This window comes from Zosterops lateralis (assembly GCF_965231275.1).
Source record: "Zosterops lateralis genome assembly, chromosome: 9".
NCBI lineage: Eukaryota > Metazoa > Chordata > Aves > Passeriformes > Zosteropidae > Zosterops > Zosterops lateralis.
In genome coordinates this window covers 20969987-21179963 of record NC_139769.1, presented here as the reverse complement: position 1 = coordinate 21179963, position 209977 = coordinate 20969987, and the positions used below count along the sequence as shown (strand labels likewise).

The window sequence follows — 209977 nt, the reverse complement described above, 5'->3', positions numbered from 1 at the left end:
GCAATTTGACATTCAATTTGACTTGAGGAAGAATGCTTTTAACTGCAGATGCTCTGTAAGAAGAGCCCAGGAGGGAAAGGGAAAGATTTGTTTTCCCTTCAAGATGTATGTGGGGTGTGACAGCTATTCAGTACCATTAACACTAGAAAACACTGCAGAAATGGCATGAAATCTAAAATAGTGCTGCCAGCGTGTCTTTCCCTCTTGACTGTGGTGGCTTCCTGGCAGGATATGCCTGCTGCAGCAGGGGCATTCCTAACAATGGCAGCAGCCCAGGCCCAGGCTGCCTGCACACCTGCTTGTGGAAAGGTGAACTCTGTGTGCTGAAAGCTCCTTGGCAGCTTTCCCTCCTGCTAAAGAATGCCTGGAGCCCAGCACTCCCAGGTGGGACTGGGTGTGGGCCTCCCTGGTGCCCAAATTAGCCTTCAGAGGCCCAGGCTGAGGTGACTCCTGTCCTTTCCTGCCTTGCTTCACACCTCTGAGGTGGCTGCACTCACTGGTACAGGCAGGATATATTGGCAGCTTTCTCTTTGTGCCTTTCTGATATTTAACAGTTGGATAAGGTACAGCAAGAAGTGTGTTGCAGTAAGTGATATTGCCATGTATGAATTACTAAAATATCAAGGATGTCTCAACCTGCAGACTGCTGTGCAAGGAAGTGTGGTTTTTAAATGCTTCCCCTTCTGATGTCAGAGTTGCCTTGGGAACGGCTTTTAGGATTCGAATTAAAACAAGATACTGATCTTAAACTGTATGTTATGGAGAACAAAATTGATAAGAACTGGATATTTAACACAGACTGATTTTGGAATATTGACAATCTTGGTGTATAACTTAGGTCTAGCTTCTAAACACTCTTGGTGTCTGAAAATGTGTTAGAAGTATTACTTCTTTTGTCAATATTTGTTCAGGGTAAAAATTTGTTTGTGTTTTGGCAACTAAATTCTTGAGTATTGTGCACCTAAACTCTCACACTTTGCATCTGCTCTGCTAAGGGGCTAACAAAGAAGTCTGTTATGTAGTGTGTAAGTTTTAGAAAGCACCTGTAGTATGTGTACACATTTACATCTATTTATGTATATACATGTATAAAACCTTTTTTTCTGTGCTCCAAGTTTGTGCATCTCCTTTGTGCAGCAGCTGCAATAGTTTCCGGAATGGCCTTTTATTTGAAGACACTTGGAGCCCTGAAACTGCTGTCGCTGCAGAGCTTTCCCCTGCAAGTTCAAAGTAGGAGATTGAGAAGTAAGCTTTCAAATAATGTGTCAGTACTATTCACACTAAAATCCGGAGTGGTTTTTCCTCCCTAGACTAATGTGAGCTGGAATATCTAGTCCCCATCCCTTTGAAATACGTGTTTGCAAAAGCCAGTGGCTTGCAAAGTGGGTGTACAGTAGATGACCTTTTGGATAGATTCTCTTGCCATTTTAAACTAAGCCTTTTGTTAACAGGCTTGACCTGTAGTTTAGCTCTTGCTGAGACTCTGATATGGAAGCACTCATGTTCTCCCTAAAGCAAATGCCATGGGTTTTAAGTGTTACAAACTTGTGTGTGGACCACTTTCTCTTCGTCCAGCCTTCAGAGCCCCTCTCCTCTGGGCTGTGTTTGCAGGAAAGGTGCAGGCTCGGACTGCATTCCAGCAGTGCCATCTACTGTCCTGTTGGAACACCCATTTGTGAGGGGATGGCTGGCAGGCTCAACGTTGGAGTGCAGTTATCTTCACAGCAGCAGAAAAACAGTTTATAACAGTGCAGGATAAGCCCCCCTAAGCCATGTTTTTTCACAGAACCATGGAATCTGTTGGCTTGGAAGGGAATTATGGAATTGCTGTTGGCCCTAGCAATGGGTCTCTGTGATGGCATGTCCCTGGAGCCCTCCCCGTGCTTCCATACCATGGCTGTTGCAGTTTGGTAATGGAGCCATTTTGCTTTCCCTAATTAAACAAATTCGTTGACTTTAACTGGTTTGCTGTGTAAATGCAACAGCCTCTGCCTCTTCCAGCAGTTCCATTCATTGCACTGACAGCACTTTTACAGGGGGTATATGTTTGCTCTATCTAACCCTGCTAGGTTAACATAGCATAACTGGATGGATTTTTAAGTCCACACTCTTAGCTCCTTTTATGGCTTCCTCTGATAACTGCAGGCCAATTGGCTTCATTAAATTGCTCCAGTGTAGGTCTGTGTCGTCACAATAATTCCTTCCAGTGTAAAAAACCTAAGCAAGCCTTTCAAATAGTTGGGGCTGGGAAATAACTGACTAAAGGAGGAGAAGTTCAGGGGCTGGGGTGTTTTAATAGGACTTGGTTTACAAATAGGATTTCTGAGTAATCTTGGTGGTACAGATTACTGTCTCAATCCTGGCAGTAGCTCTGAAGCCACTCTTCTGAAAATAGATTCATATAAAAAATCACCTTTGTACAATAAATTCTAAAGCTGGCAATTCAGATTCTGTAAGTATCTCAAATGTGAAGGTTTTTACTGTCAGCTCAAAGATTGCTTGCAGTATACAGGAAAGAGCTACATTTTAAAATTCCTTTCCTAAGTTTGTTGCTTCTTCTTTCTCACTAGCTGGACAGATTTTGCAAAGGTTCCAGTAGGTAAGAAGCATTGAGATGTAGTTGTAAATTTTGGTGGGGATGAGGAAGGATATAAAATTCTGACTCATGCATCAGCATAGTGATCTTGGTCATAACAGAAGTTCTGAAATTTCTCTTTATGGCTTAGGAAAAGGTTGTCCTGTGTGGGTGGAAAACTCCTGGACTCCCCAAAGCTCCATGACTTGCTCATACAAAGCCTCTGGGGTGGCAGCAATATGTAACCTATCCTCGTTAAGTGTCTGTACTGATGAATGAGTGACAGTGCACACATCTGATCCATCTGCCACATAAATGTTTAATTTTTCTTTTGCCAATCAGACAGTTTGGCAGATGCTAAACAGCAGAAAAAAAGATGCAAGTGTGGTGTTGGATTTCTCTACAGGGAATTGATGCTGGAGTAGGAGCACTTCTGAATCAGCCATGACACTGCCTTTCTCTTGAAGTTTATTTGGCTTAGACATCAACTGTTGCCCACTGGTCCATTAAGGGGTATCTGATTTTAGTTTTCTTCTCCAGTTGCTTTCTCTATCCTAGAGAAAAAACAGATAAAGGAAGAGTTTTATTCAGTATTTTGCCTTGTTCCTACTGGTACTCAATGTCCATATCTTGCTGTGAGGCATTTGCTGGGCTGTAATCTAGTGGCATTCATTTTCACAGTATGGCATTTTGATGGGAAACAATGTCATCCTGTAGATGAGAGTGTCTTGCAGATGGAGATTTTCATCTCAGTGCTGCTACTGATCTTATATATGTCCTTCCCCAGCATCTCTGGTCCTGGTATTTTCTTGTCTTGTAGGTGTTAAGCTCCCTGGGACTGCCATCATACTGTGATGGTTCAGTGAAGAGCCTCAGGTTGTGCTATGATACAAATAATATTCTGATCAAAAATTCAGCCCTTGGCCTACAGCAGTGCTTACTTTATTGGCAGAGAGTTTTCTCTTGTTTTTGATGATTAAGATAATACCACAGTGTGAGAGGAAACCTAATGGAAGCAGGAAATCAATCATATTCTAAAAAAAGTTGATTGCCAATGCTGCCTGCTGAGATAAATTAATATTAATCTTAAAGATAGTCTCTCATCTCTAAAAAGAAATTCAGCTTCCTTCTTGATTATTGTTTTTAGCCTTTTCTCCTAGTTTATTTTTAATTGGCAAGTGTCTCACCCCCTAATACAGCCATCCCTAACACTGGCAGTAAAGAGTGTATCTCTCTCTCTCGGAGAACACTGAGAACCCACTGACTTTCAGTGGTAAATTCTGGTTTTAAAGAGGAAGAAAAGCGCCGAACTACAGGGCCCGGTGTTTTAAGCGCCTTCTCTCACCGGGAGCGCTCTCGGCCCTCGGAGAATACACGTGGTTTGAGGGGCTCTTGTGCTCTCTGAATTACAAATGATAATATTGGGGTTTTGCGAGGGGCTTTCCGTGCCGGAGGCAGTCAGTGCCGGGGCGGGGAGGGTAGTGCTGCCAGCAGCTGCTTCTCGGCTCCTTTTCCTTCGTTTTTTCCTTCGTTTTTTCCTTGTTTTTTCCTTGTTTTCTGCTCGTTTTTTCCCTGCCCGGCGTCGGCTGGGGCTTCCGCGCGGCCCGGCAGGGGGCGCACCCGCCGCGGCGCCCGCGGGGATGGGAGCGGGGATGGGAACGGGAATGGGAACGGGGATGGAGCCGGGAATGGAGCCGGGGATGGGAGCGGGATCAGGAGCTGGGCAGGAGCTGGGCGGGTGGGAAGGGACTGGGAGCGATCCGCAGGAAGGGGCCGAGCCGCCCCCTGTCCAGCTCTCTGCCGCCGCCAGGCTCCGGGCGTGCCCAGCCCTTCCCACCGCCGAGGTGGGAGCTGGGCAGGAGGGGAGGGCAGTGAGGGGTGGGATCGAAGTGAGCCATGAAACCCGAGGCTGAAGGTCAACAGTCTTTTCCTGACAGGGCAGAAATCTCCCCAAGGGATTCCTATTGCTTAAGACACTAATTAAAAATAGAATAATTCAGATCTATGGCAACCTGTATCACAGACAGTCCTTTAGTGCTGCAGGTCACTTAGGGCTGCAATATGCACCAAGACAAAAGGGTTTTGATCGCCGTTTAGCAGTCGGCAGGGCAGCCTATTTCATCCCCAGAGTCTCGAGTCTATTAACATTTTCTGGTGGAGTTTGAGGACCTGGGATGCCTCAGCTAAACAGTCTCGAGCCTAAATGAAGTATGTAGGCAAATGCAAAGGCTTAATAAGCATTCTGGGCTGAAATGTGATGCTCTGTCTGACCACACTAATTTCTCATGAGAAATTTTGAATAAATAATTGGGTATTTCACTCTTGCTAGTTGCATTAATCCTCTTTAGTCATTCTGTATGTTCATATCCTTTAATTTCCCATTGTGCTATAAAAAACAAGTCAAATAACATCTAAGATCCCCAAAGTTCTGAAAGGTTTCCAGATGTCCAAGTCGACTTTTAGGTGATTTACTGCATGTAAAGGTACAAAGGCTGGCGTTTGCCATGAAAGCCAATGCTCAAAGCATCTATCTCTATCCCCAGAAGCTGTTATTCACTGGAACTACTTGAAGCTTGTGATTACAGGCTCTCTATTTAACTTTTAAGTATACCTTATTCATAGTTGAAGTATAAACTCAGAAATGCATGTGTTGAGAATGGGCCTTACTTCAAAAATGACCCAAATTTGACAAAAGCCTTTCTGTGATTCTCCCTATAAGGTGCTTTGCAGAAGGGGAAAGCTGCTACCTCTCATGTCCTTCCTAAGTAAGCTTCAATTTTGAAGTTCTTAGTGACTTGATGGATTTGAACTGCTTGTATGGAAATCATTCAAGTGCCTCCTTAGGGAGAGGATATCATGGAAAGAGCATTCCTCCATGCACTGAGCTCTCCTCAGGAGCTCTGTCCAGAGCCTCAGCAGAGCAGCAGGGTTGGAATAGGTCTAGAGCATGAGCTGCTTCCTCACAGCTACCATTGGTTTCCAGAGGTCAAAGTTCAAGGACCTTTTTAGAGGCTTCAGTAGCCAGCATGGGAGTAAATGTCATTAATTTGTATTATTGAAGCACTTTGTCCCCCATTGCAGGCTACTATATTAGGCAGCTACCCACTCTCCCATTTTTGAGGCATTTGTGAAGTGGCAAATAAGGGATTAAAGTGTTCTCTGTGTGTTTGGGGTCTTATCAGAAGGGATCAGTGCTTAATGTACATAGGCAGTGATCAATTCAGTACAAAATAACAAAAACAGTTTTTAAGAGGATTTTACTTTTTGTCAGTTATACCTTTAACCTTTATACCTGCCAGAGAGTGTTTTGGAGGTTTTTTCCAATTTTAGGGATTGCATATTTTGATGAATCAGTGGTTGATTATAGAATTAAGAAACAAATGTGGTTTAGCTTTAAGAGTTTAAATCAGTAATAAATATTTAATTAAACTGTCATGGTGAGGAAATACACAGTGTTCATGATTAAACTCATGGATCATGTTGTTGAACCTCAGTTTGCAGTTGTATATCAGTAGCTAAATATAAAGTGTAAGATGTTAAAGTCCTCTTAGAAAAACTAGAAGAGTGCAATGGAGACATGAAAAAGAGATGTAAAAATTTGGAGCATTTTGACTTAACACCTTATGCTTAATTTCTGTTTGGCTCTACAGGCAATCTCCTATCAGAAGTGCTCATTTTAAGAGACAGAAAATTAACATCTGCCAGCTGATACGAACGCTGAGAGAATAAAGCAGCCTTTCTCTTGTATCTGTGTATACACAGACATTTCAATGTTTTTGTTTAAACTGCTTATCTCCTGATAATTTCTCACAGTTTATTTCCTAAGAACATGTCAGATGTTTTCCCTTTCTAGTGAAACAGGCAATTTTTATTCATCTTTTTTTTTAACTTACTAGGGACCTTGGGAAAAGATGTTACACTAAAGCAGAATGTGTTCAGCAGCTGGTTTGTCCTTCAGTAGGTACTGGCCTCATGAAACAAAATGTAACCTAAGCCAACTAAAACTCCTTTCCCTTTCCTGCACTGTGCTCTCTCTGGGGGCGAGTCCAAGGGCTGAAAAGTCCTTTCTTTACTGAGTGGCTCTAGTCACATTGACTCTCTTGAGGAGAGAGTCTGGATGGCATTTGCATGCAGATTGTTTTCATGTATGAAAAATGCATGAATATTCCCTCAGGTGTTAATTAATGCAATTTTTAGTTATTGAGAACTTCAAGCAAAAAAATCAGAGTTTTCTCAGACTGTATTCAAATGTGCTCCCTACACCTAATTATTCGGACACGCTCCTTAGGAATGTCTGGCAGACAAACTTCTCCTTCCTTCTGTATTCCTGTGACTGCGCTGTATCTTTGTAAGACGGAGAACATTTTGTTTTCAGTTTTCCTTAGCTGGTTGTAAAGTAGGAGAATTTATTGTCCATTTCTGTTCACAACAATTGAGTTTGTGGGTTTTAATTTGTTAGGTTTTATTAGCTGTAGAGGGGAGGTAAAGAGGAGGAGCTTGAACAACCTCCTTTGATCAGACTTTAAATATTGTATTTGATAGCTAATTTAATCAGTAAGCAGCAGGAGATTATGACATTTCTTGGGAAGGTTTTCAAATGATAAAAATAGCTGGACAAATGATAAAAATAGAACTGTTTCTCTCAGGACACTACTAATGAGTGTCTGCAGTTTGGGTGGGATAAAGATACGTGCAGCATGTTCATGCTCTGTGTGGTATATGTGACCCTCTGGAATGAGGATTCCTTGTTGCTGACAAGGAAATTAATGCACATGGAGGAAAAGGATTAATTGCTAGTTTTTCTGATTTTCATCTTGACCTCCACAAAAGGAAGGTCCCTGTAACATCTCAAATTGTGTCATGAAAACAACTCTACTCCTTCATTAGTGATGGTAGCTCATAGTGCTGCATTGAGATCAGTTCTGAAAGCTAAGTTTCTCTTGTAGTCTCCACATTGGCTCTTGGAGCTTCTGGGAACCAAGACAATGAAAATTAACAGCTTGATCCCATTAACAGATTCCATAGAGTTTTTTTCTGCACAGAGCGGCCCCTTTAGACATAGATGCTACAGGAAAATTGTCAAATGGGTTCTGAACAAACCAGTTTTCACTCAAGGGGGGTGACTAGCTTGAAAGCAGCACAGTACCAGTTTGGGTGAGAAGGAACTTCTTTTTTACAGAATTCATATTTTCAGTCAAACAACAGGGCAGTTTGACTTGCTTTTCCTATTGTAGTATGAAAGGAGAACACAAAACTGTGCGCACACTTGACTATTGCTTGAGAAACATCAACCAACACAGCAGTACTGTAACTGTGCTACAATTGCAGAGAAGCAAACCTGGGTAGACCTAATTGCATCAATATTTAGTGATGGTAATGTGGAGCACAAAACCTATTGACCTCCTCCACCACACTCACAGTGCACATGGCATTTCCAGATAATTCTGTGCACAGTGGCCTTGCAGGAGCAAAACTTCTGCACAGGAGCTCCATGAGCAAAACCAGAATTAGTATTTCTGCAATAGATCTGGAATCATTTCAGCAGAAAGTTGTGAAAAATAAAAGGCAGCAGAATGTGCTAGATAGCAATTTCACTTTGCTTCTATCTAAGAAATGAAAATGTGAAAAGACACCTGTAATCCAGTGCTTAATAGCTTAATTTAATATGAACTATTTTTGAAACTGAGTGGCAAGTCATAGATAATGGTGATCAATACAGCACTTTGGATGAAAAAAAAATTCCCTGAGATGACATTACTTCTTGCACTGTTATAGCAGCTCTTGAGCTAGGCAGCCCCAGAGCTGAAGAGAAAAATGTATGATGTATGGAAAAGAAATTGTATCTCAAACTTTTCTCTTTTTTTACCTCTGCTTCAGACTGAGTTTATTTCATTTTCTCTGTTCAGATGTGCCTCCTGCAATTTGTTTTGTTGAGGCAGGCAGACAACGTGAGCTCTGAAATTGATTGCAAGTTCCAGTTCAAGTTTGCCTGGTTATTTACATATGGTAACATTTTTTTTCCTTAATGTCAAGATTGAAGAAATTGATTTACTCTGGGCTCACAAAGAAGCTGCCTTCAGCTTTATGTCACATATATAGTGGTTAAAGTCTGTCAGTGGAAGCCTCCCTGATGCCTCTGTCTATTTGTGAAATTCAAACATTTTTGAAAACAATTGTTTCTAACTTGCAGAAAATATTTTAGAATATGGCCAGTGTGCCACCTTCTTGTGTATCATCTTTCTAATCAGCTTTGCAGGAAAGCAGCATCACAAAGGTCCTGCACATTGTTTGGTTTTAAACAGTCAAAATCCACATTAGCACTGGGAATTAGGAGTAAAAGGATGTGTCTCAATACAGCTGCTCCTTCCTTTGAGCCATGTGAGTTGTGTCACTCAGGTGGACACCTGTACACTGCACTGTGCTGGTGGGGTCTGGAAATACATTTAAATTACAATTAAATGAGGCAGACATTGAAAGTTTTCAGTAATTTTTTGATGTGGAATATTGATCTGATAGCAGTTGCCTGGGGAGGGATTTACAAGAAATACATATAAACAGTGTTGCTGTCTTTATTCTTGAAAATTACTGTAACTATGAAGGTGGAGTGAGTTCAAGATGTGCTTTGGTTGTACTTGCCACATTCCATCCTCAGGTGCAGAAAAGTAGATATATTAAAATAATTACCTCTCTGCACCTTGACATTGTAGACAATATTCAGATAAAGACACTAAATATCTGATGAAAATTTTACTCAAAGAGAACTGAAATGCCACTAAATAATAGCACCATGAAAATAACAACATTTTTTAACTCTTACACTGCTTCTGGTCTATGCCAAGCTATTAAATTTTCCAAAAGTATTTCCTTTAAAGGGCAGAATTGAGTTGTTACGTTATATAGCAGACAAATATTTTGATGAGTGGAGAAGTTTGAAAACTCTCCCAAAGTCACAAGAGAAGTTGGTGACCAGCAGGAATAGAAGGCACACATGCTGACAGCCAAGTCCCTGTGAGCCACAAGACCATCCTTCCTCCTGCACACAGGGAAGCACTGGCACAAAAGGGAAGTAATTTCTGTGGGTTTGGAGAGGCCTTTCCGGTGTTCTGGCAGCATCAGCAGAAGGACACACGGTTTTGATGAGAAGGACTGTCTGTCTGCGTGGCTCAAATTATTTTGTAATGTTGGCTGCTTTCAAACTGGCCTCATTTTATGAGGGTTGGTCAAATATTCCCCATGCAGGTAGAAGGCCAAAGATGAATCTACCATTTTTATTGAAAAGGTTAGTGAGTGGAGGATGGAAAAAAGCATATAATGCCTGTCCATCCTGTGAAGCCCTTTGGTCTGTGCTGTAGCAGGCACACGTGCCAAGGAAGAGCTTGTAAAACTGGTAAGAAGAATTGTTCTTTAGTGCTAGCTTTTAGATCTAGCTCTGGCATAAGTAATGGAAAATGTGTATAAATTATATTCAGCTACCTGTTTTATCAGCAGTTCTCATATACTCTCGTATTTTTAGTGATTGACACCACTCCCCAATTTTCAGTAGTCAAATGTCAAGACATTTTGTGTCCCTCCACTCTCTTTTCAGGCTGCAATTCCAGCAGGAACCGACAGTGTGAGTACTAACACTATGTAAAGCAGGACCAGAGAGCCAACAATTAACACTCAAGAGCAGTAGTTAGTCAGCTGTTCAGTGGCCTGGGTCACGCTGTGTGGATGCAGCTGAACTGTTTGTGATGGGGAGGGAGCAGGCAGGGAACACAGCCCTTCCTGCCCACACCATGGCATGGGTGCTGCCTTGGGGGGTGGTTATTTGTGGAGAAATATCTTTTCCTTCCTCTGATAGTTTGACCCAGAAGAGTGGGTTAGAGTGTAGAAGCATCAGGATGGCTTTCACAGAGCTTGGCCCTGCCCATGTGCTAGTTTTTATCAGTATTAAAAAATTCCATATTTCTAGTCCATATTTCTGTAATTACTGGAAAGACAACAGTAAAATAGTTTTCTCCAGAAGTCTTTGTTTACCCTTATAAATGTTTCGGGAAATGAAGGAGGTTATTTGCCATCTCGTAGTACATTACATAAACAGTGTGATTCTGCAGTTACTCTACTGTCATTTTGGAATGGAGTGGGGGTAATAAAAAGAAGTGGTGTTTAGTCATCTGACAATTAATATGAATACAATTTTCCATATGTAATAGAAAGCAAAAGGATTATAAATTTAAAGTCATTATGTAATGTTAATGTTGCAGTAGTGGCCAAAGACCTTGGATAGATTGACAGTCTCATACCTTAGGTGTCGTGCAAACAATAAGTAAATATTTCTGCCTTAAAAAGCTTACAAATGCTGACTGCCTTTTTTTAGACAAGACTTGCTGTGAATGCAGAGGGGGGTTCTTGTTCGGTTGTGACTTAGAGCAGTCCTCTTGAAATTGCAAAGGAAGCCCAAGGTAGAGTCAGGGCACATGAAAATGAAAGTTGTAGAAACTGAAAGAGAAAACGCATTTGTGGAGTGAAAACTTGCTGATCACAACTTGTTTCAGTGGAAATTTATCTTATGTAGCACCTGGTAAGAGCCAGAGACATTTGGATTCCCAAATATACGTCATGCTCTGGTTGGCACTGCAACTTCAGAGGTGGGAGTCCTCCTTGAAATAGGCTGAGCACTAAGGTACATAACTCCTCCCTGAGCTCCACTGTGGCTTTATTGCAATGGGAGAGGAGACTCTCCTAAGTACTTAGGCCCAGATTTTTGTGTGTTAGATTGCTGAGTCTGAATTCTGCAGTCTTTTAATAGTGAGTTTTCAATATCTTACTACATTTAAAGAAAAAAAAGTAGTCAGTGTTTTGCTGCATCCAGTTGGATTGATATTTACATAGGCTCCCTTCTGGCAGCTTTCCTTCTGTTAATGTCGCTCTGATTAGCTGTAAAAGATTGAGGAGATATTCTTGAAATAGGTTGTTCCTAAGGGCCACTCTGATGTTTATCCTCTTATAGTATGGCACAGCTGGGAATGGCAATTTGCTCTTGTAGCAGGTTGACCAAGGATCAGCTGCAGTATTAAAAGATTAGTACCCAATAATTTCCAGTGAGCTGTTCTGTAATAAACTCAGCATGTTGATGTGGATTTTCAGTGTCTGAATGTCTGTCTCCTTTATGTAACATTTTATTTGGAGTCTAGCAAAAACCCAAACCCCCAAAAAACCAATCTGTCAAACAAAACTCCCAAAAAACCAACACAACCACACCACATCACCTCCCCATATTCTATGAATTTACTCTCTGATGTTAACAAACACCTTGATTTTAAACTTGTAATTTATGTAATGATATATCTGTTTAGACATCTGGACAACAGCTCTGACAAAGCAAACAAGCCTCTCTTAACTAATAGGTTGCTATGCTGCCAGCCAGAACAAATGAGAAATATGTGGACTCAGTAAGAAGAAAATTAACCAGTTAATTCCCTTTCAAGGTTTACTATCATTGTTGAATCTAACTTATTAATGACCTCTGTACATACAAAATAGAATACATCTGTTGTAGCAGTGTTTGTATTTATCTCATGACCCTGCTGTAAGCAGCTATCACTGTAGCATTACGTATCCACTTATATCTCATTTTCCAAAGTGCCTAGCTCCTATGTGATGAAACAACAAAACAATATTAAAATTATTAGCATTTAGAGGTGCAGCAGCACTCTCATTCCTTGCTGCTCTCTTAATTCTTCAGAGTTAGATATGAGGACTTGTGTGGGTCTTACAACAAAATTTCTGTATGGGAATTGGTAGGCAGGAGCTTTGGCAGTCTGGTGTCTTGAATGCTGATGGATCTTTTTCCACTGCCCTGGATACAAGAGCACTTTGATGTTACTCTGGATTTTGGCCATGGTAGATGCTACAACTCTCTTTTTCTGCAGAGAAAAAATGGTGTTCTCTGACCAGTGTTAGTCAGATGTTTAATGTTAACTTTTATATGTAAAATCAGCTATGCAAGAAAATGGAAGAATGCGTTTGCCCTCAGAGTGACACTGTGTTTCTTTAGCCTGTGAGCAACACAAGTAGGAATTACAGTGTTTGGCTCTTGGCCTTGGGAGCTGTCATAATGTCAACAAGAGTTATGAGATGCTTGTGCTGACTTTGTACTGTGTTCACAGCATCTCTGTGCCCAGGACGCTGCGGTGAGCGATTGCAGATCTTCTGGGGATGTTGTGGCAGGTTCTTTTGAACTGCAAAAAGTTATGCCAGGTCTGCTCAACGCAATTTAAAGTGTGCTGCTTGAGCTTTTTGTGATGAAGCTGAGTGCTTGCCTTTGTTGCAAAATGTAGGTGTGTTGGTAATTTAGCAGGTTTTGAAGCACTGGATATTGTGCTCATGAAACCAAATTTTTTCATCCTTTAAACAGCAGCATCTCTGGTTCACATATGATAAGAGGTGATGCTATTTGTAGCAATGTGCATTTGCTTGTTTTGCTATGGATTGTTTGAAAAAATCTGTTCCTGAAGGGTTGTTTTCCTTGTTTGCATGGCTGGCTTGTGAGGGCTTTAGTCACTTGGTTCAGGTTTGCTGCTGCTCCACTTAGCATCTAAAACATCTTGGAAAGGAGCATGAAGTGTTTTTCCTCTTCTTCCCGGAGGCTCTGCAGAAGCTTCTGCACTGGCTGAGCCTGCCCCTTCACTGTGTGTTTCAAAAAGAAAAAGCAATTTCCCCTGTTGTCAGGCAGCCTGTGAGTAATGTGCCTCCTTGCCTCAAGAAGGATCCCAGCCCCTCTGATTCTCCATGTGTAAGGAAGAGGGGCTCATAATACTGCAAAATAAAATCCAGGATGGTGCTGTCAGCCTGTGATTGCTTTGGAGGTTGAAAAAGCAGGGAATTTAACAGAAGAAGCTCTGAAGCCAATAAAAGATTCTGTTTTGCCCTTGCTAGTCTTGGCTTGAGATAAAAGTGACTGTGGATGATAAATTTGATTGGTAGGAATCACGCACAGTGGAAAACACATTAGCATTTCAGATTTATAGTATTTTGAGTAAACAATAGCCAGAAATTTCAGCAGCAAAAGTAAAACCCATGTGAAAATTGATTAAGCAACAATATATCCAGAGGGCAAGATATTTAGCGTGGGTATTTGGCCTTTGTTCTTACTTAAATGTTTTTAATCTTTCCAGTGTTATTAAGTGGATTATAGGTATATTCATAATGTGCATTGGTGTTTGCAGTCCAACAGAAATCTTGAGCAGATGTTAGAGCTTAGTAAATAAGATGCAGGAAGAGGTATGTCACAATGGATGTATTTTTAACATGCAAAATAGTCTTTGTTCCCTGTATGTCACTTTGTTCACCCCTTTGTTCACTGAAGGGGAAAATCCCCACATATTGCTGAGATAAATAGATCAAATTCAGGGTTGAGTTACATAAAACTTAACTTCAAATCAATACCCTTTAGTCATATTGTAAATATCTGAAAACAGAACTTGATCATCAGGAGACTACTTAAAATGCCAAGCATCCTTGACAGTCACCACTACTTTGAGCCTTACTCTGAAATGTGAAATTCAGCCTCTCTATTTCCTGTGTTGAGATGCAGTTGTTGAAGAGATTTGCCGTATTTAAGTTTTACAATAACTTAATGTACCTAATGGTTAATTACATTTTGTCACTCCACTGTAAAAGGCCTTGTAATTGAATGTCAGGCTTCAGGAGCTTTCACTTGGCTCAGCAGAAACTCTTCTCCCAGCCTGTTTTAGTTGCAGAAGCTGCTTATTTTCTGACAAAAGTGTTATTGAGGGGGTGGCTTCACAAAGGCATTTCTGCCACCCTCCCCAGGAGGAGAGTACCTGGGAAACTGAGCATAAGGTAGGGATCCCCAAAGGACTTAGCACATTGTAATGCAGAAAGAAATGAGACTTCTCAAGCTGGTGTCAAACCTGTACCTCTGAGAATCACATTGTGCCTCTGAGCTTTGTATGCAATCTGGAAGTGAGAGCAGAGGAATCACCTCCTCCCTCTCAGCTGGGTCAAACCAGTACAGCAGAGCCTGTACAATCATCCACCTGCCTGAGAGCTGCTGTCTTCAGTCTAAAGGAGTCTGTGGGTATCTTAGGTCGAGATAAATGGAGTCCTTCTCTCTTTTCAGCTTTTTCAGCTCCTGTGTTGTTCAGTCTCATAATCTTTTTTTTTTGTACAACAAAGTTGTGAAATAATAGAAGTTAAAAATTTTGTCCAGGATGAGAACAATTGTATGAAGACTTACTAAAAAAGAGGTCTATGGAGTGTTATCTTTTTTCCCTCCTAAAATCATTTTGTGTTTACCCACCTCTGCTACCACTGAAGTAATTAAAAAAATAAAGAACTAAATAAATAAATAAATAAATAAATAAAGAATAAAAAACTAAGTTTGCTGGCTCAGGAGGAGAAGTGAAAAAAGAGAGTTGAGAAAATGCTGCTTTGTGGACCTGGAACTACAGTATTGATAGTCATACAAGATAATATGATAGAAATAAATACTGTTAAATGTTTGAATTGTAAATTGTTTGCAAATATCAACCAAATGCTCGATTGTAATTAAAATTGAGAAATTCCTGGTCTTTCTGTATAAGCAGCAAGTGATTTAGATCCACAGGTGGAAGCTACTGATGGCTCTTAGGAGCTGCACCTGGCTTCCTCAGTGGAGCTATGTGGACAGCTGCTCTGAGGAAGCATCTTCCGAAGTTATTTTAGTTGCTGTCTCAACTTTCCAGGCTGTGTCTTTACCATCTTTCTTTGCTAGAATTATAACAGTAGCATAAGGCAGAGGTGCACAGTGTTCCTGAGCAGCCAGCCCTCACAAACCCCAGGCTTCCCTTCCTTTGGATCAGGAGATCTGTCTGAATGCAAAACCAGCCTTCTCACTCTGCTGTACCAGAACTGTCTGGATTTCTCACTGAAGTCTGATAGAAATTAATGCCAAGAAAATTTATTTTGAAGTTTTAGTATATAAGGCCTGCATGTTGCACTTGATTCTTGCCTGCTTTAATCTGTGTGCACTATTTTCACAGGTGCAGAGCAAGATGTAGGAGTGGAAATTGCCACCAACTCAAAACCGTAACACTTTGCATACTGGAAATGACTAATCAAGGTGCAAAGAAACAGCTTTCAGAATGTGGTCTGGAGTTATTAATAGAGGCGGGGTTCTGCTAGGTCAGGAATTGCACAGCTGTTTGGTTGGGGAGTTTTTTTGTTTTGGTTTTTTTTTGGGGCTTTTATGTTCCAGTGGACCAGTGGAAATAAATTCACTGTATTTTTTAATCTTTCTCATAACATGGTTAATTTTTCACTAGCTATGAATCTCAGTGCTGAATCTTGGTCTCTGCTTTGACACAGCTGATGAAAAAATTGCCACTCCTATCTGCATCATTAGCCTAATGGTAGTTAATAATACTTAGTATTCTGCAGAGTCACTTGTATCTTCAAAGCACTTAACAGTTATTAACTAATTAATCCTCACCACATGCCTGTGAGTTGGAAGGTAAATAAATATTAACATTCCCCTTTTAGCAAAGGGGTAACCAAATAGGAAGATTAAGTGATTTGCATGGACTTAGTGAAGAGCTGGCAAGAGAACTCCTGTGCTTTAATGCTTGTGCTTATCCTTCCAGCCACACTGGCTCAGTGTGAATTAAACCCTTCACCATTATCCTGTGTGGCCTTTCTGAATACTTCAGTACTTTTTCAGATCTAAAGCTTATGTCTCTGGTCATAGCCTCTCATACTGAAGGATGGCTGCTGCCCTGGAGTGCAGACACAAAGTGTGGGCAATATTAGAAGGGAGGCTACAACTCCCTCCCTTGTGCTTCCCCCAGAAAATCCACGCCAGGCTTGTATTTAGAATGTTCAGAAGAAAAATACTGAGCCTTCTTATCAGGCCTGATTAAAATATATGCAATATCTGGCCATTGCTTTTACAGCACAATATTAATTATTTATACTGCTGTTTCACTCAGTGCTGAATCAAAGCTGGAGCACCTGAAAATGGTAAGTCTTTCTGTGGAGACCATGTTGGCAATCACAGTCTTCAAGCAGCATTTGTGAAACTATGGGAATTCTGTCTGATATGCTTAAATAAGGAATATTTTTTAATTATGTGGATTTTTTTAAATAGCATAAATTATTTTTAACCAAGGCCCCATGCTTTCCTCAAAACCTTCTGTGTTCTGTGAGGAGATCATATCCTAAGTGACTCCAGAAGGCTCTGGGTAAGTTTTTGCATTGAGAAAACCTACAAACAAAAATGTGGTCTAAATACTAGAAAAATGCTTATGTAAGTGAACACAGAGAATGTAATTTTTAATAGATAGGTGGGTCAAAGCTCAGCTTCCACCTTGTCAGCCTCCCCTGCGGGAAAAATCATTTCCATTCTCCTACCAGAAGGGGGTCACAATAAAGGGAAATGCCTTGGCAGTAGCTTTGGCACCAAAGGTGGAGCTCGAGTTTGTGCCCTGGGATCCACTCCAGCAGCTGCAATGGCCTCACATGGCTCAGCCATGGCCCTTCCTGCCCTGGAGATCCTACTCTGCATTCCCTACTCTGCAGTTTGGAGATGGGGAAGGCTCAGCAGTGGCAGCTCCCAGGCACACAGGGAACACCCTGCTGGGGTAGATCTGAGACGGCCTTTGCTGGCACTCAGATAACAGTGGGGAAATGTGGCCCTGCCCACTTTTCACTGTGACAGCATTTGAGCTTTTCTGTCTACTCTTAGACACATCTTGGGGGCTCTTTTACAGCTGAGAGAATTAATGCCTTAATGCTGCTGATCTTCTAAAGCTGAAGGCTGAGATATTTGTGTCCTCTCTTCCCCGCAGTCTCACTGTTGGTGCTGCTCTGTGGTGTGCATGCTGAAATGTTAACAGTTGCCCTGATGTAGGAAGACAGCAAGCTGTGGGACAGGAATGTGCCAGGGAGCAGATTCTTGTGACCTCCTGTGTCAGCTTCTCCTGACCACTACAGCCTGTCTTGATCCAAATTGCTCCTGCTTGTCATTTTGACATCTGTCAAAATGGGCCAGAACTGAGAAGAATGGGCCAGAACTGAGCTCAATATTTTGTTGAGCTATTCCCTGTTTCAGGGGAGTTGCTGAGTTATCCCTGTTTCCCTGTTTGTTAATTGCCCATTAGAGCTGGGTCATCTGCCAGAGAATAGGTTACAGAAACTGGAAGTGTAAGTAATTTTAACTTGAATTTAGTAAAAGCTTTCAGACAGGGACACAAGGTGGAATTAGGATACTTGGAAAATGGTTCAGTGTTTTCTAAATGCTTTCCCCTTGTAGATGGCACTAGTGAGGTTGCACCTTGAATCCTGTGTCCAGTTTTGGGGTCTCACTATTTTATTATAAAAAAACCAACAGAAAAACTGGGTTTTATGAAATTAAACTTACAACTTATTGAACAGCATAGTTGCTTTAACACAAAATAGCAACTTGGCTATTTTTTCCTGTTGCTCTGATAGTAAGAATACCTCATATTGAATGAGAATGTTTTGGATCTTCTTTTGATCCCAAGCTTCTCGGTAAGTCAGTCACTAGTCCAAAAATTATGGATTGTACATCTTAGTGTGAGTCAGAGGCTAGGTTTATTGTCATGTGCATCTAGGTGGGATTATTCCTATTTCTTTTTTCTCCTAATGGTTTTGCATTGCTGATGGGTTTCTTTTATTCAGAGCAGTAAAATACTCCCTGCCTGTGCCAGTTTGCTTCTATATGGGGGCTGGCATCTCCTTGCCCTGCTTGTTTGTAGGAGCTTGGAGATACCTGCCAAGAGCTGCCTGAGCAGGGGAAGCATGTGGCCCTGTCCTGCTGGTCATGGAAGGACTGGAACATAGACCCTGTAACAGGCTGTACCCACTATCTTCTCCATGGGGTTTCACTCACACTCAGAGCTGGCTATAGTCTGAAACTGCTCACAAAACCACTTGGGAAGCTAACAAATCCTAGAAAAGTCATGGAGAAATGGTACCTGTGTTCCTCTGTACAGCATAGAGGCATTTCAGAGGATATTCACCTCTCACTGTTTAGACCATAGTGTGCATTCTAAAACTGCCCTTCAGTTCCCAGGACTCCTGCTGGCATCCTGTTAGCCAGTTAAATGGGCTGTGCTGCCAGAGGCACAATGACAGAGTATAGAGAAAACACAACGGCTTTTTATAAAATGTTCTCCTGATTTCCCACCCACTTAACATCAGAGAAGACTTTTCTGATTCAAATACATATTTAATATTCTATACTTAAAAATTCTCCCTGCTCTGTTAAGCCAGTGTCAAATCTCAGTGGAAGCAGCTTTGTTCTGCTTTTTAAGAGTCCACACAGCTGCACTTAAAAATGACCAGTTTTTCATGAGAGTAGGTGCTGCCAGCAGGATCCTCAGAAACTGTGGCCTGAACAGTTTTATTTTCAACCCTTGCTGTAACTTATAAATTGGGTTTTGTGGATTTTCAGAGAAGCAAAGTGATCCCAGTTATCTTTCTTAGCGAAAAATAACATCTTCCTTTGCCTTAGTGAAGTAGGACAAGTATTTGGCAGGGGCAGCTACAGAGCTGCCAGCAGGCTCCAGGTCAGAGCTGGAGCTGTGGACTATTGCAACACTGCCTGAGGCAAGTTGAAAAATTTGATTAAATGGAATTTTCAAACACAGCCTTTTGTTCTGCAGATTTCTAGGTATGAGAAAGAGGGTGGGAAGGAAGTGAGCCTTGGGACAGAGAGGATGGCTGTGGTGTTCAGGTACCCCCACACTTTCTGGGATGAAGACTTGTGTGTTCTTGTTTTTCAATTTCACATAAAGGTGAAGTCCTGCTTTGGCTCCCTCAGCACCAGTCATGGGTAATATATAGTGCCAGCAAATTTAGCAAGCGTGCCATTTGTATTCAGCATGATGCACTGAGTCGTGCATCCTGTTTGCTATAGATGTTGCAAAACTGTATTTAAAATGGTAGCTGGAAAAAGCAGAGTTTCCAAATTGTTTTTTACACTTTTTCTGCTTTGATCTCTGGCTGCCTCCAGAAGGGGGGCTCCAGAAGGGGAAAAAATGGCCTCAACATGTTGTGTCTTTGCTTCCCAGGTGTTGCACCTGCAAGTGTGAGCACAGCTAATGCTGTCTTACTGTTTTCCTCACACGAGCGATGGCTGGGACCATGGCAATCTTTACTTCTCTCTGTCCAAACCCAACTGTTTTCCTTGTGCAGGCACATGCTCCTTGGCCAGTTCTCTGCAGCCATTCATCCAGCTTTCCCCAGTTACTGGCATGTTTTGAACAAACACAGACGAGGGGAAGTATGAGACACCATGTTAAAATGCTTCCTGCACAGTCCCCCAAAGAAAGGTCCTTCTACAAATGCTTGACATACAGATCATATTCGACCTTTGATCATCTGTCATTTTATTGTAAGAAAGCATGCCATCATTTGCCACCGTTTAAAATAGACCCAAAGGAAGTCAGGGCTTAATCTTAACCTCAAACACATTGAGCCCTGTATTTCCTATCCAGCCATACACTGTGCTATCTGGTTTCCTATACCTCAGGCCTGCTAAGTTTAGTTCCTCTCAGCCAGCTGCTAAGAAGGAAGGGAAACAGTGTTTGCTGTGGATAAAGCATTTGCTGTCCACAGCTCTCCCAGCCTTATGGGCCAAGTGGTAGACAGCAATACAATTTTGAGGTTTCTCAGTTTTTATTTTGAATTCTTTTCTCTCTTAATTTGTTCTGTGTGTTTATATATTTAAATCTTTGATGCCATACTTTCTTGGAGTTCTCTAGGGAGAACTTGTATGCTAAGGGATAATCATTTAGCATTTATGACTATCATGTGGTTAGACCATTGCTAAATTAAACACTGGAGTGTTATGCATTAATTAATATTCTGTCAAACCCAGTGCAGTCACTCAGGTCTTTCATCTTAGAAAGTAGATGAATGAGTGGAATATATAATGTACCATACAGAAATTGAGATTGCCTCACTAGAAATCTTTGTTTATCATAGAAAGTAGCTGTATAAAATAACTGAGATAAAACTGACCTATTTTTCCTCTATATCAGTATCATTTCTTGTCCATTTGCTTCAGGCAAGCAGATTGGAGGAACTGACTGATTTCCTTCTTGGGGGTATTCCCAGGCCCTGCTGTGAAAGCCACGGGTCTGTTTCAGTAGTGCGTCTTCTGAGGACCTTAAATATTTATTAAATTCATTGCTTTCTTTCCCCCCTAATATTTAGTAGAATTATGATAATTTTGACTTAACTGTACCTGCTGGGTTATTGGGCCATGTCTGGCAGCCACATGCCACAATGCACACACAGGTGGTTCAACATTCACAAGCAGGAGCTGGCTTTTTGGGGAGGATTTGGCAAGCCTGTGTCCCTGCTGCATAGTGATGTATATGTGAAGCACACACTTCCTGGCAGAATTTTGGGTTTGGATTATTTCCAAAGCAAAACTCCTAGCAACACTTGTATCTCTGTGAAACCTACAAGATTGGGAAAACTCACTGTTTGTCCCTCATGATTCTACTAAACCTTGGTTGAATTCCTTTCTTCTTGTGGTGTCACACATCTCCAGCTTTTCAAATCATGCAAGGGGAAAATCCTCCTGATGAAAAGTATATATACCAGCATTGCAAGAGACGGAAGGGAATGAGGGCCTTATTTCAGTGTTTGTATAAAGCTGCTGTTTTGCTTTCCTATAGTTGCACACAGTTTTAACTGAGTTGTTTTGATGTTTCCATAGTCTTGTATCCCTCCACCCCTGCTTGGGCCTTGCTTTTGAGTAGCAGCACTCATAAATTCAACTTCTAATTTGGTATCAGGATCGACTCCTCTTAATGGCAGGGTGAATAAAAACATCCAGCTGGACCTAAAATACAGTAGACTTAGGTAGAATATTGATATTGGACAAAAAAAGAAAGGTTAACTTCATCAAATGTAAAACAGGGTAGCAAATGCTACCCTGCATTTTGATTTTAATACATGGATATATCTTATTTCTCCCCACAACCTATCATGTAATTACATAATTTTAAAATGGCATAATTAGTGAGCTTCAATATTCTCATTTTGAATTTGAGGCAGATTGGTCCTGATGTCTCCATACATTTTAAAATTAATTATTTAAATTTGCGAAGGAAAAAGCAAACCACAAAGTTAGTATAGAGCATTGTCCTACAGATAAGGACATAAAATGCACAGAATGGGGATGTAAAGCAAATGCTTCAGAAAAAAATTGTCTGGACCATGTAATTGAATTTATGTAATCCAGTCATGGAGACAGAAGAACCTGTCAGTACTGCTGTATTAGTCTGCTCACAGATGGCTGAAAATATATTGTGAAAATACTTAGATGCTAATGGCTCCAGAAAACTCCTATAACACATCTTGTACCAGTCAGGACTGCTTAATACAAAATTCAAAGCTGAAGGCCAAGGGAGGCTTTTGTGATGAGGAAGCTCCTAATACACTAATACACAATAAATAGTTGCCAAACTTACTGTGATACTAAATGAGAGTGGGGATATATTTGTCTAATTATTCTTGCAAGGACAGGGATTCATAATCTTCCCTCTCTCCTTCAGCTGGTGTTTGTATGTAGCTCATCTTGCTGCCATTAACACAAAGTGCAGGAACACAGCCTCAGTAAGAATGGCTAAGTAGCCCAGATTAAGAAGCTTTAATAAATGCTTGCTCCAGGCCCAGCTGTGTTGGTAGAAGCATCTCGGTGATGCTTCCCAATTACAGATGACTCAGAGAACCATTTATTATACTTATGTAATTATGAAGGTTTTGTGTTGTAGGTTTGCAGTAACAACTTTGGTTTATATCGGTAATCTTAACACTTCACCTCTATTTCACTTGATAGATTCAGGAACAGACACATCCATTCTCTGGAAAAAAAGATCAGCAGGAAAGCCTAAACTCATCCTTTTGTTTGTCATGTGTTGAGCAAATGGTGCTGACACCAGGAAATGTGCAGCACTTGACACGTGCATTCTGTAAGTGCTTGGATGCAGCTCACAGGCATCGCGTGCCGTCAGTGCTTTGCAGTGCTGACAGCATCCTGGCAGCTCGTCATGCCGGACTGAAAAGAGGATAAATGACTATATAAAGCATATAATTACATTTTTATGTGCATAAATATGTATATTAGTGAAGACTTCAAAAAATTAGCAGCTATCACAGACTAATGTATTATTTAAGCGACTTTTTGAGGTGTAAATATATTTTAAACTATTTTAAGAATGCAGTATTTTTTTTAGGATGATAGTTCAGACTTTGAAAGTACCTGTGGTGGGTCAGAGGAGCTGTGCAGGTTGACTGGCAAGTTATTGTTCTTGCAACTGCTATTCCTTTTGTAACAGGAGATGACCATGGTGTCTCCTGCCTACAGAGGGGCCGTTTGGAGCAGCAAGAGTGAGGACTTATGTGATTGCCTGGAGAGGTGGGGTAAGGTGAGAGAGTAAAGGAGGGAAGAGGCTGGTGGTTCACAGCCCTTTAAGGAGACATACTGATGGCAGACCAAGTCTTGGAAGGAAATGCTTGGTATAGTCACATAATGTTGCAAGCTTAGGCTTATCCAGCTCAAGTGTGGATGCACAGACAGTCTGCACAGACCCTCAGCTGTCAGAACCAGGCTGCAGTTGCACAAATGCTGTCCTGCTCAGGTTCTCCTATAGTGAAAATACAGGTAAAGGCTGCAAATCCCCAACACAGTGTCCTGCAGCCTGTAGAGCAGCCTGACAACCCCAGTACTGGCAAAACACTGGTCTCAGTCTGAAGGAAGGTGAGCATGCAGTAAGCTGGTGTAACTACAGCTCTGACTGGCAGGCTCTGTCTGAGAGGACAGATTTCCAAACAGAGTCTGAGAAAAATCTCTGCGTATAAATCAATTCCTTCAGGAGCTTTAAGAGAATGCTGAACATGGGGTTTACAGGGACATCACTTCCTGCCTCTGCTCTTCTGCTCATAGCCCAATTCTCACTCTTCTACCCAGGTCCTTCAGCCATTGGTTAACGGTATGAGTAGAAGAAAATGTCATGTCAAGATGCCTTAACCATCATCTCACTATTTACACCCTCCTTGGGTGTAAATACACCAGGGAAATTTGCCCTGATTGTCTAATGCAGCTGCAGGCAAGCCACAGCGAGCCCAGGCCTCGGCCCCACTAGCTCTCTTCCAGTTTTACCTCTTCCTAAGACATTTGTGTTTTGGTTTGGTTGCACCCTGCCTGCAGGCAGGAGTGAGCCAGGGCAGCAGCCAGTTCACTGCTCTGGATGGTGTGAGGATTCACCTTGGGGACTCTGGCATTCAAGATTACAGAGTGACCCTCAGAGCTGAAAAGAACTGGCTAAAAGGTTTTTGAGACCTCTGTAAGACTTCCATGAGGCCTCCAGACAAAACATTTATGTGTGTACAGCATCTAGCTATTCATTACGAGAAAAACATGAATAAACTTGGAAGCAGGGAAATATTCCTGACATTACACTACTGAGTTACTGTGCACATTGCATGACATCGGTGCAGAGCCTTGAGTAAGGGATGACTAAGTATCATCTGATTCTCTACTAATGAAAAGGAGGTGAATATGCATGTTTCACTGAGGAAGGAAATTATGAAACTGGGGCAAAATACTGGGAAAGGACTGGACTTCAAAACCCCCTTTTCCTTCCCAGGACAAAGCAGATACTGCTAGCAGTGGGGTTGGGAAAAGCCAAAATTATAAGGAAGCAGTCTTTTGCTTTTAAGTCTTCTTGAGTTACGATAGTGAATGATAGAAATTTCATTGTATATGTTTCCAGTGTAAAGCTATGGTGTGGGCAGATTTCCTTCTGCCTTTAGTAAGAATTGGGTAATTCAGACACATGCCCAGCTGTGCTCTGAATTTAGAAATCAAGCATTGCTTTCAGCAATGACTTTTAAAAAAATTGATTTTCTTGACATAAATCATCTTCTAAGATGACCTTGGGTGAGACAAATCAATACAGGATTGCTGGAAGCGGCACTTGCTCTCAGCAGAACTACTGACGCCAGCGTCAGGCAGGCCCAGCCAACCCCTGCCCCATGGCAGCCCCCCTACACCTGACCCCAGCCTCTTGTCCTTGCCCTGGGACACCCACAGCACCCTCACATGCAAGAGTATGTAATGTGGAGGGTCCTTGAGCTCATGGAGGTCCTCAGATTGTAGCAAAGCAGCAAGCTCTCAGGGAGACACTGCAGATCTTCAGCTTGTTGGGCTGGTCTGTGAGATGGGCTCACTGGGATCCTGTGAGCAGGAATAATGATCTTCAGTTTGTCTGTAGCATTCCTGGCATGCAAGGTACTGCAGACTGAGCAGTCTGGCTGTGGCAATGCAGTGATGTGCAGTCCTCACTCACTAAAGATTTCTATTATTTTAAAGATGTGCTGGGAGAAGTTACTACTCTAATGCTATCATGTATGTATATACAAGCTTATCTTCCTTATGGCTTCAAATATTCCTGTGAAACGAACAGGAAATAACAGAAATGCAAAAGAACAACAGAAACCCAAATAGCGTGTGCATCACTGTAGTTTCCATAATTTCCTGGATTTGACTAGCTCAGAAACACTGCAGGAAGTGCTTTTTCTTGTGGTATTTTTGCTTCCTCTGCCAGAAGAGTGGAAGCCTTACACAACAACGTGTGAAAATTAGAGAGGAATCCATTCTGCCAGTGGGTTGGGTCATGGGAGCACTGAATTTCTGCTTTCTGTGGCTCTTCCCATCTCTGCAGTGGAGGCCTGAGGGCCAGTATGGCAGTGCTTGCCGGGTCTGAGCAGCCAGGAATGCAGGGTCCTCTTTGGGGAGGGTGGGCTGTGAGGGCACTGGGATCACTTCTGTCCCCTCATTACTCTATGCTTGCAGAGAAGCTGATTAACCTGAGGTGCTTCTTTACAGCTGTAGGCCAATTTTTATTCTCAATGAATCTGCCTAACACTCACACAAACAATAAATACCCAGGAGGCTGAGCCAACTCCTTGTGTGTATTTCATTGTTTTAACACATTTGAGATCTCGTTTGGAGACGTGAAATACCTGTGATGTTCCTTCATCCTGGCTGCACCCTGGCCACTCACCATTCACTCTGGTGAGCCAGAGCAAATGCATTAAATCCTGCATTAAAGCTCTGCTGATAACATTGTGCTTATTAAATAATACAAACATTTTTCCTGTTTGCCAACCAGTGGGGATCCCTAGTACACACTGGGGAAGCATGAACTATAAAAGCCTCTATTCTTTTTTAATTAGGCCGTATCTAATTAAAATTATTGCCTGCCAGTACTAGCATTTATAAAGTATTTTCCAACCCAGCATGACTCATGGGGCTATATGGAGACAGATTGCACTGCAGTCTATTTGGGATGTGTTTGCCTGTGCTGTGCAATTGTCCTTTATCATCACAGGCAGGCAGTGTTTGTTCAAATTATTATTCGGTGTGCACTGCCAGCCATCTAGGCCTCCACTGTTCTTTTTATAAATTCACTGATTAGCCTATTTTGAATATGAAATATGGGTTTGAGATCCAGCTTGGGGCTCTGAACAGACAAATCATTTGGAGGACTGTCCCTAGAAGTCACTGATGAGGAATTTAACAGCTCAAGATGCCAGGCTAGTTTGAGAGTCAGCTATTGCAAATGGTGTTGAAACACCAGCAGACTTTCTATTAACCTGTGTGGCAATGGGGACCATCACTGCTCCATGAGCGGTCTGCTCAGTCTCAGCCCATGAGGAGTGAGTGATTTGTAGGGAAGCAAAGAAAGGTCCCGGCAAATAGCACAGGCTGCCAGAGGCAACCCCAGAAAAACCAAGCTTAGGCAGCAACACCCACTGGAGTGGAGCCAGGTGCTCCTCCAAAGAGAGAGGAACTGAGAGCCTGCATGGAGAGATGGGAAGAGGCTGTGGCAGGCAGATGTTTTGCCTACATTTGCCTGAAGAATAAAAGTGGGTCTGATGAGGGCATGGGGCGTGGTTCAGCATGGATGAGGGGAAATGGACTGGGAGGGAACCGTGCCCAGAGGCAACTGGGCCAGCTGGTTTGTGCAGGGCAGGAGCAGTGTGCAGGCAGTGGTGCTGGCTCAGTGCTGAGGGATGGGTGCTCTTGTGGGGCAAGGGGACACTTGGGGCTCAGGGAAGTGCAGGGAGCTGCCCATGGAGCTGAGGGCAGCTGCTTTAGGCCAGGCAGTAGTGCTTGGAGAGATCCTGCTGGTTGGACAGGATTTTGGCTGGAAGCATGCAAAGTAATGTGCAGCACGTGGAACCTCCAGGTTTCCAGGCTGAGCGCTAATTCCCAGGCGTGGAGAAGGACTGCAGGTTTGTAGGTACAGGGTTTAGAGCAGCAGCTCCAAGGGGTCAGACATCCTCCACTCAGGAGCTGTGTCTGCACTGGAAGGATGCAAGGAGTGGAGCAGAGTAACCTCCATGAGAGCCCATGCTCCTGAGGGAAGGCAGGCAGGAAGCAATGCTCTGCTGGGGGATGTGCAGGGCTGCTCTCCTGCCCTGCCCTGCCCTGTCCAGCCCCTGCTTCATGGCCCCCAGCCCACCCTCCAGCTCTCTCAGGTTGGGTTCAAATGGTGGTGCAGATGTGAGGGGTGAGAAGCAGGAGAGGAGATGGCAGCGGAGTGCTGAGTGAGAAGACACAATGACAGTGGCAGCCACTGATGGAGCAACTGAAAGTAAAAGGCTCAGCTCCACATTCACAGCATATACAGGTGAGCTGAAGCCATTGCTGTGTTAGTGCAAGGTTTACAGTCATATTTCATCTCTTTTTCACTTTCTGTGGTATGTTTTTCTTCCAAGAGTTATTACAGTGCATAAAACACAAGTTTGATGCTATTATTGACTTTCCTTTAAGTTCACCCCAAGTAAGATTTGATAAGACATGGAATTAGGTTAAAATTAAAATCCTACCATATAAGTTTAAGTTTTTAGTATAGTCTTGCCCATCTGAGGTTATACTAGCTTTATTCTTTACCTAATATGAAATAAGATGTAATAACTGCTCTGTGAGCTGATAATCAAAAAGGCAGGGCCTTTAAAAAGAAAAGGAAGTATTTTTAGCTATAGGTGAGGAACTGGGACACAGAATCAAATTACTCCCATGTCATGCAGACTAGGAATTAACATGTATTTTGAATTTCCAGTTTCATCTTAACCACAAAAGCAAATCTTCTCTTTGAGTAGGGATCGTATGTTCTGGATTTTAAAACATTTCTTATCTGGAATGCTAAAATAATTTTAAGCTCTTGCTGTGCTATGGTTGCTCTCTTGATGCTTGGACAACTACTTTTATGTCTGCAGCATTTTCTTCTCCCACTGTGGATCAAAATAGAAACTTTCTTACCTCGTGCAAGACAGTCTTTGCTACAAGTACTTCTTTTCTTCACTGTACCTTGAAGAACACTTGTATGCATCATCCAGTATGGGCTTTGCAGTATTTCTGGTGTTAAAACAATAGCAATAAAAACTCCTGGTGCTCTTTTCCCCAGCTAAACAGTGTGGTACTTAATGAGAATACAGTTATTTGTAAACTGCCACTCAATTGGCTTTTATGGGTCACTCTTTTATTTCTCTTTAATTACATGGTAGAGAAAGAAGCTGAGGTTACGCGTGGGACAGGGCTGGTTGTTGCTGTCTAACAGCTCTGGGCTCATGTTTTCCTGCTGTAGAACACAAAAAGAGTCAGTGAGCTAACACCCAGGTTAGGTCCTGCTGCCATGACTGGCAGGTTTGTTTTCACCTCCACGTTGCTGCCAGAGCTGAGTTTTTTCTGAACTACTGCTGTGCTGAAGCTACTGCTGAGCCATTTTGATTGCTGATCATGTTCTGCTGGGAACCTGATTTGTCTTCAAATTTAGGCCTTGCACCTCGAGAATTGAAGGCAGCACCTTGGGTGGGTTTTCTTAGGAGCAGCTGTTTTTGCCAGCAGAAGGCACTGGCTTAGACTGCCTGAATCCCAGTGCCCTTCAGCAATTTGTTTCTCATTTCTTAATGCAACGGTATTATTCCAGATGCCTGAACTTCTCACAGGAAAAACAGTGGGAGGAGGATGCTAAAATTAAATTAGGGGGATAACAAGTTTATACTTGTTTCTTCTGCTCTTTCCCCTACACGGCCATAAGAGGCAGGAAATTGAGGGAGACCAACCTTCAGGCCAGGCTGCAAATGTCACTCACCTCTTTACATCTCACAAAACCAAGCTCCTCACACCCCAAGCAGCACTTACCCTCCATCACTCGCTTGTGTGGTGTCGGGGTTTTCTTTCCTTCCTGAGCTGAACACGTGAGTTCAGGGAGAGCTCCCACACCAAAGCACAGAAGAGGATGGGAAACCCGCCTGTTTGGCTGCACCTGGTTTCACCAGTTTCTAGCCACACTGAAAAGTTTTCAGCCTGAAACAGCACCTTATAGCAGAGGAGTTGCTTTTCAGTGCCACTGAACACAAAATGCTTGCAGTTCTTCAGAATCACATTTCCTTCAGCTCTGGTCTTCCCTGGCACCACTGGAAAGATGGGCCTGCTTTAGATCTCCTGGGCTTTGGCCAAAACAATCTGTGTCTGAAAGGGAAGTACTGCCAGAGCAGTTAAATTTAGCCTTAGTAATTATTCCTGGCAGCTCATGCACACCAATTAAACAAGGATTTGAATTCCCCAATGATTTTTGCAAAATTTTCACTTTCAATCTGTTTTAAGTCCTAAATATGCAATCTGTCTATTAGAAGATGATTGCTTCCCCAAATAGTTTAAATTCAGGTTATTTCATGAATGAAAATAAAGGGTTTCTCTACTGTCAGAAATCATTAGTATATGTGCTTTTAGCTTGTCTTTTTTATTAGCTGTACCATCCTACTTCTTGCTTGGTTGCTTTTGTTTATCTACTCTCAAACTCTAGACACTCATTAACCCTAGATTTCTATTTGTAAGACTTAGTGTAAGAAAAAATGTGTGGGGGGGGTTTGTGTGAGTTTCTTTGTTTTCTAAAGAGTACAGCCAGACCACAGGCAGGTACCATTGTGTAACCACTCATTAGAATGGCACCAGGAGCAGGACAGCCATTTGAATGCCTGTAGGGTAACAGGAGCTCATGCCCAGGTGCAGGGCTGCCCTGGCTGGCCCTGAACCCTGCCAGGAGATGTGTGGGAAGGAGTGTAGCCATGCAAACCTGCTCAGCAGAGCTGTGTTGTCACCTTGTCCTGCTGTGTACTGCATGGAGCCCTGCTGTGTGCCAGCCTCAGGCTCTGGGCGAGGACAGGAGCTGCCCCAGCTGTATGTCCAGGCACAAGGCTTCTTCTGGGAGTGAAAAATGGGTGAGTGCCATTTCTATGGTGGACTTTTCTATTATTGTCCCTGCTATCCAGGGATCTGTTGGCTGTGATGGTGGGACATACAAACATGCTCTGGAGACATTAAACATGTGGGGTATTTCAGACACCCAATACCTTGGTGGTTAAAGAAACTGCTCCTTCCTGCACTAAGGTTTATATCATAATTGCATTAATAGTTGTAATAGTTTGGTGGTTGTAATTGTGAACTGTATATAAACTTGTGTGTCCTGTGAATAGGTAAAGCATGTAGTGTGTGCTGAAAGACAGAAGCAGATGTATCACATTGCTTAATAAACACATTCCCAAGCTGTCACTTCTTCATCCTCTACATGGACCGTAAGAGAATCAAAGTATAACATCTGCTTGTAAACATGATCAGGTGTGAGTCAGTAAAAGGAAAGAAGTGCAGTACGAAATGATAAATTGCATGTTTATATGCTCATCTATCATAATAAAGTTGGGCCTGGGAAGAATTTTAGCTAAAAAATTAATCACAGTATCTTAAAAAGGAGCATCATGCTCCCTGAATTTACTGCAGGCTCCTAGGTTTTTCTCTGTGGAAAATATACAAATGTAACACTTATTTCCTTTGCAGTCACACCTGCAGCCCCATGTCCTTACAGTTTTTGATGGTAACTAACATAAAGTAATAGCTGGTATCTTCCAAGAAGCTCTTCCTTTAACTTATCAGTAGCTCAATTTAAATATCCAGAAATGCTCGCCATGACAGTAAAAATAATTATCTCCCTAAATTCCTATTGTTTGAAGCACTCCTTTATCAAAGCAGCTGATTTCTCTGCTGATGTGCATTTTGTGTAGCTGTCTGTGCTTGTGTGGAGGCTGCATACACCTGCTCTGCTTCGGGAGCCTGTCAGGTGTCCAGCAGTACCAGAGGGATGAGCTTTTAGGCTCAGAAAGGGCAGGAATCAAATATCCCGAGAATTTGTAGCTCTTGCTTTGAAATATTAACGAAATTTGGCAAGTTAGAGTGGACAAAAACATCCCACTTGTCTTTTCAAACAGTTTGTGTGTTCAACATGGAAAAAGAACAGCTTTTAGCTGTAGTCTCATTCTGCAATCGTAGCACTTTACCTGAAAGTTTCCTGTGAAGCTTGTTGTCTGCAACATTTGCTTGGAAGTTATTACTGGGGTTTGTTATTTTTGTTCCTAGTGAATTAATGGGCCTTTAGAGCTGGAGACAGGACCAAGAAAAGGGGAAATGATCCCCATTTCACATCCAGCATTATACTTGGCAGGGGTGAAAAAAGCCAGAAATGTACCAAATGCAAACGATGAGCAAAGGTTGGAACTGGGTCGTCACTGTCAGTCACTCTTCAGGTGGATCACGTATCAAACATGCAGCTGGGTGGAATGCAAAAGGGCAAAAGCATCCCTGACTGCCCTGCAAATTCAGCTGAGGAAAGGTGCTGTAGCCCACCAGTAAAAGCTGTCTATGCCCCAACAGATGATGGACAAATCCTTATCTCTGAGCTCATTGCCTAGCCTTGCATTTAAATATTTTCAATTTTCATTTATTTCCTTTTTGTTAGAATAATTTTTTTAGATTTTGCCTGTCAGAATGACATTTCACTTGAATGGCAGACACTTGTGTGACACTTCAAAGGCTTCCTCCTCCATTGCCATTTTCAGCGGCTTCTGTGCCTTTGATTTTTGAGAAGTCCCTCCAAGGACCTGGGCTGGTCCTTGCTCTTCAATTTTTAAGTAAGTACCTGATTGTTGTCATCCATTGTGTTTAGAACTCAAGGTCAATGCTGCTAAAGCGAGATCTCTGATCAGTGAACACTGATTGCCTTCAAGACAGTGTTCACGTTGCTGAGGATCTCATGCTAATAGTGTTCCTAGATATCAACTGTGGTCACTGCAAGCATTCAAATAATCTTTATTTTCAACATGAATTTTGTTTCATATGCAAGGCTCTTTCCTGTGACAACCCTGTAAAGCCAAAGAAGCCTTGCTGTGAGCTCATGTGATAAAAGCAGGATTATTGCAGACTCATACACCAAGTGCAGTGCAGAGGGACTAGGTTAGCTTCCAGTCTAATTCCAGCCTCTTCAGCTTGGTCTGTAGCAAAACTTGGCTTTACCTTGTATCCGGCAAGTTTGTTTATTTCTGGGATGTAGGACCCGGCTGGCCATGCCCATTACAGGACTGGTGCAAGAGTCTTCAGGCAAAGTGCAGCAGACATCCTGGTTAGGAAAACCTGATGCTTAGAAACATTTTCTTTAAAAAGATAATCTTCTGTAAACTTGCAGCAGCAGTACATTAGCTGCTACTCCTTGTTGGAAAGTTGAAGGCAAACAACCTATAAGAAATAGTTCAGGGTTTCTGCAAGACCAATACAGCTGATTTACAGCAGCATTCTTCAGAGTCATCGGTATCAGATGTCTTTTGTTTGCCTCGCTGTGTATTACAAGGGGCTGCAGATTGTCAGCTTTGGGATTTATCTTGAAAGAATTTGCTGTGATCGTAGGGCATCAGGAAACCTCTCTTTTTCTGTAGAAAGATGAGGGGATTTGGCAAATACTGAATAGCATGATCAAATAATTTACAAGTGTGACTTTGAGTTTGTTTCCTTTCCCTGAGCTATTTATGCAGCACACGTTTGAAGGCAAGCTGTGAGTATTATACAAAGAAATCTGCTAGCATGCAATCTCCAAGAGGAGATTTAAGATTTAATTTCAGGCAGGATCTGGATCACAGGAACTAATAGGAAGAGCTGTTTACACTACTCTGACAGCCATACTAAAAATTTAGTGTGCTTAATGCTTGTATTTCCATACTCTATTTCTGCTGTGGTGAAGGGCGTTTATTTGTATGCATGTATTGACTGAATTAAATGCTCTCTGATGTGAAATCATGTTTTGTCATTAATTGCAGAAGCTAAGGTGAATGCAAGAGGGAACATGGAAGCTTCCTGTCACCCACCAGTGTTTATTGCCATGAACCAATGATGAGTGTTCTGCTCCTGAGCTCTGGCTGTTCTCCCGTGGCAGCAAAGCCTCAGGACTCTGGAGTCTTGCCCCAGAGCTGAGAGGCAGCAGAGAGGGGAGAAGAGGTCTGGTTTCCATCTGCCCACCCTGTGTGAACATGAATGAATTAATTCTCTTTCTCTAGTTATAAACCTTTAATGTAGCAAGAGCATGAGCTCAGCGCAGTATCCTGGGCTACACAGCCGAGTTCAGCTAGTTCAGCCAGAAGTGAACAATTGTGCCTCTTGCCTTTTCTGTTTTTGCACTGTAAATGGTGCCTTCCCTCCAGCTGCCACAGCCATCCCTTACTGGTGAGGAAAAGCAGTAATGCCCTGTTTTTAAAAAATGATAACTTTGCACTGAAACATCCCTTAGTTGTGATCTCACCATGGTAAGGAAATGGAAGCAGTCCACACCATCCTCACCCATCAGCAATTTCATCCTGTCCCAGAAAACAGCTATATTCCCTGAGATCCTGGGGGCTGTGGCTGACAGGGATGCAAGTCCTGGTAGTGGGCCAGAGGTCGAGAGTCAAATTATTACAGAGGCTCTGCTGAGCTGGCAGCTCCCTCCTCTCTGCATCATGTGGTTCTAAGGGTTTGCCTTCCCTGTCTGTGGAGACACAGGTAACTTTTGGGTTGTGAATCTCCAAGTACACACAGAATTTGACAATGGCTTTGAGTTCCTAATAGTGCTGGGCTTGCACAGACCCAATACTATGTGACAAACACTGCAACTAAATGCATTAATTAAGAGAAAGTATGGAGTGACTGCTTTCCCCTCTGCTCATGCCCTGCTTGGGCCGGCACTACAGTCAGGCATTGAGCTGCTGGCTTCAAATGTCTTTTCATGACCTGCCCCACCACTTTGTCTACATAGGCTACTACTTTGTCTACTTAGGCTCCTCCTTCTGTTATGAAACACATGCAAGACCATAATGGCAATAGCTCATGGCAGTTGGTATTGTTAGAAGCTCTAAATATTAGGATAATATCCCTGAAATTAGAGCTGGTTGCATTATGTATTTTTTTTTTTAGTTCAGGTGAATTTGAACACTTTCAGTGAATATATTCAAATACTTGAAAAATGGATTATTTCTGAGAAAATTACCCTTTGTCCTGGTGTGAACCAGCAGAAGGATACAATTCATTGAAAAGGGAGAACTCAGCACATGGCATGTCTGTGTGGCTCAAGTCAATGTCAAGGCTTCAGCTGCCTTCAGTGGAGTCAGGATTTCTCTAATAAAAGGAGGCTGACCTGCTAAATCAAACTGTTTTGATTACTGTCACTAGAAGCTCTGCTTGATTAGGCATAACAGAATTTGTCCCATGGAAGACGTTCAGGAGAGGGAGAGAGCACAACAGATATCAGTCCTGGAAAAAACATCTGATTGTAAGAGGTGACTTGAGCTCATACACATGAGGCCTTTTATTAAATGGGGACAATTCAGTCACACAGTTACAACAGCTACAGTGGAGAAAGAGCTTTTCATTAATTATTCAACAGAAGGAAGATCTATATTTTGCCTGAAACTGACACTTTTTACCATCTGCTTAAAACATAACTGTCTCCTAACAACTATTATCCACATGGGCTTTTTCTCCTTTTATAGAGTAATCATCATGCTGAACTTCCAGATTGTTTAAGGTATCTGAGGTCCGAGTATGAGCATGCTGTTACAAGTAGCTGATACTTAAAATTGCTATTCATTTTCATTTGGCTGGCAGCTCATTAGTATATTTGTTTTTCTCAGTTGTAATTGTGATCCAGCAGTGGCCTTGATCTTGCTAACTCTTATATCTGAGCTGAACTGCAGTCCTGTAATCCCAACAGGCACATTTTGAAAGGACATAATGACTCAAATTCATGCCTAGTATAACTATTGGAATTAGCTTTTTTCACCAGGGATAAATTTATCTCAGTATCTACAAGTGCTGTGGACACATACGGAGGGTTGTTAGTGGACCCTGAACATGAAATGAGCAACCAGACCCTAACTGCTTGCTTTGAAGATGTCACTTACACGAGATTTTCTGTGAGTTCCCCCCAGGTGTCCCACCCTCACTCCTAGGAAAAAAACCCCAAACCAAACCCCTCTAAAAAACTCCATGTGCTGCCTGGGGTCTTTGAAGGGAAACTGAGTTTTATGCTAAACTCCAGTTTATGCTAAACTCAAAGCATCCTGAAAACAGAAAGGAAGCTCAGACATTTGCTTTCATGGGTACCTGAATTCCAAACAAATATAAACAAAAACCTCTTATATGCCAAGAGATATTTTAAAAGTAGTTTATGGTAAATTGAAGAGAATTTTGTGGCTCTTGTGTGGTGAGTGTTGCCGCAGAGGCAACATCATCAGAGATTGTCATCCTCTTCAGTCCTGGATTTTAGAGTGCTGTTGAGAAATGGGACATCCTGTAGTTGGCTAATTCTTCATCACTGTGAATGCCATCCCACAGTGGGGAGCCAAGAAAACATTGAGGCTGTCTTCAAAGTCTAATCATGCACAGCTGGAGGCTGGCTGCTGCTGCCCTGTGTCCCTGGAAGCTGTGCTGGCTGCCTGGGGAGCTGGCAGGGCAGAGGTGAGGAGGAGCCGTGGCCCTTGAGGGCACAGGGGCTGTGCTGCACAGCTCCCACCCCGAGTGCCACAGGACACCTTCTCCAGAAGGGCTGAAGGGCCGGGCCAAACATCTCCAGTGCTGTTCTTATCTAGAAGGGGAACTTGCTTAGATCTATACAACTCTATGTTTGCCACACTCTCGTTTTGGAGAAAATGGTGGTGGATGGGTCATACTATTGGAAATATTTATTTAATTTTTAATTGTAGAGCAAAGGGACGCTGTAAACGTATCATTGTGCATATACTTTTGCATCAATTTTGTATCCTTTAAAAATCCATTTTGCATTCTTTCCTGTTACGGTAGTGGATTTATAAGTTCTTTCTTGCAGACTGGGCTGGAATTCTGAGCTACGTGTTGGGACCTCATTATCAGACATTGCCATGCAAGGCAGTGCTTACTTAGCCAGCCAAACGGCAGCTGAATTGCACCTTATCAGCCGTGCTCAAACACAGCCCATTTCACCACCCGGGTGGCTGAAACGTGCTTCTTTTCAGATGCTTTTCAGATTCATGGCAGACTCTGCATATGCACCACCTGCGAACAAGAGCTCCCGAGTGACTGCTGTCCATAGTTCTGCCGTCTCCAGCGGCAGGGAATGAATGTCAGAGCTGGCGGAGTTAAAGGCATCGATTATCACTGGAGTACCAGTCATTCTCCATTATACTGGATCACCACAAACCCTTGTATTATGCATTCATAACACATAAAGTGTTTGAGGAAAAAAACAAACCCCTTTATTCTCATATGAGGATGATGTTGACAAACTAGGCAGGGCAGATGAATGTGTAGAAAACCTGCCAATCATAAGACACTCCCAGAACAGCTTTCAGACAAGTTTGTATTCATTTAGACACCCAACAGGGGCCTCTGTAAGCCCACATGAATTCTGTCCGAGGAGGTTTGGTTTAGCATAACTGGGTGCCAGAGCAGTTAAGCTCTGGCTGAGACACCTGGGAGCCATTAGTTTCCCCGGAGACTAACGACTGGCTTTTGGGAAAGGCTGATGATTTGCCTTGCATCAGTCCTCAGGTGTTCTGCATATCCCCAGGGCTTCTCAGTGGCCAGCCCGGTGCTCGGGCCTCCAGCCTGCTGAGCGTGGTTCCTGCTCCAGGGGCTGCATGGAGCAGCTCTGCTGCCAGACCTTTGCCTGTCCTTGCCCGCGCTTCTTCTGCCCTCTGGTACCTCCCTGGGAGCAAGAGAAGTAAGAGCCAACATATCAAACTCTGTAATTCCACCTGCATTCATTCCTACATCCTATTTGTAAATACAATGAAGGAGACAATATAAAACAGCAATTTGAGAACTGAATTGGTAGGAACAACTCTCCCTTGGAGCAAGGAAAAGTATCTTTTTTTTCGTGATTGCAGCATCAGATTCTGCTTCAGTTCATGCTGAGAGGATTTGCGGGGGTTGAATTGGTGCTGGTCATACTTGCGTCTTTCTGTTACTGGCATGTTTTTATTCCTTTAAAAAGCATACTTTGCATTAGTTTATCTAATTTGGATCTGAAGCTTTTTGATGTCACACAAGCGTTTTTTTTGCCATTAAAATTATGCTTGGGGTAGGGACATTTTCAGGCTGTTTTGTAAAGATTACACAGGGTGGGGGAAGTGCTGCAGTGTAGTACACAGATGGTTTAATTTCAGCTTTGTCCTCTTTGGTTGAACCTTGTGTGCGAGTTGCAGTGATTTAAGAAGGTCTGGCTGGAAGGAAATAGGGAAGAATAAAAATGGGAGGCAATTTAAGTGATGTCTGGACACTGAATCTTCTCTCAGTTTTGCCTATTTGATCACTCCTTTAGCAGCCACCTCTGCTATGCCTGGGGGTGGTTAGACCTTTGGCTTAGAGGACTGAAGTCCATACTGCCTTCAAAAGCTCTTTAAGGCAAGCTGTGTTTGTGTTCACTGTGCCTTTAATACAACCTGCATCTTAACAGAGAGTATTGCTTCTTTACTGTTGCATTCCAAAAGACCATTTTTACTTCTTCAGTGAGCTGTTTTCTGGCAATCCTTCGCTTTTTTGAAGGTGAGATGGTGGCTCACAGAACACAAAGCAAGTTTACAGACAGGCCAGAGTTATCAGTAGGACTTTTTGTAGGCAGTAAGGGATCTGCACTCCTATTTCAGTCCTGGTACAGCTTTTTAAGAAAAATGGAGAGAGGGTGAAATAGTTTTACAGATTGGGTTTGCCACATGTACCACTGACCTCATATAAACCTAAGCTATAAATGCACCTTGCTACCAAAGCAACTTCTGTCTTCTCCACAGCAGTTTTATGATCTTTTAAGTTATAACATACCTGAAAATGAATCCCTGAGAAACTTCTCAGTGTAGCTCTTTGGCTTTAGTCAGATATTATGGAGTCCACTTTCCACTGCAGCATAAAGAGAGGCAGCTAATGAGGGACATACTTGCCATGTGTGCTGCCTGGTACTTGCATGGCATGGTAAGTCTGAAGTGCCTTAAATTGGCACACACAATCTACCACAATTTCTAATATAGGAAGAGCAAGGTAATTAATTTCTAACATTAATCTCCATAGTAGATCTGAATTTCAGTATTTTTGTTTCTAAATCATTATTTCACTCCCATGGTTTTATCTCAAGATAAAATATCTCAATAGTCCTCAACCAGGACTGAGGAAGTTCTGATATCAACAAGATGATGTCTTAAGATAGAGGATAATTTTTGCCTGTAATTTGTCTGTAATTGATTTAGGACACTACTGGTCATATTAACAAGGTCTCTAATTTGGATACACAGCTTTATAACCCAGGTTACTGGTAGCTGTAGATACCACTGACTTCAACTGAAGTGGGGATTCTAGTAAAACTCAAAACTTAGAATAAGATGTGTTTGGGTTTTTTTCCAGAATAAATGTTCTTGGCACCCAAGGTAGTGGGGTCTCACATGTCCAAAACTGAGCCTGCAGAAATAGAAGTATACAACATTCAGAGGACATCTGAGGATTCTTGTCCTAAGCTTGTGATGTTTCTTTTTCTGTAGGTGAAGGTTCCATGGCCCCTGTTACTTTGGTTTAGCATGGTTGTCCATGTTGCTGCAAATTTAATCCCAATGGCCTGAATAAAGAGCCCCTTATCTCTTAAATCTCTGCTGATTTGCAGTCCAGTGTTGGCCCAGCCTCATTAGACAAACAATAACCAGGTACACTCACTTATAAGAGGCTAAAAAAAAGCAGATAGCAGAACGTTCTGAAATATTCATGCTCTTTATTCTTGAGGTGGGACAAGTATGGGTAACTTTAGAGATGAAGCTTCACTGCCTACTGAGTGTTTAGAAATATTTTGCCTGCTGAGTTCTCTAAAAATAAATATGAATGTTCTGTTGCTAGAAATTATTAATATTTTTGACTCTAAGCATAAAAGGAAACTTTATTTTACTGAACTTAGATTAGTATGTAAATACAGATTTAACATTGTAAATGGAAAACAGGAAGAGTGTCTCAGATTCTGTGTGACTGCCCTATTTATTCTAGCAGTTAACACAGCAGGAGACTAGAGGCGGCTAGTAAATTGTGCCTTTAGGATATGAAAAATTCAACTCCTTAATAGCAGTAATTTTAAAATAAATATTCTATTAGTAATAGAGTTAGAAACATTACTCCAGATATTCTTTCACTCTTTGAGTAGGTTTTTAATGAATGGGACTTTTCAGTTTTTCCAAACTCTTGGTAGATAGAGGCTTTTCATTTTAATGTGAATTTTTTTCTTGGTTCTCTATATATTCAGACCTCATCCAGTGCACAGTGTTTCCTGTAAGTGTCACACTTTCAGCAATTGATCTCTTTTTTTCATGTAGGAAAACATTTCTGGATTCTTGGTTTTGGGTACTGAATAGACTATAAAAAAACATAAAAGCCCCCCATTTTTCCTTGCTTTAGGGCTTACTTGTGCCAGTTTCTAGCTTTTCATATCTTGGTTATATGCACTTGAACACCCTGACTTCTGATAAAAATACCACTTGTCAGCTGAGACCACAAAATTATTTTTGTCAGCATCTCTTTTCCTTCTGTGTTGAGCGAAGAGGGGAGTTTTTTCTACCCTGTAATCTGATTTGGGTTTGCCTTGAAATCATCATCAGACTGCTGAAAACAACCTGTGGAAGATGAGAAATGGAGATAAACTGGGGGAAAGAGGTAAAAAACAGGAGCAAGGTTACTATTTTATTTACTATATCAAGTTGCTTGGATTCTTATGAAGTCTTTTTGATATTTTGGTAAAGTACATAAAGTAGTACAGGACAATTTCCTTACTTTTGCCTGCCCATAAATGTTTTCCTTATCATAAATGCTATGGCTTTCCACTGGCAGGAGGTGAGTGGCTGCCTGAGTCTGGCTTCCCTGTTTTTCAGCATAAACAGGTGGCACATCAACAACTTTCTGCTTTTGTGTGAATGTTTTTTAGAAAGCTGAAACTTGGCCTTCTGGAAATCAAATATCCTATTTTAGGAATTTAGCACAGGATTCTGGACAGTAAAATGGGACAAATTTCTGTTAACTTCAATAAAAAGGAGGTTTTTGTCAGGAGAGGTGAGCTAATGCCTTAAACTCTTAAGGTGATTATTTGGTAGTTAGTTGTTAGAGATAGGCAGGTTCTTTGACTGCTTTAATGTCTTATCTTCGCGTTGACTAATCTGGGTGGATCTTCCCTTGCAGCATCACTGATTTCTTAGATGCATTTTATGTATTCAGGCATTTTTTGCTGAAAACAGTATCTTGGTGTTAATTTGGTGTGTTAGCACTTAGAATTCCTTTCAGTTTATAAATTATATATAAATCATCAAATTATTTCCCTGCATCTTCCAGGTTTTTAATGAAAGCTAAATTAAGTACTGAGCTCCATACATCCCCCTACTTTATTATTTCCTTAGTATAATTTTTTTTTGTTTTCAATGCCTCATTTAGACTTCAGGTCAATTGTTTATAACTTCTTCCACGCTTATTTGAACCAGTTATTTCAAGTAAAACATAATGCTTTGCTGAAGTTCAGGTTGTATTGTAGTATAAGACAATAACACAAACAAATAATTAATAAGAATCAAGTAGCACTACCTTTTCACTTTCTGCTGCAAAGTGCCCAAAGTAATTCTGAAACTGGAGCCTGTAGCTGTAGGATACAGCCAGATGCATCTGGAAAACCTTGGTCCATGCTGATACTCATGTGCAGCAGCCAGAAATTACTGAAGAATTCTGGTCAGCCATCTTATCTTCATTTACTTGTACTGCAAGATAAGCAGGCTCCTTATGAAACCCTGGACTGCAGCCACCTGCCTGTTATTCCCATCCAGCCAAAAGAAAGAGGCTCAAGGGAGGCTTCTGGCCAGGAGCAGCGGTAGCTCGACATGTATCCAAATGTGAGAAAGATACAGATGGCCAAGACACAAGGCTACATGTTTTCACTTGCAGATGACATGAAACTCAATTGTTTTACTGGTGTAATTGAGTGGGTCTAACTGGGATGTGAGCCCTGAGCAGGGGAGAACAGCTGGCTCAGCCAAGGCTTTAGTGGGCCTTTGGTACCCATGAATGAGGGCAGTTCTTTGATTGTGCTTGCACCTCTTTCTGCCTGTAGCATTTAAAAATGCACGCAAGAGCAATCATCAAAAAGCAGGAAAAATTTAAGCACCAGAATCCATTGATAAAGTGAATAAGATGGAAAAGAAAGTGAAGTACTTCTCTTTGGGAAGAGATATTTACCATTTGTTATCCTTGTTTGGTACCTTGCACAAAGTGGGTTTGTGCCTGGGGCTCATGGCCACTATTTTTGTCTGCAAGAGTAACTGAAGGAGAGGGAATGTGTGTACATGTATTGATTTATTATTTTTTGTATTTCATTTAATAATTTTCCCCAAGCTGAGAAACACAAGTAGTTTAAATGCAGCAGTTGTGGTGACACCAGGAAGTAATTATTTCAGGAAGCTTGCAAATGTGCCCCTTATTAAACAAGTGGAGGTAGGTTGGGTTCGTTTGTTTATTTGTTTTAAGTAAAGCAACAAGAAAAGAATTGGAAAGGTGCTGCCTTCATAGGATGCAATACAGGCTAAAAGTAAAAAAAAAAAAATGATTATGTCCCCAGTAAGGAGACCGTTGTCTCCTGGAAGAAGAGAAAAACTATGCAAAACCTTGGGGTTTTGTTTGCCTTCTGGGGAACAATTCTCCATCAGAGTTGCTGTTCTATTAAGATAGATTTCTTTTATAGAAAATCTAAAGAAAAAACTGCATCAGCAAATGGCTTATTGATGCATAAAAAGAAAGTATGATGTACATTGAACGCTCTGAAAATCTAAGCTGAGATCTGTCTGCCAGGTTGGTTGTGGTGGAACTGCAGAAGATGGACTGAAGTGACTGTAAATCAGCCCCTCTTACAATCCAGAAACATCTATGGAGTATGGGGAGAAGAACAGGATGGAAATAGAACAAACTTCCAGTATATCTTCAGTAACTGGTTAATTTAAAGGACTTAATAGTTGAGGTATAGATTTTTTCTCTCTTTTTTAATCTATTAATAGCCCTCCCCCCCCCCCCAAAAAAAAAAAAAAAAAAAGCCCATGTAAAAGTGGCTTTTGAACAAATTTTAGGATTGAAAGAGAAGTTGAACCCCTTCCAATAAAGGACAATGTAGGAGGCTGAAGAAGGTTGTTAAGAGTACACTGAGAGGAGGAAAGTGAATGTGCAATATTTCTACCTTCTGCTGTAGCAAGACTGTGCTGACCATGAACTTTGGCTTTGAATCCATTTGCTTTCTCTTCTCTCAAGCATGTAACTCGTTTAGAGAACTATTTTCCTGGAAGTTGTATGGTTATATGGATTCTTCTCCATTTGGATGAAGGTCACTCAGTTGATTACATGAGATGCAGTAGAGAAACCAGTGTGTTTGCAATTAAATTTGGTTCTAATATTGCACTATAACATCCACTGACTTAGAAAAAATTTAAAACCGAAGTGTGTGTTTTTCAGATATTTAGAACTTCAACCATCACCTTTAAAGCATACATTCTGTTTGGATGTAAATTTTGGATTAAAGAGTGTTGGATTGCTCCTAATAACCATGTAAAAAAGATGAGATCAATTTGAGTAACCAGCCCAAAGTGTTTTTCTTGCTATTTATGAATCTGAACAGCACTCGTTTTTCTGTATCTCTGCAAAGGCATCCCAACTGTTTATGTTGCTTTCAGGGTGCTGTACCACCAATCCTGGCTGGAGGCAGCTGAAGTGGGGATGGGGATAATGAAGATGGTTTCCTGTTTCTTTTATCTATTTTGCTTTACTGCTTTCTGCATTTGCTTTAGTGTTATGCTTGTTGTCAGCCCGAGAGTGGATAGCTTGTGGGCACAACTGAATTCTTACTCACTTATCAGTTCATACATGTCACAGATAAAAATACACTTCTATGAGAAAATGTTTATCGTAGTCTTGATGAAACTGCATTATGTTCATTTTGATGGATGGTGATATCCAAATGATCACAGTACAAACTGTTAGTTTCAGTCCCTTTTGATTTAAATTAGGAATGAATTTCTCTCTAGTGCTGCCTGGTTGCAAGCAGTCTGATACTTTGATAGCACATTTGTGTTGCAACCTGCCCTCTCCTCCAGCTGCTCAGGCATAAAACAACCAAATGTTGGTCTGAGGAGGCAGAGGTACCTGTTATTGGTGATCCAGTGTTTGGGCTGAGGTTGTTAAACAGCAAATTCACATTTCCTGAGAAATGGGAGCTGCGTGGCTGTGATTGCCCAGGTGGCCATGGAGCAAGAGGGACCTGCTGGGAAGGGAGGCACTACTGAGGCAACTCAACCTGATATCACACTCGCCCATGGAAGATTATTTTAAAGATTTAAAGCTCAGCTCCACTGTCACCAGTCCTTTGGAATGAGGATCTCTCTTTTGATTAATGCAAAACTGCTTGCTGCTAACTGGAGTTTGCATTCTGTTGAAATGTCTTTGACATGTCAGGGAGGCTTTGTGAGCTCCTTCTGCACCAGTCAGACCCGGGAGCCTCTTTGGTTTGCCAGCCCAGATAAGGCATGCAGAGGGCTGAAAACTGAGCCAGGTGTTTGCAACTTTGTGCATCTTTGAGTGGAAACAAGTGCCATTCCTAGATGACCTTGAGGTGACTCACACCTGTCTCATGCCATCACCCGCTGGGCAGTGGCACAGGTGTTACAGGTTATGGTGCTGGATCCTACCTTTTGGGCCATGATTCTCTTTGGTGCATGCAATGCAAAATGGTGAGCTGTCCTGTGGCATGTTCTGCAGCCAGTGGCTGCTCAGGAAAATGCCTGGAATAGCAGACATACTGCCTGTTTAAAGAAAGGGAAAAAGTCAATTAGCATATTGACCTTACCGAAACATGCAAATCACTTGCTTGGCCACGATTTCTGAAATGAATCCCCATAATGTCTGTATTAATTCTTTCAGAAATTATTAAAAGGATTTGTGGGATTAGTCTGAGCTCAGACAGCAATAAGTGTCAGGGGTTTAACTGAGGAGGTGTGGAAACCAGCAATAGTTGTGGGCTATCTTGAATAACCACGTTAGTGTTTTGCTCTTGGAAGGCTTTCTCATCCTGGACTGTGTGTTGTCTTTTTTTTTTTTTCCTCCTCACATAAATGTTAATAGTACTTTTAAAGTATTCTCTGTTAAAAAAAAACCCCACAAACAAACATGTTTTAATAGAGAGAAAAATGTTTTTGAATGTTTTAAACTGATTTTTTTTTAGAAATTAAGTTTCCAGCACTGCTTCAAACCCCAAAAATAATAGCTTTTGAGTTTTAGAGGATATTGTGAACTCTGGTGTTTGTGTTGTCTGGTTTTGGAATTTGTCACGCTTGGTAACATAAGATCACTTGTATTTTAAAAAAAAATTAAGTGTCTGAATGCTTGTTGGAAATTATTACATATTTTTAAACATTATTTAAAGTGCAAATAAAATTTTCACATGCTATGCCATGATCTCTATCGTTTCTAGAAGTCGCTGAGCGCATTCTGCTTGCACCTCATGTGAGCGCTCTGCTGTTGGCTTAGCGAAAGGACAAAGGGCTGACAATGGGCGAGAAGATGCCATTGCGCTGCCATCCCCACCTGCCTGTCAGAGCTGCGCGCTGTGTGCCGCAGGTGCCGCGTCTCCGCCACCCCCGGGCGGGCAGAGGAGCGGAGCCCCGCTCGGCCCCGGGCTCTGCTCTCCCCTCTCCCCTTCCCGCGGGGCCGCGGCTCCGGGCAGGTGCGGGCGGGGCGGGGCGGGCGCGGGGCGCGGCCGGGGGCGGTGGGAGCTGCCGGGGCCGCCTCCCGGGGCGGGCACGGGCGCGGGGTGGGGCGGGACGGGCCGGCGGCGGCGGCGGGAGGGAGGGAAGGAGCAGCAGGGGCCGCCGCGGCCGCAGCATCGCGGCGCGGTGGCGGCGATGGAGCCCTGGAAGCAGTGCGGGCAGTGGCTGATCAGCTGCAAGGTGCTGCCGCCCAACCACCGGGTCACCTGGGACACGGCCCAGGTCTTCGACCTGGCGCAGACGCTGCGCGACGGCGTCCTGCTCTGCCAGCTGCTCAACAACCTCCGCAGCCACTCCATCAACCTGAAGGAGATCAACCTGCGCCCTCAGATGTCCCAGGTGAGGCCGCTCCCCCTGCCCCTGTCCGTGTCCGCGACCTTCGCGCCGCGTGCTCTCCGCGTGCCTTTCCCCGGGACCCGCGGGGAGCGGGATGCGCCCCGAGCCGTGCCCCGAGCCGTGCCCCCTCCGCCCGGAGCCTCCTGCCCGCGGGGGGTGGGCGTCAGTGCAGCCCGGGGCTCCTCCAAGCCGGGCACCTTCCCCGCCGGTGCCGCCGTCCTGCCCGGGCTCTCCGCCTCCCGTCCCGGGCTCTGGCACCGGGCGCAGTTGCAGCCCCGGCCCGCGGCTCCCGGGAGCTCCGCCGGGGCTCGTCCCCCGCACCGGGGGGGCTCGGGCGGGACTCCCCGGGCCGTCCTGGGGGGGCTGTGCTGGGGAGAAGTTCCCGCCGCAGTCCCAGGGTCAGCAATTCAACATCTGTGCGCGTTACTGTTTAATGTGAGCGGGTTACAAATCAAACGACCTCTTGCCTCTAGTTTTTGTGGCCGTGGGTTGCGGAGGGAGGGCGGCGGAGGACGCGGCCCGGGGAGCGGAGCGGAGCCCGCCCGGAGCGGCCGGGGCAGGGCAGGACAGCAGGGGCTGTGGGAGCGGCGGGGGAAGGGCCCGGGGAGCGCCAGTCAGCCGCTCTAACCTGCTTTTGGTCACTGGCGGAGCTCAGTGGAGAAGAACTGATTAGTAATGAGAAATCGTGATCTTGATAGCTGATTGCTTGTGTAGTAATATTTTTTTTTTTTAGGTTAGGCCCTTTTAATTTTGGCTTTTAAAGTTGATATTAGGAATCGTTCTTCAATGTCTAAGTGTAATTCCCAATTTAGCCCTGTTTTAAATGCGGTTTTTATTTGGACTGATGTTTTGTTAGTGTGACTCATAAAGTTGGTTTCAGATATCGAGATAAGATTATATTAATAATTCAAGACCAGACTATATATACTTGACTTCCTGTCACTGCTTCGCGCACACCTTTGCCTGGCAGAGATGGTGGCAGCCAAGCAGATGTTGTTTGGAAGGAAAGTAACTTCTGAGCCTGTCATGTGTTTTAAAACATTGAGAAACAGACACACTTTAACATTTCAGTGTTGTGATTATCTTTTTGATTTAATACAAATTGAGATTCACATTTAGGATGCTGGCAAAAAGCAGTGCAGTGAATTATACTGCTTTGTCCATGTCTCTGTTGATGTTTGCTTACAAACAGTGTTATTTTATTTCTTGTTAGTTCTTTCTTCTAGCAGCTCTGTCTTACTACCAAGGTGGTGTTTTCTGAAAGCTCAGAGTGCAAAAAGGAAAAACGTAGTTCAGCTAGTCAGAGTCAAAGCTCTGAGGCCCTTGCACTTGATGAGAATGGTACAAAGGCTATCTCCTGTACTTGAGAGCTCAAGTGCCTGCCTGAGTGGCATATGCAGGGGCAATACTTCATCTGAGTGACTGAATACAAAGGGTGGGCTTCTCTGAGTGGTAGAAATCCAGTTGAGTTTTTTCTCTGCACCATTACAACTTGTGACTTTCAGCACTTGCTAAACCAGAGCCTTGGTTTATATATTTTTTTTTTTTTTCTTTAATGAACTAGAAATATGTCGTCATGATACTACACAGTATTTTCGAGATGGCTAACTCACTGCATCAACTTGAATTCTAGATTAATGCTGATTATCTGGACCACTATTACTTAATTTTATTTTTGATGAGTTAAAACCATGGTGGTTTCCTTCTGTCTACTAAATCTGAGTTATCAAGATGCTCTGTTATCTTCTTCATTAGAGCAGTTTTGGGAATCAAGATTAATATTTATTTCTCTAAGTATGTTTGAACTATGGATTATAATTATGGATCTTGGATTATTTACAACAGTTGTCTCTGTCTGCTGTATGCCTGAGGTACCTGCACTCCACAGTGCTGCAGACTGCTCTCTCCAGTGCTGTATTTCTCTGCCCTAACACTGATTTTTACCCCTTTAACAAAGGGAACTGTTGGTGGATCAAAATCTATAATGGGTAACTCTACATAGTTTTGAGTTTACTGGAAATGTTGTCTTTGTGTTCTGTGAGTTCAAGATTTGGTGATCTTAGTGAGGTTCTGTGGGGTTTTTGAAAAGCAGACACCCTTTCTGCTGGAAATGAGCACTCAAGTGTAAATTTCAAAAATTGATGGAATTCTGCTAGTTGCTTGTAATTTGTGGCTGAGACTGGAAAGGGCTTGTAGTAATAACTTCTGGAGAAGTCTCAACGGCTTGGAGATTATTCAGTTGGTGAGATCTGCTTGGAGTTGTGCCCTAAACTGTGAGTTTTGTCATAACAGTATTTGTCAGTAAACTGATACTCCATCATAGTAGATTTCCATCATAAAGTTGCTGTATCATAGGATCTTGGGGTCTTGTAGAAACACTAGCTAGCTCACCTTTCCTTGTGGGATAATGAGTTATAGGCACTGGAGGCAGAGCAGGGGTGGCATCAGGATGGAAATTGTCTTGGCCACTGAATGCGGTCTGTCTGAAACTGCTGCTGTGCCTGTGCTCCTTAGCTGAGTTGTTTGAACTTCATATGGCCCTTATCCTTCATCTTCTAGAACTGAGATGATGCTCCTGTAGTTCCTGATCTGATGTTTTCTTCCACTAAGTCTTAGAATGGGCCAGGGGACTCTTACTGCAGTTTTTAATCAATATGGAGACTGAGAAGGGTGGATGAAGGCTTCATGAATGGGCCTCATTGAAGGCAGACTGTTTGATTTTGGCCTTGTCTCTTACTGCAGTTGATGTTTGTCAGGCCTTTGTCTATGAACCAAGTTTTCATGTCTTGGGGGCCACTTACAGATGCAACAGCTTCAAAAAACAGGAAAGCGAGAGGTGGTGCCTCAGGCAAACCTGGGAGTAGGTGTCAGTCCTCTGACATAAGTATCAAGTCTTTTCCATTTTGTTACATATTTATTTTTTCAGAATAAATGTGGCAGATCACACATCAGTGATGCTCCTCAGCTTTGCCTGGTAGTCCTTGGTAACCCTTTATAAGCCACATCAAAAATGCAGAGGGGTTGTGACTGATGCTTCGATGCCAGATGCTGTTTTTTGGTGGAGCCTGATTCAAACAGGAGCACTGTTGCTTTGTAGGGGCAGGAGTAGAAACTGAGATTGATGCTCAGCATTGCAACACGAAGGTGCTTGACCAAATGGCATGGGGTGTGTTTTATGGGCTGGCTACCATGGGGAACCACATGAGTTTGTCCCATCACCAGCCATGCACCTTGTGTTACAGCTGTTCCTGTGGGTGGGCTGTTTTATGTGTTTGAGATCTGTGGATTCTGCCTCTTCACCTATTTGGCGGTAATGCCTGTGCAAGAGAAATGTCCCAGTGGCTTTAGGCTGTAAAACACTGGGGTTTGAACCTTTTGAATGCTGGCTGTTTTTATCTACATTACTGTATGCTTATGAAAATATGTATATTTGGTTAGTGGAAGTTGTCCTTTGAAGAACAGAAGCTGATTCAGTCAGTTGCACTTTCTAGAAAGGGAGCCTCAGATGTTAAAAGTATAAACCTTGCATATATAAAAGCTAAGCAGCATTGAGCCTTTCTCTTCTGAATTGCCTGCTCAGTGCTCCTGTCTGACAAGCTGGTATGTCTTGGTATGAGGTCCCCTGTGAAAAATTACACATGGGCTTTGTATGAGGTTGGAAATTCAGATTCAGGGACATGCATGTCCAGTGGTTTTGTGGGTGGAGTTTTTTTTTTTTTCCTCCACTTTGAACAGAACAGGAAAATGTTGGTTCTAGTAAGAGCTCTTGTGTCAAGGCTCAAACTCACTTTGCTGTTTGAACTCCCACAAGCTAACAACTTGAGTTACTTCAACCTATGCGTGTGCCATTAGAAGAAGAAATATAAGAGATGGATCAAGTAATACCTTTTGGCCTTTAGCTGTAGGGGAGCCTGCCTGATTCAGTTAGTGTTGTGAAAGTGGTTTTTTGCAGGCACCAAACTCTTAAACACTGTATCTGCTGGGAATGGAGCTAGAAGAGGGAATGTGCTAAATGAAAAGGGAGGTGTGACTGCAGTGCTGGTGTATTACAGGGTTCCCCTGAAGTGGAGCATCACTCCCTGGTGACTGTGAGAAAGAGGATGGAGCACTGAAGCTCAGTGTTGGTCTCTTCAGAGCTGTTCACTGTAGTCATTCACTTGCCTCAGATGCTGCTTCTTGGCTAATGTTGGCTGGTGAAAGTAATAAAAATAGAAGTTGTCCATAACAGAAAGTACTAATCCTAATGTTTAATCATCATCAGGGAAGAACTTAAGTAATTTATCACCAGAAATGTAAAACGTAAACCAGTGGATTATGATGGATTTGCAGAAGATGTCATCTGTTTAATGCTTATCTTTCATCTTTAATACTTTGCAGGCTAGTTTTGAAATGGTTTTTGCAAGGCATTTAGTTAACTTGTGAGAGATTGCTAAACAGGAAAACAGCACTTAATGCAATACTGGCATGGGAGTTTACCTAAAGGGGATGTTGACATAGATTAAATATTAAAAATAACTATTTCCTATTATTCTGATAAAAATAAACAAAATATCCCTCACATAGTATTAGAAGTTCAAATACTGTCTAATTTTAGGGAGTTACTTTTTTTTGGTGTGACCATATTGTCCAAAGGAAGTTGGTTATCTCTGTCATCCATGATATATTTTGGTGTGGTGACAGAGCTTTTTTGCAGGAATTTGTTTTTCTTGGTTCCAGAGGTATCAGGTAGTCTCAGGATGTGGGTGTGCTGAGTGAGACAAACCTCCCTGTTTCCTCTGATGCTGCCTTTGGCTTGGAGCTTTCCCATTCCCCCAGCTGACCACCCTGATCTCCTGCCCCTCTCTAAGCTCCCCACAGGTGGGTATGCTGTGCTTTCTTGTTATGTTAGGTGCTAGGAAGTACCACAAAGATACATTCAGATTAATACAGTTTTTCTGAAACTGTAAAACTTCCTGGCCTTGAACAAGGGTTTAGGAACTGGTTCAGTTTTTGTCAGTGTAGAAACAAGAGATGTAATTAATTGCCCCCTATTCTTGAATCCTTTGAATCTTACTGTGTATTCACATAAATTTGGAAGAATTCAGTTATTTTAAAAATATTTTTTTAACTTTTCAAATGTTTTCAATCTCTTTCCTTACCTGCTGGTACTTTGGTCCACTTAACATCTTCACCACGTTTAGCTTTATTTCCATGATTCATTTAAATGAAAACTGTATTGGCCATAAGATATATTATCCAGACAAGATATATTTATCCCTGTGAGTGTTATGTGTACATATGCATATCTTTTATGTGTTGGACTTGATAAAGTATTTTGAACAAATATTTGTTCAAAGCAAAACCTTAATATGACCTCTGTTTTGTTCTAAGAAAAAAAGACTGATGAAAAAGTACTGACCTGGTTTTTCTAGGTAATTCTTCCTACCTTAAGAAGGTGATGAAAATAGCTCTTGAAAACTGATGTAATGATTTAATTGATTCATATAGATTTTTTTTTTTTTTTTTTTTTTTTTTTTTTTTTTTTTTTTTTTTGTCAGGGGGAAAGGAAAGCTGTAGTTGTCCTCTATGGTAAAGCTTATTTTACGTGTTATGTTTATTGTACAGTTATTAAATGCAGCATATACATTTTGCCAAGATGTGTCTCAAATGTTCCTTTCTGCACAAAATTTTGGTGTGCTGGCAGCTATGTAATGCATTAGTAGAAAAAATATTCATGCTGGTTTCTCACAGAGGCTGTAGTGCCTGCCAGCAGTGGATGATATAAATTAATGTCTGTGTATGGCATGCTGCTGTGTCGTGTGGGAAAAGCCAAGTTTTTTTGAGCCTTGTCTGACAAAAGTGGGAGACCTGTGATAGTGGCACATTGAAGGACTGCTTATGAGAGGAAACAAATCAAAAGAGTTAAAGAAGAGAGATATGTATAAGTAGGAGGATGTAATCAAGGGAAACACTATTAATTAGAGACAATGGTCATAACTTAGGAAGCTGGTTTGAAAAGGGTATCAGCAAGCAAGATTCTTAATAATTTTGATATTTATTGCAAGATAAGTACAGAAAATCAATCTTATACCGTGCTATTCTTTAATGATAATGGCTAGTGGCTTTATCATTGCTGGCATGCCAGCCTGTTGTAACGTGCTGCCTTAGGCGTGTGGGGTCCAGGAGGTTATTTGCCAGGCTGCAGCACTGCACAGCAGGCTGGGTTAGCAAAAAACAGCACTACAGTTTGTGCACTGGGGAGATAGAGGGTCTTGGGTTTCTCACATGCATCTCTTTCCGCTCTCCTTTGAAGGTCAAAAGAGTTGATGAAGTCATTAGTTGTAAAGAAGGAAATACAGAGGGTAAGGAGAGAAAAGGTTGAGAGGGAGGGAGGCAGCTGCCAGGGGTGAGGGGCAGACCCTGCAGGGAGTGTGGTGGTGCAGGGGCCTGGCATAGCTGAGCCTGGCTTTCACTGGTGTGGGTTTTGGGGAGCAGGGTTAACTGGGAGCAGCAGCGGGCAGGCTGGGGAGAGGCATGGGCACAAAGGGCTTCCAAAGCATGGATTAATATTGGTGAAATAGAGGAGACCCTTCTGAGGTAATGTTGGCCCCCTGAGCAGCAGCTGACCCAGAGGGGAATAGGACAGGTGTGTGTGGCTGCAAAGGAAAGCTGCTGGGGTGTGCTCCCCTCTGTGTGCTGCCACATGCTGGGGGAGACGCACCAACAGCCCAGACCCGAGGGGATCACTGCCTGCAGCAGGCAGGGGGCTCCTGGCTCATGCCCTGATTGTGTGGGGGTCTGAGTACAGAGGAATATGTCTTGTTTTATTACATCACAGACAGTTTTATCTTATTTAAGTTTTGCTTTATATAGAGGTGTTAGTTTTTGAACTTGTTCCCCCAATACTAACGTTGTACCTCTAGTTCTTTAAAGACCAAACTGAAAAAATCCCTCATCAAAAATCTTTGATTTTTTCCTTCTCCTTTCTGTTGTTGTAAAACAACGTTGCAGTACTTCTATCTCATTCCATAATACTTCCTGGCAACGTTTAGTACTACCTTACATTGTATTATTTCAGTATTTCAAAAATTCAATTTCACAGAGAAGTATGAATTGATGTACAGTATCACATAGCTATTCATTTCTTCCCCTGCACTTTTTAGTGTACTTGGCATCATCTGGAGCTACCTTTTCTTTCCTCTTATTTTGCTTTGACAAGTCATGTTTAAGACTTGAGGCATTGTGAAATACCAGCTGTTTGTTGAGACTTATGATGTGTAAAATGCAATCTGAACTGACATCTGTATGGTAAGGCTTTGAATTTTTATATTTAAGGGAAAGATGTTCTCTCAAAGCTCAGTGAATGCTATTGGCTTCAGTTCACCACATTGTCAAGTGAGAATATATCTTTTGGGAAAATACCGGTCAATAACCCTTTCTGTCATCCTATACTAAATGTCAGTAGTGAATGTCTTGGTAACATGAAACACTGAAGGACTATTAGTAGGATATTTGTTTCTTTGTATATTCATAACATGAAACATTAGACACAAATTGCATACTATAGAGGTATTGTAGCAATTTGTATAAAAGCCACTCACATACTGTGCAAGATGCTCTTGCAGACCTGATACCTGCAGGTATGATTCAACTGTCTTACATTACAATTCAAAATATTTCTGGCCTTTGCTTTAATTCAGAATTTTATTTTATAATTGGTTAATAGGTATTCAGTTAATCTGTCAGTACTTATTTTTGTGCTCATGCTATCCCTGAAACTTATTTTAAATCATATAGAGATTATTGCCTTGCAGGAACAAACAAAACAAACCAACAGAAGACATTGCTATAATCAAACGTTTTCTGAAAAAAACTCCAACAAACCCAAACCAAAAACACCCAATAACGCAAGGCATTTTAAAAGCATATTTTTTAACTGGTAAAGCTTAGCAGAACAAGGTGATTTGTATTTCCAAAATCCTTGGATATGCCCTTTAATCCTTGGTACCATCAAATTCACCTGTTTGTTTCTGAGTTGTATAATGGTATATGCTGCATTATCTATACCTAGGGTCTTTTGTACCATTACTTGTTCCTTCATTCACACTGTTTCTGCATGGAAAGAAGCCTGAGAGTCAACTAAAATAGAATGGTTAGAACTTGGCCTTTTAAAATGTTAATTGTCCAAGCAGTCTGACTTAGCTGTTGTGAAGGAAATTTGATGCATTAAGAAATGAACATGTTATTTTGCTTGCACACACTTGAAACTAAGATACTGTAATAATTACAGCATCACCATAGCTTGTATAATCCCTTGTGCTCTGCTTGCCTGTTAGCAGCCAAAATTTAAATTGTGCTTATGTGTTCAGTGACTGACTTCAAATTCCCATCAACTACTGCCTCTTGTAGCAGTGATGCCTTATATCAGCTGATAAAAGGCCATGGGGGCCATGGTATTTTTCCCTCTGAATTGCTCAGGATATATGAGTAAGGATGTCAGAGTCCAGCACAAAGAAGGTTAAAGGCAGATGGAGGACCACACTTCTCTGCACTAATGTCCTCTCAGGTTTTAGGTGTCTCTTGATGGCGGTATGGTGATGACATAGTGCTATCATGAGAATTGTAACTTGAAGTGAACACTCATTAATCCCAGTTATCTCTGTAGGATTCAGATCAAGATTTGAACTCCTTTTTCCTGGAAGAAAAGTAGACTGTAGGAAGCACCAGGGAGAATGTTCAAATTGTTGCTATTGCCTGCAGCATCTTTCAGATGAAAATAGAAAGAGTGAGACTCCCCGAAGTGCCCTTGCAGGCTGCTGCCTTTGGGCTTATGGTCAGTTGATGTGTGGTTGGTTGAAAAGGGATTTCTGCCAAGCTTTAAAAACCTAACTTATATTGAGGCAGCTATTTTGAAAATAGCTTCAGAGCTTTGAAAATAGCTCTTCATGCTACTTTGTGGCTGAAGTTTTTCATTTCACAGTAGTACCAGTTTTGCTAAATTGTGTGAAGTTGTGTGCGGAAATATTTAGGTTTCACTTTGTCTTAATGGTTTACCCTCCACGTATGTGTGCAGTGCAATGCAGGATGTCAGGTTGGATCACATTTTCTTCTGAATTGGGAAGTTCTTATTTTTAAAGATTGTTGAAAATTCCTTCTGAGCTTTGATTTTCCACTTTCCTTTTCTCTCTCTCTCTTTTTTTTTTTTTTTTTTTTTTTTTTTTAATATATATATATGGATGCTTCTTTGGGATGTGCATGTGTCCTCTTAGCTGTGTTTGATTTGACTAAATTCTTAGAGCATTTTTAAAAGTGCAGAACACGTTAAAATCTTAAGTAGCCTTTAACAGGTGTGTAATGTCCTGAGGTTTATGGGAGTCCTAAGTAGGGTTACCTTGAGCCATTTTGTTTTGGATTCTGCCTGTCCTGATCTTTTTCTCCATCAGAAAGAGCGCAGTGCATATTTACACACCACCGTGCCTTGATGTTAATCACTACAAGTAGTCATGAGAAAGTTATTCAGGGTCTGTGATCATTCAGTTTTCATTTGTGGTTGGCAGCACTGAATATGGTGATGCATCTTCTCTGTGGATTGTGCTGAGGCTGCTGGTTTCACTGCAAGTATGCCAAACAGATGGCACTTTTGTAAAACTGAGGTTTAACTCCCCAATTGTTCTCAGTGATGCCTTCAAGCAATATTGTTGCTTAGAAGGACTGTGCCTCAGGAGGTGCTGGTACCTAGTGGTACTGTGCTGGTGCAGGTTTTATGAAGCTCTATGGAAGTGACTCTTGTAATCCTATTGGAATGCTTCTATAGCTGTATCATAGCCCTATCTGCTGAAGACTGGTAAAATGATGAGCTGGGATGAAAGGCTTTGCTGCCTGGGATATTTATCTGTCAATGCAGAGGGTGATGGCAGAGTGTGGATGTAGGGATAGCTGAGCCCTGCTGGTACAGGGTGGGCTGCACTTCATGAGAGGCTCCTGAGGAGCACACTGGAACATACTTCAAATCTGTGTGTCTTCCCGGCTATAATTGCTCAGATTCATAGACCCCCTGGGGAATGTGCTTAATTTAAAGTATCTGCTTTCTCTTTTCTGAGAATATAGGTTTTTGTAGCTTGGAAGCCCCATAGCGCTTCATGTTATTTCAAGAGCACAAGCTCTAGAAATATTAATGTAATGTGAATTATTCTCTAGTGTTAAAAATACCTGCTATGAACTAAAAAAAAAAAAAATCATAATTTTTGAAAGAGATATTATGAATTATTTGCCATGACCAATGGGAGAAACATAGGAAAACAGCAACTAATTAAAAAGTCCCGAACCAAGAGGGGGAATGTATTATGTAACACTGTCTCTTAGCACACCTCACTAGAAATAGGCCTGAGGAGTGGATCCTTCCATCAGTAATATTACAGTACTTGTGAGTGCATGTGGCCTCTGCTTAGCAGCAAAGACAGATTTAGATGTTCTCTTTTGGGGCAAAATTGCTGTCTTGGTGGGGTTTGTCTGAATAGGTCTTCTAAAGGTAGTTGTTATATATAGATGACTTGTTCTTTCTTGTGCAGAATATGTGTCCATTTCCATGCAATGGAATGTTTTTTTTAAAGAATGTTTATCCTAATTTATAGCCCAAAACGTAGGACCAAAAATACATTTTGCTAAATGTTTAGGTTTGGAATTAATCCTAAGTGAGGTATCTTTTAATTCTGGTGAGAAACAAGTGATTTCGTCTAATGTTGTGTCTAATCTAAAATTTGCAGTGAAGCAGTTCTGCAGGAAAATTAGCCCTGAAAATGCCATTCTTAGGAGATGTTCTTAAATCTAATTGGGAAAGAAATGTGGTAGTGTTCAGCTTTTCCTGTTTTGTGCTGAAGAGTATTAGAGTTTGACCTCAAAATCCAGTGTTTCAATAAAGTCATGTTAAAGTTTAATGAATTTAAAATGCCTTTCATCTTGATTTGAAAGAACAGCAGAATTTGAAATGTTAAGGTGTCTGTAGAATATTTCATTTTCCTGACAGGTCTACTAGTGAGGACCTGTTTCCAATCTTCCCCTGTTTCTCATATTTTTCTACTTTGACTCAGGTGACTTGATCTCACCTATCAAAAACCCAGACTGCTCTGTCATTAAGAAGTACTGCTGTGATGGGTCTGGGTTTTTGTAAAGTTATTATTATTTTTCCCACCTTTCCTTCTTCTCTATAATTCTCATTTGTTTTGACTCATCTGTTCTGCAGCTTTTGCTTTGTCCTCTCAAACTGGTCTGGGCTACTTTCACCTTCTACAATTGCCTTCCCCTCCCACTTGTATTTTCTTTTCCTGCCAGTGCATCTGTTTCCTCTTTTACTTCTTTCCTGATGCTCTTTCTTCCATTCAACTGTTTCCCCTGCCCTGTTGTCTTCACTGTTCCTGTTGGCTTCATCCCTCTGCAGCTTGTCTGAAATGTGTTTCCTACATGGATAAGAGCACATCTCCTCCGGAAGCTGCATGGATGAGTGTGTTGGGCATGAAGGCTCTCGTGGAAGTTATGCTTTTAGGACCAGTGAAAATGGGATTCAAGGGATCACACAGTGCTGGACCAGCAATCTCATGTTGGGCTGTTTTAAACTGCTTTTCGGTGGCTACTTTTGGTAAATGGTGATGGCTTTGCTTTTACCCATTGTTTTAAAAATTTGTGCTGCCTCGCTGCTGCAGTCAGAGCTTTGCGATATATGTGAGGGTGTCCCCAACATTATTTTGCTGCTTTGCTCCAGGTGACTGGGCAGATCACTCTGGTGGAGTGATGTGGATAAAAACTAGTGCTGGCTGCCTGCAGGGTGAATCAGACTGGAAACTTTTCCAAGGCATCAGCACTTGTTTCCTGCCCTTGCCACCAACCTCTGGAGGTTTGTGCCACCATGCCAGTGCTTAAGCAATATTATTTTGTGGTTGTGTCCTGAGGGAGCAGGTGGGGATGGGCATGGTAGTTATTTTTAACCACTTCTCAGATTGATTTTTGAGGTTGCTTGCAAGGCAGAAATTGCCAGTCCTGCTAGCCAGCACGTTCATCCTGCATCTTCTTTGTGCTGGGCATCAGTCTCTGGTTTCTGTCTTTCCAGGGAGTTCCACTCACTCTTCAAAGGCTGATAGACATGATAATTATATTTCTGCTTCCCAGACTCACTGTTTACACTGGAGTGAAACAACCACTACACTGAGTGTATTGTGAGATGCAAGTTGCTACTCAATGACATCCCTGAGTGACGTCTTTGTCCCTGTTATCTTGATAACAAATAGTTTGTTGTTTCAGGTTTCTGCAGTTTTGCTCATTTGCTCTCTGTGGATGGACAGAGTCTTCATAGGCCTGGTATAATTCAAGGAAGTTGCAGGCAGAGAAGTGGGTGATGCCCAGCTGGTTATTCCATGGAAGTGGATGTGCTGTCAATGAAAGCTCAGGAAGGGCAAGGCATCAGTGACCAGTAATGGTTCGTTCATGTTCTTTCCCTGCTTGAGGATGAAGCTGTTCAGTGTTACTATTTGTGAGTTATTTTTTAAAAGGTTCTCATGGGACTAAATGAAATCTTTTTCATGCAGTTTTTTGGTGTAGTGGAGAACATGCATTTGAAGAGCATTTTTTGTCATACTCATCCCTTTATGCTGGCTGATGTTATGGTTTCACATAATTTGAAGTACTAGAGCAGCTTTAAACTATTTGTTTCACAATGAACTACTGATGAGAACTTAATCCAGGTCAATGATTTTTGTACTTTAGTATTGGATCTTAATCCAGGTCAGTGATTTTTTTTTACTTTGGTACTGGATCTTTCATAGGTTGTGAATAATTGGCCTCAGATACCCTTTCAGAGTTGAAATATGCTGCTGTGAGGAAGTGGCTTTTGCATAGTTTTCTATCATGCTTTCCTCATCGAAATTCTCATTGTAAAGTCTAGCCTGCTCTTTTATGCTTCCTTTAACTTTCTTCACTGTATGTAATTGTGAGAAAGACTTTAACTAGGGAAATTCCTTTAAAAATTTGTTCTACTCTAATTTAGTCATATTATTTTCTAACCATTATTGTTTTTCTGTATTTTCTTACCAATTATTAATGTCCCAAGTGGAAAATAAACTAGGGATCTTGAGTGGCTATAGATTTCACTGAGAGGACACACATGTTGAGCAAATAATTTGTGTGGGGTTTTACTTCTCTCCCTCAACTGGCTTTGAAATGGGTATGATTTTTTTTTTAAATAAAAACTTGGAAGTTTTCACAACAGTAGTCACTGTCAAAAAGTGATTTCCATATTGTTGTTAGGAGGCGTTGGATTTCCTATGCATGTTCTTCAGTGTCCTGTATTGCATACACAAAATTACCACATTTAGCAGACAGTAACTTGACTCATTTTGACAGATAAGGAAATGGGACAATTTACTTTCTACTAGTTCTCTGCAGCTGTCAAAAAAATTAATCAGAAATACCCTTGAGTGGGAAGGCATACTGGTATTGAAATGGTAATGACATTGGTAATGTCATTTGAACCAGTTTATTGGTCTCTCTGCCATCCTTGAAGAATCACTTTCCCTGTGAATTACAGAGAGCAGACTTGTACAAACTTCAGGCTGTTTTTATTGATGGCAGGGTGTACACCTGACAGGCTTTAGCAGATACGTGGGTACCTGGTGTCTCCTCCTGAGAGAGAGAGAGCTCCTTTCTGCCCTGAGGAGACTTGAAGCAGGTGGGAAGACTTGAGCAGAGAGGCCTTGGGAGAGTTTGTCAAGAATTTGTGTGGAGGTGTTTGTGCCCTGATGGGGTGGTCTCTTGCTGGTAGCAGATCTGGACGGATTTTGGCAGAGCCGTGAGTCACGTTCAGAGGATCAGTTTGGTCACTTGTGTGTGGCACAGCTGTTTTCAGCCATGGAACAATGAGTCACAAACTTGTGAGTTTCCAGTCCTTGCTAAAGAAAATACCCACATAGCTGCTCTTGTGGTTTCATTTAGAAATAAGTGAGAAGTGCAAGAATTAAATAATTAGATTGACTAGGTCAAGTACTTACTGTATACTGATTTCTGCTTTTTTTTAAGAACACATATTGAGAAGTGGCATGTTATTGTCACAAATGGAAAAATGCTTGTTTCTGAAAAAAAGTGAACAGACTTGAATACAAATATTTCCTGAATTATATAGCCAGAAAATTGGTTGCAAAGGTCTAATTGTTTTGCCTAATTACTCTCCTGTCCTTGTTTCACATAGCCTCACTTATTCTGATCTATTAAAAGGCTGTTGCTGAATATTTTTTCTAATCGTTCACACTAAATTATCATCTTGAAACAAATCGAACAAGTTTGTCTTGTGTTAGGTGGACTCCATGCTGCTTTTCTACTGATTTGACTTAAAGGCAAGAATCAACCATGCAGTATTGTCATGTCCATTTTTTCGAAAATCTGTTGTTGCTTCTCCAGTGCTGAGAACAATCTCCATAGAGGGGCAGGGGAAGATCTGTCATTGTTATGAATTTCCAGTTACAAATTGCATATATATTGATTTTGTTATTCTTTCTAATCTTGTCTCAATAAGCTATTATGCCTTTTAGAAGGTAGTCACTAATCCAGGATCATACTGTGTTTTATTTAGATTTCATTTTATTTAGCTGATTAGGCTATAGAACAAAACAATACTAAACAAAGCCAAACATAAAACTAGGTTTTCTAGACAAAATTTAGGCTTCCTAGACATTTTTACAGCTTAGCTCCAATGTTTGCATTCAATATGTTATTTAAAAAAGCCATCTAAGGAACCATTTGTGTTGAAGTTGATGTTCTGTTAGGCAATTAGTAAACTGATGCTTGTTCAGAGGCCTGGAAGTATGTTACAGCAGCTGCTTGTACTGCTTCTGTATGTGTTCTTTTGTATAATAGATTTAAAAAATATTTGCCTACAGCTTGCAGGCAGATGCTTTCACTGCCTCTATGTTAGGTTGTATGTTTTCCTTTATGTATGCACTAATGCCAAAACCAGTTATGGGTTACTGCTCATGCAGAAATTTTTAGCCATGACAAGAGTATCTGTTGATTTTTATGTAGATTTATGTAAAATTTGCTGTGATTCTGGCATGCCTTTTTAAACCTAATGTTGTTGTTGATACTACATTTAAGATTACAGGGATGTATTTATACAACCAACTTAAATTGTGTTGTGCTATCACATACTGCTGCTAAATTACTAAATATTTAATTAATTTGTTCTACATGCATGATCACTTTAGATTTTAATAGAATTAATTTTAGGAAGAAAACAGGGTCCAACTCTCTTCACTAAGTTCAGAAGACCAGCAGAGCACTGGATGAGGACCTCCTAAGTTAGTGATTCTCAGGTTGCCTTGGTAGATTGGTTTTTCTGGCACTGTTGTGTATGTGTCTTGTAAATTTAAGAGATATGAAAATACAAACATTAAACTAACAGTAATCATTTACACAGGTCTTCTTTCAGGAATGAGGAGTACCTTTTACAGGTGCTTTTAAAATGCTTCAGGAAATTTGGTTTTCATGAGGTCACCAATATGTGCAGTGCTGTTCTGAAGTCATTCAGCTGTGAAGTCAGTAGCATAAAGACTGGGAGGAGTTCTTCACTTTAAAAGGATCTTTAACAGAGTTCATCTACGGACACGTGGAATAATGTGCCAAAACTCAAAGCACATTGCACTTTAATAATTAAAATGATTATTTTTGTGCAATGTTCTGTAGTTCTCTTCCCAAGGCAATTGTGTAGCAAGAGAGTAGAAACATCTGGTGGCAAGATAGTTGAACTTGACAAAGTATTGATGGCAGAGCGCCCCAAGTGCTTATTGAGGTGGGGCTTTCATGTGTGTGACATCTTCTGTCCTGTGCTCTGAACAGCTGCCCCTGGGCTCCTTGAGCACCCCAAGAGTTTTGCAGTCTGTATTGCCTGAACTATCAAGACATAGTAACAGTAAAGCTTCTGCTGGTATGGCTGGGGGCCTTTTGTACTTTAGTCATTGTGGTATCTGAGGTTTAGGGCTCAGTGGAGACACTAAGCTTGCTCTGCATCTTGGGCTTCATTCTGCTCTCTTGTTGAGAAGGCAGCTTTCCTGTGTCATCTTTTATGGTCTCCTGTGGACTTCATCTGCTGAAGACTGTGCAACAGATCTTTTCACAATTATGTTGGGTTCTTTACTGAACCTGCCTTCATGTTGTTTATAACGAGCTGTTTAAAACAACTATCTGTTTCATTAATTGGATTGTAGAAAAATTTGATATTAGTATCTTAAGACTCAGCACATAGTATGGTTCAGTAATGTGGGCTTCTCACTGGTGCTTACGTACTCCTTTTAAAACCCCAATTGTTCCGCACCAAATTGCTCAGCAGACTAAGAGTCCGGATGATGCTAAATTATACTGTGCTGCTCAGGTTTCAAAGTATTTGGTTTATTCACAATTTGATTATTTTAGGCTATTTAACAAATACTCACTTGTGCTCTAGGATTTAAATTTTTTTTCTTTTCATATTTTCATAAATCTTCATTCTCATGAGACCATGCTCACAAATTGTTTTACTCTGTGAGATGCCAAACTGACACCCTTTGAAATTAAGTTTTGGACCATTTCTTGGTGTACCTCAACTGTTATTGTGTGACAAGGTATCAGTATGATTTAGCTGTCACATGAAATGGGACACATGTAGAGGTGGCAGAGGAATTTCTGTGAGCATCCACTTACTCGCCTCTGCTGAGACGATCACAGCTGTTAATTCATACTAGTGGAAGTAGGTATTTATGCAATTTTGACACGTCTCCCACACAAATTTGGGTTGCCTTCAGTGGTGTGTTTCATTTTGGCAGACAGCTTGGAGTGAGTGAATGCAGCCTTTTAGACAGCAAGTGCCTATGATGGTGTTCAACTGGAATGCTTTATGTCAGCTTAACCTTTCTTTCACTGTTTGTCAGCCTTCTTAAGGAAGGAAGCCTTCTGCAGCTTCACAAAGATTCATCTGATGTTAGGTTGGTGGTGTAAATTAAGGTTCTAAAGGTTACCAATTCTTGCCTTATACAGATACCTCACTTGAATCCCTTTATTAGGAAGGTTACATGTCACCTTGAATTACATGTCACATGAATTTGAAGTGCAGTTTGCCTAACACTGGCTGGATTTCAGAGTGACATGGTGGAAAACAGTTGTGGGTGAAATGATGTTGGTTTCTACATTTTTAGATTTGTATTTTAACTGCCTTTTCCCTCAGAATTTTTGGAACTCTTAATGTTTTTGTGTCCTGTTTATCACAGGAATTGCAGCTGTGGATCAAACCACAGTTTCATCTACTTCAGCATTTCATCATCGACATCTGGACCAGATTCTTCAGAACAGTAGTGTGTTCCCATAGATTGCAATAGAGGATGTAGTACCCAGGGAATTTTGCAAAATGCATGTGCTGAAGCTTGTTTTGAGCCCCAGACATTCATTATGCTGTTATGCATTATGGCTCATTATGCCATTGCAGTCTGCTGCATAAGCCACAGTACTCCTGTAATCTGTACTTGCGGTCTTCTGTTTTAAAAAGCATGTAAGAAAATGAGAAGTTCAGACAAGGGCAGTAGAAATTTTCAATTGTAGTAAACAAACAATAGAAAATGAAGAATGTGTCAGCTTTTGGCAAGAGGCAACAAAGTGGGGGGACTAGGAGAGGCCTGAGAAAAGAGAAAATTATTTGGTCTCTCTTCTAGTGTGGAAACAGAGGGTGTGTCCAGTGGAAGTTGGAAGTACTAGGCAGCACTTTTGAGATGCCAGCTGTATGGCACTCAGTGTAGGAAGGATGGCATTTAGTGGCAAGTCAGTATGTTGAAGTTCCAGAAAACATTGCAAGGTGTAAAAATGTAGTCAGTACACTATACAACCACTGAATTTTTTTCCTCCAATATTGCAAATTTACTTTTGGAGTTTGTTTTCCATTCATGGCTATTCCCACTGGTTTGTGGTTTGGACTTCTGGACTTATCTGTTCTACTTACTTGACTTGCAGTCCTTGAGAAGTATTCTCTGAATACATTGGAAACCCCTGTCCTTGCCACGGAGAGCATGGTATAATAAACTGCAAACCTGAAGTGACACACCAGCAAAAATAGAACAGTGGATTTTTAAACTAGGTAACTAGAGGACAGTCAGATTCATAGTGGGCAATTTGTAGACCTGTACTTGTATCCTTAAGGTCTTGCTAGGAATTTATTCCATGACCTTAAGAGTTTGGAAAAGAATACACATGTGATTCATTTAAAGTAGCATTATAAGAACATTAAAATAACATGTTTAAGAAAACATTTTGAGTATTTAATGAATCATGCATGTTAACTCTAATGTCTGTTAATGAGAATATTGTTCCTTCCTTTTGGAAATCAAAGACCAAATACATAATCTGTATCTGCTGGTAAGAAATAGAGAAGCATAGGAGTTATTTGGGCTCGGTTCACCTTTAATAGGAACTGACAACCCTGTATAGGTCATCAGCACACCCCTCCCCTCCCCAGTTGTGTTGAATTTCCATGCAGGATTCAGTGCTGACAGCTTTTGAGAATTTTTTAAGTGCTTAGAAAAGAACAAGTTAGTACACGCTAACTTAAATGCTCTTGAACCCACACTGTAGGTGTTTGTAAAGGGATTACATAGTCGAGGTCCAGGCCTGTGTTCAGGGCACTACAGCCACAAAGGAGATCCAGTTCGGATGGTGAATTCAGGGGTGTTACTTTTAGGTGTGAGGTAGAAATAAGTGAAAGGAATTGTGTTTCTGTAATGGAGCTGAAGTCAGGTGTAGGTCCCCCATGGAATTCTCTGCCTTTAGCCTATGTGCAGCTTTTTGTCACACCTTCATAGTGCTCCTTTAGGGCTCAACCCCAAATTAATTTCGCTTGCACAGGTATAGGGAAAGTAAGAGGTTCTGTGCTAACATTAGAGACTTGGTAAAAACCAAGCACAGTCATAAAGAAAAGATACCAAGATACAATGGAAGCAGCTTTTTAATGTGCCAAGCTAACAAGATGGAACAGATGTGTTAGGTGTTCTGTTTTGCACAGATGTGAAGTTCTGTGTTTCATACTAGTGCTGTAAAGTTTTTCATGGTTTCAGTGTGAATATAACTTTTGTTTTCTCTGACTGTAAAAGTGTTGAGACCTTATTAGTTTGAGGCTTTCAATTCCTTTTGCTGTTTAAATGTATCAGTTAAGCTGGAGGCTTTAGGGCTCTCCCCTGCCCTACAATAAGTTTAAATCCTTTAGGTAGATGTAGGTATTAGCAGTTCTGACAACTGCTAGTATTTCATCAACTAAGTTGAAGTATGAGTGGTTAGAAAGCCTGTGTTGGGACCAATAACTGTACATCCAAATAGGAAATCACTGTCCTTAACAGTTTTGCTGTTTACAGAAGCAGTTTTCCATGTCACAATTGTAAATACACCTTATGGCACTGTCTTTAAATGGCAGTTTCATAAACAGTTTTGCCTGGAGCATTTTGACACCAAAAATTTCACCCATTATTTTCTTGTGTGTGGCTTTTATTTCATGTCTCACACAATGTAATCATTAATGAGTCAAGTATTACTTCAGTGCTTTTTGCTCCTGCATCTCTCTTTTAGTCTATTTTGATTTTCTTTTTTAAACTTTTGTTTTAATGTGTGTCTGTCCCTTTCCTGTTCCTTTTCCTGGGGTCCTCTTTTCATTTCCTTGCTGCTGTCTTCCTCCTATTCATGTTCTCCTTAGGACTATTTTCCATGTTCCCTTTGCCTTCCTTCTTTTTACATTTGCTTGTAAAACATCAGATTTTTCTTGAAAGACATTTTAGAGGTGCAGCTTTGGAGGAATATAAATCAGATAAAGGCTACTTATTTGAAAAAGTAACTAGGCACAGGAACTCCCTAGCCAATCTCTTTGTGCTTAATATGCTTAATACTGTGTTCAAGTTGCTGGTTTTTTTGACAAAATAGTGCGGAACAGATTCAGTTAAGTCTTGCTAGTGGGGAACAAAGGGCTACTCTAAAAATTGCCTTTTGCAACAGGATGCTGTCCTGAGTTCTCCTACCCCATCTCTTGCCAATTGCACTTAAGGAATTCCTATAGTTGGGGTTTAGTGGTCTAAATATTCCCATGTATTGCCAGTTTCATGGCTTGTGGGAGCACTTGACTTTAGGGACACAGAGAATTTCAATGTTTCTTTGCCCTCACTTGCTCAACCAATGCTATAATGCCAAAGAGAGAACCAGTAATGCATAACAAATCCTGTACTCCTGTCCCTGCCCTCTATTCACTCTGTATCAGTATTAATAGAAGTGGAGCATCCTTTGTGCTTCCTCAGCTTTTTTCCAAGTTTCAATTTCCATTTTCTTTCTTTGAAGCGCAGAGAAGAGCAAACGTACATAAACAAAACTTCATACTCAAGCCAAAATGCAATAGACACAATTGAATAGTAGTCAGTTAGGAATTTTAAGAGCTTTCCTATGAATATTTAATTACTACATTAACTGAGCAAATAAAGAACATACTATTAATATTCATACAGTGTTAGTAGTGGTTCAGAGGAATTTAATATGTTTTATAGTTCATACAGCGTCTTGTGTTGTGCAGGCCTTCAAAGAATGCCCACATCTGGAAATGTAATAACACTACAGGTCTCCCTAGCTGCTCCTTAATCCTATGAATTAAGGAGTGTCTGTTGTTCTTTGCATAGGACACATCCTAGGAAAATTCTTCAGTTTTGTAATGGTATCAGAACCTTAAGCAACTCTACAAAGAGCTCAGTGTGGTGTCTCCTCCATATTTATTAATGTACCTGCTTTGTGGCTTTTTGAGAGCAAAGTTTGGGAGCTATTTAACATTTGCCTGGTTTGCTTCTGCTTAGAGCTTTAGAAGTATTGATCCTCTGAATGATTGGGGTGGTTTGCAGAACAGGAGGTCAAATGCAGAATGTAAAACTGAATTCCTTTGATATGAGTGACATCTTCTTCCTGTGTGTGTTAGTTTCTTTTTTAAATGTAATTTGCAAGTTAATAGATTTTATCTAAGAGTAAGAAAAAGAATAATGCTTACTTGCCTGGCAGCTTCCATTTGCTTATTGAAAATAGGAGTACTCATCCTCTCATGTTGACTTGGTCTTTAAATTCCTTACAGCCCTTTTGCCTTCATTTAGTAAGGCTCTGGCTTTAAAGATTTTTCCAATAAAAGCTGCACACATATGAACAAGAAAAATATTATAAATGCCATTCCTGAGTATGACATTGCTCTTTTCTCTCTTGCTGGCTTATGAAAAGACATTAATAGATGTTGAATTAAGACTTCATCAGTGGGTCCATATTTCATTCACTTACAAATCCTTACAGCTATTTTTGCTGCATATAGTGATAATTACTCCTTTTGGCAGAGCAGAACTAATCTAATGTACTTTGGCTGCTGAAATCTGTGAAGAGCCAGGAATGATTTCTGTGTTGAATTGTTAACCCTGACTGTACAATTCTGTCAGTACCACAGTGGCGCTTTGTCTAATTATCTAGTAATCTGCTGTTAATTAACATACAGATAGTAAAAAAATACTTGTGACATCTAGTAGAAGTATAATGTGCTCCTATTTTGGTAACCCTCCTTTTGGGATTGTTCTGTCAAAGATGGCATGTGTTGGGGAACTGTCCAGCTTGGCTTATGGAAAGGAGCTCTGAATATATGAGCAGCTGTGTCTCTAAGTACCTATTTTTCTCCCTTTGTTGGATATGGCTGAAAGAATTGTAAGGAAGCTGGAAGTTGTGCAGGAGCTGATGAAACCCTTGGATCTTTCTCTAGTTACTCTTGCTCTTTCCTGTCTGCAGGTTGAAGGTACAATTTTGGTCTTGCTGCTGTGTACCTTTGCTGTGGTCACAGGAACTTGACTTGGTTACTAGAGGTAGGCAGTTCTGGGGTGTCTCTCAATTTTGGACTCAGCAGGATTTGAAAAGCATTTTTATGAAGTTTATGCTGTTCCTGTCAGCACAGTTGTTGCAGCAAATACGAAACAAGTGAGAAGACGAGAATCTGCAGCCCTCAGGGCATGAATTAACTTCTTGAAGGAAATTTTCAGGAGACAAGTTCTGTTTCGGTGCTTTCTTTCACTGAAACAACTTGCACTTATCAATCTTGGTGACAGAATGTACAAAAGCAATTCTTCCAGTTAAATCCATTATGGAAATTTTCACATTTCTCCTCTTGCTTAACAGGTATAAGTGCAGCGTTTTCCTTTTTGCATATATTCTCAGGAACAGAGTGGAAATAAAAATGGGGGATTCCCAGCTAATCTCATCATCATTCCAGGAACAGATAGGAAAGGTCAGGAGCTCATCTCTTGCAGTAAGCACTGAGGGTGTAGAAAGAGCATTTAAGTGTTATGGCGATTGTCTGCTCTTCTGTTCTTTTGACTTCTATTCTTGTACAATTCTGCTTTTCTAAGAACACAAATGACCAATAGAAAAATTTCACATAGTCACAAACCTGAATATGCTTCCTTGCATGTAACATCAGTATTTCACAAATTAAAAAAGCAAAGCAATTGTACCTTCTGAGATCAGTGAATTGAAGCCAAATTTGTTCCTCTTGTTGCTTCTTTTATATATTTGTTTTGAAAGTTGGGCCTTTCCTCAGCTATTTTTGCTGTAACATGCTTGCTGTAATGTAAAATGCCATTACCTTTTGGTTTTGCATATAAGACTCCTTAAAGACAAGGCAAAGGCAAATAGCTGCAGGTGTGTAGTTTATAAAGTGCTGCCATTTAGAGGAGGAATAGGAGGGGATGATTTCCATGATTGACATACCTTATTTCATGACTTTCCATGATTGACATGCCTTATTTCTTCCACAGGAGATAAAGTGCATTTAATGGGTAATGGGCTGAGTCCCTTTTCTATGTTTTTACTCTTTTATCATGGCTTCTACATGATGGTGGCTAGGAACAACTGGCCTCAGTCCTTATGCAGTTATTGAGAGCCTCCTGAAGTCTGTGTGGGGCTGGGAACACAACCTGCAGAAAAGCCAGTGAAGTGCAGTGATGAAGGAAGGGATGAGTATTCCATGTCAGCAAAAAGTGAATCACAGTGGGAGAAAAAAACACCTTCCCTGACACTGAATAAGTGATCCAGTCTGGTTTTAATACCCCTTATACCCTAGCATTTGTTTAGATTGCATTAGACAACTCAGGCTTCAGTATGTTCCTAGTTTGCCTTAATGCAGTGTGGATCCAGACACAAGGGAACTGCCAACTTCCCAGGCTTGTGACTAAATATCTGTGCTTGTGACTCAATCATCATAATAAAAAGGAGGTGGAAGTTGAAACAAATACAAATAGCTTTTTTCCCCCCTTCCCACTATTGGTAATTAAAATAATAAAAAAAGTGAATTAGGACTCTGTTTTTCCTGAATACTTGTCATTTCTTGGCCTTTCAGTTTTCACTCGCCTGACTGGTGTTGCTATGTTGGAATTTCATTAAATGTCTTGTGGCACAATTTGATCTTCAGAGCTCTTTGTGTTGGTTTCTGAACGCCTGTGGAAGTGCTTTTAGTACAAAGGATACATCTAGATACTGAATATTATGGTCTGTATCAAACAGACCTTTATTCCATTGAAGTGCTTCAGTGCCAAAATATATTTTTTGAGAAATACCTCTTAGATTATGGGAATAGAGGTTATATGATTTTCCCCTCCCTTTTTTCTTTTGCATTTCATCTTTCACTTCATTAAAGGTCTGGTTAGAGAAATCCTTCTTCCCTGTGGGCAGCTTCAGCCTTGTCTGTGCTTTTAGTATCTAATTAGTCATTTCTATTCAGAAGCCTTTGTAAAATATTTCTATGCGTTTCTGTCAGTGCACATAACCATGTTCTGTGTGAAAAAGGCCTTGAATAAATGTTTTTCTGTGAAGTGGCAAATATTGTGGGGAAAAAACAGCATACTATTTCTGTGGAACCTGGTATAGTTTGATTTGCTCACTGTCTTCTGTTTAAAGTTCAGACAAATACAATCCTAATTGTGTAAACCATACCTGCTTTTTTAAGCTGGTAGACCTAGTTTTTTTTTTTTTCAAACTTGCTTGTCATTTCAATAAATGCTATTAGTGCCTCTTGCAAAATTAAATTCAATGCAGAATGGACCAGAGGCCATTAGAATATATTCCATAAAGCCACAGTGGTTCATCACAGGAGTTACACTATTTCAGCAGCCCTGGCAATGGCTGCACTATGGGTTTGTAGCTGTGAAACATTAGGATGCTTTAGAAATGTCTTCATATTCTATAGCTGTTAATATTGAGAAGTGTTTTCAGGCTCCTGAGCCCCAGTCACAGAATCACAGAGTGGGGCTGGGTTGTGATTTCTGTCCATCTGTCTCTGGTGCTGGATATAGTCTCCTCTCATGGCATCCCTGCAGATCAGCAAGAGAGAAGTTGGATTTCTCACTAGTGTTAACTTTTTTGTATTCATGGCTTATAATGCCCCACTGCAATATTTTACTGATCTGTGTACTGAGAATTCTGCTCTGCTGTCTCCTAATATAGCCATGTAGTTTTAAAAGGGGTGAAAAAATGCATCATTAACTATACTAAGGGAATGTTTTAAAGTTGTATTATTTTTTTTTAATAAAGAGATACCAGTTCTTGTACTGAAAGACAGTGATTCCTGTGGAGGAGACTTTGAGTGAGGTTTAGCTCTCCTTGCATCTCTTGAAACTGGGAACCCCACTGCTCTAATGATCTCCCTTGCGGTCTGCTGAACTATAATGTTTTCTTTTGAAAAGGAAACACAATAATGCTGTAGGTTTCCAAATATCCTGAGGACTGTACTGGCTAATGAGAGACTGCAGACTGATGGTGCTTTTTCGTACTGCCAGCAATGAGGGTTGTCTTTTATAGAACTTCCTAGATTTTAGCAGTAGGCTCTTTTTTAATTTGGAGGCTTCTCTAACTAATTTGTACATCTTCATACAGTAACCACAGTGATAAAAGTCTTTGTTTTCAATGAGGGGAACTGCTTTTTTCGAAGATTGCAGTAGAAAGTTTTGGAGATAATTCTGCAAGTTTTCTCGGTAATATAACCAAATAACTTTTCTAAACATTAGTAGCATATAACAAGGGTTATTTAAGACTTTATTCCTCATATATTGTAGTGCACAATGATTCATCTAAATATGAACATGCTTTTGGTTTTAGTAGGTTCACAGCTTTTTCCTTGTAGCTGCTGTGGTTAGCTTGGTAGTTAGCAATAAGAATTTAATTTTCATTTTACAGGAGAAAACTGATGGATAGTAAATCATGATAGGGCCAACTCAAACTCACTAAGCAGTCTTTGAACCCGCAGGGGCTTAGGCTGTAATGTCAGGATACCTACTCTGCTGAGGGCACTGCCTGGCACACACTCAGTGATGATGTGTTCCCATCTGAAGCACAAGTGGATTTGACAGATTCTTACCATGTGGTTTCTAGAGCCTACAAGACATGTTACTTGTTATATGGTTATTGAGTATTAGATCATAATTAGGTCAAACCTGTTTAACATAATGATACATGTTAATGAATTAGTATTTAAAAAACAAAAAAAGAGGGGCAGAGGAAGACAGGGGGATTAGATTCTTCTTTGGTGTTACTGTTAAAATATTCCAAAGAATTTAATTTACTGCTTAGAGTGTTTCCTTGAAAACATGTGGGCTCGTAAACTCTTGTCATATGCTTTCTAATCTCCTCAGATATAATTCATAGTAACAATAATTTTAACAAAAGGCTGATGTCAGAAAATTGCCTCCAAATTTAAAGAAATTTGAAATAACTAAAAAGTCTTGTTGGAAAAATGCTGCCATCTTTATCTTTTATTGTAGGAGATGTCTGTAAAGAATAGTTGGAGGGATTTTGCAGAAGGGAGAGGACATCTTGTTTGTGAAAAACTGCTGATCCATTAAATGGTTCTTTTAGCTATATTAAGAAGCTAAATGCAACTCACTAAAATGCTCTTTAGAAAATCTAGGTCAGATTTTAGGCCCATGACAGCTCCTGTCTCTCCCTTAACTTCTTGCTCCCTTTAGAGGTAAACAATTTAATGCAGCTGTAAGCTTTCTTTGCACTGCGAGACTTCAGCACCAACTAATATAAGCTCAAAACTTAGGTTTCAAAAAGGCAGATGGATTTTCCAGTGAGAGTCACATTTGTCAATGGTTTTGAGAATTTTGATATAAGAAAAGAGGTGGGTATTCAAGTAGAATCAGTATTGTGCATTGGACAAACCTAGTGGCCATTGATAGCTTTAAAGAAAAATAATAAAAAATCTGGGGAAAAATACAGCAGAAAACAACCATAACTTTCTATGTGCCATCTTGTTTCTAAAGCTCATTTAAAAGACCAGCTCATTTTCTGACTCTTTCTGCCAGTGTGATGGAGGAAGAAGCACATATGTTGAACATCTGTTGGCCTTTCTAACCTTGCAATTTCAAAATTATAATCTTTGCAAAACCAGATAAGCTTGCCACATTGACTAAGCAAGCTAGACTAATTCTTAAAATTCCACTTGGCATAAAAGCAGTGTGGCATAAATGCAGTGTTCTCCTTGAGCAGCTCAGTGTGTAGCCCAGTGTGATTGCCCCATCTGAGCTGGGAGGCACATACTGAAGAGGCTCTTTGGAAAGGGGGAAAATGGTGGAGGTTGCAGGTCCAGCCAGTACAGCTGGGAATCTTTGCTGTTGATGAGGCCCTGGTCAGTCACAGGTGCTTTCCTGGGAGCTTTGGGTTGCACAGGGATGGTTTTTGGGATGCTTTGTGATGCGTTTGTTGGCTGCCCTGATGTCCACAACCATCTGCTGGAGCTGTCTGCTCTTGTAGCGCCTCTGGTTGAATCAGTGCTTTCATATGTGTACCCCTGCTGTAAATCTGGTCTGTGAGGTGCTCTGCTTTTCCTGTGTCTCACTGGGTAGTTCTGTAAGATGTGAAGTAGGGCTGCCTGTTGAAGTGGTATGGCTGTGACAGTCAATATCAAAAATACTGCTTTGATCAAAACATATAGCAATTCTATAATCCATCCTAATATGAGTGATCCTCCTGAATCCACTAAAACATGCAGAACTCTGTTGTAATATTGAGTTGCTGTTTCAGTAGTTTTAAAATGCATATTCAAAGCATGGTGCGGGGTCCTTTGAAATGCCTATAAATATTGTATTTGCTTTTCAATTGTGGCTCATAAGACAACAGCATCTTTATGAAGCTGATGTCCTCAGAAGGTGCTAGTACTTCATGGAGCTAATTGCTACCAAGAGTGCATATTGCCCTTTTTATCTATCCCTCTGAAGTTATAAATGCTCTTGACAGTTACTGCCTTTTGGCAAACAAAACAATCCACAAGAAAATGCATTAAAAGCCTTTTAAGGAGATCATTGTGGCAGAAGCTTTATTCTTTTTCAGACTCAGATGATTATCAATGCATGTGGATAACTTAAAGGGAAATAGCCTTTGAATCAGTACAGAAATCAAGGTGGTCTGAGGATCTTAAATCTCTGATAGGTAAATTTAAATGACTTCACTCCACACTTCAGCTTGTCCTGTACACCAGACGGAGAATATATATTCATAAAGTCTTTAGTGTGTGAAAACAGTGAACATGTATTCCTTAAACATTCAAACTAGAATTTAACAGATGAAATGTTTGATTTATACATGAATAATAACTTTCACATATTAATATCATTTTTTTAAGGTAACTTATTTGTTTTGTTCTGTGCTGTCTGTAAGGAGCTGAATAGTAAGTGTGTCTTTAGACTATTATGTATGTAGTAGTGTATTCTCACATCTGTTTTTATGTAAAAAGAGAGAAAACAGTTCCTGTTCAGTGTCTACTCAAAATTCGGGTAATGCTTTTGAGTCTGGAGAGAATGTTTATGGCTGAATTAGGACTAGTGGCGGATCATAGTGGAAGAGCTGACTTACAAATCACTGTATTGGTGTGTGACCAAAGTGAGCGCATATATTGCCAATTTACACATTTGACACTTAGCATTACTGTTTTCTTTCCCCTAGTTTCTCTGCTTGAAGAATATAAGGACTTTTCTTTCGGCATGTTGTGAAATATTTGGGATGAAGAAGAGTGAACTTTTTGAAGCCTTTGATTTGTTCGACGTGAGAGATTTTGGAAAGGTAAGGATGCTCTTGATATATCCCAAGTAACTACTGTGTTCTGCTGCTTGCACATAGAAGACTTTTCTGTGATACAGATGTTGTAACTAATGGATGAGCATTCTTTATGAAAAACATAGTGGGGCAGAATTAAGAAAGCAGAAAACATAGGTCTGTATTGGAGGGGCAGAGAAAAATACTTGGCAGGAAAGTTCCAAGTGTGTGAAAAGTCAAGATAAATGGTTTGAAAGATGCTGAGTTAAAGGGAAATGAAATGGAAGAAGATGACAAACTGTGGGCGAGTGCTGTCTGCTGAAATCACTTTGGCATAAGTTGTGTGGATTTGGAAACCCCGGACCTGTACATTGTGGGCCCATATGGCACAAAACACGGTTCTTTACTCTCAGGTGCTTGAAATTCACCCAGATCATTTGCCCTTGTAAAATTATTTTTTGACAATTAGTTGTTTTTTTTTTTCCTAACCTGCTGTAAAGCTCAGATACAGCTATGGTAGGTTAATGTGACTATTCTAATTTACACAGTATGTTTACAGTATATTCTGTAAGTCTGGCTACTTATTCTACACATAAAGCTTTTTCCAGTCTGTTGTTCAGCCTCCTACATATCTGTTTGATCTGTCATTGCCAACATGTGTTTAGTTCAACTTCAGTTTCTGCTTTTGAGTCATAGTATCATTACCCTAATTTCACAGGAAAATGTCTAAAAATTACCTGAAGGAGCACTAAAAATAGTTATTTATTAAAATTTAGTATATCTTAAGCATTACTGTTTTTTTAAAGAGATCATAATTTTGCTATCTGATTTTTATGCACTGTACTTTTTATAAATAGAGGTAAAGATGATGTAAGAGTGCAGGAATGAATCAGGGCTGCAATATGATTGTTTGAAATGGCTCAGTGGTTATCATTAATCAAAATATCTAATTGTATTTCTCAATCTTTTGTCTGGTTTTAAGTCCATTGAGCATTAAATTAGATAACCTGGTAATTCCATTTGTTCTTCAGTTTTGCTGAACATCTTATCTTCTTATATTTAAGACAAAGCTTTTTTAGTTAAAATATAGTCCTTTTGGACAAATTTGGCTCATTAAAAATGAGATTTGTTTCTGTTTTGATTGTGCAAGTATCAGAGGAATTTCAAATTGTTAGGTTTTATTATTTTTTGTGTACTAGCAATGTCCTATTTAAGGTATTTAAGTCAGATATCTCAATGCTTGATTCAAATATTTGGATTTTTCATACTGTATGTTGTAATTACTTGCTGAAAGTTTCTCGTTTTGTGCCATGTAACGATATCTTGTTTTTAATGCAGTCTAGTTTTAAAGCAAGATTTTACTGTGCAAATTATTCTTGCTGCATCATGGAATACCCAGCAAAAACACTCTCTGAATTAATGGTGAATTTAACCCAAAAATGTTTCTGGTACCCTTGATATGTAATTTTAACACAATTTATTTTGGAATATGATTTTATGTAAGTAGATGGTAATAGATATAAGTAGCTGGTTAAAAACCCCTCTATATTCCATCTATGATACTTAGTATTGAATCTTTCTTCCAAAAGTCAATTTGAATGTAGAGACATGGATTTTTTTTTTTTTTTTCCTATTTGCAGATGCCATGTAGCACAAATAGGCTAATTATCCCTGGCACTGGTTTTCCAGTTTTAGTGCATCTGAGCAATGACTTCTCTAGTCCAGGTCACCTTTCTTGGAAAGCCATGAGGTGAAAATGCAGTGACAAATTTGAGAGGTGCTGCTGTCTGGGATTTTCTCATGAGATGAGCTCTGTGTGGGGGAGCAGCTGCTTGTGCAGAGGTGGAGATGCTGAGCTGGACAGGGCTGTGCAGCCCTTGCAATGGTTGTGTTGGGCAGCTTTTAGGTTCCTGATGGCTCGGCTGAATTGACCAAGGCTGTGCAGCCCTGGCAATGGTTGTGTTGGGCAGCTTTTGTGTTCCTGATGGCTCTGCTGCTCAGCTGTTCTCATTGGGTGCTTGTGTGGAAACTTGCCACACACAAGTGGAGCTTGGCATAAGCAGTGTTGAGAAGGGCTGGGCTCAATGTTCTGTAGCCTGGGCAAAGGAGCACATTGTGAGCTTCTGAAAGGGGCTGTGAACTTCAGGTCATCTATGGAAGTGAAAGGAAAAATGGCAACTGTATTCCAATTAGTAAAATTACAAGTAAAGAAAAGTTATTTGGTGTGCCTTTAAGTATATTGTTTGTACAGTTAGCAGAAAATACCTCGAAGTGGCGTGAGATTTCAGTTGCATATCTGATAATGTACTTCTTAGGAAATTCTGATTGTTATTAACAGTGGTGAGAATAGGAAAGTGTCTTTTTTCAAGTTCTTCTTTGCTTTTCAACTTTCCCCTTCATTATATTTTCCTCTGAACAACAACTGCAATACAGCTGTATATCTCTAGCTTCCTTGAACAGAAGTTGTATGTATATAAAAGGCCAAAAAAAAGTGCTGCAGTTTTTTCCTGCTACTGCAACCAAGTCATCCTGCCATTTCAAAAAGAATTCTTTGACCTGCTCTCTGTAAATGTGTACAAAATGTGAATGATTTTAAAATGATTACAGGTGCGAACAAAAAAGGGAATATAATTTAAAAAAGTATTCCAAACTGTTGCTCAAACAGGTGATGTGATGAGTGTGTGTATTACCTACAGCCTTTTATGCATTTGAATGTACTGGAAGATGTCTTCAGATATCAGAAGCCAGCAAGTACTAATTATTGGTGACATATAAATAAACTTTTGCTGAGGTGGCTCTGTAAACCTTATCTGTTACTTTTAACTCTTCCAGCTTGATTTATAAAGCAATTAGTATTGAATTTGTCATCTTAAGATGGAATGTTTTGTTTAGTATGACAGACTTCAGTGACTATTTAAACGTGCTAGTGTAGGGAGCAAGGGAAATGTATCAGCTGTAAGTGAACAGTATGCCTTCGAGGAACTAAGGTTGAAGGGAAAAAATAAGGTGAGAAACCTGGTGAGGGCAGTTGTATTTTTTGAAATATTCTGATATTTTTCAACTCTTTAAAGAAAATGGCAGACAAACCCAGAGTATTGTAGAAGTAGCAGCTGTATTCTGCCAATATAGACATAAGATTTTTAACAGCCTTGTGAAATACTGGTTACAAAATGTTTGTTGTAATGGTGAAACTTGCACTTAATAGTTAGAGTTAAACGAGCTGTTTCCAGGTGCTTTGACATAACATATGAAAATTTGACTTGAACTCTGTGCTCCACTTTGCATAGACTTTGATCTCTCACTGATTAGAGAAAAAGAAGGGTGTATGTGGAGCAGATGGGAATCAGAGGTGAAGCTGAAGTCGCAATACGTAAATAGCTAAAGAATAGGATAAGAAATGGAAGCAGATAACCTCGTGTGTGTTTAATGTGTACATTCTGTATGAATATTAGCATTAGCTGTTACAAGATGAAGTTTTTGTTTTAAATATAACAGCAGTTTCTTATTTTTAGGCTGACTGTGCTTGAAAAAAGAGGGCCTACTTTACACAGGAATAGGAAGGTTCTTTAAATCGTGCCTTTTAAAACTATTAATAGCTTTGATTTTCTTGCAGTTCTATGGTATTCACCCATTCCCACTCATTCACCTTTCTATCAGTAAATTTCATTGTTGCTGCATTAAGTTCCTGACAGAGCATGAAGTGCTCTCCCACACACTGGAGGTGCCAGACAGTGTTTTCATTATGAATTCCATGCTGGAGAGTCATTTTTCACTACCGCAGGGTTCTTCCTTTCTACCTGTGTGCCAGAATAAGCAGATGCTGTTGGTAGCTTGGAGCCCTGCACACTCCTCCAACAGCAGCCTTTGTTGCTTCCTGCACCACAACAAATTGTTGCTATGCCTATTCTCTGAAGGAACTTTGTAACTAATGGGTTGCAGAAATGGGAATATGAGGATTAGTTCTGGTGTCTGTTGATGTCAACAGATCCTCCCTGCCTCAGAGAGCTGTGTTTGGGCTCTCGTGGGGAGGAAATGGTGTCCAAAAAGTGTCAGAAAAACACCTTTTGTGTGCTCTGCTTTTAAATTTCCAAAAGAATGTGTAGCTGAGCATGGAGTATTTTTATGATATAACTGATCTAATATGAACATAGCGATCCCCCTTGCAGGGATCCTGCATTAGATGTCTAGAAATAATGTACAATATTCAATTGTGATTTTAAAAAGACAAACAAGGAGATCAAATATCAAGTGCCACCAATGAAATAAATACCTAATTGTTTAAAAGCATATAACAATGTCTAGTGTAGCTCACTCTGGTGACACTTAAAAGGCTGGTTTATGTAAAAGCAAGCAACTGCTGTGAAAATACTGAGTTGCAGTCAAGTCACGTAGTTGGTGATCATTTTAGTCACTCCCTCGCTGCAAAGGAAATCTGGGCAATGATGCAGGAGGAAGTCATGCTGAAGTTGAGAATCCTGGTGTGTTAGTATTCCCTCAGGTTTAATGGATTCCAGGAAGATTGGACAGATGTTTGTGAGATACACACACCAAAATCAACACAACGAAAAGCAACTGTTATTATAAAAAATTATATACCCTTCCAGGAAAAATATCTAAAAAATCTTCAGTAAAACTGAAACGGTTGAGATTATCTGCAGTTGTTTCATATTTTGTTTGCTGAATTTAATCAGTGTGACAACAGAGCAAAATATGATCACTTTTCCCTCATAAAGTTACATTAAAACTTCAGAACATGGGGGAACATGCCAAAACATTATACTACATTTCTGTGAAGATATTAAAATGAAGAAAGAGATTGAACTGATAAAAACAAGCCTATCATTAAAAGCAGAGCTCTGTATCTTCATTGTCTGAGCTCTTTTAGTTGTAAAATAAAACTTAAAAATGCTTAATGGTTTGCTCAGGGAACTAAAAATTGCTTTCAGGAGTAGCATTTCAGTGAGATGGACTGGTTTGGGATGAATGACGCTTGAAATTCTCCAAGACGTACCTCTGCATGTGGAGGAATGAGGAAACAGAAGAAATGGACAGGTTTCAGCTTTCTTCTCCATGGAGATGCTTTGGACAAAATGAGCAAGAAAATACCAGCCTGCTGCAAAACTGCAAAAAATCACTTGCAACCCAAAGAACACGAATCATAGTTTTGAGCAAAGTGTTGAGGTGGATGAAGAAGTGAGGTGAGTGGTGGTATAGATCATGAACCTCCTTTTTGAAACATGTCTGAAAACTTGCAGAAGTGGTTTGCCATGGCGTGACCAGGGAAACCATCAGCAATACTAGATAAATTTAGTGTCCTTAACTGTAACACTTTGTTGCAGTGGTGATTGCCAAGTAGGCTACAAATTTCTAGTCATATCACTTCAATAAAGCTAAAAGCATAAGTAGGGGCTTATAGCTTCTACATGGGCATATGTATTTAGGACTGAATATTTCAGAATTACAGTCTAGCATGTTTACGTTCTAGAATACTAGTGGACTATCACCTCACTGGTCTTTCAAAATGGATTTTTATTGATTTCTTTCAGGTCTCTCATAACTTTTCAAGTTGTGATGTTTGCTTCCCACTGATGAAAAGGGTAACAATAATGTTTGGGTTTGACCACATAATGAAATGTTGAACGCATCACAAATATCTGATCATTAATGAAAAATTCTCATCCAAGGGAGTGCATGGAATATTTCTGTTCCTCTGTAATGTAGTTCTGTTCAGTTTTTCAGCAAGTGTTATCAGTTAGAAAGCCAAGGTTAACAAGAAACTGTTAATATGAGAAAATGAAGCTGAGTGTCTGTGCTCATTTTTTTGTTCTTAAGATGATCTTGTTGGAATGTTATCTGTGTCACTGACCTATCCTGGGGACACTGAATTCGTAACACTGAATTCTGGTAGTGTACATTTCCTTTTGAGGTGAAAGAAGTTTTGGAGGAAGAGGAGAGTTGAGTAATAAATAGCTTTAACAGGTTCTAAGACTTTTATCTCCTCACACATTTGTTTATACAAATGTTTTTAAACCTGATTAATTCCTTGGAGTGCTTATAATAAAAGCATTTCAGTAACCAGAAAGCGATGGAGAAACTGACATTTAAACGCAGACTTCCTGAATTTAAAATTACTGGTCTAAATAACAATAGTATAAACTACAGATAAAACCAGAAGGTAATAAATGAATGATTTGCAGATGGAGCTCATCTCAATTTTGAAGAGGTTTGTGTGTGTATTTTTCTTTTTTTCGGTGACAGTGAAATGGTTCACTGCCAGAGAAGGGTAGGAAACTTTCTTTTGGGTCTTGAAATAAAGAGGTCATGTTCAAGATACAGTAGGATGCTTATTCAAAAGTAATAGTAAATCGGGCACCTCATTTAAAATGGGAAATCATTTTGTGCAGGACCTGAATAAAAGGTATTCAGATTCTTATTGGTTTATCCTTGAAGGGCTTTGATTACATCAAGCTTAGCTTAATTACTATGGTTCTAGTAAACTGTTTCTTTCCTAATAATCACTGTGGTTCCTCTGTGCCTGGCCTTCTGTCTGAGCAAGAGGCTGACCAAAGCAGCACTATGAGTTACCTAGAATACAGCTTTGCACTCTTACCTGCTTTTCTTGTTTCCTGCAGTTCACTTTGAATCTTAGCTGACTGTATCTTGATAAAAATGAAAGATAAGGAGGCAAAGAAGCGCAAACAAGTGAAAATGGTGTTGAGAATCGAACAACTTGAAATATTTATCGTATTGCTTGCCAAATGTCTTTTGCTGTATGTGTTAATGATGACAACAGGTGTTCATTTGACTTGATATGTTATATCATGCATAGTTATAAAAGAATAAATTTTATTTTTTTCATTGCTCCATTCTAGTAGGAAAAAGTTGGAGAATTACTGAATATAATTGTTAAGTTTGGTTTTTGCCTCCTTTTTTTGTGTTGTTGTAATGATGTGAAGTACTGAAAGATGCCTCCTAACCCTCCTCTCTCCCCTCTGCCTTTCTTTCCCCCCATCTCTTTTTATATAATGAGTTTAACATGTGATTAAACCTCCATCAGAGTGATTGGGCTGCCCTTGAACTCTACCCCAGAGGCACAAATTGGTCACTAGGGTGATGTGGTTTAAACCATCACCTGAGCGGTGTTGTGATTTCCTCTGAGGAGTTAGGATGTGGAGCATTCTCCAGGAGGAGCTGCTACTGGCATCCTGGGCCACACCTGGGAGGTATTCCTATGCTGGGGGAAAGCCAGGCAGGCCATGATTTCTCTTCTCATTCTGCAGAGATCCCCCTTGTCCTCCAGGCATGAGGGTGACTGCCTTCAGCTCTGTATGGTTGGGACGTTTATGGAAAGCAGGAGGCTACTTCAGTGAAAAGTCCAGTAGTTGCTGCTTGTTTCTTTTTAAGTATCAAAAGCTCAGGGTTTGTTTAACCTGAAGCATAGAGATTGCTTGTAAATTCACTCGCTGCTTTTTCTGTCCAACTTGTGTAGAAAGTGAAAGCTGCAGTGAATGGTTTGCAGCAGGAAACGCCGTTTGAGTATTTCATAAAAAGGAAATAGGTATGAATTAATGAGAAATATTTGCAAACTGTGTTAGAGGTGGTGACAAGGCTAGAGAAGTGTTTGCTACTCAAGAATTATGTCATTGTATTCTCTGGTTCTTAATTCTGACACAGTAGTTGTATTACAAATGAATGTCAGCTCCACATGCCTTTGAAAAGCATGGATAATTGAATAGATGGGTAATGGAAAAATATGTCAGAATATGTATTGCACTGTATTTTTCTATAAATCTGAAAAGCTTACATTGTATTTGATTAGATCACAAACACTACCTTGCTAGGAAAATTAATGCATCTTTCTGTGTATACACTGAAACATTTGGGGATGTGGCTTTTTCTTCTTGTTAAAATATGTTATAGCAGAAATGTGTGATCGTAGGTTTTGGGCCTTAAATGTTGTTGATGAAACTTTGATGCATGAAATGAGATTTATTTGGAAAAGTTCTATTAAACAGGTTGTTTGCATTTTCATGGCTTTCTTCATGAGATTTCAAAGGTGAAACAATGGCAGTTGAACACTGAGGATTTAATTCCTAAACCAACCATTCAACAACTAAATCATTCAGTGTAAAATTTTATGATGAATCTATTAGCTGATAAACTTGGCAATGTGTTTAGAAACAGTTGTAAATAATGACAGTTGCTAAGTAGAAAGTAATATTACAGAAGAAATGAAAGTACTGGCAAATAAAATATTTGCAAAATATTAGCAAAAGTAAAATTAAACTGCACACTTTAGCTACTGCTAGCCTCTACAAGTAAATAAGACCTTAGGTTTCACCCAGTTGGAGTTTAAAAAATGTGATATGCCAGCATGGGTCTCTGGAGCAGCCTGTGGAGAGCCTTAGGTAATAGTTATACTGTGTAATGCAGGACGATGCTGAAAGGGCTGACAAAAGAATATTGTTTGAATTTTTGGAATGTACTATTCTGAGCATATTTTCATACACCTTATTTTCATACACATATTTTAACCTTAATATGATAAAATTGCCAAATTAGAGCTGTATATAAGTTTGAGTAGGCTGCATTTAGGTCTTAAACCGGATCCCATTTTGTTCTGGGAACACGTAAAGAACACTTGACAGAATTACTTTGAAAAAGCCAACTGAGGGCTAGTTCACGTAAGTAAAATTTAGTCCCCGAGTCAATTTTAAGTTGGTGGAAGTTTTAAAGTGTTTCTAAAGTAGAACTAATTGGAGCAAAACTCCATCAGTGACATTGTGAAAGTACATGATGTATGTTTCTTGCAGTGGCTAATTGCTATGAGCTGCATAATTCAGTGTACTATGTAGTCCATTTTTTAACCAAAATATGTAGATTACTTGAGGGAGGGTTTACTGCCTGTGCCCTTGAAGGAGAGTAGAGTAGAAAATTGAATGTAGGTCACTGGTGGGTTGGGGAGTTTTACACTAATTCCCATTCAACCTTCACTGTTGTCCAAAACTCACAGCTCAGTTTAAAGAGATGCTGTTGATTGCATAGTGACTCAGTGGGGTGTAATGTAGGTTTTTCCTCCCCCAGTGCTAGGCAAAAATAGAATAATCTTCCTGAGTGGTATGAGACATAGCCCCAGCTGTGTGCCTTCTGACTGCTGTACCTGAATATACCTTGGGAGTTGTGTCTGGGCTCGAGGACATAACCAGGAGGTGACAGAAGCCTTGGAGAATAAAACATGGCATGAGGAAGGGACACAATGCGAAGCTTGTGGCAGCCCTGTTCAAACAGTTGACTTGTCTAAATATTATCACTATCAAAGTCCTGATAAAAGGTTGTAGTTGCCATGCAGTGGGATGATCCCATAAAATGTATTCATGCCTTCAAAAGCAGTGGAATAAGGAGTAAGACCTAATTTCTTAATATCTATTTCACCTTCAATTTTTCTTTCAAATGCTTTCCTCACTTAGATAATAAATAATAAATTAATAGTTGTTTGAAACAAGTGGCTAGCCAAGAATAGCTGTGCACATTTTTAAGATTATTTACTTGGCTGTTGCAGCTTCTTATGATTTTATCATATCTTTTGTTCACACCAGCTTGTTTGAAAAGTACTATATATATGTACATATACATACTATATATACACACATATACACACACATAAGCGTTTGTTGAGATTTAAGCACTTGTGTATATGGCAGCTTCGCTGAGAACTTATTTGCTCTACTAAATATTGTTGAGTGATGTAGTTCTGGGTTTATTCTGAGACTGAGTTTTAATGTTTTGATTTGGGGAAGACCTCCCTTAGAGTTTTTCAGCTAACTAAAAGGAAAGTTGAGACCAACTGAGTACCTTAAATAGTGGTTGGACACAGTCTGTGATCTGTGAGAAACAATCTGGGTGTTGGTAAACAAGCTTCATTAGGAATCTTGAAGTTCAATTAACTCTGTGAAGTTAATGAAAGTTTTTAAACCACCTGATTAAAAATGTCATCATACCATTTTTAAAATGGTGAGGTCCACATTTTTGTATATGCTAACTTGGAGGCTGGATATAAGATGGTTTTTCTCAGTTGCATTTTTTGTGGCAAAAAAGTGTTTGTTAAAAGCATGATCACACCATATTAGAAAACAAACAGGTTTTTCTTGGCCAAATTAGTACAAATTTGCTTTAAATTAGAATAAATCTTTTAATTTATATTAATATTATGAACACATTTTATCATGTTGTTTTGTCATGGAAAAAGTGGATGCTAGACCAGACATCTGATATAAAATTCTCAATACTGTCTCTCTTTTTATGGATATTTCCTTATAAAATTAAATAAATTGGAATATGAATTAACCTTTTTCAGACCATAGGAAAGAGAGTAATTTTCCTATATCTAGCAAGCATCTTGCCAAAACTTAGTGAAGGAACTTGAGCATAACATGTACTTTGATTTTTGAACTTTTATAAAGTAAATCACATTTACATTTTTGGGGTTTTATTTGATGAAGATTTGCCACCCACAAGTGGGTGGCATGAATTTGGAATCTGTAGGAGTCACAACAAAACTGATTTTAAATCTTGCCTTTGTGTGTATTATTAATTAGATTAACCATGCTGATGCTGGATACAGAGTTAAATGGGAGTGCATGAGAATATTTCTATTCAAATTGTGGGGCTTTTTGGTAATTCCTTACATCTGTTTCTCTTGTGGAAGTGACTAATCCAACCCTGTCTCCAACAGTCTGCTAAATACTAGAAAAAGGTGCCACTTTGAGACTTCAGGTTAACAAAGCCCTAACCACAGCAAGTAGCAGAGGGCTGTGGGCAGCAGAGCTGCTGGTTTCCTTCTTCCCTGTTTGCCTCTTGGTGCTGCCCTGTGCTCACCCTTGCCTGACACCCAAAAGAGTGCAATCTGTCTGATCATTCCTACTTAAGCTTTCATCACTTCATATTTAAACTGATTTTCTGTGGTTAGTTGCTATTTACTCTTCATCACTGCCTTGTCTCCTTTGCTGCCTGCATTCTTTGCCCTTCTCAGCACTCTGCCCTGCAGTCTGGTGTGTGTCCCCATCCTGCAGTGCTTCTTGGGCCTCTTCCATTTATGCATTTCAGGTTTGTTTCTGGAGTTTTGTTTTGTCTCCTGGTTTTGCTAGAAGACTGGTCTTATTATTCCTGTGCTTGTTGAAATGCATCTTCAGATGTTTCTGCATAGTAGACAGGTACCTCCTACTCATCAGAAGAGAACTATAGCTCTGTTGAAATTTCTACAATTCTCTAGAACCTTAATATGAGAGTCTCTTCCTTAATTTTTCTCCTCTAAAGAAGAGATATTCAATTTGGTTTAACTGGCTTCCTCTTGCATTTTATTCAGAACATATTTTGTATGTTCTCAGAGTATGTTTTCTATGTTCTCACTGTACAGTGAGAACAGTCTTTTACGGTGTCTTGCACCACCAAAACTCAGAAAAGGAAGAAAGATTTCTTAGCTGATATTCTGATGAAGTTTTATTTTCTTTGTCTAAGTGGAAAAAAAACCCCCCACCACTCCAAAGATGAAGTTGTGAGGAGGAACTTAGAATTTTCACATAAATTATTCAATAAAACTATTTTAGGATTTACAAGATATAATGTACTGTCATTTGTTTGGAAACTGTCAAAACAAGGTTTTAACTAAGCTATGTATTTTGTTTAGAGCCATATTTTCTTGAAGAAAGTTGACATTAGGCAGTAGTCAGTTTGTAATGCAGTATTCAGGTGTTTAGGCAAGATAATTCATGCAACTGTCTATGCTTCATGTATTGCTTTGTAACATATATTGATCAATATATGAACTGCTGGGATGTCTCAAGAAACCAGAAATGTGGACCAGTACTGGATTTACTTTTCCTGAATGTCTCAGATTTCATTTATCAAATTCTGAGATGAAGTCAACTGATTCCTCATTTAAAACTGAACTAAAGAACATTGAGAAGAGGGTTTAGCTTTCTATTTCTTACCAAATCAGTACTCACAAATGTGACTGAAAACTATTTGGGGTGTTTGAATCCAGAAAACAGCTCCTGTGTCATAGAAAAAACAAGGCAGTAAAAAATACTAGAGCAGTAGTACTTTTTAGAAGCCTGGATTAGGAACTCCAGAAGTTGATCAAGATCCTGGCAGAGTAAATGCTACATAGAAAACAGCAAGAGTTCCTGTGCCAATGCACAGCTCTGGGCTGACCCAAAAAATCCCATGCAAGGTAGGGAAGTGTAGTGTGCTCTGTCATGTGTTCATATTTTTTTAAATTTCTGCTTGTGTGTGTTTGCAGAAGCAGAGACTCAGGGCAGTACTGGCAGTCTGAGGTGTCTGAGGGCGTAGAAAGATCTGAAACACAGGTCTTCATCTCCTACTGTTGATGTAGATGGAGTATGTGTAAATAAACCAGCGAATGTTGTCAGGATGTTTCTAGCTATGACTAAATGATAAGATGTCTCCTTTAGGAAAGAGAGCACAGACTTTTTTTTTCTCCTTAGATATATTTTTCTGGGAGTCCTGAAAGATGCTTTATTGCATTGCTCTATTGAGAATGAAACCCCAAAAAGCTCAGTTATTTTCCAAGTGGTTGTCCAGAAATGGAAGATGAAGGTGAATACAGGTCCTGGTTTAGAGGCAGTTGTTTTCAGAAGCATTTGAGATAAAGTATTTTTTTCCAAGTAAAAATAATGTAGGCTTCATGGAGAAATTGAGCTGCTTTCTATGCTAATTCATGGGATTTTTTGAAACAAACAAACAAACAAACAAAACCACAAAACCAAAAACAAACAAACAAACAAAAAACTCACAAAAAAACCCCCACAAAAAAACCCCCCAAAAAACCAAAAAAAAACCACAACAGTCCTCTAATACAATAAAAAATATGATCTAAATTTACTAACATTAACTCTTGTTTTGCTCTGTGTGTGTGTTGAAAACAGTTTGCTGAGGCAGTGAAATTGGTTGCTTTGGTAGATATAGTACCAGAACAATGCCTGCTTCTTTGCTTGTTTGCAAGTGTAGAACTCCGGCTGTGAAGGGGAATTCAGTTATGGATATGTTGGATGTGTAAGGTAAAGTGTTAAAGCCAAGTCAGCATTCTCAGGCAAATGTTGTTACTCTCTACCTTGGTTTCAAAGCTGTTTGACCAGTAGGAAAGAATCCATCTGACAGGGTGCCTCAGACCTTATGGCGGCTTTAAACTAAGCCATCTTAGTTCACTTGGCAGACGAAAGTCTTAAGGGAAAAGTGCCTTGTCCGTGCAGCTTCTCATAGAGGAGCCCTGAGCTAGCAAGGCAGAGAATCCCGTCAGAAGCCGTTTTCCTTGCCTGCTCTGTTGGATCTTAAAGCGTTGTAGTAGGAGTTGTTCTGAAGATGGAGACCATGTGGTGCATGTTCCAACTGTCACAGACAGTGGGAAAATGAAGTACATCAGTAATCAAAAATCCACTGAAAATTTAAACTTGTCTGGCAGTAGCCCAGCCTGTATGTTAGATATGTAACACTTCATTTTGACCAACAACTGGGCCTTGATCTGAAAATAAAATCGATAATTATCATTTGTTGTATGCAGGTCTTTTGGGCATTTCTCCATAGGCTACAGTGTAAAAGTATTGGAGGAGAGTGGTTTTAATGGCTATATTATCTTTGAACAGCAGTAATTTAAAGTTTCCAAAAGCTAAATCTAAATCCAGACTGTGTCTTGTCCTCATCTTCTCCAGACACCTCACAAAATCTCCATTGTGTGTGCTCTGCATGCTGTAGGTACCTCAGCTACAGCAACAAGCTAACGATGTTAATGCAGCTTGCAAAGTTCCTATGTTGATATTTTTGTTCCTTTTGGTAGAAAACATGGATCATCTCTCTTTTTTTAAACAAATTACCATGGAGGGAACCCTTACTTTCTTTGTTCTCATTTTATATTTCATTTGCTTTACAGGTTTGGCTTCAGTGTTCTTACCTTGTTTTTTACTTTTCGAGGTGATGTTTTTTTAATTTCAAACCTTTTCAGAAGCTGACTACATTAAGTCTTTTGAATCATATTTCTCCTCTTCCTCTAGTGCCTCATTCTCCTTCCTTCAACTTTTTCACGTCTTTCTCCTGTTGACGTCTCTCTTATTTCCTGAAACTTCTATCTCTCCAAATCTTCTGACTTTGCTGTTGCCCGAAGAATATATTTCATGCATCTGCCTCAGCTTAGATGGTTTTGATGCTGTTTCATTGCTACTATTTTTGGTATGAGTGCAGTAAGGCAATTTTTGTGCTGTTGGAAATACCTGTGAGCAGTCAAATTAGTGCCTGCCAAGTAAAAAAGGAAGATATGTTGAGGAACACAATTTTAAGAAACATTATAAGTAGTGTGGGATAAAATTACAAGCTGTAATGCTGAATAGCTTTTAAAAAAAATCAGCATTGAGGCTGTTGCACTCAATTTAATGTTCATTAGCTTGTATATATTTTGATCTTGGTTTTAGATTTGAAGTTTGATGTAAAAAAAAATGAAGGTAGAGGTGCAATTCGGATTGCTAGATACAAATTGCAACTTTCAATTTGAAATCCCCCCTGTGACATGTGACCCATAAAAATGTAACACTCTAGCACAAATAGTGCCTTTCATTGAGACTCTAATATCTGTGGCAAAATGCTAGGAGAATGTTGGTATCAGACAAGGTTTATCTTTCATGTTGTTTGTTTGATTAAACCACTTATGCAATGTTGGTTAATTACAATATATTTTTTCCAAAATTATTCTCCCCAAAATGCCTTCCTGCATGGACTACAAATGATGTGGGAGCCTGTTTTTCACAAAGCATGACCTTTTCTGGTGTGTTCTCTGGGTGCTTCTGCTTGCCTGCGGTTGGCTCTTGCATTTGCTCACTGTAGGCTGCTCCTGAGATTGACTGGAGCAGGGCTAATAATGCCTGGGATATTGGGTTTAGTTTGGACTCACTGTATTGGACTGAAATACCCAACTAAATTCATGTCAAGAGTTATGTGCTACTGGTGTTTTTATCATAAATAGTGAGGACTGAAGTTGGCCTTAGATAAAGCTTTATGACTTGTAACCAATGTGGGACGTGTTCAGTCCTGTGCCCTGTCACAAATGTTTTTAAGCACAGTTCCACAACAAATATTTGGAAATGCCTACAAACCCTATGGAGTAAAAGTGGGGTACAGTTCTGTGTGCTCTAAGAGGCAGTATTAATGTCAGAGATTACTGCCTGTGCTGAGGCAGAGCTGGGAAATAAGCAGTGGACCTTACCTGCCCTTCAGAATAAGATGCTAAGAAATCTATCCCTCCTTCTGTCTCTGCTTATCAGTTCTCAAATGTAGTTTATGACGTGAACATAGAGTTGAGTTAGAACAGTGGGTGAAGAGCACAAAATAGAGGGCAAAAGTTTCTGTAGTCAGCAGAGCTGGTGAAATTCCAGGAGACATCTTAATTGTAAATATGACTGCATGGTTAATGATAGGTATCTCTGGTTTGCTCTTATTTTTACCACAGTATCTACATCTAAAATACATACTAAGATCCCCATCACAGACTTTAAGAACTCGAAATGTTGTTTTAAACTGACAGACAAGTGAAAGCTAAAGAACAACATTAAAAAAAAAAATTAAAAAGAGAGGAATTAATCCCATATTCTCTTTAGTTCTGCAGTGGCATTTTGGAAGTGTAGCACGTAGATAATACAATCTGTAAGCTGCTGAATGTTCAAGGTAATAAGACAATAATTAAACAGTAAAATATAAAACCAGCAAGTTAGTTTCTCTCATTTTGTAATTTTCAGTACAAGGATCCAGCTCAAGGAGAATTGGGTACAAACATGATGGGAATGTATTTTTCTGCATATTTTCTTCTGCTACTATAAGGGTACTTTAGATCTTTTTTTAATCTAAATGAACAGATGACTGGGGACAAAACCAAACCACTGCTCTTACCAAGTTTCAATAGAAGCTGACAATGCCACTTCCATTGCAGAATGTCTTCTCAAGTTAATTTTTTTTTTAATCCCGTATCAAAGCTGATGATTTTTAAAATGAGTGGAAGACAGTGAAATGTCTGAGTCATGCCATCCTGTTTACTCTCTATGGTTTTGTAGGATTGGAGGCAAGTGCTTTTCTATTGGACTAATCTAATCCCTTGTCTCTTCTGGTAGAGAGATCTCCTAAGAGTGTGAGGCCTCAAAAATTGCTGTGGGCTTTTGTGAGCCAGCTGGAGGGTAATTGCAGCAAAGAGAACAACTTACTTCCCTTTGAACTGTAGAAGGGATTTTTTTTCTTGCAGATATACAGTGTGCATTTATGCCTAATAAATATTCCTATCTTCACTGATTGTGTACTGGAGTACATTCAGTTCATGGTTCAGGTGTGACTTGGTATCACTAGGCAAAGCCATACACTAGTTAAATTTGTGTAGTCAATGGTTAAAGTTAACTCAGAAAAGGGAGAAGTGTGGAAGTGACTGGTTCACCCAAGACAGGAAGAACTCCTCTTCCTCTGCTTTTAGCAGAAGAGAGGAAGAAAAACCTCCATTGCACAGCCTCCTCTGAGTATTGTTCTTGCAAGGATCAAAATTGACAAAGAATCTGTTTAAATATTAAAGCGAAATAACACAGTGGGAGTGAGGAAACCACATGTCACTTAAACTGCAGGATGCATACCTAAAACAGTATTGGAGGTGCAATCAGTAATCAATATGCAAGCATTAATTTCCTTCTAAAATATCTGTATGCCAATTTTAAACATCCAAGGTCACGAACACCCAAAACGAATGTATAAAATGTACAAACTGGTGGTTGCAGTTTAGAGAATTTGCTTTTCTTTTCAAAACATGTAAAAATAGTCTTCTGAGGTTTGTTAAAAGGCAGGGACAAAAGAAATATAACTTTGGAAAACATACCGCACTGATTTACATTCTTTCCAATTAAAAAAAAACAACCCACATGTCTGAAGTCTGAACACCTTTGATAATCTCCCTGTTTAGTCATTAGGCATTTTAAAGGAATGCTTACATTTAGGTTAAAAAAAAAATGTATTAAAATTCAGGAAAAAGCCATTTTCTTTCATGATTGATTATTGTTATGACCCGTATAAAAAATAGTAAAAATTATGGTATCATCAGTAAGAGTGTTCAAAAAGCATTGAAAACAAGCACTTGATCAAAGCTGAATACAGCTCGAAGATGCTGTTTCTAAGTATAGGTTATCCTTGTAGTGTTTATTCTGAAGGGAAGTGGGATGACAGCATAGCAGACAGGTTTTGCAGTACTGTCCTAGGAATATCCTTTCTTATTCTTTTGCCCTCTATGCAAAACCTGAAATATAGTAAATGCACCAGAAAGGACAAACGCCAATTCCATGTTTAGAACAACAGCATGCTCTGAGGCAGTCTGCACTTGTAAGTTGCAGTGTTTATAACACAGCAATTCTTAAAGTAAGGTTGTCATTCTTTAAGCAAGATCTTAAAAAGAGGAAAAAAAAAAAAAAACACAACAAAAACCCAACCAAAATACCAGCCCCAAACCTAACACCCCAGAAGGCATGGTGAGGGCTGGGAGGTATTCAAAGAATCAAAACCACGAGTTGCAGACAGGAAGCAGCTGCTCAAACTCCTTCCCTCCCTGCTTGCGTTAGGGAGGCTCGGCTTTGCGGACAAAATGAACCAAGGGATGAGCATGACTGTGCTCCTTGTGCAATTTAAACTTTTTCATTTCCCTGTAAGAACAGAGCTATCTAGGGAACCTTGCTTGCTTTTGGGATAGTGACTGTAGCTTTGTCAGAGACCTAAAATTTGAAAAATGGGGCTTTAAGCACAGTTAAAATAAAAATACATAGATATATTTTTGTGTCCATTGTTGGATATTGATTAGTCAAGACTTGCTCATTATAGTTCTAGTAACACGGTATTGAGTTTTACAGATTCCCGGAGAGCATTCATTCGGTTTTGATTTTCCTCCTTTAATGTTTAGGAATCATGTGTGCAGTTCTGTCATCCAGTCCCACTATTCTAGTTCCAGAGTTTGCATGATCAGACTTGTCACTTCTGATAAAAGGAGTAAAATGTTCAGTGTGCAAAAGGGGGTAAATATTCTTGGCATCAACTTGTCCGTTTGGACATCAGGTCATCTGTCCTCATATCTGAGTGGTTTGTAAAAATTGTGTTCTAAAAGCTTTGTCTGCCTTTCTGATTCCAAACTGCCTGGAATCACTCACTCTCCTTCTTAGAAGACTTTAAAGAAAACGTTGCATCTTCTGTAGCTATTGATTCCCCGGAGCTTTTGAAGTCCCAGTGGTTTGCATCTCTGTATTTCGCCTATCTACAAACAGATCTAACAGATCGGCAACACCCAGGAGGTTTTTTTGGGTCCTCTCCATCCCACTCTGGAGAATCTTTCCTGCCACTTCATTGTGGAGACACTCACTAACAGTAGGAAGAATGCATCTGAGATGATATTTCCTAGGGCAGTGCCTGTAGGGTATGGAGATCTGCATGCCCACAGCCAGGGAGCCTTCCCCCTGCAGCACAACAGCACCTCTGAGCTCTCCTCTCACAGCTGGAGCTGGGGCTCAGTGCTCAGAGGAAATGTGCATGACTGCCAAAACCAGCTTTTACAGCAGTTGTACCCTTGCTGCCTCTACATGAAAGCATTTGGCACCTGGTTTCAAACCTTTTTTCCCCGCAGTTGCTGGCAGGCTCCTGTCAGTCACAAAGACTTGGCTCGGGGTTGTGAATTTCTCTGCCGTGGTTCCCTGGGACAGTCGGTCTGTTTTCCTTACTGCTCCTATGCCAGCGCTAAGCCTTGATGGGAAGGAGGGATGAAATAGTCCTGAGATGTGTTTTCTTAGGGTGTAGTTCAGTGGAAATGGAAAAATGGACACAGATAACGAGAGTGTCAGAATCAGGATGGCTGAAGGTGGTGTCAATGAGAAAACAGGCAGCATCCCGCAGCTGGTGATTACCCCAGTGGAAATTTGTGCCTTTCCTTTGGATTGCACCTATCAGTGCTCCACACCTAAAGATTGGATTTCATTATCTGAATGAGGTGAAAATCAGGATATAGCTATACATGAAGCTGTGTGTAATGAAACAGATGATGCCATTTCTACCTGCTGGAGGTTGCAGTCTGTCCTGTTCCTAAGGAGGTGTTGGTGCAGGTGCCAAGGCTGTAAATTGTCTTTCACATCTTTGTGTCTGTATGGCTTTGACACTTCAGTGCATGCCACAACAGTATTTAGTAGAGGCATATTTGCACAGCTGGCATTTGAAATCTGGTTTTTGTTTTTAAGGGCCTGTTAGAGGTTGCTAGTATGTGAAACAAAGATTTGCTTTTAGGTCAGGTTTTTTCTTCTCTCTCTCTGTGTTATTATTTTTTTTCCCTCCTTCTTTCCTTCAATTTTAAGGAGTTTTCATTCATTTTGCCTTTTTGAAAAGCCTTCATCCTTTCTGCTTCCCTAGAGGCTTGTGGTTTGATTAAAACTAACCCAAACCAACATGGACTACTAACACGGTACCCGAAGAAGGCAGATGGAGGGAAAATGTTCAGTTTAACTTATGAACACGCTTTACTTGGAATAATATGCTCATTAGATCAGCAGCTGTGTAATCACCCTGGAGTTCTGTGGCTTCATGGATTTTCTTTCTTTTTTTTTTTTTTTTCATCTGTTAACCAAGTAAAATGGAAATGTAGTGGTTCCTAGAGGTCTTTTGGTTCAAAAGTTAATGATGGATTAGTGTACAATATCAATACATATTAATCAATATATATATATATATATTTCAACTGCCACCCACCCCCCCTCTGTTCCAAATTGATTTAGTGTTGTCCAGAGCCTGGTAAATGCTACACTAGTAAATAATAAACCTTGCTTAATATAAGTCATATGAGAATGTATTTATGTATAGCATTTTCCTCTTATCTCTGAGTGTCAAAATGATGTTTCTCTTTCCCCTCCTCCTCACCAGTCTGGTGAATGAGTGAAAACATCTTCATGAGAACTCACTCAGCATATGGGCATGGCTGGCAGTTCTGGCTTTAAAGTTTCCTGCATACGTGGCACTTCAAGTTGGCCTCATAAGAGCCTCGCCCCTTGATGCAGAGAATGTATGAGGTGTTCTCCAGAAACACTGGATTTTTATATGCACTGGCTTTTTATTTTTCATGATCTGCCCAGAACTCTGACTTTTACCTGTTTTAGGAAAACCCATCCTGATTTAAGTGCCTGCATGGAAGTAACTGCCTTGATATCTAACCACAAGTGAGTCTTTCTAGGTTTTGGCGTAAGATATGTAACTGTTGCCATCAATATTTGTTGATCACTTAAAATATTCAGTTTAGGTAAATATCAGAAGTATAAATATGGGCATAGTCCTTACAGCAGCTGTCAGTATCATGGAATTATTGCTTGTTTGGGGAGACAGTGAGTTGCAGAATGATTTCCTTCTGTTTCTTCTAAAAGTGGAAAAGTACTTTTGAAATGTACTTAATCTGTTCTTTAACTGCATGATTTGCAAGTTCTTTTTAAAGAAACAAGATTAAAAAGAGACACCACTAAAATACTTTAGAAAGGGACATTTTAAACTCAGACATGCTACTGCTATGGAAAGTAGTAAAATAGTCCCTCTAGTGTACTGCTGCTGTAAGCAGCCACAGGAATATCTAATGTAATTAACTGAAGACTATGACTGCAGGAAATTACAAAATAATGTTTTGGCAAGGCATATGAAAGTTCTTACATAAACTGGAGAGTCTGACCTACAACTGTAAGTCAAGTCAAGCCATAATACCAAGCCAAAACCCAAAAAAGCTGTTAGAGTTCCTAATGAAGTAAAGAGTTAATGTACAGTGTGAAATCATTGCTTTTGCCAGCAGTGCCTGAAACATGAATGAGGAGCAGACCCACTCACCAGGGTGTGGGCTGAGATGTGCTTCCTCTTCCAGTGCTGTAGATTTGAATTTTGTGTCATATTTTGCATAAACTTGCTATGTACTGAAAAACAGACTTGGATGTTCACATCTTCTTGAAGTGAGTGTGACTTTGATGTGACTTCTAAAGACCTGCTTAACCTCTGTCTGGTGTTAGGCAGTGCAAAGGAGCTGTACTGGGGTGTGTGCAGTGAGACTTCCTTTTACGCCTGGAAGCCTCTCGCTAATATCTCCCAGTGTCAGGTTGCCTGCAGGCGAATCATAGACTTACTGAACTTTTCAACGTGAAGGAATGTAGTCGTTGTGGGATGTTTTGGGGTATAAATGTTTCTTTTTGTGTTGTGGCTGGCTAGAATGTCAGTTAGGAATCTTTACTCAGTACCTGTTTTTTTTGCTGACTGTTCCTGGTGGTGGTGCGTGTGGAAACCTTTGCAGTCCTTTGTACACAAGTTTGTTGCAGAGCAGCACCAGGCATGGAATCTCTGTTGTTCTGGACTTTGTACAAGCAATGAGTGCTCCTTTTGCACTTAAACTAAGATCCAGTTAAGCCTCATTCAAGTACAGGATCATCTGTCAGAGTCCTTGCTTTGGAAGAGAGCTGGGTGATCATTTAGGGTTAAATGCATAAAAGGGGATTAAAGCTCTGCTGAAAGGAAGAGAGCAAAGCAAAAAAAAAAAAAAGGAACATGCAAAGTACTAAATTAAATGTTAGGGACTTTAATGTGTATAGTACATTGTAATTTTGGAGTTCAGAATTGCACAATATTATAGGTTCCCTCATATCAACTGTATAGGGCTTCAAACTAGCTCTGTTCTGAAAAACTCCTGAGTCTTTCTTTTGTCAGTTACTGAAAATCAGACATTTTGCTGCATTTAAGTTTGTTTTGTGACTAGAACTTCAATGACTATTGAAGTTCTGCCATACATAACTTCCAGTTATCCTGATGGACCTTGAAATTTGGGAAGTCTTAGTTGTTTCTGCAGTGGTTCAGAATCAAAGAACTGAAATTTCAGATGGAAGGAGAATCTTTCTTTGCCCCACGTTTTGTTGGCACAAATACATTTACATGTAGATGATATGGGTATAGTGTGTTGGCCAGAAGTGGTAATTCCATGTGTGATTACTGGTGTAAGTATTCTTGACATTTTCTCAGAATTCTTTAAGGAAACCACAACTGTAGGAGAAATGCTCCTTGGTAGATGTGGTTCTGTTTCTTGACAGTGCTTTTTTGAGCTGTGGTTTAATAGGAGTGGTTCAATGGGTAAGCATTTTTTATTCTGTGGAAGTTGAATTTGTGTTCTAATTGTTAGTAGAGACTGGAATGCTTAATGGTTTCTCTTCTAAGAGCAGGGAAGATTCTTGTAGTCTTCTGTTGTCTCTAGTCGTACAGTTCCTTTCTCTGTCCCTTTCTCTGCACATTTTCTGGTAAATGCTTCTCTGGCTTCCCCAGTGTATGTTGGCGTCATTGTGGCTCTCTGTGCCCGCCCCCTCCAAGTTTTCACATCAGTTCCTGAAAAAGTTTTTCTCTTCCTCTTATTTATAAATCTTGCTTTTGTTCGTGTTCATATTGATAGCTCTAAAATGTAACTTGGCAGTACACTTTGGGAATAATGTTTGCTAGTTACCTACCTAAAATTCCTAATTTTATTTTGACAGATTTGCTTGCTTTTTTTATTTTTTTTTTTAATTTTTTTTTTTTTATTAATGTTATCTTGAAGCAACTGTAATTAGCTGTGAAGAGTAAGCCATATGTCTGCTGGGTTTGATTATGCTAGATAAATGAGAATCCCTCTAAGGAAAAGGGTCTGCGTGGGTGGAATAGTTTGCAAAAGATTTTTTTGTATGCTGGGAAATGTCATGTTGAAACAAGTAAGGGATATTCAGTTCACCAGACTTGCCCCTCTTTGTTTTGAGAACCATTGGAGCCTCCTGTGATTTTGCCAATCAATGCCCACCCATGTATCAGGACAGATCATTTTGCCATTGAATCCCACAGCATCTTGTCTTGCGTGGCTCAGCGCTCCTCGCAGCCCTGTGCTGGGATTCCTGCAGGTGTGCAGGGCCAATAGAAACCAGAGCTGCCCTGCAACAGTAAGACTTGTTAAAAGAGTCCTTTTTCCCTTTTGACCTTTTGATTAATTGTGAAATAGTTTTAAATTAATTTTGTCATTTATTCAATCAACTTTTATTCACAATTTCAAAAGCTTATTCTAGACCATACTGCATTTCTTCTGTTCAGAGGGGAAATATGTGCCCCCATCTTTGATTACGTTAATGGCGTATTTATTTGTTTTTATTATTCTTTGCTGTAAGGCAAAACGAGATTTTTTTTTTGTGGCATTAATTTTCACAGCAGCTTAAATGAACTTCAAATATTGCTTTCACAGGATTAATCTAACATTCTTAATTTTGCTCATCTGCCTATGAAATATGATTCACTATGGAGGCTGTATAACTTCAGTTTAAGCTGTAGTTTGTGATATTTCTCTGTGGTTTTTACTTTGTCATTCTCCTGTGTAAACATGTAATTTTCCTTCCTTTGAGAGATGCACTTTTAAGTCTCTTTTATGGTCATGATAGTCTTGTAATTAGAACTTCAAAAATAAACAACTGAATTTGTAGCGATTATTCCCAGATGCCTGTGAAATGTAGAATTGCTGAACTGAATTTTGATATTGCTGATAAAAACCTCCTTTGGAGATCTCTCTTCTGCTTAATATGGATTTTGATATGAAAAGATACAAGCTGAAACCTCTGAGGAGTCTTATCATTGGAAGCATGGAAATTCAGGCAGGGTGTCATTTTGGGTCATTTTCTCTCTCTAGCAAATAAGACTTCCATATCTGAGTATGAGTAAATAGTTATGATGGAGAGGACTTGCCAGGCAGAGGCAAAGTAGGTCTTGCATTAATTCAATTGCCAACAAAACAACTTCATGTGTGTGACCGTGTGTGTGTTCTACCCTTCCTAATGCTCCCCCTCGCCTTGTGTGTAAGCTCAGCGGGCACAGGAGGTGTTCTCTCAGGATGAGGTCCTGCAGGCTGCAGTATTCCTTTCATACACGAGGAAGGGTTCGGGGCTGCTGCCTCGGCCTCTGGCTCCATCTGGTGCCCGCCGTGCGCCAAGGCTCGGCCCCTTCTGCTGCGGGTGCCGGGACAGACACAAGCGTTTCAAGCAGTCTCTAGGACAAAATTTGATTACAAGTGCATCCAGGTCCAATTGGCTGTTTGGCACAGCCAGATTTTGTCTCTGGTTATATAGTTTGATGTGATGTAGTGGTGCTGATAATGAAACATCAGAGAACAAAGATTTTATTGCTTCTGTTCTACAACTAATCAGTTTCTGTTTCCTTCTTCTGCAGGTGATAGAAACACTTTCTAAGCTTTCCCGCACGCCTATAGCACTGGGCACAGGAATAAGGTATGTTATTGCCATAGAGAATGGGGGGAGTAATGGCTCTTGGTGTACTGCTCTTTGGAAAAGTTGTTAGAGGCAGTATAGGCTGTGTCCCCCACTGAGAACTTCTCTAGCTGTAAGCCACAGTGCCAGGTGGGCAGCTAAGCAAGGCCCTGGACTTCTGAGGAGTTACAAAAGGGATCTGCTACCTCTGGGACTCTCAGTGAAAAGCCTGAGTTATGTGTACTGCTCCTGCTGAAGCAGGAGGTGAACAGGGCAGCAGCTGGTATTGCAGAACTGGTGTGATAATGGTGACACGGGGATCAGGAGTCAAGCTGATGCAGTGCTGATTTATGTAATGACAAAAGTGGGGTTTCTCTTCTTTCTTTCTTCTAAAAAGTCAGAAAAATTGGTCAAGTTTGTGAGATTCTTGTTTTCAAAAAGAAACTGAAAAACCCCAACCAGACCAAACCTGAAAGTTTTGATGATTTTTTTTTTCTGGTTGAAAAATGTCAACAATATGTATTAGTGGTGATTTATAACAACTGTGTCCAGTAGGGTTTTTTCTATTATATTGTCAATCCACGTGACGAAATATAAATACACATATACTCCTCATCAGAGAAAGGGGGGAAAATATCAGCACATTAGCATACAATAATCTATGTGAAAATTTTGGATACCAAACAGAAGTACACTGCTTGACTAGGCTAGTGGTGTCTGTAATTAATGCTATTTTTTTCTATAGGCCCTTCCCTACAGAAGAAAGCATTGATGATGAAGATATCTACAAAGGTCTTCCTGATTTAATAGAGTATGTTGTAAATATATTAGTTACAGATTTTTTCTTTCAGTTGCATGCTATTGTTTGTATTATGCTGTAAAACAAAAGTTTTAATGAGATGGAATATTTATTTAATTTGTAAATATTTTGTTAGTCATCATGCTGACCAGGAAGAATTAATAATGAAAACTTTTTTGAATTATTATGATATATTTGTGTATATAAAGCAGCATGTTTCATAGAGGGTGCTGGTAGCAAAGTAAATAAAGAATGCATTTTTAAGTTACCTGTCAGTGCTATAAGAATGCTTTCAGAAGATTGCAATATCACTTGAAAAGGACTCAAGGAAATTGTCTTCAACCTGCAAAAAAAATGCATGTTTGCATCATAATTCAAGTGGACCTTATCCCTAAAGTCAGTGAAATTCTTAATGTGAGTGCATTTACCTCTTTTGGGTAAGTGTTTGCAGAATTTTCAGGATACTCATGTGTCCCATGGCTGGGACCTCTGAAGATTCATGAGGAATCGTGTTGGACAAGGGCTAGGTCAGAGCTCACTGTACCAAGGCTCAGTGTTCACCAGCACTCATTGCACATGGCTTGCTGCAGTGTGGGAGAGGAGCTGCTGTTCACACCAGGGATTTGTTTCTTCAGTGCCTATAAAGAAGGGAAACCTCACCATGATTGGCATTGCTCAATTCACCACGTTCCCTGCAAAGCTGGTCCTCATCTCCGCAGCTGACTGACTGACTCATAGATAACTGCTTTTCACTCTGTGTAGCAGAGTGTGCAGAAGGCAGGAGTTGCAGTCTCTTTTGAGACCTGAGTGGACAAGAGGTGATATCCTTATCTCTTAGATGTCGTGGCATTAGAACTACTTGAAAATAGTATTTCCACCAGTTCTCAAGTGGGTATGTAAATTCAGCATTGTGAGACAGACACAATTTTCATCAGACACTTTTTTTTTTTATTAGAGAAAAAAAGCTAACAAATCATACCAAAGAAATTGATTTGTAACTCTTCTTGTGCAACAAATTATGAATATTATTAATGGAAATTTAATAGTTGCATGGTGTCTCAATTGTGGAGGAAGCAATTCAAGAATAAGAAATGTGCCAGTGAATGATGCAAATGGCCCACACTTCTTAGTTCTCCTCAATTTTTAGTAAGTTTATTTGAAATTAATTTAATTGTCCCTGAGTTTAAATGGTGTCTAAAGAATTTAGTGGTGTGCTGGGTTTTTTTTTTTTTTTTTTTTTTTTTTTTTTTTTTTTTTTTTTTTTTAATATCAGAAAGTGCTGTAGTAGTTAAATGTTTCTATTCTTACTCTGCCTTTTTACTAGCTTTTTTTTTCCCTGGAGCAGAGGTGGTGGAATGAGTGTGTCTGCTGCATCTGACAGCTGCCAGTGTTTAATGTGTAGTGCTAGCACACCATCCCTGCTGGTGGGAAGTGAAATGCTGGACTAACTTGTTGGTTTTTACTCTGAAGGATGTCAGTGTTGTCTTCCAACAGGAAAAACCTCAAAATTGTCAGCATATCTGATCCAGTTTCAATACTGTTATTGTGACTCCACTACTTTCAACATCTTTTAGAGTTCTTTTGTAGACATACCCTAAGAAATAGGAATGAAAGACATTATGGGCTTGATACAGTCCTAGCACAAAGTAGGTAACACTCCAGCAGGGCTGACTGTAATGAAGCTGAATTAGCTGAGGGTAGAGTTGAGCATTGACTTTTTCTGCTTTATTTCTGTGGTCTGGGTAATGGGAGAGCATCAGTTGTGCATACTTGGTCTCATAGAACTGTCTGATTTTCAGTTTGATTGGTTCCTTTTCTCATTTTTGTGTAGCTGAAGGTTGCATGAGATGATCCAGGTTCTGGTTTATGATGTGGAGGTACAGTGCCTGATCTGCAGTCTTTACTGTATTTCACCCTGGACAGTCTTTTCTTCAGGCAGGAAGAAGATCTGTAACAGTGTCCCACATCCCAGTGTAGTGGGATGCCAGGCAGTCAGGAGAGGCAGCTTCACTTCACTGGATGTTGTGGGAAAAGGGTCAAGGAGAAGAGGGCAGCTGGATTTTAGCTTATGACAAAACTGTCCTGAGATGTTGCTTTTGCTGTCTGGTTTAGTTCCCATGTGATTTTAAATTCATGTAGTCTTCAGTATTGTGTTGATTTTATAAAATGTATTTTAAATGAATTGAGAAAAGAAAATTAATGGACTTAATTTCCCTTAATGAGTTGTTTTCATTAGATATTCTACTAATCAATATTTGTTTGTTTACTGTAGAAACGTCTCCAATGAGTAGTCCCTTGCAGAGCTGGTGGTTCTTTGTCTGTGCTGCACAGTTTGTTTCTTGTCTTGTCTTTTCAGTGAAACTGGTGTTGAGGAAGATGAGGAGTTATATGATTGTGTCTATGGAGAAGATGAAGGTGGGGAAGTTTATGAAGACCTAATGAAAGATGAAGCAGCACAGCAACCTGTATGTTTTTCAGTTCCTAGCCACTTTGGAACAACAGCAGTTAACTTTTTGAAAGTTGAAATGATGTCCTAATAGATAGTTTCAGTGACACTCCTCACTGTCCAGAGTTGTCATATGCAGAGCTTTATCTCCTACGTGAGACTTTACAGGCTATTTGGGTATTGTATTAACTATATTTGTTATTAATAGTATTAACTATTAACATTAACTATAGTAAGCTTAAAAAATAGAGTGAATTTTAAATGAAATACAGCCATTACTTTGATAGTTTTGAGTAGTAAAATTTACCAGCTATTTTAAGAGCAGTTAATTGCTTACTTGAAAGTGTCCTACCTCCAAAATTGTTATAATTTTGTGAAATTATTGTCTATAATATTATTTCAGCCGTAGTTTGGACAACTGGCCTAATAAGGACAACTGAGAATTGCTTCAAACTAATGAATTTCCTGCTTATTCAACCATGGGGTTTTTTTCAACCATGTTTTGTTATTCAACCATGTTTTGTTGATCATTAGGTTGTCATTATGTTGCAAGGTAAACTGTTCCACTAAGTTTTCTCCAGGAGTAGCTGAACTTCAGAGGCAGCTTTTCTTACCTGTACTGGTGGTATCACACGTTTTCTTATTCCCTCTTTCCTTTTGTTTATTGCACTCAAATTCTAGATGTCTGTGGTGTGGATAGAAAAATTGGTATGTCAATTTCTCCTGAAAGTGTCAGTGTGAGTGATCTCTTTGGGTTAGGTGAGCACTAAACTGAGGTGAATGGTTCTAACTGAAATGCCAGGATTTGTTTGCATTGCTCATACAAGTATTGATGAACCACAAACTCCCCAAATTTGCAAATGAATATAAACTATAGAGTACAGCAACTTCTGTAACTGCACAAGTACTGCAAACATTTTCCACAGTATTGAGCTAAAGGTAAAAAATTTAGCTGAAAGGCTAAATAATGTTAAATTCTAATTCTTTATAGAGATTAACTAAGTTAACTGTGACAGTGTCTCCTTCCCTGTACAAAAGAATTTGGGAATAAGTGATAGATTTGAGATGAGAGTGAACGTGATGATGCTCACAAAGCACAATTCTTCTGATCAGACTGTATTTTTGCAAAATGGTTACTTATGTCTGCATCTGATAAAGATGGAACCTTAATGTTCATTGTGGGAAAATGAAAAACTGCCCAAATTAGGTTTTCAAGAATAGTTTCTGAAATTGCAGCACCCGGTAAATGAGAGTGAGAAGCTGTGTTCCACTTGTAGGAGCTGGTTGTAGAGTCACATAGAGACAAAGAGAGAAAGGTAGAGGAGATCAGCCAAAGCAGTGAGCAGGCTTTATGTACCTGTATGATTTGTAACTTGCTATGTAATTGAGGTGGTAGGAATACGTTTCCTGCTCTAAGGTGGCCAGGCAGTGTAGGAGGTGTGTGGACAGTGTTAAGTGTGGCTTACTCTGTGCTGTGCTTAGCAGGTGTGTCAGACTGGCAGCAAAGAGGGAGGGGAAGGAGTCTAGCTCTTGAACATACCAAGAGCTAAATGTTGAAATTTCAGTCTAGAAATTCTGCTATTCCTAGAAGAGAAAAGTCTTTTGTTCAAAAGCTAGAAGTGTTTTTTTTTCTGAATGGAAAGAACTAAAGAGCTAAATTTCTACTTCTGACTCTCTCTGTATTTGAACAACATCTAGTCGTCTGGTCTATGTGCAGCATAGGAATTCTCTACACTGGATGACAATGAGTAAGATAAAACCAGGGATAAGTTGAAGGGTGTTGCAAATTGGTAAATAGGCTTCAGAAAGAATGTTGTAGTTCTGTTGCTTATTGAGATACTGCTTACTGTTGTTGGAGAAAACATTTTGGGTTTGTTACTGCTTCTAACTGCAAGAGCCTATCCAGTTATAGTGTCAAATGTCCATGCTGACTTCTAATATCTCCAGACCTTCTGTAACTTGCTTGACATGAAAGGTTCCGTATCATCTTTTGGTTATTTACTCTTTATTTGAAATAGGATTTTATTGAAGCTGTAATGCTGTAAATCCTATCTTGGGTAAGAGTGCTCGTAAACTATTTTTATAGTGTCATGTAATTACTGATAATTACTGCCACATTCGATGAGTCTGGTGGTTTACATGGAAAAATCCCAGGGTCTTGTTGGAGATACACACATACATATGTGAGAGTTGAATTTTGAGGTTACTGCACTTCCTGATCTGAGGACATACTCCAAGTGTATCTGAAGAGAAAGCTCCCCTTGAAAAATAAAAGGGGAAAAACTGTAAATAAGTACAAGTATTACACTGAATTCAATATTTATTGCAATGCAAAGTTGTTTACATGATTTAGCCCCGTTAAGTTTAATGGAATTATTAACTGCTGAGTATTTTAAATAAGATTGCTCAGTCTGGATGTAAATTAAATGTGACCTTGTATTTCAGCTTTCAAAGTACATGCTGATACTTCAGTGTTTTATGTCTAAGCATTAACTTTTCATAATATTACTTTGATTTTGATTTTACTAAAGTAATCAGCTAATTGAGCATTAAAATATTCTTGGTTATTGCTGTCATCTTTGGAGGCTGCAGTACTCAGAGAATTTCAGGAAGCAGTTATCCTAATTGCGTAATTCTAAACAAATAAACCCATTTGTTATCCATTAGGTGCCTGTTAATGACTTAAGCTTGACTCCATTGTAATTGCAGAAATGTCCTGAAAATGACATCAGAAGCTGTTGTCTAGCTGAAATAAAGCAAACTGAAGAGAAGTACACTGAAACTCTGGAATCGATTGAGAAAGTAAGACACTGCTTACAGACTTATAACATGCATTTTTATAGCAGTCTAGAAGATAGAATTACAATGTATATATAATTATTTTTCTTTCAGTTTTTCATGGTGCCATTGAAAAGGTTTCTGTCAGCATCAGAGTTTGATACTGTTTTCATCAACATTCCTGTGAGTAATTGCATATTTAATGAGCAGATATGAGGTTAATAGCTGATTGTGATACATTTGTGTTGTGTTATTGCACAAAGTGATTATTTGAAATACAATGCATGGTGTCTTTATGTGGATATTAGTCGATTAAAAAAGATGTGTACTACCAATTTTTTTTTTCTACTTGAGGGAATAAGGTAAGATAAAGTGTATTAGCTTGTGAGATAATGAATTGTTATAAACTGGAGTATTTTTGATCCTTAAAAGCTAATATTTTCTAGAAATGGATTATCTTCTAATAAATGCTGATATTTTAATGGTGATACAAAGTTGTGACTAAGTTACCTATCACTGTATACTGACTATCTGTAGCTGCTCTGCAAGTCCTTGTAGCTGCCCTGGCTCTTACATCATTGAACACACTTGAAATTTAACACAACTCATAGTTTTGGATTCAGAGTCTGGTGCTGGAAAGGATAAAGAAATCCTCTGTGAACTATCTAGGAAACCTATTATTTGACTGAAACACAATAGTGGTTCCTGTGATTGCTACTTTGTGTCATTTATTTTTGGCTTAATCAAAACAGCATGACAATTTACATATATTTTTAGTTGATAAGTGTTCAGCATGTCTTTACTCTGTCTAACTTCAAAGGAAGACATCAGAAATGGTCTGAAGCCTCTCTCAATAAAGACAAATGAAAGCAATGTTCTTTTATGAGGCCTTTGTAAAGGAAGGGTCCCCAGAGTGTGGCCCATGGGCCACATTAAGTTGTTATTGCTTGTAAAATATCACCTCTGGTTTGGCCATCTCTGGCATGTCCAACAGGCTCTCAGCTTGTAGGAGGAGGTGTTGGGGGTTTTATTTTATTCTGTGAGAACCTGGCCTGTCTATAAAAACATTTTGGGTGCTGTTCCAGCATCATCCTGATAGAAGGTAGGTTATGACACTTATTATGTGGATGATACCTTATCCCTTTTTTTTCCCTCAGTCAAGTTTTCACTCTGCCTCTTAATTGCTGTCATGTCCTCCACTTTGAATATAAGTCCAAAACACTGTCACAGATATCAGTAACTAACTTGTCTTCTTGAATTACATCAGCTCCCCACAGAGATCCCTTTGCTTTTGAAAGCAAATTTATATTCTGTCCTGCATTAGTATTTCTTACCCATTGTAAATAAAGCCATGATGGGCCCTGCCTAAGTTACTGTAAACCTCTTTCTTAAGGCTCTGTGTGCCCAGGTATATTGACTTATTTTTATTGAAAGACCTTATTCCAGTCAATGGAAACAGCTGCAAAAGTGTACAGAAAGGGCTTGAATGCTGTAAGCACAAACAGGGAGGTCAGCCCACTCAATCCTAGTTAAAGGATTGCATGGGATCACATAAGTTCAGAAAGAAAAAACCCTTTTATGTTAGACTAGGGAGACACATAGCAACCTTATGTTTGAGTTGTTTTATTTTGCTTTGTGTTGTCAGCATTCAGTATTCTGCTGTAAGAAGATGCTGCTTATTTCCAACTCCAGGAGCACTTCATAGGCATCCAATAACCTTAAAAGAAATACAGGACTTGCCTAAGCCAAAAATATTTGCAAATGCTTTGTCTGCTCAGACCTTGTCTGTGTGGCAGTTCCTCAGCAGGAAGGCTGGAGGGCAGTGGAAGCTTGTTTTAAACTAAAAATAGCTGTTACACAGAGCTCTGCAGCAAAGTGAGATGTGAGCAAGTGCTGTGTTCTCAGAACAGAATGGATTTTCTTCTGTCATGGGGTTGTGGTGAAGGATTGTTTCCTTAGAGTGATGTTATATTCCTTAAATAGACTCTAAAAGATGCTTGCTGGATCAACTGCTGATATTAAAATACCTCATTTTGAAGTAAAAACCCTCCAATTACCCAAAATTGCCAGTTTAAAGAGAGTGCCTTTCATTGGCACTTATATTTCTAAGTTCTGTTCTTTAAAGGGAATGTATGGCTTGGCTTTCTCTGTATTTGTGTCTGTATATGTCTGTCTCTATTATGTATATATATATATGCATTTGCATGTACATCTATGTGTGCACTCATATATAAATGCACTTGTGTCTGTACCTATGCCTGCCTGTGAATTATGCATATGGACATACAGAGAAAAGAGAGATGAAAGTACACATAATGCATACTGAAGTGTTGGAACATTTATTAACTTCAAATGATGTTAACATCAGTTTAGTTTAAAACTTGATTTGAATTAGAGATAGAAACACAAAAAGACCCATTGTCCCCTTAGCATTAAACTGTTTTTCAGGGGTATTGCTTATCTGAGTCCCTGTGTGCTCCTTAGAAAAAGTGCTCCTGTTCCAAATACATTAATTGAGAAGCATTTCTGGAATAATGTCTGTGTACTGCAACTTAAGATTCTGAGGATGAGGCCATACAGTTGCTAGCAACTTAATTTCATCTGTTTCAAGATTCTGCACCCTCATCAGTGATGTGATTGACCTTGTATGTACTGTTAGTTTTCATCAGTGTGAAGGGAAATGTTTCAACTTAGTTCACGACTCAATATTGAATATTGTTTTTGTAGAATATAATTTCTTGCAATAAATAATTTTCAGTGGCTTGCTCTGTTAAACAGTCCTCTCTTTTTCATTCCAGTGATCTGTATACTACTTACAGTTACCCAGATTTCAAAATTCCTTAACCTGTTTTGGCTTAATTTCTTGTGAATTCTCCATACAGTGTTAAGGCTGATGCAATCTCCTGTAGTTTATGTATGATAGTGTATAAGCAAAGAGAGTTGCAACAGTAATCAAAGAGCAAATCTTTCTACAATATTTTCTTTCTCTCAGACATTAGTTGCCTGCTGTATTGGGAAACTCATTATGATTGCAGTTAATTTAGCATTAGGACATCACTAATTGACCAATGTAATGTACAAAAATAATTTTTCACAGCTCAGGGACATGAATCATTACTTCAACTTTTCACTAATGCGTTTACTTGACTTGCTTAATTTTAAAATTATCATTATAAAATAAAGGTGAATTAACAGTGCATGTTTCAAGCTAGAATAAATTAGTCTCTAATAGGTAGTTCTTGGAGTTTAGATTTCTTGTTGTGCTATACAGAAGATGTGCCAAACCTTGAAATTAGATTCTACTCTCAGATGATCTGTTTTCCAATTTATTGAAATTAATGGGTCTAACATAAAATAATTTGTTTTTATAGTCAAAGTTTTAAGCCATTCTGTTTTTACAAAGCTTTTCTTCTCCCCATTACTGTTTTTAAGGATTTGGTGAAAATTCACAGGAATCTTACACAGGACATCAATGATTCCATTGTTAACAAAAATGATCAGAACCTATATCAAATTTTTATTAACTACAAGGAAAGGTAAGATTTAAGCACTCTTACTAATTGTGCTAATATATGCTCAGTTTGGTATTTTACTGTATTTTTGCTTGATGAATATTTCTGAAATGGGATTAAATTCAAAGTAAATATCCTTATCAAGCTAGTTTTGGTGTTTTGAGCCTGGAAGTCAAAATGTTTTATGAGCTCTCTCTCGTTAGTGCAGCTTTGGCAATATTTTTACTTAGACAGGTAACAAATACATTTTTATGGAAACTTAAATCTCTTGCTTTGCACAACATTTTTTTTCATGCACGTAATCCCAGATATTTTATGGCATGTATTAGTATTGTTTAAGAGATTAAAAAAAGGATACTTACTAGGGATATTTCAGATTAAAGAAAAACAGAAGAGGTCATAACAGGAAAGAGGAGACAGCAGCAGATGTAAAAGAGAAGAGAAGAGACTATGGTCTTGCTTTACCCTGAGTCAGAGGTGTGACAGTAAAGCAAATAACCTTTACATTTGAGCTTTGAAAAGCAGCCAAGCTGATAACAGGATAGCTATGGCAACATGCCATACCCTGTGGGCTAATTGCCAATTTTTTTACCCACCTTTTCATATTGTTCCTTCTGCCAGCACTGAACAGCTGTTGGACTACACAGATGAATTTAAATGCCCATGGTACTTGGCTGAAAAACACTTGTTCTGTTGGCTATTGCTGACCTCTCTTAAAATAACCTTTGGTTTTTGGTTAAAAATGAGGTTCTTCTGGGAGTAGAGTCAGAAAGACTTGAGGGAGGTAACTGTGTTTGCTTCAGGGTGATGGGTGAAGGAGGGTTATTGTGGTAATAGTTGGTGTGTGAGGAAATGGACAGCAGCATCCAAAGAATGTTGGATGGGACAGTTTTCCAAGGGAGGAGGGTGTCCCAGGCTGCCCATAAACAGTCCTGCCTTCAGGGACCTCTGTCTCAGCTTCTAGTTTGGAGCAGAACAAAGTTATTTCCCAGGCTGTTGCACTGCTGCTGTAGGAGGGAGTCAGGGGACAAGGAGTTGTTCTGGAAAATGCTTGTCTTTCTAAAGTTGTTCTGAAATTGTGCTAAAAGAGGAACAAAGGACACTGAGGAGGAATAGCAAGTTTATACTATAAAAAAGGGAACAGAGGTTAATGCAGTATCTGAACCATACAGTGATTAAAAGTAATTGTAAGTGATAAGTCTTAAATAATTGTCATCATCTTATTGTGAAGAAACGAATGAAAAGGGTAAAGGTTAGGTGAGAGAAAAAGAAATTTAAGAGACCTCAGTGGAAGGCTCATGGGAACCCACCAAGAAGGGTTTGAAGCATACAGAAGAAATCACCTCAAGAAATAAATGAAAAGGTGAAAGAAAAAAGCACTCTTGGCACTGGACTAGCTGAAAGAAGCACTCCATAGGGAGGCAAGAAACTCCTGTCATAAAACCAGGCTCCTTCAGGAAGCATTGCTTCACTTGACATCTATTGAAAATTTCTTGAGATTTCATACATTATTATTTTGATCTGAGAGTTCAGACCTGATAGAAACTGTTGGAGACAGATCAGTTTTCATAACCTACAAATTCTTTAAAGGGTGGCTGTAATTAATCCTATTAAACTTATGCTCCAGAATTTATTCATTACAACCTCAGAAGTCTACATTGCTATAAATACTACTGACTCCTCTGTTCAGCAGAAGCTTTGCTACTTTTTAATGCATCCTGTATTTATCAGATCATATTTATACATATGTAACTATTAAAGGAAAATGCAATGATTTTAGACCATTTTGAAAGTAGACCAGAACTGTTCTCCTGAATAGTCTTCATTCATTCATTCATGCTGCCCATTGAACACATGGCTAAATTCTATCCTTGCTTATGTAGGTTCTGCTCCTTTTGAAATAGGGATTGTGAAAAAATGATCAAGGGTTGTTCTTAAATAAATGAATGTTTCTTTTGTTCTTTCTCTTGCTTTGATTTAGGTTGGTTATTTATGGACAGTACTGCAGTCAAGTGGAGATAGCGATATCATGCTTAGACAATATCTCTAAGACAAAAGAAGATGTTAAATTGAAGTTAGAGGTATCAGTATTTTTTAACATGTATATATATATACATACACACATTATACCATATGTTTCTGTGACTATGTCCTGCCTTCATTGAAGTCAAAACCTTTATGATGATGAAACAAGTTGGACTGATGAGTGAATGTATTTCCCTTCATTCTTTTGGACCCTTTGATCAAATGAAAATATGCTGCATGTACAGAACTGCACATCCTGGTCGTGAAGGGAGTTTTGCCACTGACATTAGGAGAGTAAGGGCTTTCTTTCAGGAAGTGACCATCAGTGGTACCCTTCCATTTATCAGCATATCTCAGCTGGAAAGTAGAGTTGCAGGATCACACAGTCTGGGAGGGACCTGTAGGCTGAACAAGCCTTTGTCCTGTAGCCTCAGAGTTGTCTGCCATGACCCCTGGATTCTTTCTGCAGAGCTGCTGCCCACCTGCTCAGCCCTCAGGGTCAGCATGTCCCTGGCTAGTGCCTGCCAGGTGAGGGACTTTGCCTTGTTGCATTCATGAGAGGTTTGTGCTGGGCGTGCCCTGAAGGGTGTCAGTGGCACCCTGGGCTGTGCTGTCTGCAGACCTGCTCTGGGTGGCCTGTGCCTTTTCCTGCAGATCATTGCCAATGGCACTAAAGAGGAGGGGGCCTTGGACAGAGCCCTGAAGAGCTCTGTTTGCAGCTATGCCTCAGGTGGTGCAGGAAACATCAGTCACAGCGCTTTTTGAGCCTCATAATTCAGTCAGTTTTTTGTAGACCTGGAGCAGAACATCCTAACCTGGATATTACTCTACTGTGAGAGATGAAGCCTTGGAAAAGTCCAGGCAGACTGTCCCCACCCATTCACAGATCTAGGCATTTCATTGTGGAAAGCAGTCAGGTAGGGCAGGCATAGATTTACCTGTGGTAAATCCATGCTGGGTTTTCCCAGAGGCCTTCTTTGTGTGCCCAGATATTGCTGCCAAGAGGACTTTCTCCACAACTTTTGCAGCGAAGTGCTGAAGTGAGACTGACTGCCCTGTAGTTTCCATGATTACCTTTTGCTTTTTTTTTCCCCCATAGGAATATATAATTTTTTTTCAGCTGCGCAGAATGCCTAATTTCTGTTGCCTTTGTTCTACTCTCTCATGTATGTTAAAACATCTAAGAACAAGTGACTAAATGCAGGCTTTTTTTCCTTTTTTTGGTATTGCCATATCAATTGTTTTTCTTCAATTTGTTGATATTATTTATAATATAGTTATATTATATAATTATTATAATTAAGCTTATATAATATAATATAAACTTAATATGTCCCTGAATTTTCATATATATCACTTGAATAGGTTATTTTTTAGCTCTATTGTCTTATTCTTTCTTTTGCTTTGAACTAGGAATGTTCCAAGAGGGCCAATAATGGGAAATTTACATTGCGGGATCTCTTAGTGGTTCCAATGCAAAGAGTACTAAAATATCACCTACTGCTCCAGGTATTTTATTTTTGAAATTTAAGGGGGCTGAGAGCAAAACTGTGATTGTTTATCATCAGTGGATTGTAAAAATGAAAGCTAAATGTCTTTATCAAAGGAAGGTGATTGACGCTTCCCTGGATATGTTATGAAATAAAATTCAGTCAAGTGCAAGGTTTCTCCCAGAGATCATTTCTTAGAGCTGAAGCATATCAGGGGAAAATCAAATAAAACACAATTGTTTCCTCAGTCTCTGAACCTTTTATTGTTGGAGTTTTTAAGGTGGTTAACAGTACCAAACCATAATCATGGTACCTGGAAATGTGAACCATTACCCCCCAAAAAGGAAGCTGGGCCATACACACGGTGTACTTTTAAGATACTTCTTTGCTGTCATAAATTGCAATTAAGCCATATTTATTTTGAAATGTTTCTTGTTATAATCCACAAAGCATTAGCTTTTGCAGTTAGTTAGGGTGGAGAGTCTTATAAATTTAATTTGATAGCTGTGCCAGGAGACTCATTAGTTCAGCTGCAAAGAAATGTATTACTATATTAGACTGTCAACCCTGCTGATGCTTGTAAAATGTCATTTTAAAAAGATCTACTACTTATATATGGAGCATAATTTTTACTCTGCAGAACAACATACATTTTGTAATATTAAATTTTTGAAATACTTATATATACGAGTCATCAATATTTTGATCAATGCAAAATTGGACAAAAGCAAAACGAATGGTACAACTTTTTTTTTTTTAAAAGTTACGAGATCTGATTCATGATTTTATAATCAACCCGTATATTGTGGAAAGATGAAATACAATGTCACTGTGCTCTGTGTAACTATCTATATGTTGTACAAGAAAAATGTTTTACAGACTTGGAAAGAAAATAATGAGTAAATTATTAGAATTTTAATGCAAATATAAATACTAATTACTTATTAATTTTAATATGAGTATAAAATACTATTTAATTTCTTATGATTTTTACTAAGTTATGTGAGCTGAAATATTTAGTTATTGCCTCAAATTATAAAGAAGAAATGACCTGTTTCCCCAAGAGGTTACATTTCTACTTCATAAAGCCCAAAAAAGACTGTATTTTCCATTTGGGAAGTGGCTAAAAGAGTTCTTTGAACATGTAAATTTGATTTCAGTATGTTTTCTGAGTCAGTTTCCTCTTATGTATAATGAGACAGTGACTTTTAATCTATGCACACTTCAGCTGAGGTTTTAGTGCCAGCATGGATCGCTGTCTGTGGACAAGTGCATGCTTTGGAACCGGATGAAATACCATATAGCAACGTGCAAATGAACCTGAGTGTTGTTTACCTGGGCTTCCAGCATGCACATACAGTAATGATCCGATTTGGCAAGTTTTAAGTGCTAGACAGACCAAATTCCCTTCTCGTGATGGTTCATTAACAGCTAAAGTCAGTGTTTAGGCTGTGCAGCAATCATTCCTAAACACTTGCCAATTAACTGTTTGCAGTAGTCCCCACTCACTGATAGGCTGCTCACTCTGGGGATGAAAATGCCTTGCTTGGGCTGTGTTTTCTGGTTTTGGCTTCTTTATTTTTTGTGGGTGGGGGTGACCAATGATTTCAATTTATACAGATGACAAACAGTGGGTGGAAAGTTTTAACTGCTCTGTCCACAGGAGCTGGTAAAGCACACTACTGATCCTATGGAGAAGGCAAATCTAAAACTGGCACTTGATGCAATGAAGGTGAGTATTTATGGCAGTGAAATATTTATGCCTGTTAGTGCTTAGAAAGGTAGCTCAGAATTCTGTTTCCTGGAGGAGATCATGTTGATCATGTTCTTCACAACATTTTGAACATGTTTTCACAGCTTCCTGTGAGCTTTGTATGTAATGGCAAGTATAAAGTTGAGGATTTTGCTCAAGTCTGGGAAACAAATTCAGTAGTTTTCTGAAGCAGAGGGTTTGTGAAATGGAACTTTCCCATTTTGGGCTACTTGTGCATTTGCTGAAAACAGGTGTTTCAATTGTGTTGATCTTGCTTCTGAAATCTAGGAGTATTTCTACTACTGTAAGTCAATTTGAATCAAGATCAGTAATTTCCCAGTGAGATGGAGAACTGGTTTTGTTTACAAGACCTTTTTCTGTCATCTTAATATGATCTCTGTAGTGCTACCTTTGAAAGCAGTTACATCTTTCTGAAGGTAGGGTACCTGTCACTATACATTCACCTGCAGTTGGTACAAACAAATGCTTTATAGAATAACTCTGCTGCCTTGTGCACAAGGTAATATATTTATGTGCTCCTCTGCACAGCTTCAGAAACAAAGCACAGATCTGCTTCAGTTGCCTTCATAGCATGAATGGTGACATTCATGTGCTGGAGTTGGGAAGTTTTTTCTATTCTTTGTGCGGAAAGGAGCCAACATGACATAAATTATATCTCCTGTTGTAATCTGTATGGTCCACAGTAGATGCTGAAGTCAGACTAAGTTAGTTTTGGGTCACACAGCTGTCTCATATTTTGTGACTGCCTTGAATGCCTGGAATACAAACCAGCTCACAAATGAGATTTTTAGTTCCCTTTTTTGTTATCCATTTTTGTGCAGCGAACGTAGAGGGATGGACACCATGGTAATTTCCCTCGGAGAGGTGCCTGAAAAGAGATGGCACAGAGATGGAGTGTTCATCCATCTAGTGGCACGCCATGCATCCTGGTTGCTGCTAATTGGCTTGGAGAATAACTCTATTTTATATTTACCCCTGCTTTTTCATTCAAGTTTGCTGGTTTTCTTAATTGTTGGCGTCTGTTGGTTGTAAAAATCAAAGAAATCTCTTGCCAGAGTGTCTGTGGCAGATACACACTGGCTGGCAGGGTGTAACCAAACAAAATACCACTCCCATCCCCTCCAAACCCACAAACCCCTGAGGTATGAGCCTCTCTCCTTAAGGCTGCAGCATTGCCCCCATTCTGATTTACTGTAGTCCCTGCCATTGTAGTAGAAATAACAGAGTAGCACTGGTGTTTTCCTTCTAAAAGCCCTGGTGTCTCTCACCAAGAGAGACAAAAAGAAAATGTCTTTGGAAAAACTGCTAGCAAAATCGTACTGCCCCCCAGGAAAGAAAATTCTTGGAAGGATTATGTTGGTGGATTTCTTCTGGCAGCAAGAAAAGAGGTTATTTAATTTCTAAGCTAAGTCTTTTTAGACTGATGTGAATGTATTCTGCACAGATCCATTTGGGAAGCTAGCATAATGACTGCAGCTATTCACAGATTCTGATTAAAAACACCTTAGGGAAAAGATGTATTTTCCTCCCACCCTCCAAATTTGTGACCATATTGAAGGGATACTGTAAAGGCAAGTTAGGAAGATCAGAATGCCTTTTCCAGCCGCTGCTCTCAGCATCCCTGACCCTACCAATTATCTCTTCTGCTCACTCCTCATCTCTAGCCATAAACAGAGAAGCCCCAGCAAATTGTCACTATTACTCAAGCGTCTTCAGAGCATTTTAAAGGCTTTAGTGAAATGTGTACAGTACATGTTCTGGTAAAGGGCACAATAATGATCTCACCGGGTGACTTCAGGTAGTATATCCCTTCAAAAGCCCCTTTTAAAATCTGCTGTGTAATGGCTTCTCTCTGTTGAGCAACAGTGAGAGCAAGATCCCACTGCTGGGGTAGTAGCTTTTTCTCTTCTAATAAGCACCCAGGTTTATGAGTCGTTCACACCTTACATTCTGCTTTTGAGCTACCTTATATATGTTTTCTGCTGTATTCTCTATTTATCTCAGATGCTGGATGTTGACTGCTTTTTCAGTAGTGAGCTGCATAAATTACATTTCCATTTTTAATCTTAAAAATAAAACACTAAGGAAATTCAGAAAATATCAGGTTTTTTTGTGAATTTATTACTTGTTTCCCTCTTTCTTGATACTAAATTCCTGTTCCAATAGACACCAGGAAGAGAGTTGTAAATATTATTGAAAATATGCAGGTACTTTATTCCTTTTTTATTTAGGTATACATATTGGTAATTCTTGAATGTTAAAGAGAATTTCAAAAGAAATACTACAAGTGTAGGTAAGACAAAGATAAAATTAGAAATAAACTTATCAAAATAATGTATTAAAGCAGTCTGTTATAGAAAAGCTATTATTTTCCTCCCTTTTGCTGTTGATACTCTAGGACTTGGCTCAATATGTAAATGAAGTAAAGAGAGATAATGAAACACTTCGGGAAATCAGACAATTTCAACTATCAATTGAGAATTTGGTACGTGATTTTTAAATTTACATACAATTTTTAAATCACTTTTGATCAAAAATATTGTTAGATGTATTTTTCCTCACTTCATAGGAGTTTATAATATTCTTGATAATATTTAAGTATAAGTATGTTTTGCTTGGTTTAGAATGACATGCATATTAAAGTACATAAATCTTGCTATTCAGGTTGTCAGTAGTTAAATGTATTTGCAGAGTTAAAGGTTTGTATGTGTACAGTGACTCTCAGATGGTTTTGTAATGGGAAAACATTTTTATTTGAAGAAAAAAACAGAATGCACTGATTCTTTATAGTATTTAGTTTATATTGTAGTGAGGAAAATATGTTGTTTCCTGGTCTAAAAAGTCTTTTTTTGGTGTAAAAGGGGTGAGTGGTCTAACATTTGAATGTGGATCTTCACACTGTTGCTGTATGTTGCTTCTATTTCAGAACCATTCCCTCTTACAGTATGGGAGACCTCAAGGTGATGGGGAAATAAGGATAACGACCTTAGACAAACGTGCAAGGCAAGACAGGTGATGGCATAACTTGTGGTGTTTGCTATTGAAAACCTGTTTAGTAACTCTCTGTAAATTTGGGGTCAGCTCATTGATTCTCACATTCAGGCATTCACAGAGCCTGTCTGCCATTGACCAAGGGAATGTGCAAAGTGATGAATGGAGAATTAGTTATTACATTACTCTCCAAGATCACTAAGCCTCTTACAAGGAGTCAGTCTTAAGCAAAAGTACTTTCAGTGTTGGTTGTTTTTAGTCAGTAGTTTAGTTCTTCACCTTCAAAATTTCAAGTGCCACTGGCGAAAGTGTGTGAAATAAGACTTTTTTGTGTTAGCTTTCTGGAGTGTTTTTAACCATCTCTGTATTGTATTTTCATAGGCATATCTTCTTGTTTGATCTAGCTGTCATTGTTTGCAAACGGAGAGGGGATAATTATGAAATGAAGGAAATAATAGATCTTCAGAAATACAAAATCACAAATAACCCCACTACTGATAAAGAAAACAAGAAGGTAAATATTTGTCACCAATTCACAAAAAATGTCTATTTTTAGCAAGAATTTGAAGCATTTTGTGGGAATTTAAAATGTAAATACAATTTTTAAAGATGTTTTTCATTTTAAATATAAGCTGGAGTCAATATTCAGAAATTTCAACTTTGTTTATTTCGAGGTAATTAAAATGTTTAAGTAAGTCATTCTAAGGGAGCACAATAAAGTGGTCTTACTGTTCCCAAATTTAATGAATTAAAGAATATACGAATGCTTTGTTATTTTTAAGGTTTTTTTCCCCCCTTTCCTTTCTTCATAACTGATGACTTTTGTATTACCAATCTTCCTATGCAGTGGTCTTATGGCTTCTACCTCATTCATATCCAAGGTGAAAATGGTTTAGAAGTTTATTGCAAAACTAAAGACTTAAAGAAAAAATGGCTTGAACAATTTCAGATGGCTCTGTAAGTATATATTTATTAAGGTAGAATCACATTCATCACTCATGTAAGGATTTTGCTTAAATTGTACTGAACTTTTTTCATGTTTTAATACCGTCTGGTTATCTATTTTATTTGACATTCCGACTGACATCTTCATCAACAGTATTTCCCTGAAATTCCTCTTAGAAAAGGAAGAGGGCACTCTAGGCTATGCAGTATTTTCCTACCTTGATGCTAAAACTGTTTTAGTAATGCTTTCTTAAGCAACCATGGAGAAATACTAATTATACTAACAAAAAATATCTATCAGAATAGTGAAATTTTTTCCTGCCCCATTTTAATTTTGACTAATTGAAGTATGCTTCTGAAAGGTGATGCTGGTGGTTTGGAAGGGGATCCTGGCATCCTTCCTAGTGGCTTTTATCACTAATTTATTAGTTGGTAGCTGAATCAAGTTGCTTGGCATATTACACTTAGTTTTAAAAGGCTGATTTCCCGTGTATGTTTTAAAGTGAGAGGAGGTTGCTTTAGACTTCTTGAAAAGTAAGTTGTTCAGTTGCAGCACTGCAGATTACATTATTGTTATGCAGCATGAACTTTATTTCCATTTCTGATTCTTGTCAGAAAGACAAACATGATTATACCAAAGCATGCATAAGGGAATTGGATGACAGGTGATGCTTGTTTTAGGGGAAGAGAAAGTGTGAGGGTGGGTGAGAGGCTCCCAGTGAACACAGAGAGACAGCATTAGCAATGGTGGGTTTGGATGTGGTGGTAAAGGGGTGTGGATTCAGGAAAAAGGCTATTATGAGCTGATTTGAGTGAAACTTTCTCATAAACTCTACATACTTTTTAAAAGCCTCAGTATGAGGAGTGTAAATGATACAATGGAAACATATGGAAGGAGAACCTGAGCTGGACAGACAAAATAAAGCCTGTTTACTAGGTTTCCCATCTTGCTGATTTTTATTGAAGGCAAAAAATGGCATGTGTTTTGGCAAGAATTTCTGGGTGGCATAATTGGGGATGGAAGGAGGTCTTTATTTGCATGTGTGCCTCTTTCTGTTCCTCTGTTCTCCCTGCTGTGCTTTGTATAATATCATATTTACTTCATACATGTGGGAGAAGTGAGGAACTCAGACTTCACCAACTTCAGCATTGTGACTCTTCATCACTCTTCAGGAATCCTGGCCCAGTGCCCCAAAGAAACCAAACAAACCAGAAGTCAGGCAAGGAGCTAAGAAGAGTGGGGAGAGCACTCTAATTTTTTTTTTTTCCCCAATTCTTCTCAGCCATTTCTATGGTTGTGTGCAGGACTATTCTCCCCTGCCCCTCCTTGTGTTGCTGTGTGAGTGCAGCTCTGCCCTCATACAGAGCTGAGCACCAGCCAGCCCTGCTCAGCTGTTGGGAGTGTGCCTCTGTCACAGGTTATTGCTGCTGCTTGCCTGTGTGAGCAGAGCCAGCAGCACCTCAGTGGTTGGTAAGTCCATGTGCCAATCTTTCTTCTCTGGCAGATGGACTTGGTCTTTGAAAATGAGTGGTGGTGCTTTGCATGGATGTTTCTCCTTCTTGCAAAGCCATACCTCTGGTGTAACCTCCTTCCATGTGGTTAAGGCACCAGGGCTGGAGCAGCAGGATCAGGGCTGAGGTGCAACACGATGCAGTGGCATTATTGCTTTGATCTTTCTGAAGTTTTCATTGCTTATCCCCAGTTCTGTTTGACTTCACTGTGTGTTTCCCTCAGCATCTCTCCCAAAAGATATGTTGGTGCATGTAGCAATAACAATATTCTAATGCATGTTGTGACACAAGAGTTTGTATTTGGGAATAAACAAAGCTAAATGTGTTGAACAATTGCTTGCCTGGTTTGATTTGTTGTTTTCATGGTTCTCATTGTCTACTGTGTAGATTAACTTATCTGCTCTGAAAGATAGCTGTGCTTGAAATGATGCTCTTATTCATTGCATGCAATTATAATTGCTGCTTCCATGGGCAAAATACTTCTCGTTACTTAAAAATTTTACGAGACTGCAAACCCAGCACAGTAGAAGGGGTGAATAACTTTGGGTTTTGATTATCAGAAATGATGTTGTTTACTGAGTTCCAGACAGAAATTTCAATGCCTTTGGGATAGCAATGTGTACATGTCAGGTTTGTGTTAATCTAAGAACATAATAAGAGAACAAACCAGCATCTCTTACTATTTTTAAAGTAAGAATTAACCTTGTTGCTACTAGAACAGTCTAAGAGGCATAATTATTTCAGCTAGCTTGTAATTTTTCTTTTTTAAGGTGGGGGGAGCTTTGATGTTTATACTGGTGTATGAAACAGTGATGATAGTTTATTTGGTGAAAAAGCACCTATTGTTGAGGTGCTGGTGTTATTGAGATGAGAATTTGTCTGCAGATATGGGAAGCTTATGTTATTGATGAAGTATGAAATAGAGGAGAACACTGCTTTCCTGGCTGGACTTGATTTAGGTGCAGAGGGCAGGAATACATTAGGCATACTTGGTATGGAAAATCCCTAAAGGAAGGCTAGATGAAACCCCAGTGCTATATCCACAGTGTTACTTTTCAGACTAGTAAATTTCTCTTGGAAAGCTAATTTCATAAACCTGTGGAAATACTCTACCTCAGCCTGCTCTTGACTGTATTGTATGGTGAGTTTTATTTTGAGGGAGGTTGGAAATGTGGGTTACTGGTCAGAGGAAGCTGAATAAACTGTTTTTATTTATTTATTTTTTTTTTAAATTTATGGCACCTCTGTTCCTTCAGTATTTATTTGCTGTTTTCCTGAGACTATTGCTTTATTTAGAAAATATATAATACGAAACACCACAATTTCTTTTTCTCCTGAGAATTTAATGGGCGTTCTTGAAGTCCCTTCATACAGCATATCCTCATACAACAATGATACTGTGGTCTAGCTGCACTGAGTTTAATGCTGTTGACCTAGACACAGTAATAGCCACAGATGAAGCTGCTCATTTACCCATACCTCCCCCAAAAAAGTTTACAACCCAAAATTGCTGCTTTCTGGGTTTTCAAGATCACGAGAAAATGAAGCAGGACACTGGGGCAGCATAGTTAATATTGCAGTCAAGTCCTTAAAGTTGAAATTTTGGTTGGTGGATCTGAGAAGTTTTTGTAAAGCTGTCTGGCAGAAGCCACTGAAGGATGTTTTAAGAGGAGCCATTGTTGCAAGTGCCTGAGTTCTGCCTTGATGTGCTCATGTGAATGGATATTCTGCATGCACAGGGAGAATGTAACCTGCTTATTGCCTTGGAAGAGATGTGGTGCCTAACTGTGACTGTGGCCAATTTGAGCAGTTGTTATTTTGTTCTTGGAGCTCTGTTCATAGCAGTGGATGAGCCTTTAGCTGCAAGGGTAAATATGCATCTTTTCACAGATAGTGCTGCAAAGACTTTACTGTACCAGACATGGAATGTTTAAATTTGGTCTAGTGTGTCAAATAGCATTAGTTTAAAGGCAAAGTCATTCCATATCCAGGATAATATTGATAGAAGTGTACAACCAAATTACTGTTTCCATTCAGCCAAATTAGAGGCATCATGTATTAGATGAAAGTTTGTCAGCAATGTGATAAAGTGCATGGTTTATGTGCCATAACTAGGCCATTTAAAATCTCAAAAAGTGATTGTGTGAAACACAAATCTTTATATTTTCTAATAGCATATCTTGTCTAATTTCTTTCCTCCCCATTGAAAACACCAGAAGAATCAGAACAAATATGTAATACTTAATTGTTATTAAGCTTAGGCTAAAAGGTGGGAGTGTTGATTGATATTTTTCCCTAGAAAGCTCTTCTACACATGCTTTTTGGTTTTAAAAATGCTTATTTTTTAAAATAGTTGACTAATATTTATGTCAATGAATTCATGCTAACCATTCTTTATAAAAAAGAAAATACTCCTTGAAAGTTGAAGCGTCCCTCCTCTATTGTATGTGTATGTACATATTCTATGTACGTACCTCAGTTGTATTACCACTTAGCTGACTAATTACCAGGCTTAATTTCTTATTAGAGAGCAACTGCTTTTCTCATCAATGTTGGGAAGAATTTAATTCTTCTATTTTCTCATGAGATGATAGAATAGCGAAAGAAAATCTGTTGATTGTTGCTACATCTGTCTCATGCTGACACTTAGCACTCCCTTCCATCCACTAAATACTTTGTGTGTAGTTTGTTTCCTGATCACAGTAGAGCATAACGCAGGTGTGTGTTCTCATCACCACAACAGAGATCTTTCCCCTGAAAGGCTGCAGACTGTATTTTCCCACTGACAGTATTTGAATCCATTAGTGTAATGTGACATGTAATATCTTAGGCTGGTTTGTGCTGAATTTATTTTGTCTTTATGTTGTCCAGTTTCCTAATTTAATTAAGCTTTTCTCAACTGGGTTTTGTAATCCACTGTAAAAATGACTGTCAGCAAACTTGACTTGAGTATAGAAACATCATATACATAAATGCAATTTAAAGAAGAATTCAGGTTGGAAGAGGTGTGTGGAAATTTTTTGCTTCAGTCTTCTGCAAGGCTTAGGTTGCTCAGGGCTGTGTCAGCTTTAGTCCTGCTGGATTTCAAGACACACAGAACCAATATTGTAAAGTCCCTTGCAACAGTGTTGCAAGACACCTTTTAATTAAGCTTTATTTAACTATTACCTTTCACAAACTGAGAAATTTATGGAAACATCTTGCAGGCAGAGGAACAGTTAAAATTTCACCTTCTGAAGTACTATGATTGTAGTTTCTGCTTTGACATAGCTGAAATAGCAGCATTAATGTCATGTCTAATTAGTAATGCCTGAAAAATCACTGGGAAACAGGTTCATTAGAGTGATTTGGGTATGCATTAATTGTATGGAGTTAATGAATCTGATTTTTCTTTTAAATACCTAAATAAAAGATTTCAGACATGAAAGCTGTAGAGCCCTCAAAAAAATAGTGGTTTTAGTTTTAATTACACTGTACTTTGTTTTGGGTCACTAGAGAGTTTGTGCAGCAGCTCAGATAGAGTCTAACATGTTTTTGAAAAATTGCCACTTCAGTTTGACATAAATTCACACCTTTCAACTCAAGGGACACAGAACATATCATCTGATAGTGAGGAAATAGTCCTGAGATTCATTGATTATCAAACTTGGTAGACGTGTGCACAACAATTTAGATTAGGAAAACTACATAAATTGCAACCAGAGCTCATTGGTTTTCTAAATTTTAAAGAAAACTAGTACAAGACACAAGGTAGGTGAAAAGTGTCCTCTTACCTATTCTCATTTGTATTTCCAAATTCGCTTTGCACTCTGTGACTAATGACATTGGTCAGATTCCACTCAAATAGATCTGTTCCCTCAGATAGTGCATTAATAATGCATGCGCATTAAGCTTTCTTCTGAGAGAATATTTGAGCTCTGACATATTGAACACTGACATATTAAATTAAAGGTTTCTTATCAGAGCATCTTAAAAGCCTTAAGATGTCTGCTGCATTTTTCAAATAACCTGCAGAGGTGTTTCATGTGTACCAATCTCACACAGGTTACCAATGTGATAAACAAACACGTCTGTTTGGGTTTTTTTCATCAGTATAAGTATTGCAGTACTGCAAAAATGAATGCCAAGTTCATGTCTGTTAAAGAAGAATGCTTGCTTGTTCTCTGCTGTGACTCCAGTTGGTTTTGATCAAATGTTTTTCAGGGTTATAAGTAATCATTCGCAACACATTTATAGTTAAAAAAATTCTTTAGATTATTCCAGACACAGCAAGAACTGTGTGAAGATGCTAGATATGATTAAGGGCACAGTGTAACGACAGTGTAAAATGTGAAAGCAAACCAGAATTTATGAAAACAGTGGGTAAACACCTGAAGATGATAAATATACTTTGGTATTATGTCTTCCAGTTCACAGAAACCAAAAATATCCCAATCCTTAAGTTTTTACAGCTTACCTTACAATATCTGAGGAATATTACTATGAAAATTAGTGCTTCTTAAAATTCAGTGAAATAAATTTGTAGTGACACAACATCATAAAAATAAAGTACCACCATCTTAATACTGGCTTTTTTTTGTGCAAGGAGTTTTTTCAGTGTTGAAACATAGAATGGTGCATTACGTTGTTTGTCTTGACACTCTGATTATATGAATAGATGTTGTAGCTTCTCCCTGCAAATCAAAGCTACCTTTTTCCTTAGCACAAATAGATATTTCTCCAATAATTTACAATAATTTGCATAAATCCTGTATTTTCAGAGTTTTTGACTCCAAAACACAGACTTGTCTTCAGTTAAGTGTAAATATAAAATATTTAAAGCTTATCAATACAAGCAACTTAGTAAATTTGGATATGTAAGACTTAGAACTTTCACAACTAAGATTCAGCCAGTGAATATAAAAGTATATAAAGCATAGATGCTTTTGATTTGCAAATACTGATGTGTGACGGCGCTTTGTTCCTATCAGGTGGTGTTCAAAAATCTTATACAGGAATAGATTAGCTCAAAGCAGTTCACGTCCCATGCTTTTTGGGAAAGTAGACTGAAAAGAAGAAGAAAAGTCTTTATCTTGTTTGAAACAATGCACTATGTTTCCAAAAAGTTAACAAGATAATTTCCTTGATCTCAAAAAAGCCACTCATCATATGATCAAATAAGCGTATTTCCTAGCAAATTCTTAGAAGTTGTGTGTTCTTGATCAAAAGCACAATTTACTTGTGATATGGTTAATTTAATTTTATAACATGTCTTCTTGATGAAGACTCTTTGATGTGACAAACCAGAATGTTTGAGCATTAGCATATGGAGAATTGATTGATTGATTACTTCAGTAAATAGCATTTTCAAAGATGATTCTGAAATAACAGCCGTGCTGGAACAGAGAAAATGAATTAGCTGTAAGTAAATCGGCATTGCTCCTGAGAAGAGAAGGTAAAAAAGAAGCTTTTTTCATCCTTTGTGAAATGGCATTGCTCACCTCTATTGAGACTATCCCTTAGGAATGCCTTTAAAGAAAACCAAAAAACAAACAAAAAAAACCAAAAACCAAAAAACAAACAAAAAAAAAACCACAAAAAAACCCAACAAAAAACAAAAAAACAAAAAACAAAAAACAAACAAACAAAAAAAATCCCGATATTGATGCTTAATATCAATTGTCATGGCTAAACTTTAAGGTGCTTAAAATTTTGAAAGGAAGTCACTTCAGCACAAACTAGGAATTTTAACTTAGGATGTCTTCATAAATAATTTCTGTTAGCAACTAATATCTTGGAAATACATTAGATCTGGATTTACTGATGCATTTTCTGCAGTGATGCCAATTATTTATACAATAAGTAAACCTGGAATAAAAAATTTCAGTATCCAGAGGTACTAACCTGTCCCGTTTTACAAGCTACACTGCATGAGTACAACATCAGATTTCACGTCACATACACTTGAAAATCATCTTCAATAGTTCATGCTCAGGGTGTCCATGATTCTGAACAGTTCTGTATGGAGCATTTTAAATTATTATAAGCATAACATGGAGTGCAGAATAACATCAGCTTTGAAATGCAAAGGTCTAACTTGAGGTTGAGAGTTCAGGAGAGTTCAAGATACAGAGTTTTATCTGAGTTCCCTGTAGTATTTCTTCTTTTAATACTTAAAACAATCGCAATTCGCTGCAGACTCTTTATCTGATACTTCATGCATCTCCTTATTTGTTATGCCTCTGGGCTCTCAGGTGGGTACACATGCATTAACTGTTCTCTAAAGCCAAGTTTTAATCAAGTGAAATGGCTATTCAATTTCAAATATAATGCACCTCCAAAATGATGGTCATTTTCCAAGGATGTACATATAACTGGACTCTGCATAATTTCTTGTGACACTACTGCATTTCTTGAAGAGACTGATGTGGGAAAATGATCTTTGAGACCTGACCTAATTAGCATTACTGTGAAAAGAAGTCAAACCCAAAAATAAGAAGTATCATTAGAACTTCCTAGCATGTTTTTTTCCCTTTTGGAGAGAACTGTCAACCCAAAGAGGAGGCAGCTGTCTCACTGTACTTTTCTGCAGAGCCATGACTACTCAACAGCCTGTTCCCAACCCAAAAAATTGCTGCTGTTTTGTGTTTCTCAGAAAACTATGGTGTGATTGCTGCCAGGGGAAGAGAAGGTTGCTCTTCTCTCCAAGATGCTAGTGCCACTGAGCTATGGGAGACTGGAGGAACATCTCTGGACCCAAATGGTACCTGAGAGGTTTATCATCAGTCCTCCTAGAATGACTTGATTCAGCCAATGTTTACAAGGCTGTTGCTTGCTCTGTATTTAACAGCAGTGCTCTTCCCAAGGGTATCTGGCTCAGCACCTGCTCTTGCTGATACTGTCTTGTTCTGTGGCCAGTTCAGTTTTGAAAGGAACTTCCTCAATCCATTTGCAAAGGGTTACTTCTCCATTTCTCTTTGTGTGAAATCTTCTTTCTTTTCCTGTGTATGCTGTGATTAAGCATGGATGTGCTCCTCATGTGCATGTATCTGAGGAATATCAAATTTTTCTGAGGTTTTTTCCTCTCTGTAATACATTTCTCCTTCCATTGAAAAAAATTAAAAAAAAAAAAAAAAAAAGGTTTTAAAAACACTTGAAGTTTGGGAAAGAGAAGTTGAGTTGTTAATTAAGTACTCCAGAGCAGCAATAATTTTCAACATTAATTGAATTGTTTTTTAGTGGGTTTAAGCAACACCTTTTCAGTGGCCTAGATCCAGGGATGGGGGAAATCGGTAAAGGTCTTAATTGCTGAAGTCAAGCTGGTATTGAAAAGCTGCCAGGGAAGCAAGTAAAAGAAATGATCCTTAAAATACAGCGAGAAAGAGAGAACTGGTCACTGGTGGAGGACAGCACTGGACCTTGCAGGTTGTTTAAACTGCAGTTTTTAATTGGTAGCATTAAATGCAATGGTAAATAGATTTGTAATAAAAGAAAGGGAACTTTCCCTTGTGCTGTATTCTGAAGTCTCTTTCCTTTAATTCTTTGCTGGAGTTGAAGGCATAAGATGGTAGATTTGCAGTGCTCTCTGCTGCTGAATAGCTTCTTGTTGCTTCTTGTTGCTTGTTTTATGTTGAGATTGACATTCTTAACCAGGAGCCAAAGACTCCACGTTCTATTTGCTTCTGCTCTTTTCATTTTCATATTGCCACTTTTTCTGTTTTGTGCTCTCTTTTTCAGAAAAGGCCATGCAGTTTGCATTTTATTAATTTCCTATTTAATATTTAAACTTGCTGTAAGGATTTAATTAATATAACAAACATAATACTTCATTTTATCCCTTGATTATATTTGTTAGATTTGGCAGCCAGTAAGCTTTCAGTGGTATGTTCATGCAAGGCAAACTTGAGACAGTAGTTCTTGGTCTCCAAGGCCAATACTGAAATATCTGAAGTATTAAACATTCAAGGAAAGATATACTCAGTATAGAAAAAATAATAAATCAAGACTACAAGAATTTTTCATTTTTTATAAATATAGAAACATGTCCTTTCTGGAAATGAAGACATAATGGGATTAATGGGATTGTAATATATTTATTTTCCACCTGGGAAAATAGGAGGAAGGGACTATATAGTAAGCTGTCTCTCAGACTTTTATTTCTTCTCTTGGGATACATCTGTAGTAATTACTTCTTTAGTAGAAAAATTGAGTTTCGTGGCTGGATGTTTAGTAGTTTTCCTGGTGCATGTTATTTTGTAAGCCCTACCTGTGTAGAGGAAGTTAAACTGGCACTAAAAGAAAGTACATTTGTGCCTACTCCCTCAAGGATGATGTAATTTATTTGTTTATTCTGACCTGTTGTGGAAGGTACTCTGTATAGTTTTTCTTGTAGAAAACAAACATGAATGTAAGAATGCTGATAAACCCCTAAATTGTTGCTATAAGGCAGCCAAATGCCTGTGGTATTCTACTGCTGTTCAGATACATTCTGATTTAAATGTCTTCTCATCAGAATATGGTTTTGATTAAGTAAGGAAATTACAGTAACAAATCTTATCTAAGTTGCTTGATACTAATGATGTACATACACTTCATTGCATGTACACCTTGGCAACACTTTAGATCAAAGATAATCAAAGTTCAGATTTGTATAACAGGGCATAGAACTTACACAGTTGGATATGTCAAGATTGTCAAGGTTCGTTGTGGGGCTTTTTTTTTACTGAAGTGTTAGGCTTTTGATTGTGATATGTTAGTGTTTTGGGGGTTAAGTGTGAGTTTTAAGTCTTTGATGTGTTATCCCAGCCCCTAGTGTGAGAAAATTGTAGTTTAAACTGTTTCTTTTTTTATATTAACAATTATTTTTGGTATTTTGAGGTAGGATAGTCAGGAGAATTTATTCTTTATTCCATAGGCATAGGAATAAGCACCTATATGTCTTGTCTGACAAGGAAATTCTGGGCTATCAATATCATTACTCTGTGGTGTGCTGTGCCAGTAATCTAAACAAAGATGATTACTGGAATGGATTTTGTCTGCAGAAGCTTGTGGGGGATGGTTGATAACATGACACTTCCTGACACCATTCGTAAAGGTGTTGCATTATGTGGGTGGGATGTGATTGGCCTATGATCAATTTACTCTTCTGAAAAGAACGAGTCAGTAGAAAGATGTGGCACTGCCAATGTGGAGGGAATATTTTTAGAAGGGGAATATTTCATATGCATGAGGAGTGCTCCAAAGGCTGATGATATGAAGGGCAATTGGATAAGATACCTGGGTGACTCTTTTCTGTGCTAAACTTTGAAAACTTTAAAGACAAAGGGACTGCTCAGAGAGGGAGGACTGACTGAAGAAGATGGTCATTCTGCTCATGGAACAGTGGCTGCCATGGCTTGTGCAGAGACAAGAATTGCGTGTCCGAGTGACAGAGACTCATGAGATATGCACCTGCAGGTCTCTGGGTTGGTGGTGTAGCAGTGAATTGGTCCCAGTGGGACTAATGTTCTGTAAGTAAATTGGAAAGAGAAAGCTTTGCTCAGAAGGCTCAGGGGCAGCCCAAGGACATTGCAGTAGCAACTGGAGTAAATTTGGTTATGGGGTTCCAGCACTGTGCAGGGGGAGACACTTGTGGTTGTCCCTTATAAAACCTCTAGTGCTGAATTGAGGAGAGAATTGGAAAAATGGTCCTAATAACAGATTCACGTTGACATTTTGTCTCTGCTAGAGTGGGGAAGTTAAAACTGCCTGGGGAAAAAGTAGAAGAGACAAAGGGAAATGACTTTTCCCTCCCCACATGGCTGTTGCTCATAAAAATAGAGATTTACAATAAAATGAGGAACGTGTTCTGTGTCAGTATTTACTTCAGATTAAGTATTTCTGGTGTATGAGTGACTTCCTGCTCTGGCCACTCATCAAGCTTGTTTGACAGCAGAAATAAAAAATACATTTCTTTTGCTGCCTGGGACATCCCATAATAGCAGTGGTTGTGGTAGAAGAGGCTGAGGAGCCTGCAGGAAGGCTTGGCTGTCCCACTGTGATGGTGAAGGGACCCAGTTTAAGACCCCAAATAAATTTTGTTAATTGCTTCAATACTTTTGAATTTTGCTAACAATCACATCTAGGTGTTTTTTTTTTTTTTTTTTTTTTTTTTTTTTTTTTTTTTTTTTTTTCTCTAGCAAGAAATCCTTCTTCTAAAGAGGAAAACAGTATTAGGCTCAAAATGAATATAAAGAAATACGTGGGGCTTTTTCTGCCTTGCAGTATACCTACAGGTTGGGAAGTAGGAGAGAAAAGAAGATTTGAGAAGGATGAAATGTGCTCTTTACTGTGTTGTGAGAACTCTGCTCTCTCTTCTGAGGGGGTATCAGTGTAAGGCTTCCTTGCTGTAACCAAAATAGCTTCTTTATGGTTGGACATGGCTATGAAAGGTTGTATGCTGTGACTATTTCGTAGTATGCATAGCAGGTATACTTGTTATTAGTATGCATGACTATTTTGCATTAGCAACTTTATTTGCTGTATTTGAAAACTCAAAACCTAGTAGGTGAGATTCAGTTTGAAATGTTTTGTGGAAAAAACTTTTTTCTGTGGTCCCTGTGGAATTTGAGCATAGTCACAGATGAATTGTGCTTAATCTCTAGTTGGAAACTTTCAGATATTAATCAAGTTGGGTTATTTTTATGTTGTATTTGATTTTGAAAAAGAAATATATTGAAAACTAAAATATCAAACCCCTAGATTCATTAAGTTTCTGACTTTACATTTCAAGGCTTCCTGCTCCATACATGCTGCTATAGTGGATCATCTCAGGCTTGTCTGATGTGATGTGTGATGGGACTACAGAACCGGATTTGCCATAATGCAGCATGACTTATCTGATAGCAGAATGTGCAAGAGTTTTTCTGCCCACAGTAACACTGCACTAAATGTTCTTCTACAAAGCCTTCCTTATTCCACCTCTACATTTGCAGTAGACAATACACATTGATTTTATATTTCTAGGTTTTGTTGTATCACTAATTATCTTCCATATTGTGCTTCACTTGACAGCACTCCATCTCCAGAGTAAGCACACAATTTCTTACTTTGCACCGTTCTATTCAAATATTGGTTTTAATATAAAGAAGAATGAATACAGTGTATCATCTTTGTTCTGTTAATAGGAGGTATATTTTGAGTAGTTCATGCACTTCAATCTTTGTGAAAGATAGCCTGAGAGAAGAATGAAAGAGAATTTTTACATATGGAAGAAAGTTGTATAGTCACATCCATGTGTTAAACTACTGTCTGTATGAGGTTGTAATTTTTTTTCTTTTGATCCACTTATTATTTTTGAAGATTGATTCTGTTCTAATTAAATGAATGAAATTTTTTCTTTGGTTTGTTCTTGAAAAATGATCAGGTTGTTAGGTTTAATTTGATATGCTTTCAATCTCGAGTCTTGCACTTTCGGCTTACACTTTGAACATAGTTCTGCAGGATGTCCTGGTCTGAACCAATAGGGCAATAAAAATGAGCTTTTGTTGGGTGCGAAGTACTGCAACTTCTAGGGATTTTTCTGGATTGCTTGGAGTGTAGCCTAAGAAATTTTGGCAGCCCTCTGGCAGACACGTGGTGAAATACAGACTGCATCTTGTTAAGAGCCAAAAAATAATAATTCTTTTTCTCCTGGTTTATAAAGTTCTCTGTGAGATTAATTTTATCCTGCTACTGTACCTTCCTGCTGTGGATGGGTCGTATGCACACCTGTTTCAGTTAGCAGGAGCTGTGGAATTGACATCTTGCATGTTAGAGCAGAAAAGAGAGACACAGGTGAGGTAGTTAAAACAGTAGTGATTGTAAGGTTATTCTCAGGCATAAAAGCAGAATTCCTTTTGCTTTTTGAGTACAGTTTCATTTTCAGCACGTTCATTTTCAGCAGGTTCATTTTCAGCAGGTGGATTTGAAGATTGACCTTTGAATGGTTTTTTATAACCCCTTTAATTTCATCCAAGAGAGTGATGCTTGCATGGTTAAATGTGTTTCATTGCAGTTTGTGGCTGGTCTGTGTTTTAGTTTGGGAATTATTTATAATACATAAGAATATAACTTATAATGCTTAATTCAGCTTTAATGGAAGAATATGTAATTTTCTACGTCAGAAAAAGCTTCTGGTTTTTCCTTTGAGTGCTGTAGATTCTTTCATTCCTGCCCTCATGATTTTTTTTTCCTATTTTAATTCCTATGTGTCATGCCTTGCTATGTTTTTGATAGAAAAAACCAAGAAATAGTAAAAAAAATTCATTAACCCTTACTACATATGTATTTTCTTGTCTGATACAGTCTAGATTAATATTAAGAGATGTACCTAACATTTCAACATTACTGATTTTGATAGTGTTAAGCTAGTTTGGGGATCTTACTGAATTAAAAAAAAAAAAAAAGTAATTGAAAACGTCTGTTCTCCGATTCAGTCTTTGAAATGGGACAGACTGCAGAAAAAATTTAAATCTGAAAATAGTCACTGGTACAACAAATGATGAGTGGGTCACATTTAATTTCTACTCCTGCTTTTAAAAAGGATCAGTAGGGAAGGTAAACAAAACACAAGTAGAGTAATGGACCAGTGCTTTGTACATAAATCTGATCTTTGGAAGTAAGTCTGCTAGTAGTGTGTTGATGTCTTGGCAGTGTGAAAAGTGATCTTTTATTTTGTTAAATTTACTGTGTGCATCTACAGCTGTGGGCAGTGTGCAACACATTTAAACAAGGCTCACCAAACCCTGGTGAATATTGTCCTAAATCTGCTGCTAGTGTTTTCAAATATAGTGATTTTCAGGCTGTGAGCTGCTTTTCCTTGTGCATTCACATAATAAAATATTGTTGAGAACAGTCCTAGTTACTCAAACAAGAATAAAATTCAGGTGTTTTGTTTTCTATTTATTGTGACAGCTAAGGTCACAATAGGGTATATTTAAGAAGTCTGCATAATACCATAATTCAGATTTCATTTCAAGGTGTTTGGTAAAGTCTATACTTCTGGTTCTTGTCAGTGAAAAACATTAAAGTCTAAATAAAACTAGTTGGTTGTGGATTAAGATTTCCTGCTGTGAATATTGCCTCATATTCTAGATTTCATTTAATGCATATTTTCAAATTTTATTTTTAGGTCAAACATTCGGCCAGACTTTGCAGACACGAGCTTTCATGAGTTCAAAATGCACACCTTCAGTCGGGTGACATCTTGCAAAGTCTGTCAGATGCTTCTGAGGTATTGTAAAGGGTTTTTTTGGGTGGTGGTCTCCCCCTTCCTGCCCCTGCAAGGATTGGCTGGGTGGGGCTTTGAGCATCCTGAAAGGTGTCCCTGTCCATGGCAGAGAGTTTGGATAATCTTTAAGGTCCCTTCCAACCCAAACCTGTGTTGCATATTGTTGATATTCTGAAAAATGAAGCCACAGCATTTTAGCAAGGGCATTTGAGTGTGGGTAGTGCCTTTGTTAAGCACAGGCATGGAATAAATGAACTTCGGGTATGTTCCTCCTTGTCATACATTTTTTCCTCCCTTAGCAATGCTTTTCCTGGCTAGTCAGACCGACCTGGATTTTCAGAGCCTTTTTTTTTTTTTCCTCCATTTTTTTTTCTTTTTCCCCTCAATGCAATAAGATCTAAATAACTATGAACAATGGTGCAGACTTTCTAAACCCTAAAGTCAGGAGGGCTAATTCCTGACTTTGGAGCAGTGTAGTTGAGTTACTGAGGCTGCACCAATTGCTGTTGCTGAGGAGCAGCTGTCCTGCACTCAGGGCACTGCCTGGTTCTCCATGGGCCACCAGCTGGGTGTTCACAAGTGCCACCCTGGGGAACAGAGACATTTAGAGGAATTAGCAGCTCCAAATATTACCTGAAGTGTCTATGATATAGGTTTTTTTAAAAATGAACAAATTTAAAGTCAAGAATATTTGCCATATAGTCTAAAAACTACTTAATGCTTAAATATACATTCAAACTTACAACTCTCTTGAACTGGATCCTATTCTTCATTGTGCCTAGGCAAATTCCTAGAGAAGTGTAGAGCTCTAGTAGGAGAGATGCATAATGGTACAATTTCAAGTGCACTGTTCCAAAGTAGCTTTGGATTACATTGAAATGGAGATTATTATTCTGCTAGGAGTCTGAAAGAACTGTCTGGTTGTGATTTTTAAATGGCTAGTAGTGACAGAAAGCAGATGAGCTGCTTGTTTGTCAGTTGTCACTTTTTCTCAAGCCTTTAAGGACTGTCATTATGCAGAACAACAAATGACTTCTAATACCTTCTGCCATGTCTCTTATGTCCTTTATGTGTGGAATTTGTCACCTCTAATGTATCACTACCTAATTTTATTTTACAGGGGAACATTTTATCAAGGCTATTTATGTTCTAAGTGTGGAGCTGGAGCACACAAAGAATGTTTAGGAAGACTAGACAATTGTGGAAGGGCTAATTTAGGTGGTAAGTCATTTTTATTGTTAGAATACCATTTTTAATTAGGACATAAAACTTGCTAGATATAATTAAGGTTTAATTTACCTCTAATTTGTGTTTATTGTAACATGCATACTTGTGAAACTACCATTTATAAGCACAATTAGAATTACATTTAGGATTCATAGGGATTTTTATTGCTACTAAATTGAAATGTTCCAAAGCAGGAGAGAACTGTTACAGGTTAAACCAAATTTCTTTGTCAATGTCATATACAACAAGGAATTGCTCTCATTCCAGTTGTGGACTGCTCATATGTAACACCTACAGTACAGCACATCATCTATCATCCTTGTGCTTCTCCCTTTATGTCTATGTCAATTTTCATATTTTCTTCTCAGTTCCTAAAGCTGTTTGTGTTGCCTCAGCTTCCTTTTTCATCTCTTTGGTTTCCATGGTTTCTGTCCACTCACAATATTCACAAAAAGGTGATTGATGGCTCTCTATTTCCCACTCCTAAGAACTATTTTTTTTTCTTCTTTTAATCAATTGCTCTGTGAATTTCTTCCCTGGCCATTGTCACTTTGCACTTCCCCTGTTGTTCCACTCTTTGGGACCTTAAGGAATCTTTTGATTTCAATTACCATTTGGCCTCCTACAAATAACTCCAAAAATTTGACATCTTCCCATTCTGCTTAGTATTATACTGTAAATGTCTTTCTGGCATGTTCTGGATCTCCCACTGCTAATGCTAGTGTTTGCCCCATCACTGGCCACCCTTCCCTCCCCTGTGTACCTACTCTGCTGGTGGCAGTGAGCTCATACACTATTGCCACAGTCATATAATAATCCCAGTGCAATTTTTGACTCTTCCCTCTGTCCAGCTTCTCAAATGTTCTTTTTTTCTTGAGATTATTTTGAATTGCTGTTGTGCTTGAAAAAGAAAAGCCATTGGGAGCACGTGATGATTTCTGGAAAGTGGAGTTTTAGATGTTGGGGAAGTTCCTAGTTATGTATCATTCTCAATTATCTAAAGTCTTCACATTCCTTTTCAGAATTATTTCATAATAATTTGTGAAGTTTCTCTTGTCTCACATATTTCACATAAGCTATTGCAACCACTTCCCTTAGATTATTTTCTTTTTGACATTAGTCTCTACAATCTTTATAAAGTGGTGTTGCAGAGATACTTTCTCTCCCATTTTTGAATTACATGATGACTTCATCCACTGCTCTTTACTAAGCTGCTGTTTCCAAATTTTGACTCAAGCTTGTTGTTCCTTTCAACATTGTATAAGCTTGTTTCTGTCTTTGTCCCTGTGTGGATTACTTCTGATTTCCGCTTGGCTTTTGGCTCTCTGTGTTAATTGCCTGTCCCAATCTTCCCGGAAATCAACAGGATGGCAGGCACTGACTTTTGCTGTAGTCAGTAAACTTTTTTTCCTCAGCTGCTTTTCTGTATTGGAGATCTTCCATACCATCCTCAAAGTCTGAACTCTTTACAAATAATCTTTTGTAGATCTGAAAACCATACAAGCAATCACAGTATTTGTGACTGAAGCCCTTTTTGGAGCGCAGGCTTTTCACAGAACCTCCTGCAGATATTCTAAGGAAAATAAATATTTAAAATTATCTTAAAAATGGAATGTCTTAAAGCAATTACTTGAAATTAATAGAGTGGAAAAACAAACACATATTGTCCTTTACAAAAGAACTGTCTTCTGTGGTATAAACCAGCCCTACTTCTACTTCTTTTCTTTGTCTTGCTCCTTTTCTTTTCATCACTTCCATAGTTTTTATTTTAATTGGATAGCTGGCACCCCAGGAGGTAGAAGCTTGTCTTTCTGTTTCTCTGTAAATATCTGTGGACACATATGGTGCAACATGCATCAGTAAGAATGACCATAAATGCCTAGATAACAAAAGGTCTGATTTATTTTAATTTTCCTGCACACTTAAGCAATGCTGTAGACTTACTAGAGAGAACAAAGTAACAACAAATCACATTCCTTCTCCTTTGTAAGTGGAATAAATTATAATTTTAAAAATTCAAAGAAGCAGAACGGTATTTTGGATTTTACTCTGATGTTTGTAGAATTACACTGTACTGAAATTGCAAGCAACTGGATTGCCTAGATCCTTTTTTTATGTGTTTTGGTTACACCCAGGTGTTCAGGCCTCTGTCCTGTCCTCAGACTTTACTTTCTCTTCTCAATCTGTTTTTTCTTCTATGCAAAGACTCCCTGCTTGCTGTAGCTTCCATAGGAGACAGGAGAGTTGTGTATCTCTTATATGCTCTTGAGGCAGAAGGACAGGAGGTGCTGGGCTGTGTCTTTCCTTACAGTCTGCTCTGTGATCATAGCTGCAAAAAACAACTCTAAACATTCTCTTCCATTATCAAATAATGAGCATGGAAAGGACAAGGGATTTTGCTTACTCTGCTAAAAATGTGTCATCCCTCCACCTGATAAAGGGACTTCAGCCAGTGAGTAGGAAAGGGAATCCTCAGTTTTTCTCTGTTTTTCACTTTTACTCTTTATTTGCCTTTTTAAAGAAAGAAGTATTGATTAAGCAGTGCTGGCCATTCATAATGTGCACAGAGCCAGGAAAGGTTTAAGGAGGAGTTTTACCAGTACCTGCTTCCCTGTGTTGGCCCAAAAGGGATGAGACAACTCAGACTCTCTGAAATACTGGTTAGTGAAACTTGAATTATTTTTTGGAGCTGTCCTTTAACTATTACAGAGGCTATGCTGAGAAATGAGGTCTCCCATAAGTTATCTTGCATGCCTGCAAAGCTATGAAATGTTATTAAAGGCATGCAGACAGAAGGGTAAAATGTAAAATTCAGCATTTTCAAAGCACTTTGCGGAAGAAGTATACTCTATAGGCACAAAATTCTAACATGGTTTTAATTTTGAATACTTTTCTTTTGAAATATTTAGAGAAATTAATTTATGATAAATATAATATTTTTTTAGCAGTGTCATTTGCTGCTCCTGTGGGAAATGAGCAAAGGCTTGCACAGCAGCAAAATGCCTGGAACACTTATGGTATTGCTGTCTTTGGTGGGTTTTGTTTTGTTGATTTTTTTTTTCTCCCCACATTATTTTCTGGGGGACTATTACAACCTTTTTCAGAGGATATAATGTACATGAAACTGAATCATCCTTTTGGGAAACTGGACATTATTATTTCCCAGTCATGTGGTATTATTTATGGCCATTGACATGGGATATATACTTATACACATGTAGATATATGTATTTTCTCTTTAATCTGGTGTTCTGCCATTCTGCCAGTGCCATTCCAGATGCTTCACAGCAAAGTGCAAATCCACTGTGTGGTAGACAGTGTCCAGGAATGATGCTACTTACTTGATCCTGTTAAACATTCTTCCTTTCTTTTTTGGTGTTTGAAGAGTTTTTACATCATGTTAGTGCTTCTGCATGGCTTCCCTATTTGGAAAAGTCTCACTGCATTTCAGAGTGCTAGAACAGTGAGCTCTCTGTGAACACATGACTTTGGGCTTTTGTGAGAAGTCTTGACTGACTGCTTCTCTATGATAAATTATTTTGAATTCTTAATAGTATATTCTCTAAGTGGAACAGTTTCAATTTTTTAGTTATCTTTTTATAAGTGTAATTTTTTCTATGTTTCAAATAATTTTCATTTCTATTCTGTAGACCTCTTGTACTTCTAGAGGCTTATTTGAAAAATGGTGATCAGAGTTCAAAGCACTGCAGTGAGAATATGCCATTAGGTTTCTCAAAAGCATTTGAATTTTCCTCGGTATTTTCTGGTTTTGTAAAGTTTGAGATTCTGTTTTCTTGATAGACCATGAGCAGATGTTTTTGCCAGCCTTTCTGAAATGACGCTTAGAACTTTCCTGAGTGGATTAAAACTTTTTAAATTTCATTCCAAGTTGTACTTTGTGAAAATTCAAAAGACAGACATCCAAAGATAGATGAAACCTTTTGAATGACAAAATTATTAAGTGTCAGATTTAGATGATACACTTATGAGAGAAACATTGACAAAATCTGAAGATAAATTGCTGTGTTCTCATGCTATGGCTTATACACAAACATATGCCAATTCTTCAGATGTTTGGCTTCAAAGAAGGCCAGTTCAGCAGATTGTAGAAATTTTAGTGATAAAAGATGCAGAGTTAATCAGTTGAATTAATAAACAGAACAAAATGTTTGCATTTAGCCCTTGGGTTTTCTTAGTTGCTGTTCCTGCCCTTGCTGCTGTAAATCAGCAGTGCTGGTTAAAGTCTTCTGTGCTCATTTCTGTCATTATTGATTTAACTGTTGTTTTTCCCTCTAAAATGCTGTCCTGTACATCCTCAAATAGTCCTCTACATTTTCATATATTTTACTTTTCTGCCCTACCACTTAATCTTTCTGTGACTTGGAATCCTTGCTCATGTTCTGATGAACTCCTTTAAGTCTGACTGCACAATCTTAGACTGTATGAAATCCTTAAACACAAGGATTAGAAAATGGATGCACATATTTCTGTGACACACCATTTATAAAGACATATGTGGCATTTTCTCTGCTGGCTATGAGGGCATCTCCTCTCCCTTGCTACATCTTCTGGCTTCTCAGCTGCATTCCTATGTTTTATTTCATGGCACAGAGCAATTTCACTCATCTGGTGATGTTCTCCCTCTGCCTGAAAGAGTTTGTGTCTGAGAATGTTTAAGACTGGGGCCTTGAGTAAGACACACCTTGAGTAGCCAAAGGGAGAAGCTGTATCCCTTGTTGCTCCCACTGTTATTGTACACACTGTTCTGGGTCCCTTGCAATTTCTTCAGAGGCCTCACAGGATTGATAAAACAGTATCACTCTGCCCAGAACATACTGAACAATTCCAGTCTGTTTCCTACTCTAAACTGGCAGAATGAATTAATTTTTATTTCCAGACTGGAGTTTTTCCAAGTCCATCAAATTATGTTGAATTACGTATTCTCAGGCAAATGCTTGCTGGTTCTACTGACTATTGAATATTTCAATTAGAGAAACCTCCAATGATTCTAGAATCTGAAAGTGTTTTGAATATTTTAAATATAGTGCCAAACCCACAGAATTTTCTTCTTTATACTGCTTTTCCCATGGAATGTTAAGGGCATGTCTCATCAGGTCATAAGTAGATTAGAAAAACATTAGATGGTCATTTTTATAGTAAATCTTACTTAATTGATGCATGATTTCTTTCTCATTTGGATGATTTCATTTGAAAAGGTACTGTATTTCTTTAGAAGGAAAAGAAGTTTCTTCAGCTGTGAGATGATCTTAAAAGACAGTGTTGCCATATGAATGGGTTAAGCTTAGAAATGCTTTCATACAGTAACCTGCATGCCCAGTGATACAGTCCATGGTGTTCATGTCCTAATTGCTTGCTGCAGCACATTAGAGATTATGCATGGAAAGCCTGTGGTCTTGACATCTCAAAAGAAAACAGCAGCTTTCACTATTTACATTTTTGCTGACTTAATCAATAGTTGCAAAGTTGCTGGCTCTCCTCCAAACCTCTCATGTCAACTGAATTGACAAGTAAATGCTCAAATCTCACAAAGTTCATTGGAGTTACACCACTTTTTTAAAAACTGCAACAGAGGTTGAGCTGTATTGCTTAACTAATGATTCTTGCTCAACCTGAACAAAAGCTCGTTAGGGCATTTGATGTTTTTCCAGGTCTACCGTGTGATACATCTGGGTCACATTTCTAATTTTGTTCTGATTGAGTAATGAGTGGCTAAATGACTGGAAAGAAACCCATAGTCCCACAGCTCCTTCCAAGGGACTTAGTTTATAGTTCCTGCATTTTAAATATTCTGAGTTTTGTTTTAAAATGGAAAGGTGAGTAGCTTATCACATATACTTTTTATTTACTCTCCGTTTAGTTAGCATGTAAATCCAGCTGCTCTGTTGCATCCCTGAAGAGCAGCTTATTCCCATTTTCTGAGCTGTGTTCCCTCACTTACTGAGGCCAGCTGCTGCTCCTCTTGCTTCTGTAGTAAAATATAATTATCAAAATGTGACCCAATGGTAATATGGCCTCAGTGAATAAACAAGAAAAACCCCCAAACTGTGCTGAACTATGCCATTAATTAAGTGGCTGTCAGAACTGAGGACTCATTTGATGATTTCATTGGCACACTGGTGGTGAGCAGGAACTTGAATTAAAGTTGTTATGTGTAAAGTATCTGCTGGTAGATATCCTAAGACATTACTTCTTTTTCCCCCATCTCTAAAAATAGAAATGAAGGTTTTCTTGGTCTTGTACTTGTGTAATGTTAGGAAAACAGGTCTTTCATGAAGACATGATACAAATATTTCAATGGCAGAAGATTCTGAAATACAGGCATATTTAAACTGTAATGAAATAACAAGCCAAGTCTTGATATTTTTTTTGCATAGGTTTTTAGATGGAAATACAGGTACTGGATTTTTTTTCTATTCCTGAAGTGTTAACAGTGAAGCCAATTGGCATTTTGGGTCATCAGTATTGGTTTTCTTTTTAATCCAAATCCCTCACTTCCCTTTTGATGAAATTTATTTTACATGAATGATCAGGAGTATTTGTTATCTTCTTATGTAGTGATTTCTTGAACCCAGTTATTCAGTTATTGAAAGTTAATCACTGAGTTTCCTAATTATTTATTATAAAAACCTTTGGGATGCTCTGATCACCAGATGGAGCTCATTCAGCTCATTGGATTTGGGATATTTTCTAGAGGTAAAAATAATATTCAACAGCCACGTTTAAAAATCAGAATCATTCATTCCCATTGGAGGATAGGACAACATTTCCATTTTGACTTTTTATTAAATGATCTGCTGAAATAAATGCAAGTCTTTAGAATATAGAAAAGAAAAAAAAACCCCGAAGTCTGTGTTTGAAGTTTTGACCTCCTTTGCAACTACTTACCTATATGACATGCCTTTATTTGAAGTCATTTGTAATACTGAGATTAAACATTCAGAAGAGGAGATTTTATTCAGATTTTGGCAAAAATTCTCAAAGGCACATCAGATTGTGAAATACCAAAACGACACTGAATTTCAGCAGCACCTGGGCAGCTAATTCCCCCAGTCTTCTTAGAAGAACCTCAACAGACTCCCTGCATCTCCTTCTTTGGGCAGGCTTATTTTTCTTCCCTTTGCTCAGTCAACAAACGCGGGCTGATCCTCGCGGGAAGGCTCTGACCCAGGAGTGCTGCGGGCGGACCTGAGCGGGGCCGTGCCAGAACTGCGGGGCCTTTTTCCCACACTCCACTGCTCAGTGTGGAGCCTTTGTGCAACAAAAGGGAACTTTGCAGTTCAAGTTTGTTCTTTGTTTTACTGTGGATGTGCCTTCTTGCTCAGAAGTTGTTGCAGTAGAAGTTTTCCAGTGTCCCGAAGTCCACGGAGAGCCGTGTGGTGCTGGGTGTCAGCAGGTGTGTCCTGCAAATACAGCTGGGTGTGCTTTGATAAGGCACCGACCCAAAACCTAGAGTCCACCCAAATACCTGCTATCAGATTAGACATTTCAAATGACGTGTAAACAAAAAATACCCCCTTTTGTGCCTTTTGTGGTGTGTGGTGGTGTGTGAGCACTAAAGGGGTACTGGCTTTATGCGCTCTGATGCCCTGCAGGATTTCTTCCCCTAATTTTTAATAAAAAATCATAGTAAAGCATATATATTTTATATATAAAGTAAGTAAAGCAGCAGTGGCATCAGTCTCTGGTATAATAAGGCAATGCCGAATTGAACACAAAATATAGAACACTTTGAGGCTAAAGGTATACATTTAATCTTGATACACCTTGTCACACTGTGAAAAGACGGGGCGGGGGGGGGAAAGGTGTGAACTCGACTTGCAGTGAACTGTAGGCAGCTTTGCGTTCCCAAGGAGGCAGTGTTTATTATGAGGCGTTTCTGCAGTGCTGTCAGGGTTTGCCAGGTGCGCTGTCCCGGCCTGCCGAGCCGTGCCGTGCCGAGGTGCGGTGCCCGCAGCGGGGCCGGCCGGGCCATGGGCGCAGCCCGGCGGGGCCAATGAGCGCCCGCAGCGCGCGGGGTTTGCACAACAGCCCCGGCCCGCCCGGGCTCCGCGCGCCGCACCGAGCCGCTGCCTCCGGGAGAGCGGGGCTTTCTGCAGCAACGCGCCGCACGGGCTGAGACTGCGCTATAAAAGGTGCACAGTTTGCAATCGACAATAATGCCAATTTTTACTTATGTTTCAGAACATGGAACCGTGAAACATGAGGTAAGGATTTGTTTTCTTTTGCATGTGATGTTTGTTTTGTTGGTGACATTAGAGCTTCTTGTTACTCTCTGTGCATGCTGATGGAGAAGGTATGTTTTTCTTCTGGGTCTGCAAACAGATTTATTTAGAGTGCTGTAGAAGTTGTCTAAGCAACAAGGTATTAATGATTAAATACGAATGACTTCTGCTCAAAATGGGAATTAAACTTGCAGCGAAATGACAGTGCTGAGAGCGCTGAAAAGGGTGGAGATGCTTTTTTAAGGTACAGGTAAGAAAACATACATTGCTTCACAACTGGTGGTTAGATCCTTGCTGTTCCTAGGCAAAATCTGGCTGTAGAGTTAAAAGTATTCTTTTCTTTTCCTTTGCCATGCCAGAGGACTGTGGGGTCATAAAGGATTGGCAGAGCAGTGTTTGCCTCTTCATGTGAAAAGACTATGGTTGCAGAGGTATCCTGTGGTATGGAGTTTATGTAGTCTGGAGAGAATGCTAGAATGGGACCTGCACCAGAGGAGTTGCTGTGATGCATATAAGTGTAGCCTGCTGCCAGCCTAGGAAGGCTGCAAACCCCCTTGGGTTATTTTTTGCCCAGCTCCTGGGGCCTCTTCACTGCTATACAGGAGGGCATGGCAGGTGGCTTTTGACTATCCTGTCTGACAAAAGAGAGGCAGCACATCAGACCTAGAGCATAATCGTTTCTAGAATATATTTTAAATCAGAAGTTTATAGTAATTGCTTACATGACATGCCAGTTATGCACAGCATGTGAGTTTAAATGTGGCTGCTCTCCATAAGCAAGGCCGTGTTTGATGCTGTTGCTGATAGGGGTAATGAGAGGATGTTATTGCTGACATAGTTGGGGCAGGGGTAGCTGTGTGCAGGGCTGACCATGTCTATGCTCTCTGACCTTTGAGCTCTTTGGGTGTCCTTGTAACCTCAGGCAGCAGTGGGGCTGGGTGAGGGCAGCTTTGCACCCTCTGGTGAGCTCTGGGGATGTGGGCCCCAGGTGGGCTCCAGCTCCTGGGATCCTGCAGGGGAATCGTGGTGATGGGGGAGCTCTGGAAGAAGAGGGGTGTGCCTGACCCTGCTTGTGCCCAGCCCCTGCCTGCTCTCCTCACTGCATCCTCAGCCGTGCCTCTGGCCAGGTGCTGCCCAGCCTTTTGTGTCACTGCCTTGACAGATGTCCTGAGGAAGGGCATGGGAATCACAGTGTGGTCCCATTTGCCTGATGCCTTTCCAGTCCTGGAGCTGGCAGGCATGGCTGGAGATCTGTGAGCAGATAATCTGCTGGGCTCAGTGGACAAGGCTGTCAGACTTCCTAAAGATAGCTGTGGTGACCATACTGTGTCTGGATGAAAAAATAGGCATACTGTTTTTTCTTGTTAAGAAAATAAAGGCCTCCTTTCTGGAGCTATTGATTTGCTATTGCCTATTAAGCTGATCCAAAACACCAGGATTACATTAATTTTTAGCAAGACTCCTATTCGAGTGCCTGCTTTAATACTCTCTGTCCAGAAAACTTAAGCATGGATGAGGAACTGTCATTTTGGAAATCATGGATTTAAGTTTCATACCAGTAAAGTAAAGAATCTACTGGTAATTCAGAATGTTTAAGAATATTGAGCACGTTTTGATACAGCTCAAGAACTATTTCCCTGAAACGTTTTCCAGCCAGTCCTTTGGTGTACATGACTTGAGTTGTCACAGTCTGTCTGTTGTTTTTGTTACAATTGAGCATTTCTCTGTCTCCCTTTGTATTTTTCCGAGTCCTGCCCCTTTCCCTTTCTTGTGCAAATCCGTGGTTGCTCACCAATCTGCATCAATCTTATCAGTAACATGCCTTCCATCTATAAAAAACAATATAGGATATAGTTGAGCATTTTGCTTTTATCCTGTCCTATTATCTTCATTGTGGCAACAGCTTTAAATTTTTGTTCTCTCCACTACAGACGAAGCAAAACTTGTATCCTTTCTTTAATTAAACTTGTGGGGTTCAGAGAGAATATGTCCAAGGACCAGAGAGCTTGAAAGCTATTTTCAAACCAAGCTTTTGATTCTGCTTCCCTGTTACAGGGCTTGGTAATTTGGTTATGCCTCAGGTTACTGCTTTCTGGCTTGCCTTGGTGTATGTCCTGCATCAGCTTATATCAATGGCAAGTAAATCAGAGCAACCTAATTGTTCCCTTTGTTATGCAACATGCCTTTCTCTGCTTGGTTTGATTAAAAAATAAATAAATGCATGAACCGTCATGCAAGTTACCAGATAAAACAAGTTTGCAAAAGCAGATGAGTAGTTCAGAGATGTGCATTATTTCACATTGAAATTTCCAGGGATCCATCCTAAGTGTCTTAGTGTATAAAATATAGAAAAGAAATTAAAATAATCTGAATCTTGTCAGAGAGTTTCTGATTTCACACAACTCTGGTCCCTCCAATTTTAGAGAGACAGACAAGTTACTAAGTATATTTAAATACTTGCCCAGAAAATAAGAAAATATGGCATTCCATAGGGAGTTGTAGTTACCTTCAGTTTAAAGGTAGTGAAAAAAATGTCTTTCACTAGAAATAGTGAAAGTTTCTAACTCATTAAAGTAATGCAAGTGTCTTTGACTTTTGTGTTGGTGGATGTTGTCTGGGGCAGACAATAATGCCAGACTGCATGTTTTCCCCCTATCCTATTCATAAATGATTAAAAAATACATTTGTTCTTAGTATCTGAATATATTGGTGTATGAACAAACCTTCTATGCACTGAACTCTTTCAGCCTAGTGTCAGAAAAAATGGGATATATGAAAAAGCCATCAACATTACTGAGAATATTTTTCAAAGTGTGATCTTTCTACAAGATAAAGATAATTGTGTTGGTGGTTGGGGGAAATAACTTAAGAAAACCAGCTTTGCCTAGTAGATTGTGGGAATGAAATGATTGCAATGAACCTTCATGAAAACATGTTTATTCATATCCTTGATTCTTATTTTTGCTCTGCAGAAACGAACAAATGGAATTAGAAGAAGCTCTAGACATGTGGATCCAGGTTTGTGTCCTGACTTTTTAATACTTAAAAAATAAATAAAAAGAGTAAGAAGGCTGTAACTTGCTTTGTTAAGTTGCATTGTTAATGCTATTGCCATGCACACAATGCTGAGAACTTGACTGCTGAAGTCATGAAGGTCTAAAGCGATTGCTCTGTTTCTGATTTCAAAGATAAGGTCAGCTGGTTGAACTGTTAATTTTTTTCCCTTGTTTTTTCTTTAAGCTCTGTTTGAACAACAAAATGCCTCTGGGCTTTCAGTTAATATGACCCACCCTACTGTACTCTGTAGTTTTAAAAGAAATAACTAAAGGATGAATAGCAGACAGTTGCTTATAAAGCTCAGGTTCTAAGTCTTCAAGTTGTGGCTATTCTCAGCTCTTAAGTGTAGTGGTGCTCAGTGCTTAACTGTATGAGTTGCTTTTCTGAAAGGCATAAACCAATTGCAGTTTTATATTGAATTTCAAAGCATTTTTATTTTTCTTGTTAGTTTATAGTAGATACTTCTGTTAGAATCATGGCAGCAGCAGCCCTTAAGAAAATTAAATGCTTGGTTATAGGTTGTGTACTCAAGTGGGTGAGCATTTCCTCTGGAGACCCATCATGTGTCTGTATAAAATATTCAATGTTTTTCAGTGCAACTGTGTGATATTTTTAGTGCCATTTTTTACAGTAATTACATTTTTGTCCTTTATGTTTCTTGTGTAGTTTAATTACTGGAGATTTGTTATGCAGATATTATTTGGAATACAAGTCAGCTGTGGATTATTAAATATTTCTAGATGTGGACATCTGAGAATAGTTGGAGTTAAACATTAAGCAGGATGGCAATTCTGTACACCACATTATAGCCTGGCAGAGCTAAGCACTTTTCAAAAAGTAGGAATGCTGGTTATGCCACTAGCATTGCAGCTGCCTTGGCTTGGAAAGTCTAAATGTTGTAACTAGCTGAAGCAGACCACACCTTTCTTACTCACGTACCTTTGACATGTTTTGGAACACGTATCGTCGCTTTGTTCCCTCTAGCAAAATAAACCTGCTCCATGATTCTAGAAATTGTTCTGTGTGTCGTGACGGCTGCAGTCATAAAAGAAAAAAAATGAGCACCCTGTAACTCTGAAAATTAATACAGTCAGAGAGGGAAACATCAAGGGTAGGAATTAAATAATGCAGGAGATGATTTCTTCCAAGTGTTTCTTAACAAGACTGACTTCTTCCCATTCATTGGTACATGTTGCAGTGAAGCGTAATTGTGTGCTTGTAGAATAATCCTTATAGGTTCAGTACCTTAAAACACAGCTGTCTCACATAGAGTCATAGAAGGTCAAGTAATTTAGCTTTGAGAACCTATTAAGCTTACTGGTGATTTTAGATAGAAGTATTTGCAGGATCTTTATATACAAGGATACTTAAAAAGTATTTTTTATTAAAGACTAAGTACCATTGAAATCACCAAAAGCAGTTGAATTAAGTAGGTGTTTAAAAGCTGCATATAGCCAATGCCTAAAATAGAGTTTTGCTTGCCCCCTGCCTTGTCCATTTACTTACACAGAACAGTTCTTTGAATTGTTGGGATAATCTTATTATGGAGTGAAGTTCTTGGTCCTCATAATATTTTTTAAAGCCAAAAGAAATGCAGAACGTTTGCATGAACTTTAAGTCCCTTTATTAGAGACATGGCTCTAAAAGACTTCTTACAGAATTACTTCTGACATTTTAAAGGTTTTAAATAATGAGAAAGATATTACATACTAATGTGCTCTATACATATACTGTCAGTTTTCAAATGAAATGAGATTTTTGTTTTGCATTTTGTCAGGGTAGACATTCTCCTGTAACTCAGTGGCTATAACTTTTAAAGTCCTTGGCAAACTCCTGGCATCTGTTTTGCATAATCTAAGTGCTACTGTTCATCAGATTGCACATTGCCTTGAGAGACATGTGCTATCCAGAGGGCAGCACTTGGAAGAGATCAGTCATGTCAGGCATACATTACTGCATTGAGCCTCAGAGCTTTCCAAGAGCACTGCCATGTAAAGTTCTGAAGAGTCTGAGCCACCAGGATGTTCTTTTTGCTGAGAGAGGTGGTCAAAAGGTTGACTGCCCAGACTGCTTTGTCTTTAGAAGGTTTGGTTTGCTGCTGCTGCAGGCAGTGATGTGATGGTGCTGGAGCATGGGTGCCAGGTTAGGGAGCAGACACTTGCTGTGAATCAATAACCAACACCTGCAGTGACTAAATATTAGTGGAGTTTGATATCACCAGTAAATACAAATGCTTTGGGTTGCAATTTGCCAAGATTGTTCTGTCTCCATTGGCCCTGTTAGTAAAGAATAATGAATAGCATGGTCAGGTGAATGCATATTGGTGCTTCTCTTTTTATGCTTAGAGTCAAATTCAACTTTTGCTGACACAGCTTAGCCCAGAATGAAAAATCATTTGAATTTGATGAGAAGTAGTGCAAGTTGAAGGATGGTCTAAACAAAACAATGGGAGGATACAGGATTAAACTACCTTGTTTCCTGCTGGTAAAGCTGATTGATGAAGGAACCTATGTAGCTGAAGTACCCTAAAGGCAATAAGTTAGTTTATGGCTTTTTCATTTGTTTTTCTTTGACGTTGGGTTAAAAGTTTTGACAGTGACAGTTTCTTGTGTGACTAGCTTTGTGCTGAATAAGAAGGAAGGGTAGAAGGAAAAATGATTAATGGATGATGAGGCAGAGAAATTCCCATGAAATGAATGCAGTCATGAGAAAAACATGTACAAAAAGAAAAGTCTGCAGAAACTGTACAGGTGAAGAGAACACTAGAAATCCTACAAAACATGGCTTTGTGTTTACACTGTGCACCAGGCCTTCAGCCTGCAATCCAGTTGCACAGAGCCTCCTCAATTACTTCATCTACTATGTTTTATTGGGACAGGTTTTAAATAACCTTTCTTTGGATTAAGCAGGAGATAATAAAAGCCATTGACAAAATGAACTACAGCTTGCACGTGATGGTAGAAGAACATGATTCTGCTTAAATACATCTGAGAAGTGATCAGACTGCTGTCAGTTTTTGCATAGAATGGGCATGTGAAATGATAATTGTATGACATTTTATTCTCATGTAGGGAATATGTTTAGGCATGGGATTTGCAGTATAGGTTTAAATGACAAATGAAGCATTAATATGTGTACTCATAAGCACAAATTCTTACTGTGTGAATTCTTAAGAAGGATGATGCAGTCTGACCAATGTTTTTAAAGGAAATAATTTTATATTTATTTTTACATGAGTAAAAATTACTCTCTTTTTCAGCTTTTGAAATAGTACAGTGTATGTTTGCTGTCTTTTTTTTTTTTTTCCAGTATAAAGAGTCTAAATGTGATAGATTCACAGCTTAGTGTTTTTGATACTGGTTTTACCCTAAACACTTCTGCTAATGTAAACATTGGAATTTTAATCTCTAGAAGTGTGAAAGTATATTTCATATCAGAAGGATAAATTTGGTAAAAATAGAACCCTAGAAGCCTTATAGTCAAGATTCATTGTGGATTAAACTCAAAATCTGATCTGTGAAAGATCACTGCTGGGCATGCTCTGACTTCTTAAACAACTGATTTCTTTATAAGCAAGGATTAAGGATTAGAAAACCTCAGTTCTGAACTGAGGGCCAGAACCAATATATTTCCCTTTGCAGAAAGTAAAATATTGTCTGACTTTTTTGGGATGGAGGGACACAATACTAGCAAGTCATGTATACAATGCAGTAGCTTGGACAAACGTATTTTTCAGCCCAGGAATTCAAAGTTAAAATAATAATTTTAAAAAGAGGTATTTGTATTTTTGGTTGGTATCTGGTCCATACTTGATTTGTGAATCCTCTAATGTTGGTTTTACACAGATTATAAGAAACCCCTCAGGATCTGAAGAGTCTCTGGGTTTATGGCCTGAAGAATATGCATTAAACAAACAACAACAACAACAATCTGTGTAGGGAGGAGTTACAACACTGGAGATATGTTTATTTCATTAGCTATAGTGGGAATAAGCTACTTTGTGCTTCATATTTTGTTGAAATTGGATTTTGGAATCTTTTAACTAGGTTGTGTCATTGTTATATGTGTGTGATTAGTAAGCAGTGAAACAATATTCAGGTGTTTGTGTAGTGTGGTAGTGTTTGCATCTTGTCTTTGGAGTAAAAATTAGGGGATAATGTCATATTGGCAGTTAAAATTTTCTTTTCAGTTAAGAAGGAAGCATGCTAGGCTGTGAGATATTTCAACAAATTCTTACACAGTGTGTAAGAATGATGTGCTCTATGATATGCAAGTCTAACTCAGATTTCCATTTCAGTGCCACTCCAAGCATGTGCCCAGCCAAAAGTAAAATCTGGCTCAAACTCAAATGCTGGGATATCCCAACCAGCAGATAAGTCTTTGCCAAGCATGTAGTTGTAATAGATAAAACTACTCTTTAACTAAGAATTTGAAGCATGTTGCTCATTTTCTTGTTTTATTGGACTGTCCAGGATGCTCCTTAGTAGTTTTGATTGGCTGTTGTCTTTCTCATCCAGCCCAGTATAGAGAATGCCCTATTCCACTGATGAGGAAAGAGAACCTTTTGTATTGTGAAGCCCAGTGCTGAAAACAGGAATTTATTTCTCCACTTCAGCAGTGGCAGCAGCTACCTGGGATTCTGGCTGTGGTGTTGGTGGCCCAGTACTAACTAACTGGCTGTCAGTATCAGTGTTGAGAACAAGAATTTATCTTGATTTTAAGCCTCAGAAAAAGTCTACCAAAAAAACCTCAGCATTAAACAAGCCCCCAGTATTTCATGAGGAGTTGACTGATGTCATGTATCTCCTTATTAGGATTGTCATCCTCTGGATAAATTAGACCAAGTACCATCTTTTTGCCTTGGTAAATGAATTCCTGTGTATAGAATCAAGAAATACATTGATAGGTGTTTTTTCATATACATTTAATACTGTTATTTAATTATATTTCCTGTAAATAAAATGTAGGACTGTATAGCAATCCCTCAAGTACTAGAATCTACATATGGCATTCTTTCCAGCTTTAGATACTGTTAACATGGAACACAGTGATGTGTTTTAATGGCTGGACAAAATGAGTGTGACTGTAAATTACATTGCGGAAAGCCAGAAGGAATACTGGAGCAAAGAGAAATGTTTCATGAAACTTCCTCTAGTGAAGAAATAATTGTTTGACAAAGTTGGAAGTCTTTTAAAATGTTTGGGGAGCATTAGATTTACTGAGTAACTTAAGACTTTGCTGCATGATAATGTTTTAAGCAAGCTACAGAACTGAAAATGAGGTTTGATTTTACTTACACATGACACATGTTTAACTCTCAGCTGGATTTTATTCAGCTAAGGATACTTCTTCCTTTTCTACACAGCATCTAAGCACTTTGTTCAAGGTACCCAGTACATGTCTCTAGGAGTCTTTGTGGAGCAGAGGAATTGCAGGTCAGGACAGGTTTAATGGGGCAGCTGGGAGCACACTTGCTGCAAAGAGAACACTCCTTGCCAGGAGAGATGTGGTGCTGCTTGCTGACACGGTGTGGAGTCTTGGAGTTCTTTGAGGGCCTTGGATTGCAGCTCTAACCTGACCTTGCCTTGGTATTGATAGACATGCTGGAGCACGTTTTACATCAAGTGGCTGAGGTGAGGTTGGTGTTTGAGACAAGAGTCAGTGAGTTTCTTTGTGGTCCCCTGTCATGGGACAGCTTCTCTCAGCTGGGCCTCAGCAGCAGATACAGAGATACACTGAATTGTGTGCCCTAATTTGTGAGATCAAATTAATTTATCTCACATATTTATTTAAAATATGTATTACATTCAAGATCTTTGCCTTTTTTTTTCCTCTACAGTGCTTCACAAAATAATAAATTTGTCTTTGTTGTGTTGCAAGAAAAGACATGTCTAATGTTTTGCACCAAGAAATTTTCCTCTAATGCATTTCTGGAAGGTGAAGCAGAGTTTTGTCTTCCAATGAAGCATTTCAAATGCAGTTTAATGATTTTTATTTGGGTTGTTTTATTTTAAATTAAAATTATTTTTACATTCCTGTTGGGGAGAGGTGTTTGAAAGGTGCCTGTCCCCTTGGCATCTCAGCAGTGAGCTAACATTCAGAGAAGAACATAGCCTTTAGCCTTTTCTTTTAATTAAACATCAGAAAAACCAGATGCCAAAGGATGAAATGTATTTATTTTGTCAAACTCTTTCATCCTTGTCTGGTTGGATTGCAAGATTAGTTTGTAGTTGAGTGATTTAAACTCCTTTGTCTTATTGGATGTGTTTTGGGGACTCTATATCTTAAGCAATTAGCATTTTATTTTTCTCTTAGAGAAATAATGGTGTCCAGTACATGCTTATCCATATGCTAACATAATTTTTAAACTGAGGTGGATTAAAAATCCTTCAGTATCTTTCTTTTTTTCTGCAAAAAAACACTCAGCACCAACTATTTAAGCAAAATGTCACTGTTTAGAGATAACTGCAAGGAAGTTGTCAGGAAGAAAAAAGGAAAAGGTCAGGTACAGGTGGACAAAATGGGCATACAAGTATGATCAATAAAATAAAAAATTACACTGTTTTGTATTTTAAATACACACAAAAATAGTGCAGCACTGTTTTTTAAAAAAGAGACCTGTGCCAGCAGCTATATGGCCCAAATTTGCCTTTACTTACCTTGGCAAGTGGAAGGGAATTGCTTGGTATTTGGTAAAGTTTATTGGGAATTACAAGTCTCTTATTCATCTTCAAGAAGAATATTGCATTTACCCATCTATTTTCATATCTGATTTTAATCTTCAGGGTGCTGTAATTCTCAGAAGGCAAAACAAAGATAATAAGGCAATGAATGATTAAAAATAGTCAAAAGTAACTGAATTTTAACAGTACTCTAAAGCATATGGTTTCTTTTTTTGTGGCTCACTCATTTAACTAAATCAGTATTTGATCACTACTTCAAAGTAATTCTCACACAAAGAATTTGGGAAACATTGTAAAATTGAAAGCAGCCATCCCATGGGAGAAAAAAAGACTGCTGAAAATTCACACAAGAGAAGCTCCCCAAACTGCCTCTGCCTTTTGCCTGAGGAAGGTTTTAAAGCTTGGTAGAAGAGGCCAGAGGCAAGAGCCTGAGAAACTGATGCTGCTCTTCAGGAGAGTTTTTAATCTGCTCACCACTCTGAGATTCCCAGAGAAGAATGAAGCTGAGTTAGGCTGCAGGCCAAGCTAGCTCAGGATCCCTTCAACAGTGGCCAATTAAATGGATGCTGAAGGACAGAATTTGGGGTAAAGTGCTGTGGTACTTTACACCAGCATTAGTTTTTTAACTCTTAATTTTCCTTCCATGCATTTTCACGACCACTTTTTAAATCAGTCTGAAATCTTCACAACATCCTTTAACTGTCACTCACCTAATTAGTTGTGTGAATAAAGCACATCTTTTTGTTTGCTCTTAACCTGCTACCTATTACTTTGATGCCTCTATGTTTTTGGATCAAGAAAATGAATAATAAATAAGGAAATAATGAGTACTTTGGTCACTGTTATGCCACTCATGAGCAGTCTGTCATATCCCCTCCAGTCATGTGTCCTCTGGCCTGAAGAGCTATTACCTGTTTAATTCTTCTGATACAGAAGCTCTTCTCTATGTCTCACCATCCTGTTTGCTCGTTTGCATGCTTCTAGCTCCAAGAGTAGTCAGTCTTTCTGGTTCTGTGTGGGCCACAAGTAATTTCTTAGTGTTGGTACAGAACAGAATTAGATTATGATATTGAAGAACTGATTGTAAAAAATACTCTGAGATCTGTTGTCTCTATGATGCTATCTGTTTCACACTCCATTGTTGTGTATGAGGGATATCTTGTTATCCATATCCATTATCTAGATCCATTATTCTAATCCATATCTTACTTTAAGTTTTTCATGAAGGTGTGACCAAATGGCCTCCAAAGATCCTTCCAGCCAGAGTTATTCTCTGATATTGAATCCTTTTGCTCACGAAATCTCCTTTCAGTCCTTTGCAAATAATGTTCTTTTTAAAAAAAGGCTATTGTCCCTTCTCCAAGACTTAATCCACTTTAATATCCCATTTTTATAATGCTTATTAATTTTTTGAACAAGGAAGGGCCGAGCATGGATTCCTTTGGGTGACCCTTCTGGACACTGCCTTCTATTTGAAAAAAAAATACTGTTGCTCTAAACTTTTATATCCTGTTCTTTTGTTGTTTATTTATCGGGGGAGGAAAATTTTCCTCTTATATCATGTAAGCTGGAAGAGAGCCTTATTGTGAGTCTTGGTAAAATTATTTTGCTAACCCTCATTAATATATAATCCTGCTTCTTCATTGTCTGCTTTAAAGAACTCTAAACAATGTCCCTGACTTGTTTTTAAAAATTATTTCTAGTCTATATATTATATTATACATACACTTGTAAATTCTGTTTCTATAGTAGGCTTTACCAGTCTGCCTTGTACAACTGTCAAATATTTGTGTTGAGACATCTACTGATTACAACTGAGTTTCTTTGAAACATTGTCTTCACATATAACTACCTATTTTTATGGTACTGAGTTGTTTTAAGAAATAGCTTGCAGATCATAATTAACAGCTTAGCAATGTAATGTTTGGATTTATTTGGTACTTAGCATTTTCAAGCAGTGGCATTATAAAACCTGATCTGATGGATTTTTCACTGGAATCAATTTATCCAATTTTAACCCTTAGGTGTGGTTTATGCAGGAAAAAAGGTAAAGTACTTTACTGAGGCATAAGTGAAAGAACTTCGAGTTTAGCCCTCATTGCTGCTCTTGCTGACCTGCAAATAAATAGAAGACGTGTTCAGTCTTGCTCTTCTTATAACTTGTGTTTCAGTGTGCAACAGGGAATTAAAAAGTAACTTCATTATCTGATACCTTGAAAACGTGCCTCAGTCCGTTAACCTTAGAGGTTATTCTTTAACCAGCCTGTTTGGAACAGGGCATGTGGGAGAGGGGAGAGCATGGGGCACTGTCTTTTAGTTCAGACAATAAAGTGTGATGTTTGCTCTTCTTGGAATTTTTCCTTAATTGGGTTTGACAGCAACAAATAGCGTGAAATACGGTATAACAAACGCTGCATGTATGGATCACAGATTTCTTTCCAGAACAACATTATACTCCTGGCAGTAGCAGTCTTCTTGTGACTGGCAGGGATCATTTTTGGTACACTGCAATTCACTTAATGCTGGTACATCTTCTACAACATTTTTTTCTTTAATTCTTCTTTACAGGAGACCCTACAGGTTGCCCTATAATTTGTGCCCTCCCTTTTTTTTGCTTTATCATGGGGACAAGAAAGGCCGAGAAGGAAAAGAGTGTGAGGCTTAATGATAGGGGCTTAAAGCTCTGACTGCTCCTGTGCATTGTGTGCCAGTTTTGGTATTTGTCCATTTCTGGTGGTATTGATTTAAACCTGTAATTGTGTGTTGCTCTGTACAAGGCTCAGGCACCTGAGAAACACTGAATGATCAACTAAGCTCAAAGAACCAGTGCTGGGATTTAAGTGTCGAAGGTGTATTCTTTGTCAGGGCAGTATTTTGGGAGACAGAACCAAGTCTTGGGTGTTCTGCTGGTGTCAGTTGGATCTCTGGTGATTCTTTGATATAACTACAGGCTGTTGCCACAAGGTGTGGTGTTTTTTCCCTTGCTGCCTTTCTTTTGAATCTATGGATCACCCAGTCACAGGCTAAATGACTTTCATGGGAGGCAGCAGTGGCAGCCACAGTGAGGAGACAAGTGAGATAAGTGATCCTGCCTTACGTGGGATACCAACCCACATACTTTGCTTTTGGGTATGGTTTCTGTCTGAACAACTCTCACACTTTGCTGGAGGATATAATCCACATTCAGACTGGAAACAGAAAATGGAAGGAGAACTTTCACTATTATGCAGACAAATATATGAGGGTTTCCTTGATAGGGAAAGAAAGAAACAAAAATATGTAAGATGCAACATGATTACTATGGCGGCATTGATGTCTTGACAGGGACTAAACTGATACCCATCTTTATTGCCTATGATAATTTACCAGTAACATCTTGATTTTGCAACAAAGATCAAGTGATGGATTATTTTATTGTATGGTTTAATTTTTGCATTTAAAAGAAGATCCTTTTACAGCTTATTATTTATTCATTGTGTAAGCAATCTTCAATTTAAGGATTTATTTATATGTAGTCATGGAAAATTAATCTATTTAAATTTATAAATGATCTGGAAAATTTTTACTAAAAATTGAGAATATTTTTCTGTGATAGAAGGGGGTATAGAAAAACAGTGAATCAGAATAGATAAAATTTTTCATATACTAGTTCTGCTAGAAAAGAAAGGCTGACATAAATGAAGACAGTAAAATCTTATATGTAAGATATATATTTTTATACTCAGTGCATATTTTCATTGTAGTTTGAATGCCTTTGTCTAAGTATATCTGCTGATTAAGCCTAAGGATATTACAAATTCATAGGAAAGCTGGAGGCATCACAAAATATGATGCATTTTGGATTTTCTAGAATTTGTTTTTATAGATGGCCAGTAGTTCAAATATGCAAAGTGTGCAGCATAAAAAATTTTTCCAGTTATATACTCTTTAGGTATAAACAATTTAAACTGCATTGTGGTGTTAACAGTGAAATACACATTCATCCTTTTTTACTTTCATTGCACAAATACTCTGTAATGAAAACAAGTTCTCTTTTCTCAAAGAACATAATTTATTTGCTGTAGCCTATATAAGACCAGAAATAAGTAGGCATATTTTTTAAGAGCAGGCTTGTTTTAGCTGAAACAACAGTGTCTTTTCATGGCTTTAATATAATTCCATATTTCTTGGCAACATTTGTCTGCTCATGCTTGCATGCAAAAAAGGTGTACAAGGCCTGAAATATTTTTTGCGTGTGTGCTAAGAACTATCAGTTAAGAAGTAAAAGAGGTATCTGCTGTAAGCAGGGTAGAGGCCACAGAGAATAAAAATTGCTTGAAGAGTAAGATCATGAGAGTGTTTCACTTGAAAACCTGAAGGATTATACAGCATTACGAGAAGGGTGCGTGCAGGCAAAATTGTTTGTCATGTGCTGGGACCTGCCTGCTTTGCCAGGCATCAGCCACTTCCCTTTCACGTTATGTAATAATTTAAAATGCTTCTCTTGCCAGAGAATTTAATTCTCATAAGTAACAGAAATAGGAGACTAAGGCCTTTCATCTTAGAGGCAGATGCTATTAGTCAATGCTGAACACAAAAGAAATTGCATGAAAGAGAATTGAATTCTTATTTTTGCAATTCTTGATGAATAAAATGTCAGCACATTTTCAGCAATGTGTGTTTTTAAATATAATACCTGTGAAAGATTCTAGTTGGCATAGATACATATTTTCATGGATTATATGTTGTTTTTAAAATTAGTTGATCTGTCAATTCTCAGCACTAGATAAAATGCCTAGGTCCTGTACAAGATTAATGCCATTTTACACTGTTAAATTCAGTTTCCAAAGTGGGGTTCCTGTTTTCAAGCCTTTTCCCTCTTACTGCTTGTTGCAGAATTATCCCTGGGCATGGGGAAGTCAGTATATAAGGTACAGCTCCAAATAATTACTTCTGTGGAATAATGGACTTCTGTATTCCAAGATTTGTCCCTGTATTTCAGAGCCTTTTGCTGCACGTAATCCACCTCTGGACACACCTTCATCTGTAGTATCTGCCCAATGCAAGTTGTTGGCCCCTCGAGGCAGGTACATGTTTGAACAAATACATGAGTTAGAATGCCATGCCTGTCTATGGCATCACATTAAAAGATGTGATAATTAACACTGGTAAATCTTCATACCATGTGCTTTTATAAAAAGCAGCACCACATGTACCACACTTTTTAATTCATATGCCAAAACTCCATTTTGCTTAATTAAAAAAAGAAAAAAAAATGAAGCTTCTTACTTTTGAGGCAACATGAGTTTTAAAGTTTGTATCCCTAATTTACCTCCTAGACGACATTTAAAGGATGAGATTTCATTACTTTGTCAAAACAAATGAAAATTGTGTTTTTGAACCTGATTATTCTTTGTTTTTTATTCCCATGAAGCATTAATGCTCAACTGTTTCTAAGACTTGCTTGAAATGCTGAGACTCTATTCAATCCAGGCAATTCCAAAATCCCTTACTCTAACAAGGATAACTGCCTGTGTCACTCCAATGAAGGAGTAGTTGCCTGAATAAACATTTGAAGCTAAAATTATACAAAACAACAAGAGCTTGTCCTTAACACTTAGTTGGGAGGAAAACTTGCTGTGAAAAGGAAACCAAGGTCTGTCAGTGAAAGAAAAATGGTTTTCACTCTTAATGAATCACAAAAAGTATGTGGCAATGGCCATTAGGAAGTCAGTGACATCCTTAGCTCTCTGCTTTCTCTCAGTGCAGTCAGGGAGAGAGTCCTCCTTCTCTTTTGAGAAATCCCTGGGTTTGAGTATAAAAACTAAGACATAATTTTGGAATAGCACCAGAAATTTCTGCTATTTTAGACCTATTTCCTTGCATTTGCAATCTGAAGTTCTCAATCTAGGGCATGTTCAGGTTTTCTGAGTTAATATGGATCTGCAAAGACAAATTTATATATTATAGGGGAATCCTGAGTGTTTGAAAGATGCAAATACAGCTTATGAAAGTGCTTGCTGTGCAAATGGTATTGGATTGGCATTTGTAGATTCTTTCAGCAGTGTAATTTTTGTATTTCTTTTGTGTTGTAACATTTTGTCGCCTGACTTCCCCAAATCTTTACAGTTTCTTCTCCTTCTGTTTTGAGACACAAAAGTAAATTAAACCTCAGTGAGTGAATCTGTGAGAGTTAGGAACAGAACCACCCTTATGGGCATGAGAGACAAATGGTCATTGGTCATCTAAATAAGAACAGGGTCATTCCTTTCCCAAAAGGCAGTCCTTGTGACTTTCCCTTCTGAAGTTGGAAAACACAGCTCTTCAGAAGCATCTTTGTTATGCCAGTTTTTTTTTCCTTGCACAGAGGTGAGTTTTCAGGCTCATTAAAGTGAGTGTCACGATGTGCCCAAATGTCCTTGCTTAAGAGCGAAGTAAGAAAATGCTTTCTGTTGAAGTTATTTTTCTAAATTAAAAAAAAAATCTGAAACTTAGTTTGGATTTTAGATTTTCTTGGCTAAGTTTCTTATTTCTGATCAAAATAAGTGCTGTATTTATAGGAGCACTAAGCTGACCTTGCCTTGGAAAACCTGGAAATTTAAAGCTCCTACTGAGAGGGGACTGTTCACCTTGGTGAATGTCCATATTCCCATGGTGCTAGTTTAATTAATGCTGCTCATATTATCACTAAGCACAGTTATCCTCAAAAATTTTTTGCTGACAAAAGCATTTGAGTGAGGCCACGTCCTGACGTTCAGAGCAGGGGAAGATGCCCATTTGTCTATGCATCCATCTTTGAGCGGCAAAACTACTGTAATATAAAAACAAATAAATGTGTAGAAAAACAACAGAACTCATACAGTTTTGAAAACGCAGCCTTGTAAGTTGAATAACATTGCTAGTCTTGTTTATTTTCCTTGCAGTGAACTCCCGCTATGATCTGCAATGTAGTTCCAAGTTTTGTGTGGATCTTAACTAGAAAATGGAGGAGATGCAGCCACTTACCAGGGGGCTTTTTGCTAATGATCAGATCCATGAAACCTGGGGAAGCACCAGGACTTCCTGAGTTGTGATGTTTTTCTGTTTCTTATAACAAGTTGTTGATCAGACTGTTAGCAGACAGATTTTTTCCTCCCACACATCTTCGTTTTGGTTGATGGTTGACCATTTTTGCAGAGGTCTCTGCCAAGAATAGAGTTTCTATATGCAGGAGAAATGGTGGAAAAATTGTATCTTTGAAAAACTGTAGATTTGAAGACGTAGATTAGGTAGTAGAGAGTGGTCCAATGGAAATTGTCTCTGTCCATGGCAGGAAGGTTGGTATGAGATGATCATTAAAGTTCCTTCCAACTCAGCCCATTCTATGATTTTATGAATGTAAGGATTAAAAGCAGTATCTAAAATTAGAACATCTAATTACAATGACATACAGAAATAATGACTTAAAACTGAGAGAATTAAAAGTTCAATTAAAATATCTTCTTTGAGGTATGTCTGTGTACTTGCTAATTGTGTTAATTTTGTCCAATAGTAATTATTTAAATCACTGCTGCTCTGAAGAGTGCTCTTAATAGACTGTGCTGGCATCTTCCATGTATGTGAATTCTGTAATTTGTGTTTCAAGTACTTGTCCCAAATTTAAGAAATCCCACCCCAATTTAGTCTCCTTTGAGGCATTAATAGACAGCCTCAAAAATTGTGTTTTTTGTAAGTGGGGTTTTTTAAAGTGATTAGTAGTGTTGCTTTCCTCATGTCCCTTCACCAGCTGAGAAGGCCTTCTAGACAAGTTTTGCCCTGGCAGTAACAAAGCCATTGACTTCTGCTGATTGTGGAGATAGATGACACTGATGAGGAGTTGGGAAGCTGCTCTCCTGATAAATGCAAGGCAGAAGAATCAGGTTTACAATTTCTTCTGCTATAAAATGATTATGAACAGGAATTTTAAACAATGAAGCTAGTAGAGCTGATTGGATGAACGTACAGAGAATGCCAAAGGACTTTGTTTTCATGCCCAGATTAGAGCTTTCCTTTAATTGGCTTTTAATATTAGTGCTGGACCTAGATGATGTTGCCAAAAAATGTGTCAAAGCTGGTGATTTTGTGTCATGGATGCTCAGATTGTAGGTATAACAGTTCCACCTGTTCCTCACACTGCTGTCCCTATCAACCCATCTGTTTTTCTATCATAACTCCTTGTTACTTTATTATTTGCAGTTACGCTTCTTGATCAGAAACCTTCAGAGCGTAATTTTACTTACCATGGTGTAAATACTATTTCTTTCATTATGAATTCCCGTGTCTCTTTAGTTTCTGCTATTAAAATTATCCCTGACACTGTGGGCCACTGTTCAGACATTTAATCCTGTGAGACACTGCCATGAGCCCTCACTTCCTGGCTGGAGTGTGAAGATGTATGGAGATGTACCTGCTCAGAAATTTCAGGTGGAATATTCCTCGTAGTCTTTACTATGGAAGGCTTTATCAGTCACTAAATGTCAGCTTGTTTCTGAGCAGAATTGTATTCCCTGTGTTTGTAGCTGCAAAGATAGAAACCAAAGAGGGTCAAAGCAAGTTCAGAGGTTCCAAACAGAAACCCAAAATGCTGTTTTGGTGAAAGAAAGGACAGAATTAGTGAGCCTTTGTCATTTCCTATACAAAAGGCAATGCTATTTTCTTGAGATTCTGGAATCAAGATGTGGCCTTGTCAGGTAGTCTAAAATTCTGCTTCAGATTCGAAGCCTCATGAAGTGAGGAGGCTTTATTCCATTGCTTAGTGTTTTTTTTTTTTTTTTTCAGTCAGATTAGTTGGTGACTATAGTATTCATAGAGAAAAAGAAAATCTTCATTTTAACTAGGAAGGGATGTTTAATGCAGACAAAGTTGTTTCATGTCTTTCTGCTAATAGTATAAAGTTTATCCACAAATTCACCTTTGAACCCTGCTCTCTTATATGCTGTGTCATTATTTTGTGAGTTAGAATGATCCCTGCCCAAAGAGTAAACCACGTTTTGCGTTGCTTGGAAATAACAGATGCTGGAATCAATTTTGACAGGTAGAGGTCATAATGGGGCGTGCATTATGCATGTTGTTAGCAAAAAATAACATCTTTGAATCTCTGCATGAGACTCTGAGTGTCATTCAGTGTTGTTTAGAAATGCAGAGCTGCTGTAAGGAATACAAGTAGTTTACTTTTTTTTTGTTTCATAGTCTAATGGTTATTCTAATTTATTGTGGACTATATTAATTCTAAATTGTAGCCTCCTTCCTTGACTCATAATTACTAGATGAAATACTCAAATGAATGGTATGGTTTATGAAAGATTTTATTTTTCTATAATGTAAGCTAATTGGTACTTTATAAATCTTGACTCTATCATGCTTTCTATTTTTCCTCATGAGCTACAATTTAGATCATCAATTTATGTTAGTTCTGTGACCCAGAGCCTGGCTATGAAGACTTTTCTAGGAATCTGGGTTTTTTTCTGGTTTTCAGGTGAAGTAAATTTTAGATATTTATCGGTGTCATAACTGGATAAGTTTGGGTTTTGATTTCAATGTTGGAAACTACCATGCTCTTTTGTATCTTTAAATTAAAAAGTTTCCTGATAAAAAACTCTGTCATGTGCAAATCTGACTTAATGGAAGCCAATGGGATTTTTAACATTAATGATAATACATGAATGAAATTGTGATCTTGTCCTTTGTGTTGGGATTTTACCCTCTTTTTAACGTGTTAATGAGTAACATTTTTGTGCCAGATGTTTCCACAAGTTTTCTGCAATTGTTAGATACTGTCAGTACTGCAGCTATGTACATTGCAATCAAGTGTCTCTAAATGCTTAACTTATTTCACATTTTAGTCATTGATGCATAGAGTTTCTCTACTGTTTCTGTCCCAAATAATCCATAGTTATACTCTACAGCATTTCAGGTTTCTGTAGGACACCACTTTTTCTTGTCTGCATTATTGAATTACAGCAAGTCCTCAGGATTCTTAATGAGTGTATTTGTTATGAATCCATGTGCCAATTAAAAACAAAATGTCAAGATAGACGTGGAAAATATCCTACATCATGCCTGTCTGAACTTCTGTAAAGCAGCTGGTGTACTGCCTCAGAGGAATTGGTCTCTTATGAGAGGAAGCTAAAAGAACTTGGCTCGTTTAGCCTAGCGAAATGAAGGTTAATAGGGGTATGATTGCTCTCTTTAAGTGTAGTATGAAAATAAATGCAGACAAGGAGAACTTTGCAGGCTCCTGTTTCTAAATGGATGTAAGTTGGCCATGAACTAATTTACAGTGAAAAGTAGAAGGTTCTTGTTGTGGTTTAACCCTGGCCAGGACCAAAATGCTAAGGTGAGAAAACTTATGGGTTGAGATAAAGACAGTTTAACAGCTAAAAGAAAAGCTGCACACACAAGTGGAGCAAAAGTGAGAATTCATTCACCATGTTCCTTGGCCAGTCTGGTGTGCAGCCATCCCAAGGAAAGCAGGACTGCATCGTTTGTGATGATGACTTGGAGAGACAAATGGCATCACTCCAAACATCCCTTCTTTGTCCCTCACCCCACTTTATATCCAGAGCCTGCTGTCCTGTGGAATGGCTTATCCTTTTGTCAGCTGGGGCCAGCTGTCCCAGCCATGTCCCCTCTCAGCTCCTTGTGCCCCCCAGCCTACTGGCAGGGTGTTACAAGAAGCAGAAAAGGCCTTGACATTGTGCAAGCAAACCCTGTTTTCAGCACAAACTCAAACTATAGTTAGTCTCATACTACCTTTTATGAAGAAAACTATCCCAGCCAAAGCCAGCACAATTGTAAATGCACAGAGAATAGAATTCTAGAGTGAACAATAAGAGCAGAGAGATTTGGTTTAGGGTAAGCTTTTTAAACTCACAGATTGTTTGAGAGGGTTGGTGTGTTAATGATGGATAGGTCTGGATACACCACACCCCAGTGTTTGTCCTTTGTATCTGTTAGGAGGTGAGGGCTGACCAGTTTCTGCTTAATTAAATGTCCACCAGCTCAATGTTAATCTGCTAAACTCTTTCTGAGCTACTATAATCAAATCTGTAATTGCATGCTGAAAAGGAAGTTAAGCATTCTATTTGGAGCTTTTTGACTCTTTCCCTCAATTTATTATTTTTTTTCTGTACCCCATTTATTTTTTCCATGCTTAGCAGTGATCTAAGAAAAGTTCTATGAGAAGAACACTTACCCATGAAAATCTAGCTATTCCAGAAAATTATGTACTGGTTTTTGACTGATGATTCAAAGATTTCATATAGTCTTTTGTTCCTGGAAAAGGTGATTAAAAAAGTTTAAAATCATATGCCAGGGATAGATCCTTTTGATATTTTCATATAACTAGCAAAACATATTGGTTGTGCACTCACTACCTTTATACCTTTGATACAGGCCGTGTGTGCATGTGTGTTGGTATTGATACTGAAATGAATATGGCCCTTAGTGAGTCAGACACTCCTGTTGTTGGAGAGTGAATTTACCTTCAGTTGTTTTACTTTGAGCTATAAAGCACATTTCAGAATCTGAGTCAAATCTAACATGTACTAAAATAATTAACACAAAAATATAATTTCCCTTGTTTACCCATGCATTTTTTTATCCATGGACTTGAAGCTAGCACACTTCATTATGGAAGTGCCTGAATGAAAGAATAAATTGATTACTGTGTGCTGTTGCAGAATACTGGAATCCTGGCCTTGTATTCCTGTTATTCCGGGCACTGGTTTATGTGAGTGTGGTGGTGGTGCACATACATTGTGCTTGGCACTGATTATTCATGGCAATGACAGAACACAAAGAACTCCTAAGTAAGCCAAATAGAGCAATTGGATAAAATGGGTGGTAAAATTACAGTAGAAAGATAAGTTTTGTGTGTCACCATAGTAGACCCCAGCTATAGCAAGCAAATGAATGCTGTAGTTATTATAGTTCCTGTAGGCACTACAACAAACAAGTTTAAAGGAGGGTTCTGAAGCAAGAAAATAAACTTCATTAAGGCTGTAACCCAAAAGCCTATTAAAATGATAGGATTATTTCTAGTGATGTCAAGAGGTGTTAGATCAAATCTTTCAACATTGCATCTGCCAAGGTAACTTTATAATCAAAATTGCCATAGAATTTTACACAATCAAGCATTCTGAATTATACACAAGTATTCTGGGCATGGTATGTTTTGACAGGATTTATTCTGTGCTACCTTTTGAATAATTCTGCTAGTTGACACAGCACAATTTCTCCTTTTTTCCATAGTTATCTTGCCCTGGTTTTTGATGATGCCAATAATTATAATTACCAGTGGAATAGAAACAAAAAGTATTTTATTCATGTTTATGATTAATAACTTAAGCATTATAGTATCTTAAAAAACCACCAGGATTTCCAGTGAAAAGTACAAGATTATTTCCTGAGCATATTCTGATGAGCTTGATCCAAGAATGGGGTTTTAAGCATATTATATTTGCACACTAAAAATGTGTTAAACTAAATCACCAAATACACGGTTTTATAATGTGAATAATTTTTTGTGCATTTGTTTTGATTTCCATGTATGTCTCTAAGATGAGTACCTGGTTACAGTTTACTCATCACGTATGCAGAACTATAATTCATATTCCGATGGGGGGTTTCCTTGCATTAGGACAAAGCTGTCAGCTTTCAGTAGACACTTGTCTGCAGCATTATTTCTGTTTGCCATGCAGTGCATGAAGCATTTGTTGATGCTGAATCAGTACATGAAAGCATGAAAGCCTTCAGTTGAGAAACCAAGTAATGTCTAGTATTTGCCTAAGTGGAATAATGGCTTACTAATAATTAGGTGCTCATTTTAAGCACGCCAGATAACTTGCAGAAACAGTAAAAGTTTAGATGTCATTTGGGTTGAGTAATGTAAGAGCTGGTATTACTTTTCTTAGTGTTTCATCAGCACTTAGGATTAGTATTTATTCATTAATATAGAGAGTAGTAATTACTGAAGGTGATCTCTTTCATGTTTTGTACAATTCAGAGGAGATCATGGATATTTCTGTTTGTTGCCACCTAAATTACAGTAGTGACCTTGCAGCAGAAGTAAGTCTTCTGTGGGCCTGCTGATCCTTTGTTGTTAGAATGAAGTTAATGATGACCTTGCAGCAAAGAACATGTTAAATATGGCAGCCCAGTGACCTTGACTTTGCAGCCTGTCACTCTTACTTGTATTTATTAATATACATTCTTACCAAACTCTTACTTAACCACAAACTGGTTAAGATTTGAAATTGATATACCCACTTAATGGTAATGATTTTGAAAATCTCATATTTAGATAAAACCAGGAAAATTATTCTATAGTTTTTTTTTAAAGATAGAGGGAGAGTAATTAAAAATAGCTCTGTTGTGATAAAATGCTTTACTTGGAAGTAAATAGAGTGCAAAAATGCCTTTCTAAAAGCCTCTAAATCTTGAATATATTTTTTTATGGAGTGGGTGGTGCTTCACTTGATTTCAAGTATTCTTATAGTATCAGAGCACACTCTTTGAGTGCTATACATTAGTTGTCCATAATGCTTAATATGTGTTTTTTTTTTTTTTCTTTTCTTTTTTTTATAATGCTGTTAAAATTATAAGAACATGATGTCGCAGTACCCACAGTTTTATCTTCTGACTAAAGATACAGGGACTGCCCCTCATTTGATACATGCCTGTGGAGGATTCTTGAACTGCAGTCATAAATAGTGCTTTAGATCTTTGTACAAGAAGACAGAAGTGAGTTTTAATTTAATAAAAAAAAATAAAGAAAAAAAATAAAAATACCCGACACAGCTTAGTTGTTTGGATGCAGTCAGTAGTGATGTGGAAGGACTACTGTGCATCCCGAGTTCTTGTCTTGAAAATGAAACCTTCAACTGATCCAGGCTTTGCTACATGCACGCAGATATAATAACATGAAAATTAAAAATAAAAAAAAGTGTTGTGAGAAACCTAAAAGAATTGTGATCCTGACTCTTGTGGCCATGTTCACATTGGCCATAGGTTTTTGGTCATACTGTTCTAAAGCAGATGAGATTTTCCATATCGGTGTCTTTAATACTAATTCATTGCAATCTTTGCCTTGAACAATAAATATACCTTTAATATTTGAACCCTGCACAGAGCCAGGGGTGCACATGTACAGGGAATAGTCTCTATAGGCATGAAATCAACTTCACCCCAAGAAGGAAGGGGGATAGAGATGTTTTTCCAAAGTAATTATTTTCTATTTGGTTGTGCCTGGTATGGTACTAAATACTTGTGCCTTAGTCATGTACCTGCTAAAGACATGGTGTTTCTTTCCTTGATTGCTCTCGTGGGTTTCTGATTCTATAGATTGTCATTAAGTAAAAATTGATTCTGGCTTTTGGGATTTTTTCTATTTCATTGTTTTAAAATTTTTTTTCAGGTTTACCAAAAATGCAAGTCATTCGGAACTACAATGGAATCCCACAGCCAGCAGCACAAGATGGGCCACCATTGCACATCCAGATTGGGGACACTATTGAACTCATTAGAGGAGATGCACACAGCTTATTTTGGCAGGTACTGTATCATTTAACAAATAGCTATATTCTGTTTGTCCAGATATCAACTTCTTATTGATATATTGCTCTCCTAATTTTTTTCTGTTTGAAAAACAACAACAAAATTCTTTGTGGTTTATCCAAATAAATGTCTAATACAACTAGTTTTGCTTTTAAATTGCCAGTAGTTCCTATATGGTGTAAATTGTCATTCTTGCAAACTTAAAGTAAAAGTCCCAGTGAATAAATCTGCAAGAACATGACATTGGTGGCAATCCTAGTGAAATTATAAGAGCTAAGGAGAGTGTTTGGCACAAAGAGCAAAGTTTTTGAATTTTCAGTGTCTGATTCTCTAACACAACATAAGTAAAAGCTACGTTGACAAAACCCAGTTAGTGAATATTAGATTTATAGGGGAGAGAAATAGCTCTGCAAAACAGAGCCACACCTAAATTACTTGATGCTGGCTCAAGTCAGTTTATATACATGGGAAAAGTATATTTTATTGATGGCAAAATTTGCTGTCACATGATTCCCATCACTACTTTCGTTACTAAAATTTCTTCTTAAATGAGAACTATAAATGTTGAAAATGCTGACTTGCATTCACTTTAACAGTAAATGCATTAAAATTTGTCTTATTTTTCTTGATTGCTTGCTTAATTGTTTGTATTATTGGATACATGGAAATAGAGCTAAATAGAAGAACTATCAGGAAATTGATAGAACAAGTGGAAATTATCTATCTTCTTGAATAGTTGTTCCTGTGTTGATCTTGCTGAATTTTTTTTTATTATTTTTAAGCTATAATAAGATAATGAATATAATATAAAAACCACCTGGTCTATTTAGTGAGTTAGGTCATACTTTTTCTTGTTTGTTTTGGCTTTTGTTTTTCTGACTACAGTTAGGATAAAATCTTCTCCAAACTCTTCAGGATTGGATCAGTGAACTCTTCCTATGTCACTGTATCATCCTGAACATTTAATAGGGGGAAGTAATAAACAACAGAATTACCTTATCAATTGAAAAGATATGTAAATAGGTGTAACCAAACCACTTTATCTCCTCCCAAAAACCATCCAAACCCAAAAAGTGAACCAACTGCCCTCCAACCCCCCCCCCCAACCTGTTATTTAGTAGACCATGGCTATTTCACATCACTACAAATAAATCTTTTCAAATGACAGTTTGGCCTGCATAGTTTTGTGTGTAGGACTTGGTTCTGCAGGGTCTAGAGTTCTGATCTGGAGAAGCATCTAAACCTGCTCCTGACCTAGGACTAGCTGGAAGGTAATCATCTGACTAATGCAATTAGTACAAGCCAAAATTACTGCTACCGTGTGGGACTGATTCTGTTGCCATCTTCATGCACATCTGTCAACTCAATTTACTGGAAATTGTCTTAGAGGTTGTTTGTGATTATCATGCTAAAGAATTTAGCTAGAATCTCATTGTGTTTAACTAGCAGAAACCAGAAAGTGTGTGAGGCTTTTCCCTAGAAGCCTTAGTAATAGATTTGAATCCTAATGGAAATTGTCATCTCCATTAGCGTCATTTGGGATTTTTTTTCTCTCTTTTCACAGACTGCTTAATACAGATTTTTCTGAGTCTTTTAATGACATCTGCATTTTAAAATGCATATTAAGAAAGAGCCTGCAAAATGCAATTTATATTGAAATCTTTAATTATTCAAGAGGTCTTTTAGGGTAATTTACAGCTGACCTACCAGACTAATATTACAATGGTTTTTCTAAGTTGACTACTTAGAAATTCAAGTGAATGTAATAGAGAAGTAGGTGTGATTTAGGTAAAACATTTTTATTCTTTACAGCACATCAGATAAATAATACAAGTTACTAAGCAGTGCTTGAGCTGTAGCTAAAGTGTGGTCAAACATGTATTGATGAACATTAATATGTTTTGCTCAGCGGTTGATCTTATTGAGTGTGGAACCACTTGCTGTTCAGGTATGATTAGTATTGAAAATAAGTATCACTTGAATGCCAGACTGTTTCAGAGCTCTGCTTAAAATTAGGTCTATACTTGAGAGAGATTTCTGTTTCAGGAGTAAATAAAATATATGGATACAAGTACCTGTATTCAAGCAGATGATGTGAAAGGGGATAAGGAAGCTTTGCTGAACACATGTTCAAATCTGTAATATTGTCACTTGGTGGCACATAATTTTATTTTTTCAAATATCACTGGTATAAAGCAGTTTTAGTTTAAATACTGCCCATGTGCTTTTCCCTCTCCTCTGCTGCCTCTCCACTTCTCTGCATTTTTGGTGAAGGTGGAAGCTACTGTGTGTGAGAAATTGCATAGTGATCTTCTATGGAGAATCATACACTCACTTATTGTACTTAGGATAGCACCAAGAATGTTTTTTTTTTTAAAAGCCCTTGTTATTTTTTTACAGCTCCACTCTATTGAATTTTTTGAGTTCTATTTTCTGTGGTGGTATTTGGGTAGAGTTACACATTTAATATTACAGAAACAAAACAAACTGAAACACTGAAGAAATTTCATGCATGTTTATGAGGGCTTTTCCCTTTTAAATTTTTTTTTATGTTGCAGATATGCCATCAGAAATAAAAAAAAGAAATGTAATTTGCAAGATATTAATGCTTGTAAAGTACTCATGCTTAATCTCATTGCCAAATGCTGAGTGCATATTATATTTACAGTCAATATATTACATTTAGTGGAGGCTGAGTATTTATGTACTTTGAAAAAATCAGTTAAATTAAAACCTATGTTTGCCTAAATACACATTTTGATGCCTTAATTTTATGAATCTGTGTTTATGAATTTAGGTATGTACTCTGTTCTGCTCTGAAAGGTGTGTTCACTGCCAAATATTACTAGGAATAAAAAGATGTTTTTAAGGTGTTCTTCAAGAGAGCTTGATTGGTGTTGAACTGTGTGTGAGCTGCTGATGGATGGATTTGTGATGGTCAGGTCACTTTTGGTGCCTAGAAGCCGGAGTAAATTGGTGATCCTTCCACTTAGGGAGGGCAGCAGCTGTGTTGCAGGAAAGGCTCAGTTTGGGCTGTGCTGGATGGATTTCTGCCCCAGGTGTGTGGATGCTTCTACAGCATGTCAGGCTATCACAGTCAGAGAGTCCTCTTTAATTCTGTTGGTATTGTCCTGCCCAGTCAATTTCCATTGATGTGCATCACTTATGGAAATGCCTAATGTAGTGTCTGAATTGGCTGGTGGATCACTGGCTCTGAATTTTCACTGGAGTTTGGTCTCTGAGGTGCTGCAACCACCAGTGCATGGTGGTGTAGTCATCTTGGGGATCTGCAGGGTAGCAGCTTTCTGTAGAATGTCAGCTGAGGAGGAAGTAAATTGAAAGGAGATAATTAACATTAATGAAGATATCAGACATTGACAGAACTGGGAATCGCATCCCAGTCTCTGAGCTCCCTTCTTGCCTCTCATCTCTCAGAGCTCTCAGATCTATCAGTTATAATTATTTCTTAATTATAGTAAAACCCCAACAAAACAACAACAAAACCCACAGAAATATTGAACAACATTTTATTAGAACAGCATTTTATTTTAAAGACTCTTGGATATATTTATTGTCCTAAATCCCTGGGTGTGTATTATTATTTACTGTTAGTCCCAATTATGTTGCAAAAATGGATTTTATTTTTTTTTTTTTAGGGAAGAAATCTAACAACAGGAGAGCTTGGATTCTTCCCAAGTGATGCAGTAAAACCTAGCCCATGTGTAAGTACAATTACTTATTTCTGTTTGCCACCTTACAGGAAAACTGCCTAGTTCATTAGCTCATCAAGACTGATCTTTACAAAAATAATATTGTTTCTAGTTCCTTGGTGCTTTCATGGTGGCTTCAGTATTGCTTAAAATAGAGTGTTCTAACACTTTTGGTTTTGGATGCAAGTAGGACATATCAAGAAAACAAGTTTGATAAGCAGGTTTAACTTTGGGGAATATTAATAAATTGAACTGTCTGAAGAGCTTCCAGAGTGCAGATCAAATACATTTTATGTGAAAGTGCACTTTCTACCTTCCCCAGCAGGAAGGTAAAAGTGCTGGGGCTCTAATCTATTCCCCAGTCACTTTGGGTTAGAGAGAGGGATTACAGCCTAAGTAGTCAGTTTAAAAATTGCAAAACTAATATAAAACTTTGAATTCTGACTGCTTGATAAATTTTCTTTTTTCTTTAGGCTCTTGCCTATCTTTATTTTACACAACAATCTTCTCAATCTAGAAAAGTTTGTGAAAGTAATAAGAAAAATAATTTTATAATATGTAATCAAGAGTTTTATGTACAGATGCGATGACGCATTAATACACTATAAATTTACACTGTGCATCAGATTACTGGCTTCCTTTGTTGAGGCTAATTGATAAAAACCCCTAACCCAGTAATGAATCCTATTCCTTGCTTTGCTTTAAGGCAGTTTTCACTTACTTTAACCTGATTCTCAACAGTTTGATTTATTAGTAGAATTGCTTTTGTTACAGCACTTGAGATATGCCACTTAGATGGCTTTCGTAAGTAGGTGGAATCAGCTCTTAAATAGATGCATTTTGATATATCTTTAAGGCTTATTGTGCCTTAGTTTCCAGAGCAAGTATACATGAGATCCTGAAGAGTGTAAGTATATTAAAATATTATAAGACTTTAATACCCTGTATTTCCAGGATTTTGTTTGAAGAGGAACATGTTGACTATTTGTATGTACAAGTTGTCTTAGATTGGGTGAAAGAACAAATCTGAAATCTGAAATTTTTGTGTGAATTTAGCTTTCATCCCTCCACCCTTTGCTTATTGTTAAATCTGTGAATTTCCCACCCCTTGCTTATTGTTCAAGGGTGGATTTCCCATTCCATGGTGCCGTTGTGTAGTGTCATTGACTGCAACTGTAGCAGCATTTTTACAAATCACCAATATACTTTAAAAGCATATATTTTGAATATCTGAATATTTAAATATCTGAATATCTGAAGTTAGGAAAAATGCTGCTGGGGTGTTGTGGAGGTCTCTTTCTAATGGTAAAGCTTTCTGCTAAATTTAAAATACACTATTTAGAGGAGTATTGAAAATAACACAGTTTTACAGAATTAATAAATAATATTCGTGAAGTGTTACCAACTGGTGTCATGATCAGAACAAAAAGATAAATTGATGCTTCACCACTGTTAACTTGGAAGGATGAAATATAAACATCTTATTATGATAAATGATGCAGTTAAAGATACTGAAACATCAATCGGGTTTTAAACATGCTATAACTTTTACTGTTATTATTAAGTCTAACAGTCTTTACAACCATCTGATATAAAAATGCCAAGAAACAGCATAAAATTTATATATCAGAAGACTTTAGGAATGAATATTGAATGAAAAACTGCTGAGCTTCAGAATATCTATACTCCAGACTTTTCACAGATGTACCTATAAACAATTTTTCCCTTTAAAATAAGTAGTATATGTCAGCAGACATTTTATGCACTGTATGAGTAATATCTGTTTCTTCCTAGCTTTTCTCCATTTTTCTAATTTCTGTACAGGCATTGGATACTTAGTACAATGTGAGCCAAGAGCTTCTGGAATAAAATTTGATTTTTATCCTTCTTTATGGCAATGAACAACATTTGTTACATGAATATATTTGTCCATTCAAAATTTACAAAAGCAACTACTCATCTATTGTTTAACTGCTCTGGAGGATGGACTTAAACCATCTTTGAAATTCTATATCCTTTCCACTTTATTATCACTACTTGACAAATTTGAAATATTTAAGAATATCTTGCAACACGTAAAAACTTCAATTTTTGAAATTGTGGCCTTGAAATGTGTCATTTGGTTGATCCACTGAAACATTTCCCTAAAGAATTGTTTGTCAGCAATCTGTTAACCTGTAGCCAAGTCTCCCCATTAGAAGCAGAGCTGCCTGAGCAGCACCATCAGTGTCTGCAGGGATGTGAGAGGCCAGTGCTGTGGCACCTGGCTCTGAGGTGCTCTGCCCTCCTCAGGGGTTCACATGCTGCCAGCACTGCAGATGCTGCTGTGAAAACAGCTCTTTGTCTACACTCTTTGGGAATAATGCATGCTTCTTTTTTCTCTCTCAAGAGCTAGACTAAGTGACTGATTAATAGCTGTTTAGATTTACTGCTACAGGAGCCAAGCACGTGAGCTTGGTTTTATCCCAGAGAACTTTAATGTGTTCCACAATGAAGTTTATTTCAAGGTCAAATCTACAGACTTGATAGAGATCTTGGTTGATACCCGAGGTCAAGATAGTGGGAGTTGCAATTGATTGCAATTTCAATCAATTTAAGTTTATAGGCCTTTATAATAATATTTTTCTGACTTGATTTGTTTTTGGAAGTCTCTTTTGGTGATACTGCATATATCATGAATAAAAAATTATAAGAATGTTACTGTAATTTCTTCCCTATTTGAGCCCAGAAAATAAACACTCATTGGTTTTATTTGAAGGAAAGAAAAACAAAATGTTTGCTTATCTAAGAATATGTGACCTTAAGTTACAAGAGATTTATGTTCACCTTTCACTGAAATCCATTTTTCAGCACTGTGCATTCCACATGTTTAGAAGAGTAGAGTGATACTGAGTTACCACACACTAATGGAAGATGATCAAGATGAAATGCTCATTTTCATAGGAATTGCTATATTGTGCATCCTGTGCATGAATAAACATTACCTATGCATATGTTTGTGTACATATAACATCCATTTTGCAAGCTTGATTGCAGTTTGCTTAATTTTTAAATTTAATTTCATAATCAAATGTCATGCTTAGCAAGATACACTGCAACAGTTACCCAAGCCAAATACAAAGGAATGAATACAATACAATATAAGTTGTGGAATATCCTCAGGTCTCTCTGAGGATTATAAACCATATTTCCCAGTAGACAGTCAAAGGCCACAAAGTCCTAAATACATGAAATTAATTATATACTTTACTGTAAATAGGTTGTGTATTTTAGTGATACTTTTCTACAATACAGAGCATTGAGGTATTTTGTGTATGAAATTTGAATATAGGCACTGTCAGAAAAGCTTTGAACAGTTCTGTGAAGTAAAAATACCCAAAACAAACTGTCACAGAAGAAAAAAGCTTAAAGTATTCTGTACTACTTTCAGAATGATATAGAATATTTGTCCTTTATTATAACTTCCTTTAAAGAAAATGGACTTGCAGACAAATTAGATCACCTGGATATTGCTAATTAAATAATCTAATTTCTGGTTTTTAGAAAAAAAAATATTGATCCTCATTCTCTGTATCTTTTGATATCTTAGGTTCCTAAGCCAGTAGACTACTCTTCACAACTGTGGTAAGTCTTTGTCTTGTCTTACAAGAATCTCTGAGAGAAACAGTCACAGAAAGCAACTGTGTTTACTACAATTTAAATTATATTGCTTTAACCTTTCTAGGCTTCAGAAGACATTGTGCTTGGGAAAGCAATACCATGTGTTGTCTAAAAGCATTTCTGATATAATAAAGTGCTTAATGATGTTAATGTTTACAAGTCTGTGGCTGTATAGCCTTAGTCCCAGAGGTCTGGAATAGAACAATGAGAGATGATTATAATGTGAAGTTGGAAGTATATCTTACATGTTGAGTGAATAAAGGAAGGAATAGTGTTCGATACATCTTGTATCATGAATAATTCTGCATTTCCTTAAAAACCCCCACCGACACGGAAGCTGTAGAGATACAAGTGGCACCCAGAGACATGGTTTAGGGGTGTCTATGGTGGTGCAAGGTTGATGGTTGGACTAGATGAATCTTGAAGATCTCTTCCAACCTTGATGACTCTGTGAAAAAGATGGCGTATCAAAACTGCAACCACTGCTGCTCCGGGGTTTATGAAGTGTGTGAACTCTTTCTCACTAGTCAGAAAGGATATGGTGATTCTGAGAGAGCAGAGTAAGCATTATTTACATTCTTTCACTGGTTTTATGCTTTGTCATTTAGACATTAGTTCTGACTTCCTCTTAACTTGCCAAAAATGAAATTAGGATCACATCTAAACAAGTACTGATTTTTTTATAACAAGTCAAATAAAATGTTTATTTTTTAAAATTGGTCTTTTGAATTAATTTCTAACATTTGGTCTATTTATAGTTTTGTTAGAAGAAAGCATATTACTGGCATTAGTCTTCATCTTCTATAGATTCTTAATAACTATTTTTTACTTAAAGCTCCTTTCTAATTGGTTGTGACGTATTGGTGTGAAATGTTGCGTAGTGGTGATCTGTGGTGGTGACAGTCTTTGTAAAATGGTAAGATAAGCCTAATGTCCCTGGAAGCTAGGTCACTTTCCCCAGTTAACAGTTTAACCTCTGTTTTGCAATTGTGTGTCAAAAACCACAAGGCAGAGCAAGGGCACAAACCCTCTTGTGCAGCCAGGCTGCAGAATCAGTGATTTATTTGTCTTAGCTTTCCACACTTAGCATTAGCTTTTTCACATTTGGATGTTTTTGGCTGATTTATTTTTTTTTTCTCTGGATGTTGGGTATACCCTTTGCACTTTAGCCTGTAGAGGTTATGCATAATTATGAAACCAAATAAAATATTGTTTTGTGTAATACTAAATTTTCACATAGGTCTTTTGTTGACCTGATCTACCTTTGATGGCTGATTCTCCATTCTGTTGTGATAAATCTCCCTAGAACTCAGGGAGGTTCAAAAGTTCTGGACCACTGTTGTATTGTTTCACTTGCAGCAAATGATTCAGATAAACCAGCTGGTTTTATGAACTTTTCAAGCCACTAGTCATTCAGTTAATGCTTGAGCTCGAGCACTTCCCTTAGCAGATACTGAATTCAAATGCATACAAGTACTTTTCTAATTAAGAATTCCACAACCCCCAACCGTGGAATTTTTTCATGTTTTATTCTTCATTCAGAAATCTGGAAGTGGTATTCAGTTGCAATGGATGTATTATTGTTGGTCCCCATGATGTGTAGAATATTTTCATTCACTATTGCATATTTAATAGAGCTTTGGAGCTTTATAAAAAAATCATAGACAATTTTTATTTTCCTTGTTACAGGTTTGCAGGAGCAATGGAACGATTGCAAGCAGAAAGTGAACTAATTAACAGAGTAAACAGCACTTACCTGGTGCGGCACAGGACCAAAGAATCAGGAGAATATGCAATTAGTATAAAGTAAGTGGAATAAGAATTCCTCAAGAAAGTTTTCTCTTTTTTGTCTAGATAGTATTTGAAATAAGTACAGAAGATAAACTGCTATTTCCGTAATATAATTCTATGCAGCCTTTAAGTGAGTCAATATAGGAAAACTGAGGTTGCCATCAAAAAATACCAAGGATTTATGGAAGGAAAGAAGCAGTGGTTTTAAAATGCTGATGTAGCAAATTTGGTGGAGTATGTTGGAGAAGAGTAAGCATTGTTTGCAGTACAGTGTGATCTGTTTCATTGGCTTGGGTGAGAACTAAAAGCCATTTGCATCTCACACTATTCAGTAAAATGTGGGTTTATACATTTTGTGGCTGCAAATTATTGTTTGCTTTCATGTTGTTTATCAATATGAATATAAAAGCAGGAAGTACATGGGAATTCCCAATTAGGACAAGTAGTTAGCTGAGACTTTTTTTTCTGATTACAGATTACTTCTTCAGCTGTACTTTAATAAATATGTTTGGTTGATTAGTTGTCAACTTTGTTTTGGCACAGATATACATTTTGTCTTAAGAATTTATGTGTGTGGTGTTCTAGGGGCATGCCCTCAGGTAATTATTGATTGTGTCTGATTAAAAACACATTTATATTCATAAGTTATTCATTGCCCACAGGTACAATAACGAAGTGAAACACATCAAGATTTTAACAAGAGATGGCTATTTCCACATTGCAGAAAATAGAAAATTTAAAAATTTAATGGTAAGCATTGATTAGCTTTTTAACAGTGTGAGATTTTCTTTGTAGCTGTTTCTGTTAGAGAGAGCTACTTTGGTTTGTGAAATTCCAGAGAGCTATGAGAGTGAAAGATTTGAATTGTGTCTACTCCTACTAATAGGATAATTTTTTATATTTATGGTTTTAGCTCTAAGTGATAAGTTTATGTGCTTAAAACCACATATTTATTGTTAGGACTGGACTGTGTCCCTTGTAGTGAAGTGGAAGAGAGGAGGAATTTGAATCCTATGTATTAGCCCACTGTAGAGGCTGAATGTGGAAAGGAGGATTTAATGTCTTTGGAAATCTTGGTTTTTAGGAATCAATTTAATTAAAATTTATGCAGCAGCCTTCCTGCCTGCATACTCAAGTATGTGAAAACGCTAAGTAAAAATGGAGGATAATACAAAACAAGAGCAGGGAAAAGCTTTAAGGAAGCCTTAGAAATTACTTTAGTTTAACCACTGATACTCTGTAAAACCAGAACATCCTAGAAGATGGGGAGAGATGAAATGATAATCTGAAAGTGCTCATTAGAACATGAAGAACAGAAAATTTCTTGATGAAGAATGCACCAAGCTGTTTTTGCACTTGTATCTTCATTCCACACTCATAAGCCAGTGAATTGTTTAGTTTTAGGGCTGGGGACCCTGAGATCTTTTCATTGTTTAGCAGCAGAAATCATGGTGCTCACACACATGAGGAGGAGGTTGCTTAGTCTGTGAATGCTACAAATGATTTGTTGGAAACTGAGCTTGGCGAACACAGCAGCTGGGGTCCCATGCTGCCAGGTGTCTTCTTATGGCAGTGATGCAGCTTAATGCACTGGTGCAGGTTCCAAAGTAAAGCAGAAATACAAATAAAGACGAAGTTGGATGAAAAATGAGCAGAAAAATATGCATTGCATCACAGAATTGAGAGGATGGATGAAATTTCTAGTGTAAGGACCTTACTGCTTACTAACTTAGCCTTGCTGACGTTCAAGTAGGAAAGAATTATTTTATAACACAGATTTAGGGCATTATGAATCTGCCCTTGAGAGTTAAATACACAAGTGGTAGTGTGGTGTTTGTACGTGCTGTGGAACAACTGCTTTGTTCTGGGCAGATGCAGGAGAAAAAGTAACAGTGACTGAAAAAAAAGAGGAAGAAGAATAGTCTGAGTAGAAGTGGGAGCAGAAGAGAGACAAAGGCAGCATCCATGGAAACGTTAAGGAGCGATCTGCAGTGACACAGCATTTTGTGCTGCTTTGGAGGGGAAAAAAGTAGACGAGCTTTTGTGTCTACTTTTCATAGTACATTTGAAAAACTTTCACCAGAGCGATAAAAATGTGCTGAGTGTGTAAAGCAGGGTGCAGTGAAAGGTCACTTGGGCTGCTGCTGTGAATCAGGGTAATGTGACAGGCTCCTGAGCAGCCCCATCCATGCTGGCATGGACTGCTTACCCTACTCATCTGTTGGTAAGCTTGCTACTGTGATTCGTGCAAGTCATGTTTTAGAGGCCAGTTGTCAATCAAGTGTTCTCATGGAAGAATGGAATTAAAACCTAAACTTTAAAAATAACTGAATCTGTGACATGAAGTGATTTTTTCTTTTTCTTCAGTTTAAAACCAGTTTACTTATTTTCCAACAAACAACATCTCTCCATTTGGAATTCTAATTACTTTTACCAAACAACACCATTCTTACAGATTTACACAGTGCAAAAAGATAACAAAACTTTCATACTAATTATTTGCTATTTATCCAGATATCCTACTTTGAATGCTACTTACTTAAAAATCACACACAGTATTGCCTTGGTAATTTGAATGTCTGGATATTCAGTGATGATATGGGAGTAAATTTCATTGCTGACATTCTAGTTTGTATGATGTGCTGATACCAAAGAGCAAAGCCCAAAGAGTTCTTACTATGACTAATGTAGGCTATTATAGGCTAAACATTTGGGTAGCTTTTTGTAGTTGTGGGGTTGTTTTTTTTTTTTTTTTTTTTTTTTTTGGTACTTGGGGTGGTTTTTTTTTTCCCTAGAAAGGAAATGATTAAACACAGTATGTTCTCCTTATTTTGACCTAAGCTTGGCTTAGTCAACTCTGATTTTGGAACTCTAAATATAACTAAGTAGAATGGAGTGAAGGGTTTACAGTAAATACATTGCTTTGTGCTTGTATTTCTGGAAAGTGAAATCCCACATTTGAATGCACCAGTTGAAGTACATTTGCTTTGAATTGTCCAGTCACTTTTAATCTTATTCTAGCTCTGTGTACAAGCTATGTGATATTGACATTTTTAGGGCTAATTCAAATGTAACAGACAATGGCAGGGGTTGAAGATTGCAGAGGAATAGCACGAGTTGTCAGAATTTTGACTGGTGTTGCCTTCTTTAGAGTAGGAATTCGAGTAACTCATCTTCTTGGTTATATAAACTATTTCAGCTATTCTTTTATATTTACATATATGAATTTTGCATATATATATGTAAAATATTCCTCTGTGTAGCTGTGAGTACCTATATAGATGCACAAAGGCAGAGATGATGAAATTTCTGGATTGGGTACAAGGAGAATGTGAAATGCTGGATTTTTCAGTCAGTGTGCACTGTCTGACCCCTCAAGCCTGCCCTGCCTTGGAAGGGGAACCCTGGAACCCTGCCCTTGCCTTTACATCATTTGTGTATCTGCATATGAAATTGCTGTTAACTTACAAGCCATGTGCTTTGTTTCAGATCTGTGTGCTTATAAATACATTTGTAGATAAATGTCATTTATCATTGCAAAAAATATTTGAGAAAGCAGAGGCATTTACTGCTCCATCCTTAGCAAGCAGCTGACCTTGCCTTCTGCCTGACTCCAGAAAAGCAAAGACATCCTCAGCCTGACTTAAAGGAGCAGCAAATGTTGACTCTGACAAAAAGATTTTACTTAGAGGATTTTTGGGGTGTCTTTGTTTGTTTGTCTGTTTTGTTTAAATTTTTTAAGTGGCAATATGAAAGCTGTCAATTTTTAAGGTACTTATATTTCAAAAAATAAGCATGTTCTATGGGATGCATTATAAAATAATGCATAAGGAAACTGTCATTGGCTGTACACCAGATGCTGAACAGGATGTGATTTCAATTTCCAATGCAAGTGTTTTTCCTTTCTGAAAGGAACTCGTAGAATACTACAAGCACCACTCTCTCAAAGAAGGTTTTCGAAGTTTGGATACTACTCTTCAATTTCCATACAAAGAATCTGAAAACTCAGTGGGACAGAGGAGTAACAGAACAGGTGGCAATGGTGAGGATTATAATTTTTTTTTAATTAATTTCTGATATATATGTGTGTGTGTATATATATATAAAGGATAAGGTACTTGGAGCTTCTTCATCTTCCATTTTTTGACATATAACCAATTACTATGGCAATGCTTTTAGCTAGGATTTTTTGAAGCTGAGCAGATTCAGATCTGCCAGGAGATTTATAAACACGTCTGGCAAGCTTGTCTTGCTGCCAAACTTAAAATCTCCCCGATATTCCAAAAGTCTATTAGACATGCTGGTGAGAGATTAAACTGCATCTTGCCTAGTTTCTTAGGAAATTTGCATATGTGCAGCTACAAGTGTTAATATCTGTGACAATTTCTAATCCTTAAAAGGGGATTTAAATAAATCAGTCTTGTAGCATAGCCCTATGAAGTAGCATCTCAGTAATACCAAATAATTGTGTCAAAAAAAAATTAGATTTACTATATCATAATTATTTTTATGCATGTTTTTAACACTGAATGTTTATTAAAGTTCCCTTACTAAGCTTCTGAAAGTTAATGAACTACTGTGGAAAGTAAATAGCAGTTAAAAAGTTGTGAAGTTTAGAAATAAACTCACAAGGCTTGCAATGCATAGGCTGTTCTTTATTTAAGTTATTACAATTTAGGTGGAAGTTAACATGATTTTTAGGACATGGACAGGTTCAATGTTAATGATAAAACCTAATACATGGCTGGCCTCTGGAAAATACATAAAGTTTCTGTTAAAGAGCAAATACGGCTTTCTGCAGTCATTGACTGCATCTTTGTACTGTAACAGATAAGAAGAGGAAAATAAAAATTAATGGGGGTTTTCACAATATGAAGACTGCTGTAGAAGCCCAAAAAGTCCAGTCTAGTCTTTGTGATGATGGTGGTGGCTTTGTTGCTTTCATTTGCTGTGTTTGTAAGCTTTTGTTTACTTGCTTGCCTCTGTTCTGTACAATTTCTGTAACTTTGGAGGCTTTCTTCCTCTCCTAATTAAAGCAAATTTAGGACAAGTCATTGTAAGAAACCAGTGTGTGTCTGGGCATTTAATTTACTGTCTCTATCTCCCAATTCCTCTACTTTCCATTTCTGTTCTCCTTCACTGCTTCCCAGGACTGCTGTCATTTGTGTTCTTTCTGTGCTGTTGATGTCCATTCCTGGTGAATTTCTCTGCCCTGTCCTCTCCTCTCCCTCTAGTTTAGGGTGTCCTGGTGCTTCTCTCTTCCTCCTGCCATCTCTTGTGCTTTCCTCATCCCTTGACTCTGCACAGCACTGAGGCTTTAATTGTTGTGAGGACATGTCCTGCTTGATTTACTTTGCATTTGTTTGAGTTACTATTGGCTGTGAGAGAACCAGATTTTTTTTTTCCCCTTAGGCCAGTTAGAATGTATCTATACTGTCCACAGACTTCTCACTCTGCAAGAGTTCACTTATTTCTGGCTTTGTAAGATACAAGAGTTACGGTGCATCCTCATTAAATTCAGTCATTATACAAAAGAAAACATCTTCTTTTACAAGATCTTTTAGGCAATATGTGGAAGAGCAGGAGAAATGACTGAGAGATGCTCTCATTTTAGTCAGGGGGATGAGGAAGAGCATCTCTGCAGGAACTATCAGCCCTTTGATGCTACAAACTGTGCTGGTTTTGTCTTAGACCAAACTGACCTGAAAAACCTTTCAATTCCCAAACTCCATATGTGAAATCTAATAATTCTGCTGCTTTATCTAGATTGACTCAGAATGACACTTCCTTTAATGGATTGGACAGTAAAATGTGTCCCCATGAGTGTGGTGATTTATGTGTTGTGGGTTTTTTTCCTGTTTGCTTTGTTTTGTTTGTTTAACCAAAATGTCGATGATTAACAGTCCATCTATGGAAAGTCCATCTTGCTTCAGCATCTACTTGATTTTTAGAATAACTTTTTAGTATTAAAAAATCTCTATTTTAGTGGGATAGTTATTTTGCCTTTCCAGATTTTTGGCTTCCCTCTTGGGTTAGAACTCTGTTTTTCAGTCTCCTTGTCTTGAAAAAGTCACCCATATTGTTCTCATATTCATTGTACACTTTTGATGTGGTTGTAAAAGCTGTCAGGTATTTATTTTTGTCAGTATAGGAATTCAAGTTAATTGGGAAGATTTTTTGGGAAATGGTATATTCTTTCTTCTTAATTTTTTAGTCTTAGTCTTTTCTAAGACACACACAGTATGATCAAGTTTTGTTTTGCTACATGGAAAAATACTAATTCTTGTATTAGATTACAGAAATGATCAACCAGTTAATGAAATAAAGGCAAAAAGGGAAGAAAAGTGGGCATTACTCTGTGGAGTAGAATAACGGCACCTTACTCTGATTTACTGATGCAGAGCACAGTCATATTGAGAAATTTGAATCTTTATGAAATTTAGATTTTAAAGTAACCTAAATCATGAAGCCAAGTCCTACTTGAGCGATACTTCTCTTTGTTGGTTAACTAGGAGTAGGTGTATTTACTAGTTATGACATCCTACTAATGCTTAATGCATTAACTGTGTAAAGGTATCTGTTAGTAAAGTAAAACAAATATCATCCCAACCTTTAGGGAATCAAAAGAATTCACCCTTTCTGCTTAGAAGCCAGCACCAACACCCTCTCATCAAAACAGATCAGTTATCTGTAGAAATCTAGTAGGAGCTCCTTGCCCACATTGGTTTACTTGTCCAGAATTTGACACATAAAACCAAACCTCCAGCTATATCAGAGAGAAAAATCAGGATGAAGTCTGCTCAGTTAAGGAGCAGAGCAGCCACCCCCCATATGGCACCTGACCTGGGTGTGTTCCTGTGGCTGCTGTTCACTCTGCCATTGTGCATACCAAGGCAGGGATTTTTCTCTAAGAATGGGCACTGCATTTGAGTCAAGTGGCCCTTTTGGTTTGTGTAGCACAATTCCCTACAGAGCTGTCACTTGGGGTTACTGTCTCCAGTATAAAGGAGCCTCTCATGCATCCCAGACAGTCCATTCAGTGTTAGAGGGGGAGAAAGCATCATCATTGTGAAGGATCAGAAGGGAGTTTCCAGAGTGTAGGAGGCCCTGGAGCATGGTTTTCTTGTTCTGTGAGACACCAGCCTAAAATGCTGTTGGTTTGTGTTGTGTTGGTCCTGTTTATTTTATTTATGTTTGTAGTTTCCTTGTCACAAATGTATTTATTGTCATCCAGGTAAGATGCACAAAACTGTACCATTACCTCCACCATGGATTCTTGCATAAAATCGTTCTAGTCGTCATTCCTGCAAGTACCATTTTGAAGCAAAATTATTGTGTTTCATGTGTAGTCAGAAGAATAAATTCAGAGAAGTAGCTGTAAGTGGTAAATATAACCCTGCTGCTTTTTGAAGGAAAATTCTTATTCAGTAATTACAGATATTATTAGCTATTGTTTAGAGGCTACAATATCATTTATCCAGTTGAGATGGAATATACCTTTCCAAATCACAGCTGGGAGCAAAGGTCCCAAATTTATTACATGCACACTATATATCTTTATTGCCTCTTCAAAAGAGGGACAAAATGTGAGAACAGGTCAATAAACTGTAATTTCACTTCAAGCAATTCTAGTTAATTTCATCTAATTTTTGCATTTAAAAGTACATTGCCCTTAGTTTTGTTGACAACAGAGCAAAAGCACCTGTGGCTTTCACCCAGGGAAGCTGCTATAGGAGCTTAGGATGAAGTGCTGGTTCTGCCTAGGCCAAGCTTAGGCTTTTTTGCTTGCTCAAGGGGTTGTTTGGAAGTCAGGGAAATTGCAAATATGAGCAGGACTCTTTGGGACTTAGAGGATGTAGTTTAGCTGTGAAATTCCTGTTGATGTTAAAGATTAACAGGGCAGAATGCATAGTTTTTTCCCATGCCATAACATGGAGTTGACTCCAGGTCACCTTAGGCTATATCCTAACCTAAGGGCATGTGACCAGTGTCTCTGGGGTCAAGAGGATTTATGTGTGCATGAGTTCTTGCTTTTGTAATGGTGAGAAGTGGGGCACACAAAGAATTAAAACCCCCTTTTGTTAAATCTGAAAATGTTTGCAAAGAGGCTGCAGTTACAATTTACTTCTCTGAAACCCTAAATGGGTGACTTCTTCCTACTTTACTCTTTGAAAAATGCAATTGTTAAAAATTAAATCATAGATCCAAATTTTCTGGTTATTACAGTCAATTTCCTTGCAGACATCCTTAGTAGGGAACCTTAGTTTCCTTATTATCAATGAATTATATAGTTAAAAAACCTATTATTTAAATCTTATGCCAATATTTCAATGTTCTTTTGCTTTTCTCTTTTTCTCTTTTTTTTCCTCTAAGCCCCTTCTTTGTTCTGTGGGTTTTCTTTTGTAACTCCTCCAGACTACAGCTTTGTTCCCCCTTCCTCCACTCCTTTCTGGTCAGGTACTGCTTTACTGCTTTTATATTTCTTCTAAATTCGCTTCTGTTGTTTCTGTGTGCAGCAAGTGAGGGAAGGGACGAATTTAATACTTCAGCTCTTCTCTGACTCCAAAAACTGAATTATTACTCGTAATTCTTGGAGTGTAACAAAAATCAAACTCTTAAACTTTTGAATTGTTACTGCTTACTGCAATAAGCAGTTTGAATAGGTGTTGCAAAGCTCAATAGTTGCAGCAGATTCCATCAGTGACCAGTTGACATTCATGAGCTGTATATTTTAAATGTATTTGTTCAAATGCACAAACATGGAAATCTCACTGCTTGTTGGTAAATAATATATTCGTCCCATCCCTGCAGCAAACCATACTGCAATAGCATCTTAGAATACAGTAGGTTTTTTTTTTTTTTTTTAGAGAATGCTTTCTTTAAATTCTGCATTAACATTGTTAATTAATTTTGCCCATCTGTTTTCTAAGTATTGTTTTCTTTATTTCCATTTAACCATCTCTGGCTTTAATAGATGCAAACATTGCAAACTAAGAGGCTGCATAAAAATGCTAAAGGTAGTACCATTGGTAGCCTCAGTCAGTGCATCAGTATGGGTATGGCTTGCTCTGATCTCTGAGATCTGGTCTGCAGAGAGGTGAACTGCACCACTGAACAATTTCAGAAGAATTTTGCCATTAGAAAGGTGACTGCCTTTGAGGAGCACATGGAAGCAGCTGCTGATGTGGATAATGCAGCATTTGCTCATGTTACACCAGCCTGCCTTTGTGCACAGGGGTGGGGGACACTGGGTTGTGCAGAGCAAGACTGGGGCTGGCTTTTGCACTAGGGAAGGGATGTCCAGCATGCACAAATGCAGATGGAGTCATCAAGATATCAGTGGGCAGTATGTTTTATACCTGCCCCACAGAAGTTGTCCAAATTATTTAGTGCTCTGAGAAGGATTCTTGGGGCTTTCCATAGTTTCCTGAGGGGAAAAGGAGGTAGGTGGCAGCTCAGTAGTAGAATGGTTACTGCACTTATCTGTGCTGAGAGCATCTCTGATGACCCCTCTTTTGATTCACCTCAGGGATTTCAGTCTCCATGTCACCACACTTAGGTGTTTTACTCCTCACTTGTTTCTTCCATTTCTATGCCCTTACATATAGATATTTTTGGGGCAGATACCACCTTTCAGTCTGCACTGAATGACTGAGAATCCAACCTAGGAGGTGCCCTTCCAGTGACACATGCTTTTATAAAGGGACACATCTGTAGAAAAGATGAGTAGAAATCCATTTTGGATTTTGCCTTGTGGTCATGATGCTCAGCTGGACTCCCTCAAATACTCACCTGATTTGAAACAACATGAAGGAGTTCAGTTTTAGCTCTTTGCTCAAGGTAAATACTGAGCTTTTGTCCTTTTGGGCAGGGATAGGAGAGGACATCTTGCATTCAACTGCCCAGTACCTGACTGTAAATTCCATTCTTACTGTAACTGTTCCATGAGAACAAAATTGTGAAGTGGCCTAGGGTGATAGAACAGCAATCAAGACTCAGTTACTTTAACCCTATCACACTTTCTCTTATTATCCCCATGTGTGGTTTGAACAAATTATAATGACATTCCTTTTTTCCTATGAAAAACTGCATCAGAAAATTCATTAGTAACCACAATGATAGGTATCAATTCAACATCTGGTATGTCACAATATGCCAGTTAAAGTATTTTATTACAGAAGTACAAAATAGTAAAGGAAAATATTGATCTGCAGTGCTTAATTAAGCTTATCTACCCCTTATATTCTGAGTGCATTGCTTCATATGTTTGTAGTAAACCTTCTTTTTAAAAATAGCCAAATAATTTGCCTATGTTAAAAGACCAAAATCTTATTTCATGATATTACAAGTATTTTTTTCAAAAGTGTCTTCAGAGCTGGCTTAGTTCTGCTGATGTGGAGGCTGGTAACACAGGGGAAGGTTAAGCTGACTGCTGAGCACCACTGAAGGTGCTGCCTGTGCCTCGATAACAGCACTGAGCTTTGGTGAAACAGTAAATGTACAAGTAAATGTACAAAGCTTCAAGGAGCATGGAAACTAATAAACAGGAGCAACCCTCAGGGCAATGGCTGCAGATTTATGAAGAGGCCAGAGCACAAGGAGAGAGAAACAACTACTCACAGGTTTAATAATACTACATTGACCTTCATGGAATTCAAGCATGTGAGCCAGACCAGCTTGCTGTGATCACAGGGAGCCTCTGTTGTTTGCACCCTAGATGCATCATCTGTGGCTCAAACTAGTATTAAAATTCATTTGCAGCGTATCTATTTCACTGTTAATGTCCAACATACTCCTGTGTAAATCAAAGCTGATTATGGTTCCTGTAGTCATCATCTTCTGTTTGCAGAAGGAAAGACTGGATTAAGTAAAAGCACATTTTTCTCATTCAGACATGTACTTTTTATTCACCTCCTTTAGATTTCTCATTTTATTTCCAGTTAATTCTCTGAGTATCTCCCTTCTATTACACAGGGTTTATTTATTACTGCTTTCTCAACAGCTTATTGTCTTTTTTAACACTTTCTCTTCCTGCCCCCCCCTTTAATTTCTCATTCATATTCTTCCACCTGTTGAACTCTTTCTTTCCATCAATCTCTGCTGTTAATCCCATTCTCTCTCTGCATTATTCCTGTAGAATTCCTGTAGAATCTGCATTCTTCCTCTTTCTCTCAGTGTTCCTTCTCTCATCTGTACAGGTGTCCTTTCCATGTGTTGTCTTCTCTCAAGTTTTATTTATCCTGGGACAGCACTAATTGGGAATTCAGGGCTGGTGGTCTCTACTCAAGTTATTTTTGTGACTGTGTCAGCAGAGAGATATGGTTATTATTTTTTTCCAAAATTAGCACTGTCATTTTCCTGTATTCCATCACTCATCTGGCTTCCTTTTATATATTTCCTATCATGAGCTTTGCTTTTATTTGAAAATATGGATCTTGGATTCTAAATTAATCTAAATTCTGCTACTTTCTGCCTCAAGACTTTTGAAGATATATGGTTTTGATTTCTCTTGCTTCTTTCTCGTTTTCCTCTCTCTTTGTGACTTGAAAAAGAGTTAGAAGTCCTCTTTTCCCCCAGATGTGCCCTCTTTCTTCTCTATCCTAAATTTCCTTGCTATTTTCCATCTTTATTATTCCTCTATGCATTTCTTCCCTTTTTACTTCTTTTCTTCCCCATTTTCCCAAATTTGTTCATCTTTTCTTCCTGTAAATTTTCCTTGCCCCTTTATCTTCTTTCTAGAATCTGAAATTACACCCTACTGCTCAGAATCCTCCTTGCATCCTGCAGTGCTTCTCCAAATCAGCCAGTGATATTGCTGCACACCTGTGAATGGTTACTGAGCCTCCAATCAATAACTGCTCTTTTGTTTTCCTTCTCCAAAACAATTACTGCCCATGATATGCTCTTTCCATGTAAAATTGATAACTGCAATGCTGATAAGGTGTAGGACATTACATTCATGTCAGGATCTAAACGAGTAGCATCTGCATCTGACTGGCTAAGAGGGGGAGAAAAACATGTTTGAGCTTTGATGTGCTTAATGTATCACCTAGATTTTTGCCACATCAATATGAGCAAGAAATTGAGAGGCTGATTCTCTTTTATATGGCATCTTTTACATAATTTATCAAGTGTCTGATAAGCATACTCTACATAAGCAGTCAGGAGTGTTGGACTAAACTTTAGTGACATGATATAAACAAGGGCATTATCTGTTGTCAAAACTGTTTTTAGGCATTCTGTTTCTGTGATATATCTAATAATATTTTAAATGTAATATTCCTTGTTAGTTTAAAATTTTTTTTGTATTTTCTCTTTAAGTTGAACATATTTAAGCTGAACATGATTTTCAGCTATTTAATACTATTATGTATCTATATATAGTAGAGTCAGAAGAAAACTTAAACACAAGCAGAACTTAAACTGTTAAGATTTCTCAGCTCATTTGCTGTGTTTTGGGTTCCAGATTTAAATTAAAGGCAACTAGATACAAATTCTTAGTATTATATTGTTGAGGGCATTGCTAAACTAGAATCTTAAAGGCATTTCCTAATGAAGATTGGGCATTTCTAAGAAATGTGGAAGGATTCTGAGGACAGAGATGAATCTATGTAAATTACATCAAGTCATCCATCGTGATCATATGAATTCTGAAATATTTTCAAAGGAAGCTTGCCTGTGCTCCTGAATTCCTCTTACAGTTATTTACATAGGGAAACAGTGGCATTAATGGGGAAAAAAAAAAAAGCTGAAAAATGCCTTGGCCAAAAAATTATCCAATTATGAAATGCCATGGAGTAGTAGATGTTCTTTCCAAAATGCTCAAATCAGAGGTCTTTTATCTGTTAGGCAATGCCCATTCCCCTCTCATTGTCCTCACACTGGAATTGTTGAAGATTTCTTTTGCAAGTTTGGACATTCTACATCAGCATTGGAAACATAATTTTCTATAAAACTATTTGGAAAAAAAGGAGTTGGTTTTTGAAGTGAGGCTTTTTGCACCTTTGCTTTTTAAAAAATCTTAGCAGCTTTTTATTGTTTAAAATGTCTGGGCTTTACATTGGCAAAATTCTTCTATATTGATGTACCTTAAAACTTTAAAGTGTTAATTTCACTGAACCTTAATTTTATAGAAAAAATTCATTGGTGATTTACAGAATAAACTCCTGAAAAGAACAGATTTACATCAGTCAATATTAATGCAGATTGTGGCAAATGATCCATGGAAATTTCCTGTAGAAAGTCTGTACCTTTTTGCTTGTGTTGATGTTAGTTTCCAGTTTTAAGTGCATTAATATTTAACTTGGGAGTTGTTTTTTGAAAGAACAGCACCTTATTCTGGTTGTTTTGCTTCATTAGAAGTCTAAAGTTAAATCAACTGTAAATGCTAATAATTCTTTTAGAAAGAAATTAGTGACCTGTAAAATATGTTGATGCATATAACTGGCAGCAAGTTTTATGATGTAGCACAAGAATAAAATAATTGCAAATGTATATAGCAATCTCAGGATGAGGAATATTTTATTTACGGCTCATCTAGTTTGACTTTCCTTCTAAAAATAAAGAGGACTGTTAAAAAAATCCCAAAAAATCCTTTCAACTTTTTACACCATTCACCTATATTTAAATCTTCTTGATCTTTGTAGTGCAGATGTTTTCCATAAAATGAATGCCAGCGTGTGTTGCTGTGAAATCCTTTCTTTGTATTTTACGGTATTTCTATTTACAGTAGTTTGATAGCCTTCATTTAAGCAACCCTAATAATATCACCATGTGCTTCCTTTCAGTGCTGAGCCCGAAGGTGATAGGCATTGCCATAGCCAGGTATGACTTCTGTGCACGAGACATGCGAGAGCTGTCCTTGCTGAAAGGGGATGTTGTCAAAATTTATACCAAGATGAGTGCCAATGGCTGGTGGAGAGGTGAAGTCAATGGAAGGGTAAGACTATTTTTTTTCTTTCCTTTCTTTCTTGTGTTTCTTTCTGCCTTCACTGACAGTGATTTTGTTAAAAAAAAAAGAAAAAAAAAAAGAGAAAAAAGTATGTTCCTACATTGTGTTTTTAAATTCACAAGATGGAACATGTTCTCATCTTTGTTTCATAGCAGCAAGGCAGAACTCTTGCCAGGTAGCTTTCCCAGCATCTAAATTATTGGTTATTTAATGTGACCTACCAGGCTGAATATTTGGGCAAGATTATATGGTTGGAAAATAACCAGGATTAATAGCACTGCTACAGTTGACCTTTCTTGAACTGTTTTGCACACAGATATTTGGGGTCAGGTTCCTGGTGCTGTGGAAGTCTCTTTAGCACTTTACCACAGAATGATTTCCCACATCTTTCTGCCAGACTACAATGCAATGGAATCAAGCACCTTTTTATAGAAGGCTGCTGCTTTGATCTCTATGAATGTGGCCCAGATGAAGTGACATATTTAGCAGAGATTTTTATGAACTCACTTTACACCCTGCTCTGAGACTTGGAAGTGAAGTTTCAGTTTTGACCTATAAAGGGTTTACTGTTTCAGTCTTAGTTTAGTGCCTTATAATGCAGATTAGTCAGAAGCATTTGAGACTGCTGAGATGCAGGGTCAAGGAATGTGAGGTGGAAGAATGTAAATTGTCTGGAAGCTGGAAATGATAGTTGCAATTGCAGTTGAAGTGAATGTCCAGACCTACTGCTTTATGCAGTTTGGAGAACCGTTTTTATTGTGTACATGAGCTTGGTTATGTTGAACTGTTAAAGGTTATTAAATAGTCAATTAGACCAGAAGAAATAGGGAAGCAGAAGAAATACCCATCATGCTATATACGTTTTAGATGTGAAGAAAGCTGAACAGCTCATTGTAATGCAGCTGCCCACATTCTAAAGGATGCCTTGTTGCATGCTGGCATACCTTGGTAACTTTCATAAACTCACCTCTGAGTGAGTGCCAATATTTTGGCAAGGTAGTCTAAAAATTTCTGCAGCCACCCCTTCTAGTCATGCTCTAGGTTTGGTTTTGAGTTCTTTCCTGAATGTTAAATTGACTTTAGGTATAAAGAAGTATGAAGAAACCTAAAAGCAAATACATAAAACAAGAAATATAACATTGCATCACTGTATGTCTTACATAAATCTTATTTGGCACATCATTAATTTTAGAATGTAGATAACTTTATAACTTCTTAAGTGTAGGACACTAGACTCTGCTGTCTAATTGTGTCATGTGTAACACCTGTTTTGGTGGCAGTGGAATTCAACTCCATGTAAAGCAATCAAATCAGTCAGTGTTTCCTTTATGAGAGAATTCCCTGGACCTGACTGGAACCTGTTAAAAGTTTACCTCCTCATTCAAAAAATAGTAGTGTCCTGCCTGTAGTAAAACTACTTCCACTCTTGGCATTTTTCTGAACTTTTAGATCTCCAATCTGGGAAACTCTGTTTTAGATTTTTTGAGGGAGGAAGTGACATAGAGGGTGTTGGTCTCCAAATTGTCATATCTGCAAGTTATTCTTTTCTCAAGGGTACTTACCCTAACCGTGTCAAGTGAGCCAAGTTTATCTTTGTAATCTTGTTCATGTATTTACTGAACAGACCCATCCTTCTTGTGCCTAGCTCAGACATTAAAAAAAAAACAAACCCTGTGTCTCATGTATTATTTTGTTCTGCTTTTCCCCTTTTTAGGTGGGCTGGTTTCCATCAACCTATGTTGAAGAGGATGAATGAATTAAAAACTATCCTCTGCTTGACCAGCAGTTTCAGGGATTGTAAAAATTTATATCTTCAATGTGTTATTGGTCTTGTTAGGTATTTAAACAGCAACATTTCTGCCTGTCTGAATCTTCCGGTCTTAATGTTGGGATTTATACAGAAGTTTGGGCTGACAGGTTGTTACCCTACCCAGAGCTGTGCAAGAAACAAGCTGCCAGTTTGCCATCATTGGGGATTAGTACAAAGTCCAACCCACACCTTCCCAGAAGATCTCTGGAAAACAAAATTCTTTGTTCCTTTTCATTTCACCCCGTACTACACCATGAGTACTAGCAATGGCCGAATATTTAACGTTTCTCTTCTAGCTAATATCTGTGATGGTACAAGGAGATGAAGGCTTATTATTCCTTATCACTGCATGCAGAAAACAGATTTCAATCATTCCAGTGGGCATAAAGTTTAGTCAGTAGACTTGTCTTGAGACATCAAACTACTTTACGTATCAACTTACAAACCATTTTACACTCACAAAAACATTCTGAAGGAAATATGTAGTAAATATGAGTAGCATTCATGCATATGTGATTACTTAACTGGCTACTTTGAGGTCCTGCCTAAATCTTCTAACAATCTTTTTAAAGACATTCTAAAAGGGTGTAGTGATGTGGAATTGCTTTAAAAAACCTCCACAAAGTGGAATTGTGTGATCCTTTTATTGTCATCTCAAGCCTTTTTATGTGAGGTTTTTTCATTTAAGCATCTGACAATAAAAGTGCAACTGAGGGATAGTCATGACAAGATGAGTTGAAAGTTTTCGGCAATAACATTAAATAAATATTGCAGACCTATTCTGAAGGAGAAAATACTAATGCAAGATGATGTCATTTCTGAAGAACAAAAGTGTTTATCTTAACCTCTTGATTGATTTGGATGAACTTCAATTTCAACTCAGTGCTGTCTTTTCCTAGTTAGACAGGAGTTTCTGTCACCTTTTTTGGATGCAAATGGAGCTCGCAAACTTCTTTCTGCCCTTTCCTTTCTTGTTGCCTGGGATGTTAGTGACAATTCAATGAGAGACTTGTCTTGTTGCAGTGTTCTCAACATCCCCAAGTGTGTCTAGGTTAGCCAGCATGAAAATCAGGCCTTGTAAAGTGGTGTCCACTGCTTGGTGAAGCAGTGTTTAATGTAATTATGAAGAGGCAGAAATGTAGTTAAAAGCTAAAAGAAATGTGGGTGATATCTTCAGCTGTGCAGTTTTAAATATTTAAGTAATGTCACACCTGGCTTGAAAACTTGAAAGAAAATCAAGCTCTTAAATGAATTAATTCATCCTGTCCCACATTCACTCTTGCTTTTACCTGTCCTCTTTTTCTGTTGGTATTTTTACAATTGGTGTGCACTGACACTGCATGATTTAACACTGCAGAGTTTTCCCAGTCTACAAGCAACATAATCTCCACATACTCTCCACAGAGCAGAATCTCCTAGTACATATTTGGGTTTCTTTTTTGGCTGCCCCCAGGATTCTTTGCTTTTTTCTGGCCTTTCCTGGCCATCAAAAAGAATCAGGCACAACACAGAGAATTCACAAAACCCCCTTCATCTCTCTGCAACTGTCTTACCCATCTGGTACACCTGGCAGGCAATGCTGTGTGAGCAGGGGAAAGAGAGGAGCATCTCGTTAGAAACTTCACTTGAGAGATTCAGCCTTGTAGATGAAATTCTGCCAATGCTCTAACTTTTCAAGGATTTACCTCAAAATAATGTAAACTGTGATTGTGTTGAGTACATTACTTGATGGAATAATTGAGAGCATTTGTAAATATGTACATGATGCATAAAGATTTTGTAAATTACGTGTACAGCAGTGTAGGTAGAGTATGCAGTCTTTGATGATGTTTTGCCATGCTGTTTGATTGTCTATTGTGAGCTTAATCCTATATTCCTTAAGTAGGCAAAGATGATTCTTTCCCAGTTTTGCCTATTTAAGGGGTAGAGGAATAGGCTCTAGGTCTGTGAAGTGTTTAGTGCTTTACTGTCATATAGTTCTGAGAAGAGGCAGTTAAATTCAGTACAAGTTGAAAAATGTATCAGTCATTTTCAACAGCTTGGGTTTAGAATAATTTTGAGTATCTCTCCATCCTAAAAATGTTGTAAAGCTTTTAAGCAATTCCTGAGTCCAGTAGTCATCCTTTGAGAAGAATGAAAGCCATAGGTCAACTTTACTTTTGTGGCGTAAATCTACATATCATTGTCTGTGTTTAATGCCCTGTATGGATTGAGTTAATGCTGCATCTTAAACTATGTTTTAAGTACCAAAGACTTCCTAAATATTCTGGAGCATCTCTTTCATGTGCTGCTTTTGCCTGTATGGAGTTGTTTTTTGTCATGCAATAATGGAGTTACAGTACTTTAATTTGTACTATTTTGTAAATATGTTAAATATAATAAACTGGTTAATTTTTTTGTTTAATGATGTGCCAAAATATGTAGTTTGCTACTGTGAAGGTTGTGCTTCATTTGTCTCACCACCCTCTCATTGTGACAAGTTAATAATGGTTTGTTTTGGTCTCCAAGATTTAAATAATCCTTATTTAGCTGTAAAGCTGAGCTGTCAATGTAAATGGAATAGTATAGCTTTCCTTGAGAACTTTTTATTGTGAGAATAATATTCCTTATGCGACATCCAGGAAGGTGCTGAGGCTTTTTAAATTTATTATTATATTTTTAGCTAAACAGAATCAGTCATGTACTACTGATTTTTGTCTGTCAAAGATGATACTTAGAGTTTTTTTTGTTTGAAAAGAAGTTGTGCCAAAAAGTTTAATGTGTAACTTTTCACGGCAACATCTTTTCCACCTTCTTTTTTCTTCCTCTCTCATATGTGAAGTAACATATAAATTCAGACTGAATTGAACTCAAGTCTGAAAATACAGTCTGTGTCTGATTTCATGGGCTACTTGATAACCTTTTTGTGATGTAGCCCATTCATGTATTTTTTACAATGTAACATTCATTATTAATGTGTTTGTAAAAATATTTCTGGACAGGTGAATTAATTCAGCAAGGATGCTGGTGATTCAGCTGGAGTGTTGATTTTTTTGTGTCCCTTTTATTTCTCAGTAACAGAGATTTTCTTGCAGACCTGCCCTTCTTAACAGATAATTATTAAACCTAATGAGGCATTTACACATCTCTGCAGATGTAAGGCACAATTTCCCTGTCACCCGTGAACGTATCACATAAAGAAGAGTCACACCTAATGTGGGATGCAAAAATGTGTCCCAATTAAATGCTCTTGTTAACAGTATCACACTCGGTCACAGACATTCTCCTTCCCCTTGTATGTGAGAAGAGATGTGTCTTCTGATGGGTGAGAAATTGAGAAAGCACTGTAATTAGGGCATAAGAACCACTTGTGGCTGTGTTATCAATAGGTTTTTTCCATTGTAAGGCTTGGAAGCTTGAAAATCTCAGCTTGAAAAAATCTATCTTGACAATGAAAATTATGCCAACCAGGATTCCTTTCCCCTTTGCCTCACAGGTAAGCTTGAGATGCTCTGTGAAGAAGAAAAGGACAATTCTCAAGGTTTTAGCCATTTATAAAAGGTGAGACAGAGGTACATCTAGAAGGAGGTGGTGCTTGTTTATACAAAATACCCAGCCTTGGACCCAGGATTTGTTTGGTTGACTTTAATGTTCAGTTCAAAAATATTTGTTTCCATTAATTCTTGTCTCCTTGCTGGAAACTGGGCTGCTGATAGCCTTATGTTACTATTTTGTCAAGCTGTTCACTTTAGAGCACCACTGAGGTGGTCTAGTGCATCTCAGGACCCCTGTCCGTGTTCCTGGCCAGCCCTGGCACCGGAGCTGCAGTAAAGGTACGGTTCTGTGTGCTGTGATACTTCCTGATCCTGTGGGTCCTTGCCTTGGGCAGAAGCCTGAGCAGTGGCCAAGAAAGAGGGAAGACTTCTCATGAGAAATTCAATTGGAGTTTAATAAGCCCATGAGGACTTGTACACACCCAAAGAGAGAGCCCACAAAAGTGGGATTTTCTCTCTGTATAGCACCTTAAGTATGAGGGTGGGGAAAAGGGAAGGGGGAACAGCTTGGAACCAATCCAATGGGTGAAGGGAGTGACCCTGAACATAAATGACAGGCAATAGAACCAATCCATAAATCAAGGGCGGGAAGAACCTGCCAATCACTCGATGTCCTCACTGGAATCTTCTAGACCTCAGGAGGAGGCTGTAAAGTGACGGACAGGACCCATAAGAGTGATTGACATCTGACAATCACTCGGGGGAAACCAGTGAGGGTTTAACATGGGGCGATGGGCAAACCATTGTAAAACAAAGAACAGATGCATACAGGAACTGGTAAAACCCAAAACCACACCACAACACACTACTTATTTCATTTGAGTGACAGAGGAAGCACTTTCTCCTCTCCATCTTATTGCTGAGCATGGTGTTATATATCAGAATATTTCTTTGGGTAGTTTGGGTCATCCACTTGTGTCCTCCAAACTTCTATTCACAGAGGGTCATGGTACAAGAAAGCCTTCATGCAATGCAGTGCTGCCCACTAAGAACTAAACCCTCAGTGTGTTGTCAGCAGTGCTTTTGCTGCAGATGTAGAACACGAGGCTGGTAGAGCTGGGGTGATGGCAGTCAGCACATCTGGGGCACACCAGCCCAGATGCTCCGTGTGTGTATGTGTAATGCTCAGTTCTGTCCCAAGCTGCTACAAGAAGCAGGAGCCAGGCTGTGAAACATGCTGTGGAATTTTGGCTCTTTCCTGCATGTCCACTCCATGGAGGATGGGTAGTTTTGAGTAATTAAGCTTCCTAAAGCTGCAAGATAAGATGTTAATCATATCCACTTTCTCACAAAATGCTGAAATGTATGATGCATATATAATTAGCAAAAAGAAATATAGAAAGGATTAAGCTTCAGAAATTGGCTGAGGAAGGGTGATTCATTGCATTATCTTAGCAACTTCCTTTTGAAGAACAAAGAGCCGTTTGTTTTTATAGCAAATGAAATTTGGGTTTCTAATTTAGTTTTATAATTCCTGATCTGCTGTAGTGTATTCTGCCCATTCATTACAAGGATCTCTGCTGCTGACATGACTGTGAAGTCAGATTTTATTTAATAAGCCTCCAGGAATATTTGAGTTATTGGTGATTTTTTCTGGGTTTCAATTTTTTACCTAATAAATCTGCTTTTTGGAAAATATGTGAATTAATTATAAAATGTTGCAATCTGACCTTAAGTAAACTTACAGGTACAAAAAAATGGGCGATTCAGAGGTGGCTGTTTACCAAGTGGTATCAAGCTGGTTTACTTCTTTCAGAACTGTTTTTTTTAATATTGATCGTGTAGTATGTGGCTTTGGGAAGAACAGAAATAGAGAAGACTGGAAAACAAGAAGTGAAAAGTTGATACCACACCATATGTGTTAGAAACAACCTGGTATGTGGTAACTTTTCTAAATGATTACCCAAAATATTCTATGTCTCTTGATAGAATTGGATTGAAAACAGAATTTCTCTTATGTCACTGTCTTAAAACATTTGTTAATGTGGTCCTAATCAAGGACTCTTGCACTTGGTCCCAGTTGCCCCAGATAACTCTCTAAATCTGTTTTCAATTAGTTGTCTTTTTTTCCCCAACCAATTGAAAGGTCTCCTCAAGGAGATGCAGTATTATTTCTAGTGTTATAATTCTTACTTGTGAATAAGGCTAATGGAAATAAGTATAATTGAAGAAACCTTTTCTCTGATAGTTTTACAATTAATGTCCTTATGGCCTGTAGCTATTAATAATGTGGAATGTGCCAGGAGACCCCCACCCTACTCAATTAGCTGGGTATGTACAAAGATCTTTTCTACCTCTTCTCCCTTCCCTGTTACGAAGTTCAACTGAGGTGTGGTACAAGTTCCATAAGTATTTACACCACTTGCGTGGGGAGAAGAAAAATACAGGCAGATCATAAAAGCAGTCATGCCTGAGTTTCGGTTTTGTGGCGTTAATTTTTATTGGTTGGGAAAGGGCAGGGTGGGACATTTTTCAGCTTTTGTATCAAGTGCTCTATTCCCAAGAATAATTCTAAGTAGAAGATGCAATAGCAGTTTGATATTTGATTTTGAAGAGAGATATTTATGGTTTTTGCAGTTGTGTTTTAATGTAAGCATGTATATTGGATCGGGTAAAGGTGGAATTAGATGATTAAGAGGCCAGTTGATCTCCAAGTCAGTATGGTAGGAAAGGGAAAATCAAACTGTGGAAATCTAAACTTAACAAATGTGAAGAAACTGGAATTGTCTGAATGGAAGTATAGAACAGGCTAAGAGGGGTGTGGCAATAACATCCAAATAACGAAAAGGCTTTACATAACTTAAGAGACCGAACTCCTAGTTCAGTCCGAGTCAGTTCAGCTAATTAGTTCAGCTCCTAGTGTAAACAGTAACAGAAAAAACAACCTTGAACCGGAAAAAGGGGATTCAATTTTTAGGAAAGTTTTCTGAATAACAAGTTACATAGACACAAAATGTTCTGGGCAAGTTGTGGTATCTCCAGTGTTTCAGATGTGGTTAGCTGAATGTCTGTCAGGGGCAGTTTATGTGGCATTAGTGATACACATCTTTGTATTCTTTGGACTCTACTCCCTTCCTGTAACTGCCTTTCAGCTCTGCAGTGCTTCAGTCAGCTGCTGGTGTTTACCAAAATCTCATAGAATGTTATATCAATGTGTAGAGGAAAAGGTAAATGAAAGGTAATAAGGTGAACATCCATAGCTAGCAGGCTGCTAAATATGCAGAGTTTGAATGTTTATGATTTAACAGTTTCTTCAGGAGATGCAATTGGCTCATATTTAGCACATAGTGTAAAAATGTTGTAAAACCAGTCTTAAAGACTTGCTTCACAGTGGGAGGCATGAGCTAAAAAGCATTATGGCAGTTCACAAGTTTATTTTTGATAGAACATACTGTTGCTGCAATATGTAGGTTTGTCAAAAATCAAAACTTTTGTTAAATATGTATTGATTTCAGGGAAAGTTAACAAGAAAACCAGCTCAGCTACCATGTCTTTCTACTTGGTTCTGAACCTAAAGAAAATGGCAGATGTGAGAAGAAAATGACTTTACTTCAAGTGTTCTTCCCTCAAATCATCAGAGACTACATTTTTACAAAACAAGCCCAGTTAATTTGGTTCTCAGGCAGAATTTGCAAAAGTACTGTAATATGAAAATTTGTCCATAAAACAGAGAGTGGCAAACAAGCCATCAGATTGACTGTACTCTTTTTGAAGTCAAATGGTTGAATACCAGTGCTAAGATTAATTCTACTTGGTGTCTGAAAGCACCCTTTTCTTGTTTGACCTTTTCTAGATAAATAACAGTGTTAGCTCTTGGCATGGCATCCTTTTTCTCTGTTCTAAATATGTATAAGGAGATGCAGTGGCTTATCTTACATGCAGCTGAATTTAGTCTCAGTTTTCAGACTGTCACGAATATTTTGTAGTTAACAGTAAAATAAATCAACAAGCTGTAGTCCAAATGAAATGCATCTAATAAAACCTAGCTATTTTTTTCTCTTTCTGGCTCTTCATAATGAATGCACTGTGAAGAGAAGTTTTATTTGAATGTCACTGCATGAGCAGTTCTAATTACTAATAGAATTCATCAAACAATCTAGTAGTGTAGTGACATTAAGTAATAATTAATGAACCGTGTGATATGTGGGTGCACAAAGTGACAATGATTAACCTGTGGCCTAAGAGGATGTGTTTGGAAAACAAGTGGCATATGAGATGACACTTTGTTCTTCCCTGTGCCACTGGCCTGTCCCTACTCACAAAATGAACCTGGATTCAAAATCAAGACCCTATTGTGACTGGTGTTTGGAGCATGTACATGTTTCACTACACTTCAGCCTGGGTGTGACATGGCTGCTTAGTTTGGAGCTGGTATTAATGGGTCCTTGTGTGGCTCCACCTTACCTGCAAGGAGTATGCAAAATACCAGTATTTGCTCTACTGATACATTAATTTTTTAATAAATTGTAAAACCTGTGTTATCTAGACACTTAAATTGCAGCTCTGTCTGTGTGATATGAGGATATGACATAAAGCATTCAACTGTGCACACAGAATATTCTTTAGCCAGTGTTGAGAATCTTGCTGCTTCTAGGAGAAGGAACTAGTTGGAAAAATCAAGTATTTACCTGGTACAGCCAGTATACTTACAAAGAACATACAGATTTTTCCATTTTCCAGATGAACAGTCAGTTTCCTTTCCACACATTGCTGTTTCTGGCAAATCCTTTGTCTTTTATTCTCATTTATGACTTTCTTCTCTGCCTGTGTAGTGTTTCCGTGGTTCCTTATGCTTTTTTGTATCCTTTGTTCCTCCCCCTCTTGTCTAATGACATCAACAAAAGAACACTTCAGTCAATTCTTCATCCCTGTTTTAGGAAGCAGTACCAAGAGGGCTTTTTCCAGCATGTGTTAAGTTTTCACAAAGACTACCTTGCCTTGGGCAGTGGTTTCCTATTATACTTACAGTGCAAGAAACATGTAACTTTGATTTCCCCACACAGTCAGTGTGAAAAATGCTTAGTGGAGTATTAACTTCAACTTGTTGAAGTATACATAATAGAGCAGCTTTCAGAACACTTCCCAGCACAGTAGCAAGGATGGGGTGTATGTATAAATAAAGAAGCCTTACAGTAGTAGGAAATTCAATAGCAAAACACACACTTAAAGTATAATCAACATTTGCTCTGCATTTTTGAAAGTGAGCATTTCTAGTACATACTGTACTTTACATTCTTATCAAAAATACAATGTTTTGGTATTCTTTTCAAAAATACCATCATGCCTTGATGAGAATAGAACCTCAAATAGGATCACCATGTCACCTACTCATTGGTTTTTCTTACAGGATCTCATAGGATACTCTGAGCATGGCTTCTCATGAGGCAGGGAGGAAATTTGTTGTAAGAGAGACCTGAACACTCATTTTAACAACATTCTGTTGAGTGGTGGAAGTTTACAGAGGCTTAATATTATTTCAGAATATTTTGTACAGTTCTTCTACTTAAATGATCCATTGAGATCATGCAAAAAAATAGGTTGTTATAAGAGGAGGAGAACTGTAAACTCAAATGCTCTTTAAATGTATGTGGTTATTTCCAAGATCAGAATTCACTATTATGCTTCCTGGAGTGTGGTTGGAGTCATGTTATATTTTCTTTTAAGCTTTTTAAAATGAAAAAACTGTGTGAAGAAGAGACCATGGAGGATATAGACTATAGCAAACAACCTCAGAAGAAGCTCAAGCTTGACTGGAACCGATAAATTTTGTTGTAACCACAGATCTTTCATTCTCAAGAAGACACAGACTGGTGCAAACTGAAGCCATATGGTTCAGTTAGGGTATGTGCTCTTGAGAATTATTCAGCTGCATGGGTTTTGACAGTGATGGTGCCTGAGGCCGTATCTTAGAGTTAAGTCATAGGTCTCTGGCAATCACATAAAATAACTGTCCAGAAAAATTATATTCCAGCTGCATCTCAAGCAAACTGATCTCCAGTGCATAGAGGCAAACAACAGCATCCCTGTATCATGTACATAAAAGCTGAGGTTAAAGACACAACCCAGAATTGCACAGACTGCAACCTCATGTACTGCAATGGGAGGTAAGCATTCCTAACTCTGAGCCTAAAACCTGCAGCAGTCCTACACTGTCAGAAGTAAAGCAGACTAAAATTCAAGATCTATTGCTTTTACCTGGTTCTAGTTGTCTATCAAAGGAAATGCTCTGAGAACACCTTTTGTATGCTGGATACCTGATGCTTTGTTACAAAACCCTCTAGGATGAAAAATCTGCTGAAAAACGTTTGAGGGGCAATAATGGAGACTGCTTCCTCCTGGTTTGTTATTATTTGTTTTGGGTTTCTGATTCCAACAGTAAATGCAGAAGAAATCCAAGTATTTTCACATTTTTTGGATTCAGTTGGATTCAGTTACAAAAAAAATTACCCAAAGGGCAAGAGAGACCTTAGTCTCTCTTAGTTAGTTGAAAAGATGCTGCTTTGTTTCTCTGTTCTTGAATTATTAAGACTGAGCCACGAAGAACATTCTTAATAAGCAGATTAGTATTACTAATTTAAAAAAACCCCACTCCATTTAAAAAAACAACACTCCGTCTACACTTTTTCATAATATAGATGATGGTCAACAACTGTCCTAAGTGTAACAAAGCCAGAAGGTTTCAATTAAGCTTGCACCTCAATCTAAACATACAATGATAAACATAAAATGATAAACCTGCAGTTACCAGTCCTAAAGATTTGCTAGGCCTGTTTGTAGAAATGTAATGCATTAACTAGGTGAACAGAAAGTAGAAATTGGACTCTTGCAATCTATAGGTGACCAGGCAATTTGTTGACTTGAAGAGAGCCAGGGAGGCATGATACAGCTGGTAGGGGAGTGTCAGACAAGGCTGTATCTGCTTTAAAGACATTCTAAATATTGCTAGGAAGTTGGAATTGATGGGTAGTTATTGCAGACATGGTCAACAAAGATTCTGAGATGTTCTGTTTAAATCCCACAGAGAAAAAGTTGTAAACTCTCCAGAGTACTGGTTGTGACAAAGATTCCACTTTCACTGACTATTTCCTTGCTCTCTAATATGGTCAGAAATTGACAGACTCTTATTTTTTCAATGAAGAAAACTTACCAGTGAGTGCTTCTCCCTGGAGTGCCTTGGACAAGTGAGTGCTCACTGGTTAGTAGTTAGATAAGTGTTTTCCTGTTTATTAGAATTCTTCATGTACCTAGAGAATTTCTAGAAGGTATACAGAAAGGATAACATAAAAAAAAGTTGCCAGAATGGTTAAGTGATCATGTTTATCCAATTTCTTTTATTTTCCTCTTATTTCCTTTTCCCTCATCATCCTCTTAGAAGCTGTTGAAAAGCTTGACATCTTTTGTGTTATTTATATTGTCAGACTTGTAAAGTTTCTTACCTGACAAAGAACGTGGCTCCGTGCTTGCTGTGTGAGCTGCTGCCGTGTTTAACTTGCTTCCTCTGAGGCTTGTGGTGTTACACTGGAGTCCCTGCCTGTTTACACACAGTGTTCACAGTAACTAGGAATCCCTTGTAAACAGGCACTACTTCTCCCTGCTATTACATACAGATCAATAGTCTTTTTGCAGCTGAGCAGATCATGTAATTTCTAATATAACCAAACAGGCAGCAGCATGAAGATATTATTGCCTAAAAACAGGTGCTGGAACAAAACAAATGGTTTTATTGATTCTTCTAAGTTTAATTAAATTTTCAAAACATTTCCACCCCATCACTTTCTTTGGCCTTATGAATTGTTGGTACAATGTAGGCATAGTTTTCTAATTAGTTTCTGGTACTTTAAGGACAAATAACATCAGACTAAAGGATATATTCTGCAGTGTTTATACATGGGAAGAATAGATACTTGTAGTGAAGAGGTTACTGTCCCAAAGGCATTTTCTCTTTTAAAGTCTCAGTCTACATGACAGTGTTGGAAATAGATTAATAGAGAGATTTTGAGATTTCTGTTGCTGAAGAAAAGCATTGTATTTGTGAGGGGTGGGTAAGGGCTGTGTGCGTGCAAGAAAAATGATCTCTGTGAGTATGAGTGATGAAAAACTGGGTCTGAATGCTGGAGTATTTTTAAGGCTGGGTAGAATACAAAGGGATATTTTAAATTAATTTTTAGAAAGCTTTTACGTTTCCAACCACTGCAGAACAGGTAACAGTTGATCAGTAAGGTGATGCTTAAGTCAGTTGGTTTTGAAGAGCCACTCTGATAATAGTTCCATCATCTATTTGCCCCACAGCTGGCACAAGACTCTTCTCACTTGTTTGGCAATGATTAGTGGCTGGTGTAAGGAAGAACAATCCCAAAGTCTGGATTACCCTGTACTGCAGATAGGTGGGGAATGTCCAGTCATGATTTGGATCCATTTTTCCTCAAGGGGAGACGAGGACTACAACTGGTGCATTTCAATGTAGGAAATCAGACACTACTCTCTAACAAATGTGTGCTGCAAGAAGTTTAATTCTGTTATTTTGTTATGCTTAGTGCAGTCCTATAGAGACAGGATTCTGGGGAAGCTTTTGATCAGTATTCTAATCATAGCTGTGGTGGAAAAACTGCTACCTGGAGATTGCTGCTGGACTGGGGAGAGGACAGATCAGTTCAGGGGCACTCTGCAGGGTACCTAAAACTTGTACTAGAAGGAGACATTTCAAAAGAATGACATATAATTCTATCACACAATGTCCCTGTAGGAAATACAAGTCAAGTGCACCAATAAATGGAAGAGGAAAATGCCATGGAAGGCAGTAAATCAAAATGTAACCGATTGGAATATTTAGAGAGCTTAATTTCAATTACTGAAAGTGAGACTGTGGAATACTGCAAAAGTCTGAGGTTTGGAGGGAGAAACTTGCAGCACTTACTGTTCAGCCCTCTTCTCTACTTCCCAGAAATGGTGTGCTGGGGGAGCCCAGCAGCTGACCCTGAGGGACATGTTCCTCATTTTGGAACAGTGCTTCAGCCTTTTCAATAGTTAGACAGTTTAAAACTGAGGAATTAGGCCATTAAGCACTAGATTTGGTATGAATGGAAACAACCTAAGAGCTTAGCTGTTCTCTGGTTAGCAGTGAAGCTCTTAGTCACTGAGTCTCAGAGTGCTGTAACTACCATTTGCTTTTGTGGCTTGTACTCTACTGAATCCTTATTAGAACTAAGGCAATGCCAGTCAAGCTACTGATAATTCCAATGAAGTTATACACTTCCATCATCTCTCCTACATTTTTCACTAATAACTTCATGTTTGATTTCAGTTATATTTTAACATTTTCAATTGAAATGGCAATTATTCGTTGTCAGAACCCAGCCATTACTCTTGTCAAAAAGACATATGATGCATTAGCTTAAGGGCAATTGGCAATAACTACAGAGGTGACATTCAGTTACACAGGATGGGCAGGCTCTACATATATCTTCCTCAAGTGGTCAGGGTTTGCATGCCCTGCAGTTTGCACTGTTTGGGACTGCTGCCCAACTAATTGTGCAAAACCAAACCAAATTTCAGTTTGGCTTTGAGACCATTTTGCTGTAATTAACATCTGCTCTCTCCTAGTTCCACTGAAGTCTTTTTATGTTTGTGTTTTATAACTCACAGAAGCAAGCTTGCTGAAGGGGGTGGAAGGGGAAGCACTTTGTTGCCATGTAGTCTCCCCAAGCATTTGTGATGACAAACCTTTCTGATTACTGGGAGGCAGGGACCAAATGATATTTTCTTGCACCATTTAAGTTTGTGCAAGATATCGTTTGCTTTTTTAGATCCTGCTATCCTTCCTATTCAGGTTATGCTTGCTTTCACTTATTGTCTCTTCAGAGAGATTTGGAACATGATAAAACATCCTTTGTTTTGTTTCATTGCCACTGGACTTGTGGGACAGATTTGAGATGCATTCAGGAATTCCACATAATTTCTGCATTTCTGGAGCTTTAAAAATCCAGTTCTGCTAACGCAGCTGAAAGAGGCCCTCGTGTTTTCTCTTATAATACGAAGAGTGGGAGTTATAATCAGCTGTGCATGAGGGAGGGGAAGAAGCTACTGGGATGGTATGATGCAGAGGGGTTTTATTTTCCAATGATGAAAAAATTTCTCACCACAAAGACTTTATATTGAATATTGAAGTATGCAGTGTTCCTCACATCTTAACTCTGTCCATTTTCTGACAATTTGACCTGATACATTTTTCTGGATAAAATTGTGGGTACATTGAAGTTAGTGGCAGAACCCATGAAAGCTCAGGAAAACACAACTTCACACGCTAAATATGCCTGTGTTTTGTAATTCTGCTCTCAGGGATTAGTATACAGACATTGTTTGCCACGTAATTTTTCTCTAATTCTGTGCTGTTTTACCCTTCTTGGCCTCATTTAGCCAGGAGAAGGCACACAATGGATGATGTTACTTTGTGGGTCCTTTTTATTTTCTGCCTGGTGTTAGACAAGATTTCTCTATTGGAATACCAGTCACCCCAGGAGAGTGATAAACATTGTGACATTTCAAGTCCAATGAACAATATGATAATTTACACCTAATTACCTGAGCTCGCTGTACCCATAACTTCCCTTTAAGGCTTCAGGAGGCTCATGACACCCACCACCCTTGTTCTGAAGGGATCCTCAAATATCAGCTTATGCCTTTCCGTGTGGGAGGGCTGGGTTCGCTAATCTTTTGTGCATATCCCTGTGCTTGTGCCAGACCCCTCTGACTACCTTATCAATGTGTCTTATTTTTCTGTACCTTCCTACTTGCTGGTAGTACCTGCCCAGTCTTGTCAGCACTCACCCAGCCTCACTGTGTGGGTCTAGTGCAGCACCATATCTTGGCTCCTTACAGGGAGTTCAGGGGTAGGAACAGACATTCTTTCTCCTCCTCGTCAAATTATGTGATTACTGATCAGTTCCTGCAATCATTTGCCTTCCAAAAGCAGTACTCCTTATTTCTGCTTTTAGTTGTTTAAGGTAATCCAGCTAACCTGGCATTTCCATATTTAGAAGATCCCTTTTGGAGAGTGGCAGCTTTCAGCTGCTAACCAGTGCCCTTTGTTCATCTCCAGTGCTGATCATCCCCACAGAAATACTGGTCCTCGAATGCACACTCTGAGAACCCAGTGGCAAAAAATCCCCATGGATAGCACTGTGGGTATACAGGATGATTTCTTCCCAGCTGTTACTGAAATGCTTCCAGCAGCATATTTCCACCTCAGATCACCTTTAATTTGCATCAAAAAAGCATAAATCTTTAATGAAAAAAATTCCAATGTGTGTCTTCTGCAACAAGACACAGAAGTTGTGAAACTGGCATGGAATATATTCCTAGAAATGAAAACATGTATATTTACCTTCTTAATAAGATGGGAAGGGGTAGTAATTTTTTTAAAATTAATTTATTTATTTATTTATTTTTAAAGTTTTATGTGTGTGTTACAGGAAGCCTCTCATTCACAAGAAGAGCAATTAGAACTAGAACAAATCCCAGAGCGCAAAGGCTGTGGCAGTTTTCTTGTCAGTATTAAGTAAGAACATTTTTTTTCCCCCAGATGAACAGAAGCTGTAATTTATTGTAAATGTGCCCATTTGAGAGCTGAGGGGCTGGCTTTCCAGCCACTCCTTGCCCCAGGGGAATTCTCCTGAGCCCATGAATGTTATCATCATCCGGGAAGCTTATGTCCACCTTTGAGGTTTATTCAGTCAGTGGTATATTAATGAGATGCAACTTTGTACTTCCCATTTCTTGAAATCTATGGTCATTAAAGCTTAACTAACAAACAAGCAACAAACAGTTCTTACCTGTTGTGGTGCTTCTTAAAATTGTTTGCCACTGGAATATATTTCGCAAAGAATGAAAACCCAGAGCTGGCCAGTGAATAGTTGCATAGCCATACAGTACCAGCAAGAAAATGAAATGAAAATCGTAAGCTAGAAGAGGTGAAAGTGCCGGTTTTTTACAGAGTAGAAAAAAAAAATTCCAGCAATGTTTTCTGGCTCTCTGAAGATAATGAGTGCAATGATGCCTTAACTTCAGTGGGAACAGAAGCAGACCCCTAGAGAATAGTGGTGGGATCTATAATGTAAACCCTCTTGCTAATAACTCTGTTAAATAGCTTTGGTGTTGACTACAGAAGTAGCAGCTGCACATACTCTTGGCTGGAGAAAGAGAGCTGGGGAGATGTGAATATATGTGGGAACATCTGGTGTGGAAACTAATCAAACTGCAGAAATTATTTTCTCTGTATTATTGCTTGATTGTTGTTCTCTATGCCAGAAAAGGAGAACAGGAGGTGAGTGTCAAACCTCTTCAGACAGTGCAGCAAATCCTGCTGAAAGGAAGAATCTTTTTCTTCCCCTGAGTTTTGAGTTGTGTTGCTTGAAAATGAATCAATAGCAAAACTTTTTTAGAAAAGAAAAAGCAGTTACTCTTCATTGGATGGGCATTTCTCCTCTCCCCCCTGCTAGGCAGGAATCCATGCTATGCCTATGCATGTAGACAAGCCCACTTTTTGTTTCCTCATTTCTCTTCCTGGCTGAGAAGACATTCATTTTCCTTGAGCAGCTTGCTGCACTCAAATTCTGCTCTTGCAGCAGGAGTGGTTTGATTCCTGTGGCAAAAAATTGAACTAATCAAAAGAATAACTGAAGATATTCCAGATATTCTTATTTCAGATTAGATAGGTTCACAGTTTTGAGCAAAATGTCATCTGCTGTATTCCAGTTAACCAAAGCTCTGCATTATTTATAACTGTGGTTTACCTTTACAATCTTTGCCAGTTTGTCTTATCGGGACATGATGCTGACACCACATCACATCTAAGTAAATTAAATAATCACCTTGCATTGCTCAAGAGCTATTTTGTATTTGCTTAAATTATACAGCATTATTCTGCTCCTGTGTGTGGGGATGGTATTTGGGTGTTTGGTTCAGCAGTGTTATGTCTGTCACAGCCACGAGATGTCAGGCTGAGGAGCAGTGCTGGGCTTAGAGTGCTCTGCCTGTCTGTGTGTGTAAGTGAAAATGATGATGAGGGTAACAACGAAATCTTGGATTTTTAAAGGCTGCTAAAGAAGCCAGATGGTCAGTTCTTTCTAAAGCCCAAAGGCTTTGCTTAGAATTATATCAAATTCTCAGCCCTTCTTGTTTCGTGCAGACATAAGGAATAAAGTGTGCAGTGCCCAGTTCTCTCAGTGTGTACAAGGATTTGGAGTTTGGCCTCTTGTCCTTTGAGTCAATGGCCCCACTTTGAGACAATGTTTTCAACTGGGAGTGGAGCTACGTGAATAATGAGTCTGAAAATGCAACCAACACATGGTTCTAAGAAGGCTTTATAAGTACTACCTCCACTTGCTCAGCACTGTTGAAAGAAGTTGATAAAGTTCTAAGGTGTGTTAGAAACAAGATGTTTTTCTAGACTGTGCAGGGGAGGAGGAGAAGTTGCTGTTTGTTTGTGGGTGAGTTCTTTTGAGTTTTGCAAGACCTGCTCTTTTGCAAGATACTAAGCAGGCAAGACTCACTAACCAGAACCTGAGCTGCTCTCAGGAGTAGTGGCAGGCAGCAAAAAATTCTAGGGGGTAAACAAAAAAAAATCTACTTTGGTGAATTAAATAATACACCTACAGTTGAGTCTATCTTTAAAGACTGCCTTTGTTCTGTTTGTTTAAAGTCTACACATTGCATTTTTGCCAGGTTTTGTTGCTTTGCTCCTTTGACCTGAGCCTCTACAGAGGGTAGCTTTTCTGTCTGTGAAAAATTCCTACCCAGTGTGACAAGATCCAAGGGCATGTCAGTTAAAAGTAATTGAGGATATGTGTTATGTCTTGAACTGTGTCACACAGTTGGAAGACATCTATGTAGTAAAGTTTGCACTTTAAGACACAGATAACACAGAAAGAAGGTGGGAAAACTACAGGTAGACACACTAGAATCTTCCTATGTTGGTAAAAGTACCAACCCTGGATGGAATAGGAGCTTCAGAGATATGGAAAATACTCAGTCCCATGTAGTGCAGACTCAAACTGATGACTCTCTACACCTTCAGGTGTAATTTATGAAACAGATGTAGGTTTTTGAGTCCTTTTGTCAATGAATGTGTTTTTGACACTGAGGATTTACAAGTGGTACTAACTGGTGAAGTGATAGGGAATTTGAGGCTATTTGCCTCTCAGGCACCTGGTAATTTTGATTTATACTGTTCCTTCTTAATTTAGTGTCAGTCATGAAGGAGCCTGGGAGAGACTGTGACCTCTGACAGAGATCATTTGGTGCTGGCTCACACTGTGTGTGTCTGGGTACTGGGTTTTTAATAATACAGCAGCCAGCTCCTATGCTGGCAAAGATACAGAGAACATGAATGAATTTGAGACTCTTGATTTGAATAATTTTATCTCAAGTCCGTTCAGTTCACTTAGTTGTGGAGTCATGACAAATTGGGCTGGAAAGGAGAAGGTTTCATATATCAGCCTAACAACCTGAAATGTCATTATTTTCCTCATGTTCTCACGAACCCTTGCTGATTTTGTACTGCTGCATGTCTCTGTCGCTGTTCCTTGTTCACAGTGGATACCAAAGACATCCCAGGAAGCCTTTTACCAAATTTTAAATGTTTCTGTAAGAAGAATGATGCAGTTTTAACAGCATGTGCAGGTATTTGTAGAAAAGCAAATGTGTTTCCCTCTTGGCTGTTTAGTTGTCTGTAACAATAATGTCATAAATAAATAATGTTTCTGTGAGGGAGAAGAGGAGATGTTTATCAGATAGAATACATGCCAGCTAGGATAACTCCGAACAGTGTTAACATAGATTAAACAGGAAAACATGCTGCTGGCAAACAAATTGTTGGTGAAAACAGCTTCAGCTAGGGAGTTCCTTTCTCTGTTGGATAGAAATGGTGCCTGCCATACAGACCAGCATCTTAAGTTAAGACATTTGTCACCAGAACTGCTGGGTCTGTGGAAACATTCAAATGAGAATAATTTAAGTGCTGCAATAGAATAATGCACAATAAATAGTACATGGAACTGTACAAATGCTGCAGATTATAGTAGGATCAGAGAGATAATACCTAAGGGATTACTTTTTCTTTCCCTGAAATTATTTTTCAATCTAATTTAAAACCTGATTCTGTTTTGTTGAAACCAAGGTGAGGCTTTCCTTTGCATTTAATGGATTCTGGAACGGGTTGTTAACAAATGCAAACCGGTCACTCCTTGGAGAATGAGACCTAATTGTTCACAGAATAGAAGCACCATTTACACTGAATTTCTGTGTTTTTTCAGAGTGTTTTGTAAGTGTATTTCCTCCTTCTCTGAGGCCTGGTTTTGAGATATGCAGGGTTAGCTCATCTTCATTTCACTCCCCCTTGGCCTCCTTTGCTAAGACTGACAGCTGAGGAAAAATCCAGGAATAGCTTTTGTTATCAGCGTGCACATCTCCATTAGCAGCTGTCGAGGCTGCTGACTAATTGCCACACAAGAATTACCACTCAGAACTGATGTCTCCACGAGTAATGACAAAGCCATGCCTGCCTGTTTGTCTGCCTCTGGTTTTGTGATTTGATTTTTAGAGCTGGAACGGGCTGGATGACAAAGCATACAGCTCAAGGTGATACTGCTTCAGAGTTATCCTACCTCTTCATAGCCAGCATAAGTCATTTGAGGAAAACGAAGTTGGCATTATAGACTAGGAAGAAAAAAAAACACACTAAAGAGGACTTTGGTGCTATTAAAGTACATGTTCCAAGTTCAACATGTGCTTACACTTAATTTTTAAAATATGGTTACCATCCTGAACTGACTTCCAATTCAGTCTTTGACTTCTGTTATGGGAAGTTTTCATTTAAGTTTTTATCTCCCCTCTTTTAGAGACATTTTTTGGCTTAAGAGTTGGCACAATTTTATTATCAGTAAATGGCCCTAGTAACGTGAAAATGGAAAGCATGTTAAAATTCCTACTACAGAATCAGACTGATTACTCTGTGATTATCTATTTATTTATTTATGTACTTTCTCAGCCACTGTGCTTGGTTCAAAACACAGGAAAAATCTAGTGTTTAATACAAATAATGTTTATTGGCTAAATAATGTACATTTAAAGAATAGGAAGAGAGAAAAGAGTGGCAAGACAAGGTCTGAAAGCAGCAGAAGAAAATACAGAGACATTGGAGGTAGCTGAATTACGAAGACAGGAAGTACATTCAATCAGTTGTTCTCTATTGGCTTGAGGGTAATCTCTGTCTTATTACAACGTACTGATTTATGGACTAATTAGTTGTACAAAACAAAAATATTTAGAGAAAATATTTCTCTCAAGCAGTCAGCAAACCAACTAAACAATAGGGAAATGGATTTTGTGTATTAAAAAATTAAACTCAATATATATTTATGAGCCTATTCAAAATGTAGTGTCTTTTTGCTACCAGATTTCCAGTAAGCAAGAAATATCTATATATCAAAATCTAATTGGGTGAGTATCTAGGCATTTTAGAAGAAATTAAATGCCTAAGCTATAGGTATTTCAAGCCATAAAAAATATTATATGTATTTATCAAGTCATAATATTATTATTGTGTGAGCTCTAATATACCCAGTTAAATAAAAGTCAGACAAGGAAAGGGAAAAGAAACCCCATAATAATTTCTTTATTTTGGAAGAGAATTGTAGTGCTCTGC

General features: G+C 38.6%; 1 protein-coding gene across 1 annotated transcript; it reads left to right on the top strand.

Annotated features, from left to right (window-relative positions):
* Positions 1–44875: 44875 nt before the first annotated feature.
* VAV3 (vav guanine nucleotide exchange factor 3) lies at positions 44876–192311 on the top strand. The gene is made up of 27 exons (XM_083867189.1): positions 44876–45136; positions 73142–73258; positions 97523–97581; positions 98306–98371; positions 100716–100824; positions 103515–103607; positions 103698–103766; positions 107016–107119; positions 109077–109176; positions 110534–110629; positions 112274–112342; positions 114783–114869; positions 115311–115396; positions 115757–115889; positions 116223–116332; positions 130962–131063; positions 132181–132281; positions 140490–140512; positions 143503–143548; positions 164684–164820; positions 168480–168545; positions 172123–172157; positions 173883–173999; positions 174647–174734; positions 177897–178026; positions 187772–187923; positions 189650–192311. Exons 1-27 carry the CDS (start codon positions 44933–44935, stop codon positions 189689–189691), a joined length of 2541 nt encoding a protein of 846 aa, XP_083723315.1. The 5' UTR covers positions 44876–44932; the 3' UTR covers positions 189692–192311.
* The last annotated feature ends 17666 nt before the right edge of the window (positions 192312–209977 follow it).

What these genes read in the sequence shown, in the direction of transcription:
- VAV3 (XM_083867189.1), top strand. Translation starts at nt 44,933, where the DNA reads ATGGAGCCCTGGAAGCAGTGCGGGCAGTGGCTGATCAGCTGCAAGGTG. An exon ending in GGTCTTCCTGATTTAATAGA is followed by an intron (nt 98,372 to 100,715) that starts GTATGTTGTAAA and finishes TTGTCTTTTCAG; the next exon opens with TGAAACTGGTGTTGAGGAAG. An exon ending in ATGGAACCGTGAAACATGAG is followed by an intron (nt 140,513 to 143,502) that starts GTAAGGATTTGT and finishes TTTGCTCTGCAG; the next exon opens with AAACGAACAAATGGAATTAG.